The following is a 208899-nucleotide window of genomic DNA, read 5'->3' as shown; positions in this document are numbered from 1 at the left end:
AAAGACGGCAAGACATTGTGTTAGGAACGTTAATGATACATTTTAACAATTTTAACAATTTCTTTTTTACTGAAAAAATGCCATGTCCAAAATTATTCATACCCCTTGAAATTGTCGCAAATTTTTGAGAAATGCAACCTTCTATACCATCCCAAATAGTCTTGGTAATTTCTACCATGTTCTAGAGCACTCTATGGAGAACAGCTGATGCAGTAATTCTCTAGTCAGTTACTAGTCATGACTAAAACCAAAGAGCTTAGTGTGGACCTCCGGTTGCGCATTGTGGCTGCTCACAAGACGGGGAATGGCCACAATGCAAAGCACAATCACAAAGTATTAGGAGTTTCACACTGTGAAAAATCTCAAGGGGCGTGGTAGGAAGCCAAAAGTGACCCTTGCGCTGGAAAGAATGGTACTGCGAGAGGTCGTAAAGAAGTCGAGGATCACTACCAACATCTCACGGCAGACACTGCACAAGACTGGTCTCCATGGACTCTGACCAAGGAGGACTCCACTTCTTCAAGACAGGCGAAGCCAGCGCGCAGGGGTCACTTTTGGCTTCCTACCACGCCCTCTGAGATTTTTCACAGTGTGGAAATCTTTTTACTTTTTGATTATGATTTGCACTGTGGCCACAGGCACTTGGATATGGCTTTATAGCCTTTCCTCGTCTGGTGAGCAGCCACAATGCGTAACCGGAGGTCCTCACTAAGCTCTTTGGTTTTAGCCATGGCATTTTTTCGTAAAAATGTTAAAAACATAGAAATAGTTAAAATTTATTATTAGCATCTCTAATAAAAATTTGGCATGGGTATGAATAATTTTGGGCTTAACTGTATCTATCTATCTATCTATCTATCTATCTATCTATCTATCTATCTATCTATCTATCTATCTATCTATATGTCTGTCTTTCTGCCTGTTTGTGAAAACAGTCATTAAAAAACATTATTGCTGTTTTATTGTTGTTGTTGTTGTTGTTGTTGTTATTTAGGCCGCACAGTTGTCCAGTATTATCAGTGTATTAGCATCACTGCAATCGTCCTAATATGCTCCATGTAGGCTTTTTATATTTTAGGAGACCATCAAAATATATTTATCTGTTCCTACATGTTTCCCAATTAAATCCGCCAGATGGCGCCACTCACTGGTTGTGGGATCTTTTGGGATACACAGACTTTTTATAACTATTTTATTCCTAACCATTTTGAATGCCAGTGTCAATCTAATATATGCACTTTTTTGGTATTCAGTCAATGCATGGCGTATAGAGCTGAACCACACAACACATTTATGAAAAATGATCAGGCCTGTAACCCAGACTGGTGCAGAATTTAAATGAAATAAATTTTAGAAATACTTTATTATTAGCTCCAGCTATGCTACAATGACCAATTCACATAAATGATTTTGCATTGTATTAGGTCGTTTGTGTCCTTAAAAATAATTCCATGCACACTGTTAACCTATTAAGTTAGTTGAGGTCTTACATCCTTAATAAAACACCATAAACCTAGGCGAGCCTTTTTTTAAAAAATATTAGGCTATTGCAAGGTCCAGACTCAACAGAATGAAGCTTTTAAGTCCATCAGATAAAGACTTGTGTGCACATGAGAGAGACCTAACATGACACTCGATGTATATTGGCAAAAGTCCAACATTTTTCAGCCCTTGGCCCGAGACAGCACCCTTATCATTAATTACAGATGACCGCACCCGGTTCAAACTGGTGACAAGAGGCCAGAAGAACTGGCAATCCCCTAGCAATGATAAGTTAAATAACACATATGTTCATTTTAGGTTGCCGAATGATGAAAAGTGTTTCTAAGACCACAGATACACAGTTAGAAGATTAATTTAGAGACATGGGCCTAGCTGTTTTTTTTTTTTCAAGATCTCTTTGTGCGCACCAAAACCTGCAGAAATGAGTCAGTAGGGCTGTCTGCGTTGTCCATTCAGTGACCACAGCAACCTTTCAAATTAGTCTGCTCTCATGTCCGTCAATGTATTTTTCAGAATTAAGTTATGCAGACTAATTCAAAATCATGATTTTTAAATAAAATATCAGTAAAATAAACCACAAAAACATATGACCTGGAAGTGATTATTTTTATCTCAAACACTGGCTGAGAGTGTTCTGGCATTTTTCCTTCATGCATGTGTGGTTTGGAATTGATACTGGTGCAATTTGATTTGACAAAAAAAAAAAAAAAAAAAAAAAAAAAAAAGTTCAAATCTACTTCACCCGCGTCCCTTTCAACATGGAAGGGCTTGGTGAATAAAATGAATAATAATGAAATATAATGATGTCCAACTCTTGTCTTCCTTTATGATTCATCTAATCACCTTTCACGCCACCTAGTTTTGACATGTTATACATGTTTGTTTTTTTTTTTAAATAAAATGAAAAAGCTTCGTATAAGTAGAATTTATGGCAGAGCAGTTGTATTTGATTGCATTAGATAGCACAGAAGTTCTTAATAAAGTGCTCGGTGAGTGTTTACTATTATTCAACTCACTGTGAAAAAATGATTTTAGTTTAAATGGAGTTATTAGAGCTATTTTTCCCAGTGGAAATTGTATTTAATATTGACACATTTCATGACAATGTTGTCAGTAGGCAAATTCTCACCCCCACCATAGCAGGCTTAATGGAGCTTTTTAAAACTATGAATCGAGACATTTTGTGGCACTGATGAATTAGTTTGGTAGGTATAAGAACTTAAGCCACACATTAATCATTAGCCTATACTTGCAGGCCTGTAGTAAATTATGTGCAACTGACAATTGTGGTGATAGATAAAACATAACATTAAGTTTCAACTGTTTCATTTTGTGAGACGGTTTGGTGTTACCAAACAGAAACACTGGCGTAAATCATACTAACGGATATTGCTTGATATCATAAAGCGTATCATGACAGCACACCGCGGCGCTGACCACGGTCCTGAAGGTGTGACTGACAGCGGTGGAGGAGCTGTCCGAGGTGCTGGAATCAGTGAAGGAGCACCTTAGGCAGCTCCTGATCCCACGTGGCCTGATTAAAGGGGTGAGGTACAAGGGAGCTGTCCGAGATTACTGACCCCGGTCAGCGTTACACAGCAGGAAAATGTTTCCTGTTACTAAGCATGACTCACCATTGAATGCACCTGTTTCTGTTGTTATACTGTATCTGTATCTTGTCAGTTCTGCTCGTCTTTGTCTTGAGCACATTTCCATATGCATATGGTGTCCTTCAAAAGCCATTTATACCCACGTTTCCCAGAAACTGTGTTTAGTCTACTCTGACTAAAACTCTGCTATGTGTTTTGCCAGAACAATTCAATTTTGAGTGATTCAGTCTACCTATTTCCATCTAGCGTTGGGTCACACTGTAAAGTAACCGTGTTACTGACACTGGACAGCAGTGGCACATCCATCACAGGCCTCAGGAGAACTGTCTCCCTCCTGACTCTAACACCTGATAGTCAACATACGTTTCACTGATTGTCCGTTTTATTTTCAATTGATATATCACGTCTGGACATGTAGCCAGAACCCCCTGACGTGTAGGCACGCCCTTTACTGGATTTATTACTTTTTGTGTGGTTAATCAAACCACATCACCGTTTCATTTTAAAATGAACGTTATTATTTATTGCAAATAGGTAAGAAATCAGAATAGGCCTACTTGTTGTCTTTAAAATTCAAATGGGATGCTTTCCAACAAAAATAATCAGTGAAACGAACTCAAATAATATCTCAATAAAGTATAAAAAATCATTAAAGCGCTTTACAAATCTGACCACGCCCAATTCTTATACAATAATTTGTTTTAGTGTTTTAGTGTATTTACGAGAACTCACAATAGACCGTAATTTTTGGATGATGTCAGATTGCATGCAAGTTGCAGAACACTTCGTCCTGCTTCAGACACAATCTAAGCAGTGCAGATCTGTCCTGTCCTTATCGTTTTTGCGAATCCGCAGTGCAATACATGGCCAACCCACTGCCCTAGCTCATCCAATCACAAATTACTGGGAGGAGAGAAGCGTTTGTAATAAAAGACGCATCTGGCACTGACAAAGCAGGATTCGTAAAACAAATCTAAAGACAGCAAAATGGTCGAGTGGACAGACGCCGAGCGTGCCGCCATCCAGGACATCTTCTCCAAGATGAACTATGAGACCGTGGGCGCTGAAACTCTTGCCAGGTGTGACATGTTGTTTTTTTTGTTTGTTTTTCATTTTCCTTCATGTAAATACACAAAAGAAGCAGTAATGTGTTCATTGACACTCATAGAATTGGGAGTTATGGATGTTTTTACATGTTTCCCCAGGTGCCTGGTCGTCTACCCCTGGTGCCAGAGGTATTTCGGCAACTTTGGAAACCTCTACAACGCCGAAGCCATCATGGCTAACCCCATGATTGCCAAACATGGAACAACCATCCTCCACGGTCTGGACCGTGCTGTGAAGAACATGGACAACATCAAGGAGACCTATGCTGAGCTGAGCGTGCTGCACTCCGAGAAACTGCACGTGGACCCTGATAATTTCAGGGTAATGATTTATGGAAACTGCTGTGACTGTTATTATACATATTCAATAATCATTCCAAAAACAGCTCACCCTTCATGTTGTTGATGTTTTCTGCTTGTTGTGTTGCAGCTGCTGGCTGACTGCCTGACCATTGTGGTTGCTAGCAAGATGGGCAAGGACTTCAATGCTGATGTCCAGGAAGCTTTCCAGAAGTTCCTGGCGGTGGTTGTGAGCTCCCTGGGAAGGCAGTACCACTAAAGAGCTGCAACAGAGGACCATCACATGCTGAGATTTTGTTTAAAAGCTTTTGGTTTTATCATGTCTCAAGAGCATAAACAAATAAAACAATAAGCATATCCAACAAGCTGTTTCCCCCAGTCTGTGTTTGTGGTCATATCACAAAATGACGTCTATTAAATTCTTTTCCCTATTACACTGTGTTCACAAAACGTCGCTTGGATTATGTTCATATGCAACGTTTTATCGAATGAATGAAGCCCGGAGTGAGGGTGTGGTTAGATCCAGGCAGCAAAAGCACTTTGGTTAAAGTTAGTTAAGATGGTCGTTTCGTTTCAGATGTTAATAAACATGCTGAGCTTCAAGTCATTGCCGTTTTTTCTGTATTAGACGAAGACTATGATCTTTCTCTAACCTGAACCAAGTGCAGCAGTGGCTAAACATAACCAAAAAAAATTTGGATAATGCTTTTAGCAGATGCTGGACATAAAGAATCAAGTTGTCTCTGAAAATGCCACTCACACTTTCAACATCAACATTTTTGCACCTTAACAAACACGTTAATTAACAACTTTTTCTCATTGTGTTGAGAGCAAACGTAATTCATGTTATTGATGTATTGTAAACCTTCAGCCAGCATTACTGTACGTTTCTAGCAAAAACGTATTTGCTGTTGCAATTCACAACGATGTAAAAATTTGTATTGTGAAATAGGTCACAATATAAATGTTCAGTGGTAGAAGAAGTATTTAGATCTTTTAGTCAAAGCTGCAATACCGCAATCTGAAATGAGATTCAAGTAAAAGTCTGGCAAACATTACAGTACAGAAGTATTATCCAACATATCATATGTACTTAAGGATCAAAAGTACTCTATGCATATATTATTATTATTATTATTATTATTATTATTATTATTATTATTATAACATTGGTGCATTTTAACTAGTGATCCATAAGAATTCGTCATATTTTATTACATAATTATAGCTGTCAAATAAATGTAGTGGAGTAAAAGAAAAGGGGGTAGAAGAACAAAGTAGGCTAGATATAGCCTGAATATTCAAATAAGGTACAAAATATTAAAATGCAAAAACGTTTTTAATTATTTATTATACATATTAAATATTGAACGTAATTGTTTACATTATTTATATACATGCATACTCTTAAAAAAGTGAAAAATCATGCGAATAACTTTCTTTTTTAAATTATATTGTATTTTGAAGGAATTAGGAGTTGATGCAACAACGGTATAAAAAGTGACTCAATGGAAATCAAAATGGTTAAAAAAAAAAAAAAGTCCTATTAAGATATTAACATTTACCAAGAGAAAATGGTATTAATACACATAGGAACATTAAATGACAACAACAGTAGGGGGGACATCTGAAAAACATTTTATTCATTTCACAATGGCATGGCCAAAAAAGTGGACTACTTTTAAGAAACAGTTAAAACAAGAATCATACCTTCTTCCACCAACACTTACAACCTACTAACATACTGTATTTCATCAATTTTCAAAAGAAGTCAATGATTTTCCAACGGGAACAGAGAGAGGACAAACATACTCTATATCTATATACTCTATGACATGACTATAAAATAAAAATAAAAATAAAAATAAGGATCATAGTATCATTTGATTCCACCAACACTGACAGCACAAATACACACACACACACACACACACACACACACACACACACACACACACTCTCTCTCTCTCTCTCTCTCTCTCTCTCTCTCTCTCTCTCTCTCTCTCTCTCTCTCTCGCTCTCTCTCTCTCTCACCACACACTCAAACGCAATCATGCACACACATCCCTCTCCTCGTATAAACCTACATGTTTATATGCAACCAGACTGTAACCATTGAAATGAAGGATACAATCTGAGGAATATTTAATATTGTTTTTTAATAAAACTATTCAAGTGTAAATTATATCATATTTTTAAATAAAACATACAAAAAGGGCAGAATCTACAGGCTAACAAGCTAACAGACTGACAAACACAAATACACACACACAAACACACATATATATCATAATTTTTTAAATAAAACATATGAAATAAGGCAGAATCTATATATAGGCCTGATAGGCAGAATATACCCCTTTGGTGCATAACGTCCATTGGAGTGGACAGATGTTTTTTCAGTCACAGAAAAAAATGTACAAGAAAAATATCAGCCTATTGAAAACTCGATTAAAGTATTTCTAACATTTTATTTGGTGGAAAAACTTTTTTTTTTTTTTTTTTTACCTCTCTCTCTCTCTCTCTCTCTCTCTCTCTGAGAATAAAAGGATTTAACAGATAGTCCTGAGCTACTGCATCTCCTCTACCCTCCGTCATTTTGAATTTACGATGCAATATCTCAAAATGACAGAGAGACAAAAATACTGATGTTATTATATATATATATATATATATATATATATATATATATATATATATATATATATATATATATATATATATATATATATATATATATATATATATATATATATATATATATATATATATATATATATTGACAGGGATGTATAATAAGAGCTGGATAGGGCGCCGCCGCTCAGCCTTGCAGCCATTTTTTCCCCCCAGTGGCCACTTGCGGTATTGCAGCGAAAAATCCCCCTGCGGCCCAAAAAGCATTTTCCTCATAGACCAACACTGTAAGAGAAAAGAGACGTCTGTAAAACTCTAAAGCTAAAGCTCTTATAATACATCCATAATATATGATGTATGATATTCAGATGGAATTGTTCGCCACCTGGTTGTTTGGACATGGTACTACAACTTAAATGGTTAAAAAATAAATAATAAATAAAATAAATAAATAAATAAATAAATAAATAAATAAATAAATAAATAAATAAATAAATAATATATATATATATAATGACATTATGAATTCGAATTAAGTATAACGTCTTATTAGATATTATTCAATAATGATTCGTTATATATCATAATTTAACATTTTTGAAAGTGGTCACTTCAAAACGAGTACTTTTACTTTTTAGTGTATTGTGTCGAAAATGTGAATAGGACTTAATAATTGATTTAAAAAACCTGTTCTCACCTTGCGATAGTATTGCAACTTTGACCAACGATCCCTAATACTTCCACCTCTGAACATAAGTTTTTCACGGTATAAATTGTGTACTGTGGCCTATATTTATTTTTATAGTAGTATTAATAGAGAGTCCCTTGAACTTATTCTTCGAAATTATAAGTGAGAAGAGTCTGAATTTATTCTGCATTCATTCTGACCTGTTTTCCTTTGGTGATTCATGATGCATGTCAAAAAACAAAACAAGGACCCTCTGCTCTTTATATTTTTCTATCAATAATAAAATGCTGCTGACAGTTTATTTGAATTAAATTGATGTCATGCATGCTGTTGACTTGAAACCCTTTGATCGAGAAAAAAATCACTCAACCACACAAACAACCAGGAAAATTTCATTGCTTTTGATCATTTATTCATCTTCGGACTAACAGAGAGTATTGAAGCCCATGCTGCTGTCCGTCATCTGCCCCTGCAGTTTGCAGTTTATCGGTATTTCTCAGACAGGGCACGAGCCAGAGCAGCCAGGAACTTGTCCATAGCCACATGGACCTCAGGGGTGAAGTCAGCGGGGAACATGATGGCCATGACCACAAGAAGGCAGTGGCCGATGATCTGTGAAAAGAGCATAATGAGTTTTAAATCAATCGCCAGCTTGTTTCTCAAGGCTAAGATGATCATAACCCCTACGCCCCTTCTAACGTATGTTTCTTCTGTTCATAATTTAGGAAGTAGGCCCTAGGTTGTATATATTAGGCCTACTGAGAGTCTCCGACCAGGGATTAGAAGGCTAAGATAGCCACGAGTAACTTCTAGTGTGCATCACTGATTTTTATCACCCTGTTTCCGTCGCATCCTCTGTCCTCTTTTTTCTTGCACTCCGATGACTGAACAGCGCTTTGATGGGGACTTCTTTAAACGGATCTTAATTTATCCTTATATGTTACTGCGCCCCTACAACATATTGTTTCATTTCAAATCCAATACGCAGGAGTGCACAGTGAGTAAACAAAAAAAAAATCTGTGAATGTCCAAATAATTCCGTATACTGCACTGTTCCCGGGGTCACTCAAGGTGACACACCCTAAAAAACACACAATTGGTCATAAACCTAATCTATTTTACAGTGAATAAAGAACATGGTGATATATTTTACAAGGGAATTTTAAGTGTTTATCTGCACACTTTGGGGGACCTGTGGAATAAATTCTATCTAACTTCTAAAGTACCACAATTTACTGAATTATGGTGTTAATCACGATAACTACCTTGAAGTTGGCAGGGTCCACACGCAGGGTGAAGGCGTGCAGCTCACTGAGGCTGAGAAGACCTCCCTTCAGATCGTCGATCTTGGACACAGCATCAGCAACTCCAGCCATCACGGTCTTTCCGTGCTTCTTCACGGGGGCAGAGCCAGGGCTCAAGTCCTTCCAGTGGGAGAAGTAAGTCTTGGTCTGGGGGTACACGACCAGCATCCTGGGTAGTGAGTGAATGAGTTAGTATAAGTAATAAATGAATAAATAAATAAATAAATAAACATACATTTTCGGAACAGTATCAGTCAGTTTTGGATCATATTTACCTGGACAGAGCATCGCCGCCGATGTCGTCAGCCTTGCCAGCCGCTTTAGCCCAGAAGGCCTTGACTACGGACTTGTCCTTAGAAGTGAGACTCATTTTGCTCGGTGATTGATTGGTTTGAGTTGAATACCGTATCAGCCCAAACTCTGGGGGCTTTTATACATGAGGCAAGACATGGGCACACCCGGTCACCTCCGAGATAGGCTGTGTGGCATTTGGAAGGGCTCCAGATGATACATTGCAGCTTGCGTGAGATAAACACATAAGGGGGGTCCCATGACCCCACACGCACTCAACTACAGATTAATGATAAGGTTTTTTCAATTTATCTGAATTCATAAAACTCAATATAAATAAATTAGTGTGCACTCCTTTTGAAAATGCAAAACAAAAAGACCCACTGACAGCCACTGAAAACAACGAATTTAAAGTATATTATAAGAGTAAGTGTTCTGGTATCGGTGTTATAAATACACATTTACATATGTGCCAAACTGCAAATAAGTTGTTGTTGTTTGTTGCACAATCTGAAGAGTTAACACAACCCTGAAGTGGCATATTTTATATAAATAAATGTTAGTTTTGACCGAATCTAAAATTCATTAGTTCTTACATCAAAAAACTAGTTTTGACTCTAAGTAGTTTCATCTTCATCATCTTCATTTACTACATACTTCTGAACAATTATAGGTTACTCATGTTGTTTACAGCATGCAATATGCCATAACAAATAAAAAAAGAGAGGAACTTGGTCTAAATCAAAATTTTAGAGAACATGTATGTTAAATTTATGTTGGTAAGTGACAGACCAGGCAAATCTAATTAATAATTCTGATTCACATTAAATTTGGTTGTCAGTTGATCCCAGGTCACCTCAGGTGAAGTTTGCTGCCAATACATGACGTGTGCAAGACTTATCTAACGGGATACCAGAGCCTCCAAGGGGTGGATCCGCCCAGAGGGCAACAAGATAAATTTTCATAAGGCCTGTAGTAGCTTAGCTGATATAGACTGCAGCGCAACTGGCATGTCTCTGTGTGGTTGTAGAGGCTACTTTTTCACTGTCCATTTAATTTAATTACGGTGTCATCGATCTGGCTCTGACATGCGTTCAAAAGAGACATTTCCTTATAACTAAAGCTTTCTTGGACTGAGGTGTGATGACTGAGCCACAAATTCAATTTGTAACAATTTCCAGATAACGGACAAAAGCCTTCAAACCTTCTTTCAAGTCCTGCTTGCTGATTTTTGTTCGTTTTGGATTTACACATTGGTTACAATCACACTACCAGCTGATTCGTCTGGTATTGGTACGGGGGGCGGAGATTTAAGGGACAAGGGCGTGAGGCCACATCTGTCCATATCTGAAGACACACACAGTCAGACCACACTGGTGGACAGATGCTGAGCGTCACAGCAGAGGTCTAGTGGACCTATCGCTTTAGCCAGGTAAAAACAAAATATGTTCAACCATATAGAGCTATCTATTCATTCGTCAACCGGTAAGTTTGCAGACAAAATCTGTCATAATAAGCCTAAATTTCTTATTTCATCTCTAGTAGCACAGGGCGTGGCTTAAAATTACTCCAATCCTTATTTAACCGTAGGTGACCTTTGATATAAAATAAAAAAACGACAGATTGTCAGATTAAATATTACATTTTTCTTCAGGATTCTTGCTCTGTACTGCATGACAGTATGCGCACTGTTGAGTCTGTTGCTATGTGATTGTTCTTAGATGTCGTGACGGTCTGTAGCTACTCTTTGGCAATCCCGTCTGCTTGGAAAAACTGCAAAATGCTATTTCCTTCAATCGACCTTACTATGGCAGCGATACTTTGCGTTTACAATTTTACAATTTCATTTATTTAGCAGATGCTTTTGCTTACATCTGAGAGCTGATACCACACAAGCAGGAATCTAGTCAGGAGAGAACAGGACGAGTAAGTGCCATTAAGCTAAGTTTGAGTCAGCTCATATAGATCGCATGTGAACTACGTCACTTTAGAAATGTTGAGATGGTTCGTATTTTGGAAATGTTAATATGTTACGTTTTGTTGAAATGTTAATAAGCTACGTATTACACGCGTTGAAACGTAGATAGCGTGGCACGTAATGCCAATGTTTTATTCTGGCGACCAGAACAGATGGTGCACAGAGGCAATGCGTATAGTGCATAGATTGCATAGACGCAGATTTTGTTTTGCTTTGTATTTTTGTTTTTTCTCTATCTTCAGTCCATCAAGTGCAGAGGTGAGGTTTCATATCCAAAGACTTTGTCATGCACAGACACACACATGCAAAAACCTCAAGTGTATGACAAAAACACAAACAAAAAAAACCCCCAAATTTCACTAACATTTCACTAATTTCACAATTAGTGAAATGTTAGATTGGGACCTGACATAACCGCCAAACTGATTTACAGGTTCTATAAAAAGTCTAACACTATTGACAGCCAAGTCTGAGTTGTAATCTGATGCTGTTCAAAGTTTACATCAACTTGAAAATGCATAAATGAAAAAATCATGTAAATTCTGACAAGCTCAGAAGGATAATTGTTACAGTATTATAAAATGGGCTGTTAAAATCTCGCAATCTGATTGGTTGATAACTGGTATAATGAGCGTATAGAGCTATGATGTTTAAAGTAATTTTACAGTTCTATGTGTACAGTAATTATCACTCAGCTGCTACCGTTAAAATGTCCGCAATCTGTAAGCAAACAGGGACGACGCAGAGCTCCACCAACCACTGTCTCCGCAGCACCATGGTGGTGCAAAAGCCTTTGGATGCGGACCTTCAAGCAAGAGAGGTAATGTCCGTAAGCGGGCACAAAGGTGAGAGCTCTCCCAGAACTATCGGTGGCCGAAGGTGTCCAGAGAAGGTGGAGCAGCATTGTCACCACACCAAGCAATGCATAACAAAATAAGTAGGCTTAACGTTTTGCAATGTGACCTCAGTGATGTTGGACAGTTTTCTATGGGTGTACAATTAATGTGAATAAATAAACTCGCTTTAGCAGTTTTCTAACGTTGCAGAGCAACCGCATGCAGCCGGGAACTACTTTCTTGTAAATTGCTCTTGAAATGTAATTGTTTTTTAATAAAAACCTGTTTTTATTGGATTGTGTCTATAATTTCTATATTGTAATATTTGGTAACCATTTTATAAAGGCAATATCTCACTCCTGGCCATGGTATATTGCGAGATATTGCTTAATAAGACAATCTTTCATTTTATATGTGAGTATACCATACCACGTAAAAGAAAAAACAAATCAAAACAAAACAAACAAACAAAAAACATTAAAAGGGTTTAACCCCGTTGGGATACAGGGCAAAACATACTATATTTGGGTTTACATTATATTTTTGGGACGCCCTCTAGTGGACATGCAACGTCCGTATTGCACCAACCACAGATTATAACGTCTGTGCCATTATAGAAATATAACTAGAAAAGGTACATTTTCTGAAGAAATTTTAGGTGAGGTTGCAACCTGGCGTGTATGGAGCACAAAAATGACGTAAGCATAAATAAATAAATAAAGACAGAAAAGTTGATTTAGTTATTTTGCATAGTAAATGTTGGGCTTTTGTATTGTGCACGCCTTTGGTAGGCCCTATATGACAAAGTAGAGCCTGAACTGACTCAAGTCAATTAAGTGACTGTGAGCCTATTTAAATGCCAAACAACACAAAAGTAGGGTATCACATTTTTTTCAAAAGAACCTCTGCTTGCCAAAGCTTGTGGTCCCGTCTCATCGATATTCATTTCACACACATCCCTAACAAAGTGGGTGTGTCATATAGTAAAGTGGGTGTATCGTGTAGACACTGCGAGTCCACAGACAAACCTACTTGATCTCTGCTGCAGTAGCCTACCTGGGCGCAGCCGCAGAGCTAGCATCTACCTACAGCAAGCTGCCCAGATGTTAGACATTTTATGAACATCTATAAATTGTAGCAACAGAAATAACCCATCAGAATATAGGACCTATTGATCAAGGAGCTTTGTAGCAGTGAGGGAGCCTTAGAGGTGCATGGCAACATACTCAGAGGTGATCAGGATCCACATGGAGTATAGCGCAGTGTCCAAAAGACACATTTGATATTATCAGTAGCCTATATTATTGGGGAGTAAGACTAACTGTGGGTGAATGGAAAAACGGAAAACAACCAATTAAAAACTTCTGAGGCTGCGGATTTATCAATATATATCAGTCCTGCTGCCTTCAAGTGCAGCACGGATTTAATGAACTAAAGGAGAAGCTCTTCGTACAGTATAAACAGCTGTGGACAGCAGATACTGTCAGTGCAGATCAGTGCAGACTGATTTACTGACTTTCCTGCTTTAACAACATTAAACTTTTTATTCTGTGCCGATTTTGGTCAGAGATTGTTTATTAAAATAAACAGTGCATTTATCTGTTGTTGCAGCACGTCTGCAGCAATAATTTAGTTTGATCTTATTGATAAAATCGCCAAACCATCAGTGGATTGACATTGCGCCACAAATAGGCGTGGTTCTCAAACGTCTGTTGGCTGCTTCATTTGAATGAACCTCCCGCCTCTTTGCACCTCTCCTCCCACCTGTTCACCGTGCGCTCTGTGCTGGTCACCAATATACCACAGACGCGCAAAGCGAGTTTCAAGGTCAGGAAAATACCAAACCGGAACAAGCAAAGTGCTTCCATTGCGAAGGGAAGGAAGCACCGTGCGGGGTCAGCACAGTGCCCGAAAAGGATCGAAAAAGTGAGTAAGATCACAGCAGAAAAGTGATTGTCTTACGCCGAAGCTGTTAAGAAAATGACGAGAAACGACGAGATGGTGGCGGTGCAAAGAGAACCGGAGCAGAAAACGAATAAGCTAAACAAAATATCTGCATGGACAAGAAAAGCTTTTTGGTGTTCATTGCCATGGTTATCAGTTGTGCTGTTGAAATACATGAGAAGTCGGGAAGGATTAAGATGGTGTTGGACGCTGCCAGGAGATTCTTGAACATTGTGGACATTGTGTTGTTGGGTGCAACACCGAGGGGGGGATTTGCACCAACTCAGAAAATTGGATCTGGGTTATAGAATGGACAATGTTGTGAATGGGAGCACTTAGTTTGCACTGTGGAACTGATCAAATCCACTAGTCGGCAGTAATGCGCCCGAAAACTGTTTCCGAGCTGTTTCCCTTCCCTTCCTCAATCCTTCTTTCTTCTTCTCCCTCCCCATCTCTTTAAAAGCATAAGAAGTCAACTCTGATTATCTGATTAACTGTAGACACCTTATAAGAAAATCTCATGTGCTCATCTTTCAGGCTGATGACCAACAGCCTCGTGTCACTGCTCAAAAAAGGCTTTTCAACCAACTTTATGTGCGTTTTTATGGATTTCAAAGGGATGCAAACAAACCATTCAGAATAGGCAGTGATAGAGCTATCATAATCAGACCTTAGTAATACTTACTTTTGTGGGGAAACTGAATAGAATAGAATATAGTAATATATACTTTTTCACACCATGTGTTTGCATCCCTGATGCCAGTGTGTGTACACTAGCCTATTTATTTATTGGCTCATTTGATTGTATTCTGTGATAATCAGGATTAAAAAAGGTTTATTGAAAAAAGGTTATTCTTTGTCTGTAAGTTGTCTTACTAAACTCAGCCTCTCATCTTTAAAGTTAATTGTTAAAGGAAAAGCTTTTGTACTATATATATATATTACAATAGTTGTAGGAAAAATGGGGTCCAAAATGCACAGCCTTTGTTCTGTGTAAAATGCATTCCAAAGTTCAATTGATACTAATCTGATGCTTCAGTAGTCTCAGTTAGTTAAATCGAGTTGTTATATTCCAAAATTTGGCCTATTTAGTATGAAAGTCCCACTTTTTGTTTCCACACACTGTGGAGTGTGGCGGAGGGATACATTGTGGTAGGGGCGTGTAATTCTGTTGACGTTATCTGGCTTTTACTACTCAAGACGTGCTCAGAGAAAGTTTTGTGTGTGTATGTTTTTTGTTGTTGTTTGTTTTTTGTTTTGTTAGTTTGTTTGTTTTTTTGATTGCACAAACTATAACATGCCAATGCAAGGTCTGGTAGATGTATCTGACGTATCGATAAAAAAAAGTTTTATTGGTACTTTTTTGTCAATTGTCTCATTTTGAGAGTAAATGTGAATATAATATGATGATATAATAATTTAACGAATATAATATATAATCATGAATTCATGTTTGAAATTTGGTTGAATCTCAACGTTGTTTAGACGTCTGCCAACGTTTTCTTTTCAACTAGTTTTTGCAGGCCTACTTATCCATTCTCATTATTATTACAAACTGCGCAATATAGAAAAAATCGTATGTTGACACCGGACACACCGAGAGCCTAATTGTACTGAACCACCACTAAACCCCTGAAACAATCTAAGTGTTGCAGATGCTCTTATCACTGTTACAAATCCATAACACAGTACTTGACCGGCTCACCGCCCATCATATCGCACGCTTTTGGGAGGGGAACAGCTGGGTCGCATCTGGTGCACCCTATTTTTAGCTCGGCGCTCTGCTAGAGTTTAAGTTACAACATTACTGAGTGTAAACTACCATCACCCCATCTAGTTTTAAAAATAAGACTTAGTAACGTATCATTTCATAGAATAATAACCATGATAACAATACTGATAATTGTTTGGTTGTTTTTAATATTAACAATATCAAATATCATTATTTATTGTATAACAGCTTTAAATGTGTTTGAATGTAATTATTATATATTAGATGTAATTATTTATATTATCTATATACACACAATAATTATGTGTGTGTGTGTGTGTGTGTGTGTGTGTGTGTGTGTGTGTGTGTGTGTGTGTTTGTTTACTTCAAAATAATTAATTATTTACGCATTACCACTTCTTCTGTTTTACCACGATATTCCTGAATTAACGTAATTTTGGTAACACTTATAATGAAGGTACAAATATTATATTTAACTAAAATGCATTCAGTAATGCAGAATGTGTCATGAACTCCTGATGCTCAGCATTAACAAATGACTAAGTCACCATACATTTACGTGATTAGTTTGCATTTAACAGATAGTCAAAGCATGATACAACCTGATCATATAAATATTTGGGAAAATATATGAACTTTACGACTGTCCCCATTTTCAAATTCTGCTAGTTTATTGTCCCGTTTAACAGACTGGAAACACAGTCTACTCCTGATGTCTAAAATAATCACAAAAGATTTTTTTTTTAATTCTTGCATTTATTTATTATTTGCAGAGTGAGCTCTTGCTGCAGTCTCCGTCTTCTACTCCAGCTGTTTATCTGTATTTCTCAGCCAGGGCCAGAGCCAGAGCAGCCAGGAACTTGTCCATAGCCACATGGACCTCAGGGGTGAAGTCGTCGGGGAACATGATGGCCATGACCACAAGGATGTTGTGGGAGGCAATCTGTGAAAAGATGATAATCACATAGATGTTAGATATATGGAGTTTTTTTTTATCTCCCCATCCACACATCTGTCCCAGATGTTTGCTGTTACAGTTGTTGCTCATTCTGTACTCCATTCTTCATATGTACAGTATAGACCTAATTGAACAATGCAGGTTTATCTGAACGGAACAGAATTATCTACACAGTACACAAGGACATTATGTGCCTGTTAATGACAAATGAACCTTTTGCGAGACTTGAAACCAAAGTCTGAGAAACACACTACATCATGTATTGATGATTTTGAATTTGCACCTTGAAGTTGGCAGGGTCCACTCGCAGAGTGAAGGCATGCAGCTCACTGAGGCTGAGAAGACCTCCTTTCAGATCATCGATTTTGGTCAGAGCATCAGCAACTCCAGCCATGATAGTTCTTCCGTGCTTCCTCACGTTGGCAGATCCGGGGCTCAAGTCCTTCCAGTGGGCGAAGTAAGTCTTGGTCTGCGGGTAGACGATCAACATCCTGGGTAGAAAATTAAAAAGGTGAGTATGTAATTGAATCCATCAGTGTTGGAGCAGGTTACATCAGTCTGTTTTAAGTTATATTTACCTGGAGATAGCATCCATACCGATTTCGTCCGCCTTTGAAGACACCTTATTCCAGAAAGCCTTGACATTGGCTTTGTCCTTAGCAGTGAGACTGGTCATCTTGCCTGTTGGTTGAGTGTCGCTTAGTGCTTTGTAGCCCAAACAATGGGGGGGTTTTATAGTTAAAACAAAGCATGGACACACCCGAGACCACCTCCAAGATAGGCTGCAGAGGACGTTTCCTGTTAGGTTGCAGCCCCCATGAGATAAAAATCTTCTTATGGTGGCCCCAGAGCCTCTTTGAATTACATCACCCAATCTAAAACACAGTAATCTACCTAATTATTTAACACATATTGTGTTACATAATGTGGTACATAATATAGATATGGACACACTCGAGGCAGTCACGGTCTGTGAGCAGCTACTGGCAAAAATAAGGGCAAATGATACCACCATAGGAGCATACACATATTGATAATACATATTGATAATATGTATTATAATAACACGTATTATAATATATACATATTGATGATAAAATTATGATTAAAATCTGAACACAGCTTTAACAGAGGATCATTTGACAATTTGATCCAAGTAAGACAGAAAACACCCTTGATGTTCTGCTTCATGTTGAAGTTGCATGAAGAAAAAAACTTGTAGACACTAATGTTCACACTGAAATGAATGAAATGATAATTGCAATCAACAAACTGATGGCTGAGCGTTTCTGTTTACAATGAGCAGTGGGGAAATCAGAAAAAAGGACGGTACAGCTGACAGTGTCAAACTAGTATTTAAACCGAAATTTTACAATCGCTGTCCAAGGTCCTGATCATGGAACCTGCTCGGTTTCTTTTGCTGTTATTGTGTAGTCTCTGGGTGACAAACTGGCATTTTGTTACTGTGTTCATCATGTATGTGTGTATATCATGCTGTGGCTCTGCCAACAATTTGTGATCTTTTCAATTTACGCCTGTTTGACCAAAAGATAACGACACAAAGGGAAAATAAGTTTCAAGATATCTTGTAAACTTTTTTCTTTGACATCATTACTTCTTATTATCACACTGCGTTACTATGCATTATTATTTAAATATGAATCATTGTGAGTCTGAGGAAGTTTGTATTGTTTTGCCCTGTTGAATGGTGGGGCCCTGTGGGGCGGTATACTTTGTACCTCAAGCTATTTTTGTCTTAGAAACAATCTAACTCGTGCAGATACTCTTATCATTGTCTTAAATCAGCGGTTGACCGGCCCACTGTCATCCAGTCACATGCTTCTGAGAGGGGAGCAGGATTGCTTTAAAAGGGGAATCTAGTGCCGGGAAGCAAAGCATCTACTGATCCGCACAGGACAATCTAGACGACAGCAAAATGGTCGAGTGGACAGACTTCGAGCGCGCCACCATCCAGGACATCTTCGCCAACATGGACTATGAGTCTGTGGGCCCTGCAGCTCTTGCCAGGTGAGGTGTACTTGTTATTTTGCATCAACAGGAGTGTACTGACGTAATCTTTATGACACCCTAAACAAGACACTATTTAAGGATCAGGATTTATGTTTTGGATGCACTTTGTCAGAACACAACGTGTCCCAAAGAATCACAAATGTTTTTTTTTTCTTTTTTTGTGCTACAAATGATCTCAATCTTAAACACTTGTGTTCTTTAATATTTTTTCAGGTGTCTGGTCGTCTACCCCTGGTGCCAGAGGTATTTCGGCAACTTTGGAAACCTCTACAACGCCGCCGCCATCAAGGGAAACCCGATGATTGCAAAACATGGAACAACTATCCTCCACGGTCTGGACCGGGCTGTGAAGAACATGGACAACATCAAGGAAACTTATGCCGCGCTGAGCGTGCTACACTCCGAGAAACTGCACGTGGACCCTGATAATTTCAAGGTAATGAGTTATGGAACCGCTGTGACTATTATTATAGATATTCAATAATCATTCCAAAAACAGCTCACCCTTCATGTTGTTGATGTTTTCTGCTTGTTATGTTGCAGCTGCTGGCTGACTGCCTGACCATTGTGGTTGCTAGCAAGATGGGCAATGACTTCACTGCGCAGGTCCAAGAAGTTTTCCAGAAGTTCCTGGCTGTGGTTGTGAGCTCCCTGGGAAGGCAGTACCACTAAAGAGCTGCAACAGAGGACCATCACATGATGACAGGCTCTTTGTTTTTATCATGTCTCAAAGTCAAATAAAAGAATAAGCATATTCAAAACGTTGTTTGTCTGTAATTATGAACGAAACAGATTATATCACCATGAAATTTAACAGGGTATCTGAGAAAATAATGATTACAAAAAAAGTGACCTTTGGACACAAAAAGCCACGAAAAAGATGTTCAAATGTTAAATTGATAGTCCACGTACATTTCATGAGAGCAGCCTATTTTTAACTCGGCCTTCTTCTGGAGTTTAATTTACATCACTGAATGTCAACTACCATCACCCAATCTAGTTTTAAAACTAGGACTAAATAACGTAACATTTCATTTAATGATAATAACAATAAAAACGATAATGATAATAGTTTTGTTGCTGTTAATATTGTCATTGTTATTGTTCTTATGTTTTTTGTATAACAGCATATATTGCATCTAACTGTGACTTCAAATGTCTTTACATTTAATTATTATATATTAAATATAATTATTTAGATTGTTTATATCCATGCATTACTAATTAACTCTTCTGTTTCTCCACGACATTCCTGAATTAAATGAATTTTGGTAACACTTTATAATGAATGTACAAATCATGTATTTAACTAAAATGCATTAATTAATGCAGGATTTGACATGAACTCCTGATGCTCAGCATTAACAAATGATCATGTAACTATGACTTTACCCGATTACTTTACATTTAATTGTTAATTAATTAATATTAATTGACAGTTACTTCATACATTGACAGTTTTTATACCCACAATTACTGTGAGTTTAAGATTAAAGCATGATACAACCAGATCATGTAAAACTTTGGGAAAGTATATGAACTTTACCACTGTCCCCATTTTGAAATTCTACTAGTTTATTGTGCGGTTGAACAGATTGGAAACACAGTTGACTCGTGTTGTCTAAAATAATCACAAAGAAAAGATTTTTTTTAAGTCATGCATTTATTCATTATTTGCAGAGTGAGCTCTTGCTGCAGTCTCTGTCTTCTACTCCAGCTGTTTATCTGTATTTCTCAGCCAGGGCGAGAGCCAGAGCAGCCAGGAATATCAATGTACAAATCATATATTTAAATAAAATGCATTGATGAATGCAGGATGTTTAATTAATTAATTGACAGTTGCTTCATACATTGACAATTTTTATACCCACAATAATTGTGAGTTTCAGATTAAAGCATGGTACAACCTGATCATGTAAAACTTTGGGAAAATATATGAACTATACGCATTTATACTGTTGGGATATTCAGATGACAGCATTGCATTTGTGGTTTCGCATGTTATGCTAAATATTTCCACATAAGGAAGACATTTGTAGATTTAATTAAATAAAGCAAATTAGTTTTGTTTCTAAAACTTTGGGGAAATATATGAACTTTACGATTGTCCCCATTTTCAAATTCTGTTAGTTTATTGTCCCGTTTAACAGACTGGAAACACAGTTTACTCCTGATGTCTAAAATAATCACAAAAGATTTTTTTTTAAATTCATGCATTTATTTATTATTTGCAGAGTGAGCTCTTGCTGCAGTCTCCGTCTTCTACTCCAGCTGTTTATCTGTATTTCTCAGCCAGGGCGAGAGCCAGAGCAGCCAGGAACTTGTCCATAGCCACATGGACCTCAGGGGTGAAGTCGTCGGGGAACATGATGGCCATGACCACAAGGATGTTGTGGGAGGCAATCTGTGAAAAGATGATAATCACATAGATGTTAGATATATGGAGTTTTTATCTCCTCATCCATACATCTGTCCCAGATGTTTGCTGTTACAGTTGTTGCTCATTCTGTGCTCCATTCTTCATATGTACAGTATAGACCTAATTGAACAATGCAGCTTTATTTGAACGGAACAGAATTATCTACACTTGTACATAAGGACATTATGTGCCTGTTAATGACAAATGAACCTTTTGCGAGACTTGAAACCAAAGTCTGAGAAACACACTACATCATGTATTGATGATTTTGAATTTGCACCTTGAAGTTGGCAGGGTCCACTCGCAGAGTGAAGGCATGCAGCTCACTGAGGCTGAGAAGACCTCCTTTCAGATCGTCGATCTTGGTCAGAGCATCAGCAACTCCAGCCATAATAGTTCTTCCGTGCTTCCTCACGTTGGCAGAGCCGGGGCTCAAGTCATTCCAGTGGGCGAAGTAAGTCTTGGTCTGCGGGTAGACGATCAGCATCCTGGGTAGAAAATTAAAAAGGTGAGTATGTAAATGAATCCATCAGTGTTGGAGCAGGTTACATCAGTCTGTTTTAAGTTATATTTACCTGGAGATGGCATCCATACCGATTTCGTCCGCCTTTGAAGATACCTTATTCCAGAAAGCCTTGACATTGGCTTTGTCCTTAGCAGTGAGACTGGTCATCTTGCCTGTTGGTTGAGTGTCGCTGAGTGCTTTGTAGCCCAAACAACGGAGGTTTTTATAGTTAAAACAAAGCATGGACACACCCGAGACCACCTCCAAGATAGGCTGCAGAGGGCGTTTCCTGTTAGGTTGCAGCCCCCATGAGATAAACAAAGATCTTCATATGGTGGCCCCAGAGCCTCTTTAAATTACATCACTCAATCTAAAACACAGTAATCTACCAAATTATTTAAAATATATTGGACACACTCGGGACAGTCACGGTCTGTGAGCAGCTACTGGCAAAAATAAGGGCAAATGATACCACCATAGGAGCATACACATATTGATAATACATATTGATAATATGTATTATAATAACACGTATTATAATATATACATATTGATGATAAAATTATGATTAAAATCTGAACACAGCTTTAACAGAGGATCATTTGACAATTTGATCCAAGTGAGACAGAAAACACCCTTGATGTTCTGCTTCATGTTGAAGTTGCATGAAGAAAAAAACTTGTAGACACTAATGTTCACACTGAAATGAATGAAATGATAATTGCAATCAACAAACTGATGGCTGAGCGTTTCTGTTTACAATGAGCAGTGGGGAAATCAGAAAAAAGGACGGTACAGCTGACAGTGTCAAACTAGTATTTAAACCGAAATTTTACGATCGCTGTCCAAGGTCCTGATCATGGAACCTGCTCGGTTTCTTTTGCTGTTATTGTGCAGTCTCTGGGTGACAAACTGGCATTTTGTTACTGTGTTCATCATGTATGTGTGTATATCATGCTGTGGCTCTGCCAACAATTTGTGATCTTTTCAATTTACGCCTGTTTGACCAAAAGATAACGACACAAAGGGAAAATAAGTTTCAAGATATCTTGTAAACTTTTTTCTTTGACATCATTACTTCTTATTATCACACTGCGTTACTATGCATTATTATTTAAATATGAATCATTGTGAGTCTGAGGAAGTTTGTATTGTTTTGCCCTGTTGAATGATGGGGCCCTGTGGGGCGGTATACTTTGTACCTCAAGCTATTTTTGTCTTTCTTAGAAACAATCTAACTCGTGCAGATACTCTTATCATTGTCTTAAATCAGCGGTTGACCGGCCCACTGTCATCCAGTCACATGCTTCTGAGAGGGGAGCAGGATTGCTTTAAAAGGGGAATCTAGTGCCGGGAAGCAAAGCATCTACTGATCCGCACAGGACAATCTAGACGACAGCAAAATGGTCGAGTGGACAGACTTCGAGCGCGCCACCATCCAGGACATCTTCGCCAACATGGACTATGAGTCTGTGGGTCCTGCAGCTCTTGCCAGGTGAGGTGTACTTGTTATTTTGCATCAACAGGAGTGTACTGACGTAATCTTTATGACACCCTAAACAAGACACTATTTAAGGATCAGGATTTATGTTTTGGATGCACTTTGTCAGAACACAACGTGTCCCAAAGAATCACAAATGTTTTTTTTTTTCTTTTTTTGTGCTACAAATGATCTCAATCTTAAACACTTGTGTTCTTTAATATTTTTTCAGGTGTCTGGTCGTCTACCCCTGGTGCCAGAGGTATTTCGGCAACTTTGGAAACCTCTACAACGCCGCCGCCATCAAGGGAAACCCGATGATTGCAAAACATGGAACAACTATCCTCCACGGTCTGGACCGGGCTGTGAAGAACATGGACAACATCAAGGAAACTTATGCCGAGCTGAGCGTGCTGCACTCCGAGAAACTGCACGTGGACCCTGATAATTTCAAGGTAATGAGTTATGGAACCGCTGTGACTATTATTATAGATATTCAATAATCATTCCAAAAACAGCTCACCCTTCATGTTGTTGATGTTTTCTGCTTGTTATGTTGCAGCTGCTGGCTGACTGCCTGACCATTGTGGTTGCTAGCAAGATGGGCAATGACTTCACTGCGCAGGTCCAAGAAGTTTTCCAGAAGTTCCTGGCTGTGGTTGTGAGCTCCCTGGGAAGGCAGTACCACTAAAGAGCTGCAACAGAGGACCATCACATGATGACAGGCTCTTTGTTTTTATCATGTCTCAAAGTCAAATAAAAGAATAAGCATATTCAAAACGTTGTTTGTCTGTAATTATGAACGAAACAGATTATATCACCATGAAATTTAACAGGGTATCTGAGAAAATAATGATTACAAAAAAAGTGACCTTTGGACACAAAAAGCCACGAAAAAGATGTTCAAATGTTAAATTGATAGTCCACGTGCATTTCAAGAGAGCAGCCTATTTTTAACTCGGCCTTCTTCTGGAGTTTAATTTACATCACTGAATGTCAACTACCATCACCCAATCTAGTTTTAAAACTAGGACTAAATAACGTAACATTTCATTTAATGATAATAACAATAAAAACGATAATGATAATAGTTTTGTTGCTGTTAATATTGTCATTGTTATTGTTCTTATGTTTTTTGTATAACAGCATATATTGCATCTAACTGTGACTTCAAATGTCTTTACATTTAATTATTATATATTAAATATAATTATTTAGATTGTTTATATCCATGCATTACTAATTAACTCTTCTGTTTCTCCACGACATTCCTGAATTAAATGAATTTTGGTAACACTTTATAATGAAAGTACAAATCATGTATTTAACTAAAATGCATTAATTAATGCAGGATTTGACATGAACTCCTGATGCTCAGCATTAACAAATGATCATGTAACTATGACTTTACCCGATTACTTTACATTTAATTGTTAATTAATTAATATTAATTGACAGTTACTTCATACATTGACAGTTTATATTTTTTTATATTTTTTTCATACCCACAATTACTGTGAGTTTAAGATTAAAGCATGATACAACCAGATTAACTAAAACAAATTAATTTGTTTTCTAAAACTTTGGGAAAGTATATGAACTTTACCACTGTCCCCATTTTGAAATTCTACTAGTTTATTGTGCGGTTGAACAGATTGGAAACACAGTTGACTCGTGTTGTCTAAAATAATCACAAAGAAAAGATTTTTTTTAAGTCATGCATTTATTAATTATTTGCAGAGTGAGCTCTTGCTGCAGTCTCTGTCTTCTACTCCAGCTGTTTATCTGTATTTCTCAGCCAGGGCGAGAGCCAGAGCAGCCAGGAATATCAATGTACAAATCATATATTTAAATAAAATGCATTGATGAATGCAGGATGTTTAATTAATTAATTGACAGTTGCTTCATACATTGACAATTTTTATACCCACAATAATTGTGAGTTTCAGATTAAAGCATGGTACAACCTGATCATGTAAAACTTTGGGAAAATATATGAACTATACGCATTTATACTGTTGGGATATTCAGATGACAGCATTGCATTTGTGGTTTCGCATGTTATGCTAAATATTTCCACATAAGGAAGACATTTGTAGATTTAATTAAATAAAGCAAATTAGTTTTGTTTCTAAAACTTTGGGGAAATATATGAACTTTACGATTGTCCCCATTTTCAAATTCTGTTAGTTTATTGTCCCGTTTAACAGACTGGAAACACAGTTTACTCCTGATGTCTAAAATAATCACAAAAGATTTTTTTTTTTAAATTCATGCATTTATTTATTATTTGCAGAGTGAGCTCTTGCTGCAGTCTCCGTCTTCTACTCCAGCTGTTTATCTGTATTTCTCAGCCAGGGCCAGAGCCAGAGCAGCCAGGAACTTGTCCATAGCCACATGGACCTCAGGGGTGAAGTCGTCGGGGAACATGATGGCCATGACCACAAGGATGTTGTGGGAGGCAATCTGTGAAAAGATGATAATCACATAGATGTTAGATATATGGAGTTTTCTTTTATCTCCCCATCCACACATCTGTCCCAGATGTTTGCTGTTACAGTTGTTGCTCATTCTGTGCTCCATTCTTCATATGTACAGTATAGACCTAATTGAACAATGCAGCTTTATCTGAACGGAACAGAATTATCTACACTTGTACATAAGGACATTATGTGCCTGTTAATGACAAATGAACCTGTCGCGAGACTTGAAACCAAAGTTTGAGAAACACACTACATCATGTATTGATGATTTTGAATCTGCACCTTGAAGTTGGCAGGGTCCACTCGCAGAGTGAAGGCATGCAGCTCACTGAGGCTGAGAAGACCTCCTTTCAGATCGTCGATCTTGGTCAGAGCATCAGCAACTCCAGCCATAATAGTTCTTCCGTGTTTCCTCACGTTGGCAGAGCCGGGGCTCAAGTCATTCCAGTGGGCGAAGTAAGTCTTGGTCTGCGGGTAGACGATCAGCATCCTGGGTAGAAAATTAAAAAGGTGAGTATGTAAATGAATCCATCAGTGTTGGAGCAGGTTACATCAGTCTGTTTTAAGTTATATTTACCTGGAGATGGCATCCATACCGATTTCGTCCGCCTTTGAAGACACCTTATTCCAGAAAGCCTTGACATTGGCTTTGTCCTTAGCAGTGAGACTGGTCATCTTGCCTGTTGGTTGAGTGTCGCTGAGTGCTTTGTAGCCCAAACAACGGAGGTTTTTATAGTTAAAACAAAGCATGGACACACCCGAGACCACCTCCAAGATAGGCTGCAGAGGGCGTTTCCTGTTAGGTTGCAGCCCCCATGAGATAAACAAAAATCTTCATATGGTGGCCCCAGAACCTCTTTAAATTACATCACTCAATCTAAAACACAGTAATCTACCTAATTATTTAAAATATATTGGACACACTCGGGACAGTCACGGGCTGTGAGCAGCTACTGGCAGAAATAAGGGCAAATGATACCATCATAGGAGCATACACATATTGATAATACATATTGATAATATGTATTATAATAACACGTATTATAATATATACATATTGATGATAAAATTATGATTAAAATCTGAACACAGCTTTAACAGAGGATCATTTGACAATTTGATCCAAGTGAGACAGAAAACACCCTTGATGTTCTGCTTCATGTTGAAGTTGCATGAAGAAAAAAACTTGTAGACACTAATGTTCACACTGAAATGAATGAAATGATAATTGCAATCAACAAACTGATGGCTGAGCGTTTCGGTTTACAATGAGCAGTGGGGAAATCAGAAAAAAGGACGGTACAGCTGACAGTGTCAAACTAGTATTTAAACCGAAATTTTACGATCGCTGTCCAAGGTCCTGATCATGGAACCTGCTCGGTTTCTTTTGCTGTTATTGTGCAGTCTCTGGGTGACAAACTGGCATTTTGTTACTGTGTTCATCATGTATGTGTGTATATCATGCCGTGGCTCTGCCAACAATTTGTGATCTTTTCAATTTACGCCTGTTTGACCAAAAGATAACGACACAAAGGGAAAATAAGTTTCAAGATATCTTGTAAACTTTTTTCTTTGACATCATTACTTCTTATTATCACACTGCGTTACTATGCATTATTATTTAAATATGAATCATTGTGAGTCTGAGGAAGTTTGTATTGTTTTGCCCTGTTGAATGATGGGGCCCTGTGGGGCGGTATACTTTGTACCTCAAGCTATTTTTGTCTTTCTTAGAAACAATCTAACTCGTGCAGATACTCTTATCATTGTCTTAAATCAGCGGTTGACCGGCCCACTGTCATCCAGTCACATGCTTCTGAGAGGGGAGCAGGATTGCTTTAAAAGGGGAATCTAGTGCCGGGAAGCAAAGCATCTACTGATCCGCACAGGACAATCTAGACGACAGCAAAATGGTCGAGTGGACAGACTTCGAGCGCGCCACCATCCAGGACATCTTCGCCAACATGGACTATGAGTCTGTGGGCCCTGCAGCTCTTGCCAGGTGAGGTGTACTTGTTATTTTGCATCAACAGGAGTGTACTGACGTAATCTTTATGACAACCTAAACAAGACACTATTTAAGGATCAGGATTCATGTTTTGGATGCACTTTGTCAGAACACAACGTGTCCCAAAGAATCACAAATGTTTTTTTTTCTTTTTTTGTGCTACAAATGATCTCAATCTTAAACACTTGTGTTCTTTAATATTTTTTCAGGTGTCTGGTCGTCTACCCCTGGTGCCAGAGGTATTTCGGCAACTTTGGAAACCTCTACAACGCCGCCGCCATCAAGGGAAACCCGATGATTGCAAAACATGGAACAACTATCCTCCACGGTCTGGACCGGGCTGTGAAGAACATGGACAACATCAAGGAAACTTATGCCGAGCTGAGCGTGCTGCACTCCGAGAAACTGCACGTGGACCCTGATAATTTCAAGGTAATGAGTTATGGAACCGCTGTGACTATTATTATAGATATTCAATAATCATTCCAAAAACAGCTCACCCTTCATGTTGTTGATGTTTTCTGCTTGTTATGTTGCAGCTGCTGGCTGACTGCCTGACCATTGTGGTTGCTAGCAAGATGGGCAATGACTTCACTGCGCAGGTCCAAGAAGTTTTCCAGAAGTTCCTGGCTGTGGTTGTGAGCTCCCTGGGAAGGCAGTACCACTAAAGAGCTGCAACAGAGGACCATCACATGATGACAGGCTCTTTGTTTTTATCATGTCTCAAAGTCAAATAAAAGAATAAGCATATTCAAAACGTTGTTTGTCTGTAATTATGAACGAAACAGATTATATCACCATGAAATTTAACAGGGTATCTGAGAAAATAATGATTACAAAAAAAGTGACCTTTGGACACAAAAAGCCACGAAAAAGATGTTCAAATGTTAAATTGATAGTCCACGTGCATTTCATGAGAGCAGCCTATTTTTAACTCGGCCTTCTTCTGGAGTTTAATTTACATCACTGAATGTCAACTACCATCACCCAATCTAGTTTTAAAACTAGGACTAAATAACGTAACATTTCATTTAATGATAATAACAATAAAAACGATAATGATAATAGTTTTGTTGCTGTTAATATTGTCATTGTTATTGTTCTTATGTTTTTTGTATAACAGCATATATTGCATCTAACTGTGACTTCAAATGTCTTTACATTTAATTATTATATATTAAATATAATTATTTAGATTGTTTATATCCATGCATTACTAATTAACTCTTCTGTTTCTCCACGACATTCCTGAATTAAATGAATTTTGGTAACACTTTATAATGAATGTACAAATCATGTATTTAACTAAAATGCATTAACTAATGCAGGATTTGACATGAACTCCTGATGCTCAGCATTAACAAATGATCATGTAACTATGACTTTACCCGATTACTTTACATTTAATTGTTAATTAATTAATATTAATTGACAGTTACTTCATACATTGACAGTTTTTATACCCACAATTACTGTGAGTTTAAGATTAAAGCATGATACAACCAGATCATGTAAAACTTTGGGAAAGTATATGAACTTTACCACTGTCCCCATTTTGAAATTCTACTAGTTTATTGTGCGGTTGAACAGATTGGAAACACAGTTGACTCGTGTTGTCTAAAATAATCACAAAGAAAAGATTTTTTTTAAGTCATGCATTTATTAATTATTTGCAGAGTGAGCTCTTGCTGCAGTCTCTGTCTTCTACTCCAGCTGTTTATCTGTATTTCTCAGCCAGGGCGAGAGCCAGAGCAGCCAGGAATATCAATGTACAAATCATATATTTAAATAAAATGCATTGATGAATGCAGGATGTTTAATTAATTAATTGACAGTTGCTTCATACATTGACAATTTTTATACCCACAATAATTGTGAGTTTCAGATTAAAGCATGGTACAACCTGATCATGTAAAACTTTGGGAAAATATATGAACTATACGCATTTATACTGTTGGGATATTCAGATGACAGCATTGCATTTGTGGTTTCGCATGTTATGCTAAATATTTCCACATAAGGAAGACATTTGTAGATTTAATTAAATAAGGCAAATTAGTTTTGTTTCTAAAACTTTGGGGAAATATATGAACTTTACAATTGTCCCCATTTTCAAATTCTGTTAGTTTATTGTCCCGTTTAACAGACTGGAAACACAGTTCACTCCTGATGTCTAAAATAATCACAAAAGATTTTTTTTTAAATTCATGCATTTATTTATTATTTGCAGAGTGAGCTCTTGCTGCAGTCTCCGTCTTCTACTCCAGCTGTTTATCTGTATTTCTCAGCCAGGGCCAGAGCCAGAGCAGCGAGGAACTTGTCCATAGCCACATGGACCTCAGGGGTGAAGTCGTCGGGGAACATGATGGCCATGACCACAAGGATGTTGTGGGAGGCAATCTGTGAAAAGATGATAATCACATAGATGTTAGATATATGGAGTTTTTTTTATCTCCCCATCCACACATCTGTCCCAGATGTTTGCTGTTACAGTTGTTGCTCATTCTGTGCTCCATTCTTCATATGTACAGTATAGACCTAATTGAACAATGCAGGTTTATCTGAACGGAACAGAATTATCTACACGGTACACAAGGACATTATGTGCCTGTTAATGACAAATGAACCTGTTGCGAGACTTGAAACCAAAGTCTGAGAAACACACTACATCATGTATTGATGATTTTGAATTTGCACCTTGAAGTTGGCAGGGTCCACTCGCAGAGTGAAGGCATGCAGCTCACTGAGGCTGAGAAGACCTCCTTTCAGATCGTCGATCTTGGTCAGAGCATCAGCAACTCCAGCCATGATAGTTCTTCCGTGCTTCCTCACGTTGGGAGATCCGGGGCTCAAGTCCTTCCAGTGGGCGAAGTAAGTCTTGGTCTGCGGGTAGACGATCAGCATCCTGGGTAGAAAATTAAAAAGGTGAGTATGTAAATGAATCCATCAGTGTTGGAGCAGGTTACATCAGTCTGTTTTAAGTTATATTTACCTGGAGATAGCATCCATACCGATGTCGTCCGCCTTTGAAGACACCTTATCCCAGAAAGCCTTGACATTGGCTTTGTCCTTAGCAGTGAGACTGGTCATCTTGCCTGTTGGTTGAGTGTCGCTTAGTGCTTTGTAGCCCAAACAATGGGGGGGTTTTATAGTTAAAACAAAGCATGGACACACCCGAGACCACCTCCAAGATAGGCTGCAGAGGGCGTTTCCTGTTAGGTTGCAGCCCCCATGAGATAAAGAAAAATCTTCATATGGTGGCCCCAGAACCTCTTTGAATTACATCACTCAATCTAAAACACAGCAATCTACCTAATTATTTAAAATATATTGGACACACTCGGGCAAGTCACGGGCTATGAGCAGCTACTGGCACAAATAAGGGGAAATAATACCAGTATATGAGCATACACCTATTGATAATACATATTGATAATATGTATTATAATAATATGTATTATAATATATACATTTTAATATTAAAATTATGATTAAAATCTGAAGACAGCTTCAAGGAGACCATTTGACAATTTGATCCAAGTGACACAGAAAACACCCTTGATGTGCTGCTTTATATTAAAGTTGCATGAAGAAAAAAACTTGTAGACACTAATGTTCACAGTGTGAAACTAGTATATGCCCCGAAATATTACGATTGCTGTCCAAGGTCCTGATCATGGAACCTGCTCGGTTTCTTTTGCTGTTATTGTGTAGTCTCTGGGTAACAAACTGTCACTTTGTTACTGTGTTCATCATGTATGTGTGTATATCAGGCTGTGGCTCTGCCAACAGCTATTTGTGATCATTTAAATTTACGCCTGTTTGAACAAAAGATAATGACACAAAGGGTTTCAGGACACATAAGTTTCAGGATATCTTGTAAAAATTTCTTTTACATCATTATTTCTTCTTAACATATTGGGTTTCTGTGCATTATTATTTGAATATGAATGATTGTGTGTCTGAAGGAGTTTGTATTGTTCTGCCCTGTTGAATGGTGGGGCCCTGTGGGGCGGTATACTTTGTACCTCGAGCTATTTTTGTCTTTCTCAAGAACAATCTAAGTGGTGCAGATACTCTTATCATTGTTGTAATGCAGTACTTGGCTGGCCCCCGCCTTCCGATCACATGCTTCTGGAAGGGGAGCAGGGTTTCTTTAAAAGGGGCATCTGGTGCCGGGTAGCACAGCATCTACTGATCCGCACAGGACAATCTAGACGACAGCAAAATGGTCGAGTGGACAGACTTCGAACGCGCCACCATCCAGGACATCTTCGCCAAGATGGACTATGAGTCTGTGGGCCCTGCAGCTCTTGCCAGGTGAGGTGTACTTGTTATTTTGCAATAACAAGAGTGTACTGACGTAATCTTTATGACAACCTAAACAAGACACTATTTAAGGATCAGGATTCATGTTTTGGATGCACTTTGTCACAACGCAGTGTGTCTCAAAGAATCACAAATGGTTTTTTTGTTTTGTTTTTTTGCTGTTTTTTGCGCCACAAATGATCCCAATCTTAAACACTTGGGCTTTTAATATTTTTTCAGGTGTCTGGTCGTCTACCCCTGGTGCCAGAGGTATTTCGGCAACTTTGGAAACCTCTACAACGCCGAAGCCATCAAGGGAAACCCGATGATTGCAAAACATGGAACAACTATCCTCCACGGTCTGGACCGGGCTGTGAAGAACATGGACAACATCAAGGAAACTTATGCCGAGCTGAGCGTGCTGCACTCCGAGAAACTGCACGTGGACCCTGATAATTTCAAGGTAATGAGTTATGGAACCGCTGTGACTATTATTATAGATATTCAATAATCATTCCAAAAACAGCCCACCCTTCATGTTATTGATGTTTTTTGCTTATTGTGTTGCAGCTGCTGGCTGACTGCCTGACCATTGTGGTTGCTAGCAAGATGGGCAATGACTTCACTGCGCAGGTCCAAGAAGCTTTCCAGAAGTTCCTGGCTGTGGTTGTGAGCTCCCTGGGAAGGCAGTACCACTAAAGAGCTGCAACCGAGGACCATCACATGCTGACAGGCTCTTTGTTTTTATCATGTCTCAAAGTCAAATAAAAGAATAAGCATATTCAAAATGTTGTTTGTCTGTAATTATGAACAAAACAGATTATATCACCATGAAAATGTAACAGGCTATGTAAGAAAATAATGATAAAAATGTGACCTTTAGATACAGAAAGGGACAAAAGCGATGATAAAATGTTAAAGTGATAATCCATGTGCATATCATGAGAGCAGCATGTTTTCAACTCGACATTCTGCTAGTCGAGTGATGCAAGTACCATCACCCCATCTAGTTTTAAAACTAGGACTTAGTAATGTATCATTTAATTCAATAATTATATCAATATTATCAATAGTATTAAACGATAATACGGTAATGGTAATAGTTTTGTTTTTCTAACAATATTACTGCCCTTATGTTTTGATTTATTGCATAACGGCCCATATATGACGTGTGTGTGTGCATGCATGCATGTATATATATATATATATATATATATATATATATATATATGTGTGTGTGTGTGTGTGTGTGTGTGTGTGTGTGTGTGTGTGTGTGTGTGTGTGTGTGTGAATTGGGTAACACTTTATAATGAGAGTATAAATACTGCTGAAATGCATGATTAATGCAGGATGTATCATGAACTCCTGATGCTCAGCATTAACCAATGATCAAGTCACTATGACTTTACGTGATTAGTTTGCACTTAATAGAGAGTTAATTCACAGTTAATACACAGATTAGTTGACAATTTTTATTTATCTATTTATTTAAATTCTGTTAGTTTATTGTACTGTTGAACAGACTGGAAACTCAGTTGACTCGCGATGTCTAAAATAATCACAAAGAAAACCGATATTTGTTTTTTTAATGAATTTATTTATTATTTTGACTTGTATATGTAATTAATTAAAACAAATTAGTTTTATTTCCTAAAACTTCGGGGAAATATATGAACTTAACGACTGTCTCCAATTTGCAATTCTGCTAATTTATTGTGCTGTTGAACAGACTGGAAACACGGTTGACTCGTGTTTTCTAAAATAATCACAAAGAAAGCCAATGTTATTTATTTTTTTTTTTTAATGTATTTATTTATTATTTGCAGAGTGGGCTCTTGCTGAAGTCTCCGTCTTCTACTCCAGCTGTTTATCTGTATTTCTCAGCCAGGGCCAGAGCCAGAGCAGCCAGGAACTTGTCCATAGCCACATGGACCTCAGGGGTGAAGTCAACGGGGAACATGATGGCCAGGACCACAAGGATGTTGTGGGAGATGATCTGTGAAAAGAGAATAATGTCAAAGATGTTGGCTTATGCTTACACTGAGTTTTAGCTCCCCATCTCCACATCTGTCCCAGATGTTTGCTGTTACAGTTGTTGCTCATTCTGTACTCCATTCTTCATATATACAGTATAGACCTAATTGAAGAATGCAGATTTATCTGAATGGGACAGAATTATCTACACGGTACACAAGGACATGTGTCTGTTAATGACATGACATGAACCTGTTGCGAGTCTTGAGGCCAAAGTTTGAGAAACACACTACATCATGTATTGATGATTTTGAATCTTCACCTTGAAGTTGGCAGGGTCCACTCGCAGAGTGAAGGCATGCAGCTCACTGAGGGTGAGAAGACCTCCTTTCAGATCGTCGATCTTGGACACAGCATCAGCAACTCCAGCCATCACAGTTTTTCCGTGCTTCTTCACGGGGGCAGAGCCAGGACTCAAGTCATTCCAGTGGGAGAAGTAAGTCTTGGTCTGCGGGTACACGACCAGCATCCTGGGTAGACAATTTAAAAAGGTGAGTATGTAAATGAACCCATCAATGGTGGAGCGCGTTACAGCCAGTTTTACGTCATATTTACCTGGACAGCGCATCCGCGCCGATGTCATCAGCCTGAGGAGCAATTTTAGCCCAGAAGGCCTTGACATTGGCCTTGTCCTTAGCGGTGAGACTGGTCATCTTGCCTTAGTTGATTGAGTGTCGCTAAATGCTTTAAAGCTGAAACAGTGGGGGGATTTTATAGTTAAAGCTCAGCATGGACACACCCGGGACCACCTCCAAGATAGGCTGCAGAGGGCGTTTCATGTTAGGTTGCAGCTTCCATGAGATAAACAAAAATGTTGTTTCTTTGAATTACATCACTCAGTCTTACATTGACACGATCTTTTCAAATCACCTGCATTTAAATTATTATTATTATTATTATTATTATTATTATTATTATTATTATTATTATTATATGAATCATTGTGAGTCTGAGGACCTTTGTATTATATTACATTGGGGCTGTATGATATACTTTCTAGCCAAGACTACAGTATTTTTGTCTCTTTCAGAAACAGTCTAAGCCTTGCATATACATCCTTCTCTTATCACTGTTACAAATCAGCACTTGGCCATTTCACCGCCGAGCCAATCACATGCTTTTATGAGCGGATCATTGTTGCTTTAAACACTCACAGTATTCAGCGAAAATTCCCCCTGGCGGCCCCAAGAGGCATTTTCCTCATAGCGCACCATTGTAAAATCGATATATGTAAAACTGTTGACTGGACACATCCAACTGCAAACAAGGCTTTATTGTTTTGTTCTCTGTTATATGATGTTGTTTATATGATGTTTACCTCAAGAAAACGTTGTTGTTTCACATATATATCATATATTATCAATATAGCATCATATATTTTCAGTGTTCTTTGCCTTAGATAATCATGGGTTACTTCAAGATTAAATGTTTAGCTCAGAATATCATAGTATGGTACTTGAGATCATCATTACTCACAACTGCATTGTAGGCTTTAGCCAGATGTTGAGTTCAGAACATCATGGTGTTGTTTGTTTGAGACTATCATGACTAGTTACACAGCCTGGTCGCCAGAATAAACTACAGACACGTTGAATATCTAGGTTTCAACACGTGTAATACCTGACATATTAACAATTCAACAATACATATCATATCAACATTTCTAGATTACGTATCATATCAATATTTCTAAAGTGACGTAGTTCACATGAGATCTATATGAGCGGTCTTTCTTATCAGGAGGAGGAGGGGTCGGTGGATGGTTAGGAAGTTTGTCCGCCTCCCGTTTCAACCAACAAAACCGGTGTTTTTAGTAAGAGGTCGGGACATTTGCAGTAGTTCTAATTTTTTTTTTTAATTTGAACCCAAACCATGATTTTTCCCTAATCCTAACCAAGTGAGTTTTGTGCCTAAAACTAACCAGACCTTAATCACAGCGTTGTCACATCATAAAACATCATTATTCAACTGATAATGGCTAACATTGAAACGTAGAAATTTTACGTATCCGTGGTTTGCAGACACGTACAATGCCAACGTTTTGTTCTGGCGACTGGGTTGCAAGGAAACACCTGGGGTTTCCCTCATGTTTCTGTTTGAATCAATTAGCCTATGTTTGATTGTACATTTAACAGCATGACATTATGATATTTTTTTGTTTAGAATCATAATAGATTCTGCTCTATGATTGGATGCTGAAGCCACAACTTGTAGTGTTATTTGGTTGAGATCATAGTGGGTTTCTCATTGCACTGTAAGCTTGTATTAAGCTCTTGATAACATATCATTATTTACTTGCGATTATCGTGAATTTCTTTACATAGTGTCGACTTAGATTTTGAGCTTCCAATAACGTAGTGCTCTTTACTTTAAATTTAAATGTAGTCATTTAGCTGACGCTTTCATCCAAAGCGACTTACAATTTTGTACTATAAGTCCTAGTAGGGTAAATACTTCCAGTAGTCGGCAATAAGTGATACTGTTCGTCTAACAGTGCCGGATACAGTGCCTTGCTTGGAGCGCATAAGAAGCATAGACAGTAATAAGATACAGTTTAAAGGTCTATTATTAAGGTTATTAGGGCGTCTTTATTAAGGTTATCCTGCCTTTTCTATTATTATATAAATGTTGAGCTAATAATGTATGTATTGCTTTCTTGAGATTATCATGGATTTTTATCTCTTTACATCATTTACATCATATTTTTTTTAGCCAAATTGTTTGTTTTTCTTTACTTTTTAGGTTTTGTCCACCACAACCTGGAGGAATTTATAAATACAACTGTATACAAAGAGGAGAGATTTCAAGGAAACAACGAAAAGACAGATTTAGCGGTCCATGTTCTGGAAAATTATTCTGATGTTTATGAATTCATTCAAGATAGGCTCACCACTATTAACACCTCAAAAGATGTAAATGTTATGAGTATGAATTTTGCAAGTCTGCAAGTTCAGAAAGATGGATATTTCTTGTTTACATGCAAGCGCTCTGGGGCATGCACACCTCAAAGTCAAGGCCAAAGGAGGTAAAGTCTATGTTTCCTTCAAAAAGAAGACAGACTGGCTTAACATCTAAATATTACTCTCGGATTGTTTCAATTTGAGTCAGAAAGATAGCAAAGTGCATCAGTTTTGGCTGGTAGCAACCTTGCTAACTGTTAGCTCACCTTTGAAAGCTAATGTTAGCTTAATTCCATGGCAGAAAAATGCTAATCTAAAAAGCAAATATGCATTTTATAATATCTCATAATAATAAAGCTGTAGTTGCAGACTAGCAGTAGTAAACTAATACGTAAATCTGAAAACTTTAAATTGGATGTAGCATCTCCTAATTTAACTTGCGCCTCTTTGCCGTTTTTCCCTCCTTTTTTTCTTCAATTTAAGTTTTGTAGGCATTGGCAGCAGGGCTCGCTGTGATAGCATCACAAAAGTTGATTGGCTGAGGCAGTTGTTGTCCCAGGGCTATCATATAAAATGTTGGTCCCAGGACAACAACCACTTGGCAAAATTAGGACCCACCCACACATCTGTCCCATATCATTGCATTTGCATTTGCGCTTCCATATTTCATAATTCTAATGCGACATACATGACCCTTACTTGTCAGATGTCAAGTTTATTTTAATTGAACTGCATAGAGCAGCATCAGTACCGTTTTGCTAATGAAAAATTAACACTGTAGTTTTAAGTCTTGAAAGGACCACAATTTGAGAAAAAAATCACACTGATCACAGGCTTTGACTCAGTACCTTGAAGTTGGCAGGGTCCACTCGCAGAGTGAGGGCATGCAGCTCACTGAGGCTGAGAAGACCTCCTTTCAGATCGTCGATCTTGGTCAGAGCATCAGCAACTCCAGCCATAATAGTTCTTCCGTACTTCCTCACGTTGGCAGATCCGGGACTCAAGTCCTTCAAGTGGGCGAAGTAAGTCTTGGTCTGCGGGTACACGGTTAGCATCCCGGGTAGAAAATTTAAAAAGGTATGTAAATGAATCCATCAGTGTTGGAGCAGGTTACATCAGTCTGTTTTAAGTTATATCTACCTGGAGATAGCATCCATACCGATGTCGTCCGCCTTGAAGACACCTTATCCCAGAAGGCCTTGACATTGGCTTTGTCCTTAGCAGTGAGACTGGTCATCTTGCCTGTTGGTTGAGTGTCACTGAGTGCTTTGTAGCGCAAACAATGGGGGGTTTTTATAGTTAAAACAAAGCATGGACACACCCGAGACCACCTCCAAGATAGGCTGCAGAGGGCGTTTCCTGTTAGGTTGCAGCCCCCATGAGATAAAAATCTTCTTATGGTGGCCCCGGAGCCTCTTTGACTTACATCACTCAATCTAAAACACAGCAATCAACCTAATTATTTAACATATATTTTTGACGTAGATATGGTCACACTTGGGACAGTCATGGGCTGTGAGCAGCTACTGGCACAAATAAGGGCAATAATACCACCATATAAGCATATACATATTGATAATATGTAATATAATAGTATGTATTATAATATAAACATATTAATAATAAAATAATGATTAAAATCTGAAGACATTTTTCACATGGGACCATTAGACACTTTGATCAAAGTGACACAGAAAACACCATTGATGTGCTGCTTCATGTTGAAGTTGCATGACGAAATAAAAACTTGTAGTCACTAATGTTCGTACTGAACTGAATGAAATGGTGATTGCAATCAGCAAACTGATGGCTGAGCGTGTCCGTTTACAATGAGCAGTGTGGAAATCAATAAAAGGACGATACAGCTGACAGTGTCAAACTAATATTTCCACCGAAAAATTACGATGATCCTGATCATGGAACCTGCTCGGTTTCTATTGTGTAGTCTCTGGGTAACAAACTGTCACTGTGTTCATTATGTATTTGTGTATTTCAGACTGTGGCTCTGCCAACAATTTTAAGCCTGTTTGACCAAAGGATAATGACACGAAGTGGAAATAAGCTTCAAGATACTTTGTAAACTTTTTTCTTTCACATCATTATTTCTTCTTAACACACTGGGTTTCTGGGCATAATTTAAATATGAATCATTGTGAGTCTGGGGGAGTTTGTATTGTTTTGCCTTCTTGAATGGTGGGGCCCTGTGGGGCTGCGGTGTATATTTTGTATCTCAAGCTATTTTTGTCTTTCTCGGGAACAATCTAAGTTGTGCAGATACCCTTATCACTGTCTTAAATCAGCAGTTGACTGGCCCACTGTTATCCAGTCACATGCCTCTGGGAGGGGAGTGGGGTTGCTTTAAAAGGTGTATCTGGTTCCGGGAAGCAAAGCATCTACTGATCCGCACAGGACAATCAGCAAAATGGTCGAGAGGACAGACTTCGAGCGCGCCACCATCCAGGACATCCTCGCCAAGATGAACTATGAGGTCGCGGGCCCTGCAGCTCCTGCCAGGTGAGGTGTAATAATAAAATTGTGATTAAAATCTGAACACAGCTTTGACGGAGGATCATTTGACAATTTGATCCAAGTGACATAGAAAACACCCTTGATGTGCTGCTTTATGTTGAAGTTGCATGAAGGAATAACAACTTGTAGTCACTAATGTTCACACTGAACTGAAGGAAATGGTGATTGCAATCAGCATGACTGAGCTTTTATGTTTACAATGAGCAGTGTGGAAATCAGAAAAAAGGACGGTACAGCTGACAGTGTCAAACTAGTATTTGCACTGCAATTTTACGATCGCTGTCCAAGGTCCTGATCATGGAACCTGCTCGGTTTCTTATGCTATTATTGTGCAGTCTCTGGGTAACAAACTGGCATTTTGTTACTGTGTTCATCATCATGTATGTGTGTATATCAGGCTGTAGCTCTGCCAACAATTTGTGATCATATCAATTTACGCCTCTTTGACCAAAAGATAGTGACACAAAGGTAAAATAAGCTTCAGGATATCCTGTAAAAATTATTTTACATCGTTATTTCTTCTTAATACACTGGGTTTCTATGTATTATTATTTGAATATGAATCATTGTGAGTCTGAAGGAGTTTGTATTATTTTGCCTTGTTGAATGGTGGGCCCCAGTCGGGCTCCGGGGTATACTTTGTACCTCAAGCTATTCTTGTCTTTCTCAGGAACAATCGAAGTGGTGCAGATACCCTTATCATTGTCTAAAATCAGCAGTTGACCGGCCCACTGTCATCCAGTCACATGCTTCTGGGAGGGGAGCAGGGTTGCTTTAAAAGGGGAATCTAGTGCCGGGAAGCAAAGCATCTACTGAGGCGCTCAGGACAATCTAGACGTCAGCAAAATGGTCGAGTGGACAGACTTCGAGCGCGCCACCATCCAGGACATCTTCTCCAAGATGTATGAGGTCGTGGGCCCTGCAGCTCTTGCCAGGTGAGGCTTGTTATTTTGCATTAACAAGAGTGTACAACACAACACACCTCAGACAATCACATTTTTTTTTTTGGCACAAATGATCTCAATCTTAAACACTCGTGTTTTTAATGTTTTTTCAGGTGCCTGGTCGTGAGGTGTACTTGTTATTTGGTAACACTTTATAATACAGCCCGCGTTTTACAGTGTAACTTCCCATCACTTAACATGTAATTTCCCAGAACTTCCGTTGTAACTTCCTCGTATGAATCCGTACATATAAAATACTTAACGGTTCTCACTGATACTTAAATGTAGGTAAAGCAGAAGAAAACAAACCAACGAGAAACAAGGGAGTAACAATTGGGATTTAGAGTGTAACTCCCCGACATTTACCGTGTAACTTCTTCGTATGAATCAGTACATATGTATATGGGTAATGTGCAATAAAATCAAATGTTTCTGCCCTTTGCTCATGGCAATTAGGGCAATCATTTTTTATGCATGTGTGTTTGGCACGCAAGCTCCACCCACACTCCAGAGATTCATTATGCTTATCTCTTCTACCTCATTGTCTAAATTTGAATAAGTCGAGAAATGGGTTTATACCTTTAAGAACTAGCTCCTAGCAGCCATGTTGGTCCAGCACTGCAGCAGCTCAGAACAGACAAACTTACCTCTCTGAAATGCACAGCTATGGAAAGCTTGTATTGTCATCTGAGGGTGAAAAAATAACAATACAGTAATGTAAACATGTTATTCTTTAATTACACAGAAACCACAAGGTGTGTGCTGTTCTCCCAGTCTTACTCTGTAAATATAGACTACTTACTCTGTAAATACATGGTAACAACAGAGAGCAGGCAGGATTATGTAGTTCACACTGTTCCCCAGTCCTTACTCTGTAAGTACAGACTACTTACTCTGTAAATACATAGTAACAACAGGGAGCAGGCAGGATTATTAAATTCACACTGTTCCCCAGTCCTTACGCTGTAAGTACAGACTACTTACTCTGTAAATACATGGTAACAACAGGGAATGAGCTGGATTATTTCAATTCACACTGCTCCCCAGTCCTCACTCTGTAAATACAGACTACTTACTCTATAACTACATAGTAACAACAGGGGGTGAGCTGGATTATGTAGTTCACAGTGTTCTTCTGGTCTTACTCTGTAAGTACATGGTAACAACAAGGTGCCGGCTGGATTTTGTTCTCCCTCCCTTACTTAGCTGTTTGGTTCTGTTACCTTTCATGTCACAAACTAACAACATGCAACATGTCATTAACAACACACCAGACCAACATTTTGAACAGGCAATAAGAAAACATTATTGAACATGATTAAGCAGAATGTTTCATTTATAACTTTTTAACTATATAAACTACTATTATACAATATAAATACTCTATATAAATTGTACTATATACAACTTAAACAACAAAAAACTATATATAAAACTATATATAAAACTAAAACAATAAAAATAACTCTTAACTAATCTATCAAAATGTAGTTATAAAATTAAGTCTAGTAAAAAAACCAACAACAACAAGAACAAAACAGGAAGCTATGTTTAAATTGTAAATGTAAAAAACCAACAAAAAGGTACTTTGTTCTTATGGTCTACATCGCCACTTTAGTGGGAGGAGTTCATCACTTCTTTGCAGTCTTTTTTAAAATTTTGTTCTTCATGTCACGGCAGGAGTCAACAAATCCCTTAAAATGCAATGCGAAATCTTTTAAGGTTGTCCCTTCAGTGTAGGTGGGGACACCAAAGTGTTCCCTTACTGATGCTATATCCCTCTGTAATCTCAAATATTGAAGTATATTACAGTATAGTGAAGTCTAAAACACACAAGCACACAATTGTTACATAACAGCATTCATTACATTACCCCTAACCCCCACCCACACAACTAAAAATGGTAGTTACAAGTTATTTTGATATTACGTAATTTGTAGTAGTGAATAACAGTTAAAGTTAAGTAAAAAACAAGCATGACAGCACCACAAATACAGGTATAACATTTTCACATGCAGTGCACTGTACCTCGGCAACGATGCTTGTCAGAGCCATCATTGTTTTGTCCACATGGTCCATGGTTTCAAGGCCTGGGACACACGGAGATTGATTTTGTTTTTAAATTTGATCTTTATGTTTTTTAGGACATACACATACCAGTGTGACCTGTTCAGGTGTAGTCAAGTTTTATATTTCTTTCCTGTACTTGTTAGGTGTTAAGTAATAAACAGTACTGTGCTCTAGGTTTAATACACAATACAATCTATAACTCACTGTACTGTAAATGCAAAACACACATTAATCCCTAAAGTAGAGTAAAGAAGAGGGTATGTTTACAAATTAAACATATTTTCCTGTTTTGTTCTTGTTGGGTTTTTCTTTTTACTAAACATAATCATTTTATAACTACATTTTTGATAGATTAGTTAAGATAGATAGATTAGTTAAGAGTTGTTTTGTTGTTTAAGTTTTATATATAGTTTTTGTTGTTTAAGTTGTATGTAGTACAATTTATATAGAATATTTATATTGTATAATAGTAGTTTATATAGTTAAGAAGTTATACATGAAACATATTCTATTTAATCATGTTCAATAATGTTTTCTCATTGTCTGTTCAAAATGTTGGTCTGGTGTGTTGTTAATGACATGTTGCATGTTGTTAGTTTGTGACATGAAAGGTAACAGAACCAAACAGCTAAGTAAGGAAGGGAGAACAAAATCCAGCTGGCACCCTATTGTTACCATGTACTTACAGAGTAGGACCAGGAGAACATTGTGAACGACATAATCCAGCCCTCCTCCTGTTGTTACTATGGAGTTACAGAGTAAGTAGTCTGTATTTACAGAGTAAGGACTGGGGAACAGTGTGAACTTAATAATCCTGCCTGCTCTCTGCTGTTACCATGTATTTACAGAGTAAGTACTCTGTATTTACAGAGTAAGACTGGGAGAACAGCACATACCTTGTGGTTTCTGTGTAATTAAAGAATAAAATCATGTTTCATAACTACCTGTGTACCTTATTATTGTGTAATTAAAGATGTACTATGTATATGATTACATTACTGTATTGTTATTTTTTCATCCTCGGATGACAATACAAGCTTTCCATAGCTGTGCATTTCAGAGAGGTAAGTTTGTCTGTTCTGAGCTGCTGCAGTTCTGGACCAACATGGCTGCTAGGAGCTAGTTCTTAAAGGTATAGACCCATTTCTCGACTTATTCAAATTTAGACAATGAGGTAGAAGACATAAGGATAATGAATCTCTGGAGTGTGGGTGGAGCTTGCCTGCCAAACATGCATGCATAAAAAATGATTGTCCTAACTGCCATGAGCAAAGAGCAGAAACATTTGATTTTATTGCACGTTATCCATATACATATGTACTGATTCATACGAGGAAGTTACACCATAAGTTCCGGGAAGTTACACAGTAAATGTCTGGGAGTTACACTCTAAATTCCCAATTGTTACTCCCTTGTTTCTCGTTGTTTTGTTTTCTTCTGCTGTGCCTACATTTAAGTACAAGTAAGAACCGTTAAGTATTTTATATATATGGATTCATACGAGGATGTTACACCGTAAGTTACGGGAAATTACATGTTAAGTGATGGGAAATTACACTGTAAAACGCGGGCTGTATTATAAAGTGTTAACTCAGTGTTTCTTTTCTGGCACAAATGATCTCAATCTTTAACACTTGTTGTCTTTTTCTTTTTTGGTGCCTGGTCGTCAGCAACGTTGGAAACCTCTACAACGCCGCCGTCATCATGTCAAAGCCGATGATTTCAAATCATGGAAAAACTATCCTCCGTGGTCTGGACCAGGCTGTGAAGACCATGGACAACATCAAGGCCACTTATGCTGAGCTGAGCGTGCTGCACTCCGAGAAACTGCACGTGGACCCTGATAATTTCAAGGTAATGAGTTATGGAACCGCTGTGACTATTATTATAGATATCCAATAATCATTCCAAAAACAGCCCACCCTTCATGTTGTCACATCACATCACAGGCTTATAGGCTCTTTGTTTTTTTTTTATCATGTCTATAAAAGCAAATAAGAGAATAAACCTGTTTAAAACGTTGTTTGTCTGTAATTATGAACAAAACAGATTATATCACCATGAAAATGCAGGGGCCCATCTGAGGAAATAGTACTAACCAAAAAGTGATCTTTGGACACAAAAGGGGACAAAAAGATGATAAAATGTTAAAATGATAGTCCATATGCATATCATGGGAGCAGCCTGTTTTTAACTCGCCCTTCTGCTGGAGTTTAAGTCACAACATCACTGAATGTCAACTACCATCACCCTATTTAGTTTTAAAAGTAGGACTTAGAAACGCATCATTTCATTTAATGATAATAGCAATTAACAAAAAAAACCCCGATTAATATTGAAATTGTTATTATTCTTATGTTTTTTTTTTCTATAAAGGCATTATTGCATCCAACTGTGACTTTAAATGTGTTTAAATGTAATTATTGTATATTAAATGTAATTATTATGTAAATGTAAATATTTACATTATTTATAAACATGCAAACTAATTGCCTCCTCTTCTGTTTTACCACGATATTTCTGAATTAATGTACTTTTGGTAACACTTTATAATGAAAGTACAAATCATATATTTAACTAAAATACATTAATTAATGAAGGATGTAACAAGAACTCCTGTTGCATTAACAAATGATCAAGTAACTATGACTTTACGTGATTAGTTTATATTTAATAGTCAATTAATGAATATTAATTGAAAGTTACTTCATACGTTGACAGATTTTATAAACACAGTTAGTGTGAGTTTAAGATTAAAGCATGATACAACCTGATCATGTAAAACTTTGGGAAAATATATGAACTTTACGTATCTATATTATTGGGATATTCAGATGAAAGCATGGCATTGGCGGTTATGCATACTATACTAAATATTTCCACATAAGGAAGACATTTGTAGATGTAATTAGTTAAAACAAATAAGTTTTGTTTTTTTAAACTTCTGGGAAATATATGAACTTTACGACTGTCCCCATTTTGCAGTTCTGCTAATTTATTGTTCCGTTAAACAGACTGGAAACACAGTTGACTCGTGTTGTCTAAAATAATCACAAAGAAAACAAATATTTGTTTTATTCATGCATTTATTAATTATTTGCACAGTGAGCTCTTGCGCTTGAGCTCTGTTTATCTGTATTTCTCAGCCAGGGCCAGAGCCAGAGTAGCCAGGAACTTGTCCATAGCCACATGGACCTCAGGAGTGAATGACACACATCTGTCCCAGAGGTTTGATGTTACAATTGTTGCTCATTCTGTACTCCATTTATCTGAGTGGAACAGAATTATCTACACTGTACATAAGTACATTATGTGCCTGGTAATGACAGATGAGCCCGTTGCGAATCTTGAGACCAAAGTCTGAGAAACACACTACATCATGTATTGATGATTTTGAATCTTCACCTTGAAGTTGGCACATGGGACCATGAGATAATTTTATCCAACTGACACAGAAAACACCATTGATGTGCCGCTTTATGTTGAAGTTGCATGAAGAAATAAAAACTTGTAGTCACCAGTGTTCGAACTGAACTGAATGAAATGGTGATTGCAATCAGCAAACTGATGGCTGAGCGTTTCTGTTTATAATAAGCAGTCTGGAAATCAGTAAAAGGACCGTACAGCTGACAGTGTCAAACTACTATATGCTCCGAAATATTACGATCGCTGTCCAAGGTCCTGATCATAGAACCTGCTCGGTTTCTTATGCTGTTATTGTGCAGTCTCTGGGTAACAAACTGGCATTTTGTTACTGTGTTCATCATGTATGTGTGTATATCAGGCTGTCAATTTGTGATCATTTAATTTTACGCCTGTTTGACCAAAACATAATGACACAAAGGGTATATAAGTTTCAGGATATCTTGTAAAAAATTCTTTTACATCATTATTTCTTCTTAACACACTGGGTTTCTGTAATTTTTATTTAAATATGAATCATTGTGAGTCTGAATTGTTTTTCCTTGTCGAATGGTGGGGCCCTGTGGGGCTGAGGGGTACACTTTGTACCTCAAGCTATTTTTTGTCTTTTTCAGAAACAACCTAAGTCGTGGAGATACCCTTATCATTGCTGTAATGCAGCACTTGGCTGGGCCACCGCCTTCCAATCACATGCTTCTGGGAGGGGAGTAGGGTTGCTTTAAAAGGGGCATCTGATGCCAGGGAGCACAGCATCTACTGATCCGCACAGGAGAATCTAGACGTCAGCAAAATGGTCGAGTGGACAGACTTCGAGCGCGCCGCCATCCAGGACATCTTCGCCAAGATGGACTATGAGTCTGTGGGCCCTGCAGCTCTTGCCAGGTGAGGTGTACTTGTTATTTTGTATTAACAAGAGTGTACTGACGTAATCTTTACGACACCCTAAACAAGGTGCACTTTGTCAGAATACAAACTTTCTTTTTTGGCACAAATGATCTCAATCTTAAACACTTGTTGTCTTTTTTTTTATATCAGGTGCCTGGTCGTCTACCCCTGGTGCCAGAGGTATTTCGGCAACTTTGGAAATCTCTACAACGCCGAAGCCATCATGGCTAACCCCATGATTGCAAAGCATGGAACAACTATCCTCCACGGTCTGGACCGGGCTGTGAAGAACATGGACAACATCAAGGCCACTTATGCTGAGCTGAGCGTGCTGCACTCCGAGAAACTGCACGTGGACCCTGATAATTTCAAGGTAATGAGTTATGGAACCGCTGTGACTATTATTATTGATATTCAATAATCATTCCAAAAAAAGCTCAACTTTCATGTTATTGATGTTTTCTGCTTGTTGTGTTGCAGCTGCTGGCTGACTGCCTGACCATTGTGGTTGCTAGCAAACTGGGCAAAGACTTCACTGCAGATGTTCAAGAAGCTTTCCAGAAGTTCCTGGCGGTGGTTGTGAGCTCCCTGGGAAGGCAGTACCACTAAAGAGCTGCAACAGAGGACCATCACATGATGACAGGCTCTTTGTATCATGTTTGAAAAGCAAATAAACGAATAAGCATATACAAAACGTTGGTTGTCTGTAATTATGCACAAAACAGATTATATCACCATGAAAATGTATCAGCCTATTTGAGAAAATGGTGATAACAAAAAAGTGACCTTTGGACACAGAGAGGGACAAAAGCGGTGATAAAATGTTAAAGTGATAGTCCATGTGCATATCACGCAGCATGATTTTAACTCGCCCTTCTGCTGGAGTTTAAGTCACAACATCACTGAATGTCAACTACCATCACCCTATCCAGTTTTAAAACTAGGACTTAGTAACATATCATTTCATTTAATAATAATAACAATAAATGTTAATAATGTTAATAGTTGTTTTTTTTTGTTTTTTTTTAAATATTATCATTGTAATTATGTTTTGGTTTATTGCATAACATATATATATATATACATACACACACACACACACACACACACACACACACATACATACATACATACATACACACACATATACATACATACATACATACATACATACATACATACATACATACATACATACATACATAATGTACATATACATATATATGTGTGTGTGTGTGTGTGTTATGCAATAAACCAAAACATAATTACAATAATAATATATTTTTTAAAACTACTAACATTATATGTATGTATGTATATATATACACAATCATATATATATATATATAAAAATATATATATATATACACACACCCACACACACACACATATATATATATATATATATATATATATATATATATATATATATATATATATATATATATATATATATATATATATATATATATATATATATATACGTATACACACATATATACATACATGTGTGTATATTAAGTAAAATTAAGTAACATTAATGCTTACTTAAAGCATTAATGTTACTTAATTACATGTTACCATGACATTCTTCAATTAATTCTCGTAGCACTTTATAACGAGTACAAATACTCAAATAAAATGCATGAATTAATGCAGGATGTATCATGAACTGCTGATGCTCAGCATTAACAAATGATTAAGTCACTATGACTTTACGTGTTTAGTTTACACTTAATAGATAGTTAATTCATAGTTACTTCATACATTAATTGACCATTTTTTATTTTTTTTATGTATTTAAATTCTGCTAGTGGATTGTGCTGTCGAACAGACTGGAAACACAATTGACTTTTGATGTCTAAAATAATCACAAAGAAAACCAATGTTATTTTTGTTTTTTAATGCATTTATTTATTCTCTGCAGAGTGAACTCTTGCTGAAGTCTCAGTCTTCTGCTCCATTTGTTTATCTGTATTTCTCAGACAGGGCCAGAGCCAGAGCAGCCAGGAACTTGTCCATAGCCACATGGGCCTCAGGGGTGAAGTCAGCGGGGAACATGATGGCCAGGACCACAAGGATGTTGTGGGAGATGATCTGTGAAAAGAGTAATGTCAAATGATGTTGGCCTATGCTTACATGGAGTTTTAGCTCCCCATCTTCCCATCTGTCCCAGATGTTTGCTGTTACAGTTGTTACTCATTCTCTACTCCATTCTTCATATATACAGTATAGACCTATTTGAACAATGCAGGTTTATCTGAATGGAACAGAATTATCTACTCTACATAAGTACATTATGTGCCTGTTAATGACAGATGAACCTGTTGCGAATCTTGAGACCAAAGTCTGAGAAACACACTACATCATGTATTAATCAGTTTGAATCTTCACCTTGAAGTTGGCAGGGTCCACTCGCAGAGTGAAAGCATGCAGCTCACTGAGGGTGAGAAGACCTCCTTTCAGATCGTCGATCTTGGACACAGCATCAGCAACTCCAGCCATCACAGTTTTTCCGTGCTTCTTCACGGGGGCAGAGCCAGGACTCAAGTCCTTCCAGTGGGAGAAGTAAGTCTTGGTCTGCGGGTATACGACCAGCATCCTGGGTAGACAATTTAAAAAGGTGAGTATGTAAATGAATCTATCAGTGGTGGAGCGCGTTACAGCCACTTTTAAGTCATATTTACCTGGACAGCGCATCCGCGCCGATGTCATCAGCCTTGGGAGCAATTTTAGCCCAGAAGGCCTTGACAGCGCTTTTGTCCTTAGCAGTGAGACTGGTCATCTTGCTTGCTGGTTGAGTGTCGCTGAGTGCTTTGAAGCTCAAACAGTGGGGGGGTTTTATAGTCAAAATTCAGCATGGACACACCCGGGACCACGTCCAAGATAGGCTGCAGAGGGCGTTTCATGTAAGGTTGCAGCTTCCATGAGATAAACAAAAATGGAGTTTCTTTGAATTACATCACTCAGTCTTATGCTTTTATGAGCGGATCATTGCTGCTTTAAACACTTACAGTATTTCAGTGAAAATTCCCCCTGGCGGCCCCAAAAGGCATTTTCCTCATAGAGCACCATTGTAAAAGAGACGTCTGTAAAACCGTTGACAGGACACCTCCAACTACAAACAAGGCTTTATTGTTTTATTCTCTGTTGTATGATGTTGCTCATATGATGTTTACCTCAAGAAAACTTTGTTGTTTCACATTTATCTCAAATATAATGAATATATCACCATGTTTTTTCAGTCTTGTTTGCCTTGGGTTGCCTTGGGTTACTTTAATCACAGCGTTAACACATCATAAAACATCAGTATTCAACTGATAATGGCCGACATTGAAAACGTAGACATTTAACGTATCCGTGGTTTGCAGAAACGTAAAATGCCAACCTTTTGTTCTGGCGACTGGGTTGCGAGGAAACACCTGGGGCTACCCTCATGTTTCTGTTTGAATCAATTAGCCTATATTTGTTTGTACATTTAACTGCAGGACATTATGATATTTTTTTTTGTTTAGAATTATTATAGATTCTGCCCTATGATTGGATGCTGAGACCACAACATGTAGTGTTGTTTGGTTGAGATCATCGTGGGTTTCTCATTGTACTGCAAGCTTGTATTAAGCTCTTGACAACATATCATTATTTACTTGAGATTATTGTGAATTTCTTCACGTAATGTCGATTTAGATTCTGAGCCTCCAATAATGTAGTGCCGTTTACTTTACATATAAATGTAGTCATTTAGCTGACTTTTTCATTCAAAGCGACTTACAATTTTGTACCATAAGACTTAGCAAGGCACATATTTCCAGTAGTCGGCAGTAAGTGATACTGTTCGTCTAACAGTGCCAGATACAGTGCCCTGCTTGGAGTACATAGGAAGCATTGACAGTAATAAGAATTAGACAACATCATATATTTTTATTTACAATTATTAAGGCCTCTTTATTAACGTTATCCTGCCTTTCCTATTATTGCGTAAATAATAAAACTGCACATGTACCTTGATAATCTCAAGGTAATGCGTTATTCAACTGTTTTGACTATTGTTATCTATATTCAAAAACAGCCCACCCTTCATGTTGATGTTTTCTGCGTGAGTGTTGCAGCCACTAACTAACTGCCTGACCATAGTGGTTGCTGGCCAGATAGTTCAAGCCTTTTATTATTGTTGGTGTATTTTTTGTTGTTAATAAAGAGGGGGAATAGGTCAGGTATTTATATATTAATAGCTCCACATAATATCTATTGTTGCCATTAAATGCAACAAATGTGGCTTTTGTTTGGTCACTTGAAACATATTAATGTTATAATGATAATAGTAGTAGTTTCTTAAAAACCTGGAAAAAAATGTTACCGCCTATCCAGATGTCCCCATTATGTTCAAAATTGCTTGACGTTTAAAATTCTATTTTAATGTCATGTGTGCTATTCAACGACGAAAAAAAGCAGTTATGTATTAAAAATAGAGTTAACTACACTTAGCCTACATGTGGCAGAAAGTCCGTCACCTGCTGCAGCTGTTTATCTGTACTTCTCAGCCAGGGCCAGAGCCACAGCAGTCAGGAACTTGTTCATAGCCACATGAAACTCAAGGGTGAAGTCAGCGTGGAAAATGATGGCCAGGACCACAAGGATGTTGTGGGAGATAATCTGTGAAAAGAGGATAATGGCAAAGATGTTGGCCTATGCTTACATGGAGTTTTAGCTCCCCACAAGCTCACCCACACATCTGTCCCATATTATTGTTCTTACGTTTGCTCTTCCGTATTTCACAATTCTAATGCTACATGCATGACCCTCACTTGTCAGATGCCAGGTTTATTTTAATAGTACTGAATAGTGCAGCATCGGTACCGTTATGATAATGACAAATGAACACTGTAGTTTTAAGTCTTGAAAGGACCACAATTTGAGAAAAAATTGATTGATTACAGACGCTGACTCAGTACCTTGAAGTTGGCAGGGTCCACTCGCAGAGTGAAGGCATGCAGCTCACTGAGGCTGAGAAGACCTCCTTTCAGATCGCCGATCTTGGTCAGAGCATCAGCAACTCCAGCCATAATAGATCTCCCGTGCTTCCTCACGTTGGCAGACTCAAGTCCTTCCAGTGGGCGAAGTAAGTCTAGGTCTGCGGGTACACGACCAGCATGCTGTGTAGAAAACTAAAAAGGTGAGAATGTAAATGAATCAATCAGTGGTAGAGCACGTTACATCAGTTTATTTGAAGTTATATTTACCTGGAGATAGCATCCATACTGATGTCGTCCGCCTTTTAAGACACCTTATCCCAGAAGGCCTTGACATTGGCTTTGTCCTTAGCAGTGAGACTGGTCATCTTGCCTGTTGGTTGAGTGTCACTGAATGCTTTGTAGCCCAAACAATGGGTTTTTTTTTATAGTTAAAACAAAGCATGGACACACCCGAGACCACCTCCAAGATAGGCTGCAGAGGGCGATTCATGTTAGGTCATACATTCGTCGTTACATCATAAAATATCATTATTCAACGGATAATGGCCAACATTGAAACGTAGACTTGCAACGTATGGTTTGCAGAAACGTACAGTGCCTACGATTTATTCTGGCGATTGGGTCGTTCAAATATATTGGACACACTCGGGACAGTCACGGGCTGTGAGCATCTACTGGCACAAATAAGGGCAAATAATACCACCATATGAGCATATAAATATTAATAATATATGATATAATAGTATGTATTACAATATAAACATATTAATAATAAAATTATGATTAAAATCTGAAGACAGTTTTCACATGGGACCATTAGACAATTTGATCCAAGTGACACAGAAAACACCCTTGATGTGCTGCTTTATATTGAAGTTGCATGAAGAAATAACAACTTATAGTCACTAATATTCGTACTGACCTGAATGAAATGGTGATTGCAATCAGCAAACTGATGGCTGAGCGTTGCTGTTTACAATGAGCAGTCTGGAAATCAGTAAAAGGACGATACAGCTGACAGTGTCAAACTAATATTTCCACCGAAATTTTACGATCTCTGTCCAAGGTCCTGATCAAGGAACCTGCTCGGTTTCTTATGCTGTTATTGTGCAGTCTCTGGGTGACAAACTGGCATTTTGTTACTGTGTTCATCATGTATGTGTGTATATCATGCTGTGGCTCTGCCAACAATTTGTGATCATTTAAATTTACGCCTGTTTGACCAAAAGATAATGACACAAAGGTAAAATAAGCTTCAGGATATCTTGTAAAAATTCTTTTACATCATTATTTCTTCTTAACACACTGAGTTTCTGGGCATAATTTAAATATGAATCATTGTGAGTCTGAATTGTTTTTCCTTGTCGAATGGCGGGGGCCTGTGGGGCTGTGGTGTATACTTTGTACCTCAAGCTACTTTTTGTCTTTTTCAGAAACAACCTAAGTTGTGCAGATACCCTTATCATTGCTGTAATGCAGCACTTGGCTGGGCCACCGCCTTCCGATCAGATGCTTCTGGGAGGGGAGTAGGGTTGCTTTAAAAGGGGCATCTGATGCCAGGGAGCACAGCATCTACTGATCCGCACAGGAGAATCTAGACGTCAGCAAAATGGTCGAGTGGACAGACTTCGAGCGCGCCGCCATCCAGGACATCTTCGCCAAGATGGACTATGAGTCTGTGGGCCCTGCAGCTCTTGCCAGGTGAGGTGTACTTGTTATTTTGTATTAACAAGAGTGTACTGACGTAATCTATATGACACCCTAAACAAGATGCACTTTGTCAGAATACAAACTTTCTTTTTTGGAACAAATGATCTCAATCTTAAACACTTGTTGTCTTTTTTTTATATCAGGTGCCTGGTCGTCTACCCCTGGTGCCAGAGGTATTTCGGCAACTTTGGAAATCTCTACAACGCCGAAGCCATCATGGCTAACCCCATGATTGCAAAGCATGGAACAACTATCCTCCACGGTCTGGACCGGGCTGTGAAGAACATGGACAACATCAAGGCCACTTATGCTGAGCTGAGCGTGCTGCACTCCGAGAAACTGCACGTGGACCCTGATAATTTCAAGGTAATGAGTTATGGAACCGCTGTGACTATTATTATTGATATTCAATAATCATTCCAAAAAAAGCTCAACTTTCATGTTATTGATGTTTTCTGCTTGTTGTGTTGCAGCTGCTGGCTGACTGCCTGACCATTGTGGTTGCTAGCAAACTGGGCAAAGACTTCACTGCAGATGTTCAAGAAGCTTTCCAGAAGTTCCTGGCGGTGGTTGTGAGCTCCCTGGGAAGGCAGTACCACTAAAGAGCTGCAACAGAGGACCATCACATGATGACAGGCTCTTTGTATCATGTTTGAAAAGCAAATAAAAGAATAAGCATATACAAAACGTTGGTTGTCTGTAATTATGCACAAAACAGATTATATCACCATGAAAATGTATCAGCCTATTTGAGAAAATGGTGATAACAAAAAAGTGACCTTTGGACACAGAGAGGGACAAAAGCGGTGATAAAATGTTAAAGTGATAGTCCATGTGCATATCACGCAGCATGATTTTAACTCGCCCTTCTGCTGGAGTTTAAGTCACAACATCACTGAATGTCAACTACCATCACCCTATCTAGTTTTAAAACTAGGACTTAGTAACGTATCATTTCATTTAATAATAATAACAATAAATGTTAATAATGTTAATAGTTTTGTTTTTAAAAAAAATATTATCATTGTAATTATGTTTTGGTTTATTGCATAACATATATATATATACATACACACACACACACACACACACACATATATATATATATACATACATACATACATATATATATATATACATACATACACACACACACACACACACACACACACACACACACACACACACACACACACACATATATATATATATATATATACACACACACATACATATATATACATATATATACATACACACACACACACATACACACACATATACATACATACATACATACATACATACATACATACATACATACATACATACATACATACATACATACATACATACATACATATATATACATAATGTACATATACATATATATGTGTGTGTTATGCAATAAACCAAAACATAATTACAATGATAATTTTTTTTAAAAAACTATTAACATTATATGTATGTATGTATATATATACACATATACATATGTATATGTGTATGTATGTACGTATGTGTGTATGTATGTATGTATGTGTGTGGATGTGTGTATATATATGGATATATATATGGATATATATGTATATATATATATATATATATATATATATATATATATATATATACGTATACACACATATATACATACATGTGTGTATATTAAGTAAAATTAAGTAACATTAATGCTTACTTAAAGCATTAATGTTACTTAATTACATGTAACCTCTTGTTCTGTTTTACCATGACATTCTTCAATTAATTCTCGTAGCACTTTATAACGAGTACAAATACTCAAATAAAATGCATGAATTAATGCAGGATGTATCATGAACTGCTGATGCTCAGCATTAACAAATGATTAAGTCACTATGACTTTACGTGTTTAGTTTACACTTAATAGATAGTTAATTCATAGTTACTTCATACATTAATTGACCATTTTTTATTTTTTTTATGTATTTAAACTCTGCTAGTTTATTGTGCTGTCGAACAGACTGGAAACACAATTGACTTTTGATGTCTAAAATAATCACAAAGAAAACCAATGTTATTTTTGTTTTTTAATGCATTTATTTATTCTCTGCAGAGTGAACTCTTGCTGAAGTCTCAGTCTTCTGCTCCATTTGTTTATCTGTATTTCTCAGACAGGGCCAGAGCCAGAGCAGCTAGGAACTTGTCCATAGCCACATGGGCCTCAGGGGTGAAGTCAGCGGGGAACATGATGGCCAGGACCACAAGGATGTTGTGGGAGATGATCTGTGAAAAGAGTAATGTCAAATGATGTTGGCCTATGCTTACATGGAGTTTTAGCTCCCCATCTTCCCATCTGTCCCAGATGTTTGCTGTTACAGTTGTTACTCATTCTCTACTCCATTCTTCATATATACAGTATAGACCTATTTGAACAATGCAGGTTTATCTGAATGGAACAGAATTATCTACTCTACATAAGTACATTATGTGCCTTGTAATGACAGATGAACCTGTTGCGAATCTTGAGACCAAAGTCTGAGAAACACACTACATCATGTATTAATCAGTTTGTATCTTCACCTTGAAGTTGGCAGGGTCCACTCGCAGAGTGAAAGCATGCAGCTCACTGAGGGTGAGAAGACCGGCAGTCAGGTCGTCGATCTTGGACACAGCATCAGCAACTCCAGCCATCACAGTTTTTCCGTGCTTCTTCACGGGGGCAGAGCCAGGACTCAAGTCATTCCAGTGGGAGAAGTAAGTCTTGGTCTGCGGGTACACGACCAGCATCCTGGGTAGACAATTTAAAAAGGTGAGTATGTAAATGAATCTATCAGTGGTGGAGCGCGTTACAGCCACTTTTAAGTCATATTTACCTGGACAGCGCATCCGCGCCGATGTCATCAGCCTTGGGAGCAATTTTAGCCCAGAAGGCCTTGACAGCGCTTTTGTCCTTAGCAGTGAGACTGGTCATCTTGCTTGCTGGTTGAGTGTCGCTGAGTGCTTTGAAGCTCAAACAGTGGGGGGGTTTTATAGTCAAAATTCAGCATGGACACACCCGGGACCACCTCCAAGATAGGCTGCAGAGGGCGTTTCATGTTAGGTTGCAGCTTCCATGAGATAAACAAAAATGGAGTTTCTTTGAATTACATCGCTCAGTCTTATGCTTTTATGAGCGGATCATTGCTGCTTTAAACACTTACAGTATTTCAGTGAAAATTCCCCCTGGCGGCCCCAAAAGGCATTTTCCTCATAGAGCACCATTGTAAAAGAGACGTCTGTAAAACTGTTGACAGGACACCTCCAACTACAAACAAGGCTTTATTGTTTTATTCTCCGTTATATGATGTTGTTCATATGATGTTTACCTCAAGAAAACTTTGTTGTTTCACATTTATCTCAAATATAATGAATATATCACCATGTTTTTTCAGTCTTGTTTGCCTTGGGTTGCCTTGGGTTACTTTAATGCGTAATTGTGAGGAAACACCTGGGGCTACCCTCATGTTTCTGTTTGAATCAATTAGCCTATATTTGTTTGTACATTTAACTGCAGGACATTATGATATTTTTTTTTTTGTTTAGAATTATTATAGATTCTGCTCTAAGATTGGATGCTGAGACCACAACATGTAGTGTTGTTTGGTTGAGATCATCGTGGGTTTCTCATTGCACTGTAGGCTTGTATTAAGCTCTTGACAACATATCATTATTTACTTGAGATTATTGTGAATTTCTTTACGTACTGTCGATTTAGATTTTGAGCTTCCAATAATGTAGTGCCGTTTACTTTACATATAAATGTAGTCATTTAGCTGACTTTTTCATTCAAAGCGACTTACAATTTTGTACCATAAGACTTAGCAAGGTAAATATTTCCAGTAGTCGGCAGTAAGTGATACTGTTCGTCTAACAGTGCCAGATACAGTGCCCTGCTTGGAGTGCATAGGAAGCATTGACAGTAATAAGAATTAGACAACATCATATATTTTCATTTACAGTTATTAAGGCCTCTTTATTAACGTTATCCTGCCTTTCCTATTATTGCGTAAATGTTGAGCTCACAATGTATAACATTGCTTTCTTGACATTTTTTATCTCTTTACATCAATGATTTTTTTTTAGCCTAATTGTTTGTTTTTCTTTACTTTTTAGGTTTTGTCCACCATAACCTGAAGGAATCCATTAAGAAAACTGTATACAAAGAAGAGAGATGTAAAGGAAACAACAAAAAGATAGATTTAACTGTTCATGTTCTGGAAAAGGATTCTGATGCTTATGAATTCATTCAAGATAGGCTCACCACTATAAACACCTCCAAGGATACAAATTTTCTGACTGTGAATTCTGCAAGTCTGCAAGATCAGAAAGATGTATATTTCTTGTTTACATGCAAACACTCTGGAGCATGCACGCCTCAAAGTTAAGCCCAAAGGATGTAAAGCCTATGTTTGCTTCAAAAAGAGGACAGACTGGCTTAACATCTAAATATTACTTTCAGATTGTTTCAATTTGAGCCAGAAAGATAACAGTGCTCATCAGTTTTGGCTGGTAGCAACCTGGCTAACTCTTAGCTCACCTTTGCAAGCTAATGTTAGCTTCCTTTCATGGTAGAAAAATGCTAATCTAAAAAGCAAATATGCATTTTAATATCTTCATAATAATAAAGCTGTGGTAGCAGACTAGTGTAAACTAATAAGTAAATTTGAAAACTTTCATGTTGGATGTAGCACCTTCAAATTTGCGCCTCTTTGCCATTTTCCCTCCCTTTTTTCTTTTTTTTAATTTAAACTTTGCAGGCATCGGCAGCAGGGCTCACCGTGATGACATCACAAAATGGTCTCAGGACAACAACCACTTGGCAAAATAAGGGCGTGGGAGAGAGCTGCACTCCGAGAAACTGCACATGTACCTTGATAATCTCAAGGTAATGCGTTATTCAACTGTTTTGACTATTGTTATCTATATTCAAAAACAGCCCACCCTTCTTGTTGATGTTTTCTGCGTGAGTGTTGCAGCCACTAACTAACTGCCTGACCATAGTGGTTGCTGGCCAGATAGTTCAAGCCTTTTATTATTGTTGGTGTATTTTTGTTGTTAATACAGAGGAAGGATAGGTCAGGTATTTATATATTAATAGCTCCACATAATATCTATTGTTGCCATTAAATGCAACAAATGTGGCTTTTGTTTGGTCACTTGAAACATATTTATGTTATGATGATAATAGTAGTTGTTTCTTAAAAACCTGGAAAAATGTTACCACCTATCCAGATGTCCCCATTATGTTCAAAATTGCTTGACGTTTAAAATTCTATTTTAATGTCATGTGTGCTATTCAACGGCGAAAAAAAGCAGTTATGTATTAAAAATAGAGTTAACTACACTTAGCCTACATGTGGCAGAAAGTCCGTCACCTGCTCCAGCTGTTTATCTGTACTTCTCAGCCAGGGCCAGAGCCACAGCAGTCAGGAACTTGTTCATAGCCACATGAAACTCAGGGGTGAAGTCAGCGTGGAAAATGATGGCCAGGACCACAAGGATGTTGTGGGAGATAATCTGTGAAAAGAGGATAATGGCAAAGATGTTGGCCTATGCTTACATGGAGTTTTAGCTCCCCACAAGCTCACCCACACATCTGTCCCATATTATTGTTCTTACGTTTGCTCTTCCGTATTTCACAATTCTAATGCTACATGCATGACCCTCACTTGTCAGATGTCAGGTTACATAATAGTACTGAATAGTGCAGCATCGGTACCGTTATGATAATGACAAATGAACACTGTAGTTTTAAGTCTTGAAAGGACCACAATTTGAGAAAAAATTGATTGATTACAGACGCTGACTCAGTACCTTGAAGTTGGCAGAGTCCACTCGCAGAGTGAAGGCATGCAGCTCACTGAGGCTGAGAAGACCTCCTTTCAGATCGCCGATCTTGGTCAGAGCATCAGCAACTCCAGCCATAATAGATCTCCCGTGCTTCCTCACGTTGGCAGACTCAAGTCCTTCCAGTGGGCGAAGTAAGTCTTGGTCTGCGGGTACACGACCAGCATGCTGTGTAGAAAACTAAAAAGGTGATAATGTAAATGAATCAATCAGTGGTAGAGCACGTTACATCAGTTTATTTGAAGTTATATTTACCTGGAGATAGCATCCATACTGATGTCGTCCGCCTTTTAAGACACCTTATCCCAGAAGGCCTTGACATTGACTTTGTCCTTAGCAGTGAGACTGGTCATCTTGCCTGTTGGTTGAGTGTCACTGAGTGCTTTATAGCCCAAACAATGGGTTTTTTTTTATATAGTTAAAACAAAGCATGGACACACCCGAGACCACCTCCAAGATAGGCTGCAAAGGGCGATTCATGTTAGGTCATACATTCGTCGTTACATCATAAAATATCATTATTCAGCGGATAATGGCCAACATTGAAACGTAGACTTTCAACGTATGGTTTGCAGAAACGTACAGTGCCTACGATTTATTCTGGCGATTGGGTCGTTCAAATATATTGGACACACTCGGGACAGTCACGGGCTGTGAGCATCTACTGGCACAAATAAGGGCAAATAATACCACCATATGAGCATATAAATATTAATAATATGTGATATAATAGTATGTATTACAATATAAACATATTAATAATAAAATTATGATTAAAATCTGAAGACAGTTTTCACATGGGACCATTAGACAATTTGATCCAAGTGACACAGAAAACACCCTTGATGTGCTGCTTTATATTGAAGTTGCATGAAGAAATAACAACTTATAGTCACTAATATTCGTACTGACCTGAATGAAATGGTGATTGCAATCAGCAAACTGATGGCTGAGCGTTGCTGTTTACAATGAGCAGTCTGGAAATCAGTAAAAGGACGATACAGCTGACAGTGTCAAACTAATATTTCCACCGAAATTTTACGATCTCTGTCCAAGGTCCTGATCAAGGAACCTGCTCGGTTTCTTATGCTGTTATTGTGCAGTCTCTGGGTGACAAACTGGCATTTTGTTACTGTGTTCATCATGTATGTGTGTATATCATGCTGTGGCTCTGCCAACAATTTGTGATCATTTAAATTTACGCCTGTTTGACCAAAAGATAATGACACAAAGGTAAAATAAGCTTCAGGATATCTTGTAAAAATTCTTTTACATCATTATTTCTTCTTAACACACTGAGTTTCTGGGCATAATTTAAATATGAATCATTGTGAGTCTGAATTGTTTTTCCTTGTCGAATGGCGGGGGCCTGTCGGGCTGTGGTGTATACTTTGTACCTCAAGCTATTTTTTGTCTTTTTCAGAAACAACCTAAGTCGTGCAGATACCTTATCATTGCTGTAATGCAGCACTTGGCTGGGCCACCGCCTTCCGATCAGATGCTTCTGGAAGGGGAGTAGGGTTGCTTTAAAAGGGGCATCTGATGCCAGGGAGCACAGCATCTACTGATCCGCACAGGAGAATCTAGACGTCAGCAAAATGGTCGAGTGGACAGACTTCGAGCGCGCCGCCATCCAGGACATCTTCGCCAAGATGGACTATGAGTCTGTGGGCCCTGCAGCTCTTGCCAGGTGAGGTGTACTTGTTATTTTGTATTAACAAGAGTGTACTGACGTAATCTTTACGACACCCTAAACAAGATGCACTTTGTCAGAATACAAACTTTCTTTTTTGGCACAAATGATCTCAATCTTAAACACTTGTTGTCTTTTTTTATATCAGGTGCCTGGTCGTCTACCCCTGGTGCCAGAGGTATTTCGGCAACTTTGGAAACCTCTACAACGCCGAAGCCATCATGTCAAACCCCATGATTGCAAAGCATGGAACAACTATCCTCCACGGTCTGGACCGGGCTGTGAAGAACATGGACAACATCAAGGCCACTTATGCTGAGCTGAGCGTGCTGCACTCCGAGAAACTGCACGTGGACCCTGATAATTTCAAGGTAATGAGTTATGGAACCGCTGTGACTATTATTATTGATATTCAATAATCATTCCAAAAACAGCTCAACTTTCATGTTATTGATGTTTTCTGCTTGTTGTGTTGCAGCTGCTGGCTGACTGCCTGACCATTGTGGTTGCTAGCAAGCTGGGCAAAGACTTCACTGCGGATGTTCAAGAAGCTTTCCAGAAGTTCCTGGCGGTGGTTGTGAGCTCCCTGGGAAGGCAGTACCACTAAAGAGCTGCAACAGAGGACCATCACATGATGACAGGCTCTTTGTTTGTATCATGTCTGAAAAGCAAATAAAAGAATAAGCATATTCAAAACGTTGTTTGTCTATAATTGTGCAGAAAAGAGATTACATCACCATGAAAATATAATAGGCTATATGAGAAAATGATAATAACAAAAAAAGTGACCTTTAGACACAAAGGGACAAAAGCGGTGATAAAATGTGAAAGTGATAGTTCATGTGCATATCATGAGAGCAGCATGTTCTTAACTCGGCCTTCTGCTGGAGTTTAAGTCACAACATAATTGAATTATTATTTTGAATTGATAATAGTTTTTTCTTTAATACCATTGTTCTTATGTTTTGGTTGCATAACAGCCCATATTATATATATATATATATATATATATATATTTTATTTTATTTTTTCCCCCCCACATATATATCACATATATCATTGTTGTCACTGTTGCAAATCAGCACTTGGCCAGCTCACCGCCCATCCAATGACATGCTTTTGGGAGTGAAGCAGGGTTGCCTTACATACTCACGGTATTGCAGCAAATAATCCCCCTGGCGGCCCCCAAAAGCATCTTCCCCATAGGGCACCATTAAAAAAGAGACGACACCTCCAACTGCAAACATATACATACATACACACACACACACACACACACACACACACACACACACACACACACACACACACACATATATATATATATATATATATATATATATATATATATATATATATATATATATATATATATATATATATATATATATATATATATATATATATATAGTGTGTGTGTGTGTGTATGTATGTATATGTATGTATATATGTATATATATGTATATGTATACATACACACATATATATGTGTGTGTGTGTGAGTGTGTTTGCGTGCGTGCTTGTTTACTTAATACTTAACTACATTTTAGCTCTTCTGTTTTACCACGACATTGCTCAATTGACGGAATTTTGGTAGCACTTTATAATTTCGCCATTAGTTTACATTTAATGGACAGTTAATTCAAATAATCACAAAGAAAACTGATGTTTGTTTTTTTAATGCATTTATTTAGTATTTGCAGAGTCAGCTCTTGCTGCAGTCTCCGTCTTCTGCCTCAGCTGTTTATCTGTATTTCTCAGACAGGGCCAGAGCCAGAGCAGCCAGGAACTTGTCCATAGCCACATGGACCTCAGGGGTGAAGTCAGCGGGGAACATGATGGCCAGGACCACAAGGATGTTGTGGGAGATGATCTGTGAAAAGAGAATAATGTCAAAGATGTTGGCCTATGCTTACATGGAGTTTTAGCTCCCCATCTTCCCATCTGTCCCAGATGTTTGCTGTTACAGTTGTTACTCATTCTCTACTCCATTCTTCATATATACAGTATAGACCTATTTGAACAATGCAGGTTTATCTGAATGGAACAGAATTATCTATACTACATAAGTACATCATGTGCCTTGTAATGACGGATGAACCTGTTGCGAGTCTTGAGACCAAAATTTGAGAAACACACTACATCATGTATTAATCAGTTTGTATCTTCACCTTGAAGTTGGCAGGGTCCACTCGCAGAGTGAAAGCATGCAGCTCACTGAGGGTGAGAAGACCGGCAGTCAGGTCGTCGATCTTGGTCACAGCATCAGCGACTCCAGCCATCACAGTTTTTCCGTGCTTCTTCACGGGGGCAGAGCCGGGGCTCAAGTCCTTCCAGTGGGAGAAGTAAGTCTTGGTCTGCGGGTACACGACCAGCATCCTGGGTAGACAATTTAAAAAGGTGAGTATGTAAATGAATCTATCAGTGGTGGAGCGCGTTACAGAAAGTTTTAAGTCATAGGCTATTTACCTGGACAGCGCATCCGCGCCGATGTCATCAGCCTTGGGGGCAATTTTAGCCCAGAAGGCCTTGACAGCGCTTTTGTCCTTAGCAGTGAGACTGGTCATCTTGCCTTAGTTGAGTGTCGCCGAGTGCTTTGAAGCTCAAACAGTGGGGGGTTTTTATAGTCAAAATTCAGCATGGACACACCCGGGACCACGTCCAAGATAGGCTGCAGAGGGCGTTTCATGTAAGGTTGCAGCTTCCATGAGATAAACAAAAATGGAGTTTCTTTGAATTACATCACTCAGTCTTACATTGACACGATCTTTTCAAATAATCTGCATTTAAATTATTATTATTGTTATTATTATTGTTATTATTATTATTATTATTATTGTTATATGAATCATTGTGAGTCTGAGGACCTTTATATTATATTACATTGGGGCTGTATGGTATACTTTCTAGCCCAGACTACAGTATTTTTGTCTCTCTCAGAAACAGTCTAAGCTTTGCATATACATTCTTCTCTTATTACTGGTGCAAATCAGCACTTGGCCATTTCACCCCCCATCCAATCACATGCTTTCATGAGCGAATCATTGTTGCTTTAACCACTCACAGTATCTCAGCCAAAATTCCCCCTGGCGGCCCCAAAAGGCATTTTCCCCATAGAGCACCATTGTAAAGGACACGTCCGCAAAACTGTTGACAGGACACCTCCAACTACAAACAAGGCTTTATTGTTTTATTCTCTGTTGTATGATGTTGTTCATATGATGTTTACCTCAAGAAAATTTTGTTGTTTCATATTTACATAAAAAATAATGAATATATCACCATGTTTTTTCAGTCTTGTTTGCCTTGGGTTGCCTTGGGTTACTTTAATCACAGCGTTAACACATCATAAAACATCAGTATTCAACTGATAATGGCCGACATTGAAAACGTAGACATTTAACGTATCCGTGGTTTGCAGAAACGTAAAATGCTAACGTTTTGTTTTGTCGACTGGGTTGCGAGGAAACACCTGGCGCTACCCTCATGTTTCTGTTTGAATCAATTAGCCTATGTTTGTTTGTACATTTAACAGCAGGACATTATGATATTTTTTGTTTTGAATCATAATAGATTCTGCTCTATGATTGGATGCTGAGACCACAACATGTAGTGTTGTTTGGTTGAGATTATCATGGTTTTCTCATTGTACTGTAAGCTTGTATTAAGCTCTTGACAACATATCATTATTTACTTGAGATTATTGTGAATTTCTTATGTAGCGTTGATTTAGATTTTGAGCTTCAAATAATGTAGTGCCATTTACTTTACATATAAATGTAGTCATTTAGCTGACGCTTTCATCCAAAGCAACTTACAATTTTGTACCATAAGACTTAGTAAGGTAAATATTTCCAGTAGTCGGCAGTAAGTGATACTGTTCGTCTAACAGTGCCAGATACAGTGCCCTGCTTGGAGTGCATAGGAAGCATCGACAGTAATATGAATTAGATAACCTCATATATTTTTATTTACACAAGATGCAGTTTAAAGGTCTATGATTAACGTTATTAAGGCCTCCTTATTAAGATTATCCTGCCTTTCTTATTATAGCATAAATGTTGAGCTCACAATGTATACATTGCTTTCTTGAGATTATCATGGATTTTATCTCTTCATATCAATGATTTGTTTTTTAGCCTAATGTTTATTTTTCTTTACTTTCTAGGTTTTGTCCACCACAACCTGGTGGAATTTATAAAGACAAGTGTATACAAAGAGGAGAGATTTAAAGGAAACAACGAAAAGATAGATTTAACTGTTCATGTTCTGGAAAAGGATTCTGATGCTTATGAATTCATTCAAGATAGGCTCAACAGTATAAACACCTCCAAAGATGCAAATTTTCTGACTGTGAATTCTGCAAGTCTGCAAGATCAGAAAGATGTATATTTCTTGTTTACATGCAAACACTCTGGAGCATGCACGCCTCAAAGTTAAGCCCAAAGGATGTAAAGCCTATGTTTGCTTCAAAAAGAGGACAGACTGGCTTAACATCTAAATATTACTTTCAAATTGTTTCAATTTGAGTCAGAAAGATAACAGTGCTCATCAGTTTTGGCTGGTAGCAACCTGGCTAACTCTTAGCTCACCTTTGCAAGCTAATGTTAGCTTCCTTTCATGGAAGAAAAATGCTAATCTAAAAAGCAAATATGCATTTTGGTATCTTCATAATAATAAAGCTGTGGTAGCAGACTAGTGTAAACTAATAAGTAAATTTGAAAACTTTCATGTTGGATGTAGCACCTTCAAATTTGCGCCTCTTTGCCATTTTTCCCTCCCTTTTTTCTTTTTTTAAAATTTAAACTTTGCAGGCATCGGCAGCAGGGCTCACCGTGATGACATCACAAAATGGTCTCAGGACAACAACCACTTGGCAAAATAAGGACGTGGGAGAAAGCTCATGGATTTATAAAGAGAACTGGATACAGGAAGAGCGCCAGGCTTTGAAGCCAATTTGACATAGCGGCCAAACCGTGTAATTACAACGTCACATGATGCACACTGGCCCAAAAAGACTTTTTCCCATAGACTTACATTGTGAAAGAGACGTCTGTAAATCAGCGGATATTTTTTTCTGGGCGTCACAACCCCCGCGAAATGACTTGTCTCACTATCAGAATTAAATCCGTTTGGTCCGATCAAAAGCCTAGAAGAGTCGCATGACTGAATTGTTTTATCCCCATTCAAGTTAGCCGGAGGGCTAAACCGGAAATAGCCGACTCGGCCAGCGAAAGTCACAAGTGCGCATGCTCTATGGGCCGCACAATGCGGAAGATCCGGGTACTTTCATACCGGGAAGTCGATTTTTTGGCTTCATGCGCCACTGAGCAACTTTCATAAGAATGAACGGGGCCCCGCCTCCGACGTTGTATCCAGTTCTCTTTATACGTCCATGAGAGAGCTGCACTCCGAGAAACTGCACATGTACCTTGATAATCTCAAGGTAATGCGTTATTCAACTGTTTTGACTATTGTTATCTATATTCAAAAACAGCCCACCCTTCATGTTGATGTTTTCTGCGTGAGTGTTGCAGCCACTAACTAACTGCCTGACCATAGTGGTTACTGGCCAGATAGTTCAAGCCTTTTATTATTGTTGGTGTATTTTTTGTTGTTAATATAGAGGAAGGATAGGTCAGGTATTTATATATTAATAGCTCCACATAATATCTATTGTTGCCATTAAATGCAACAAATGTGGCTTTTGTTTGGTCACTTGAAACATAATAATGTTATAATGATAATAATAAGAGTTAAAATGTTACTGCCTATCCAGATGATGTTCAAACATTATGTTCAAAATTGCTTGACATTTAAAATTCTAATTTAATGTCATGTGTGCTATTGAACGGCTGAAAAAAAGCAGTTGTGTGGTAAAAATAGAGTTATCTACACTCACATGTGACGTGTCCATTTGCAGAGCGAAGGCATGCAGCTCGCTGAGGTTGAGAAGACCTGTAGTCAAGTGGTCCATATTGGTCACAGCATCAGCAACTCCAGACATCACAGATATTCTGTGCTGCTTCACTGGAGCAGAGCTGGGACACAGGTCCTTCCAGTGGGAGAAGTAAGTCTCGGTCTGCGGGTACACAATCAGCATCCAGGGTAAAACACGAGGAAGCAAATGAATATATAAATCAATCAGTCAACGTGGAAGTTGGTTATAACATTAAGTAATGGGTCATATTCACCTGGCCACAGCATCTTTGCTGATGTCCTCTGCCTTTCCAGACACTTCAGCCTAGAAGGCCCCAGACTGTGTCCTTATCCTTAGCGGTGAGACTCGTTACCTTGCCTTTGTTTGACTGTATATTGTGGTCGGCGCAAGCTGTTGCAGTTTTATGTCTGAAACAAAGCATGGCCACACCCAGGCCCACCTCCTAGATAGGCTGCATGAGGCACTGGGCTGCAGCATGCATAAGATAAGAAAACAAAACGCGACCTTAGAACAATAAGATTTTATCAGACGTTTTTGGCAAAAATGAGTTATTCACATGGAACAGTTGGTAGCCATAATTACTGTTATTATTGGTAACTTAAGTTACTCTGACTACTTAAAAATAAGCAATTAAAGCCAAAATATTAATATGTAAGAATATGAGATACATTCAGGCTGCTAGTTGTTGATGCTAACACTAACCTGCTGGGTTTGTGTCTGTTTAACATTACAACTTGAATTCTGCAGCAGACACAGTGATGACAGAAACATTCAGAGCTCAGACATTGACAGAGACCCCAGTTTGTCAAAACTGATGACCTAACTGTGTATATATATATATATATATATATAAAGTACATTTGGGAGCAGAAAAAGATAAGAAAGATTCTGAAATGAAGAGCAATAGGCAGAGACAGCAGCAAAAACCAACAAAACAAATCAGAGAAAGGAGAGGAGATATCAGCATATTAATGGGGAAACATTTTTAAATGTTTTTTCTAATTGTCTTGAATTTTGTTGTTTGTAATACTCGATTAACTGTCAATGAAAACCAAATGTACCCTTCAGTACTCCCTTCAGTAGTTCAGACTTTGATTTTGTGTATTAAAACAAAAAAAATTCTAATCTGTCTACTTTTTCAAACAAAATCATCACTTTCTGTGACAGTCAGCAGATGAAAACTTATGATCCCAAAAGAAACGTGAGTTAGAGTTAGAAGGTTCTATCTGAAGATCACCTGATTATGAAAACCCCATTTAAAAAGTGGATAGGATTTTGATATTATATAAGAGAACTGTACTGTATATCAGCTTTGTTACCTAGGATGTCAAAACTTTGAACCTCAATAACTCAAAATCACTCAGAATGTAGATAAAACTATTCTAAGGCATTAAAAAATCTCCCACAATCATATTGACATTGACTGAGTTCAAATAACTCATAGAATCCAGTTTACAGTTCCTAAGACAGTCTAAATGTGCTCCTGTATCACGGGCAAGTCAACCAATCATTAGTTAACTGATTAATTCGTAATTCCAGGCAAAATTATACTACCACTGGCATATCAAAATATTTCAGATGTAGTTTTATAGGAGCAGGTCAAAGCATAAGGCAGCTATATCTATATTTTAATTGCACAATCTTAATAATTGGACACTTTCAGAAATTATTCCAGAACAAAATGTTCAATCACAACCCAAAACTAAAGAAATGAAGAACTAATATAATTTATATTTGTATCTGACTGCAATTATTGTTGGCAGACTTGAAAGACTAAAGCCTTTGCTCTGGTCAAAGCTTTCAAACATATAGCAGACATAATTTAAACAGATTTAAAATCTAGGCTCTGTGACCAAGTACTTTTAATGGATTTGTTTATCAGTTGGAAACCTTTCCATTTGATGACTTATTCTTATGTTTCTTGCCAAAACATGCTGTGTTTTCTTATCTAACCCAGCATACTGTAGCGGCAAGGGAGGATCCATTCAAGAGACACACAGATAAGCGTTTTTTTTTTTTCCAGTGTATAGTTCAGCTGATAGCCGCTAAAGTTGCAGGCAGCTGCCTTGCATGATAACATGTGGCTCATTCACAGAGAACTAATGTTGATACATCCGTCATTCTGTTGCTGTTGGCTTTACATTCTTGCAGTGCTCATAATCATAAACAAATCAGGCCGCTTTACCTGCTACCTTGGCAGATAAAGTGCATGTTTAAAAAGATATTAAAATGATAATTTAACACACAGTTTGAAAACACGAATATTGAATGGATGGACAGGTCAGTGAGGAGGTCAGTCTGCTCAGGTGAACTCTTTGCCTCAAGAGAATTAAAAAAAGCCTGCTCATTTCTGATTGGCTGGTAGGTGTCCACTAAATGTTTTAGCTATGTTTCAAATATGTTCATGACAGCATTTTCATGGTGCTGACTTAAGGCACCGTATATACCGACATGCTATCTTACCGACTCCTCCCAAAGACAAGTAACTGTCTGAGAAAACCAGCTGGCACTGTGGCAATGTTTTTCTTAGAGATTGTGAAAAGGGCAGACTTTCAAAATGTTATATATGATTGCATTGTTTCAAAGGAAAGTAGAGTATATGGCTGCCCATTGCCTGGCTGTTGCTGGTAAAAATGGCACAAGTAAAGCAAGAAGAAAATTAACTTTATATGCTTTGTAAACAAAAATCAGAGTGCAGTATCTTGGACCAAAAAAGAACATCAACATGCCAAGTTTTAAAAGCTCCACTCCACACTCTCCTCCACTTTATCAACATGGAGCCTACCCAACTCCTGCCAGCTACAGTGCCAAGTAGAAACAAACCTCATCATGAATCTGAAGACCTCTGAGCAGTTGATACTGTGGGTCATAGTCTCGCTCAAATAACAGGTGGCAATATAACCTTTATGTTAACAACCAGCAATGGGCTTGCAAGTCAATAGAGAAAACCAATGTGTCATGCTACACGGACCTTACCTTCAGAGAAGCACCTTCTTGTTTCAGATTTAAAGGTTTTTTTTAACCAACTTTGTTACTAATTTATTATAGAATTATTATTATTATAATTATGCAAGGATAATTTAAATATGTCTTGCTTTTACCCTCTTGTGAAAAGGAATTGGAAAGTGTGTTATTATATTATTCATTTTATGTATTTAGTATATATTATTTTTGTTGAAGGAGTCAATAGAAATAATACCAAAATACTGTCACAAGTATTGACTACCACAAGACAAAGATCGTTAATAAACTACCAATAGAATATTAAAGACATTTCCTGTTGGGAGCATCATAAGAAAATACATTTTACATTATAATGTTGTTCAGATTGAAATGGATGAAATTAGGTTAAAATATATAAATGGAATAAAACAAGCCACAGTTGGGAAAACTAAGGTGATTATGATGATACTGGTGGACCTTTAAATTAGTAACAGTTACAGTGCTCTGTGTTACATAATACCAGGCGTTTGATGTAGATTGATGTAAAGGGCAAGAACCTACTCAACTGTTTGTGTTGGGGCTCCCTCTAGTGGACTTCTCCAAACATGCAATACCAAAGATGCATGACATGATGATGTTATTTCTCTCTGATAGACGGCTTGTTGTCATGAGCTTCGTCTCTTTATTTGAGCTTCCTATGATGTATTTTGGCCGATGTTAACTTCATTGATGGCAACTTACTGTAGATGCAAACAGTCATATTGTAGTAATAGTGAATAAAAACAATAGCAACAGTGTGGTCCACATTTATTAATTCAATGTTTTTCCAAAAGATGCACAAATTAGAATAGGAGGAACACAATCTAAAATTTTACATAATCCTTCATAAAACATAAACTAAAGCTGTGCGATTACATAAAGAAGTTGTGAGCTTAAAAATTCTAAATGTATAAAAAGATAGATACTTAAATTAAAAAAATTGAAAGTTTATAAAAAATTCAATTGCTTAAAAGTGAATATGAAAGTTGTGAAAAAAAATCTTTAAAAAGTAATAGAAATTTTTGACATCGATAGCCTATGCACTATGGTTCAAGAATTTTGATTTTAGGCATAATAACTACCGGTTTAAATTGACATATATTATTTTGATATTCATATTTTACATGGCATGTCCTTTTAAGACCCCAATAAGTCACTTTCTGATTTCCTGACAAATCTTACCAACGTGACCACGGCAGAGGTGGCTTCAGCAGTGCTTTCAGTCATTTCTCCACAGTCTGGTTGTACCTTCCTCTTCAAATCTTATAAGCACAAAATATTACAAATGCAGATACATCTAATCTTTAATCTTTCCTTACAACCATCTAAAATACCTTCACATACAATATACAAAGACCATAGTACCGTAGCCTTCAGAAAATAATGTTGACCTCTCCCTCCTTTCACAAAGATGCTAGGCTAGTGTTGTTGCTGATGCACCCACATAATATTATTACTACAATTTACAGTGTCACAGAGTTGATAGGGGTGATAAATCTTTGGGTTTATTTGGGGAAATGTGTTTAGCACCTAAAATAAATGTCTGTCCTCTGGTTAAAAAGGTGTAATATTTTGCCTGGGAAATAAAAATCATGGTCCTTGGAGGTCCTGAATTAAGTCAGAATAAAAAAATCAATATCAAAAATACTCTAGAGTAAATAAATCTTGTGTATAAATATTGATATACTGTTGAAGTGGAGTCTTATGTATTATATTTTTGCAGCACCAATGAGCCAGTTGATGCAATTGATCAAGGACACTTATCAATGAGAGGGGTGGCTTTTGTTATTCCAAATGACTGTGATGGTCGCACATAAAATGTTACTGTGTAACAGCTACTGTACACACTACAATGAAAACATATCACTCTATAAAGCAACTAGTATGAGATCCATATGAAATAAAACAAAATGTGTACAATAATGAACTGTATAATGTTATTTAGTGAACAAATTTGACTTGTAAGTGCCACTAGAAACAGTGTTGACAACTGGATTATTGCAAGACTGAACTAATATTTACACAGCTGACCTAGAGGTTCAGTTTTTCAGATTGTACCACATTAGAAAATGCACGTCTTCAACCACAAAGGCAATTAGAAACAGACCACCGTGTACAAAAAGCAATGGATAACAATGGTGCAAGCCGACGTGTAATTATCTGCACATTAAAATGTACTTAAATTATGGAGGGTGAAAACAAACACACACAAACTCAATGTTTCTGTTGCTGTGGATTGGCTGTAGAGCTGCAGTCAGCTGCAGAGGCAGTGGGATTTATTTTGTTTCGCTGGCAGGAGGAGAGGAACCCAAGAGAGGAGACTTCGGTGAAACCTAGACAAGGTTAAAAAAAAAAAAAAGTATTTTAGTTGAGAACTTATATGTTTTTCATGGGTGTTGCTATGTTTTGGAGGCTCAGTTACTTGTATCCTAAGCTGGGACCAAGTATAGATATATGACTACACACATATTGTAGGAAAAATTAAGTCTAATATGAGAAATTTAAAGAAAAAAATCTTAAAGCTCAGATGTTGTTTTATGCTAGATGTATCATATATAATCAAATCTGTGATTTATGAGTAATTAAAAAGTTTTTTGTGCTGAACTGCTACAATAAACAGTTTTGTTGTTCCTTGCTCTTCAATAAGTGAATCCATACATTTTCCAGAATAATCCTTAATTAAACTTGAAAATAATATTGTCTTAACAATCCATGGTACTTTACTAAAAGCTAATTTTCAATTCAAGTAGAAAGAGAATGAAACAGATAATGAGCAAGATTTATTTCATAATGTGCTATACACACAATGTAGTTTGACTGTGTGTATATGTAGAGAGTGATGACTGTGACTCCTGAATGTGTTGATTTGACTGTTTATGATGTATGGAAATGCTACTGCTGGGAAATTACTGTGTATATGTGGGTTAGCAGCACTGATTAAAGTACTCACAGGGGAAGGAGGCTTCGCAAAGTTGAGGTGAGCATACAGAAGCACAGCAATGTCGTTCTGGCTGGCCTCCAGGGCGATGGACAGTGCTGTGCTGCCGTCCTGTAACAAAGAATGTGAGGATGATGGTAAGATGATGGGCTTCGGCTGGATTTGTTGAAATAAAAAGAAAAAATATGAAAAAAGATGAAAAATGCTTACGTTATCGGTGAGGGTGGCATCACAGCCTGGCACAGACAGTAGCTGACGCACAATGTCCACATGACCGTGTTCGCAGGCACACATGAGCGCCGTGGAGCCATCATCATCACGGATGTTGACCTGTGCCCCACAGGACAGAAGGGCCCGCACCATGTCCCCCCGACCGTGGCTGACTGCTAGCATCAGCGCTGTCTGACCAGCCTACAAATATGCATTATTCAAAATTTTTAACCTCTTCAACATGAAAACCTAAGTTCAGAGCTAAGCTGCTTTCATGTAAACTGAATTTCTGTACATGCTGCATCTGCTGACAAACTGTCATGAGTCATGAGACACATTAAAGGAGCAGAGCTATAAAAAAAACACCTCTAAATATTATTTGATCTGTGTGTCCAGCTCTGAAATGGTTGTCTGAAATGGTTGTGTGTGGAGTGGTGCAGTAAGAACTAATGAGCAATAGAGGGCGCACCTGGCTGGCCTTGGCGTTGACGTCCCCTGTGCGCAGCAGCTGCAGGACAGTTTGAAGGTCACTGTCAGAATGGAAGGCAGCCAGAGCTGTGAGCATGATGGCTGTGTAGCCAGCCTTGTTCTGTTTGTCAGCGTTACACAGGCCTGTCAGGTAAATAGAGCAATCAGTGTGGCAGGGGACACAACAGCAGCACAAACAATGAGATGTATGATGTATTTGACAAATTCATCCAAAATCACGTCTTCTACTTTTAATTATGGCAAGGTGAGTCATTATATTATATATATTATAGTCAAGATATTGTAGCTGTCATGTTATGTCATGTCATATAGTTGTCATATCTAAATGAAAAATAAGTTATACTGAAATCTGCCACAACATAAAATCTGAAATTAGAGCCCGACCAATATATCGGTCAGCCGATATTATTATATTATATATTGGTATTGGTGTATGTATTGTCCGATATGCGCCAATATTTTGTTTTTTAAAGTTATGTAGGCAGCATTTTATATATATTTGATCCTTTTTCTTAATTCTAAAGGTTAATATATACATACATATGTTTTTTTGTCCTGTGTTTTTTTATTTTTAGTAATTTATAATCATTAAATTCCCAGTGAACTTTACTGTTTCAGTGCTCTGATGTAATTTTATAAAAAAGTTTGTTAAGCTGTAAAATATCATGCCTCCATTACATATCTTTGTCACAAATGTTTGATAACCACATTTGAGGGATCATTGCAAAAACTGCGTGTTTATGTATGTATTCTGTATATACAAGATTATCGGCCAATATATCAATATCAGAATTTTTTTACTCACTAATATTGGTATTGGCATCGGCACCAAAAATCCAGTATCGGTCGGGCTCTATCTGAAATACCTGACGTGCATTTTGTAAAAATTATAGATTTTATTCCACGAAAACACTAAAAAACATTTGACACAATGGAATGTGACTTAAATGTTTCAGTAAATACTCTTAACTTATGGATGTTGACATGATGCTGGGACATTTATTGCCCCTATGACCCACCTCTATACTTAAATCATCCTTGTGTAATCTTGTCTCTCTTCACTTATTTATCCTCGCACACACAGACACAACTCACCGGTGTCCAGCAGCAGTTTCACCACGGGGAAGTTGGAGTGGGAGACGGTGTAGTGAAGCGCTGTATTGCCGTTGCCGTCTGCCATGTTGATCACAAACTCCAGCAGCTGAGGGGAGAGTGAGGCAAACGTATCCATATAGGCCTTGACAACAGCCGTGTCCGCTGCTTTGTGACAGGACACACGCAGCCACTCCTGCAGCACACTGGTGTAGGCTGCCCTCTGAGATCAGACATAATGAGGACACTTAGAGACACACTCGACAGACTGTGGGGTAAATCAAAGAGCACAGCTCACTGGCAAGACAATGGACCACGTTATTTTAAAAAGACTACTGAAAGATCAATGCAGACTTAACACATTGCAATTTTTTAGTAACTTAATATCTTAAATATCAGATTCAACAGCCATTTTTCCATCCATTCTTCTTCTGCACTCACAGTTTGGAGTTTGCTCTTATAGTGCTTGCAAAATACCTTAAAAAAATGTTGAAATATGTATTTATTTTGAGCCCCATTTATCACTAACAGTTAAATTATGTTTCCTTGACTTATTCAAAGCTGCTTGTAGTTGTCAGTGTGATTGCTTCTTATGAAAAAGGACACTATTGGGGTTTCCTGGAAAGTTGTATTGATACTGAGTGGATTATCCTGTTAAAATAAAGTGAATTAAAATGAACACATACTGCTCCTTGTTGGCTGAAGGCGTTGGGTTCTCCCAGGGCTTTCTGCAGAGTACTGAGAGCTGACTTCAGGCTGTCGCTCAGCTCCGGTCTGACAGACAGTGAGGTAACACAAAATCAGTCACTGATGCTCCTACACAGGCTTAAAAGTATCAGACACAGTTACTCCTACACATTAACATCACCACTGTATCAGTCTGTCTGTTCACCATGAGTATGTTTACCTGACTTGTGTGGCAGAAGCTGTGGTAGTAGTGTCATTCGTGATGCTTTCAGTTGCTGGCTTGGACTCTGATTGGCTGGAGAGGACAGTTGTGTCTGACTGGATGGTGTACTGCTGTTTGGTAATGTCAGTGGTTTTAGTGACACACAGTGGTGCAGAACAGGCTACTGAGGACTTGGAGCTTTGTTCAGGAGTGGATTCAGTGCTGGATGATGTGGAGGTGATCTCCTGGGTGACTGTGTGCTTTTCCGATGATTGGCTGACAGTCTCTTTAGAGGCAGAAACGTTTGCTGGATGTGGTGGAGTCGGGATGGAGCCAGAGGCTGGTGGCTGTGAGGCACATTTTTGCACAACAGTGTCCATCGCTGGTGACATGGGGGCTTTGTCTGGCAGTGTTATGCCTACAGTTGCAGACTGGTTGGGACTCTGCTGCGAGTTTGGAATGACGGCTGGTAGTTTGACGGCAGTCTGCTGAGGTACGCTGTTGCTTTCTTGGGGCTGGGAGGCCTTGGTGTGGGTTATTTGCTGGTGCTGGACTGTAGACTCGGGTAATTTTTCTCTGGCTTCATGATATTCACTGGAGTCACTCCCCTCGTCCGAGCTCTCGCTGCTGCTATCGTCTGATGATGTAGACTCATAGCTGCAAGACAAGAACATGTTTCCATGTCAAAGAGCTCCAACAGTCACTGCAACTCACACACCATTAATACAAATGCAGGAAAGACCTTCCCACCCTAAATCTGTGATGGGACCCCCAAACAAAGCTGGCTTCAAGTTGAAACACAAAGGATTAAGAAATGATGATTATAAACTGAGCATTTTCTTTGTATTAGAGAGAAGGCTTACTGTAGCAATCTGCTTTTGACTTTAAATGTGCTTCTAAATCTAACTGCTAATTTAAAATGTGAGAAGTTTTTTTTAGTTTTCATTATTTTTTGCTTGTTATTTTGGTGTTTAAAAATATGGGAAAACATTGGTATTTATACTAAAAAAATAAATAATACAAAAATACAGTTAAAGGTTTTAAAGATTAGACCAATATCAATATTCATCATTTTGGGGGAAAAAAACAGCTCATTTACATTTTCCTATTTTTTTCTAACTTTCTGTTATTAGAAGCATTTTAACTGTGAACTGAAGTGAAAAGTTTCCACTTAGAGGAGGAAACACAACAACTTTTGGTTATGTGGGAACATTACACGTGGATTAAAATCAGTAAAAACCAATCTACACCTTTTAAAACATAAATGATACTTACCCTCCATTGACTCCAATGAACTGCAGGTTTTTCTTTGTAGAGGGGGAGCCCGGTTCACCCTCTGCTTTCCGCTTCATAATGGACCTCAAAGAGGATTGGGGAGATGAGGCTGGAAAACATAACATTTCTCAGATATAAATCAGTCCCTATCATGTAATTAAAACAAGTTTCTAACGATAGGTGGTCCACTTACCTGTCTTAGGTCCCTCGTGTGACTGGACAGCCTCTATGGTTGTTTCCAGGTGTGTCTCTCCTTCTTTTAAATGCACCAAACCAGTCTTATTGCCTACAGCGATGGCAGGATTAGCTACAGGTACAGAGGTGGACAGCTCGCTCTTTAGGACATCGCGTACCTGCTTGGAGCTGACCGCAATCGGCAACTCAACTGGAGCCTCTGGAAACAGAAAAAAAAAGAATTTCCAAATTTTCAGCCTTAACTAATCAAATAAAATACTTTATCCAACAATTTTCATAAAAAGTTGTTAAGACAGGTTCATATACACTGATTTCTCAGTTGATTTGTTGCACATGTACAATCTAATTAAATCTCATACATTAGTCCAGCTTTGTGAAAGTTAAAATGATTAGTTTCAGTGTCAGAAAGGTGTTCTGTGCGGTACTTTTTCTGGCTGCAGTTTGTATCAGTGTCATATTGAAAAGTGTTTTTAATGTTTTGTCAACTCGCTTTTGCATACATGAGGGTCACAGAAAACATCAAGGACCTCTCTATATATTTGCCTCACAAGGGGCTGTTGCACTGGACTGCATTAGACTGTACAGGTAAAGTTAATAAACCATGTGTCGCTCGTTATGGTCATACGTTACCTTCAGTTTGTCCTCTGTGGTGGTCTTCCATGACTCCACCAGCTGGCTGAGGAGAGGGGGAGCTGCAGCTTACTGCTCGGAGCAGAGTGCCCACCTCCACCACAGTAGGCTGCTCCAGCGTGTACACTTGGATTCCCACAGTTCTCTGTTCCCTCTGTTGGGGCTGTTGTGTGAAACTGACCAGAGTCTGCAGGTTGCTGTCCTGTAGCTCCTGCCACCCCATGCTGGTGGCCATCACTGGGTGGTCTGCCTGAGGGGCCTTCCGGACTGCAGCCTGCCGCTCCTCCATCATCCTCTTTAGCTGGCTCTCAAGCAGACTCACTTGATTCTTAAGAGCCTCTGCCTCTGGCAGCAGCCCCAGATCCACCTCCCGAACCCCAACTCCCACCTGACGACTGCCCCTCTCGTCCTCTGGTCCCACTCCGATGGTGCGCACTTCCCGCTTTGCATCCGGTCGAGCTCCACCCACAATCACTGTGTCCTCAATCTCACATCCTGAGTCTTGTTTGGAGTTCTCAGGTGTGGTGGGAGACAGTGGCCCTGATGGCTTGTTGCTGCTCTTAGCTCCAGTGCTCACCTCTTCTTCAGGGATGTCAATGTACAACTCTCCTCGAGGGCGGCCTCGGCTAAAACCCAGAGAGTGGCCCAAAAACTTCTGACTCTTCAACTGGACGCTGAGCTGCCGTTTCTCCTCCTGCAGCACAGAGATTTTGACCTGGAGCACAGGGATGGTCTTTACCTGCTCCTCTAGCTCCTTTATCTTCCTGAGGGCTGCTGCCATCTGCTCCCTGACATGCTGCAAGTGGGCTGGGGTTGGGGTCACTGGGGTGGACAGGCCAGAACTCATGGGGGTAAAGGATCCGCTTCCACCCTGGGCCCGGTTGAAGCTGTTTGCACTGCTGATGGAAGTGTTAGAGCCTGCCATGCTGCTGTGCATACTGCCCAAGTTGGAGAATCTCCGCCCTTCTTTCTCCTCCTCCAGCTTCCTGCGCGCATCCATCAAGGTCTTCTCCACCCGCGCAGTGCTGAAGTTGGGCCTCTGCGACGTGTGGTAGCCTGGAGCACAGTAGGAGAAGGAGGAGTGCCGACTGTCCATGCTGGCATTTGAGCACAGAGACTCTGTGGAGGTCCACCAGGAGCCGGTGTAGCCATAACCACGGGGCAGGGAGCCATAACGCGGCCGGCGTTGGATAGGCACCTTCTTGATAGTGTTTCCTTTCTCTATGTCGTTTACATATTTGAGGAAGTCTAGGTCCAGACGGTAGCCATAGGGGGTCTCCACTGAGTAGGGTGCCTCCTGTTCCTTGCCGTGCAGGGAAGGGGGAGCAGGCGGGTTGAGTTTCCCTGAGGGGGAAGGAAATAAACTTTAAACAAACGGAAATCTGCGTCTAATCTTGGGCTCAGACTTTAGAAAATAGCATTACTGTTGGGCTACTGTGTATTTATGTATGTACTCCGGAAAAATCACCAAATTAGGTACAAAGAGGAATGGTGCAGTTCACTATTACCTGACCTTGTAAGTGTTGGGATATCACAACTGTTAAATACTTTTAAGTTGTCTGACAGTCAGAATCATACAAAAGGAACTAATTATCTTAAAAATAATTTGATTATTATGTTGAGTATTATTAGTATACAGTAAATAAACGGAAGCTGCACCTGGGAAGCCGGGGTCCATGTGCAGCACCTGAGCCATAATGAGCTTGTGGCTGCTATTCACACAATCACCCACCAACTCTCACCTGTAGAGAGACAGACACAAGTTCAATTTATAAATACGTGTTCAATATAAATATTAAAAGTGCAAAGGCTTTACTCACAGTAATAACAAGACAGGAGTTAATGCAATAAACCATTCCCATTTAAGTGATTTATTATGCTAACAGAACCCTGACAAGATCAGTAGTTGTATGGACATCTTATAAATTGTTTATAAACAGTAGATGTGAATATTCTACATATTAATCCAGCGATAAATCACTTCTCTTTCTGACCATATTGTTGTCTTTGTATGATGATCAAAAATTGTTGTCCTTTCACTGGTTCACTCTCCATTCCGGTCTAATTTTATCCGTTCATTTTTCTAGGCATTGTGGGTCACAGTCGATTGTGTGTTTGTTTCTGTTCTTAGCATTCAGAGACGAGGAGTTACAGGGGAAAGTTTCCTGGCAGCTACTTCGAGGACAGAGGTTTGAGACTGCCAGTTACAACCTTATTAGGAATCATCTGTGCACGCTAACTTTGCCTCTCAATTCAGGGTTTACAGACACTCTCTCCACTTTCTTTCTCTCACTTTCTTCACATCTTCCCCCCTCCTGTTTCTTCTCTAGTTGTCCTCCCTTTATGTCTTTCTGGTGCTTTCTCCCCCTCACGACGTCAGCTGATGATCAGGAGGTATCAGCCGGTCACTGTCTCTCTCATTCCCTCTGCATGCATTTGCTCATTACTTTAAGACAGAAAGCACAGTGAATTACTGAGAACTTTAATACATTTTTCATACCAAAGGTAATGCATTTTGACTCCTTATAAACAAAAGATTGTGCCTGTTCCTCCCACAGAGAGCAACACACTGCCAGCAATGATAGTAGAGCCGACAACGCCGATGCCTCTGAGTTTGTGTCTGCTTGGAAAAGATTAACTTTCTAGGTCATCAGTTTGTGGGAACTTGGGATGTAATATTTAAGCCATCCACGGCATTAGCCAGTTGAACATCATTATATTACTGAGACTTTAAGGAGCTAAGATCATAAGTTTGGGCGGCAAACCTCCACTTTGTTTTTTATTGCATACTCAGTTTGCTTCAGTTTAAGGCGTTTTTTTCTATTTCTTCAGCAAGATGTGAGTCTCTCTTCTCTAAGACAAGCTCTTTCTCTCTCTCTCTCTCTCTCTCTCTCTCTCGCTATCTTGTGACTGTAGTCAGTGCTTGGTCGTTCGTGAAAAGTAGGGCACTTGGAAACACTGACTAAATTGACTTGGTATTTTTGAAGTCCTGTAGTCGGTTTAATGTCTCGATGTGATTCCCCTTATCTGTGCCCTTCATCACCCTCTCATACCAAGATTGCCACACACACCGTCAGGCATGAAAATGTGTATGCATACACAGACGCAGCCATTTTAACATTGGCAGAATTAAAAGTTCCCCTCATACCCTCGTGGTAAGGGAAGATTACAATGTTAAATTTAATTTGATAGGGTACCAACACTAAGCCAAAAATATTTGCGCTTACAATTGAGGAATTCAACAGATGTTCCAGATGTAAATTTTGCCTTGCATATATGCTTAACACTGAAGATTTGCAGAATGAAAAAAAGAAGCTGAAAAACAAAGATTCCCAAAAAGCAGAAGCAGACAAAGTCTCTCTTTCATCACAGTCAAAAATGTTTTTACTTATCTGGAATAATTTCATTAAACATTAACACTCAAGAATCAAACCAGACTGTTCTGGCTCCATGCCTTCATCGGGCAGTGTCTGTTTATCTCCAGTATGGAATGAAAGTGTTAGATTGATTATGTGCTGCATGTTGTACAGGGTGGTCTGTGTATGACTACATGTGTGAGAAAATGAGAGCAGGGCAGAGAGAAAGGGAGTGGTTGGGAGTGAGAAAGCGTGTGCGTGTGAGAAACGGAGTGTGAGAGTGTGTGTGTGTGTGTGTGTGTGTATACAGGAGGGTGGAGGACAGCGCTGACAGGGGACAGTTGATGAGATATAATTAGAGTCTGCAGTTAAGCAACCAAACATCCCAGCCCAGCAGACACGGTGGCTGACATGTCCACTTGATTCAACTTCAAAAAAAACACACAAACGCAGTTTTCGACTCCTTCAGATTATATCTGCACACACAAACTCGCATTATTCTCTAGTTCAAATGTCTCTTCCCTGCTCCCTCTTTCCCCTAAAGCTTCTGCGGGTGCCATTCTTCCCACATCACCCCCACAAAACGCTCACGCCAACAGGCCTCGACATCTGCTTCTCCAACAGTGGCTCATTGGGTGTTTCAGATGTGCTAGCAAGTGTGTACATACTCCTCTGATTGTGTGTATGACCAGGGTGGAGTGGCTGACTTTCCTCCCTCTCTCTCTGCACTCAAACAGAGTTCCTTTGAGATGACATCTGAACAGAAACCAGTGTGCGCCCTTCCGCAGCACCACACCACCATTCTTCAGACGACTTTACCCGGCCAGCCTCGTCCAGGACAAATGCCTTGCCCCCTTTACACCCCCCTACCTCCCCATACAGCTGCATACCACATTAACGGATGTTAACTTCGCCTGCTCTACCCCCCTCCATTCCCTGCCATTAAGATTAAGACAACCCTCGGGGGGTAAGATGCAGGTCACCCAGCACAAATTTCCAGTCTGTGGTATGTCCTGTAAGATTTCACGAGAATAACTGCAATACGCTGTAGCTTCTTTGACCTCTTTCAGTAACTACAAATATTTTGTTTTTGTTCATGCGGGGGAGCTTCAGGTTTACTCATTTACAACCAAACTCCTGCGTGGTAGTACCTAGAGGATTTGATTTACAGTATGTATACAGATCCCAGTGTCTTTGGTGTATCAGAGGATTGAGACCACCCTGAAAAGTCATTTAAAATGCCAAGCCTCATTTAGAGGTCAGCTCTCCCAAGTTTATCAAACTCATTGCTTCCATTCATTGAGTCACCTTATTATTATTGCCATTACAAAGGATTAGACCTCAGTATTGCTAAGTCAGAAATACCACTCTTCCCACCACCCAGAGAAGATCTTTATGGATTTTTCCACTGCATTACAGAGTGTCTCAGCCTTTGGTGATTGCTATTCTGCTCGAGCTTGGGAATGGTTTGTGAATTAGGAAAAGTGGGATTTATTTTCCGCTTCATACCAGCTGCTTGCACTGCAAGGACGGGATCTCTCCTCCCCAGTCTCCTTGCTCTCCCTTCCTTTTCTTACAGTCCTTTTCTTACAGTCAGCACCTGTGGGAAACAGGAATACAGGAAACTTGAACTTTGGCAGACACTGCTTTTGATTTGAACAGTTCTTAGTTAGAAAAATGTAAATCTCATGAAAATAAAAGAAGTGGGATTTAGACAAGTAGTCTTCGGGGGACATCAGTAAAACTCCATTAGAAGGTGTGTAGCACTGTTGACACAGAGATAAAAACAGACTTATGACAGGTTACAAAAGACTGGCCCCCGCAAGACTATAAACACAAGTTGCAAAGCCAGAAAAAACATTCCAAAACATTCCAGTGGTTTTGACTGACACGGCGGATGTGAACAATATACCCTCATGAGATGCCAATCACTCATCTGACCTCCTTGTAGATCAGCATTGATGGAGCTTCATCATAGCTGCTCTCCCAACTTTCAAGAAACGATTTCTCCTACCCCAATCCTCTCTCTAATTCAAGGCTTTCTAATCAATTTAAGGCTGGGAGTCTCCCTGTCATGTGACTGGGCAACGTTTTCTGTTTTTTCCTGCCTCTGTGACTACTGCTAAATCCAACGGCACACACGCCCTCCAGTTTTGTGGGAACAGCCGTCATCTTTCGCAGATCACCTTTAACGACTTAAGGCTGGACTGATTTCATGAGCCTTATAATGCATTCCCTTCATGGACAACACAGGCTTGAAGCTTGCGCTCTAACTACTGCGTGCATGTCCAACAGATAAGCTGCATGACTGTGTCTGCTGATTCTCATACTTTTGCTGAGGCTGCTCAGAGCCCGGCTGCTGTGAAAGCGTGGTCGACATTTTGTCGGAGGGGCCTTGTAGCCTTGGAACAGTTTTGAATGACCTTTGCATAATATCATAATAAGACCTGTTGTTGTTCAGTCCATTGTTTCATACTGTTGTCATGCCAATACCGCAGAGGGTGGAGTGGTAGGGGGAGAAACAGACCTTTTAGACTGGAACGACAGCCAAATCACAAAGAGCCATTCATTCAGCCCCTAGTTCCACAGCTGGTTCTAATATAAAGTGAGGAGGGGCATCTCAGAGAAAGACAGACAGACAGAAACAGTGTGTGTGTATGAGTGTGCGGCGAGAAAAAATGCCTCAAAACAAACAAACAGTTGATGAAGTGCTGTTGTGGACCCACACATTGACAGAAACTGGAAATACATGGAACAGGACTTGCAATAAGTGACTGGTATCTAGATCTAGAAGTGCACAAGGCTCCAAAAATGACTAATCTTGGCTATGTGTGCTCCTAATTATGAAAAACATTGAATGACATACATATGAATGCAAAATGAGACTTATAAATCAATGCTAAGAACTACTCTAAAAGGATAAGATGACCGATGTGTAGCCTTTAGTTATAACTCTGTTGGTGCAGATGGCAAATACTTGTGTAAGACAAATACCGAAGGTTAAAGAAGACAACTTGAACTCCCATCGACTCCCACACAGCACTCACAACTCACAGGTCCCTCAATACACCAACACTGTCCGTGGCCTTTAGACTCCCACAGATCAAAAAACACAGCTGTAGCTTTTAAGTTGATTTATTCAGGTAAGGGCACCAGTGATATGAAAGCTTTATGATTTAGCTGTTTTTAATTTGCCTATCTAGCCCACATGGTGATAAATCTCACGGTGTGATGATGAATTTCTGATTTATTATTCCCATAAACAGTTACAACATTTTGAGAGCAGTCTGTTGACATTTTCTAAAGTCTTAAGAGGCTGATTGTCACTCCGTTGCCAGTGCGTGCGCCATTATCATCATATCAGGTTAACTGATGAAGCAGAACAGAGATGATATATGAGCCAATAGTCTGAGGCCTGATGAAGAAAGGGTTACAGGAAAGGGAGCTCCATCTTTCTATTCCCCGAGGATCCAGAAACAACCAAGTCACTTCCTCCCAGGCCAAGAGAAAAAGTAACAAGGAGAAGAAGAGTGTAAACGAGAAAGAAAGAAAGAAGCAAGGGTTAGAGAGAGAAAGCTGAGGAGAGTAGTACAGTATGAGGGAGGGTGGGCGATAAAGAGTGGGAATGTCAGTAAAGAAAGGCAAAACTGCAAGAGGAAGAAAAAAAAAAGAAAAGCTGCTGAGAGTTTTAGATGGAAACTTTGCGAATGAGAAGACCATGACTGCTCTCAGATTTGGACTCCATCAGTATGAATCACTGCAAATCCCGCCGCTGACACCAGAATGTACTCCTGTTAACGCAGGAAGAACGCCAGAAAGATCACATACAGGGTCACAAGAGCAACTCACAATGAGTAAATAAAGTTTCAAAGGACCTTTCCTCATAATCTTAAATGGCTCCGCCTAGAAGATTACCATCATTTGTGCATTCCACGCCTAAAAATAGAGCGACAATAGAGAATCCCTACGAGAAGCAGTACTTTGTCTAAACTAAATAAAGCTAATTGTTGTTCAGAGGGTTTTTTTTCTCTGAGTAACAGGCCGCAAAGACCTTAATATAGACATGCAGAAGAGTTTTAAATGTTACATAGAGATCGCAACACGAGACACTGCTGTTGATCTGCGTGCTGTAGGGATTTGTCTGTCCACTGAGACTTCTTTGTCCCTCTCATCACTCTGCGGCACAGATGGTTTCATTCAGTTGACTGGTCCTGAATTAATAATAAATGAGAAAAAATTACATCCAATTGCTCCCCTGAACAGCTAAAGAATGCTAAATGTAAAGGCAACAACAGCCATTTGTCAGCAGGCATAATGTGGCTGAACGGTGTACGTCACTGCATGACAGACGGGGCCTTCACCATGTGCAACAAGGCCAGATGATCTCATATCAACATGACAACAGTGTGTTCTTGTGCTGTTGGTGGACGTGTTTTTTTTGACTAATTTGGCCTTTAAACTCAGTGAAAGTGAAATCAGTGAAATCGTAACCCAATGGGATTCCAGGACTTTCTGCCCTTTAGCAAAAATCCCTGTTTTTTACATTAAGGAGTGGTGGTATGGAGGAGCAGAAGGCGCTGGGCCAAGCAGTCTGGTGCTGGCTAGAGTACGGCCAAAGGGAGGGGCCGACCAGCTCACATTACTCCTGGAACAGGAGCAGAGTAAACACCCGCCGGTCTGCTATTGGTCATTGTGCTGACCTCCAACAGGAAACTGAGCAAGGGTGGGGCTGAGCGGCAAGGAGCAGCACCGGAAAAAAAAGACAAAAAAAAAAAAAAAAGAAAGAAAAAAGAAAAGGGCATTTGGGAGAAAATTCCTGTGCAGTTGTGGAGGTGGGGATTAAGAATGATGCCGAGCAGAGAGGTTGTTTTGAGGAAACTCTGGGGTCTGCAGGGGAGGAAGACGAAGTCCAGACGGCAGTAAAGATGGGTGGTGGTGGGCGGTCAAAGCGACGCTGGGGTTAAAAGCTCAGGTCGGGGTGTGTTGTACTACTGAGCGGACGGACGGCACAGCAGAGCAGAGGAAGTAATCTAACTGCAGCGGTGATGTAGTTAAGTGGTTCCCTCTAAGGGATCTTATCAATTACTTCCTGATTCAATGAGAACCGTTGGTCAAAATGCTCAGCGGACATAAAGACAACAAAAAAGGACAGGATAAACATCCATAACACTTAGCCTACAACTCCAACGTGTTTGTGTGTTTTACTGGATAGAACAGTCCATCTTGCTTTTCCGAGTGATTAATGTATTAAAGGGGATCAAGTCGGATTATTCAGGCAGATAATGAATTACTGTCCCTAGTACCTCAAAAGCCAGATTAGACCATATGTTCACTGAACACATTACTATAGTGGTTGCCCCAATCAATATACTTAAGTGAGAGTATATTAACCCTTACTGTCTATCCCAAATCTGGCTGATGCTACTTCTGCAATACTGGGCTGTATGCTTATCCCCACTCATTAAACAAATGAACCTTTTTGTCAAATCAGAAAGAAAATTGTGTTGTGATGTTGTGAAATAGGGGTATATTTATAGATTAATGGGCTGCTTAGGAGGATGGGAGAATGTGTAAAATGGCAGAACATTTGGGTTTTCTGATCTAAATAAGATACATGCAGACAAGATACAAAGAAAACACAATTTGACTGTGTGTATACATTGAGAAAGGCCCATTATATCACTTACATTCGACTTATATCACTAACTTTCCTTGTTGCAACTGATGAAAATCATCAATGCTGTGTATTAACAGAACAGATAATTCATTAGCTAGTAAAACTGTCCAACGTGGCTAATTAGTAGTAGACTTTAGACAGTGACAGACAGTCTCATGCAGGTTCAGGGTGTAATTTCATTAGCCTTGCTAAACCATTTAAATGCCCGGCGTGTGGCCCTGTGTGCAAATGGGGTTTATAACCCTGCATTCCACCACAGCACCCCTGGGTCCAAATGCTGTAATGAGACAATCACATTCCAGCCCAGAAAGAAAACCTGCTGAAGGAAACTCCAGCTGCAGACAAACCTGAGCAGATGGGATTCCAGGGGGTCCCCACGCAAAGGAGGAAGAGTCTGTTTTTCAATGTTATTACACTCACTAGAGCTCAAAACAATAAGGAAATATCCAGCTGACTGTTTAATAGGCACACCCAGCCAAGACTAATGCAACCCAATACAACAGCGCCGCAATAAATCCCACCTTCATGAAGGTTATAACTGTTTCAGAGGTGTTGATTCCACGTTTGTGGTCATTTTGGAGGCTACAGCGGTGGTATATTGAGAGGTTTGTGATATTTTGTCCATCCCATTTACTACATTGAGTGTAGACTAAATACTGGAGCCACAGACCACTACTCTGCCCATGTAACAACATGAATGACAGGACAGAAACCATTTGACCGGCCAGGCAGCTGCTACGATCTTTGGCTATTTGCTCGTAGGTGATTTAATACAGTGAGCAGCCCCATTACACAACAGCAGTACAGTGGAGTATTGTATAATACAGTGTACCAGGGTGATGACTACACTCCCCACATCCTGCCAAGTTCTGCGTGTCCTTCATCAAAACAACATCTGACGTGTTTACTGGTGAATCTGGACAGTGAACCACACATATGAGACATCCTGTCACATATCACATTACAAAGGGAAAAACATGAGCTACATGGTTGCCCCTTTTCCCCATTACACCCTCCGAATGGGTGTATTAAGGAAAATGAGTCAGGGTCATTAGTGTAGGTCAAGAAAAGCAAGCACCCCTTATTTTTGCATTCAAGAAAGAGCCATACAAAAAGTTAAGTTTTAGGCTGGTTCACTCTCTTCTTTCCTTGTTGACATGCAACTCCATCAGACCTCCTCATCCATCTCCCGAGGACATAAACTACCCTTAGTTGACCACTGACCAGCTACAGGCGGCGAGACGAGCAGAATTTGAGGGCGAGAAGCGGAGACGACATGCTGATGAACATCTGGAAGTCATGAAAACTTGCAGAGTGCGCGGACCCACCCTCTCCCCGGAGTCTGCAGCTTTCACTGAGCTTTTCATTTTTTAAATGGAATTATCAAAAAAAAAAAAAAAAGGGTTAGATCGTTGCAAACAGATCACGCGGAAAAGTTTCATAATGAAGGACAAAAACAGAAAAATAACATCCAAATGTTTTTGCTCGTTCAGAAATAACATGGGGGGTGGGGGTGGGGATATTTGGATATGCAATATGTTATATACAGTATACTGTAATCTCAAACTCCTGCTTCAAGCAATTAAAGACTAAAGTATCTCCCCTGTATGAGCCCTGCACGAAAATGACAATAGCTTCCAGCCTGTAGGCTATATGATGAATTTCACGTGGATACTGTATGGAAAATACCACAGCTTTTAAAGGGATAATCTCCTATATCATAATAACTCAACCCAATTAAATAGCATTAGGTCTCTGTCAACTCAGACTCTAGTAAATCAGACTCACTTTAAGCCTCTATGAGATTATTATTATTATTATTGTATTATAGACATTTTTCGCTCCTCGCCACCGCGCGGCGGGAGTGATGCTCTTAACAAAAAGGCACGGACTGGAGGAGCGAGCACGAGACTCAGTTACACACTCCTCTAAAGGTAAAGACATACTAGAAGTAATAATTAGTCAGAACATTAGGCAGTGATGTGAGTATAAGTGAGGTGATTTAGGAGGATAGAAGACCCGTTACTTCGCAGAGAGAGAGCACCGGGGGAATGGGCAGGACCGACGCTTCACAAAAGAAGTCACACTCCCGAGAAGGAGCCTCGTCTGAAGCGCTTTACATAGAATTTGACAGGGAGTCCGAGGCGTTTTTTTCTTAAGAAAAAACAACAACAAAAAACAGAGGAAATGTTAAAGTTATTTGCTGCTCTTACCTGCCCTCTGGAAATCCTTTCAGCCGACTCGGCCCAGGAGCGCTCACTGATAGAGACAAAAACACCGCAGCCGAGATGCTCCGCGCCCCCCTCCCGCTCATCTTAAAGGGCCAGCGGCCACGCGGGGATCTCCTGCACGGTCGTGTTTAGATGGTAACCCTAGATTTGGGAAACTCTCAAAATATTCTGGTCTCGCTGTTTTATGATGTGACAACGTTAATTTTAGGGTTTGGTTAGGTTTCGGCACAAAAACCACTTGGTTCTGGTTAGGGAAAGAACATGGTTTGGGTTAAAGGCGCAGTGTGTAGAATTTAGTAGCATCTGGCAAAACAGACTAGGCAGAAATGGAATATAATATTCATGAGTATGTGTTCATTGGTGTATAATCACCAGAAAATAAGAATCATTGTGTTTTTGTTATCTTACAATGAGCCCTTTAAGGAGTGGGGAAAACCCCAGGAAGAGCCATGGGCTTTCAAGGCAATTTGGCATAGTGGCCAGTCTGTGGAATTACAACTTCCCTCATTTTTGCCACCGCACACAATCATGAGAAAAGGAGCAACTGTAAACCATTTTTTTGAGTGTCGAAACCCCCGCAAAACAATTGGTTTCACTATCAGAATTTGATCCATTCAGTCTGATCACATTTCGAAAGTCTAGAAGAGCCGCATGATTGAATTGTTTGATCCCCGTTCGAGGTAGCCGGAGGGCTAAACCGGACCCATAGAGCACGCTCACTTGAGACACAGTATGTTTCCATCCAGGTAATTTCTTTAAAGTCGGAAAGTGGATTTTTTGGCTTCATGCGCTACTGAGAAATTTTCATAGGAATGAACGGGTCCCCGCCTCCGACATTGTACTCAGTTCTCTTTATACATCCATGGGGGCGGGTCCTCTTCCACAGACCCCGCCATGTCTACAGTAGCCTAGAACGGACAAACCAAACACTGGCTCTAAAGAGGGTCTTTCACATTTTTTCGCCAGTTTCGCAGCCACCATAGATTCTCCTATGTGCTTGGTATGAAGGCGTGAGGGTAAAGGGTTGCAATCTGCAACTTCACCGCTAGATGCCACTAAATCCTAAAGACTAGTCCTTTAAAATGATCACTTGAAACGTGGTGTGGGTTAAAGTTATTACTTCCTTGCAAATCGCGCAAGTTTCACATATCTAGGGTTACCTTCTAGACACAACCCTCCTACAGTACCTCAATCAGCAACAATTTTAATAACTGAATAATCTTTTTCATACATTTTCAACCTCCCCCATCAAAAAAAACTGTCATACATGATAGTAAACTGAATATCTTTGGAGTTTGGACTGTTGATCAGACAAAACAACATATTTGATGACATCACCATAAGCTCTAACATATTATAGCAGGGATTTTAAAATATTTTGCAACATTTTAAAGACAAATCAATTAATCGAGAAAATAATAAGCAGATTAACCGATAATGAAAATAATTGTTAGTGGCAGCTCTACTTACAGGGGTTTTCAAAGGATCTAAATCCACCCAAAGATCCACAGTTCTCTATGGCCCAACAATGAAGAACCCTCATGAAAATCCAAAGACCTCCATTAACCTTCGATGTCTTTAAAGGCTGTTTAAGGACCTCTAGGAACCTTAACGGATATTAAAGAACCTCCAAAGCACATGTCCTTGGGACATCAATGACCTTATGGCTTTACAAGGAAGTCCAAGGACCTCCAAGGTACTTTACCTCAGTGAAAGGATGTCAAGTAAAGGCCTTAAAATACCAAGGAAGCATCTCAAGTACAAGGACTGTCAAGAACATTCAAGATTCTCCAAGTACAAATAAGGAACTCCAAGAATCTCCAAAAACATTTGAAGACCTGCACCTTCAAAGAAAAAAAAAGAGGGGAAGAGATTGCATACAGACACACAATTAAACATAAAATAAAATCCCACTTTTAATTGTTGCAACAACCGTATGCTTTAAATGAAGAACACCCACAAAATATCATAAGTACCATCCCAACTTAGAAGTGAAGATTTTGAGATATAACCTATATTCACAGTGATTTTTATTTACATGCAGTTTCCCCACACCGTAGTTTGTGATGTTTTTGAAGCAAAGCCATTTTAAATCATATTTTCACCAAGGTGGATAAAGTTGACATGTAGCCTCCCATTCCTATATAAATTATATATAATACACAATAAGAGATTGAGTGATCTTGTTAACTAGAAGACCTCCAGTTCTCAGCTCTGATCGGCTGAGCCATTTCAAGTTGATGTAAAATACCTGAATAAGAACAAGGAGCCATTGGTTCTGGTAAATTAGACAAAACATTGCAGGCTGTAATGTGGATCACCTACTGCCACAGGATATTAGAGTAATGTTATGGAAAACGAAGGCAAGGAAGACATCTGGATCAAATAGATCTTTGCCTTGTCCTTATAACCACGTAACCTAAACTTTAGTGAATAGTGCATGCCTGTGCGAATGCAGAAAGCAGTATGATGTAGCACAAGGATCAATGTACTGAGGATTTTAAGTGACAGGATGTCTTTGCTGCTAAGGACTACAGTGTGTGAACTAATCATTGAAATCACAGTCACTTGCTCCCTCAGCTAGTTAATTGCAGGTAATTTATATTCACCACACAGGCATACCAGATGTTCCTGGTTAAAGTCCTTTGATTAAAAAGCCAGAAAATACCAAACATACAAAAAACGCTGGTGAGTCCGGCAGACCGGAACTGAAAACCACTTAAGTACTCTTGTGCCTGAAGTGGGAACATTTAAATATTTTGAAAAATATGAATACATTTTTATAAGTACTGTATATCTCGGTATATCCATGAATGTTTATAAATATTTGCTTCTGATATTGACTCCTTAACCTTAGAATAAGACTTAAAACTCCGACTTTAATAAAAGAGTTTCAGTAAAGATAGATGGGAAGGTAGATGGGTCTGTTTTTTCATTTGTTTACCTATTTTTTAAATATTTTCTTCATGGGCGATGCTATCTAACACATGGTTAGTCTGAATTTGTCTGAAAAGAAACAGATTTGTTTCTTTCTTTATTTGTTTTCACTTTGTTCTGTGTTTGTTTAAATTTACAATAAAGAATTGATCACAAAATATATTTTCAAAAATACATTTGACTACTTAAAAAATAACCATCACAATAGTGCAATAATATCAATTGAAATAATAAATGATATACAGATAAATATCAACCAAATTTAGGTCCCTTATATAATATTACATTGGTCTGACATGTGACACCACCATAAACTGTGAGGAAATGAAATAAACTTACCTTTAAATGTAATGCAAAACCAACTGTATAAAGTCACTATTGAAGAGCACAGACAAAACCCCTATTACACATTTTCAAGTAACTGTCACTACAAAACAGTTTCATAAATGTATTACTGTGACTGAAATGAGCAATTATTCAACTCCAGGTTCTACAGTAGTGTCTGTTCTTTGGCTCTGTAGTCCCACAAATAAAAGCTGACCAGAAGTGTAGGAAGAGAAATTTAATAGTAGGCAGTAAAAAAGACTGTAAATAAATAAAAAAAATGTTCATCTAATTAGGTAAAAAAACATTTTCCAGCCTCATAAAATAACAAAAGCACAGATATTTTAGTAGCTACAGTGTTAATGTGCTGCAGTTTGTTTACAATAGTGCAATATAATAGATACAGTAGTTGGAAAAATGGCTACATAGACTATATATCTTCCACGACCAGGGTGGTGGACACATAACAAGATATTTGGAGCGCTTTTTGACAGCAGTTCAAATAGAGTCACCACACAGGCAAAATGTAGTCAGTCATCAGACTGAACTGCAGGATGTTAGTAAATGTCACAGTTTGAACATATCTGTGTGGCTGAAGGAGATGGCCGGGCCGAAGGCAGTGCTTCTGTGATAAACATCTGATGTGACTGCAGTGCATTACAACATAATTTCACAGTTAAAAAAAACAAACACATTTAAACATCCTACTCTGCCTTTTAGCCCACACACTAATAATGCTTTACATCCCAGCTGGACTCCGACTGGGACCTGAGATCTGAGCTTGGACAGAATGATCCCACCTTCCTCTATAATGAATTCTTATAATGAGAGATGGGCAGATAAATGTGACAACTTGAGGAAGAAGGAATGTCAGTTATTTGGTCTGTTGATAACAAAAAAAAAAAACTCCCTTGGACTATTTAATAAGCATGTCTGGCACCGGTTACTACCAGGCATAGTTTAGAAAAAAATATCTCAAATTAAATAAGGCCACGAAACAAAATTAACAACCTACAGCCTCTTCAAAAACAAACACTAGGAAGGAAAAGGAAAACAGATACACTCAAGAACGAACCCCAACGGTTTGGATACAAAATATGTTTGGCAGCTCTAGTCCTGTAAACCCCAAAGTTAAAACCAGTTCAAGCTCAGAGAGATTACTTTGGGTTGTCAGTGATGAGACTACTTTTGAAAGCTTGGTATTAAACGCTGACAAGTCAGAGCCTTACTCCAAATCTCCAAATGACGATGTTTACAGTGCAGATAACCTTCCAGTATAAACAGCCGAGGTTTACGGAGGTGTGAGAGTGGTGGTGACTGGGGGTCCAGTAAGGAAAGAGGTGACAAGTGTGTGTGTGTGTTTGCATGTGTGTGGTGGAAGGGGTTGGGGGGGATTATGGCATGACAGGGTGGCGGTGGGGGGTTGGGTAAGTGGTGGGTGGGTAAAATAACGAGCTAGACGACAGAGAGGATGGTGCGTGTGTGCTTGTGACAGTTGCACTGGAGGGGGAGGGGTGGAAGGGAGAACAGACGGGATGAGATGCGACTAATTTGTAAAGCTTGTTGTTCTGGGTTCTTATCCAGTTTGCTGTGCTTCAGCAGTCGACTCTGCGGAGACTGGACCTACTGTAGGAGTTCCTGCGAGGGAGAGAAGCAAGACCATAAAGAATGTTTTACTAGAGTTTATTTTCTGAAAAGTGTATCCCAATATCTGCAATCAATATAGTATTGAATTGTATGAAATGTGACTGATTTATTATATTTTACATTTATTTTAGGTATAAATTCTGACCCAGGTAGTGAAGGAGTTACTGTGACAACTGCAAATAATGTCTTTTTGTGGTGTGCCACTAGAAGCCGGCATGGCTTTGAATGAGTATCTGCTTTCAAAGAGTAAGAATGAGGTAAAATCATCATTCTTAATCATTTTATCCAGTGTTGATTATCAGCAGTTTACAGAGCAGAGAATCTCCTCTATATATAATGTATAATATTTTAACATATATCTTAATTTTTAGTTACTTTGGAAGATCCATCTACATCTAAAATTAAAATTTGCCATCAGTATCGTAGTATCACTGACAGGTGCTGCCGACTGTAGCTTTGTTTTTGCTCATAAACCAGGAGTCCATAGACCTTCACATGCGAACACAGAGCTGATGCCAAAAGCAGATTAAAACAAAAACATGTGGTGATAGTTTCCATATTCAAACAGGAACTGCACCAACTTTTTTATTAATTAATGTTGGATTGTTGTGACAGTTTTTAATTCACATGGTTGTGTGTGCATGATCAGTCTATGACCTGGAATATGATAAAGTTTGGTGTTATGCTTCTCTTCTACTTGAGTGTAGGTTTGATGAGTTCTGGAGAAGCAGCATGAGCTTATTTTTGTGTGTCTCTGTGCGTAGGCGTGTGTGTTTAACGTCTCGAGTTACCGTTGTGTTTGCGTTGTCTGAGCCGGTTGCGTTCTGTATAGCTGGGGGATCTTGCGGTTGATGAGAGGACCCAGAGCTTCTTTGAGTTTATTGTAGTTCCTCTCCAGCTCTCTGTGGTACTCCTTCTGATCTGGCCCAATCAGAGCTTTATTCTTCCTCAGGGCATCCTCGCACCTGCATGGAAAGAGCGGTGAAGACACAGGGAGTTAGCATTTGTTTTTATTAGTTACACAGCTGTCTACATCTGGGATGTGGAGTGTGTCATCACCTCTTAGTGAAGTCTTTAAAGCAGAGGCGCAGTTTGTTGTGATGGCGAAACAGTTTTGGGTCATCAGGAATGTCGGAGAGAAAGACCTGCGCCACCTCAAGGGGGCCCTGTGAGGGGGAGGGACCGTTACATATCTGCTAAGGAATGTCTGTCACTACTTAAAATACTGACCCAGACTTTACACCCCATTTAGATGGGATTTATATTCCAGGAAGATGAGGACTTTTGACATTTTTAGTTCATAACAGTTATACTCCCTGTCAGTTGTATGTATCTAAACAAGCACCTGGTTGACAGTGGTGCCCACACAGCCCTGCAGCACCATCTGCAGCATTTTAGAGTCGGCAGGGTCTTGATTTGTGGCGAAGGCAAGCTCCTGGGTCTTCTTCTGCATGTCCTCAATGGCAACCTCCATAGGGACAAGAATGATCTGGAGAACCAAAAACAACAGCATGAGTTCACATTGTTTCTTCTTCTTTTTTTTTTCATTCCTCGGTCAGTATTGCCACTGATCAAAATCCCTCCAAGGCAGACACCCACCTCCTCCTTGTGGATGACATTGATACGTGTCTTGATGTAAGGGAAGGCGTGAGATGTTGTCAGGATGGTCTTGCGTTTGTACTGCTCGTGCAGGTCACCGTGGGCGCGGCCATCCAGAGTGAAGGGAGTACAGTACATGAAGGTACGCAGGTTGTAGTTCTTGTCGAAGTAGGTGATTCTTTCCTTTAGCTCGTATGTGTCGAAGAAAGGCTCGACGTAGGTGATCTGGAGGTAGGCCTGAAACAAGCACACTTCAGTTATACCTTTGACCAAATCTGTAGTGTTTTTTCTTAGTCACATGTACCGTAAACATATCATTTTACCTTGTTGGGATCCAGTTTGTTTTTGTCCACTGGGTTGGAGTCCTTGATAATTTCCACCACCTCATCCCCGAACCTCTCTGAGTAAAACTCCTGTTTACCAAAGAGAGTCATCTTTAGAAACAGGTCTCTCATAAATCATCAGTGACACCTTTGTTAATAACATGAGTAGTTAACATGCCTCGAGTCTGTGGGAGATCTCGGCTAATTTGGTGATTGATGGCTCCTTGTAGACGAATTCTTGTTCATCCAGGTCTCCAAACCGACAGCCATAGAAACCCACCCGGAAGTAGGTCCCAAACATTCTCTAGACACTAAAGGGGTGTTAAAGAAGTAGAGAATTAGAAGATATAGTGGTTGAATGCGTTACAGTTATCTGACATAAAGCTTATGCAACATGACCTCGTATTCTAGTAACATAGGAAAGCCTAAATAATTGTTAACACATAAAATAAACTCTTAACAAGGTAAAAATTAGAGCAACAAGATAGTTTTGATGTAATCAAGCTGCAAGTATCAATGTGCTCTATCAACAACTAGATTCATGGATTTTGCAGACACGTTATGTGATTTTTTTTTTGAGATTTTACACCCAGTCACTTATTTTTCCAGACATTGCCACTTTCCCCATTTCATTTTCAAGCATCAGCAATACATAGACTGAAAGGCTGAAATGACTGTTCTCTTGTTACTGTATAAATATGACAGAATATTCAGTAATAGAAAAACATTTGCTCTGGGACACAGGGAAAAGATATATTTAGGCTGAAATGTAGTTGCGCCACTGTAGCAAGGAGGCAAATAGGAATAAAAACTCTTTTGTAACAGTAGTTCAACTCAACTATGTCAAATTGTGAAAGCAACTTGTGTGTCACTCACCAGTAATTCACACAGCAGGGAAGAAGAGACAGAGCAACAGAGAAGAGAGAAAACATTGTCAATATAAAATAAAATTAGCAAATGAATGAGATAAACTTGATATGACAAAATAAGTTGTGACCATGATAAGTTGTTACCTCCCATCCTGAACTCTGGAGAAGTTAAGAAGAAAAAAAAAAGTATATAAGAAGGAATCCAGGATAAAGTTTATTTTCTCTTCAAGATAGCGAGTTACTGGTGACTTTAGGTCAACTTACTTGGTTATAGACTTTGTTGAAGGCGTCCTGCAGCTTCCCATGGACAGTAGCCAGCTTTTTGAAGTCTCTGTTGGCTTCATGGATGGGCAGAAGAATCTTGTACACTTCATTTATGGCCTCATACATGGCAGCCTGGAGTTAAGAGCACAATGGAAAGCCAGTTCTATACATAGCCCTCTATCACATAACGTTCCTGCAGCCATATTAATGATGTAATTTTGTGCTGCGTTAACATGCAGTCTGTCACCATGTGGTTGGAGAATGTGAGTCGTACCATGTTAAAAGAGGCAGCTGCTTGCTCCAGGAGGCCCACCAGGCCAGACTCGCTGAAGTACTTCCCAGCACAAATCCCCTCCTCCTCTGGAGACAGGACGTCATCGGATACTGCTGACTCCTCTAACACGTTGGATGAAATATTCTGAGGGGGAAAAAAACAGAGAAGTCAAAACAAACAACACAAAAACTTTTCATTTCCCTGTTTCAGCAATAGTAGGCCTGAATGTTGATGCTCTAGTTTTGGGACGACCTCCTATCTAACCGTCGTACTGCTGCCCACTTGTGTTGTTTATAAGTAGAATGAGTCACTCAGTTTAACGGTATGCACTGACCTGGAATGTGACACAACCGATTGGTAGGTAGCGGCAATCCTCCAGCATGTTGAGGTATTCTGCCACCAGTGCGGCGCTGTGGACCAGACAGTGGGCAGCTTCAGCATGGTTCCCTCTCTCTGAGTGCTTCCCTGCCATGTTTTGAAGCCACGTCAGACGTAGGTCTGGGGAGTTCTGGTAGCCCTTGGCAATCCTGATATGAAAACGAAAGAAAGTAGTGTGAATATCAGGGGTTTTAATTGTGAAACTATTTTTGTGAGCCAGCCTTAATAATATGCATTCCAGTACCTGTACATTAGGTCAATGAGCATCTCTGGATCCTGCTGATGTTCTTTCATCTTCACAGTGTCAGTAAGAATCATGTGCAGGTTGAACACCAGATCCTGGACCTTCAGCGTCAAAGGTACAACACAGCCCGTCAGTTCAGTTTTATTGTAGCAGCTCCAGATGTGGACGTTGAACAGATAGTGTGATGGTTGTCACATACCTGCTCTGGGAAAGGTGTGTCACGCAGCTCCAGATCTTCTTCAGCATACGTCAGGATTGTTTTGAGCGACCGACGAAGATGCTCCTCATTGAAGTTCTGTGATGTTCCCACCAGTGAGGAGAGAGACATGGTGACCTGCATCTTTACTCGTGCGAAGTTCTGGTCCAGGGGCAGAAATAAGACAGATTGTGACTCACAGATTATTATAGCATCTATTCCACAGAAATCTTGTACATGTTCTCTTGATATATTTCATGTCCCTAATAAGATCTCAAAATACGTTTTACCTACAGTGTACAAACAGTGTCTAGACTTACATTTCCGATCTCAAAGTTTTGCCTCATGAGCAGGTAAAGAGAGGCGGAGGCGTGACTTCTGACAGAGCCGACGCTACTGCTGCAGTGACGCAGGAGACGCAGGCACAGGTCAGCGCAAAGCTCAGTGTCCTCTTCAAACAGCATCTCTGGGAACTTCAAACAAAAACACATTCTTTCACTTCATATACGCCTTATGATTTAATATTTGTTTCTTTTATTTGGAGTTTTTTTCGCACAATGATTGTTTCAGTGTCTATTTAGGTTTCCCCTAATAAGTATGAAAGGGAAGAGCAAAGTAGTGTGGGGGAAAATAACTTGTGTGTCCAGTTACTGGGACAATATTTCACGCTACATTAATATGAGATTGTAGCAAAAGACTAAACAGTAAACTATAATAGAGACACTTGACTCACTAAAACATAAGCCCCGTTTGGACCAAAAGTTCCAGGTACTTTGGAACCAGAGGAATTAATCTCAGGAACTAAAAGTATCCGTTGTGCATCCTGTTTGTGTTTCCACCACATTGGAGGAATCAGGTAGATCCAACAAATTAGACCCATGATGAATCAAAAAAATGAAGGTGACGCTTGAGTCGCAGTATTCACACATGAAGAAAAAAAACACAGATTTGTCCTGTTGTTCTTTGTATTTACTGCTGCATGATTTGGATGTAACGAATGAATAAAAAGGAGGAATGCAGAGGAGGAAAATAATGAGCGTCTGTCTCCAAAATAAATCAGCAGAGTGTTTGGTGGTTATTTATTTATTTTTACTTTAGAACATAACCACCATGAAACAATCAGATAATAACGTTTCATTTGTCTCATTCATTGGCTTTGTTCTCGCTACTGCTGCTCCCTCTCTCCATTCACTCTCTAACTCACTCAACCACTGCCAATCTCTCTCTCTCTTGCTCACTCTTGCTATCTCTCTCTCTTTTTCTCTCACTCTATTTAAAAACTAGTCCGGAAGTCGACAACAAAGCCTAACTTTACTTTTAACCTTAACAAATAATGAAAAAAATCTTTTGAGTACTTCCTTGTTTTATGAATGAAGCGGTACACTAGTTGAAGCAGCCGCGGTGTCTGTGTTTGAGCAGGGACTTTTTTTGGGGGGGGGGGGGGGTAAAACAATCTCCCTTGAACTTCACTTAGACCCTGGTCTTCCTCAAAAAGTTCTTAGTGCCCAGGGAAAGTTTCTGCAGTGGAAACGCTGCTCTATACAATATGCACCTTGAAGACTAGAGCCCTCTGTGTAGTGAAGCAGTGCTGCAGGAAGAGGGCACTCTGGTTGCCTGCCATGCTGTGGAGAAGCACTCTCAGCACCCCGCCTAACACGCTTTCCTTCAGCTCTGATGCCACCACAGTCTGAAAGAGGACAGAGATGCAACAAATTACACAGAGGAAAATTCTACATAAAATAGAACGTACTACAGTATGTGTCATGCAAAGGTCACGGCATTTAGCGTGGTAATATTATTCCATTGTTTTACCTTGACTATAATCTCCAGTGTGTCCAGTACTACCAGAGAGGCCTCTGTAGCTAAGTTTCCATCCACCACCGACTCCTGCTCCACCTCAGCCTTAGTCCTGGTTAGAGGTGTTATTTAACAATAATAAATACCATGTATTATTAAATTCCAATCCAGAAATCTATCAGTAATTGTGCAAACATCAGGTAAGATTTATATTTAAGTATACACATACTTATCCACTCTGTCTGTATTTTGCCTCCAGTGAGTGACATTTTTTCTCCATCTGACGTTCTCCTGGCTGCCGTAGGGACTCCTTTCTGGAAGTGCAAACAAATCACAATTTCCATTAACACAGATGTATTAACAACCTCTGAGACACGCACACATACAACAGCGCTCTCATGTTCCTTACCTCTGCAGCGGCGGACCATCTCCTGACGCGCTCCAATGGTGCCCAGTATGGCCTCCTCCAGACGAGCCTTCATGTCCTGAGACTTTTTAAACGTCAGGCTGTTGATCCTCTCCAGAGCCTTCTTCCCCTAAAACGACCACCAACCATAACATGGCAGGGAAAAATAAAACAAAAGACAAGTCATTAAAAATCTACAGTAAACAGCAATGTTGGGGAGAGTAAAAAATAAACTAACTGATTGGTAATATTTACTTTGGAAGCAAAACAAAACATCAAGCCGCACTACTGAGAGTCACAACAGTAAACTTTCTTGAAACAACTACTGGCATATGTGTAATAATGTACTGCAGCGCTGGCATGTCTAAATTAAGTACCTGAAAATTGGATTGGGCTGGATATTTCAGTGACAGCGTCTGGTTAATGTACCTTGTATTCAAAGCAGGAGACACAGAGATGCAGCAGATCCAGCAGGCGGTTGATTTGCAGCACGGACAAATCAGACACCCAGCGCTCCAGGAGAGCTGCATCTGCATTCTTCAGCACCCACAGGAAACACACCAACAGAGTCCTGCTGCACTCAGCAGACAGTGAGCTGGCCTGTCGCCCAGCCTGGTGAAGACAAACATACAAACTCAGTGCCTGTCTTTAAATCTGCTTCAGAATAGCACAAAATGGCTGTTTACAGCGAGTTATAAAGAAAATGGACAGAGAGCCACCTACAGGCTAAGATGAGCAGTTGTACTTCAGAGAGGGAGAACATACGAAGAATGCAAATGCTTTTTGAATGAGTGTTTGTGCGGAGTTACAGAAAGGCCAGAGTGATCGTCTGTCAAACAGAGGCAGCAGCCTCCCACACAGAGGCCAGTCTGTGACCTGTCAGTCTGTAGGGCCCGGGGGAACAGTCTGACCCCTGCCGCTATCACTCACCACTGTGGGCAGAGCGAACGGGTTGGCTTTGGCATGCGGCAAAGGGGAGCCGGCGATCGCCATGGCAACAGACTGACTGATAGTGTTGCTACCGTCTGGGTCAGCATCGTCGGCGTGGGCTGAGGCATGGCGGACCCGAGCAGGCGAGGAGTCTGCAACGAAATAAGAAAAAACACTCTCAGGTGCAATAATACTGAAAATGAAACTCGAGAATCTTGAGGAGGCGGACAGCTATAACAGTATTAGTGGGTTGCATATACTGTATGTTTGTCTGACCGGAGAAGTCGTGGAGCTGATGCAGGGTCTCCATGACGATGGGGACGAGGGGCAGGTAGAGCTGAGCGATGTGTGCTCTGACCTGGGGGTCCCTGTACCGAGGGTCTGCATCATGGCTGCACAGCAGGGAGTGAACAGCACTAATGGCTTTTTTATGAAGGAAGAAAACCCTGTGGGTAAAAAATACTTTATCAATACTTTTGGTAGAGCAAACACATACAATGCTTTATGCCATATTATATATTCATTTTCAGGATTAAATCTGATTATCCTTATGGCAAAACTGAATGGAAATGAATGACTTTTGTATTGGCAGCTAATAATAGCCTACCCTTCTCCTTCAGGATCAAGCATAAGAGAGAGTTCTGTAAGCAGCAGGCCAGACAGGAAGTGCTGCTGTCGAAAAGGGACGGAGAGCTCAAACATGGTGGCTACACCCTGGTCTTGGACCATACTGGAAAATGCTGAACCCTACGGATACAACAAATACAAGAGTAAGAGTGAGCAGAAGGATAGCAGAATAGGAGAGCGATATCAGTAGATTGAATCAAATTACATTTTTAGGTGTTTATCTGATGATCTTTTCTGGAATGGCTAAAAAAAAAAAAATACAGCAAAACAAATCCAACCTAATTATGAAATAACACAGCGATATACTAGTTGAAATGCATTTTCCAGCCTGCTCCAGTACCTGTGAGGTGGTTGAGGAGGTGGAGGGGGAGGGGGAAGCTGGAGGGCTGAGAGTCGAGCACGGCAGGTTGAGGATGACGTAGTGCTCGTGGCTGCAGACGATACGAGTGAAGTCCATCCTCAGGGCATTCAGAGAGCTGGGATTCTGTGCTGTGTGGAGCTTGTTGGAAATCTGTTTAACACACACGTTTGTTTAAGACAGTCAAAGAGGTCTGACAATGTGCGTGGGCTCAATGGGATTAAAGGAAAATGAGGAGGGGGAAACAGGCACCTGTTTGTAGTAGGAGCGGATGAGGTTGAACACAAAGCCCCTGTCCATGAGAGACAGCAGGTCATTCAGGAAGAAGGCGAGACTGCTATTTAACCTCTCCACAAGCTCCACATCCTGTGAGAGAGATGTAATCATGAGGAGAGAGAGAGGGAGAGATGCATACGGCTTGATAAAAGGAATGTATGATACCAAAAGGAAAGCGAAGTACAGCTTAGCTGCCTTTCATCAGTTCATTTCTTGTGGTGTAGTTTTGTGGGCTACCTTGTGGTATCGGCTGGCAATGTCTGCACTGATGGCACACACAAGTGCGGCGATGTCGTCAACAAAGCGGTCTGGGAAACGCTGGCGCCTGGCAATGTCCAATTTCGAGGTCAGGAACAAGTGATGGGACATGCTCTTTGTCTAGAAGAGAGGGGAAAATGGTCACTTTGTGAAAATATTCCCTTTCCTGCTATAATTACAAACGCTATTCTGTGTGTTTTGTGACTTGATTTTGCAATATTCTCTTTAGCCTCTTCAGATTTAGACCGTTCAGAATGTGGTGTAAAAGTAGTATAAAATAAGAAAGGCATACTGACCATGAGCTGGAAGAAAAACCAAGCCTGCTGCAGTGCTGCTTCTCTCACTGTGCTGGTGCTGACGACCCACTGTAACGCCAGCTCCTCGTGGAGCAACTAGACATGAACCGACACAGAACGAGCTTTAGCTTACATGAGAAAACAATTTCAGTAAAGTTGTGTGTGTGTTTGTTTTGTTAAAGAGCAAGATGTGAACTATAACTGTGGTTTGTAAATATAAGATACATAGTTATATAGTCCCTTATTCAGGTGAAACAAACTGAAATAAAATAAGCTTTATCCAAATTAATTACCAAAAGCTAACCAGTGATGGTAAAAATAAATTGAATACATTTAATCAGTACCTCTTCCACAGATTTAATACGGAAATCTTCAGACAAATCCAGCAATAGACTCGTAAATGTCAGTGTATCAAGACATTTTTTTTTACATAACTTCAAGATAGACACAATTGTTAAAATTTAATGAATGACGATGATTAATGACACTAAAAGTTGATGAACGTTAGGACATCAAAATGTGTTAGTTTGTTACGTTGAAAGACAGATTAACAGTTTGCTATATTTGATGCCAGTTTTACCTTTTTGGCAATCTGCCTTGTGGGAACTGAAAACAAGGCCACGCTGTCCAGAAAGGCAGACATGCGATTGCAGCTGCGGTCGCTTGCCTGACACGGAGTGATGGTGAGGTGAACACATAGAGATGAGGACAAAGTGATGTGAGAATGGATGAATGGAAATGGATGGGTGGCCTCAGAACCCTCTATGAACTCTGATGAGTGCAAGGCTGGTAAGGAGCCCCAGGCAGAGATTATGTCACTCAAACACAACAGATATGCTCTGTTAAGCAGCGGTGAGAGGATGAATTGTGAGGAGTTAATTAGTCATGGGTAGAAAAGTATGACAGGTAGGACTTGACTAGCAGAATGAGATGCAAACAGACGCACGGATGCAACCCCTGAGACCTGAGGTAGAGAATGATCTACGGGAGGAGAGCAGAGGTGGTTCAGGGTGGAGGTGGAGGTAGTGAGGAGGTGAAGGTGAGGAGGAGGAGGAGGAGGAGATATTTGGCACCTGCTTGAGCTCACAGCTGGAGTTGGGGTTCCGGCGTAGCACAGATCTGGAGCCCCCAGGGGCATAAGCAGAGTTTACCCAGGAGTGGGAACGGTCAATGCCCTGCCACAAGCCACCGCAAACACACACAAACACACGCAAATACACACACAGTGCAGCAAGAGGCAAGGGTACAGTGAGTAGAGGAAGGGTAATTACCATAAAAGAGACAATTTAGGGGGAAAAAAGGATGTGGAGTGTAGGATCAGGAAGGAAAGCAGGAGGGGGGGAGAAACTAAAGGAAAGGCTGGAGGTAGTGTATGAAACACAAGGGAAAGAGGCACAAAGCATAACTGCATCATTGACATAAGCAGCATCATTAACTGTTGGCACAGAGTTCTCAGTCAACTCAGCTTACTGAATCTGCTGAGAAGGGTTCAATAAAGCAGGGTGACATTATCATTACAACAAAAATAATATGGGAATATGGCACCAGGGGGAGCATAAAAAAACATAAAAAGACAGACGTAATCATTTTTTGCTGCTGTTTCTTTTTATATCTAGGGAAACAAATAAGTTATGACAACATGGTGATTCATTATTTAACATGACCCTTTTCATGGCAGACATAATAAAATATGAGCCATTTTGCAAATAGAATAAATGCGAAAATTCAATAATCTATGCATATGGGAACACAAGTTGGAGCCAGTACGCTGGTGCAGACCTCTCATAAAACATTAGAAGACCGAGAAATGGCATAATTTCAGGAATTTTAAAACTAAATTTATAATGCTTTCAAAACATTTGACAGAACTTAAAAGTGTTTCCAGAACTTGCACACACACTAACTATATAGCAATAGTTGTATAGCTCTGATAAATATAAAAGATATACAAAGACAGGTACAACTCACCTTGCTCCCTATAATCCTTTGCACCTCTTCATCAGGGGAAACTGGTGTGCTGGCCAGGTCGGGGTTTGAGTTGCTGATGCTCTTGGAGCGAGAAAGGTGCAGGCTGCTTGGGCGGGCTGTTGCTCTTGATAAGGTGGCGTACTGCATAGGCATCTCATAGGACTGGGTGCCTGCTACTCACGGATATGGATGGAAAAGACGTGTTATTTGGGTGAAAGTAGCAAATCAACAGCCATGTGTCCAATAAAATGACTTCCAGTGGTCCGGTAAAAGGCTCTCTTTCTGCTTCTCAGATGCAAGTTGTACAGTTCAGCCTGGTAACTCACCTGGCGGGGGCACTGCTGGTTCAGCAGTGGGCAGGCGGAAGCAGTAATGGATGTAGGATGCCAACAAATTGTTCCGACCGTGCTGGTCCTGGATGCCCTCCAGGTTCTTGTGGATCTGGTTGACCAATAAAGCCATAGCCTCAAAGGCAGCCCGGCCTAGGTTCACTGTAGATAAATTAGGAATGAGAGCGATGTGAGGCAGAAGTTGAAACTACACTTACAGTGCTGCTTGAAAGTTTGTGAACCCTTTAGAATTTGCTCTATTTCTGCATAAATATGACCTAAAATGTGATCAGATTTCCATTCAAGTCCTAAAACTAAACAAAGAGACATCAGTTAAACAAATGAGACCAACACCTTACACTTGTTTATCAATTTATATAAAGAGGAGAAATCTGGGTCTTCACTGTCAAAGTCTGAGCTTCACAACACAGGTTTGTGGAAGTGTGTCATAGCTCAAATAAAGGAGATTTCTGAGGACCTTAGAAGAAGAGTTGTTGATGCTCACCAAGCTGGAAAGGGTTATAAAGCTATTTCTAAATAGTTTGGACTCCACCAGTCGGTGTGGTGGAGTCCAAGGTGTACCATGGTGTGCATGGCAGAGTTGCAAGGAAAAAGCTGCTTCTCTCCAAAAAGAACATTGCTGCTGTCTACGGTTCACTCAAGACCACGTGGATAAGCCAGAAGATGATTGGAAAAATATTCTGTGGATGGATGAGACCAAAATCGAACTTTTTGGCTTGAATGAGAAGCATTATGTTTGGCGATGAGCAAACACTGCATTCCAGCATAAGAATCTTAACCCATCTGTGAAACATGGTGGTGGTAGTATAATGGTTTTGGGCTGCTTTGCTGCCTCTAAACCAGGACAGCTTGCAATCATTGAAGGAGCTATGAGTTCTGAGTTGTACCAGCACATTCTACAGGAAAATGTCAAGGTATCTGTCTGTGAACTGAAGCTCAGCAGAAAGTGGGTCATGCAGTAAGACAACAACCCTGAACACACAAGTTGTTCTATCAAAGAATGGTTAGAGCAGAAGAAAGTTAATGTTTTGGAATGGCTGAGTCAAAGTCCTGACCTTAATCCTATAGAAATGTTGTGGAAGGAATGCAAAGAAGCCCACCAACATCCCTGAGTTGAGACTGTTCTGTAAAGAGGATTGGGCTAAAATTCCTCCAAGCTGATGTGCAGGGCTGATAAACAGTTATTAGAAACGTTTGGTTGAAGTTACAGCTGCAAAAAGGGAGTCTCACCAGTTTCTGAAAGCAAGGGTTCACATACTTTTGCCTCACACAAATATATAAAATTGGAGAATTTTCCTCAATAAATAAATTAAGTTATTTTTTTTTGTCTCATTTGTTTAATTGGGTTCATCTTTATCTAGTTTTAGGACTTAAAATATGTAAATATCTGATTATGTTTTAGGCCATATTTATGCAGAAATTCAGAAAATTCTAAAGGGTTCACAAACTTTCAAGCAGCTCTGTAAACGATAAATGATAAATGAATAATAAATGCAGGATTGTGGACAGAAATTTTTACATGGAATGATTTAAGCTTCAGGAATTAATTGTAATGCTTGGCCATACCAAAACAGTTTTTGATTTTGATGTAAGATGCATAAAGTACATAGAAAAGTTTTGTTGGTCAAATCATCAAGAATTATAATGAATGATCATCATCAAATTATCTACTCTAATTAGCATTTTAGCCTTGTTCCCAGAAGTGCTCTTTAAATCTACAGAACCAGAATTGATGTAAAACAGCTGTCCTACAGAGCACGCTCACCGATTTGACCCGCAATGACCGGTGGGTAGACGATGAGCTGAATAAGTTTGTTGAGCAGTTGATGCAGAAACCTGACACAGGTATCCAGCAGCGCCCCTCTCAGTGCAGCCATGCTGGCCTTCAGCTCTCCCTCCATGTTTGCCTCGGTGATGATGACATCCTTCAGGCGGAAGGGGAAGGAGTACTCCTCCAGAACATACACTAAAGTGAAGAACTTATCCAGGTGGGGATCCTAGAAGTACAACCATGATAAATAGTACTTGAACTGGGTGAATTTTAATTTTGCAGTGATCCTGTAATGAGAATTATCAATATGCTCGAAATTCCAGAGACTTTTAAGACAGAATCAAGCATTTCTGTGATCTTCCAAATGTTAAGTGTCATTAAATTACACACACACACTTCTCACATTACGTGTAGGGCTACAGAAATGTCATAAACTAGTACACAGTGATGGTGTAGATAAAAATACTTCTAGGTTGTCCGTATCTAATTTGTTGATAATATGAATTTACGTTCACATTAGATGAAAACGATGGATGTCTTCCAGTAACACTAACCTAATTTTAATAGGGCTTTTAAAGATAGAGAGAAAAAAAAGCAAGAAAAAGCAGAAATCTTAGTATAAAAAAGCATATTTGTGTACCTGTGTGTGAACTGAGGAGGTCGCTGTCACCTCGACATTGAACACTCCTTTGTGATTATCCACCCACTTCATGCCTGGGAGCTGAACCTGCCACAGTGACATCCGACTCATTTAACATTCAGTCACATCACAAAGAGGTAGGCGATGGCAGTCATGATATTCACACATTCTCTTTAAACACACTCACGTCAGGGGTGAGTACAGAGTAGCTGGGTGGAGGCTTTTCCACAGAGACAGGCAAACTGAAGGAGCCGGTGCGTAGTCGGCCGTGCTGCATCAGAGGGATCCACTGCAAGCAGAAACACACGATTTCTTACCGATGGCAAGACAACAGAAAGAGCTCTCAAACAAGTTGGTGTGTGGGTGGAAGTATTCAATCTGGGCCAGCTGAAGGCGTGTACTCACGGTGTAGCCCACAGGGGTCTCCAGAGGAGTGTTTTGTTTGGGCTGGCAGCTGATGTGGTAAAAGGTAAACAGCAGATGGTGGTTATCTGTCAGATTGGCAGGAATCTTCATCTTCATCTCCTCGTAGAACTCAGGGGACCTAAAGGGCAGGAGTTAAACACAGTGTTTAAGGATGACACTCTGAGAGAAGAAAAGTTGGATGGGTTCTAGTGGAGGATCAACAATGAGGGGGTGCAGAGGATTGAGTCTTACTTGTTATGGTAGATGACAGGCGTGACTGCCTCCTTCATGAACTCAGCACAACTAGACTTCCCAAAGATGACCTGGTCAAAATGACCAATGAGTATAAACATAGTTTTCCATGAACAACAGAAGGTAATCTTTCCACAGAATCATCATCACTGCAGTGTTGTCAATCATTGAAAGAATCTACCCGTCAGTATATTTATCTATGTACAGCACTTCACTCTGTGTCGAGCACTTTTGAACCACACTTTTTATTTTATGATTTGAGACAGAAACTTAAAAGTTTGCAATTATTGATCTTCTTATCAAATTAAAATCTTCTAGGAAGCAAAAAAGGAAATATATATGAGCCCATTTCTGTCTTTTTTCCACTTATGTTATTTGTATTGGTAATATAAGGGCGGTTTAAATGGGTTAATAAATGTAAAGCATTACTCCATCAAACCCCTGCTACCATGATCGGCTCTTAATTATGTAATTTGGGATCTAATGTGCATATAGTAAACACCTAAAAAGTATGAGAACACAGCCTTTGACGTAGCTATGTAATTCTTTAGAACGTCTCTCTCCCTACCCTTGTTACTGGTTTGCAGTTAGGTGCGGCTAAGCAAGGACATTAATTATGTAATAAATGTCTGCCCAATCATACTGAGGAGAAAGATGACTAATGTGGCTATCCGGCCAAGCTGACTTCACAACACTTTCAATCTTCTCCTACAAAAGGAAAACAGTACACTGCACTTTTTTCTTTGCTTTTAGCTAGATTGAGAATTCAAATTAGTCTGACATGGTTTCAAAACTACTGTGTTAAGCTGACTAGCAGACTGGGATACACCACCTAAACCGGTATTAATCACAGAGTTGATAAGTAGCTCAAAAGTGTAGCATAGCAGAGCTAATGCTGACCGTTTCATGTAAGTGACTGTGAGAAGACCACAACACCCAAGCAGTGTATTAAGTTGTATTTGAAAAATACTCTGAGGATGTGGTTGACAAATGAGAGCTGGATTATGTTGGAGGGGTGGTTTGAGGAGTTTCTATGGACGTTTTGACAGTTTCTCCGCCCTGACTTATCGCCATGGAGAAAACTACAAATTTTTACCAGCAACCTTCCAAGTCTACAGCAGCTGAGTGTTTGATACTCAAATAAGATTTTGGGTGGAGTATCACTTAAAGCAAGTTCTGCACAGAATCGTGAATTTTCAAATTGTTGATGCACAGTAAACAAAACTAAAGTTATAAAACAAATGTTACTAGACTTACCCTTATCTAACTCTGCTGCTCAAAAAAAATATGCCTCTTTGGAAAAGTTCACTCTTTCGAGAAGATATATAGTATTTCACTGCCTCAAGCTGTTCTTTGTGACTAGAATTACATTTTCCAGAAAACACCGCAGTCACTTGATTATGGTTGGCTGTGACTCACCGGCAAAGCTTGACTGGGGTCCTCTCCTGCCATGAACTGAACCTTCACAGCAATGTTCCTGACAGAGCCCTGACGACTGCTGAAGTTCAGGCTTTGTGGGTAAACATAGAGCAGGTTCCTTGGAGGCAAAACGATGCGAGACAAAGAGTGAGAGAGCAGGAAAGATGACAAGGACAGAATTTTTAAAAAAAACAACACACACAGACATTAAGGACTTAGCGACAAGTGAATCGACTATTTTGGCATTCATTTCACATAACAGAGAGGGGCTTTCAAACATTATTTGGTTGTAAATTGTATTTAAATGACCAGTCATAACATTACATATTAGTAGTAGGGAGGCCATCTGGCACCATTTTCAGCTTGTTAGGTTGTCAGTACTTGTCAACAATATCAAACATCTTTCTGAACGGAGACAAAATCATTTTTGGCAATGAACAAAAACATAAAAAATATTCTGATACTCAGAAAAGAGAACGGTCATGAGTTTTGTGTGCTCACATGGAAAGAGCGTGACCCAGCACTGGAATTTGCTTGGTGAACGTCACCTTAGCTCCGATCCAAGCCAAACATTGGAGGTAACTTTTGTTCATATTTTGAAACAGCTGATTTTATCCACTTGTCGAGAGGTAACGACTCACCGCACGATCACATATGTTTGAAATAATAAGTGACATTTATTACACAGCTTCTAATACCGCTCATTGGAAAACATACATTTTCTTTATCAAACACGAGAGAGCTGCATACATTGTTATGTATGTCAAATGTGTTTGTGACCTAAATGACCAAATTTGTATCTCAGGGGTTAAACTTCAAGGCAAGGTCACTGAGACTAAGGCCACGGACAAGACCTTTGATCGAACCACAGCTGAGCTAATGTTTTACCATGGTATTGCATGTACACATCCAATATAAGGCTGACCAACCACCCTCCACATTCATCATACTGTGGGATGCAAACATCTGCAGCGCAGTGATAGACAAATGCATGTTTTATAGCAATCCTTTGCCATTTTTGAGAAAAGACAGCTTTAATTTTAAACTAGACAAGCTTTCTCCTAAAATTAACTGAATTGCTGGAGAAGAAATCACAGGCTGTTTATCAACTGAGTGAAGCAGAAGACTAGACTGCAGCGGCTGATATTATCAAGATGATCTGGGGCCTGTGCCTGCTTTGTGTGGCCGGGGGTTTCAGAGCAGTCCATGCAGGCCCGGTCAGGAGGACCAGTAAGATGGAAGACAAGACTTCTCCACAGGATGACATGAATGTGCTCATGTTTGGCGTCATCCAGTTCAGCGAGTCTCTTAACTACGCTTATGAAACCACTGAGGCAAAGATAGCTAAGATCAGTCAGACTTTGAAGACCCATGAGGGTGCTCTCCAACAGCTGGGGAAGCAGACTGAGGAGGCTGCTGAGGTGGAAAAACAGATAAAACAAGTGATACAGTTGCTACAGGTAAGAAAATACAGAAATATGTAAACAACAGATTTAGCGTGTGCCGTTGAATGGTTATGCTATTACAAGAGAGATAACCATAGAGGATTCAAATCACGCTGCAGGTCAAGCAGCACAACATGCTGGAACAGAAAGAGATAGAGGCAGTATGTCAAGCATCTAACATCCTCATCAGACTGAGCTTCTGTGTTTATCTGCTCAAAGGGGGGAAAACAGCTGAACAGACATAACAAAGCAGCTCTCTGCTGATTGGCAAAAATGTTAAACAACACAATTATTCAATAGTACGTCTACATAAACTCCTATGCAACTATTTTGTTCTCATTTTTCTTCCTCTGAAATATCCATAATCACATGATTCTTTAATTTATTTTGCTGATGTATATGGATAAATCTAACTTTTATCTGACATAAAAGTGTGAGAGTGTCATTAGAAAGCTTCATGTCACACTGTAGGCCGGGCAGCTGCCAGCTGCACTGGGATCGTTGGTGGGGAAAGACGATAATATGGGCAGATGTTCTTTTGACAGGCCCAGATGGCCAAGCAACAGGCTCAGACCACGATGACTAAAGACTGGCTGGCCCGCATGGAGCAGGAAGAGGTGGAGCTGGCGACAAAAGTGAGGAGGGTGGAGATGAATCTCAACAACTTGTTCCCCAGCAACATCAAAGAGCTGCAGGTAACACAACCTTTATTTTACGGTCTATCACTTCACTGTCACACAAGCCAGCTAATGTTTACTGTTAGTTGATGCAAAGGCACTTGGCAGCTTCATGTATACACATGCTGGGAACTGATATATCAATAAGAATTTTAAAAAAAAAAGGTTTAATTGAACTTTCTTAATGTTTTTTAGGAGAGAGCAGCAGAGCACTCCCACATTCTGAAAAGTTTACAGCATTTCACCCAGTTCCAAAAAGAGAATATCGAGACTCATAACGAACAGCTCTCCACATTGCAGAAGATGGTAAGTCACTTGTTCAAAACATGTGGGTGGTCTATTTTTTTTTTTTTTTGTTCAGTAAATTTACCATTTTAATTCTGTCTTCCAGAGTGACAATATGTCACAGTTATAAATTTCACCACTGAGGTCTTCCGGTCTACAACCCTCTGAATCAGACAAGTCTACATCTCAGCACTGTACCTTCACTGCACTCCCCCTCCAAATCGGCTGTGTATGCTATATATCTGTGTGACCACAACAGAAACTATTTTTGTTAGTACCCTTATAATTATGCTCTTGTTGTTGCAGCTCTCATTTATTTCTCATGCAAAATGTTTCTGTCTTTTGTTTGTCTTGACTTTGATGTACTTTGTAAACATTGTTTTTAACAAGTCATTCAAATAGTTTTTTTTAATAATCAAAAATCTTGTTTTATCATCACACTGTACACCAATGAGTATCTTGTGTTACTTGTAAATACATATACAGAAAAAAAACTCAAACTTAAAGATAATAGCTTGTTTTTTGTATTTACGTATTTTACAAAACAATGATATCAATAAAAAAGTGTTTAAATTAAACAGGTTCTCAAATTGAGAAGCCGTTGTCCTCTTTGTTTGAAACTACACTGTGTGACAATGAAGAAATAAACCAAACAAACACAATGAGCCATGGCAGCAGTAAAGGAGTAAATGTAGATTTGTTCTACATGTCAACTTACACTGTGTGTGTGTGTGTGTGTGTGTGTGTGTGTGTGTGTGTGTGTGTGTGTGTATATGTGTTTGACATGTGAAAACTCACCTGTAGGTGGTGTGCGGTGTGTATACGTAGCGAGCAGGGAACTCCAGCACCTCTTTGGTGGGGCGAACACGCAGGTCAGGGTAAGGCTTCACATGAAGCAGCTCCGGTGACAGACAGTAATGCGGTGAGTCCGGGGCTGGAGAGATGTCGATCTTCAACTGGGCTGAGGGACAAAATAAAGTAACAGAGGAGAAAAAAAACTGTGAATTACAAAACACCCATAAACACGTAAATATATTGACTATGTGAGCACAGATCAAGCTCACCTGTGACGGGTCTCAGTCTGCGCAGAACAGAGGACGGTCTGCGCATATCAGCCAGAAACTTGTAGAGATCCTCGTCACTCAGTCTGTCCCCCTCCTTTATAACACAAACAGCAAAGCAGAGTTTGTACTGAGGTTACAAAAATCTTATTACAGAATAAGATAACTGCTGTCACTATGGAAATACACAAACTCCTAAAAATATTCCTATCTCTATGATAAATAGCTTCCTGGTGTCCATCATATCATATTATTTACTAGCAGTTGGTGCCTCACCAGCTTTACCAGTGAAATGATGAGTAATTTGCCCATATTACATCACACATCATGGAAAATATAACTGTACCAACATTAATTACTACATGAGTCACAAGCTGACACAGAGTCTGACCTGTTTGAAGAAGTTGGTGACTGTCAGCGTTGCTGGACGGAAAGTGGCGAAGTTGCACATGTCATCCCCGACACTCATTCGCTCAAAGCCCTTTTTCTTTCTCTCATTCCATGTTCCATGGCCTTTTCGCTCTGGCAGAATAAAATCATATAAAATAAGAGAGGCATGTGCATGTGTGTGTTGTATGTGATATTATATGTTAAGTATGTGATGTTTTTGTGCGTGAGACTTTTTGTCACTGTTAATAATTGAATTCTCTGTGTACGTGCATGTGTGACACTGTATGAGAATGAGAACACGGCTGGAGTCAGCAGTACCAGAGTCAGAGTCAGGGTCTGACCGATCTAGACCTCCCACACTGCTGACTATGTTGAGAAGGTGAATGGCCGTCCAGGCAAAAGGCATGCGGAAATGGCCAAGACGACTGCAAGACTGCTCTGCCTGCAGACGCAGTTTCTCCAGCTTCTCCTTGTGCTGCAGTTGGGACGAGAGTGGACAATTTACGATAAAAGAAATCAAAATATACGGAAAGGCTTGAAATATCTGCAGTGCCCAACAGAGTGGACCTGCCAAAAATGATGTAAGTATTGCAGCCACCCAGACAGAATTGAGTAATTCTTGTGACTAGACAGTAAAAGTGTCCCACGTGCATACTGGCTGCTGGCCATGAGCATTGCAACAGTTTAAAAGCCATGTCTATCTCCATTACCTTAGAAGAATCTGATTCTTTCATGACCATATAGGGTTCACAGCATTCTCCAATGTCTCCTTGCTGAAGGACTTTCTCAAGCTGAAAGAGAGACATAGCACATTTTTAAATCACATTTAATTACTAGTGTTTGAACATCATTTGCAGAGTGTATTCAAATTGAATGTAATTTTAAGAAGAACTTAAAATGCTGAATAAAAGGGAAAATTCACTTCTGTATGAGCAAATAGGAAATCTTAGACTGTCAACATTAAGTCAGATTGTTCTGTTTTACCTTAATGACCAAGAAGATATCGGCGGAAGGGTATGTGATGGAGAAAATGGCAGACCGGGCCAGTGTGGAAATGGCTATGTGAGGAGTGTGGGGTTTGAGCAGCCCTTTCATCTGATCTGAGTTCAGGTCAAAGTAGAAATTCTCAGAGATCTGTTGGAGAGAAGATTGAGATAAGCGGGAAACATAGAAGGGAGGGGAAGGGAAGATGATAATGGAAATGCACGTCAAGGGATTTTAATTCAGTTTTGACTCAGTGATCTAAACCGCAAGATCACTTAGACCCTTTTGAGACAGTGGAAATTCAATTAGTCAGGCATGAGCTCAGCATTACGTAAGAATGAAAGTCATTGAAGTAATGCAATTGTACCAAATAAAAAATGATCTAATACCTTTTTCTTTTCTTTGACATCGTACAGGGCAAGTGTTCCAAATATTGGTTCAATTTCTATTTCAAACCTGAAAAAACATACAAAATAAAGTTGTCAAATATGGAGAGCATCGTGGGTTTTTCTAATAATGAAAGTGAAGGTTCAAAGGTCAGCTGTTATACTCCAAATGTTGCTCACTTCAGAGACAAACACTTGACCATGATCCTCTGGCCACAGTGTTCCTTAGGTACTTCAGGGGCAGAGCATCTCTCTACTGCTTCATCCTGCCACACAGAAAATAAAAGTCATGTACAAAACACACACACACACACACACCAGCACAACATTTACACAGATGTCATGGCAACGTCGCAGCACAGATATAAAGAAAGAAGGATGGGGTGAGAAAGGGTGAACATAGAGGAAAGAAAAGCAAACAGTTCCCTGGAAGTGGCTGAGTTTCCTGACATAATGGACATTCACTTCATGGGAACATTCAATAATGTTTCTCGGGGCTGAACAAATGGCAATTACATGTACTAACATTTCCACCACAGTGTTCTGCTGGTGGCACTTTTAAAATGGTGATCTCTGAGATCACATTACAGTCAAACTCCTTTTATTTTGATTATGTGTTGATGACATTTGGTTTCTGAAATTTGCAGTCTTTACTTTTTCAGTCAGGGTGGTTATTGCTTCAAATGCTAACCACTAAGTTGTTCTTTAACTTGTTCCAAAGTAACCACTGTTGCTTCTAAATGCATCAATGCCTGTGTGACTTCCCCAAAAGACGCACAGGGTGTGTATTCTTAGAAGCAGAAAATGCTTATTTATCTGAAAGAGTCATAGGTTATTTCCATTTATATAACCTTTTTTATTTAACAGAGGCAGATATAGGCAGGACCACTGATACAAACCTCATCGGGGGGAGGGTAGAGGCCCAGCAGGTCACTGTGGCGGCCCTGCAGGCGTGCCTCAGTATTGCGGCGGTCCATGTCCTCTGCGGCTGTACGTTCCAGCACAGACGGCAGGAGAACGTCTGGGGAGGAGTTCTTCAGGTCAAAGATACTGGAGGCCCAGCTACCCCGCGGGGTCTCGTCAAGGGAGACTGACCGCCGCTTTGCGTCATCCTGAACCACACAACAGTGGGACAGAGAGGTGAGATCATGTGGGTTTTTTTTTTCTTCCAGGCAAATATGTCATCTTTGGGTGTGCAGTGCAGATGTTTTTGTATGTTAAGTAGAACAATATGCTGCAGATCCCATTACCTTATTACCGTTATCCATTTGATATGATTCATATGGAGAATGAGTAATGGATAGTGGGAAGGTATGTCCATTATCCATTACACATTCTCTATATGATCAACTCACCATGCAGAATACAACTCATACTGCCTTCCCATTATAATGAAGCATACGCCTTGTTGGCTGGCTATGCTCTCCACCTCTATGTCCAGGTATTAAATGATGGGAGTTTCAGGAGCACGATAATACCTCTGACCTTTCTATTCCTGGCAACACTGCATGTACAGTAGATCAATAAAATCTGTTTAATTAACCTAAAATGACTGAATGGTCATTCGGTGTTGTAAGATAACGAGCCCTTTCAACCACCACGAGCTACCTGATCATCCTGGCGCTCGGCGGCAGCAGCCTCGTCCAGTTCAAAGGTCTGTTTGACCAGCCCTCGCTGCCTCTCTCTCTGTCGCTCAGAGTTCTGAGGGGTGTATGTGGTGCTGTAGCGCTGATACCTACAGAAAAAAAAGAACAAGTTACCCCAGTAATAATGTAAATGTCAATCACATGAACATTGAACAGGGAAAAGAGGTGCACGCTATTAAAAAAATAGATGAAACATGTACTGTAGGTTAATTCAACTGGTACCACAACTGACACCACTTACTTTCTTTGAATGACAAGCCAGTCATCTGTGTAGACTGCCAAGGCATCTCTCACTCTGGGATCCAGTGCACTACATAGGAAAACACATTAATAATTGAGCAAAGCATGCCTTTAATATTTATGTTCATTCAGTGTCACAGAAAGAAAGGCTTTGTTCTTCTCTGTGGTGAAGTTTGTCCTCTATTACAGTAATATTAATCCTCTGTGTGTGTGGTACTGTCAAGAGCATAGTGAGATGTGTGTTTTACAGTATGAGGGTTGTGTTGGCCATTAGCAGCTGGACTTACTCCTCCTCCTCAGGCAGTGGGGGCTCCAGTGTAGTACACTCTTTGTCCAGCTGGAGGAGCTCCAGGTCATCCTGGGGAAACTCTATGAGCTGTCTGAGGAGGCCGGGCTCCACCCCAGGAGCATGACTGCTCACATACTCCTCAAAGTCCACTGGCTCAACTACTTCCGTCAGAGGCAACTGTCAATCAACATTAGATCATTATGTAGCAACTCTGACATGGCCATAATGACAGATCTTAATCTGATCAGCAGGATCAACAGGACTCGCAAGGTGCAGAAGAGAGAGTTGACAGGAAGCCTGTAGGATAGACCAATATAGGACTTCTGATATTGATACACTGATCAAAAATACAGAACATGGATGTAAATAAAACAGAGATGTAGTTATATCAACACTACTACTACTTATTTTACAACCATGTGAATATACATATGCATCACAGAAAATGATTCGTTTCTGTTAAGTTATTAAAAGGTCAGACACTTATAACTCATAGTGCCACAAAATGTGATCACTTAACAAAAATGTTCTGTAAATTTGTTGACAAGATACAAAAGAATAGGATTAATGTTGTCCTTCAGTGGTGTGTTCAGCATAACATGTCGTTTTCAGTTCTCAGTTTTTGAAGAAACGCTTACTTTCCTTTGATTGCCTTACAGCCAAAAAAAAAAGAAAGAAAGAAAAGGAAAGGAAAGCTGGACACTCATAACTCTGACACATTTATTTCAACATTTCAAACTGCCTTTTTCAGCATTTGTACAGCTAAACCAACATCTAATACAACCCCTACCCCAAACATTTATATAAAATATGGTTTATCAAATTATCTCATCAATATTAACCTAAAATCTAATTTAGTTAATCTCCTTTGTCCTTATGGAGCACATCTAAACTTCAATGAATAAACCATGTCTGGTTTCTTTGGGGTTTCTGGATCACAGTTCAGAGAGTATCTGTATTAATTAAAAACTTTGCCGTTGTCCTTGTACCCTGACAAAAAGATATTTCCCATAACACAGCATCTTATATAACTACCCTTACTCTTACTGTTTTGGGAGAGCATCCATGCAGAACCTTTGCCTTGCTGTCAAACAATGTAGGTGAACGAAAGCAGGTACTGTATATGTTTAAAACCACCTCATTTCACACTTAGTGTCTGTACTAATTCATGAGTCATTCCTTGCAATTAAACTTAAATGCAAGTTACACCCAACAACCTCTGACCTCGCTAATTAGTAAGCCTCAAAACCTGCTGGCTTGAAACTCCAGCAAGTTAAACACAGGGTGACACACAGGGTGACTCACAGGGTGGTGTATGCCTCCTCTTTTCTTGGACAGCTGAGGAGAGCCATAGTCTCTGGACACTTGTTTCCTGACCTCTGCAGCAACAGTCCTGAGTAAGAGAAAAACACAAAAGGTCAGTTAAACATGTGAACAGATAATTGCTAAATTAGTCCTAGACATGACAATTATATCATTTTAATGGACAGGATGTATGATGTTCAAGATAGAGAACATATAAAGTAGCTGTTTTGATTTGTGTTGATCCACAAAACTAAAATGATCAAGGAAATGTTTGAATGCTCCACCAAAGTATAGATCCCAGAGCTAAAATCCCTACAAAAGAGACTCAGCCTAATTGCTTCATCATCATAATACAAGAAAAACTCTTTTTCATTTCTTCAATCAGAGTGATGCCCATTTAAATGTACCAGATTCCGCATCTAAAACTGTGCTACCATCTGCACTGCATGTTTCAATTCAAAGTTTCAGAGACATGTCCTACATTATCTGCAAGCCCTCTTCCCATCACAGAGTTTTCGGCTACTGATGCTAGTAGCAATGCTGAAGGCCAGCAGCTGTTCTGAATGGAGACTCAAGCAGATCTCACAAAGAGGTGGCGAGTGGGCTCCAGGGAGCGGGCACGGAGCCAGAGCTCTGTCCCTGGCCTTTATGGACTAACGGCAAATGTGAGGCTTAAAGAGAGACAAAGCCAGAAAAAAAAAAAAAAAAAACAATCCTCTGACAGAGAAAGCAAGCAGCTGCTCCTCTACAACCACAAAATGTCTGTTTCTTTCATATACACAGCTGCAAAGGCTTCAACGTTTCCCAAACCTCGGCCCTCATGATTACATAGCAATGGTTCATACTGTCATTCCATCAATAAACAAGGCAGAGAACAAGACCTCTACTCCCTTCTCCAAGATGTAGCTATGCGTTTTACCTTCCTGATGATGACATGACCTTCTTGGAAATCAGCCTTTTTTGCATGTTTAACTTTTATGAGCCAACCCTATATCCTCAAAAGACGTGGAAACAGTTTCTGCAGTTCTGTGCACCTCCATTTAAAACAGGAAAAAGGAAAGCTAACGGCTGCTAGAGCAATAGCCAGAACACCCCTTCCCACCCTTTCCTGCATCCGGCACTAAACAATGGTCTGGGTTCCCACTAAGGAGAGGACAGACAAGACTTGGAGAATGCAGTGGGAGACAGTTCAATGAAGCCAATACCTCTTCTGCTTCTGTTACTGATGATTAGCGGGCATATTAACAAAGTGGAAAGCCACCAATAGTACAAGACCCTATTAAAAGTCAACCATGTGATGATTTCAGCAAAGTTTTCTCTGAGGTGAGAAAATATCCACTTGCAGGTCGATGATAAGAATCTGTCATCCTGTTTGTTTTCTCACAGGCTCCTGGAGGAGTGATCTGGTGTTGCAAGGCTAAGCTGTGTCTTGAAACAGACAATACAATTAGGCTTGAAGATAAGGTGATTTGCTGCAGTGTAAAGCAACAGGTAAAACCCTGAATCAAAAAACAAGATTAAGTCCTTTTTACAAGAAGGTCTACTGCAGAAAACAGGGTCACGGTCACTTAGCTGCAAATATTTTCACACACACACACATAAACACACACCAGTGTTGTCAAAGCATGTTATTCAATGAGCCAGATGACAGATATATGAAGTGCTGTAATGACTTCACCTGGAATCTGACCAGTGTTTACTCAGAGTAACGAGAACTACCTGATTTATAGTTAATACCTTACTTTATACAGAGAAGGAGAACCAGTTTATAACATGTGGAAACAGGTAATAATGTTGCTAGGCGTTCACAACATAAAAGAACAAAACATCTTAATGTCACCATTTTGATGGTTTCAATCATTTCGATCGGTATTAGCGTAACACGTTTAAATACTACTTAGCAAATGACATATTACCACAGTAGATTAACTAGCTTGACACTCAAGTAGCTCAGTCATTGTTGACAATGCTCTCACGATGCTACAATATATAGAAAACAGGTTTCTAAACTCTTCAAAGTGTCAGAGACCGTCAATAAGACCGCAAACTACTTAGATATATCTTTATTTTGTTGCAATACGGTACAGTTGTGATTATACTAACCGGTTTATGGTAAGCGAAACCTTACAAACCCTAGCATACAGGCTATCTGTGCCGTCTGTCCGGCAGGTCACTCTCACGCACTATTCTAGCCGTTAAACAACAACTTCTCACCGGTTGATTTTATGAGCAAACGCCCTCCTTTCGCTCGCTGTAGATGTCATTATTCGTCCCCATGTAAAGAAACTCTTCGAAGTCAAACTGTAAAAAAAACTGCTCCCCTCCCGCTGTGTTTTTGGCTCTGTCTCGTCCTGTGTTGAGATGAGGAGCTTCCTTCTCCACGCTGGGACCGGCGGGCAGGGATCCCTCCCTCCCTCCTTGTTCCTCCTCCTGGCGGCAGGGAGCTGAACCGTGGCTGTTAGCGTCAAGTCACCCGCAATGGATGCTCCAAATCCGGTAAAACGTCCAAATAAAACCCGTGTTTCTTTTCTCACATGTCTTTGCAAACACACACAGCCATTCAACACTAGTTTTGTAGCTTCTCGTCCACAGTGTCTTTTTTCAAGAGAGCTGCAGTCATTTCCAATAAGGATACTGACGCATTTCAATTTCACATCACCTTGGAAAGCACCTTTTTCAACTTCCGGTCTTGTTATTTTTCCCAGCAAGGTTGACCAGTTTGTGCTAGGTGTCTATATCCACCATCTGTTCATGCAGAAATCTCACCTGACCGGTTTTGGAGCGACCTGATAATGGCGCATATCCACCACAGTTTAAGGTTTCTCTGGTTTCATTTCTGTATAAAATTTAGGAAGCAAGCCAAAGAAGTTTCAAGCACGACTTTACTCCAAAACAATGCCCTGATTTAGAAACACAGCAGTACTTACACATTAAACCAAATAGCATTAAATGTCACTTTAGAGTGGAACATAATTTAATATTTCTTTGAAGGAAGGTCCTATTGTTGATGCAAAGTTTAATCTTATTAGGGGGGAAAAATGCTCAACAGCATCATCTAGAGGGCTGCTTGCTCTATATAATTTCTCCGCAAACCAACAAAGCGTGCTATACCGAGACTACACCAGAGGGTGGGGGTGTTTACCATAATTAGAGAAGAAAGAAAGCCTTGCCTCATCGGTGATTGTTTAAGATTCAGTCCTCAAATTTGACCTCTACAAGGAGATGTGATATAGCTACATCTTTGTTTACTGCACTGCTATCTAAACATGACTGAGAGTCAGGTTAGTGAGCCAATTAATTAAAAAAAAGCAAAAATATTTTACAGTTCTCAAAAAAGCAGCTATTAAAGGATGCTACAGATTCTTTAAGGTGGATAAAACAAGTGTGTCAGAAACTGTGGATTTCACAGGGCCTCTCTCTGTCCTGCTTCAGCAAATGAGGAATGAAGTTATCAATGACTCTTCCCACTAATGGAGGACTTGTCAGTTTATTGTAATGGCAGGTCTACATCTCCCTCCTCTCTGCCTGCAATCACTCCATACCCCCATGCCTACTATGAAGAATTAATATAGCCATGCTCGCTGCTGCAGCCCTCCCCCCCAACCGCTCTCTCCTTCTACCCCACTGTCGTCCTATTCAGCACCCTGGAGAGCTGCTGCAGGTACTCTGGCTGTCCTCTGTGAGACGGCTGATGAACGGCATGAATTGTATAGGAGAGATGTGAAAAATGAAGAGAGGGGGGAGACGAAGGTAAAATTAACCTTGCATGACAGAGGCTTGGCTGTAGCCGAGCAAGGACAGACGTCTCGCGGATGTATGTTTATGCATGGAGCAGCAGTCAGAGCTCGCAGCAGGCATGACTCTGGCCCATAGACGCTGCTAATGAAAATAAATGAAGCTCACATTCTCCATCTCTCCTCTATACAGGCACGCTTCCACCACAATGCCTAAACTCATCTTTCTTTCTCTGCTGCTCTGAGACTCAGCAAATTCAAATTTATTGCACAATGGTGCTTACCATAATTGATTTATTTATTAATAAAATAAAAAAATGTTCTTCTCCCAGCATTCATATGTACAATCCTCACATATGAAAAACATTTCTGAATCTTTACCATAAACATTTCAATATAAAATTACTACTTTGGTGGATATACTGTGTTTGTGTGACATTGCAGCGTCCTTGCATAGTTGGAAACCCCACCTACTATAAGAGGGCTGAACCCATGCCTGCTTTATCCTTCTGTCCGCACCTTCCCTGCCTGCTTCCTTGCCTTTCTGTTCATGGAAGGCTTTCAATTCCTAGATCGGCACTATTGTTTGAGTGCCCAGCCCCCACGGCAGCAAGAGCCCCCATCACCACCACCATCACTGCTGTGTTACCAAAGAACAAAAGAGAGAGTGTCAGACACCACCCACTAGATCTCTTTCACACCAGAGCCCCCACCTCAGTTCCAGATGGGGTTGCCTTTTTTCAGGGTTTCTCTCAACCCCAAGAGTCCTCCAAAATGGAAGCCCCCCTCCCCCTGGAGCCCACTACTCAGCTGCCCGTCATCCACCTGCTCCGCCGCCACGCGCCCGTGGCCAGGGCACATCCCCTCTATATCCCACTCCACCAGGGAGTCCTATTAAAATCATTAACCACTTTTTACTGGGTGTCTGCTTCCAGGATTACTCTACCAGCAGTAAAAACTTTAACAACATTAATGCCTAAAAAGGAAGAACACACAATCGATTTTTTAAATTGAAAGGAAAAACAATTATGGGGAGAAAAAATACACATGCAATAAGAAAGAAAGATTGAGGATGATGATTTTCTGAGGAAGTTTGCATGATATAAAATTTTAATAGTACAAAAATGAGTACATAGATCATTTTGCTTGCTCAGCTGCTCTTAAAAAAAGGATGGAGGAATTACACCAGACTGATTACTATGATCAATAATGCTAATTCTAATCTACATCCCCTGGTGGCGGTGTCATATACAAGGGGCAGGCAGATGCTCATTTGTTTGTTACTCTCAAAGCCTCAACATGTAGCATCTTCAGGAGAATCTCTGCCTCAACCTCCACCCTTGTCTTGACCTTTCCCCTCCAGGGACAGAGAGTGAGGTGTAGCAACAGGACACATCTGCTACAAGACAGCTGTTAAGTCTCCTAATGTTTATCCTACAGTCGTGGGTGGGGGGGGAGATAAAGGTAATCATTGCAGAATCACTCAAAAATTTACTGAATTACTCTAGATTACACAAACCTCTTGGTATTTACCCCTCCACCGGCCTTGACAGAATGCATTGAGCTTATCAGACAGAAGAAAAATGAGTTGTAGGTCTTTGCTTATTCAAGAATAAACTGTAAAGAATGAATTGAATGTATCTTGGGAAGAAACACATAAGTCTTAGCCACCAGCATGAGCAGCCGCACTTTCTCCTCTGCCTACATTACATGCATGGATGCATGCTATGCTGTCAGTCACTAACCAAGATTTATGGAAATATTCCTTTCCAGCTCCACTCAGTGCAGTACACACAGCGCACTGCTATTAGTGTGCCTCATGTTTAAATATATGCAGATGTATGCATATAATGTGTTTATGAGTTCTTTACAGTACTCACTTTAGACTTTTTGCAGGTTCTCAGCTGCAGGAAATGACTAAACCCCCATCACCATTACTACCACCCCCATCCAACCACCATCTTCCAGTCCCTAAGGGTTCAAGCACCCAAATCAATTGAAAGAAAGAAGAGTGCACTGTGGTCCTCCCCCTACATCTGTCAGGGAGGGAAAGCAGGAGGGGCCGCACTCACGGGCCTAAAGGGGAACAATATCACTCCATCTGTCACAAACCGTTTCATCTCTGATGGGATGAAATATAGCTCACAAATACATCTACCTCTATATCATCTATGTGTATTAGCTTACTGGTGCCCAAGCCTCCACCAATTCCCACAAGCATACGCAGTGGCTTTTTGTCTCATATTACCTTCCTCCCACCAGCCAGCACTCTCCAACCACCTTGCAAATTATGCTTTTAAGCCAAACAGCATGTTAAAAGAAATTATTCCACTTTACACAGTGAACCAGTTAATGAAAATGGAAGACTACCAAGTAACGAAATTTGCATGTAAAAAGTTCCAGAATTAATGTATAGAGCAGCGAACCTGAAAGCTTACTGAAAGAAAAGGCACATATTGTATTTGGAGGAAATACTGAAAAAAAAAAGTAAGATGCAATCTGCTAATAACCAGAGAGCTCTTTCATATTCAAATGGTACTGCTGCTGTGTTTGGAGGATGGGTGTGGCCGGTTGATTTTTCTTGCCTTCTGAGCTGTCGCGGCTTTGTGACGTCCCGGATCCCATTTGCTCTATCAAATTATGCTATCGGACCGGTCACTGTTCAGTGCCGAAGACAAAATGACAACCCCAACAATACCTATCAAAGTCCACAGTGCTGCTACACTGATCTCTGACAAAACAAGGTAGCCCAGTGATCCGGTAAGCTGTAAGAACAGCACAAAATGGCCTGACTGTTTACTGGAGGGAGGAACGAAAAAAAAAATCCCCATATTCCCAAGAGCCATCATGCATCTCTCTCAGCAGCAGGTAGAGCTGCAATCTCAGTCATTCATATTTAATTCCACAAGAGTTTCCGGCCAGACTAATGTGCTATTGATTTCAAGTCTCCTATTACTGAAACGGGGGAGGGCCATGAGGGGGAGAGAGCTGGACTATAGGGAGTGAGAGCAAGAGATTGAAAGAGGAGAGAAGGAATAAGGAAGATGGAGGGAGAGGAAATAGATTGCAATGGCTACACCAGCTTGTCTTTCTGGGAAACATTATCATATTCCAGTTGGACAGCTTGTCTATCTGGTAATCTACTTTCTCTCTGTCAAGTAAACACAGAACAAATTCTACATGGAAGCGCAATGAGAATATTTCAGGCTGATGCAGGAAATGTGTTTTATATTATTTATTGTTTATTAAAAGTCAGGGCATTTACACAGTTCATGAAGCTAAAAACAGCTCAGCTAAACAGGAACAGACATTCTTGCGCCTCTTCTATTCGTTTTGTGGCTGTCACTTACGTTCAGGCAGAAAGAAAGCGGCATGAAAAGGGGTGAGAGAAAAACAAAGAGAATGTCTAAGAGCTTTGTGTATTTAAGGTCTCTCCCTAGATACCAGCTCAGACAGGACAAAATGAAAGATTAATAACCATGGCTTTATATTTAAAAAGGTAAAGTAAAACATGGTTAGTCCTGCTTCAGCCAACCCCACAGCCAGAGGCACATTTAAGGACACACTCATGAACATCTACTGGTGGCACAGATAACACTATGATTAACATGTGTTCATATGCATGTGCTTATACTGTATGTGTTTTCTCCTTTAATCAAAAAATGAGTGTGGAACACACATATTGCCTCAAAATGATAAACATAACGTTTTGCACAAAATACATACAAACAAAAGACAGATAACTGTATACAAAGAATTTAACAGGCACATGGAAAGCAGAATATAATCCATAAATAAAAAGATGACAAGAGCGTCTACTTCCTCCCACCAGCCCGTCTACTCTAATAATAGCCCAGAGACAACACATCCAGACAGACAGAGAGAGAGAAAGATATAGAGAAAAACATGGGAGAGAGACAGAGAGAAAGTGCAAGAGTGAACCCATGAGGGAGACCACAAGAAAACTGCCAAATAATACATAAAGGGTTGAATTAGGCCAGTTGCCATTATCAACAAATGTCCTTTTAAAAAGAGGCTAATTTAATTTTGGATCCTTTCCTGAAAGCAATAACTGCTTCACTGCTGCTGCCACAAAACCCTGATTTGCCAAGAGCCAGGCCTAGTGGAGAGACCACTGAATTAACCAGACCTGAGGCTGAATCATCCTACCCATCCCCCAGATACACTGTCATAGTGTCACTCTCTCATTCTCCCTCTCTCTCCCCCTCTCGCTGTCTGTCTCTCTCTCTCTCGCACACAAGGCCACTACCTTACCGCAGGGCAATGGCAACAGGCATTCATTTTTGACGTAATACTATAAGAATAATAGAGAAGAGAAATAGAAAAGGCTAGGCTAAGGAATTCAGACCTAAAGGGTTTTTAAGGTTTACAAAGTTAAGTATTATTATATATTTACTATCCAGATTTCAAATACAATAAATGAATTAGAAATTCACACACAAATCGCATTTTGTTGTTATGATAGTGTTGTACTGATAAAATTGCATAGTTATAATTTAAGATGCCATTTCAAGAGTATGCATTTCTCAGCTCTTTCTGTATTCGCTATAATAACTGTACAGTTAGCAGTGCTTGGTATATTTCCTCTGTGGGTGATGAACTTCAAAATCAGTGAACTAATTTTGTAAATGCTTAGAGTTCATCCCTCTGGCACCAAGGAGCATTCCACAATATGCCAAGAGAAAAGGACGATTGCAAGAAGACTCCTAATCACCACTAGTGGAGGAACCCTTAACAATAAGAAAATAATCAGTAGAATAACAAAAAGGCTTTTAAGCAAAACCAATGCTTGATCCTTTGATTCAGTAATGTACAATAGGCGCTTCAAATGTCCTCTTACCCACATGGAGGATTCAGCTGCTGTGCTACTAACCAGGGCTCTAATGAGGGGCCACAATTAAGCCCATTTATTCACATTAAGTGTGAACTGTAAGTGGGGCTGCAGTCAGTTGACGGACCTGGGTGCCTTTGTGTTACAAGAGCTGCTTTTATTCAGCCAACAAAGATGGAAAAAACACAAGCACCTAATGACCGAACCTCGTCGCCTCTTCTCAGACGTCCATACACACCGGCAGAGACACACACGTGCGCGTGCACACGTATAGACACGCATTCTTTCTCCCTCCCTAACAAACTGACTCAAAGGCTCCAGCGCATCCAGGCTGAGTTGAGTCACTGCTTGACAGAACGGTGGGGGCGGGTTTAAGACAGACTGACAGTGGGGCTCCATCTCTATCCTCTTATTAACGCTTAACGAGTGCTTTCCTCATGCAATATTCATCTCCACTAATATCATCCAAGCTCAGAGCCGAGCTTGCTACTTATGTAAGGCAATTATGTAAAATATCAGACAGGGCCCATGTTCAGAATCTGACTGGAAGAGAGCTGCAGGACAATGACAGAAAAGAAGAAACGGGTATACAAGAGTGATGGAGAAGGAAGGGACTGTAACATGGGGGAAACAATAAGAAATACAGCAGAGTGAAAATAGTGACTTGTATGTCCCGTGCTATATCTTCATCTGAGTATAGACAAACATCCATCCACAGATCCATCGAAGGCAAGTGGTCAATGTCAATAATGCAAACAATTTCCTCCCTTGCATCATCTCTCCTTAAAGCCAGAGACATCTGAGGACTCCTCAAGGTCAGCTGGGGAGAGCACAGCTGAAGGAGCGACTGTTTTTGCAGGAGGCCTCACATCAGCACCACTTGTCCACTCATCAACACACAAAAAAAAAAAAACCACACAGGAGGCATTATTATTTCTATACAAAGCACATCTCCGCTTCACCGTCTCACTCCCACACATGAACAGCAACCTTACACTCGTACACAAATAAACAAACATACACTGATTTACGCATGCACACTTACCCCCACCCCCCACCCCCACCCCCCCACCCCCAGGTCAAGGCCCTATGGGGGTCTGCACAGAAATAGGTCATTTGTCACACATGATGTCCCGGGGCAGGGGATGCATTATAGATGAGCCCAAACAGCATGTCTCAGTGAGCACTCACCACACAGCTAGGGACACAGGAGGGAGCAGCAGGAGGTGGGCAGAGAGGGACGAGAACTCCTCAGGAAGGGGATACTGGGATGTCGTAAAGTAAAGACAAAAAAAAAAAAAAAAATCACTGCTGGCTACATTTCTGTCCATAGAGCAAAGAAAGGGTCATCATTCACCACACAGCCCTGATCAGAGCCACAACTGCACCTTTTTCAACTTTACATAGAAGAGACATGAATTAATTCAGAGGGTATCTAATTTGTTATTCTCATATCTGCACCTGACCCTATAGCTAGCCATCTGCCTTGCATATGAGAGGTCCAGAAATCATCCACTCATTAGCCTTATTTTGGATTTAATGCTTTGTTTCTAGCCACTATTCACACACAATTATGGCATATTTTGTGTCTTTTTCCCCCATTGCTTTAACGCCATGATTATCAGCTAAGAATGTGGACTCCGAAAGTCTGCCGACTCTATACTCCAAATTGCTTTTATTCGCAAAGACAAAGGCCTAAAGAGCGAAGTTGTTTGCTATGGTTTCAAATAGGCCTAAATGGAGAATGAGAGAAAAAGGAAGGGGTTGTGCTGAGGGAGAAGTGAGTGCAAAGTGTGGGGAATGAGAGAGACAAGTCTGCTGTCTTCTGCTGCACCCATCTGTTCTGAAAGTGCAGGTGGAGTCCTATTCACTCCGCTCTGCGTGTGTGTGTGAAGAGGGGGGCAGGAAGAAAGGAAGGGCAGCAAGAAAGAGGGAGTGGAGAGATGGAAGGGCAGGGATGGAAGAGGGAGGGGAGGATGGGGTGGGGGGTGGGGATGGGGTGGGGGGGGGGGGGCTCTTGGTGATCTCTCCTGAAGGGGATAATGGGAGAGGAGCGCATTGCAATGGCTGCCATGTAGTACCCTCCCTGCACAATTAGCCAATCAGCAGCGCGCTCTGCCAGCCAGGAGGACGCATAAAAGAAGAACATTGCAGCAGAGGCACAGAAGGAGACTGCGAGAGGAGCAGGGAATTATACACACAAAAACAGCAGAACCAGAACACCCTCCCCTGGACACACCCTGCTGAGGATCACTGCTTCTCTTTTTTTCTGAACCATCGCCCACGCCACTCGGAGAGAACGCTCTCCCTCATCATCATCCAGTAGAAAACCCCTTTCTCCTCATTTTCATCCTAAAGAGGACACCTACAATCTCAAAGGGCTGAGATCCCCTGTCGAAGATTGTATTTTTTTTCCTTTTTTTCTTTTTTTTTCTTTTAATTTGGACTCCTGACAGAACAGAAGGGCCATATATATTAAAGGCCGAAGAGCATATAGAGCCTCAGACTTCAGCTTCAAGACCAGTGCAAAGAAGGACCTAGATTTCTTTCATTGTACGTCAAGAATGGTTACTGTACGTATGTCTCTATTTCTCTTATATTTGTAAAGGGGATGTTATACCTGCATGCCTACATTGTATCTCAGTCCATTTGTATTTTATTTGTTATGCACTGCAATACATGCACACATGTGATTTAGCCGTACACAGATTCATTTCACATCTTTCTTACTGATATATGTCTAGTGCAGTTTGTTTTAAATAGAGCTCCATGGCTATGCCAACATGCCAGAACATAGTGGAGCTTTGGGATTAGTGTCCTACGTTTTTATCCAATATGCATTGCTATATTATTATGATAAGATTAACGATCGATAGTGGCAATTAGCAGTCTCACACTGAGTGATGCGCCATGCAAGGCTGCGCTCCAGCCTGCAGTCATCCTCAGCGATGGATAAAGTCTTTATCCTTCCATTTTAGATAGCACAGCTTGTTTGTATCACAGCCGTTCCGACTACCTAAATGTCGCAGCTATGAATAGATTTCTTTAATGATGCAGGAGTCAGGATCTAGGAATTCCGCACGACGGTAGTGATGGAGAGGGAGAAAGACGATGAGGCGCAGGCTTCAGTGGGGTGGGGGGAGGACTGGCTTTCTTTGGCTGGTGCAACACAAGGATGCTGGAGACGGTTTTCTGAGACAAAACATGATGCCTCGGAGGCTGAGGGTCCATCCAACAAGGCAAAGGGAGGAAAAAAAAGGGTCGAGTCACTCCGGGAGGGGGAGGGGGGGGTGGGGAGGAGGAGGGAGATTACGCATCCGTTGGTTTGCATTGAATCAGACAAAGTCCAAATTCCTCAGGGTTTCGTTGCGATGCAACCGAGTAAATGGGCTGGAAATCTCAGAGGCCGCGACAGTAAGGACGCGCACGGACATCTCCATTTTAAGCGCATTTCTTCCCAAGTATCACATCACATACGTTACAAGATGGCCATGCTTGCATCACGCTTGTCGGATAAAAGGAGATGTGAGCGGTGATAAATTAGCTTTGCTCTGTGCCGACGGCTGGATTGGGCGTGTCTCTGCTGGACTTGAGCACACCAAACGAGGGCCTGAAAGCCTCAAACGGCCTACTCCGCTTTACCTCTTGACACGCTCTACGCTTGACAGCAGATAGTTTACATAAGAGGATCAATTAAGACTAGACACATTTGCATTAAATTACAGAAGCCAGGAAATGAATAAGAAACGTGGAAACAGCGTGGAAGCTGCTCGTGGTCCAACTTTAAATTACGTGCAGGTTTGAAAAAAAACCCTGCTTATTAAAGTGAGACATAAAAAAATCAATATACAATTTTATTAGTTTACTGTTTGGGAATTACTAAATTATTATTATTATATCTAGAAATTATAAAAGTGTAGTAGACAAACAAAATAAATAATTAAAGGCATAAAAGGAATATGATGTGAGAGGTGGAGTTGGTTCATGAAATTTAGACCCATGAAGAACTTTGAGATCTGAATTTGAAATGGCCAGAGATATAGTTAGAAAAATGGTGCAAAATGGAAGTGGACAGCACGTTGTTTCATTGTCTGTGAGGCTCAAGCTGTCCACCTGACATGTTTTCAACCTCCAGTTTTTATTTTTCCTCTTTGTTGTACATTACCTATTGTCCCCTTGCAGGCCTAGACAGTGTCACACCGACAGAGGCTGTAGCTCCCCTCCACATGGTCCGCAGTCCTCCATGCCTGTACCGCAGTGCCAAGCAAATAAAAGCGTTGAGTCAGACAACCTTTGCGATGCACTTACACAATTCAAGGACAAGGACAGCCGAGGCCATCACAGAAAACCAGTCTTAACTATTTGATGTTAAGTAAAACGTGCTGCTGGGCCTATAGAATTTCAATCTCTCTCTTTTTTTTTTGGGGGGGCTGGTGATTTAAAAGGTTAGAGGCCATTTTAGACAGTGTCCAAAATATTATGATCATGTTACATTTCTACAGTCAAGACATGGCTTGTCTAACTTATGACACGTTAAATGCAATTGTGTTATGTAAGGGTGATTTGCCTCCTGTTGCCCATGACTTCATGTAATTATCAGCCACAAATATAAAGCCTGTAGGGAAGAAAAGAGGTAGGGAATGTACCTTTCATCTCTAAGACTGAAAAATGAATCTCTTGGGCTACTTTTTCCCTTACAATAATCTTTTTAGGCGACAAATATTGATAATGTACTTTTCATGGCACAGGGCACATCACAACAAGTGTTATTATTGATTGATGATTATATGAGGAAATGACTTTAATCTTTATTTACAGTGGTGGTCATCCGCCCTATACGCCTATTCAATATTGAATTAACAACTATCAATATAAAACTGCTTATTCTGGGAGAGGAAACGATAAAAATCATCAGAATATCAAGGATTGATGTTTGTTTTTTTTTAATTTGACCTATCATGGCGTTTTTGACTTGGAGCTGGCAACTGTAACAATCATTGTTCCCGGAGAGTCCTGCAGCCCCTGGCCACGACACAAAGCGCCACTGTTTACATTAATATTCATAGTGCTGCCATAGCCTCTGCGAGGGAGAAGAGGAGGAACGGGTGGCTCTTTTGTTTGGTCGTTTCAATACGTTTATTCAGCAAAAAGGCGCTCCGGTTCATGAATGCCTGCAGAGCTCACAAGTCTTGCCTTTTAAAAAGGAGAGTAAATAAAAGGCACAGAGAAATCCGAGGGGTTCTGTTATTCATTAATAGCCGTGCATGTTTTTTTTTTTTATTTTAATGACTCGAATTAAAACGTTTTAAAATCCAACAAAAAAAAGATAAATAAATAAAACAGCTCGGTGGTCCTTGCTGGATTCAAGGGGCCTCTGTGGCCTCAAATGAGACCGTCCGAAGGCCACTCCCTTTTTCAGCACGCTGGATAGCGCTCCGCATGCTACAAGGACTTGCAAGACAGATTTGTCTCCCCGAGCCTTTTGACGTTGTCTGCTCCCATCTTATCAAAGCGGCACATACTCAGGGGGCTGAAATCTTTTAGAAATCTTAGTCTGCGGAGCGGAGAATAGAAGGGGAGCCTCAGTGCATGGCTGACATGAGCTGTGACTCCTGTCGTCCTGTTGTTTTACAGCTGCCACCATGATCCCTTAAGCTGCAGAGAGTGTGGCTAATGCCCTTTGTTTGGGATAATCCTGTAATCGGTGTTATTTAGAAGGCTCATTTACACTTCAGCCTAGCATTCAGTTTTGATTCATGCCTTCCAAAAAAGAAAAAATATATATATAAAGCATAATAATGTGGACAAGAGGCAAGGTTATATTTTAAAAGGGAGAAATCGTTGTTAACATCATTGCTGTAATTGTTAGTCATATATCCAGCTGGACTTTTTTAAATGTCCATTTGATTCAAGATTAGTTTTGTCTACACAAAGAAAAAACTAAAACACACTACACACATACAGTTTAAATCTACTAAAATACTAAAATTATCTTTCCTTTTTTGCTGGGACTGCATGCCAAAACAAAATACTTAACCTATCTCTCATATCTAACAGTCATTTAAATTACATTTCTGGTGATTCTTAATGCACTGTAACATGTAACATGGCAAATCTCATGTAATGACAAACTAGGAAACAATAATTCTTCTGTACAGTATAGCCTGCAGTGTTGTACTGTATCTGGAGCAGAAATGAATTGGGAAAGCTGTTTAAATGTACTCAGAAGACAGAGAACATGGTTACATTTACATTTAGTCATGTAATGCTTCTGTGTTTTGTAATTTAATAGTGTACAGTGTAGGTGGTATGTGTGCTTGGCAGTGGAGGCAGGGCTCTTGTTTGCGTGCAAGTCTGGGTTCATGTGTTTGGCAGAGGAGGCAGGGCTCTTGTTTGCGTGCAAGTCTGGGACCATGTGTAGGCGATGCTGATGCAGTACATTAAATATTAAGGGAGATCTCGCAGACCCCCAAAATAGAAAAAAGCAGTTTAGGACACACAGTGCTACCCTAACAACTGGGATCTAATCTTAAAAGAAGATTTACTTTAAAAGATTATTTCTATGACACGTTTTCATCCTTATTAAATAGATAAAAAAGAAATATGTTAAGAGAGGAGGGGCAATGATACGCCATATATTCACACTCAGGACTTCATGGTTACATGATACCCCTGGATTGAGCATTTTTATTGTCTACTGCAGTCAGAAGTGACTGGAGCCTATAGCTTGAGTAGATTTATACTAAGCATATTGTGATTATTCATGCTATTGTAGGCATTCCTACAACGTCACACTGATTTATTGTCGCTTTACTGCAAACAAAACTTGTTAGTGTACAATATAAGTATAATAATAATAATATGACACCCTAAAGATTAAAGAATCCTCTGTGGTTTTTTTTAATCTTTTATATTTGTTTCAAATAACTTCAAAGCATGCTGTTTCTCTCTATTTCTGTATGAAACCTTAATCTTAGTTGCTGCTTGTGTCAGCCAATCTCAGTGCCCAGCCCCTACTCAGTGGCTCTGTGAATTATATAACTTCACACTGTTCACTGGGGATGTGTGTTCTGCCACGCTGAGGGTTATTTCAGTTGGCGAGTCAAATTTGCCCTAATATGGGTTTTTTTTCTCCCTTTAAAATGCTTTTGTCATATTTAGGACACATTCAGTTGCTCACATTTCTGTTAGTCAGATGCATCACATCACACTGTGATCACGATGTATTGGTTCATATAACAATGAATATGACATAACAGCTTGATTTCACCTTTTTTGTCAACATGTCATAATTTCATATCATAATTTATGAAAGCAGCGGGCGTTTTAGCTGTGCATCTAAATTTTTACGGGACAGGGCGTTGCTATTCTCTGTTGCAATGCCTTTGTGTGTAGATGTGTGTTTGAAATATTTTATTTTTAGGCTATCTTAACTCCGTCACTGTGCTCCTTTTCCTCTGTGATGTTTTCCCCTTGTCATTATCAATTTGACTTACAGATATTTCCTACTTCTGCAAAGCCACATCATATTAATACAAAGAGAAAAAAAATGTCTGACCTCCATGCATCTGCTCCTAATACACACAGACGCAAACACACACCGAGCTTAAAGCAAGAAAAGCCATTCAGCCATTAGAAACAATGCAGTCTTTGAGGGACTGTTACCTGGGCAACCTTAGTCGAGGTGAGGCTCAAAGCAAGACAGCAGGTTACACAGATGAGGGGAAAAGGCAGGTTATACAGACCTATTTGTAGATGTTAGAAAAGGGAGAAAGAGTGCAAGACAGGAACACATTCTTTAAGTTATGTGATTATAACATAGAAACAGAAAAATACAAAAAGTAGGCGGATTTAAGAGACAGCGGACTGTGAAAGCCCACATTTCCACACTAGATAAAATTCATAACTCTCATCCATAACTCTCACTCTGTCTGTCATCATTCCTAGGTTACCAATAAAGAAAAGAACTGAAGGAAGCATAACATGTTCTTTCCTCTTTGAGAATTAAAATAAAGCTGGTTATGTGTTATTAGACGACACAGTGACACAAAGCTAGAGGGGCTAATTGCCAAGTAAATATTTCTGTTATAAATAATATTTGTTTCAGGGACTCATATTTGTCTATCAAGTCAGGAAATTCCCTGAATATAATTCTGAAATAATTCTGCCATAGAAGCTTCATTAATTAAGTCCCTTTGTTGCTTTGGACTACATTGTAGGACCCCAAGAGCTTTAGAGGAGACTCGTTTAGCCCTATTAACATACATAATGCCCACCAGTCAGAGATATGCAACAGTGTGAACCCATAATCTGACATAATTTACATTTTGGCCCTACTACCACAGCATGTACATTCATTAAAACTGTTTATCAAAATAGACAATGTTTTTTTGTTACAAGGAATACAGGTACTGGATGCACAAAATATTCAGATAGTACTCTCAAAAAGGTAATGCAAATGCACACACGGCAGAAATTTCAGTTTCATGAGTCAAAACAAAGAACGTAACTCTTAACTTCCGTAGTTATTTATCTAAAGTGAAATAAATGACAGATTTAATCTAACGCTGTGCGACTGAAACAAAAGCCTGTCAATACAAACACAACACAAAAATAACACGTGCAAAAGATAATTTATATGATGGGACATTTTGCATGGAATTATTGTCAATATGAGCTTTGTAAAATAGGATTCAAAATTTAATTAGATGAAAAAAGGGCTTTTAGCACATAATTTATTCTTCTAATATCTAACACAAACACTACAACTACATATACACCACAACATATTTAACATTTTTTTTGCAGCGGTTTTCCATGTAGATTTACACAGGAAATAATGACCCAGACAGAGAACTAGGTGTTGAGGAAAGGAGAGGGAAAGTGGAGCAGGAAGTTTTGTTTCTGACCACACAGATGTTCCCAGAGAATCCCCTGTGGATCAAATTAAGCAACACAGTGTAGTCCAGAGCAACACAAGAGACACAAACACTATAGTGTGCACTAACCCACACCCTTACTCCATTTACAAAAATAAAAATCAGTTGACCACAAAGAATCCTTATCAAAGTCAGAAGAGCAAATGTGTAATCCTAACCTATTTCTTTACCAAACCATGATATTGCTCATTTATTGTAGCATTAAATCCATTTAACATTGTCACTCTCCCTTTTGTCCGTCTTCTTTTGCCCCCCCCCTCCCAACCCCACCATCACTATTATCCATTCCTGTGTAATGATGTAATGGTGTTTGACCCTGGAAGAGAGTAGGGGGAGGGGAGGAGTAAGGAAAAGGGGACTGTGACATCTGCAGGACCAGAGGCAGGGAGAGAGCGTGGAGGAAATATGGGGTGAAATGGGGGGAGGGGATATGATAAATCAGACCTCGCATCCATCTCCGTTTTAGCAATGCTGATTCCTGACCTTTCCTTCAGACAATGACAAAGTGGACAGACTGTGCACGTGGTTGTGTGCATAGTTAATATTTGTAGATGTATTCTATGTTAAATATTAGACATACGCATTGATACAACCATATGTTTCTTTGTGAATTATGAATCTAACACCACCCTCTTCCTCAGCAGATAATCAGCACCATGGAAACCCAGGTGTCCAACGGTCCAAGCGGAACCAGTCTGCCAAACGGTCCTGTCATCAGCACCAACGGCTCAACAGACGACAGCAAAACCAACCTGATCGTCAACTATCTGCCTCAGAACATGACCCAAGAAGAGTTTAAAAGTTTGTTTGGTAGCATTGGAGAGATTGAGTCCTGCAAGCTAGTCAGAGACAAGATAACAGGTACAACTTTGTCTGCACTGAACAAGATATTATCACCACAACTGTTTTTTCAGAATCACTGACACAGTGCCTCTTTCTTTGTCTCCAGGTCAGAGTTTGGGATATGGCTTTGTAAACTATGTGGATCCAAATGATGCAGATAAGGCCATCAACACACTCAATGGTCTCAAACTGCAAACTAAAACAATCAAGGTAAGCAGAACTTTACTCTCTAAAATATCTGCTATTATCATTATTATTATTATTATTATTATTATTATTATTATTATTATTATTATTTATTCTTGATGGCTTGGTGGACAAAAAGAAAGGAAGTGGAGCTTTTGTCAAGGGGGGTTGAGAGAGGTGGCGACAGACGTGACAGAGGGAGGGGAGGAAAACGGGGAGGAGGAGGCAGAAGGGAGCAGTGGCTAGAACAAAGGAAGCGAGAGAAAGAGTGAAAAGAGAAGGGGAGAGTGGAGGTCAGAAAGCAAGGGGCGGACAGCATGCAGAGGTTATTGTGATGGAAATGTAATTAGGAAGCCTGTGACTGTGGTGCACGAGGGTCAGTCCAGGTTACCCCATCTGCCTCCAATCTAGGCTAATTAGGGGCCTTCTTTGTCCAAAAATCAGATGAGGGAAAGAGGGAGCATATTATTAAACCCTACCTCCTTCCATCCCCCCCGAACGGATCAAAGTAGATCAAAGATTACTGAGACAAACTGCAGTATTGGGAAATTGAATCTCTGAAAGAGCAGAGCAGGTGATCATCCAACAGCTGTCCATGAACGAGGATGTTAATTCTGACTTATGACTGATCAAATAACAAGCTCTAAGCAGGAAAAGTGGAATACTTGATTTGGTTTCTTTTTTTTGAAGAACGAATATGTGTAGATTTGTATATAATTTTGATTCACTGTATGCATAAGCTTTGAAAGACAAGATAAACAAGATAAAACTTCATACACTGAAACAACCATGTAGCAGGGGTGTTGAAATTGTTAAATTATTCCACTTATGTTATGACATTCATTAATAATTTGATGGGTCTATTCATAGATCAGTCAGTTTCTAATTAATTTCTCAATCATTTATTCTGAATTTTTAAAAACGACTCCTATGGTCAATACTAGTTTTCTCTCCTAGATTTTGCAGAAGGCATCAATAGAGAGGGGTGAGGCTGTGATGAAGGGGGCAGAAGTAGAAGGGTAGGGAGTAGCTCAGAGAGCAGAATGCCAATGACAGGATTAGAGGCCATATGGGCTTCAGGCACCATCTGTACTGTGGGAGCGACAGGGAGAGGGTTAATTATAGGGCAGCCTCTGCTCCCCAAACGCAGCAGCTCCCCCCTGACTCGTCCAGAACACCCTAATCACTGCACCACACAACCCTCCTGCTCATACAGTCTGTCTGTGTACACAATAGCCACTGGTGCTTAGTGCTGATCGATGAAACCAGAACACCTGTATTCACTTAAAAGATAATTTACAAGTTCTTTTAATTCACGTCACAGCTTCATTTGCTCAAGCAAAGCAAAATCTATTTTAATGCTACAAGTATTTATTGAAAAGTACTTGAACATTTATATTCATGACACCAAATCATATACATAAGATCTCTAAAACCAATGTTTGTGTGTTGTCAAGTTGTCAAGGATCCTGCAGGTCTTGTGATGCATTTACATTGTTTGCTGTTTGCCAGTAGAGCTGTTCTCCCCCAGAGGATAGAGACAAAGGAAAGAGGCAGGACAGGGAAGGCAGCTCTGCCTATCTCAGACAACACTCACTCTGTCTCTCCATCACACACAAACACAACACTCACAACAATGCACTGAACTGGACAATCTATCATACGTGTTCACATTGTGCCATAAAAACAAAAACCTGAATATCTGTGTGACTTTTACAACCAATCAGATATTCCTCTGCAGTGTAAGATGTAGAATATTATGAAAGCAGACCAACAGAAAACCATAAGGGATATAAACACAGACGCACCAAAAATGGCCGTGCACTAATTAAGTCACTGGTGAATTCAGGAAAATACGTCAACTAAAGCCGATGTTTTTCACTGCAAAACAAAGCTGACACTCAGGCTTGTTGACTGATGATTGGTATCAGATTGGGTAATGGTTACATTCATCACACAGTGGCTTTGACAGTCTCGCAGTGGCTGAGTGTGAGCTTAAAGGCACTGATTAATTCCACAGATAGCAAAGAGACAGTTGGGTTTGTGGAGATGACGAATAAGGAGGAATCAGCAGGGGTGAAAATAAAAACTTGTTAGTAAAAATGTGGTTTGTTGGCAATTCCTCTGAAACTCAATCCAATTACTTCAGAGTTTTTGAACACATTTCTTAAGTTAAAGTGCTTGTTTTTCTCAGATTTTAGCACTCTGAGACAAACTTGCGGTTTTTGGGCTATATAGAAAATGCACGTGACTGATTTATTGCCTCTCGGTTTTATAGGTATCATATGCCCGGCCAAGCTCAGCTTCTATTCGTGATGCCAACCTCTATGTGAGTGGACTCCCCAAGACGATGAGCCAGAAGGACATGGAACAGCTCTTCTCCCAATACGGTCGCATCATCACATCCCGTATTCTAGTGGACCAAGTTACAGGTATCGCCTTATTTAACTTCCCATGCTGCCAATCAAGCACCATTTCTTATTTTTCTGGATTAATTACCCTGAGTCAGGCCAATGAGACTGGTAAGCAGCAACAGTCCTTGATGCCAAGGTAGTAACATTGGTCTGTTTTCTTATTCGGAGCAGGCATATCACGAGGAGTGGGCTTCATCCGGTTTGACAAGCGAAATGAAGCAGAGGAGGCCATCAAAGGTCTGAACGGACAAAAGCCTTTGGGTGCCGCCGAGCCCATCACTGTCAAGTTCGCCAACAATCCCAGCCAGAAGACAGGCCAGGCCTTACTGACTCAGCTGTACCAGACTGCTGCCCGCCGCTACACAGGGCCCCTGCACCACCAGACTCAGCGTTTCAGGTACTGAACCTTTACCAACCTCACATCACTTGTGAGACCGTCACTAACCAACAGATAGTCTGTAAAAAGCTACTGTTCCAAGACCAAATCACAGGTCATCCTGCTGTGTTGCCTTGCTTAAGCAAAACTAGTCTGCTTAAAGGGGAACTCCATCGATTTTACACATCGTCTGTTTACAGGTATTGGGGACTACTACATACATACTGCATATGTGAAAAACACTGTATAAAGCCATTTATGGCTCCAGAAGGAGCTGCACAAAATCTGATAAATTGCCTCAAGTGATGTCACTTAAGGTAATGTCTGTTGATGCTGAAGACTACAAGTTTGAAAATGAAAAAGAAAATGAGGGTGTGGAGCTAGAAAGAAGTGAGGTTACCAGAACTCTGTGGCCCGCTTCTCCTCTCTGTATAAGGCTAGTGGCTTGAGGCAACATTAGCCGCTACTAGCATAAGACACCCGACTCTGTACAGTTGAGTGAATCAAGTAGCCAGGGTAAGGATATTGACATGAAAAAAGAATGCATGGAGTAAAAAAAAGACGGTATCTCTGGCTCGGCTGCATCGATTTTGATCCTTTAAAAAAAACAGGTCCATTGTGAATCAACAATGTTACAGGAGAGCAATGTTAAATCGGTGGAGTACTCTTTTAAGCAAACTCAACATCCCACTATTTTATGATCGCAGTGTTAGGTGTGTCAACATTTCATTGTTTTACTATGATATGGAATATCATTTCTGAGTCAACAGTCAGAGTCAAGTCAAGTTTTTGACAATTATCAAGCCTCAACTACACTGCAGAAGTGTTTAGAATAAATGTGGCTATGTTCAAAAACTATCCACCAGATGAAGTGGCACACCCCAACAGCAAATGTGGTCTAGTTTTATAATAAGAAAAATTGGATGTTCAAAAATATTTTAAAAAAAAACATTTTTTTTGTCAATATTAACACAACTAATTAGTATACTACTCATTTAAGCAATATGAATTCCTTATAGTACAGAAGGAATTGGCAATATGGCATTATCCCTCCTTCTCACTCTTTTTCTCTGACTTTCTTTTAAACTGCAGCGTGATCCCTTCACTTGGAAAGGGACCAGATCCAAATAACAGCTCAAAACCAATGTAAGAGACCAGATTTTTCCAAGTACAATAAAAACCTAAAGCTACATAATTCTTGGTTTTATACTGACTTATACTGAACCTTTAAATTTTGCCTATACGTCATAGGCATTATAGGCATCACAAAGAAATTGCCAGACTTTGGCCACATCTATGTGTAATTTTGAATAAAGACATTTCATAAACATTTTCATTGAAACATACAAACAATTGTAAATAATAAGAAGTTATTTAAGGGCGATGCAATGCCTGTACCATAAAAAAAATACCTTCTTAAGTTTGGAATGCTTTCTTACTCAGTATGGATAATTTTGTTGAATCAACAGATGTGATATGACCTAGGTTACAGGATTTGTTTATCTTACAATTAAACTTCTGAAGGGGAATCTAATTTGGAGCTTAAACAACTGAATTTACAATGAACAATAAATACCAGCTGAGACACATAATCCCAGGACTATTTAATACCCCATCAGTTTGTGGTTGGATGGTTTGGAACTGCGTTGCAGTGAAGGATGCCCTCTGCAGGCCAGCTGGTGAAGGAGCTACATGTTAACTGAAAGCCCCCCTTCCTTGTAGATCGCATAACTAACTTCTGCATCCCCTTCATTCTCCCTCTTGCGTTGCAGACTCGACAATTTACTAAACGCCAGCTACGGAGTCAAGAGGTAAATGCTAAAGGTGTACTTTCAAAAGCATCCATGCCAAAATAAAACCTCAAACAAAGTGCCCGGAATACCACCTGCTGACTTCATCTTGAAATCAGATATAATGGCCATAATCCAGACAACAAAATGCTGTCTGCAACTGTAATAAGCAATGATGCAGCCTTCTAACAGCAGGGTATTCTGGCATGGCTTTGTTTAACCTTTTTGTTCTTTTGTTTTAATTAATAGAAATAATTTATATGTATTTATTTATGAACTAACATTGTCAGTTTCAGTTGCTTTAATGTCCCCTTTTTTTCACCAGCATGGACATACCAGATTCCGTTTGCGTCTCCTCTGTTTGCTCCAGTTTTTGTATGATTTGATTCCAATTTGCTTTTCATCCCTCTCTAGGTTTCTGTGTTTTGTTCAATACTGTGATTTCAGTTGAACATTGTGATTCATGTGTTTAATTCTTCCAGAGGCTTTGGTCAGCAGAGAAAATGAGAAAATATGCAGATTGTGTGGGTGTTTGTGTCTCAGGGAACACAGTGTCATTTTGTATGAAAGCAGGTAGTTTGGAGCCACTGTGGTGCCCACACGTTTATCCACTTACTGTACAGCAGAGGGGATGGAGATGGGGTCCCCCGACTCCATAGCTGACTACAAGCTTTATCATTTCTCACAGATACATGCCCATAAAAAACAGTGTAGAGAATTGAATGTTGTGTGGAACTTCAGAATGACACCCATGGTAGCTCTCCCACTCTCTTCCCCAGATTCTCACCGATCACCATTGACAGCATGACAAGCCTGGCTGGGGTCAACCTTACTGGTCCAACTGGAGCCGGCTGGTGCATCTTTGTCTACAACCTGTCCCCTGAGGCGGACGAGAGCGTCCTGTGGCAGCTCTTTGGGCCTTTCGGTGCTGTCACCAACGTCAAGGTCATCCGTGACTTCACCACCAACAAATGTAAGGGCTTTGGCTTTGTCACCATGACCAACTACGATGAAGCCGCCATGGCTATCGCTAGCCTCAATGGCTACCGCCTGGGTGACCGCGTGCTGCAGGTTTCCTTCAAGACCAGCAAGCAGCACAAAGCCTGAGAGAGAGGCTGCTGGTGCCAGCTCCTTCGACCTGCAGGGAGAGCAACCTGAGCTCCCTGTGCCATCACTCTACATGGGCCTGGACTGAGTCTCTCTCTGACACATTGTCACACAAATTCATAATATATAATCACAAATACAGACATGCAGATTCACACACACGCACACACATAACCAAACATATTCATACGCAAGCATACACAAGTCAGAGTTTCAAACAAACACACTAGTGGAGTTTTTCTTTTCTCTTTACACAACATGCTAGTCCTTCCCTATATTTGCCTGGATTGAATTAGAAGGGGTACATAGCTGGTTTGTTGGGTAAGGGTGAGAGCTATCTATTTAGGAGACAGTCTAACGAATGTGACAAAGAATGTGCGCTGAGTGCTTTGATTGAATTCAGGCAAATAATGACAACTGATGAACAAAACGATCAAAAATTTAAATGAACGAATATGTGCAATTTACCCAAACTCTTACCCCACCATCTCTCCCATTATCTTGCTGGAGAGGATGTAGTCACTTTTTTACACTTGGGCATTTTGAATCAGCGATTTTTTTAGATCAAAGAAAATTAAATTAAAAAACAGTGTTCTCTTATATACGTCTATTAAAATATAACTATATATTCAATATTTAAGGTGGTTATAATAGCCGAGTATGTAAGCATTTTCTAGAAACTTTGACTACTGTTTCCTGACCTGCATTAGGTGGTGCCTAGTGTAAAGGCAGTTTCTCTACCCTATGTGAGCTTGTTAGCTCAGACCCAATATGATTTAGGTGAACTAATGAATACTGGTCACAGAAAAGAGTAGTCCGAAGGCCATCAGAATCACTCTTTCCCTCACAGTCTCACACCAAACAACACAATAGTACACTTATGTATCACAGAAACACAGTTCAATAATTACTTACTAGAAGATATACACATATTTAGTCCACTAAAACAAAACAAGTTCCTGTATTTTTCTAATCTATCCTCAGGATGGATTCAACACAAGCAGACTGTCTGTGAACACAGAACAGATTGGCAGTGTTCATTAGTAATTCTCTGGTAGGCTAGAGTGACGAGAGTGAGGGGAAAACCGTTTCACCATAACACAGCCACTTCAAAGGAAAATACCGGTGTCTTTTCACTTTTTGCATCATTTCTTTTCATTGCACCTGTATTTTACATTATCCACAGGCCATGTTACTTTGCACAGCTTTGTCAGCCATGATTTGGTGTGAGATGCCTTTAATTGAAAGGTCATCTGGTGTAAGAGGTAAAGAGAAAAAGCCAACAAAATGTGAAAGACAACCAAATTATATTGTTCTCTGTACTCAAGAAAGGTTATATCTTCAGATTGATATAGAAAATGAAAGCAGGAGATTTAATAGTTATAATATGATTATGATCCAGGTAGCTGCAATTCTGAAATAAATGTCAAACACAACCCATGGACTGACCAATGGTCTGGGCAGGTCTGCAGAACACAGATGAGCAAAAACTCAAGAGCACCGGTATTATTCTTCAGTCTAGACTCTAGTGCACAGATAGAAGCTCCCTGAGTAAAAGAGCTAAAAGTTTACCATTCAGCGGAATACATGGGCTCTAAAGTAACAACATGCATAGAGCAGATTAAGAGAACTGCAGTTCCAAATGACCGAACATTTAAAACTGACTTAGTCACATGTGTGAGCGATGATATCTGGCAATGCTAAAATTATCACTGATCCTTTGAGGAGAGAGATTACCAGTTCCTCCAGTTTTGCCAAATACTCCTCAGTTTTATTTTAAACCCCTCTATTCTCTTAAAAGCTTCCCAGAAACTTTGAACTCCTGCCCTCTCAAAAGACAACTGAACAACATCAAGCCTGCAAATAAGTGTCATAATTATACTTCTGTTTACTACAGAAAGGTATTTTTATTTATTTGCTTCAGATCTGTTTGGCACTACCACAAAAAAAAAGCATTTCTCAAAATATCCCCAACAACCCAATTGCATGAGAATTATTTATGGCACCCTTGATGAAACATTAAGGCCAACCTGTCTAGCTGAAATGTCTGTTACAGACCAGACTTAAGATTTACCATGGGGAGAGCTAATGTCTTTCAATATGAAGACATCTGCACATGATAATAGATTAAATAAGGTCAACTATATTCAAGACATTTTTGCTTTTGCTTTTCTAAATGACGCTGTGTTAGCCAAAGAGGACGATCTCTTTGAAAGGATTACATTAGAGATAAATCTATTTTTATACATACAAAGGAACAAGACCTTGTGCTGAATTTTTACAGATTCTTAAGCTTGGAAAAATTGGGACATCGCATGGCTTTATTTTAAACCCTCTGATCTTTGCAGAGCAAGGGGGAACAAGCATGCGGTGTATGGGTGGGGATTTAGGGAGGGGGCGAAGGAACATTGTATCTCATACAAACTTAACCATTCAACCATATCAAAAATTTTAAAACAAACTTGACAAAAACAAATCTGATGTAAAAAAAAAAAAAAAAAAGTTCGACTAAACAGTTGGGGGTATAACCTGACAGACACATCTATACTTTTGAGTGCTTATACACACTCACATCTCTTGTCCTGAAGTTGTGTACAATGTTGCTTCAATGATGGTGCAGTGAAGTGAAGTTCTTTGACTTGAGAATCCCAGACAAAGCTGCTGTAAGACCGGCTCGTTGCCCAGCTGAAAAACTGAATTGCTGCTTGCAAATAAAAAGGTAAAACGCAGATTCATAATGAACATTGAGCATGATTCTTTATGATTAGATAGATTTGATTTTTGCCAAAGAATTGCTTTGCAAGTCAGTACCAAGAAGGATAAATTAAGACTAACTATATAATTCCCCGAGTAATTGCTGTACAAATCTATGTTATTTATTGAAAAAGGACCCTCTACAATTTAAGTTATCATTACTTTTGAATATCTAAGTTGCGCATATCAGTTTGCATTTGTAAATCCTAAAACCATAAAACCAAATGCTAAAATGAAACAGTTGCAAGCAATCCCATTTGCACACATTTCATGCAGACACCGAATGATAAAAAAGGCATATCAAAAATACATTACTGATGAATCAACTCACCTCTTGACAAAGGAAAATTCCTATGCATCCATATAATATACTTCCCCCAACATTTATATCATCTGCTTTGTCTTGTGACGAATTTAATCCTTTAAAACTGTTAACATTGCACCACTTCAAATACTTATTCTGGCACCTTTCGATCTTACTCATACTGTTTCATTCCCCAAAATACTCTGAATGATTGTTGCTGGTGTTTTCAGAGCTGACCACATAAAAAGGACTAATCTAGCTATTTTGGGTCGGGCAATTTGCAAGAGATAGTAGGATCAAGCACAGTAGGATCAAGCACTTGGTGAGACCAGTGATAGACGTTAGGAACAACCGAGATAACAGACCACGTTGAACTGCAGCTAGAGTTGTTTACCCAGCCATGTCCGATGTAGTACAGTCAACCCACAAACCAAACCCACAGCCCGAAATAACCTTTCATACACAGTCTATACAAAGACCCTCACCTAATGTACAGTAGAGAGCCAAGGACCATGGCAGGAAACAGTACTACACTGCTTGAGCAACAACAATAATCATTTAAAAAGACAAAAAAACTTTCCTATGGAACAGTAAGTGCAATGTGCTTTGTTTTTATATTGACTGAGAACAAATGATATATATTTTTTAAAAAAGAAATTAAACGTCACACTGAAAAGGTTTGCGGAATAGTGAAAGGAACAAAAGTTCAGACAAAAACATTAAAATGAGCAGACTCATTAAGAAAATCAAACAAGCAATGAGAGCTCTGATCTATAACTTTCCATAATCACTTCCTCAGCCCCTAATTTGTGCTCTGACCATGCAAGCTCAAACAAACTGCATGACGGCTGACTTAATAGAGCAATTCTCAATGACCTTGAAAGGAATACTGTCTAATATATCATCAGTTTTAGCCCATGTCAATTTCAAATATCATTTTTTTTTTCCTGTAATTTATTGATTTCATTTACATATCAAGACTCACTTGTTAAATTAGCGTATTTGTGTTGTTGATGTTGCCATAGAGAACACACATGGGTCAAAGATTATGTTTGGTTGCATTGATTGGGTACAGTTTGTTATTTTTCTTCCATTATTTAATTAATTGCAGTTTTTACAGTGTATGCAGATTTTAGACTTAGTTAGATTTTTTTATTTCAATCAAACTGTGTTCGATTGTGTTTGTAAAAGTCTGTGGTAGCTTTTGTTGCAACATAAAATAATTTAAACTGAAAAAATTCAAAATAGCGCCAACAAACTTGTATTATTTGGGCGACTTTAAGCTTGTAGTTTTAACTTATTGTTAACTTAAAAACTATTTATTATGATTATTATTATTGCCTCGTATAAAGTATGTTTTGTGTATATTTATGGTTTATTTCATTATATTTGCAAGTTTAAAAGATTTTAAGTTTGCCAAAATTGTGGTTACACCATTTCGTTTCTTAAAAGGGGGACAAATAGAAAAACAGCTTTAGAAGTACGATTTGGAAACGTTCTCCATAGTCAAAGAATGCACTGCTATATTTAACTAATTGAAGTGTATAAACATACATGCTGTGTGCTAGATGTTATGCCTTTACTGCCTGTGTTCTGTTTGTCTTGTTAAATGAAAATCTTTTAATTATTTAATCTAATCACAGTCTTGTTTTTTCAACCACTCGATGAACCCCTGAGACATGGGACAGCCCCTGTAGTGAGGCTTTGGCCCATTTGAGGGTCCAGCAACTAGCCAGGAACAGAGGGGGATGTCCTAGGTTTGACATGCTCACAAGATGCTTTCCTGTTTATGCTGATGGGCTGATTTACAAAAAAAAAAGGATATTAAGGGTTCTGTTTCTGTAAAAGCATTCTAATACTGAGATCATCTGTATCAATTCCCATATCAATTTGTGCTATTGAAACAATGATGTTCTTTAGGGTCAAGATGTGTTTGGAAACCCAACCAAGAGCTCCGGCAAAATATTACAGAGCTCAGAAAAGCTGCAGGAAGGTTTTCTTGCGAGTCTCTAGGGTAGTAAAGGGGTGAGTGGTCCTTCTGTTTCTCAACCAACTGTATTTTGTGTCTATTTATTTAGAAGAGGGGACGCAGTAACTTAGTGATGTTTTTCTTACATTTTCCTGGAATGGTAGAACAAATCAAAGGTGAAAATGATCAAAACAGTTCGGCTGACACCAATGTCAGCAGATGAAATACAAAATCTCATACTTCCAAACATGACCAAATGAACAATGATAAAATTTAACAAAGAAAAAAAAAACCTTTCAGTTTAGTCTAGGATATTTATTACTGGGATTTCAGCTGAAGACGCTTGAAGACTTTTTCATGGAATTGTTTAATTATTTGTACTTTACATGCCAGAAAAAAATAAAATAAAAGTTACAAATATGAGTGACCCAATTTTTATTGACTGTCAAAACAATATTATTGAATATTATGAATAAACTTAAGTAGGTAATTTTCACTAATGATGTATCCACATACACTAAGATGACCTACCTTGTTTCGATGATGAAAGAAGCAACAATAAAATGCAGATTAGTATTTGTTTGATTCCAAGACATGTTTCCTAACTCCTTCCAGTTATACAGTAGTAGTTTATAAGTAGGTATACATATATACAGAATATTTTATATGGATTAAATAAGTGCAAAATCTGTACTGAGTACTATTAAAAAGGTAGAATATATTAATGCTAAAATAAATGTGTGGAAATGTGTTATTTCCCAGTATTAATATGTTGAAGTATATTTAATTACAAGTACGGCTATAATTAATTAATGTATTGGGAGCTTAGTAATAACTAAATGGCTATACTGAACTGCAATGGCAGAGTTAAAAATTAACACAATAGTTTGAAATATGATAAAAGGAACTTTATTTGAAAACAATGGAATGACATTACATTTAACACTCACAAGAGAAACAGCACAACATGTAGAAGTGGAAGTTTAAAATGTAGACAACAAAACGAATCATTGGAATTTCCATCATTTAGCCTTGATTGTTAACCACTAAGGTGGTGCAGCTCACAGCATGGCAACTTCATGTTGCTGCAGTGACTGTGGTCCCTCAAGAGCAACCTGCAAGAGTGAGCGCAAACATGTTAATTTCAATGGCTTGTTTGTTTAAGTCATGACTTCCTAGGTGTTAGAGGGAAGGGCAATTTATTTGAAATTAACCCCTGTTGGTTTTCTTTCCAAGGACTAAGCATTTACTGGTGATGTATCCACTTCTTACGTTATTTTAGGGTCAGCACTTACATTTGGTTTAAACATTGTGTTGATTTAAATCCATTACACATTCAAAAATGTCTGTTGTCCCAGACCCTGTCGATTTCACACCGTTGCTACACCTCATATCTATTCACTCTGTACAGCATTGGGGTGGGGCATGATATATGATATATCACTTTACATTGCTTATAGCCACAGTAACAAAGATATCATCATACGAGCTATTCTGTGATATGCAATATATTACAAGCCATTGTAATATCTGTAATTGCAAAAGTATGTTTTCGAAAAGAAAGAGTAAATCAGTTGCATTGTAAAAACATAAATCAAATTTTTATGGCCACTTTGATGGAGAGCCTGTGGTGTGATTTGAATGTCAAACAAAGTTACGCTGCAAAAGAGTTAAGATATCTGCAGTAAAGGAAGGAAGCACTGCAGTACAGCAAGAGGACACATCACTATATTGTTGCCAGTTTATAGATAACGAATCCAAAGAAAACCCAACACAGTACAATAGTACGTATAGGTCCATCTCATATACTGCCCCATTAAATTCTTACCATTCGATAATTCTCAATCCTCTATTAACTTAACTAAATCGAACTCGAATGAAGTTGCCATTACCTTGCTCTTGTTGATGTCCTGCTCTTCTTCTAAAATGAAGCTGTACCTGCACAAATAATTTCTCCTCGCAACAAAATGCTAACATGCTATACTTTCATATTATACAGCTATGACTGTTATTGTTTTTTTTATTTTGCTTCAGTAAGCATCATGTAGGAAAGTTGATCAGCTGTTAATTGTAAGTGCTCAAAAAAGATATTTCAAGAACCCAAGAGGAAAAGATATGGTTGCAACACAACAGTATGTGCTGCACAACATGGTGTGAGATTGTCTCAATTCACCATTAAGGTTTGCCAAAACAAACAAAGAAAAGTTGGAGTTACTCACAAATCAATTGGATCTAGAGTTCTACATGCTCATGAAGCGCTGGATCCGGGTTCAGGGGCTCCTGGCAGACAGCAGGGGTGATGAACTCCATCAGGTACTCACAGCGACTAGGCTCTGAGGTAGATGTCACAACGGTCTCCTTTCCACATGTTAACTTAATCTGAAAGACAAAGATTTCATATTTTCCAGTGCTTTGTCAAATGGATCATCACATGGAAAAAAAAAACCAATCAGCCGTTGAAAGAGACATGGCTGAGACTGACCGTGGTGGATCTGTTGGGGCCTTGCCAGCACCCTGTTCCATGTTCATACTTCATCACAGAGTGGATGTCATCCTCAGGACCTGCCCACTTTCCCCATGTTCTGCAGAGAGCAAATATTCATTACTTCCTAAGGAATGGGTCAATTGTGTATCTAAAACAGTACAAAACAGACACAACACAGATGTTCCCTTACCCCAGGTTAGTTTCTGATCCACCATACTTGGGTTTCTGGGTTACTCTGTTGAATGGACAGAGCCTGTAGATGTACCTGTAAGCAAAAGTATGAACTTAGCCCTTCAGAAGTGGTAGCTTATACTAAATGATAATGGAGAAATGCAAAACATTTTCTCCCATAAGAGTGTGTACATACTCGCTAGTAGTTAACTCGTAACACTGGCTATAGAGGTAGGCGAACTCAGCATTGGGTCCGAAGTCAAAGGAGATTTCCTTCTCAAGGTTCCTGCAGACAGAAATCAAATCCAAATTGTGATCTTGTTTATATCATAGTTTTCAACTAATAATACACTGTTTGAGAAACAAAATCATCCACTGAGGCTGTTGATCGTTAAGACTGCAGTTGTGGTTACAAACACTGATTGCATTACTAGCGAAGAAGCTCCGCCTGCTTCATATTCAGACCGAGTACTTACCTGATTTGATCATCCACTTCGCGGAGAGCTCTCTCAGACTCATCAAATTCATCCCTGGCTTTCTGAGCAGCTGGGAATCAGATGCACTGAATTAAAATACATCCTGACCATAAATTCAGTCCACACCCATACACACACATATATATATGTGCTTATATACACGCATGTATATACCCATTACATTGTTGCTTGAAAAATTACTTAAATTAACTGATTATCTAAATAGTTGCTGATTAATATTCTGTTAATTGACTAATCAATTAAAATCGACTAATGCAGCCCTACACACACACACTCATGCATTAAAAAAGCAGCAAACAGCAACAGACAGCAAACCTATTGTTTTGTTCTTCTGATAAATAATTTATTTAGACAACCAGAATGAGTGATGACTTTTAAGTTAGAACATTAACATTATATAGGTAATGCAGTCACTTTTTTTCCTGGTATTTTACAGCATGACTCAATTACTCATAACTGAGGACTGGCTGAGTCACTCGGTCTTGTATACACACACACACACACACACACACACACACACACACTTACCATCAATGAGGTTCTGTGTTTCTTGATCGTAGGGTGGCATAGTCCCCTCATCATCATCATCCTTCTTTTCTTGAGTCTGCGTCGTAGGAGGGCTCTGCATATCAAACACAGATAGGGTGACTCACTAAAATAAAACTTGAGAGTCATCCAGCATAGGTTTAATGGAGAAACTCAGTGGGCTTACCTTATAGTCTGCCTCATCTGGATCATCATCATCATCCTCTTCATCATCCTCCTCTTCTTCCTCCGGGATGTCATCTTCAGGGTACTGCTCGGAGTCGTTGTCGGAGACCGGCTCCCTCATCTCCTCCTGAGGAGTCTCCGCTGGTGCTGGTGCTTTGGTCTGGTGCCAAGAAAGTCTCAAATTTAGATTAAAAGCTTTTACACATGGAGTTTACCAGAAGAATAGTAAGGTTCTTACCTCTGATATGTATTTTTCTTTGAGGTTATTCCAAACCGTCTCAAATGCTCCTGTATCTACTTTGTCCATCCCGCCCAAAAGTCCCTAAACATACCAAAGACAATATTCACATTTTGATTTCTTCACCTCCTTAAGACGATTTTTTTTTTTTAACACTTGCATTTAATTACAACAACACCTTAACAGCAGTGTGTTTTTACAGGGACATTAAAAAAAAGACAACATTCAACCTGAGCTTCTGATTCTGTGAAGGAACCGTCTGAATCTGGGTCAAGCTCAGAATGGGACAGAAGTTCAGTCACGGAGACACTGAAATGAACAAAAACACATCATTCACTCAATTATAATAACAACTTCTTATATATTTACAAGTCAGTCAATGGCTGCAACTAAAAAAAACACTGAATTACTGTCACAATGACCAGTCACAGGGTACACGAGAAAGGCATGGATATACAATCTTTTTAAACCAGGGAGAATATACTCTCAAACATGATTTGTACAGAAAAGGTATTTATATGGATGTAACTACAGTTCTTTAAAGAGGACCCATTATGCACTAGAGTAGTTCTGCAAAAATCTCTTAACTTAAAACTTATTTATCTTACACTGGCCCTTTATGCAGCCCCTCAGTTCAGCCTTTGTCTCTTAACAGGTAGTCTTAGCTCCTGTCTCTTTAAGGCCGCCCTCCCGATGAGCCCACTTTGCAGAAACAGCCACAGTGATGATGATGTTTGATGAAGAGCTGCAGATAACCAGCACACCTCCAACAGATAAACTATTTATTTTACTTTGCCCTGCTGTGTAATGGAAAAACACAGCATGCCATCTTGATTCTAGTCATGGCTCGGCGTGACTACCCCCAAAACAATGGAAAAATGCCATCATGTTAACAGAGCGGAGAGTTGAACTGGCGCTCTGTACATGGAGCAGACGACCATATAAAGAAATCTGTCAAGAGCCGACGTCGGCTCGGGATGAGAGTAGAAAAAAACCGTTGGAAACAGAGTGTACATAGTGCTGACAGGGATTACTTCTACATACGTTTACCTCATCATTTGACACTTTGGCCATGTTTAATATGAACATCTGACATTGTAACGTTACATGTGACTGAATATAAGGAAAAGCATAATAGGTCCCCTTTAATCCAACTTTTATGATGCATGCGTGTGTGAAGTTGAGCAAAAAAAAAAAAAAAATCAGTAAAATGACATTCACAGAAGAGTTTTCTGTTGAAGGGCAGTATATTAGTGTATTTATATTTTTTTCGGTGAAAATGATATGTAAAAATAATCGCAATATGATTTATTTTGCACATCATTCAGCCCTAATTTCCAATAACAACAACTTAAATTATATATTCTCACAGTTTTAGAAATTCTGCTCTGCTATTCTTGTTTGCAATACTTGATTTATTCTTACAGTCGTCCCTGGTAAGCTTCACTACACTCTGGGTGATAATAATTCTGGGGGGTGCTGATACTCACAAGCCATCTGCATCATCATCCAGTTCAAGAAACACCTCAGCCATTTTAGCCTTGTCCTTCTCCATGCGAATCACAGCTTTTTGATCTGAAACAAAAAATATAATTTGATAGGCTCTTTCTGTTGCATTATCAGCAATTCTGATCACTCACACACACACACTACTACACAGTGTTACATGTTTTGCCTGGATTCAAATATTTAGATATTCAGGCAATGTACAAACTAATGCAATGCTCTGGATAAACCGTATACAGTGATATATTTTCATATCTTATATTACCTTCCCAGGCCTTCAGATGGCGCTCTTTAGCTTCTTTCTCTGGCTGCTCTGCTGTCTCCTTCACAGTTCTCAGAGCCTCCACCTTCTCTTCCAGGTCCTTCTTATTAACTTGAATGTCTGAAATTTTAGCCTGATGAGATAAATTTAAAAAATAAATTTTACCAAATTAGAACAACACAATAGGTTTACTCCAGAGAAAAACTGCTGTCAGACGCAGCCACAATAAAGCAACAACACTGGACAGATTGAAAGCTGCTGTAGTATAATTGACCTAGGTTACAAGGAAGGCAAAAGGGCCTTTCACAGTCCAATAAACAAAAGTGGGCCACCAACAACCTCACTGGAAGACCTGACATCTTGTCCCTTCTAAATTAGCTTAATTCTTAGGGTTTTTTTTAATATCTGATCTAGAATCTGAGATCCATATTTCAGAGCTTTGAACATGTTTTCTCCTAAATACAACCTCCCAAAGTTTTTTTTGTCATTCACACCTTCTTGTCCTCTAGGCCCCTCTTGGCCTCCTGGATAAGTTGCTGTTTAAGCAGAAAACCCTCCTTAGCGATCTCTGCCATCTTCTGGAGGCTTTCTCTCTCTTTGCGCCCCAACTCCCTGCAAACCATACATGAAATTTAAACAAAAATGGCTCAATAACTACAAAACACTTAACGTTTAATGGAAACTCAATAGGCTTTTACATTTCTGTTGGGAAAAAAAACAATGTTTGTTATTTAAAGTGTCTATGGAAAAGGAAGAAATCAGGCTACAAGTGTGTAATCCAAAAACATTCCAACCTGCAGGTGTTTTGACAGGCAGCCCCACTGTTGTACTCATCTGTTGTGTCACAGCAGTCTGTAGAGAAAACACTGCCATTAAATAAAATCCTGGCCACACTACACACATTTTAACACTCTTAAAGGAGGAAAAATTCTCACCGCATATTCCGTCATTGATGCGTGAAGAAGGGATGAAGGCCGGTCGGAAACCTGCATTGGTGCAGTGGAAGCTGCCATTGGGACAAGCAGCAGTACCTGCAAGTAAATGAGTGAGAGTTTGACACTAGAAGACTGTTTTCATATTCATCTACTAAAAGTGGAAAGTTTCTCTGTGCTCATTGAAAATCTGATTTTAAGGAGTGGGGCTATGAGCATGATTCGTGACATCACAACTAGTTTTGAAGCCAACCCTGGTCCGATATTCAACTTACACAAGTGTGATGTGGAAACTTGAAGCCTCCAGTGGACAAACACTGAGAATAGACTTTACAGGGAAGTAGGAGACATCTTGTGTCCAACAGTTAGACATCTGGGATGAAATACAACTTAATTTAACTGTTGCATTTAAAGTGGACAGCACATAGGATATACACACCTGGCTCATCAGAGCCATCCTGGCAGTCACAGTAGTCATCATTCACTCTGTCAAAGGGAATTGAACGGGAGCCATCCAGGCAAGTAAAAGGTTTGCCCTCTTCATAGAACTGCTTTTCTGTCAAGGTTGAAGAGTGGAAATGAGTCAGTGCCATGACAGCAGTGGTGGAAGAAGTATTCAGATCCTTTACTTAAGTAAAAGTACCAATACAGCAATGTAAAAATACTCCATTACAAGTTAAAGTCCTGCATGAGAAATCCTACTCTAGTAAAAGTACATAAATATTAGCATAAAAATGTACATAAAGTATTGACATAAAAGTAGTGGTTTGGTCCCTCTGACTGCTGGAGGCGAGGCTAGTTTCAACTCCTTTATATATGGTGATGGTTCCCAACCTAGGGGTCAGGCCCCTTCAAAAGCCACCAATTAAATGTGAGGAGTCGTGAGATGATTAATGGGAGAGGAAAGAAGAAAAAACAAAGTTCTGACACACAAATTTGTTTTCGGTTTTTGGACTTTTTCTCTAATCTTTGATTTTGGTGAAATATTGGATCATTTGAAAATGTATTGATATAAAACCATGTGAGAAGTTTAGAGGGAAAAATCTGAGTAATTCAATATTGTGTAAAATCTTCATCTGAAAAGTAACTAAAGATGTCAAATAAATGTAGTGGAGTAGAAAGTACGACATTCCCTCTGAAATGTAGTGGAGTGGAAGTACAAGGTAGCTAATGGAAATACTCAAGTAGAGTACAAGTACCTCAAATTTGTACTTAAGTGCAGAACTTGAGTAAATGTATTTTGTTACTTTCCACCACTGCATGACAGCTCTAAAACTACAAAGAACTGATACTGAACTTTCACCCCGGTGCAACAGACACAACTGTACTCATGGATCTTATAAGTTGTACTTATTATTATAAATGCTTACTCGATAGAGGGACACCGCGAGGACGCTGGACTTCCACCGCTGAGACTCCAACACTCAGCAGCAGCAGCAGGAAGAAGTGCTGACAGGTCATTGTGAAGGTACAGGTACACCACTGGCTCACTTTACCGAGGTTCAGCTGCAGGGAAACCGTCTGTCAAACACACGAAAACTGCAAATGAATGCAAGAAAACACTATACACTATACACTGAACATGACGTGGTAGGGCTGTTAATGGTATAAAAGACCAATGTGGCAATACAACATAACGCATACAGTTACGTTTTGAAGTCAAGTGCAACGACCTGGTTAGCTAGCCTAAAGCTAACAAATGAATGCTAGTTAGCCAAACTGGCTAGCTGTAAGCAACAATCAAACAACAAATTAACAAATAGCGGTAAACAAAAATACCAAGTACACTTATATACATGTTACAATAACGCAAAATCACCTCTAGCGCGAAATTTTTGTACGTTTTTCTTCTTAGGATAGCAAGCTAGTGGCTAATGATTACCTGTCATTACACCGTCTAGTTCCTTATCAACAAAGCGCATGCGTATATTCCCAGCCCTCCCTGTTTTGTCTCGCTTTGATTGGACAACACGTTCTTTGTCCTTTGTGATTGGTGGAGAACTGTGGCAGAGGTTTCTGGGTGTACTTCACGATGCAGCCATCTCATGCCAGTGTCAGACAAGTGCAGGTAGTCGTCACTGTTCACACGGCGATCCTTACGCTATATTTAACATGAATGTAAAAACAAGCAAGTAAATAATGTGCAAGTGAACGGATACTGTCTTAAATACTGCAATAATCTTTAAAAATGTATCTCCAAAATAGCCATCCATGCATGGTCTGCGGGCATAGCGTATCATTAAAGGGCAGGTACACAGTTTTTCAAGTCTGTCTTAAAACAATAGACAGGTGCCCAAATGAACATTCCTCATTCACAATGCATTTACAATGAAAGTGATGGGGGGCAAAATCCACAGTCCTGTGTGAAAATGTATCTAAAAGTTTATCAGAAGCTAATATGAAGCTTCAGCCATCCAAAAGAGTCAAATCAAGTAGATCTCTTAGGACATTAGTCTTTTTAGTGCCAAAGTTCCTCTTTTGTAACTGTTCTTCCACCACAGCTCAACAGGGAAACACAAAGAGGGATTTTAATGCTAAAAAGACTGTAAATGTGGCAGATATCCACTTGATATGACTAACTCAGACTGCTGAAGTCTCATATCAGCTTCAGATAAACATTTAAATGCATTTTTGCACAAAATGACTGTGTAGACACACTGTGGATTTTGGCCTCCATCATTTACATTGAAAGCACATTTGAAGGGAATCTTTCAACAGCCAGTATGAACAGGAGAAATGATTACAGAGGAATACATACAAGCACCTGACTGTTGTTTTAAGACAGACCTGAAAAATTGTGAACCTATCCTTCGATCAAATCATATGTGCTGTATAGGCTAATCAAGTTATTTATTTCACAAAAATAATTTTTGGTGCTAGATTTGACATTAAGCATAATTCTCACACATATACACTGAACAGAGTTAAACTAGGATGTATGCATATTGGTACAACCTATACTGAGGCAAATATGAGTCCAAATGTATCTTCTTCACAACAGAGCTTCAAGGCTAAAAGTTTAGGAGTCCCAAACAATCTTGCTACAATTTCCTAATTATAAGATTACACTACCAGCTTCTGGACTAATAAATTAATAATATTAATGCAAACAAGCTGACATTTTGCTACCAAACCATCAAAAACATCAGCATACAGTACAAGGAAATTGTAAGAACAGCAAACATGACAATGGTGTAGCATTTAATATAAAAATCTTACTTTATTTGTATTTTTAACACACTTTACAGTACCGAACAGTGAAATAAAAGAAAAATATACTGATATACTATAATATTGTTTTATATATAGATGTTTGCTTATTAAATGCATTTATTCACAAAATGACACCTCAGCTCTGTCAAGAGGAAAAACTTTCATAAAAATAATATAATAAAAAATAACTTGGACACATTTTACACATTACAGCAAGATCATTTACAAATATTACAATCATTTCATGTTGTTTTTTCCCTTGAATAATCTTTCTTACTTGTGAACAAACACATGAATTAAAGCCCAGAAAACTATTCTCAGAGGGAGTCAGTCTGTGACAACATAACCTGACAGCAACCCCGATGGGAACCAGCAAGTTTGGCCACCATGAGAAGGACATTTAGGCTATCAGGTTGATTAAAGTTACTAAGAAAGAGAGGTGGTGATAGTACTAAAATGGCCAAGATAGATAAGGACACATTTATTTCCTTTGAGTGTCACATCCTGTGTGACTATATCAGCTTACATTTGACTTTACAAGTCAAATAAATTCAATCTCACATGGACTATTACTAGAGAATGACTAGTTTGTTTGATTATGCCTCTAGAAAGGGGTTAACTTTGACAACTGCACAATGAGGGTTTGTGATTTGGCCCAATGGATTATAATCAACAGGTGACTGCCAAAGACCAAACCACCAGCACAGACTGTACACTACTTGAAACACACTGTCTGCCTCAAAACCTGATGAAATAAAGTGCTGGTACAAATATATTTGATTTCATCAATAAATGTGGACAATTAAAAAATGTGAGAGAATGTTAGCACGAGCAAGCAAAAACTTAATCAGAGAATGGAACGGTGAGGATGTGGCCTGCAGTGCTTCAGTGGTTCACTTAACAACCTTAAGTGGTTATTTGTCAATCAGTATGACTTGGATAAATTTATAATTTACAATCCAATATTACATTATTTACAAGAGTGGTAATGCTTATAGCTATATCATCAATACGTGATTCATTTTCCAGACCATCCACCAGAATGATATAAAAATAAACTGTACACAAACTGTTCAAAGAAAACACTTCCCATGGTTTTCTTTTCATCATTTAAAAAGAATGGCAGCAATCAATCAATTGAATAATTTTCTTAATAAGAAACAATTGCTACAGTATCGTGTTTGTATGGCAATTAAATATTAATGTTTTTATAGCTTATGACATAACAAGAAGCCACAAAAACAAAGCAAGATCTTTAAAGTAAAAGGCCAATGCATATGGGAATCTTTTATTTATGTAACTGCAATAGTAATCCTGGATTCCCATTCCACTAGATGAAAGCCTGTGTGGTGGCCCCGCAGCTCTGCTCCATCCAGCGACAGAGCAGGTCAAACACACAGGCTCCTGTTGCACCGAGCTGTGGTGTCTTCAGATAAGCTCAGTTACTGACCTGCAGGAACTTGCTCTTACCTTCGAAAGAACCACAGTCATGTTCTTTTATTATTATTTTTTTTTGTTGTTTACCCTGTGAAAAACAAACACCTAAACAAACTGTGACCTATTTAAGCTGTGCTGATCAAATCCCGAACACCATTCAACAAAATGTGGTGATGCCAGTGAGTGGACAATGACACATGTGAAGACATCTTTAGCATCCTTCCCTTTCTGTCTGTTACTCACTCGCTTAGTTGTGACCACACAATCAGCCAGGCAAACAAACACATCGTACACACATGCACTCCACCATGTCAACAAATCAATATCTGGTCAGATTAAAAAAAAAACAAAAAAAAACTTCCTGAATCATTCTCATTGCCTGCAAAATCTTAACTCCAATTGCTTATTTCCAGGTAGCTATAAGAATATTTTTACCCTCCTGATTAAAAAAACAACACATTCTTTATGTTGGTCAGAGCACAGCAACAACATAACAACTAATTGGCAGCAATGTTTCCCTTTCCCCTCCAAATGCAATGCTGGATACATTGTGTATAGACACACTGATACTCACAGAAATAAGCATACAGACGTGATATAAATATACTAGGATATCTATTATATATCTTATAAATCTACATCTGACATTAAGGCAAAAAAGCATCAAAGATAACAAGGATGATTAGGGACTGCCAGACCTCCTTTTGGCCAAGTCACACTTCTTTCCCCTGACATTCTGCCTCCCTGATTTTCTTATTCATCTGTGTTCCTTCAAATCACTTCATCCACTGAAGTTTCTCATCATTTACTTTGGTGAGAATCGTTGTGTATGAGGAGACATAAACACACAGTGCAAGTGGGTGTGAGATGGCGAGTGAAAATTTGTTCAGCTGATGAAATAATTCTGTATCCCGTCAAACATATTTAGCAACTGTTAATTAGAAAATAGGCAAAACATATGCTTCAAAGCATCACATGGCTTATTCTCAGAAAGTTAAAAAAAAAAAAATCATTCTAATAAGAAAAAAACAAACTGGAAAGAGTCCACTGGTGGTTGTGGTGGCGGTTGTGATTGCTCTGCATCTAGAGTTCTGAGTTATTATATTACCAGAAGAGCAACAAAGGAAGACTTACAGCTTAAAACATATCACCACAGAAACTGTACGTGTGAGATACACACCACAATACCATGAACAGTAAAGAGAGATCTTTAACAAGAGACAATCAAAAATGATAACAAAATCAGACACTCCTGTCCCACAATGCATTGCTTCACGACAGCTCCGTTCAGGAAGCTGGTGTTTCAGAAAGGCACCGAGCCATCTTGCACCAGTAGCACTCTCCTCGTAAAGGGAAAAAGGGGTATTGGGACCCAGCGGTCCCTTCATCGCAGCATCTTCCTTTCCTTCGATATCTTCCTCTCTCCCCCTCCAACTCTGTGGATTTTTGTTATTTTTCTTTCCGACAGAAATGGAAAAAAGGTCACCCGGACATGGTGTAGCTTTTCTGAGGAGAACAGTTTCTGTTGAGATTCTATTAAACATGAATTACTAATACTGACTGAACACTAGTTAATACTCCATTAAGAGATGGCTTTTTCCAAAGAGATTCATTACTGATCAATGTCCCTCATGTAAATGCACACATACAAACATACAGTCAAGTGTGTGTGTTTGTCTGTGCGTTTGAAAGAAAGGAGTGGGTAAATATGCAATTGTACTGTACTGCATGACTGATGCACACGCGTACACACATTGCATCGATGTATTCTACTTGACTTACTCCCTAGTGTTTGTGTGTCACTTTTTGTGTGTTTATGTGTGTGCATTCCAGTCTCAGAGTGCTACGCTGTCTTCAGTTGCCCATCGTTAACGCTCTCCTAAATTCCTCTTAGTCTAAAGTTCATTGTGAAATCAGTCGAAGGACTCGTCACTACTCCAAATCTACAGTTGCTGTGTAATTAACTTCTCTTTAAGCGATTTTTAATTTATTCCCTTTTTGAAAAATATATTTAAAGGTCTGTATTGTCATTGCAGTCTCATTTGTTCTTGGTTTGGCCATTGAAAGGATGAACAAGATAATGTGTGCAAGTGAGGAGGGAGATACAGGAGCAGGACTCATGTATCTTCAGCTTGTGAAGAAGAATCTTCCTCTTCCTCTACAGGACTTGTGTCAGAAAGTCTCTCCTTTTCAGATCTCACCTCCAACCGAGCTTTCAGCTCCTCCTCTTGCTCCTCCTCTGCCTCCTCTTCCTCCATCGCCACCTCGTCTTCCTCCTCTATAATGTCCTCATTTTCCTCCTCTGCCATTGTGTCTTCCTCTTCCTCCTTTTTACCCTCCTCGTCCTCCCCCTGACTGCAGTCCTGTGCGACGTGGTTTGGCGTAGGTTTGTCGCCCTCGTCTCCCTCTTCTCTCTGAGAGCTGTCTTCGAGGGTAAGCTCAAACTGAAACTTGTCCATGCAGGCATTCAGTTCCTTGTCCTGGCCCAGCGGAGGAGGCGAGGGGCTTTGTGGGATAGTGCTCTGGTACCAGTCCCTGTTGTCCTCCAGAGTGTCCAGGATGTCCTGGGCATCGGGGTGCACCAGGTCCCCCCATGTCTCCCACAACGGGTGGACAATGTAGTCAATAAAGCCCACCTACAATCAGAAGAGAAGAGTATAACTGACATCATATAAACTAGCACAGTGGTGTCATTTCACTCCCTACAAATTAGCATTAAAAATGTATGAGGATGACTGCTGTGATCAGAGATGACAGATCACTCTCTGCGCTGTAGTTATCACCCCACCTACAGCAGTCCAGTTGTGTACAAAACCATATCCATATACATCAGTGCTGATCATTTACCTGACTCTTTTCCACAGATGCCGTGTGTTTATCGCACATGGGACTGATCTCCATCCCTCGCTCTCTCTCCTTGTCTCCTTGCCTGAAGAACTCCTCCATGATTCTCTCCGTCCATTGTCGATACACAGCCAGGGGCTTCGTAGGATTGCTCAGGTCAGCACAGTGCACCATGTTCCTCAACACCTGCACAAACACACATTTCACATTTCGCCCACTAACTCTACATGCAAAAGTGTAAACACCATCCTCAATTCGCATATGCATTAGGATCTGCCTTTAATCTGTCCCACTGGTCATCTGACCCCTCGCTTTGAGCTACAAACCCAGCTCTCTGATGACCTCTTTTACTTTTATTCTCTCCAAAGATCCAGTCCCCTGCCTCTGAAACTACAAAGCTTTTCCATTTTTTCCTCTTTGCCTACCACTTTTACACCTACTCCTCCCTTCTCCATTTCTGATCACATTTTTGTCACCTACTTTGACAAGGATGTTTATCATATTCAAAAAGCTGGAAAATTGTCTCTGGCACAACTTCTTTCTCTCCTCTCCCCATGACAAGATGCTAAAATGGTTATCTTTTAGCACAGCGACCACCTGCGCTATTAACCTCATCCCATGGCTCTCTCTTGTCAATGCCAATCATCAATTCTGTATGCCTTCAGGTCACCAACAGTATTTACCCCAATACACAAGAGCACTTCACCCTACTAATGTCAAGAACTGCTGACTAGTGTAATTTCTCCCTAAAACTTTTGAATCATAGAATTATCATTGAACAACCTGTTGGGCCCCAATCAGTCAGGATTCAAGCTGGCATACACACGCTCCTCTCCTGATCTGTTTTAGAAAACCACCTCCTCTCTAGCTCTCTTGCAGACACTGGAATCTCTGCAGTGTCTCAGCAGTATTTCTCCTCTTCCTTATCATGGCCCTCTTAATGAAAACTTAGGTTCTTGCCTACTGTACCTCTTAATCTCCTAGTATGACACACAGGTCAAACACATTTCCGCATGTCTAGCTGACATCTCCAGATGGAAACATCCCTGTCCCTCAAACTCAACCTTGATAGTAAAATAGCAAAATCTTGCCCCACACAAAATCCCTCTATCTACATTTACAATATCCATTACATTGATAACAAAATCCAACATATTTGGAATAGAGAGCCAGATCAGAACCCACAGGAATCTGCGTATCTTATGATTCAACCTCTTGTAATCCTCAAGCTACTGAAACATCTTTAAAAAAGACTACTTAACTCTTCTTCAGCCTACTCCATATTGTCTTAGCTATCAAATCAATAATACTACTGACTAGCAAGAGAAAAGTTGGAGAAAATGCAAAAAAGTCCAAACAGACTAGTCATGGTTCTTTGGCATCCATGTACGCAGCAGAGCTAAGGAGGGACATGTAAGCTATGGCAGGGCCACCAACCAATTTTAGCCAAAGCATTGTTTAAAGTATATCAGCACATCCCATACACACAATGCCTTACTGTTTTCAGCACCTTGAATGAACTAAATATGCCCTGCCAGTCCTTGCACAGATAATGTCTCACCTGTATCCGATCAGTGTAATGGTCGAGCAGCAGTACTCCAGAACTTGTCACTTTCTTGGTTTCCACCATAGTCTTGAGGTCTGCCAGCAAACTCATGTGTTTAGACATATCTGTTGCCAAAACCTGGGAAGGAAATTGAAATTAATCGGTGATGTGAGGAAGTGAGGAACAAAGGTCATGATACAGGATGAGCGTGTTGACAAAGACTCACCATATCAATAACAAGTTTCCTCAGGCTCTGTCTCTGTCTCTTGCTGAGGTTCTGAAAGATGTCACAGTTGTCCTCGTGAAGCAGCTTGAAGCCCACAGCCAGGTGATGGTTCTCCAGCACCGACTCATCATTATACATCAGGGCTAGTTCTGAGTCTGAGGGAACCATACAATAATACTGTCATTTCAGATATCCAAATCACTAGATGTATCTCAATCCTTAATAGGCTGTGCAGTATTATCACCCTAAAATGTTTTTTCCAGTACTTTGCTAATTGACGAATAGTTACAGTACTTTTACGTACAGAGTTGACAAAAGAACTGTCTTCATTGGCTTTAGAATAGTTTACATCTTACCTAAAACATTGGATATTCTGTGTGGGCATTGGTGACCACAGATCTGACACTTCTAGTCACCTCTAGTGCCGCAAGGTTCAGTGCTCAGCCAGATTTTATTCTTTACTTAAATGCTGCCTTTGAGACATCTTGTACATAGTCATAATGTCTGCTTCTATTTTTATGCGGATGATTCACAGATATACCTCAGCTGCGATCTTGTTAATGACCTTAGGGAAATTAACACCTTCATAAACTGCTTTGAAGATGCCCTTAAATCGATGCCTCAAAACATCATGCAGTTAAATACAAATAAAACAGACATCCTGATTATTACTCCTTTTGTAGTGTCTTGGTTCTCCGTATTTGACTGCAACCTGGACACTGTCATTCATGCATTAGTGTCCTGTTTACTGGCTTTAGAAAAAAATAGCTTTAATGTCTTCAGCTTATTGTCTACTGCAAAACTCTGCTGCTTGGACATTTCACATTTCACCCGTCCTTGTGTCCCAACACTGGCTTCCGATTGGTTTTAGAATTGATTTTAAAGCTATATTGATACATGATACATATTATTGATACCCTACTCTAAGGCTCTAATGGACCTCGCACCTGTTTAGATTACTTTTATCTTCTTTTACCTGATGGAGCTCTTATGTTTCATTTTTTATGTTGTAATTTTTCATGTTATAAGTTGTTTTAATGATTCATTGGGCTATGCTGATCATGTCACTTAAAGCCTGTGTGATTCTTAATCTTGTGTCAACTCACTGGTGTTGATGAGGAATTGGTTGGACACTCCTGGATGGTCCACATCGTGGATGGCGGCGGCAAATAACGCAGCTAGTATTTCTAGATCAGTGAACACAGCCTGTCAGAGAGCAATGAAAGAGAAGAGAGAAAAAAAACGATCAGTTAAACTACAGTTTACAGCATATGTTCAACAGCTATCTTCTCTGTAGAAAGCCATGTCTGATGTATTACAAGGTATTTGAAAAATTTGTGTGAAATTAGCAGTGTATTTGGTATTTGTAGTAATGTCTTTGTCAGTGCTAGAACAGTAGAGAGACATTTACATCTAGAGCTGGGGTGGACAGCAGTACATGAGTAGATTGAGTGACATCTGCAGCGTGGAGGCTGTTGTGGTAGGCCACATTGGCATGGTAGTGGTCCTCCAGGGTCATCACATAGGTGACAAACGTATCCACAGGGATCCGAAAGGTCTTCAGTAGATCTCTTTCCTGCCGTAGGTACAGTTCACAGAGGGTCACAAATAACTCATGCTATATAATCCCATTATTAAAGTAGGATCTCTCCCTCTCTCACCTGGAAGATGGCAAACATAATGCAGCTGAGGGGTCGGTTATTAGAGAACTCTGCCACACGAAAGATATTAAGGCCCCACTTGTTCAAGTCGTTCAGCTCCTGAGGGCACAGCAGAAAACATTACAACACACGTAGAACAATCTAACAGTGTGTTCTTCATCTTAATTCCACCTGCAAAGGTACATGATGTTATAGTTGTGTTTTCTTTTGATTAGATTTGTAAGATTAGACAAAACTTGCAACATGTAACATGTTTTATGGCTATCCAGGCTGTGGAGAAACTGGCTTTTCCTCTCATGCAATACATTCTTGCTCCAATTCTGAAGGACCAATCCCCAAAACAAAATATTTTCTGCTTTCAAACTTCTTTTGTAGTTGTGTCATCGCATCACATTTTCTAAGACAAGACTTGGGTAGCATTTTATCTTTAACCATTCACATTATCAGAGAACTCAAATGGCAAAGGAAAGCTACAGAAATTTACAAAATGAAATTATATTTTTAAAAGGAGGTCAAATATTTAGAGAGTAGTGACAGGAAATACATGTAGCCTGCTTTATGGTGATTATGTGCATATGTGTACAGTGGGTTATATCTGGCAAGCTGCTTTTCTATCCGTTTACCCTGGCTAATGCATCCTCATGCTCTGTCTTCACGCCGAAACGAGGCAAGGTGGAGTTGGAAAGGCTGGAACTGTGCGTGAGCTTCTTCACACCGCTGATGTGACACATGGGCTTCTCCCTCTCCCTCAAGGTCGGGGACGGGATCTCCACCTCGTTCTGCTTATCTGGAGGGAACAACAGTCAATGGTTGTGCTCGACCTGGGTCAAAGCTATAAGAGACCAGCTATAGTGGTTAGTCATAACTGGGTGGCAGGTTTGCTTTACCTAGAAAGGTAGTGGAGATGTATTCTGACACCTGGTTCCCTGAGCGACTCATCTCTGACAAATGGGACAGCTCCCTGTTCAACATCCTCTTGAACTGTGGGGAGGACAGACAGGAACAGAAAGAGGGTGTCTTCATTCGTAGTTACAAAGCAGACAAAGGTTGCTTACATATCAAAAAATAAATGAAGCAGTTTCATAAACCTCCAGAATTATTAACATTGTACTTGTAGATTGCATTTGCACTGATACATAATAAGAAAACATTCCTATGAGTCAAATATGAGAAAATAAATTATCACCCTCAATCTGGCTTCATTCACTAAAGGGTGAGAAAATCAATTATGAATCATGCCTCTTCTTTTTTTCAGATGAGAACATACTGTTCAATTCCCCAATTCAGTGTGCTTGCATTTTAAGTGTCATGTATTGATATGCTGCAGTAATATGACATGTTTATCCACTTTTCTGCTACAGTCACATGTTATGCAGCAATCTGCTGCTCTGCAGGTCCTTGATATACACACACAAATGTGGCAGACATATGCATTATCCATGCAGACAGAAAACACTGTTCCTCACTGTTCTCTCACTTTAATGTAATTTCTTAATTCCATAGATAAAGATGTTTTTTGTGATGTAAAGACACCAAATTTCAGTAGTCATGTGCGATTCGGACAAGACCCCTCAGTCTGTGTCCTACTGACTGATCTTTCACACATAACAATCTCCATGGCAACCAGAGCGGTTGCCGTGGCAACTGCCTCCTCACAGTCAGTCCTTCAGCTCGATGTGAGAGCGGTGGCTGCTTGGGTGACAATCTGAGGGAGTAGGCAGGTGTCTCTGACCTTTACCAAGGTCAACCCTCCCCTCCACTGCTGTCTCCCTCTCTCCCTCTCTCTCTTGCTTATATCTGCTCCTCCCTCCCTCTCGAGGTAAACAACACTCTCCACTACTGCCCTCCAGCCCCAAAATCCTCCTCTGTCACAGGTTTCACTTTGCCTTCCGTCCATTTCACACACATGCATTTCCACCATCTTTCACTCTCGGTTATCTCCCTTTTTCCACCCTTCCCATCCACCAAGGCATACATGATAGGCCAAGCAAATAGGTACTCTGACAGCAAATTGTAGAAGCTGTCAGGCAGAATCAGTCATCAGGAGCCAGGAAAGCTAGTCAAGCCCAGTGGCACACTTAGGCAGCAGGCTCAGCCCAAACCTCCTCCTCTCTCTCTCGCTTTCTCTCGTTCTTTCCTTCCCTAATGCTGTAACGCTGAGTCATAGCTGCCAACCAACACTTCCACGGTGCCAGTCCGAGTGCCAGGACAAACAACACTCTTCCTCTGACACTGACTAATGAAGCAAACATGCAAATGCTGCACAGACATGACCATGAACACACACGCATACACACACACACCTGCATGTGTGACAGACCCAGGAGGGCATTATCTCTCCTAACTGTCTATGATCATGAGTAACACACAGATACAAACGCACCCACATGTGCGAAATGTGACCTTCCACTGAACTATAACCTGTACATTCAATTGAGACTGAAAACATGGCAGCAGTAAATCATATGATCCTAAAGTGCCCAATGTCATTCAATAAAACACAGTAAAGAAAAATCCAAAATTTGTTTTGTCAACACATTGGCAGGATACCACATCAGATGCAAACCTGACATGTAAAAGAAAACTCCTACAATGTCTTAATTCCATACATTTTTATGGATGTGGCATGTTGGCACACCTGAAGAAAACTGGAACAAAAAGAAAAATCTACTCAGTACTGAGACAATATGCATTGTCCTTCACTGACAATACACTTGACTTCCTTATGTGTGTATTGAGGCCAGCCTCAGGGTAGCAGGAGAGAGACACAGGGATGTGGGACGCAGGTGTGGAGGATAGAAACGGACATTATGTGACACTGCAAAGTACCTGCAGTAGACGAGTGGACTGCTTATCACAAAGCTATTTCTTAAATTTTAAACATCTAGATATATTTTCTAAGGACAGAAATTTAGACCAGGTATGAAGGATGAAGTACGATTGATATTGTCTTTTTGTTTACAGTGCTGCTGCAAGTTAAACTCTGTGCCTTCATCACATTCCCCTTCAGTGGATTTGTGTATAAATTATGTAGAGGAAAAGAAAATATAAACACACACACCAATATTGTGCGTTACAGTTTCTCACAAAGCCACTGTTAGGCCCACAAAACCTTCTTCCACTTCAATCATATATATATGTATATATCATCACTAATCTCTGTGTAACACATTGTAAAATTCTAGCTTATAAACACATAACATTCATACACTGACACTACCACTGTTGGATAAGACAACACTCATAAAAACATGGAGTTAGCAATAATGCATGCATAGATGTAGCAGTAACACTTGAAGAGTCCACAGCATCTATCCAAGATGGCCACTACTAGGCCTTGTTTGCCCTCTGCAAGCTCCCCAAGCCCTACCTGGTCCCACCAGCCGATGAGCCAGGGCCTGGAGCAGGTCTCACAGAACAGGTCCACTAAGGGTGTCCTGCGCTCTGCCGCCGTCCCACCCCCCTCCAAAACCCCTCCAGCAGCCGCACCAAGGTCCAGCTCTGCCCCTGCCCTCCCCTGCAGGGGGCTGTAGCTGGAGGAGCGGGGCAGCCTGTAGCCCCCTGGTACAGGCGAGGGGCAGGGGGACGGCACGGGGTCAATGGCCTCCACCACACCCATGTTGAGGGTGACAGGGGGTTTGGGCCGATGGCACAGGCAGGAGGTGCGGTAGTGGAGTGGGGTGGGGGCACTGCAGTTGCCCCAGTGGCATGAGGGCGTCGTCAGGTTGTGTGAGGAGAGGCCACAGCCAGCCAAGCCGGGACACTCCAGAGTGACAGCTGCCCCAAGAGGGGGCGAAGGAATGGGGGAAGGGGGCAAGGGAAGGGGTTGCTGGTGCAGTCCGTCCTTGCCTACATGCAGCACCTCAAAGCAGGCCACCCAGTCAGTCCAGAGTAAGGCTCCAGCCTCAGTGTGGTCCGAAGATGTGGGTCCCCCTGATGGGCAGACCAGGAGCCCCCTGGATCCGGCAGCTGTGGAGACTACATCTCATCCCATTTGCTGAGCAGACTGACCCGAATCTACAGTCACTGCAGGGTAGAGGTAGAAGGGAGCCGAAAGAGGGAAGATGGAGGGAAATAGAGAGGGAGCGGGAGCGAGGGACCGTCTGAAGGGCACAGAGAGGAGCCGATGGAGGAGATGAGTGGGAATGTGAGAGAGATGCAAAGGAAAAAATGATGTTGGGAGAGCTGAGCTGCTTGACAAACAGAAATAAAAAATTTAGATGATGGAAGTGAGAGGAATGGAGAGATGGTGACGGCAGGACAGAAAGATGACTGTAGTATCAAATGATGGAGGTAAAGGGAGCTTGGATGACAGCAGGAACATCAGGGAAGGGAAAAGGGGGAACAGATGATAAGAGCAAGAGAAAAACAAGGATGGAGAGGGAGCGAGAAGGAGAGAGAGAAAGAGACAGAGAGGGATGCAGGCAGGCCTGTAGCAGACGGTCAGGCTGAAGAATCACACCAGAGCTGTGGTCTGGAAAAACAGGCTCCTTCTCCCTGCGTCGACTGCCCCTCCCCCACGGTACGGATCCAGAGGCCCGACCCAGTCCTACCGGTGCATCAGCCCGTCTGTGCCGTCTCACACCGATCTCAGCAACACACAGTCAGTCCACAGTCAGTCAGACTGCCTCCTGATTGCTCCGTAGCTCAGTCCCCTGCTCCAAGTCAATCCATGCCTCGGCTGGCCAAAATGCCAGAGGTCTAATCCTGCCGCTTTAGGCTGCCGTTCCTCCTCCAATGCTCTGCCTCTTGCGCCATTTCCCTGGATGCTGTAGACAGCTCTCGCAAGCTAATCAGGCAGTGTGGCTGCAGGCGCGTGCATGTGTGTGTGTGTGCCTGTGCTCGCAGCCTGAGTGCGCATGTGCATCAAGACAGCATGTACGTCTGTCGAAAATATGTGTGTGAGCGAGGGTGTGAGTGAGAGTGAGAGACTGAGTGGGAATATTCATGTGTGTACCTCCATGTTGGCACAGTGTGGAGGATTTCTGTAGCTTAGTTGCGGCTGATAAAAGGCAGCAACATATTCACTGAGACTCTGTTTACCCCAGGAGACTTCGCTCCACACATTGTACATGCACACACATGAATGTACACACAGATATACACACACAAATGATGTCCTTGCTGCACTCCCCTGTTATCTCTCCCTCAGTCCTTTCATCATAAGCTTGACTGATTATAAACATGAAGAACTCTGCCAATTAATTAACAGTGAAGTGCAACATGGGAGGAATTTGTGGAATAAAACAAAGAAGGTACATAGTGCTGTCTCTTTAAGACAGAACACTATTAAAGGAGCATTGCTTCTCTTTCATTGGTTGTTGCCCAAACCACATGGCTTGTGGTCAGAGTGGCAAGCCAATGACTAAACAGGATGGGCAGACCCTGCTGCTGTTCGATAGCAACCAAGGTTACAGCAGAGACATCAGCATCAGGACCCGTACCCCCTCCCTCTCATGTCCTCCCCACCCACAGACCGTCACCCTCCCTCCCTTCTCTTTCCGTATCTCTCTCTGTCCCGTGCCCCCACAAATAGAAATGCATGCATGCTTAAGAAGCTTGCCCATGTGCACACATACAGGCATAGAGATATAGTAATGCAAAATGCACACTAGTCCACAATTAAATTCAACCTGGCTGCATCCCTTGCAGTTATAAACACAAACAAGCTTAACTACACATCATAACTGTGTCAGTTAGTTTAAGAAATGCCATAAAAACCCAAAGAGATGGTTGACCACATATGTGGTACAGCCCACATTAATGATTCATCAATACAACTACCACAGGATTGCAAATAAACCCGGTAAAGAAATATTCTGCCTCTATTTCACAACTCTCTTCAGCAGATGATGATTTGCTAAATAATATCACATGAAAACATATGAAGTTTACATGTGACAGGTATTGGAGGAGACTGGCAAAGCCCAATGTAGGCTTTTACAACACAAATGCTTTGTTCTTAAACCTATAAAGAGTAGGTCTTACATGCAGCTCTTCACTCCAGTAATTCGCCCTTAGGGAGCTGCATTGTTATTCATTTCCTCAAGAGTGGAAGCTTTGACACAACATCAGACACAGCAGTGAATTTTGTACACTGTGTTGTACAGTTACGCCCCAAAAAATCGTAAATTCTTATGGCGTGATGAGTCATCCTTGTGAACCATGAAATACACAGTTAATATATAGTTCATCAAGTTCATCTGCTCCATACTGAGTTAACATTGGGGTAGAGGGACAATGAAAGTACATGTGAACATGTTTGTGTGCAGACAGGTGTGTACCTTGTTGGAGGCCATCTCACTGACTGAGCGGTGAGTCTGAATGGTCTCCAGCTGGTCCAGACACCAGTCCAGCTCCTCCAGAGTCTCCCGAGCCATCTGCTGGTATGTCTCCTCTGGGAAAGACACACACATTGACAATAAATTAACCCGCAGTAGAGAAAGAGCATTTAAATTGATTAGTGGTTGTTAAGGTCCAGTTCTGTAGCTCAGTAAGCTGACACTAAGTGGGATTTGCACAGTAAGAGTTAAAAGGAAGACGGATCCCACCTCTGTCACTGTTTTTTCAAATTTTTTCCCTGTTGAAGTTTTTTTGGAGGGAGCTTTTCCTTATTTGAATCGGACGTTTAAGGACAGAGGATATTGTATGCCATTACAGATTGGAACGGCCCGTGAAGCAAATTTGTGATATCAGGTTATTTAAAAAAAACTGACTTGACTTAAAAAGTTTACACCTTTGCACCAGTTTCAGTCAGTAATCCAAATGTACAAAAAGGGCATCTCTACCACAAAAAATCCAAAACATATGATATGCTTTCACTTGATTGACAGGTCCTATTAATATATATACTAACATTAGACGACAACTCTCATTCTTTTATGTCAGTAATATTTGGAAAACAGGCCTTAATTTTGAATTATTATCAGGTGAATAACACAAATTATAATATTTAATCTTTAAGTAAAACTCTTTATTTATACTTGTATGGTCAAAGAATTATTGAGTGACCCTTTAATATTAAAAGTGTTCAGTGAGAAACTAAATATAGATGTTAAGGTCAGGCATTCTTAAGCATCAAGGTCTGCAGGGTAAATTAAAAGAGTTGGTGGTCCTTCTGCTTCCTGCTGGACATTGTGCCCTCTAACAAATACAAAGCAGGTTGCATTTCCTGTAAAAGGCCCAAGAGAGTGAAAATTAAGCTTTTCACACATTTAAGCATTTCATCAATGTATAAAAAAAGAATAAACTCACCTCACATTAGCTTTATATTATCTTGACCCTCATATGTATATGTAGCTTGAGCATCATATTCTGAGTAGCATCATTATTTTAAGATCTATCCAGTCTCATGAAATATATGTTAACTACACATTTCCTCAGTAATAGCCACATGATGTTTCTGTGATGTTCTGCAGTCATTTTCATTACCACTGATAGATTTGGTTCAGTGTGGGAGCCTTAGTGTGCCCTTAAAGTCGTGTTTGGAGACTGTGGGATTCAAGAGTTTTAATTAGCTGAAACATACCAGAGAGTGTAGCTTGGGGAACAGTGGGTTGGCTTGTCACTGGTGACCTCCTGTGGACAAACACATCGTTACATCAGAGGGAGACTCAACACGCTGCTGCCCCCTGCTGGGGATCAGCTCAGCATTACAGCATGAGGCAACAAAAGGCTTGGCTGACAGAGAGGATAAATATTTTTTATGTATGTTACTCATTTATATGCCCCTAAAGAGTGACAAATGGAGGAGTGCATGTCTGTATTGAAATGTCTTTGAATATTTAATTATGCTGTAATGTGAGAATATTTTTTAAGTGCTTAAAAATTCCCCTGTTTCACTTCAAATATTCGAGTATCCACAAATAGTCAAAGACAAAGCTTGAGCTCTGCTCTTCTTTCAAATAACCTTGATGGTTTCATAATTGTGCATTGAGGGAGGCATTTTCAGGGCACAACACTGCATAATTATAGATGCTGATAATTCTGTGGTGCATTGCTTTATATATCATATTGATGTGGAGCTAAAAGCCTGCCAACTCAAGCTCCTTCTGTCTACTGCATTACAAAGGAGAATAATTTTAGTGTTATTGACCGTCTCCATCGTCTGGGTACAGAGTCAGGGACATGCATCTGAGGCACGGTGTTCTCTGCACTCAGTCCTCAGCGAAGCGAGCTGGAGAAATATGATGTTTTCCTTGAGCATAGTCTGATAATCATGAACTGGTTAATCAAGATGGCAAGAGTGTTTCCCCATGGGGGGCAAGGAAAAGGAGACATTAGCAAACACACAGTGCAAACTAAGCAGGCAATCATGACGAGTGTAAGTTGGGGGGGGAGGGGAGGGGTGTCATGACAGCATGATACTGACTTGTTAGTGGGTGTTGTGACATTGGCGAGGATGGTGAAGTTGCTTCTTACAGTTCGTAGGCTGGCCAACACCTGGGGGATAGATGGACAGCGTAGGAGGAGGGAGGAAGGGAGGGAAGGAAGAGGGAGGGAGGGAGGGAGGGAGGGAGCAGGGGGGGACAAGTTCACTGCACTAATTAGCCACGTTTTCTAGTCATTTACAGCAATTAAACAATTCAGACGAGGTGCACAAGGAAAACATACCTGAGCGAAAGGGGTGACGATCATGTCTTCAGCATGCCTGCAGGACAAAAAATGAAAACAAGTGGAGAGCGTGATGAATGTGAGTGTTTCAGGCAGTTGAGGTTCTTGGTATCACTGTTTATATGAGAGGCTGTATCTGTGAGCTGCATGTTTACAAAACCCTATGTGGATCTAAACAGAGGAAATAGTGAAATACACTAATGCAGGGTTTTGGGAGGTTGATAACTGAAAGACAAGCCAGGAAATAGAGCACAACAGTTAATGTTAAGAGGATCCATCATGATTTAATTAGCATAATGCTTGCATAATTATAATCATAACCATTGCTGTGTTGATTGGGATAATGTGCAGTTACTGTGGAGGATGATGTCTTCGTGCTCACCCCTCACTGTTGATGGAGGAGTTGCGTGACATGGTTTTGGGGGACGTGTCATAGTCGGAATCTGAGCGGTACAGGAAGGACTCCCTGCGCTGGCTCTGGGGGAAAGAAGGGTGGAGCACCAACCCAGGACTCGCCTGCGAATCCATGGGACTGCGGCCTGGCGAAGGACCATTCTCCGAATCGAAGCTGAAGGGTTGAAGAGAGGACAGGGAGGAAGTTGAGTTTACATGTGTTACATTGACTTTAGGCGTGTGCGTAGCTTCTGCTCTTATCTCGCAGAGACACCAAAAAGTGTCAAGACACATCTAACCACCCCAAACGTGTGCGATGCAGTCTGTCCTCCCTTAGTGTATCTAGTTTCTTACAGAGGAAGTTGAAGAAAGAGTGATGTGACAGAGGCTACAGCATGTGACTCTGCAGTGCGTTGGATTGGCAGACTGCCATCAGGCTGCCCTGAGAATGACACTTTACTGACAAGTCATATTTTAGAGTAAGCTTTGTTTAACCTTAACCCTACGACTGGGGACCCGCAGACCTCAGAGGTATACTTTTTGTCATATCTCACAGGTGCTGCATTCTATCATTCCAAATGATATAAATACATATGTTAAATATGATGTTAAATATGTTGGTAGGATGAAGGTTAAGAGAGCAGGATCTGAACATGTGAGTGATTGAGACTTGATTGATTTGGATTTAGATCTCTTTTAGACCTAAAGGTTAAAACTAATTTTTAACTGATTAAGACAACCAAGACTGCACATTAAGAGTATTTCCACCTATCATCAGCAAGATGAAAAGAAAAAGAGACAAAGTCGATACTAGATATATAATATCCCAACCACAAATATTGTGGCAGTGATGAGGATACATTGTTATTGACTTGAATTTTGGACATTTACAGTCCTGTAAATCAATGTCTGTCTTTTCCTTTCAGTTTGGGAGTCAAACAGAGCATCTCTCCGCACAGCATCAGGCAGGCACGTCGCTGATGTACACTGAACCCAAAACATGAGGTTGAAACTAATCTGCCAGGTCCATTCAAAGGCGAGCTTAGCCAAAGGGGACACAGCAACACGCTTCTCAGGTTGCACTCGTCTATTTTTCACCGACACCCGCAGTCATGGGGCAGCTATGCAGCCCTCGACAAAGCTACTCCGAACAACTTTGTCTGTTCTGATGAGAGATGATTCGTAGCGTCTTGCAGCTAAGAAATGAAGTCAGTATTGATTGAACAGAGGTTTAGAGGTCGGCATTATATAATAAGAAAATTATAGGCAATTTTGTTGTAACAGTACATATGGATACCTATTGATCTGACAATACTTATGAAAAGTATACTGCTTGAATGGTTAACAGGTTTGTTAGACACTAAAACAACTACAAGACTTCCATATATAAAAATATTAATCTATAATTGTCACTTTTAGGCTGCAGTCAAATGTTGGGATTGCAAGGACAGATAAGGAAACAGATTGCAGTGTAGCTGCTGTGTCTATTTTTAATGTAGGATAACCTTTATCTCCACAACACTTCTCCTTAACTTCTCAAACTTTTCTAGTCAACACAGTTGTGAAGTGTGATATTTTTAGAATTTCCAAATTGGCCAATTAGGAGCCACTCCTTTCCCCACAAGGCTTTGTGAATATGGCTACAGATCTAATTATCGTTAAACAACTTCCCCCCAGTAATGAAAAACACATCAGAAACGTCTGCCAGGGGGACCTTCTGCAAGCTGCATGTGCTAGTCCCTGTTTTTTGTTTTTTTCTGCAAACTTTGAGAGTAATTATGAGACTTCAGCAGTCTGAATTCAGCGCTTCCCAAAATCTAATCGATCTGACGAGGGTTGTTAGAGTGTGTGCATGGAATAATTTACCACAAAATCTTTTTAGTGAATCGCATTACAGTCACATTGCACAAATGTTTTTAATACTCACACCTCACACACTTCCCCTGAGCTGACAATTTGAACAATCCCAAATCACTACAGCTTCTTGTTTATTGGAACAAAGACAGGTTAGTGAGGAGTGTGGGCCAAATTAAAGATCACTGGCTTATATGCAGAACTGTACCTGCACATGCTATGAGATGGGCGTCTGTGCTCCTGAATACTGCGGTTCAGTTTCATACGCCGAAACAGAGCAGAGCCCCCGTGTCCGCGAGACTGATCGCTCGGTGACACAGGTGAGGTGAGAGAGGGTGCAGGAGGTGGACCCTCAGGACTCTCCCACAACCTCAGCTGTCGTGTCAGCTTCTTCTGACTCATCGCTGCTGCCAGCTCTGGCCACGGTGTAGCCGACCAGTTAAAGAAAACTCCCCCAGCCTCCACTTAAAACCGGTTGTCTCGCTCTGTGTGGCTGTCTCTTTCCCACGCAGTCCCCCTCATCTACTTTTTAGTGCGTTGACTCACGTCTCAGGCAGACAGAACCACAGCACCTGCCGTATGCAGTGTAAACTGTCCTCAATCCAAAGAAGAGATCTAATAACAAGGCCTAATCCTCCCGTTAGTCCTGCTCTCCCGCGTGCTTCATGCCAGAGGAGCCAAAGTGTAACAACATGCATATCCTGCTCTGTGATCCACAAACTCCAGTCCCCCCCCTTTTCACATCCTCAGTTTGTTCCCAGGATTTACGCAGGTTTCCTTAATCCTTGCCCGTGCAGGTTTGTTTGAGGTTTGTCTTTTCTGCAACCTCTTCCTGTCTGAGCAAGCCCCACAGAGAAGAGCTCTTCTGATATTTCACCACCTCAGCTCTGCTTGACTCCCACTGCTGCTGCCGGGACCGGCTGGCCCAAACCGGACCTTTGTTTCCTTCTGGTATTCACGTTGCTATGGCTGCCATCTCACTTTCGCTACCCTCAGGGTAGCCAAGCTGCTGGAACAACCGAGGGACCCGTGATAATATCGCTCAATTTACTAATTATCCAGCCGTTCACCCTTCATATTGTTGTATCTGTGACTTTTTTATCTCCTGCCCCCACCTCCCTACTGCAAGCATGTGCTCTCACTGTCCTTTCTCACTGCTCACAGTTCCTCTGCAGCAACAGGAAGGCTGATAAGTAAGAGTAACAGACCACAGGCACCAGAGTAGAGCAAGACGTAGAGCGTGTGCTATGGGGATTTGAAGAAGAGATTGAAAACAACCCAGTAAGAGCAGGAGAAAAGGGAGAAAAAAAAGTCAGGGGGGAAAGGGGTTGAGTCATATCCCTGTGTAAATGTTTACACGTTCCACTAAAGAGCATGCAAGGTTTGTGCCCAAAACATTTTGTATTTTGACATCAACAGCCTTGCTCACTAACAGCACTTTTCTTGGCCTTTGGATGTGAACAGACACAGAGCTACCTCAATGCTCTCCATGAGCGACAATTAGACCATGAAATAGCTTACAAACAAGGTGCATTAGGTCAACCACAACTAATTCAGTGATGACATCGGAGACAGCAACATTAGACAGCCTCAAGCAGGACTTTTTTTTTTTTTTTTACACTTACATGTTTCCTCAAACAGTACATGGTTGCTTTTTTTTTTTTTTTTTTAAATAACGGCACCTTAAAATGCAGAAACATTTTATTACAGTGTTACTAAAAGCTATTTAAAGCACTGCATGTGTCAGGTTTGCTGGCTGTACAGTTCCTTGGATGTTATTTACTGCTTTCATAAAAGGAGGTATTGATTAATAGCATTGTAACTACCTTAGTAGCCACAGGATTACTTAAATGGAATTTAGAAACAACACTGTGGCAAGTGTGGCAATTTCCTTGGAAGAGAGAACGAAAGAAGTTGTGAGCAACTTATCAGTATAATGTAATCATTTCTCAGTAGCAATTGCACAGTTCATTGTATTTTATTACTATGACACTGTCTAATACTCCAGTATCATATTTTCACTTACTGTAGTTACATAAATTATAACCAAAAACTGTATAATTACAAAAAGTCAGTTTCTGTCAGTCTCTTTGTCTCTTCGTGGGTGGGTTTTTAAGAGAAATGACTGACTGGTGCCTTTCTTGTAATTTTAATGTCTGTAGTGCAGATTGATAGACTTCTGAAGTTAAAAGATAAAAAAAAAACATATCTTACATCATCACACGCTGTTGATTGTTGATTAAATCTAATTCTTAAGTTCTGCGTGTCTGAGTGGAAAACCCACTCCAAAACACTTTTTGTTTTTGCTAGCGGGGCTAACCTTTTTTCAGTGTTTGGAATACAGATTAGACATTTTAAATGCATGCGTGTGTGTGTGTGTGTTTGTGTGTGCATAAGTGATGGATCGTGTGTTCCTGCACGTCTGCGTGATGACCTGCATTCGTGTGTTTATTTGCAACCGTTGTGAGGAGGCACAGAGATGAAAGGTACTCAAACTTTGTGTGTCACAATTTGAAAATACACCGTGCACATACCAAATGAGAGCACAAATGAGACGACTAGCTGAATTTCTGTTTTTTTTTTTTTTCCCCTCAGCCTTTTTTCTATAGGAGCAGCTAGCAAAACAAAACCTGCTGCATGAATTCAGTGTTCCACCTTTCAGCAAGCAGCTTAAAGCCTTAGCACAGCGAAGAACACAGCGAAGATAAGATGCCTTGTCAAGTTATTTCCTCCTCTACTCTCCTGTTCCCTTCCACATTACATGTCTTCTAAGTCTCTCTTTTCCTTTCCCTCTCTCGCTGGTGGAGAATAACTACCGTTTGTTTATGACGCACTGGGGACGAATGGCGGAGCTCGTCTTGGAAAGTCGCTTGAAAAGGCCTCGTGTACAGGCTGTTTGAACAGCATCTTTCAAAGACAGACTTTGGAAAAAATGTCAAGAATTCTAATTCACATGACAGTTACTATTGTAATCTCTGGAGAGCTGATGAAGAGACAATTATTCTATCTCCCATTAAATACCAAGTCCCTGCTCAATAATGGCTGGTGAAACCTCTTAAAGTGACTCATGCACACACGTGGATGCATACACACACACAAAGAGGCAGAAACACACCCCCATGTTGCACTTAAGCGCACACACACAGATGAGCATTAAAGCTGAAGCTCTTTTTGTTTTTCACTAATACACTATAAAAAGGCAAACTAGATGCATGTACACACACACATACCCTATGCAGTGTTATTATAACCCAGGCTGTGGGCAGTTCTCTTGGTTTCATTATGTGAAAGCAGGGTCCCTGGAGTGTATCGCTGCGGACAATGACATGATGATCAGAGGTTTCAGAGGGAAGGGGATTTGTGCCAGCTGAGTGACTCCTTCTTACAGAAGATAACAAACAGCCTCTGTCAGGATGGAGAGGAGCACATTAAAGCTGCTGTCTCTCATGTAGCCCTGCTACCTGAACTGCCTCACTCTGCTAACTCACTGGGGCTCAATGACGCACGCCAGAGACAAACCTATGGTAATGGATATGTTAACAATGTCACTGATTCATTTTGCATGACTGAGAGATGTGGTCACTGACTTGGAAAATGTAAAGCTCATTTATGGCATGTGCAGTAGCTGTGTAACATAAAGCTGAATGGTATTTTAGTTGAGAAGTCTTACACAGGTATTAGGGTAGTACGAGTTTGGTTATTAAATTAGAAATATGCATCCTCTTACGGAGAGTCCTTGTGTGCAGAGTAAGCCGGGAAAATTGGACTGTTCTGCAGCAGCATTTCATTTTCTCTCCTCTCTGCGCACATTTATGCAACAAAAGGGGGAGCTTGATTTCGTATCATTAATATGGCAGGCTTCAAAGGGGCTTTGGATCCCGGAGTCAATGCAGCGATTAGCTTAATTAAACCTATAAGTCTACATGAGAGTGTAAAGGAGATTTACATACATCCCTTCCATTGACCCTCTCTTGCCATCGATTATTCATTAACAGTCATCATGGTGAAGCTGTGGCCGGGGCTCGCTGCTGCCACATCAGCTTTTTTCCCAACAGTCCAGTTGGTGTCAGCTCTCTTTTTTACCTCCATCACACTGTACGCTGCCATTAATCAGAGCTCTCTGAGGGGATGAGCCAACCCTCATTCATTTGAGCTACTTTTAAAAAAAAACACTCTCAGTCAATATCTCCCCCTATCCCTCCCAACCCACCCCCTTTTCTTCATTCTCCTCAGTTCACTAAGTTAATGATTAACCTGCCTGAGTCCATCACCCTCTCTCTCTCCCCACAATAAACACACACACACACACACACACACGCGCGGACACACACAGTCCGTACTCTCAGCCTCAGTGGAGAATGACAGTTATTTCCTGCCCCCGCTTCCTCCTCTGCCAAGCAAGCACAGATGCTTATTTCCACGTGCAATTTCAAACTCCCCCCCCCCCCCTCAATCCCTCCCTACCCACCCACCCATGAGCTGTGCCTCACCCAGGCATTTAGCACCTGGCTGATTGCTACCAGTGTGGGGGTGACAGTGAAGGGAGTAGAGGGAGTAAGAAGCGGGGACTTGCAAATTGGGAAAGGGTGCTACTTTTACAGGCTGACCATATAATCACAGCTGTACTCTACTGCTGCGGTTGAATCATCCGCAGATCTATCGAGCACATAAGGGTTTTTATTATGTGTCTCTCTCGGGCTGGGGCATGCTTTTAGGGCAACATGCCTGTAACTGACACATCTCAAATGACACGTCCAGAGCAGGCTTGCATCTGCACTTGCTTCAGCTTGCCCTTTGTGCCTCTTAGGCAATCACAAGAGAAAATGAAAGACAGAAGCACGCTCAAGCCCACTTCCATTTTATTGTTGGCATTTACAGTACGATGCACAAAAAGCAGAAGCTATGAAGGGAAAGTCCTGGCGCCACGCTACATAGGCGAAGAGAGGGCATCTGGCCCCTGGACCTTCAGCGAACCAGGATGAGAATAATGCAACGGCATACATAAAGCAGGAGAAAACACAGGAAGGGGACACGAGAGCAAGGTTGTGAGAAGACATATGACACCAACAAGTTGGACAGTAGCCACACTAAAAAATCTCATTTTCTCCCATTGATCAAATTATAAATTCTTGTGAACTGCTGGACGCTCATTAAACTCTTTTATTATTATGTTAGTTAGGAAACATCATTATTTTATTCGTATACATTGTATTTGGGTTAAAGCTCTCCAGAAAACCCTTCCTTTATCCAGTTTGAATACAGTTGCATGATGGAGGCTTGTTATGTGTCTCCTCCTGCATCTATCTCAGATGAGTCACAGATATTTTCTCAGATAAAAATCAAAACAATGCTAACCCCGATGAAAATTCAAATCCACTTCAGCCCCTACCCCCACACTCTCAGTTTATAAGTCGTCACAGCTGCAGTGATATCCGCAGTTCTGCACCGATGCTGGTCTCAATGTGGCTGTACACATTGTAAGAAAAACTGCATTCATTACTGCACATGGAGTATTACACCCTAAAGTCCACCCTTACTGGAAAGATTGATACAACTGCAAAGCAAATCTGACTAGAAATTCAATATGACTGAACAGTTTTTTGCTGCACCTAATAGCTTCAGTTTATCTTTAGTTCATGGGTCTTACATTAAAACAACCAATCAACAAAAGAACAAACTGTTCTGTACTTGTTCGGTTCAGTGTAGTGGCAGCCTTATTAATGATATTTTTTTGTATTGAAAGTATTGATTGTTTTTACAGTGTGGTGGCCCTGACCTGCCCCATCCGCTGCCCCTCCCCTGTTTGCCCCCTAACTGTCCGCTCCAGGCGTAGCCCCTCCCACCCATCCAGCTTTCAACTGCGCTGTGGTCTGATCACAGAGCCGGGGATTACAGCAGATTATCCTGCTCGCAGGATCACCGACCAAACTCCGGGCGGCCGAACACAGAGAGCCGGCCGCAGCCTCTGAAAGTGCAGAACACATGCCTTTCAGGAAGAACCTGGGGGGATTGGCCGCAATCACACACCTGGCAAAGGCCACAGGAAAGGGATTTATTTTATGGGCTACACTAGACAGGATAATCAGCCTTTATTCCGCACAGCAACAGGCCCTCTACACTGTGAAAGCACAGCCACTGCCAGCCCTTTTAATCTATTAATGCACTATACTAAATAAATTCCACCCGGATGGAGTGGTTCACATTAGACACACGGAGCTCTTAGCAGTGTTTTTCTTTCACCTGAGGAATTTGGGCTGTGTAGCTCTGTGTGGCTTGTCTTACACTCTGTATTCTTCAAGACCCACCAGAGGCGTCAGTCACTTTACATCACCATCAGCAGACCTCTGAACTCCCTAAAACTCACAGGACTCTTTCCTCAAGAGGAGACCGACTCATTCTGCCACTACTGTGTCTGCTTCACGGGTTGCAGCTTTGTGTTATAGCCTATCTGCACAGTACGCAGTCAATGTATGTTACATGGTAAATGCACCAGTACAGTGGAGTCAGAATGTTTCAGGACATTCACATATTTTTGTTGTGAGTTTTGCTGTACTCTAGCGCAGTGGATTTCTTTCAAAACAATAACTGCAGAGTTAGGATCCTGCCTCTCAGCATTAACATTGGAGATTCACTGTGTCGGAACTGTCACCTTTTTATATCATTCATAGTCTCCAAATTTTAGGGGACAGAAAGTATGTCAACAAGTTAGAATAAATGGTCATCAAATTTAATACTTGTTTGCAAATCCTTTACAGACTTTTTGTATCTTCCCTGGTGATGCTCTGCCAGGCCTGTATTGGCAGCATCTTCATGTCTTGCTTGTTTTGAGGTCTTTTTGCCTTCAGTCTGGTCTTCAGGAAGTTAAACACATGCTTAGTTAGACTAAGGTCACATGACTGACTTGGGCAATATTTCACTGTAAAGTCATAAAAAAAAAACTCTGGTTGTCTTGTACGTATGTTAAGGATCCATGTCTTGCTGTCATGTATTAAAATTGGGGGACTTTGTATGAAAGGGGCCAGAGCTGTTCACCCAGTATGGATGTGAACACTCTCCATAAAAGCTGAAAGTCAGCACTTAGTCAGATTAATCGTAAATACAATACTTTCTGACTGCACCGCATCTCTGCATACTATTATCTTGTCTGCTGCACTTTTGCAGCATTAGAAAAAGAGGGGCACAAGGTCAGGACTGCTTGACAGAATGGTTGTATTTTTTTCTGTTTCTTTCTCTTTGTGTCTTTTATCTGCCAGTTCCTCTGCCAATCAGAGGCCCAAACCCTTGCATTAAAATGCATTTTGGGTGATCGGATTGCAATCAGATAGTGCTTGACTACATGAAAGTACAGGTGTAAACACACCCAAGACACACTGAGGATGGATTGTGATCTGACTGGTGAAACCACCTCCGGAAGTGGTCGTGGACGCATCGTGACCACATTGAACACAAGTGTAAATGCAATTGAGTTGTCAATCCACATATAATAACTACATCGGCAGAAATATATAATCAACACGCAACTGTTCCAAACCAGCGAGGTAGCAGCCATTAGCCAATTAGCGAGCTAAACTACTAGCCAGAAAGCAGCAAGAGAGCTATGGATATTCAGTACACTTGTGGATAGAGTCAAGACAAGAAGTCTTCTTCTCCTGCTTTGAAAAGCAAGCAAAAGTCCATAGAATAGTGCAGCTTCATGGATGGCTGGCTACCATCTTTTTTTGATGTTTCTTTTTTTGGACCTGCGCAAACGAGAGGAGGATGTGACGTTCGGTTGTTTGAGCTGGACCAAGCGATCGGATCTCAGTGGGATCTTAATGTGGACTGGAGACACATATTAATAGCAGGTGTAAATGTAATCTGGTTAAATCATATCTAGATGCAATCTGGATACGAGATGAATTTTGATGCAAGGTGTAAAGGGACTCAGAGTGTCTCTTTCAGTCTCTCTCCTCTCTAACTCTGACAATGTGCAAAATGAGGAATTATGACTTTGGGCACACCCAGCACTGGCAGAAACTCTCTCCGGCCTCTTCCTCCTCCCTTCACTCTTCCTTCCCTTTCTTCTCATCCATCTTGCTCCATACCCTTTTATATGTAAATCCCCCCTGCAACCCCAGAGGCCGTTTAGTGTGAAAAGTAAGTATTTAAGAATCGTGACTCCCAACATCCAGCTCTTCCTATAACCAGTGTTTTCCGATTCCCATATCATGAGGGAAACCAGAGGAACTGTTTGTTTAATGAGCATTGTTTCTCTCCAAAAAGCACCATGTTGGCTTGCGCTATGGGAGTTCCACTGTAATTCTCCTCCTGTCTGCTGTTGTGGAGACTGAGGCTGGGCTAAACAGATGGATCAGCTGACACAGAGAACCATCCTGAGAGATGACAGATGGAGAGACATGTTCAATTGGTGCTCTGTTTAGTTTCCTGCCACTCGCATCCAGATAAATTAGGAGTTGAGAGACAAACTCCTTGACGCGGAGAGTGACTCTGCAGCAGCTTTGCTGCAATAGAATGATATTGATTCGCTTTTGATGTTTAATGGAGTTTCTCAGAGGGGGGATGCAAGCAGAGGGGGGCAAAACAGAAAGAGGCAATGACGGTCAACAAGATGAAATCGGTGTCTAGCTAAATTCTGCTTAATGAACTAGATTTTAATTGCACTGACCAGCATTCCTAGAAAGTTGAAGAGTGCTCTTACAAAACCCAATTAGTGCACATTGTGGAACAGAGAGGATGAGAAAAGAAGCTTGAAATGCCATCACGCTGGACGGTGGAAAGTAGTGATACTGTAGCACTGGTGACTCTACCGTACCACCAAATCCATAAACCTCCCTCCCCATGCTGTGCCCCCCCCTACCCCCCCTCCTTCCCCAACAAGCCCACACAAGGAGTGATATTTTTAGCGCATCACCCTATCTCTGAGATGGAGCGCGTAACTCCCTCTCTGCAGGCTGGGGCTGCTGGGCCTCTTTTATTTTAATCCAGACTGGAGAGAGATGAAGAGAGAGAGAGAGAGAGAGAAGAGAGAGGTGTGAGTCATCAAGAGCTACCTTTGTGTCACTGTGGCTCTGTTCCTCCTCACTATCTTTCCCTCCATCTTTTTCTCCATCTGTCTTTTCACTCAGTCTGCCACTATCTTAACAGAAGAGTCTATATCTATCTATCTATCTATCTATCTATCTATCTATCTATCTATCTATCTATCTATCTATCTTGGTTCGTGTCACGGTCTGAAAATCTCCGTATCCTCTCTATAATTTCAAATTCTGTCATATTTAATCCAATCTAAAAGTGAAATGCAGACTAATAAGCAGTCTTGGCATCCAATTTGTCATACATATTCCCCTGCACAAAGATGGTTGGCTGAGTATTACCCTGGAATGATAGATAATTACTGATATAATGTGGTGCAAAAACAAATGCTGGGCAGGGTGCAGCTGAGTGAGAGAGCGTACAAGGTTGATTTGAACACACAGTGAAATGGTCCATTTAGCTTAATGCTCTGAATTGTCTTGTAATGCATTCATGGCGTGGCTGAACAAAAGTGAGCACGCCAATGAATTGCTTCCATCTTGTTTGTTTTGCTGTACCGTCCTTCATTTTAAACCCTTGAGGCTCTGCTACACGGTAATCAACAGATTTTTAAAAAGTAATGCAAGCTTCATTTGGTAAACATCACCTTGCAATAAGAAATAAAAGTTGTTGTTTTTTAGAATATATAAACTTGTTTTCCTTAAACCTTAGGTAGGTAGGGCTAGCTGAAGCAAGCTGTGAAGACAACTCTAAAGTTGATATGTGAATATGTTGGCTGTTAGCATCTAAGTCCAGTATTCCAGCTGTTTTTTTCCCCACTAACCGCTAAGGGAAATATCTATCTCTTTTAGCAGCTAAATGCTTCACTGTGTTCACCAGTTAGTCACTAACTGAGTCTTTATGCCATTTGGTGCTGAGCAGGTAGCATACAGTTGTTTTTTAGAGCTATTTTTCCTGGAAACAGCTGCTATGGAAACAGCTATGGCTGAAAATGATGTAATGAGAGCCTTGAGAGTGAACCAAAACGTTAAAGTAGTGGGCTTGAAAACCAAAACAATGAGCTGAAAGATGCTATTAAGCTCCATAGAGCTGAGGGGAACAGCAGTCAGTGACAAGGTCATTTGATACACTGTTATTAAAAAAATATCGATCGGAGCTGCTTTTAAGTCCCCAGTTTTTATAACACTATGATTCATATTATGAATTCATATCATTAAGGGTTCTAAAAAGACAGATAATATCCCTTTTGCAAAATCGGAGGCCAAGTATTTTACATTTAGGTTCATTTAAGCATCTTTGAGTGCCTTTGAAAGCGATGTATGAATAAAATGTGTTATTATTTCATCCCTGGAGATAAAATCTAGCATAAATAGAACAATTAGCATAACCGTACTCCAATTATAGTACTGTTCTAATAAATGTTAACCAGCAGAATCATATTAGTGAGAGAACAATAAGAAAATCAGTATGATCATCCTAGATAGCAGTTAGATATCATTAGTGAGGAAGAGGCAGGATTATCTGTGTGGGTTCATTTGTCCTGAAACTGCTTCGGGGCCACTGCCTTGCAGCAGGGCAGTGAATGTGACATGCTTGTCTGATGAGTCAATCTGTCTGTCATTTTTATTCTTATGTCATTCACTGCCCTTATATTCTCTTCTCTCTTTTTTTAAGTAGACCACTATAATTTTAGACTTCAAAAATGTTCCTCAATTTAAGTGCACCCTTTATGTTTCCGCTTCTTTTCACATCATGTCATGCCAGCAACTTGAACTCTTCAGCATATGTCTGACTTTATTTTGTCACACTGTCGTGGTCAAGCCTGACCAAAAGTCACATGTTGATGTCCACTCACCTATACGCTCTGTTACCTAAATTTGATCACAGGCATCCAGAAAGATTGCTGCATTGACTATGCTAAATTACAGCCAAGAGATATGAAAAGGGACATTTTTCTTTCAGTTGCGCACATTACTGTTTACATCTGTTATAAATGCAAAGACGCTCTGCTCTTTCTGCCTTTTTTCATCCTCCTCTCCAATTTTTCTTTCTCTTTCAATGACCACTGATGAATGTGTGCTTATGATGAGTCTCTGAGGTGCAGTTGATGTTGATAATGTTATATTGCCTGCTGGTGGGAACAGAAGGAAGAGAAGAATAACAGATATATGTTTATCAGCAGAGAACCAAGTGAATCTGGGGAGCCAAGTGCTCCCTAACTGATGGCAAAATGATGGGGGAAGAAGCTGTGATTGGTTAATGAGGCCTGAGCAGTGTGGTAGGAAAGGCAGTCAGAGTCTAGCAGACCGTTCCAAAACGTCAGAGTCGGAGAATATGGGCTGTGAGAATCAGCAGTATGTCCAAACAGAATGGATGTCTCCCACTCTGCATGTCCCCAGACACTTTCCGTCTCACAAAAGCGTTCACACAAACACACACTCACACACAGACGTTCAGCCACAATAGCTTTGCCAGTGTGGTTTTCTGTCTGCCTTTTACAGATCAGGATTCAACAATAGTGATGCACAAGCCTTGTGCGCTGAGGTTAACTATCTTGTTTTCCACTGGCAGTAACGGACAGTCACACACATAACACGGAAACTGCTGAAAAGTCATGAAGCAAAGTGGGGAATTCATGACGATTTCATGCGAACAGTTTGAGCTTCGTGACGGCACAACGTTCTGGTGACAAACGCTTTACCATCATGATGAACGCGTCTTTAGGAGATGTGCCATGCCCTGCAGGGTGCAAAATGAGGACATTACACACATACTCACACATGTCTTTCACATTATCTCTCTCTCTCTCTCTTTCTCTCTCTCTTGCTGTTCTCTGCCCTCTCACATGCGCACAAACACACACATACACACAGAAACTCACACTGACATACTGATGCACAACCAAATGTTCCTACATGGACTCTGTCTAGCATGCAGAAGCAGACACACTCAATATCTTCCTTATACATATTGAAATACAGAATGGAAACTGAAATAAAGCTCAATAAAACACTGGGAGCTGAGGCTGGTTTGGTTTAATCTCATTATACTGAGAGCCTGAGGCTCCTCTCCCCCTATTTATAGCACCCTGAGAGAGAGAGAGATGGGCCGGCCTTCATGTACACAACATCACTAGCTTGTGCAACTGTGGCCGCGAGTGGCAAGGGACACGACCAATTGCAGACAGGTCTTGCATCAAATTTGATGTGACAAAATACACAATTGCCAGTGATCTGTAAAGACAACAAACCTCATTCTCTATTCCCGAGACACATGCCCCGTTTGCTACATTTACCTTCTGTTCCTCTCCGCACTCCTTATCTTCACACCTTGTCTCTGGTGTCGGCTTCCCTCGTTCCACCTGTTTGATGCAAGGGAATGGGCTCAGGGGTTGTCTTATATTAAAGCAGAGGGGCACCCAGTTCTTCCTCTGCTCCTGTTGCAATAAGAAGGCGCAAACCAGGAAGTTTCACTGGTCTCTCCTGTTACTGAAAACGGAGGGCGAGGATGAAAACTGATGGCGGGAATTATCTGATTTTAGCTTCTTTTAACTGTGAGATTTTAGAGGATGCTGATGCAAACATACATAAGGATTAGGTACCCTCGCTCAGAAACACTTTGAAACTTTTGCTGGGCACTGTCTGTAGTGTGGATTGCACCAGCAACCTTTTAAGTTCTTTCTAAAAAAAAAATGCCAGCAACAAAAATGGGAAACTGGAAATGGGAGAAAAGCTGCACGGAGTGAGAGAGGACTCAATTCTGATTTTCTTTGAGGGAACCTCTCACAACAAAACCCCCAATGCACACGAGTAATCACACGATAAACCACTTGGTACACACTCATGCAAACAACAAGAGAGAGAGAGTTAGTAAGAAAGCGAGAGAGAGAAGTCGGACTAAGGCCTCCCTGGTGTAACTTTTCCTTTGTTGGGGGTAAAATACTCCTCAATGCCAATCAGCATCATTAAAAATCCCATGTAGTCCAGAGGATGGTGCTGTTACTTAAAGACTCCTGCTGTGTACTTGGCCCAAGAAAAAAAAAACATGCTATCTTAAAAAACATCCGCATCTCAAATGGAAAAGTAGAGCATCAAATGAAAATACCATCCTGGACCCCCGGGCCATGCCTTTTTTTTTTTTCTTTCAGCCCTCCAACAGCCTGAATGTTGAGTGTTAATGTGTGAATATGAACATGACCTACAAGGAATGGGCTCACTGGTCTGACAAGACAGGTTATGCTCACACATTGATCTACCAGAGGTCAAGAGCTGGAACAGTGAATCTTATTTCTAGCGGGAAACAGAGGTGTGCATCAGCCTGTATACCACACCTTCAGTCGGCTATAAATCATAAGCTGCTTCATGCATTATGTAAAATTCTCAAGCGTTCCCAAACCATATTGCAGCAGCACAGATTGTCGGTGTAATTTTTTTTATATATTCCTCACACAAACCTACCATCTGTTTTATTTTAGTAGGTTTCTAAATCATTCTGTTTCAGTGAGAATAAAAAGGATTTCGCCCTGATTTAGACAGGAAGCAACCCCCGTGATGCATTCCTAAACGCGAGCCCCAGCTGGCATCAACACATCAACAGCATACAGTAAGAATACAGTGTAGCGTGTACAAATGTACCATGTACTGCATGTGTTACATGGAGCTATATAAAATGATCTGTCCTTCATAAACTTCAGCACATGCCCACTTATCTTTGCTCCTGGACACTTTCAAGACACAGGTTTTACCTGGTAACAAATGACTATGAATATATAGTCACCAGAAAATATAACTAGAACAGTATGAAATTTTTAGTGGCACATTTAGTTCTTTATTTTGTGCATATAATAAAATAAAACAAAAGAAGAAAAATACAAAAAAAAAAAAAAAAAAAAAAAAAAAATGCACAGGTGGGATGAAAAACCCCCTGAGGGCCTGTAAAAAGAACCCACCTAAAGACAGCTGTGCCACAAATTTGCAAACAGACATAAATATTTTTAAAATATCTAAAAGAGAAATGAAAATACAATTTCCAAACATGAAACACAACAACAAGACCACGGAAAAAAATAAAAAAATAAATACAGAGATTACAATAACATATATTTGCACTGCTTGTTATCATACCTCGTTTATGTAATACTGCACTCCTTCAAGAGAAGCTGTTTAACATCTTTTATAAAACATCTGAAATGAGGAGTGCTTGCGAAGGGAAGCAGAAAAGCTGCTCCATATGGCAGGACCTCTGTACCTGACTGAAAACCGGCCAAATCTAGTTCTGTAGAACTGACTACACAGAAGATCAACAGATCTGGTGTGATAACAGTGGATTTGAGACCTAGTTAAAAAGAAACTGTAAAAAGAGATGAGAAAGAAAGATATCTATTTGAAGTTTATTGATGTCAAATATGTTTAAAAACTTCAGGTTTTTAATTAATGGGGCAGTATGAGTGTTCCAGCTAGAGTATATAAGAAAGGATAAATCATAGAATAATATAGATCTAGAAACTTTTTTCTTGACAAAATATGTCTTACTCTCCATAAAATACCAATATTTTTGCCACTTTATTGAACACATAAGAGATGTGGGTTTTTTTCAATTAAACTGATCATCGATGATTACACCAAAGAACTTAACATGGGAAACACATTCAAGTGCATTATTAGCTATGAGAATTTTTATGCTTGAAGGTCATATAGGCACCCTTTTTAATATTAAGGGATAGTTTATTGCGTTTAACCAGATATCCATCCTATCTGGGACATTGTTCACACGGGTTATCAACCTATGTTCATCTTTATCTGTCAGAAAAATATTGGTATCAGTATATAAAATAAAGAGCACTTCTTGTGATACCAAATGTAAATTATTTATGTATATAAGAAATAAAAGAGGACCTAGTATTGAACCTTGTGGAACGCCGCACTTTATGTGGCTGTATGATGAGTTAATTCCTTTCCAAATGACACATTGTTTCCTGTTAAGCGGGTAGCTTTTAAACCAATTAAGTTCAGTGGCAATAGCACAATGAGCTTGTAGCTTATTTACTAATATATTATGATCTACAGTGTCAAAAGCTTTTGACAAACCAAAAAATACTCCAATTGTAAATTTTTTGTTATCTAAAGCTGTAGCTGATTCTGTCAGCGAATTGTACCAGTGCCATACAGGTAGAATGCTTTTCACATATAGTAACTTATTATCCTTTAAGTATTTGTTGTTTTTTTTGTTTTTATTCTATTGTACACAATTTTTTCAAGTATTTTGGTGAAACATGGTGATAAAAAAATTGGTCTATAAAAGATTGTCAGCTTTAATTAATGGGATAACCTCAGCCCATTTCAGTAGGTCTGGTGCAACACCTCTTTGAAAGGAACAATTGAGGATGTGACACAGCGGTTGTTGAACAGCAACGAGGCACTGGCTGCGTTTCATTAGTATTTCCACTTCCCCTCATTCACTTCCCCTCAGCCCTGATTATTACGTAACGGCATACGTCACATGGCGGCCACTTAGAAAGCAGTGGGAAAGTGGGCGGGGGAGAAGAATGCACTTGCCCTTATAGTCAGTAGTCAGCCCTTAAATACCATAATAACAAACAGTCACTATTGCGTAGCCTACTAACATTACTATCATGTGAAATGGTGTGCAAAACAGCACAATTCAATAACATGGGTAGCTCTAAATGCAAATAATGGGGAATTGTAATATTTTAGTGAAGTAATTGCAAAAGGAAATTCCAAAGCATGACTAAGAATTGAATTTCAACATGATTATCTGGATATTGTTACTTACACTTGTGATTGTTTGCTCAGACATTCTTTCTGTTTGTTCAAATCACGAACATCTGTTTTAGAGATTGTAAATCAGCAGCTCGTTGACATCAGCAGAAATGATGAGAAACTGCAGTGCACAGTAGTTGATCTTCAGCACTGAGTGACCGTCATTGATGACTCTCTCCCTCAGCCCACGAAGGGTCACAGGGGTCACAGACATGGAATGACACGTTGGGATTCCCCTGAGGGCGTGTTGAATGACTAATGAAACGCAGCCGCTGTTTCAGTAACTTCATTTTAAGTTCATCATGACCAGCACCTGTTAACTTCAAACTTGATACAATATTACATATTTCTTGCTCACTTACAGAAGAAAAAGTAAATGAAGAGGACTTATTTACAATTTCATTAATGATACTCCCTGTACTTTTCATATTATTTTAAAATATATTACATTTATGTTGATAATATTGTCTTTTTGGTTTTCTCTGCATATGATTAAGTTTATTTCTGTATTTGGAATAACTATGAAAAGACATATTGGTTAGGTAGTCTTTATATACAGTAGTTTGTTTCCTAGAGATTCATTTTCAGCTCTTTAGTCAACCAAGATTTACAAGCTTTAGGTCTGATGGCTCAATTTTCACATCAAAAGGATTCATTGAAAGTGCCAAAGAATTCATCACTAAAAAGATTATACGCCTTAGATAATACCTTAAATAATATAGATTGTAATAATTTTGTCCTATTTAATACCAGAAAGTTTAGAGTTTTACAAAACTTTTCACATTGGACATCTTGAAATTTCTTGAGGAAGTATTTACGACAACTTGCTTAATCTTAATAGAATGGCAAGCAACAAAAATAGGAAGATGGCCTGATATATCGGTAGAGAGTACACCAGACACGCCATGTTTATTTGTACAGTTAGTTATAATATTGTCGATCAATGACTTACTGGATAAAGTGATTCTAGCGGCTTGTGATATAAGAGGATAGAAGTTAGGTTGCAGGAAATTAATATTGAGATCACCTGATATAAAAAAGGGTTTGCACTCCTTGACAATAGTGTTCAGAAGTTCATCAAGATTATCAACAAAAGAGTTAATATTACATCAACAATATTAACTAATATTGTCATTGGTCTATATACATAGCCAATGACAGCATGGCCTGGAAAACAAGGTGCATCTATTAGCTCAGTAAAAATGGATTCAACATAACTATCTGTATTAGAATTACCAATTACTAAATTTTGTCTCAAAGTGTAACTAATAGAGTCTTTAACAAAGAGGGATACTCCACCGCCTGGTCTATCTTTCCTATGACTGAAAACATGATTGTAGCCGTTTACTGAGTAGAGAGACACTTTAGAGTCATTTTACCAAGTTTCAGTAAAACCACAACAGAAAAATGTAAAGGTAGTGGGGCAAAACAGTCAATTAATGACTCTAAGTACTTTGGCATGCTCCTAACATTCAGATGAAATAGTGTAAAGCAATTGAAGTCTTTTATATATTTTTTTCTAGACACACTGATTTTAAAATATTTGCAAGTATCTAACTTCTGATCAAAAACATTGAAATGATGATCAGGATCAGCACGACAGAAGGGTAACAGATTTAAGTAGATGGAAAATGCTGCAAGTTTTTATTCTCTCATAAGAATTTCCTCTTTATCTCAGTAATTTCATGACAGTTGTCCATGGCCTGTTGGATTGATCATCATATTTTCCGTTGTGATGTGCACGTTAGATCTCAATTAGTTTCAGGTCAAGTTCTGACTTGATCAGCCAGCAGTTGTTTAACTTTAGATTCTGTGACTTGCCATGATTCATTTTGCTCATTAAGTCCTCCATCGATGAGAGTTTTGTTCCTCCTTGACTGAGTCTCCAGATATTTAGATTTAGCAGTGAGTTTGTCAATAGAGGGTTGCACAAGCAGAGATGATCTTAAAGTTGGCAGAGTTATCAAAAAGCTGTTGTTTAACTCATCCATGTCCTTCTGAGAATACTGCAGGTTATTTTTAATATCATGTACTTCTTTCAAAATGTTGTCATCCCTTAGGTAGGTAAACAAATATTTGGATGAATTATTTAGTTTTTTTCTTGTTGATCCATCAAGTCTTTGAAGAATAATTTCTGTTGGTCAAGTAGCTCATGTACCATAGATTGATTGATTGGGGCCCATGTTGAGAGATAAGATTCACAGAAAACTTTCAGATGAAACTGAAATGAAAAGATGAGACTTTGTACCTGCAGTGCTTGTTGCTGGTTGCTGGGTGATAGTGTGTGAGCAGGAGCTCAGCTTATTGCAGGGCTCAGAGCTGAAGTAAGCCGAAGCAAAAAAAAAAATCACCGTCTGCAGGTACCATCCACAACTTTTAACAGTATTGTTGAATATCCAAACAAAACACTGTGAAGATCAGGTGGAAAGTTAATGCAATCTTGATAAAACTAAGCATACAACTAATGCATGCTTCAGGTTATTGCAGGATTTAGGCAAGGCCAGTTTGTTTATACAGCACATTTCAGCCACAAGGCAATTCAAGATGCTTAGAGCTGAAGTAGGCCGAAGCTGGGGGAGATCCACAAAAAAATCCCTGTTTGCGGGTACCATCCATAACTTTTAAAAGTATTGCTGAATATCTGAACAAAACGCTGTCAAGATCAAGTGGAAAGTTGATGCAATCTTGAAACTACCAAGCAAGCATTTAGCAAGCCTTTGTGCTGTTATTGTTTTGTTGGAGACACAATGTTATTTTGCTGTTGTTTGCAGCATTTTTCCAATCAAGCTCACACAAAAAACAGTGCAGCTGAGTCATACCGAGAAAGGGCAAAACAAAATAATTTCCTGCTATATTTTCTGTCTCAGGCTACTTTAAATCTTATCACAAAATAATATACAGTATATATAGGCAGCATATGTGCATATGATTTATATTGTAAGCAGAATACAAACAAAAGTCTGAACAAAGCTTTGGTCAGATTTCCTGGGACTGGGCCATAGTGTACAGTAAGGAACTCTGAGACATACTGTAACTATTAAAGCCATCCATGCTGTGCTAGAACAAGAGGTGTGGAAGTGATACCTCAGATGAGACATTGGCATCAGCAGGCTGCACCTGGCAGTTGAACGAGCACACAGTCTTCATCTGTGTCTGTCCGTGCCGAGCATGGTCTCTTGGTGTGCCCCTTCATCTTTTTCAGCTCTGATTTGTAGCGAGTTTAGATTTGAACAAGACACTCTGCACATTCCCCTGATACGCCTCGATGTGGCGCTCCGCTCGACAGGTGTATGCTATTTGTTCTTTCTTCTGCACTGTGTGTGTGTGTGTGTGTGTGTGTGTGCTGCACTGACACACAGCTGACAGAGGGGTTTGTCAGTCTCAGTCATTCAAACAGATCTGCGTTAAGACAGCAGCCTAAAGCGCATTTCAGCTGGGTCATCCCCTCACTGTGTGCCACCGTATCAGAGACCGCCAGCTGTTGCTGAATTGGTGGTCTGTGTCACCTGCTGGGACGAAACACCGGCACAATATCCTTATTCACACGTCTAACTTGTCAGGAAATCTCACACAGACCGAGAATCATATTACTGTTTTCTCTCAAGCAGAGTTGTTTGCCTGAGAGGTGAACTACCACTTATTTTGAAATTGAATACCTGCGCATTTTGACATTTAAATTCTCCAGAGTCTCGCCAGTGAAGACCTTTTTCTTGGTTTGAAGTGGGTGACTTGATTACACTAAAAAGGTTTTTCCTTTTAGTGCCCATGGGCTTGAAGAATACATTACCATTAGTACTGCTAGTAAAAATCTTTATTTTTGTGCCAGAAGAACAATAAATCCAAGGCAAGTTAAATCTGAATTCACACAGGAGGATTTTTGGATAGATATGAGTGTTCTCATCTAACAGCATAATTATAAACAGTTTTTCCCTCAGATAGACTGCTCTTTGATGCACAGGTCTGTTTGAACTCTCTCCTTAATGACAGCTGATTGCCAGATGTATGATGAAGGTGGTTGTGTCTGCTGCGCCCTTGAGGTCCGGTCCGTGATTTTCAAGAAAACGGCTAGAATGTAAAGAATGAAAAACTACATCAATACCTTTTCAAGGAGAAGATTATAGGAGGAGATGAAGCACTGTACACTATCAGCGGTGGGCAGTTCACTTCCACCACTGGGGGACATGAAGGGTTCGAGATTCAGATACGGCTCAGAGGGGGGAAGAGACTCTGCAAGCAGCTGATGATCTCAGTGGACAAGAGAGGGAGAGTGGGATGAAATGATGGATTTGTGATATGGATGTTGTGTGCTTAATGCCTCTGTAAGCAAGAATGAGGCTATCAGAGAGAATCTCCGAAGCCACAGGGAACCAGCCAGCCACACAATAGAGAGACAAAAGCAGAGAACAAAAATGAGAGATGGAATCAATACTCTCCATTTACGCTGGAGTGACATGAAGCAGTGAGAGGATAGAGGATCACAAAGAGAGAAAACCAACAATCAAAGACAGTAATTTTTATGGCCAAAAGAGTGATTCAAATAGTATTATTAGATAAGAAGAGAGCGAAAAAAAAGCCAGCATGAGGCTTATCATAATCACAATGGACATCTTGAGAGAGGTAGAGGGAACTGTTGCATTATAAACTGAGGCAGACAGCTTCAAGAGGGCAATTTAATGAATGTGAACATGATATGAAAAAGGAATAATGACTGGGTGTTATTATAAAAATGAAAGCGGACCAGCTGTACCAAACAGGGAAGTGTCTGTGGGGAACAGGTGGACTAGTTGTGCATCTTGGATTTTTTGGTGCTGTGGCTCATTTTGTTTCATCTTTCTGGGATACTTGCCCACCCGCACTTGTCAAAAACAAACAAACAAAATAAAAATGCCTAGTGTAAGAGGATTCAGGGTGTAATTAATTAAAATGCAAAGATGCCAATGTTGCCAGTCGATTCACAAAGCACTCTGACTGACTAAGTGGTTACCAGTAGCCTGAGTGTCTGAGGAGCTTGTGAGAACCTGTGGCCTCATTCAGTAAGACAAAGTGACGGGCAGAGAACAAACACAATGAGGAACCTTGGACGAGGGTGAGCGTATACATCCCGTTCGGGCGAGCGACCTGTTTGGTGTCATTGCTGAAAGATCTCGGAGGGGTTTTACCTGAAGGTCTCCGGGATCTGCCTGAGCCAACCCACAGCGAGCATCGTTCCAGCACATGAACTGCCTCCAGATACTAATTAGTGCCGAGAGTAGCGAGAAAGCACAATGTATTCACAGAGGAGTGCAATCTGTAGCTTAAACAGATGGTTCTACTACACAAATGAGATAAGAGGTCTATTACTTAACGCTATTAAAACATGTTTGTTGGGATAATTCCTGAATAGTCTCTATATGAGGCTTTTTTGTTCCTAGAGTGTGTAGATGTAAACGTATGATCAACAACAAAATACAGCTGTTGTGGTAATTAACTGTAGCTGTACCTCATTATGAGCTAAATTATTATGGCAGCTGGCCAGTCAGGCAGGGAAAAGAGCTGCTACAGCTTACAAATCAGCCCCGGTTCCCAGCTGGGGGAAAAAAGGTGTAAAGAATGCATGAAGTGGTAGGTGAGAGAGGGAAGGAGGCTTTGCTTAAAACTGTTGCAGAGGACTGTACAGGAAACTGTCTCTGTACTGTGATTAAACTACCAGCAGACTTCAGTTTGCTCATAATTATTCACTTTCTCACCCTATAAACATACAAGTCATGATGCGTATCCAGTGGGATCTCTTACATTCTGACAAATTATACAGTCAAGCCCATGAAATGCCTGTAAGCTTTGCCTTTTTGGGAAAATGAAATCTATTCTACAAATGCACAAAACAAGTAACCATAGCAACAGAATTGCGGGAAGAGCCGTTTCCCGTTCGGTGTCATTCATTTTTCGTGTTGGAACTTCCCAGAGCGTATTGGGCATGGGACCTGATGACTGATACGCTCATATTAGCATCTTCTGACAAAAGGACTGACAAGATGGTCGAACAAAAGACACCGGGGGTGGAAAGAGGAGGCAGACTAACACTCTTGGGGGGGGTGAGCTGATTGCCACTAAGACTGCCATTTTGTGAGATACATCATAGAGACAAAAATAGACAAATGAAGACAGTCATAGACAATGATTCTTCAAATAATTATGCAAAACAACACCCAGAATCCCTCTTGTATAATTTTCATCCCTAGACTGATGATTGTTGGCAGTGCTTCATTTTCAAAAGCAAGGGTTTCAATTACAGTAACATGGTACAAACTGTTTTTTTCTGAACCTCATCCGAAACAATTTCACCAGCAGTTCTCAGGGTGATTGATCTTTCTAACCTCCAGATGAGGTCTTGACCAACTCTTCAGTGATTGAACGGTCTGCTTCCTTGAGATGCTAAGGTCATCCACTGGGTCGATCGGTACCCAACCAATCAAGGACCAATTACTTTTTTCACTCTCCTACAATAGTCACTTCATTTTCCTTAACTAATAAATTTGATCTTGCAATATGTGTCTTTATAATGCAAAGACATGTTTGCCCACAGCTAAAAACATTGGCAGGAGGATGCTCAGCCCAAGTTTTTGCTTAAAACTGTTGGTTACTGATGTTTGTTTAGCATTGTGGTCCCAGAACAACTCCTAGTTGTTGCCTGTGTTTTGCCATATCTTAGAGTTTAGTGAAAAAATGTTTCCAGACATTGACTGCAAATAAATAGGATCCGTCAGATCAGTAGTGAGAGCAAATGTGCATGAGGCTGCCTTCTATAGGCTGGGCTCAACGCAAGTTAGCCTTAAGCTAAACACAGAGCTGCTGGATCCACATAGATGTTCATAAAGCCTGCTAAATCCAGCGAGAAGATGAGGCATCAAGTTCGAAGCATCCGTTATTCAGACATAAGCAAAGAGGCAGAATATACGGTCGCTCTAATGTGTGAAAAGAATGAAAGTAATATCAGCACAACGGAAATCCCTCTGGCCTCCCACTGATATGAAAACAGATAAAACAAGGCCTATTGCAATCCATATGGGCTACAGGTCAGACACTAACCTGTGCACGGCCCACTCATAAATACCTCCGCACACATACACACCCTGTGCACGCTGCATTTCACCACTACTCATGACACACAACATTCATCTACCAGCCTCTGTTCCTCCATGCGCCCTCCTTCCTGACCAGTGTGTAGCACAAACACCCACAGAGATCACACACATCACCTCATGGATGTGCTAAGGCGCACACTCACATGAACACACATAACACACACACACACACACACACACACAGAGTTGAAACCAGCTTGGTGCGCTCTCAGAACTGAGCTTGTTGGAATCGAATTATCTCTCTCCCTCTTTCTCTCTGTGCCCTCTCATGGTTTGCCGCCCACAGAAGGAGAAGGGCAGGCAGAGTCAGTCCCAATGCGCTAAAGATTGGACTGCCTCAGAGCGTGTCCTGGGGACTAAAATACAAATCAGCCCTTCCTCCAGTCAGCTGGAATTGGCCCTTCTCCCAGGGGCCTGCCGTGAAGGCCGTCTGTGGCATTTAAAGAAACATGAAAAAGAGAAAACAAATAATAACAGGCAAAGAAAAAAAAAAAGCAGGACCCCGACAGTCCCCTCTAGACCCACCACACTCTCAGGGACATGTTATTAGGTCTAATAATCACCCTGTTTAATGTGTTGCTGTCCTCAGTGGCTGGGAGAGGGTGAGGGGGATAATAAGGGAATGTGAGTCAGAAACAGTCCAATATGTATACTAACTCCTTCATTTGAACAAGAACATCTGGGGATATTAGGTCATGCAAAGGACAAAGTGGAGGAGGGAGCAACCTGGAAAAACCAGTATTTATGGCCTTGACTATCTCTTAGAAAGACAGTGATACCTCCTCTTGCAAAAAAAACATAAATTAGTCACCAACCAACCAAACTCCTGTCCATGCTGAGCAGCTGTAAATTCTTGTGCTGTGCAGAAAAGCAGCTGCTTACCGATAAAGAAAGAACAACCAGATGCTGCAGTACAGAGGATAAATGAAGAAATTGTTGTGTAAGGACAAAGTAATCGTATCAAAATTGTATCGTTCCATGACTCATTTAATGAAATGCCTTTAATCTAATCTGCTTGATTAATGTGCATCGTGTAATTTGATTTAAATGCTGGTAGAGTTGTTAGCTGGTGGAGTTTAAGTATCATATAATTCTGCTACATTTGTCTCCAGTGTCGGTCAGTGTCCTCTCCTTAATGCGGTGGATTTTTACTGTCATATCTGATCAGAGAGCAACCGTGTTGTGCCAATTAGACGCTGTCTGGAGGCATCTATGTGACAGTCCTGTGGCACCTGTCCAGCCAGACAACACTTTATAACTTTGTGGTATATATTTACACCTGAAGGCAGATTCTCTTCTCAACCTCCCCTCACACCTCACCTCAGAGGTGTCAGAGGTGTCAGAGGTGTCAGAGGTCAGGATCGTGACAAAACTGCACCTCATGGAGTCAGAGACTTGCTAAAAGACACCTCAGAAGGGTGAATCCTTGTAAAACAGCTGGCTCTAAATTTTTGGTCATTTACGCACTGGGCCACACACCCTCTGCAAACAGGCTGATAAAGGCCTGGACTGGAGTGCGCATGGTAGCAATATCTCAGTCCTACACGCATGAACGCACCCACTAGACCTTTGGTGCCATTAAGATGACAGCTCCTTCTGTCAACTACACGTAACATGTGGACTCTCCTAAAAATGTTACTGGTATTTACAGATGCTGCTCCTGCGTTCTGAGTGGGCGGACTGGTTTGCGCTTCAAACCCATCTGACACAGTCTATCCAAAGACGCATAACGCATCAGCACCGAAAACCCACGCGTCCCGCCTCCCGATATAAAGGCTTCATATCAGTTAACCCTTAAGGCACACTGCGTTATTACGCACTCATTAAAATGCCCCCCAACCCCCCCTCCCACCGCGCACACACACAAACGCACACACACACACACACACACACGCACACACACCACCCCCCATCCCCCTCCCCTCCAGTTTACGCATATGCCTTGTGGGCTGTCATGGGCTATTATTGGGATGGTTGCGCCCCTCTCTCGCCTACCGTTTATTCCCGACACAATTTCCGATGGATGTGTTTGTGGTCCCGTGGAAGGAGGATGGCCAGGACATTCGAGACTTTTTCAGTCCCGGTCGGTCGCTCGTATCCACGGCGTCGGAGCGCTCCATGTGCCGGTGGTGATGCCGGTCAGTGTCTGAGTACCCCCGGTGTTTGATTTTTATCGGGGTCCGGGGTTGTCTCCAAAGATGCTGCGGAGGTTTCAGAGTCGCCTGTCCTTCCCGGGGAACCGGGAGTGACAGGGACAGGCTCTTCTTCGAGCATGGTGGTGGTTCCATCATAGTGCAAAAAAAAAAAAAAAAAAAAAAAAAAAAAAAAAGATGTAGGTAGAGATCCCTTTTCAACTTATTGTTTGAATAATATGGCTGTATTCGTTTATTTCAAGCACAAAACAAATCGTTTCATGTCCCTCTCTGCCACTTGATTTCTTAGCGTACAAATCAAAGTGACCAAGTCCAGCACAGCCCAGATCTGAAGCTTGTTTTCTGAATAACATCAAAAACTGTCACAGTGATGATCTGACAAGTCATCCAAAAATCATTAATCTCATTGTTTTCACTCACGATCAGTTTTAATTTAGCTAATAATCTCCGTCCTGCCGTGATCCTCACCAGTCCTGGGTTTTGGTGATGAGACACCGGTCCTGCTGCTTCTCCTGAAGTTTGACGCCTCGTCGCCCATGGCGCACAACCGGATGACTGTATTTATTTTAGAGATTTTATTGCTGTTTTATCAGCCACTTATTGCAGAGACACCCAGATCGCCGGCGATCTGGCTTCTGTGCGTGTGGTGTGCTATTATTGCTGCCCTTGTATCTCTCAGCGGAGCTGAAATTTCCAAGCAATTTCCATAAAAGTACTCAATCTATCACGGTTCATGTAGAGCTACGGGATCCCTGTGCGCTCACACGCCGCAGAAGTCTCCAGTAATTCCTCCATGGAGATGCTTGATCCAATAATTTCAGGAAAGATGTCAAATTGGACTCAACAAATCATGATGATCTGAGGAAAGGTTGGACATGTCCAAAAAATCACATGCGATGCTTTGTTCTTTGCTGTCCAGACTCTCTTCTTCAGGTTTTGTTTGGTCAGAATGCATCATAAAAGGCGACAGACTGATAATTGTGGAGGTTCAGTGATCCTGTTCAGTGTGGGCCATTATTTTCCCATCCTCATATTTGCTGGAGTTCGACGACAAATATTTGCTTCACCACAAAACGCTCTCTCTCTCTCTCTCTCTCTCTCTCTCTCTCTCTCTCTCTCTCTCTCTCTCCCTCTCTCTCTCCCTCTCTCTCTCCTGGCAAGTCCAGTCTGTCTTTATGGTGGTTGGTTGGTTGTTCTCCTGTTGGTGATTTGTCAGCACTGGAGGGTTTTGAACCTTCTATGTGCTCATCCGTTATGTTTTGCCCCGTGCCTGCATTCGCTGCGCATTTCCTTGACAGAGAACAAATATAACAAATTGTTCAAATGATGTCAGCTGGGAAAACAGGCTTACAAGATCAGGCACGCCATCTAAAACGCCACTGTTTGTAGCTGAAAATTGTCACTTTGACTCACCCTGTCCAAGCTCTAGTTCATAAGTCAGCCCCCTGGAGTGACAACAGTCCTCCTCGTAGTGTTCCTGCACCCAGTGCAGTATTTTTAAATGCAGTATTTTTAGATGATGAACAAAAGTGAAACATCCTGTTGCTCTGGGAGCTGTTCATGGCACTCACATTGTTGGTTAAAAGGTTTGATTCCCACACCTCAATCTCCCAAACGTAGCTAATGGTAGGCCTACTGTGTAGCACTTAAAAAGAAAGCACCAAGTGACATTTGTCACAATATGCTGATTTCTGTCGGTCATGTGATCGCTGTTTGCTTCAGTACTTTGTGTTCTGTGGTGTAATCTAAATTACTATTTCAATTTTGGTTGAGTAGGAATGGAAGGAATGTGTTATTTCAGCCAAATCACACTACCCATCTTCTTCCACTTTTTTAACTGATTTTAAAAAAAATTTAAATTACTGCCAGCCATCAGGGCAGCCTTTGATCTGTGTTTACATAATGAGGTATTTTAAAAAGTCATTTTGTTGTGACTTGAAATGTACACATCAACATCAAGTAAATTTGGGTAGACATGATCCTCACTGTGAGTCACATCTCAGGCTGTGATGGAATATTTATATATAATTAAGTCTCAAGATCTGCAAGTTGATTTCTATACCACTTTGAAATAAATGGAAATGTAGTAAATGCACAACAAACATAGACCAACATGACCTTTTGATTGCTTATAAAGTGTACAGTTCACTTGCACTTTCCAACAATGCAATGCAAATCTTTTCTTTTCTTTTTTGGATGTTACTTTGACAGTTTTTAGCCACGACTGAACTGTGATCGCTCAGTCGGAGCTGTCTTCGTATTATTTTAATCAAGCTTGTTATAGATTATAAGTGTCAAACACTTGTGTCGATCTATAATCAGGATGCAGCTGCAGTCTAGACAGTGTTTAGTTCAGTGACATTATCTCTGCTGTTTGTCACCCTTTTGTCCTCGTTGCACCGGAGTGCAGCTGACTAGGTTGAGATGATTATGAGAGTGTGAAATAGAATCAGTGTCTGCAATATTATGAGCATTGAATCAGAGTGGTGGTAAACAGAGCCAAGCAAAGCAATGCGCTTGTACGGTATTTGTCTCCTGCCCTGGCTAATAAAAGTTCTGGGAGGACCTCTGAGTCAAGATGCTGCTGCTGAGCGCTGAGAAGATGTGCCACTAAGAAAAGATGCCTACCAGACATTTCTGATTGGTGGCACAGCCTACCAGGAAACACCATGCTTGCTGGACTTATTACAGATCATCTGCCTCAGCTGACCTGAAAGAGATATCCTGAGAAGAGCTGGAGGAGGCTGTTGGGAAACGAGGCACCTGGGCTGCTCTGCTTGTTGCCATTGGTGACCCTGACACAGAAAAGATGCTAAAGAATAGACAGACTGATGTTTGGATACACTGTAAACTTCTGAAAGTTGCTGCTGCTGCTGCTCTTCTTTCCCTGCCAACACTCTGAATGCTCTCGAGAGTGACGCTCTGAATAATATGAACAGTGGTACTGACAGTTTTAAATTGTTGAACTGAACATTTTGGTGCCAATGTGTGCTCTGATGCTTAGAAACAAATTTATGGGCACATACATTTTGGGCCATGCATGAAAAATGCATGACACCAAACCAGAAAGGTGTCAAAGTACATAAACAGAAAATGTAAAAACATCATGAACTGCAGACTGTAGTAACTTTGATCAATCCACTGTAAGGTGCTGGGGAGAATCTTGGTGGAGGTCCGCTACATTCCCGCCCACTGGCTCCATCCAACGCTGACTGGCTGAACTACAGCTGACAGGCAGCTCCAACCTCGAGCCTCACACCTCAGGCGAGTCGAGCTTTATTAGCCGGAGCCCACGAGAGCTGCCATCCTCCGTGTGTAGTGTGGCGTCGCAGGAGAAAAGCAGTGATGGGAAAGCAGTGGTGCCACTAAGAATTACCAAAAAATCCACTTTTTCCTTGGGGTTCACTGAAAACAATCCCCTCATTTCTCCGCAGTAGTGGTGCCTCCTCTCTGATAGATTGAAACAGAATGGAGGCACGTGACCAGAAAGAAATGGAGAGCATATCAGGAGATCTCCTATAAACAATTTGTTTTCTATCTCCTCAAAACATTCCCTATACTCTGATAGCATCTTTATTATGTAAACCCTCACATATCTTAAGAATTTGTGGAGAAACAAGTGCACAACCAAAAACAGACACTTGGCCCAAACGACTAAACCAACTACTCTGTTTTCTTGTGAGTAATGAGCATTACAGCCTCACAGGGTAGCAACCATGGTTATAGACTTCTAGTCTGGGTTCTATCTATACTGTAATTACCGGCTTTAGAAATAGACTGACACCAGAGTTGTTTCCCTCTTGTCACCCTGCCTTTTCTCTCTTTTCTTTCCCTGCCTCCGTCTAAATTAAATCATTATTTATTTTGTGCTCACGTCCAGCTCTTAGTATTTCACAGCAAGCAAAAACATACTGCTGATGCATTTTCTGTTGGATGTGATTTCAAAGAAATATTGCTTTGAGGTATGATTGTAAACTTCAAACCAATATCAGTAAAAACACAATAGAACAAAGCACATATAGAACAAGAAATTAAACACAGACAATACAATAATAATGAATTTGAAGGTAATGATTAATGACATTGAGGCTGCAACAGATCATATGACTTAAGTGACTAAAAAGTGTGCAGAGGTTCAAGTGATATTTTTATGAAAAGTAGCATATAGTAGATATTCTGTGCACTGATTAATCCAAATGTGGTCAGATTTAGGCATTCATAGCTTGTAGTGGTACATTAAATAACTTGATGACCAGGAGCTGTTGTCTTGAGGAAGTATTCACATGTATACTCGATCATAAAATGCTTTCCACAAAACTGACAGCCACTTAAACTAATTTGGAAATGTTGTGGTATCTCTCAGATAAAAGCAGCCGCATCATAAATGGATGAGAGCTGCAGAATCTCGGTGAAGGCACGTACATAGTCACTGCAGTAGATCAGGCGCAAAAGAAAAGCATTAATCATTTCATCTGTGTCTTTAAAAGCAAGGGCAGGCCTAATTTTAGAAGTGTTTTCTCAGCTGAATAAAAACACACACACAGTAGAACTTGTTTACTTTTTGTGCTTGTTGCATTTTTAAAATGGGTTAAATATGGTAAGCTGAGGATGTCAAGATGTTGAGCGTCTAGTAGCTGCTTTGTACTCACAGTCAGAAAATCTAGATGTTATCTGTCTGGTAGAGCTGGGCGTTATGGACAAAATCAAATATCACAATATTTTTGACAAAATACCTTGATATCGATATTCAATTCAATTCAATTCAATTTTATTTATATAGCGCCAAATCACAACAGAAGTTATCTCTGGGGCACTTTTCACATAGAGCACGTCTAGACTGTACTCTTTAATTACAGAGACCCAACATTCCCCCATGAGCAAGCACTTGGCGACAGCAGCAAGGAAAAAGCTCTCCTTTAATGGGAAGAAACCTCGAGCAGAACCATGTTCTTGGTGGGCGGCTGTCTGCCTTGACCCTTTGGGTTGAGAGAGAAAGAAGGAGGGGGAGAGAGACATGGAGAAGCAAAATAACAACAACAATAATAATAGAAATATGACTAATAAAAATAATAATAATACTATCAGGCGTGGATCTCAAGCAGGACCACATCAGCACGGGGTCCGCAGCCACGACCCACGGAGGCTTGTTATCCATAACAAGGGGGTCCATGATCCACAGGAGCCTGTGAGATGAGAAAGCACAAAAACTCTGGGGAAGAAGCCAAATTAGTAACATGCATTAATGGTACATGAATGCCTACAGATGGACAGGGAGAGGAGGAGAGAGGAACTCATGTGCATCATGGGAAGTCTTCCAGCAGTCTAGGCCTATAGCAGCTTAACTAGGGGCTGGTCCAACGCGAACCTGGGCTGGCCCTAACTGTAAGCTTTATTCTATTCCTTTAAAAGGAAAGTTTTAAGCTTCCTCTTAAGCAAGAAGAGTCTGGTAAGTTCAGAAAATTACATCACTTTACTGTAATGCAGACTTTAAAACCAGGAAAAGACAACACTTATGCCACATCACGATATTACAATATCCAAAGTCTAAGACGATATCTAGTCTCATATCATGATATCGATATAATATCGATATATTGCCCAGCCTTGATGTCGGGTATGCAGGGCCTGTCTTGCTTTGATAGCTTTCAGGAATATCTGAGGACTCAAGCAACATCAAAATGATCAGAAACTTAACTGTGGGGGTTTTTTTAGAACAGAAATTTTGCCCTTTCACAAGCTCGTCTCTGCAGGATTCACACATCAGCTAACACATCTGCACACAATTTACAACCCATTGAGACTTAAAAATGAAAAGAGCATTTTTTAAATCCTGACCTGAAGCGTGAGACGACTCTAACTTACTTCCAAAATCCCACATCATAAGTATACAAATACGTGTTCAGCCAAATTTATAATTTAAATGTCATCTCTCTCTTTTCTTACTTTACTTCCCTCCTGCAAAACAGAAAAAAATCTGCAATTGAATTTTCTGTTCTTTCAGGGAAGCAAGGTCTGCACTAAAGCACATTCAATACTGTCTCCTTGAAAGAATTGTCAGTCAGAGAACATCAACGTCCTTAGAAAATGACTAGAAAAAAAAAGAAAAAGGTGGCTGAAACAGGACCCAGAGAGAATATGTGGAAATAATTGCATTTTCTTGTTTAAAAGCATATGAAACAGTGTTGTTGTGTTTTGGGTTCGGAAAAAGTTCAGAAAAATCCTAAATGAGCTGCTCTGGGCTGTTTATCAGAATCACAGATCAGAGTATTATTTCTGTGGGAAACACCTAAACCTTTTGAATAAAAATATGCATTTTAATCTTAGCTGAATTTCCCTGTGAGGAATTCCTCTCTGAAGAACAATTTCAGCACATTCATCAGAATGCGAACGAGTGCACAAAGACTCCAGGAGTCCTTAATTCTTGCACGCCTTGCTTTCATTTAATTTCAAAAACCTTGACCAAGCACCAAGGAAAAAATGCTCACACTTTGCTGTATTCCACCCTCATTAAATACCCAAGCTTGAAATCTCACGACCTTCATCAGCACAAAACCTTGACCCCCCCCCCAAAAAAACAACCCTTAAACAGAAAAGAAGAAATCCATGCAGACCATGGGAATGTGACCTGATCATATTTTTATCCCACTCCTCGTGCAAAGAAACAATCTCAAATATTAACATCTGCAGCAATATATAACAGTGCAAATATTTGAATATAAAAGTTCTGTATTTTTCAAAGGTTCCCTGAATACAGAAAGCGGTGAAAGTGAGGTAAACTGGATGACGTGAATGACCACGGAGCACAGTGCGGATTGGAGTGCTCCATTGTGGTGTGGAAAAAAATATTCCTCTTGCTTGAGTCAGCTGCACACTTCATAGTGAGCTTCTGATTTATTATGATCAACTTCGCCAAATGGCTCCCCATGTTATACATTCATATTGTGAAGAATAATTGAACTGCCAAGCAGTCTTACTACATTACTCAGTATAATATATTATATTTTATACGGAGGGGACGGCCATATTTATCCTGGGTAAGAGTGTGCACAGAGTATACGTAGAAATGAAAGAACTGAACTTGTGAACAATTTCTCCGTCACAGCTAACAGCCAATCACAGAGGAAGGTGAACCGTGCATGTCCAGCAGAACGACTGTCTGGCCTCTGGTTGACACTGAGTGTACACATCGGGCATCAGGGAATGCTGGGAAAGGGATCCGCTTTCTGCCAGTGGAGGGCCATGAAATATTCATCTGCAGCTCTTTCCTGACAGTGAGCAATAGTCCAGCAGCTACTGTGCACGCGCGTGTGTGTGTCCATGTTTGTGTTTACACATACAGTATGTAAAGTAAATGGAACGTGCGAGAATGTGGGTGTGTGTGTGTGTGAGAG

General features: G+C 40.2%; 22 protein-coding genes, 1 long non-coding RNA gene and 2 pseudogenes across 56 annotated transcripts; 10 read left to right on the top strand and 15 right to left on the bottom strand.

Annotated features, from left to right (window-relative positions):
- Positions 1 to 4038: 4038 nt before the first annotated feature.
- LOC122967113 (hemoglobin subunit beta-2-like) lies at positions 4039 to 19676 on the top strand. Its single transcript, XM_044331570.1, has 4 exons — positions 4039 to 4192; positions 4319 to 4541; positions 4650 to 4802; positions 19612 to 19676. The coding sequence occupies exons 1-3, from the start codon at positions 4101 to 4103 to the stop codon at positions 4776 to 4778; spliced, it is 444 nt and encodes a 147-aa protein (XP_044187505.1). The 5' UTR covers positions 4039 to 4100; the 3' UTR covers positions 4779 to 4802; positions 19612 to 19676.
- Positions 8232 to 9560, bottom strand: LOC122967118 (hemoglobin subunit alpha-1). The gene is made up of 3 exons (XM_044331577.1): positions 9421 to 9560; positions 9107 to 9314; positions 8232 to 8453 (listed from the first exon to the last, which is right to left on the bottom strand). Exons 1-3 carry the CDS (start codon positions 9513 to 9515, stop codon positions 8325 to 8327), a joined length of 432 nt encoding a protein of 143 aa, XP_044187512.1. The 5' UTR covers positions 9516 to 9560; the 3' UTR covers positions 8232 to 8324.
- On the bottom strand, positions 16650 to 17607 carry LOC122967114 (hemoglobin embryonic subunit alpha-like). The gene is made up of 3 exons (XM_044331571.1): positions 17463 to 17607; positions 17168 to 17375; positions 16650 to 16869 (listed from the first exon to the last, which is right to left on the bottom strand). The coding sequence occupies exons 1-3, from the start codon at positions 17558 to 17560 to the stop codon at positions 16741 to 16743; spliced, it is 435 nt and encodes a 144-aa protein (XP_044187506.1). The 5' UTR covers positions 17561 to 17607; the 3' UTR covers positions 16650 to 16740.
- On the top strand, positions 17323 to 19676 carry LOC122967111 (hemoglobin subunit beta-like). The gene is made up of 4 exons (XM_044331563.1): positions 17323 to 17395; positions 18691 to 18912; positions 19129 to 19351; positions 19459 to 19676. The coding sequence occupies exons 2-4, from the start codon at positions 18821 to 18823 to the stop codon at positions 19585 to 19587; spliced, it is 444 nt and encodes a 147-aa protein (XP_044187498.1). The 5' UTR covers positions 17323 to 17395; positions 18691 to 18820; the 3' UTR covers positions 19588 to 19676.
- Positions 19677 to 20572: 896 nt separating this feature from the next.
- On the bottom strand, positions 20573 to 22042 carry LOC122967107 (hemoglobin embryonic subunit alpha-like). Of its 3 annotated transcripts, none has more exons than XM_044331559.1 (4): positions 21910 to 22042; positions 21615 to 21822; positions 21233 to 21319; positions 20573 to 20678 (listed from the first exon to the last, which is right to left on the bottom strand). In XM_044331559.1, exons 1-4 carry the CDS (start codon positions 22005 to 22007, stop codon positions 20637 to 20639), a joined length of 435 nt encoding a protein of 144 aa, XP_044187494.1. In that variant the 5' UTR covers positions 22008 to 22042; the 3' UTR covers positions 20573 to 20636. The 3 variants fall into 3 exon arrangements, with proteins under 3 accessions (XP_044187494.1, XP_044187493.1, XP_044187492.1); XM_044331558.1 differs by having other exon boundaries at positions 20573 to 20640; positions 21195 to 21319; positions 21910 to 22040; XM_044331557.1 differs by lacking the exon at positions 20573 to 20678 and having other exon boundaries at positions 21122 to 21319; positions 21910 to 22040.
- Positions 22043 to 23118: 1076 nt separating this feature from the next.
- LOC122967110 (hemoglobin subunit beta-like) lies at positions 23119 to 24099 on the top strand. The gene is made up of 3 exons (XM_044331562.1): positions 23119 to 23334; positions 23552 to 23774; positions 23882 to 24099. Exons 1-3 carry the CDS (start codon positions 23243 to 23245, stop codon positions 24008 to 24010), a joined length of 444 nt encoding a protein of 147 aa, XP_044187497.1. The 5' UTR covers positions 23119 to 23242; the 3' UTR covers positions 24011 to 24099.
- A 937-nt stretch (positions 24100 to 25036) lies between these two features.
- On the bottom strand, positions 25037 to 26528 carry LOC122967106 (hemoglobin embryonic subunit alpha-like). 2 transcript variants are annotated; one of them, XM_044331556.1, is made up of 4 exons: positions 26380 to 26528; positions 26085 to 26292; positions 25661 to 25785; positions 25037 to 25104 (listed from the first exon to the last, which is right to left on the bottom strand). In XM_044331556.1, the coding sequence occupies exons 1-4, from the start codon at positions 26475 to 26477 to the stop codon at positions 25101 to 25103; spliced, it is 435 nt and encodes a 144-aa protein (XP_044187491.1). In that variant the 5' UTR covers positions 26478 to 26528; the 3' UTR covers positions 25037 to 25100. The 2 variants fall into 2 exon arrangements, with proteins under 2 accessions (XP_044187491.1, XP_044187489.1); XM_044331554.1 differs by lacking the exon at positions 25037 to 25104 and having other exon boundaries at positions 25588 to 25785; positions 26380 to 26527.
- Positions 26529 to 27598: 1070 nt separating this feature from the next.
- LOC122967109 (hemoglobin subunit beta-like) lies at positions 27599 to 28567 on the top strand. Its single transcript, XM_044331561.1, has 3 exons — positions 27599 to 27804; positions 28020 to 28242; positions 28350 to 28567. The coding sequence occupies exons 1-3, from the start codon at positions 27713 to 27715 to the stop codon at positions 28476 to 28478; spliced, it is 444 nt and encodes a 147-aa protein (XP_044187496.1). The 5' UTR covers positions 27599 to 27712; the 3' UTR covers positions 28479 to 28567.
- An 896-nt stretch (positions 28568 to 29463) lies between these two features.
- On the bottom strand, positions 29464 to 30949 carry LOC122967115 (hemoglobin embryonic subunit alpha-like). Of its 2 annotated transcripts, XM_044331574.1 has the most exons (4): positions 30803 to 30949; positions 30508 to 30715; positions 30124 to 30210; positions 29464 to 29569 (listed from the first exon to the last, which is right to left on the bottom strand). In XM_044331574.1, exons 1-4 carry the CDS (start codon positions 30898 to 30900, stop codon positions 29528 to 29530), a joined length of 435 nt encoding a protein of 144 aa, XP_044187509.1. In that variant the 5' UTR covers positions 30901 to 30949; the 3' UTR covers positions 29464 to 29527. The 2 variants fall into 2 exon arrangements, with proteins under 2 accessions (XP_044187509.1, XP_044187507.1); XM_044331572.1 differs by lacking the exon at positions 29464 to 29569 and having other exon boundaries at positions 30013 to 30210.
- Positions 29464 to 37517, bottom strand: LOC122967116 (hemoglobin embryonic subunit alpha-like). Its single transcript, XM_044331575.1, has 5 exons — positions 37319 to 37517; positions 34708 to 34844; positions 34415 to 34622; positions 33962 to 34114; positions 29464 to 29503 (listed from the first exon to the last, which is right to left on the bottom strand). The coding sequence occupies exons 2-4, from the start codon at positions 34803 to 34805 to the stop codon at positions 33986 to 33988; spliced, it is 435 nt and encodes a 144-aa protein (XP_044187510.1). The 5' UTR covers positions 34806 to 34844; positions 37319 to 37517; the 3' UTR covers positions 29464 to 29503; positions 33962 to 33985.
- On the top strand, positions 30649 to 47569 carry LOC122967112 (hemoglobin subunit beta-2-like). Of its 5 annotated transcripts, none has more exons than XM_044331566.1 (5): positions 30657 to 30735; positions 40252 to 40469; positions 46851 to 46900; positions 47054 to 47276; positions 47384 to 47569. In XM_044331566.1, exons 2-5 carry the CDS (start codon positions 40428 to 40430, stop codon positions 47510 to 47512), a joined length of 444 nt encoding a protein of 147 aa, XP_044187501.1. In that variant the 5' UTR covers positions 30657 to 30735; positions 40252 to 40427; the 3' UTR covers positions 47513 to 47569. The 5 variants fall into 5 exon arrangements, with proteins under 5 accessions (XP_044187503.1, XP_044187504.1, XP_044187501.1 ...); XM_044331567.1 differs by lacking the exon at positions 30657 to 30735 and adding an exon at positions 39287 to 39566; XM_044331568.1 differs by lacking the exons at positions 46851 to 46900; positions 47054 to 47276 and adding an exon at positions 44266 to 44449 and having other exon boundaries at positions 30649 to 30735; positions 40252 to 40516.
- LOC122967108 (hemoglobin subunit beta-2) lies at positions 31989 to 32906 on the top strand. Its single transcript, XM_044331560.1, has 3 exons — positions 31989 to 32130; positions 32359 to 32581; positions 32689 to 32906. The coding sequence occupies exons 1-3, from the start codon at positions 32039 to 32041 to the stop codon at positions 32815 to 32817; spliced, it is 444 nt and encodes a 147-aa protein (XP_044187495.1). The 5' UTR covers positions 31989 to 32038; the 3' UTR covers positions 32818 to 32906.
- A 1231-nt stretch (positions 47570 to 48800) lies between the features above and the next one.
- On the bottom strand, positions 48801 to 49776 carry LOC122967117 (hemoglobin embryonic subunit alpha-like). Its single transcript, XM_044331576.1, has 3 exons — positions 49591 to 49776; positions 49298 to 49505; positions 48801 to 49000 (listed from the first exon to the last, which is right to left on the bottom strand). The coding sequence occupies exons 1-3, from the start codon at positions 49686 to 49688 to the stop codon at positions 48872 to 48874; spliced, it is 435 nt and encodes a 144-aa protein (XP_044187511.1). The 5' UTR covers positions 49689 to 49776; the 3' UTR covers positions 48801 to 48871.
- A 1469-nt stretch (positions 49777 to 51245) lies between these two features.
- LOC122967119 lies at positions 51246 to 52055 on the bottom strand (annotated as a pseudogene).
- Positions 52056 to 53385: 1330 nt separating this feature from the next.
- Positions 53386 to 54267, top strand: LOC122966988 (hemoglobin subunit beta-2-like). Its single transcript, XM_044331337.1, has 3 exons — positions 53386 to 53577; positions 53730 to 53952; positions 54060 to 54267. The coding sequence occupies exons 1-3, from the start codon at positions 53486 to 53488 to the stop codon at positions 54186 to 54188; spliced, it is 444 nt and encodes a 147-aa protein (XP_044187272.1). The 5' UTR covers positions 53386 to 53485; the 3' UTR covers positions 54189 to 54267.
- Positions 54268 to 55658: 1391 nt separating this feature from the next.
- Positions 55659 to 56543, bottom strand: LOC122967754 (hemoglobin embryonic subunit alpha-like). Its single transcript, XM_044332554.1, has 3 exons — positions 56439 to 56543; positions 56146 to 56353; positions 55659 to 55848 (listed from the first exon to the last, which is right to left on the bottom strand). Exons 1-3 carry the CDS (start codon positions 56534 to 56536, stop codon positions 55720 to 55722), a joined length of 435 nt encoding a protein of 144 aa, XP_044188489.1. The 5' UTR covers positions 56537 to 56543; the 3' UTR covers positions 55659 to 55719.
- Positions 56544 to 56557: 14 nt separating this feature from the next.
- LOC122967755 lies at positions 56558 to 60182 on the bottom strand (annotated as a pseudogene).
- Positions 58404 to 61835, top strand: LOC122967752 (hemoglobin subunit beta-2-like). Of its 2 annotated transcripts, none has more exons than XM_044332547.1 (4): positions 58404 to 58489; positions 60875 to 61141; positions 61293 to 61515; positions 61623 to 61835. In XM_044332547.1, the coding sequence occupies exons 2-4, from the start codon at positions 61050 to 61052 to the stop codon at positions 61749 to 61751; spliced, it is 444 nt and encodes a 147-aa protein (XP_044188482.1). In that variant the 5' UTR covers positions 58404 to 58489; positions 60875 to 61049; the 3' UTR covers positions 61752 to 61835. The 2 variants fall into 2 exon arrangements, with proteins under 2 accessions (XP_044188482.1, XP_044188483.1); XM_044332548.1 differs by lacking the exon at positions 58404 to 58489 and adding an exon at positions 59552 to 59639.
- Positions 61836 to 62810: 975 nt separating this feature from the next.
- Positions 62811 to 67135, bottom strand: LOC122967753 (hemoglobin embryonic subunit alpha). 4 transcript variants are annotated; one of them, XM_044332553.1, is made up of 4 exons: positions 67047 to 67135; positions 63614 to 63746; positions 63316 to 63523; positions 62811 to 63017 (listed from the first exon to the last, which is right to left on the bottom strand). In XM_044332553.1, exons 2-4 carry the CDS (start codon positions 63709 to 63711, stop codon positions 62889 to 62891), a joined length of 435 nt encoding a protein of 144 aa, XP_044188488.1. In that variant the 5' UTR covers positions 63712 to 63746; positions 67047 to 67135; the 3' UTR covers positions 62811 to 62888. The 4 variants fall into 4 exon arrangements, with proteins under 4 accessions (XP_044188488.1, XP_044188484.1, XP_044188486.1 ...); XM_044332549.1 differs by lacking the exon at positions 67047 to 67135 and adding an exon at positions 65979 to 66098 and having other exon boundaries at positions 63614 to 63845; XM_044332551.1 differs by lacking the exon at positions 67047 to 67135 and adding an exon at positions 65979 to 66098 and having other exon boundaries at positions 63614 to 63815.
- On the top strand, positions 66472 to 71613 carry LOC122967756. The gene is made up of 3 exons (XR_006398672.1): positions 66472 to 66590; positions 67068 to 67214; positions 69043 to 71613. It is a non-coding gene; the product is annotated as an uncharacterized LOC122967756 (long non-coding RNA).
- On the bottom strand, positions 70819 to 89135 carry kank2 (KN motif and ankyrin repeat domains 2). The gene is made up of 13 exons (XM_044332546.1): positions 89032 to 89135; positions 82651 to 82741; positions 79445 to 79527; positions 77786 to 79129; positions 77154 to 77354; positions 76961 to 77069; positions 75704 to 76342; positions 75483 to 75570; positions 74800 to 75019; positions 73685 to 73827; positions 73216 to 73416; positions 73018 to 73116; positions 70819 to 72400 (listed from the first exon to the last, which is right to left on the bottom strand). Exons 3-13 carry the CDS (start codon positions 79479 to 79481, stop codon positions 72344 to 72346), a joined length of 3138 nt encoding a protein of 1045 aa, XP_044188481.1. The 5' UTR covers positions 79482 to 79527; positions 82651 to 82741; positions 89032 to 89135; the 3' UTR covers positions 70819 to 72343.
- Positions 89136 to 92533: 3398 nt separating this feature from the next.
- On the bottom strand, positions 92534 to 121310 carry LOC122966341 (dedicator of cytokinesis protein 7-like). Of its 5 annotated transcripts, none has more exons than XM_044330463.1 (50): positions 120780 to 121256; positions 118566 to 118653; positions 117259 to 117437; positions 116973 to 117041; positions 116694 to 116820; positions 115985 to 116197; positions 115266 to 115351; positions 115089 to 115155; positions 114700 to 114849; positions 114426 to 114506; positions 114034 to 114190; positions 113717 to 113847; positions 113329 to 113422; positions 113063 to 113225; positions 109858 to 109975; positions 108439 to 108509; positions 108187 to 108325; positions 107969 to 108070; positions 107782 to 107868; positions 107136 to 107367; positions 105347 to 105511; positions 105021 to 105193; positions 104126 to 104227; positions 103633 to 103719; positions 103053 to 103148; positions 102736 to 102876; positions 102475 to 102588; positions 102205 to 102375; positions 101845 to 101984; positions 101514 to 101683; positions 101238 to 101389; positions 100737 to 100919; positions 100311 to 100437; positions 100131 to 100215; positions 99917 to 100013; positions 99657 to 99791; positions 98425 to 98577; positions 98108 to 98266; positions 97909 to 98009; positions 97621 to 97813; positions 97287 to 97430; positions 97013 to 97144; positions 96893 to 96907; positions 96058 to 96183; positions 95880 to 95969; positions 95557 to 95793; positions 95303 to 95446; positions 95017 to 95123; positions 94749 to 94922; positions 92534 to 93948 (listed from the first exon to the last, which is right to left on the bottom strand). In XM_044330463.1, the coding sequence occupies exons 1-50, from the start codon at positions 120827 to 120829 to the stop codon at positions 93906 to 93908; spliced, it is 6360 nt and encodes a 2119-aa protein (XP_044186398.1). In that variant the 5' UTR covers positions 120830 to 121256; the 3' UTR covers positions 92534 to 93905. The 5 variants fall into 5 exon arrangements, with proteins under 5 accessions (XP_044186398.1, XP_044186399.1, XP_044186401.1 ...); XM_044330464.1 differs by lacking the exon at positions 120780 to 121256 and adding an exon at positions 119485 to 119546; XM_044330466.1 differs by lacking the exon at positions 103633 to 103719.
- Positions 121311 to 129198: 7888 nt separating this feature from the next.
- elavl3 (ELAV like neuron-specific RNA binding protein 3) lies at positions 129199 to 148256 on the top strand. 14 transcript variants are annotated; one of them, XM_044330478.1, is made up of 8 exons: positions 129199 to 129724; positions 136735 to 136951; positions 137040 to 137143; positions 139398 to 139551; positions 139702 to 139930; positions 141002 to 141055; positions 141682 to 141720; positions 142458 to 148256. In XM_044330478.1, exons 1-8 carry the CDS (start codon positions 129716 to 129718, stop codon positions 142804 to 142806), a joined length of 1155 nt encoding a protein of 384 aa, XP_044186413.1. In that variant the 5' UTR covers positions 129199 to 129715; the 3' UTR covers positions 142807 to 148256. The 14 variants fall into 14 exon arrangements, with proteins under 14 accessions (XP_044186413.1, XP_044186412.1, XP_044186414.1 ...); XM_044330477.1 differs by having other exon boundaries at positions 136732 to 136951; positions 139705 to 139930; XM_044330479.1 differs by having other exon boundaries at positions 136732 to 136951; positions 142479 to 148256.
- prkcsh (protein kinase C substrate 80K-H) lies at positions 131375 to 156561 on the bottom strand. 3 transcript variants are annotated; one of them, XM_044330474.1, is made up of 18 exons: positions 156455 to 156561; positions 156006 to 156156; positions 155075 to 155191; positions 154639 to 154734; positions 154498 to 154555; positions 154198 to 154315; positions 153707 to 153836; positions 153426 to 153510; positions 152166 to 152244; positions 151936 to 152019; positions 151699 to 151857; positions 151515 to 151608; positions 150966 to 151035; positions 150686 to 150775; positions 150509 to 150583; positions 150316 to 150415; positions 150053 to 150212; positions 131375 to 131398 (listed from the first exon to the last, which is right to left on the bottom strand). In XM_044330474.1, exons 2-17 carry the CDS (start codon positions 156094 to 156096, stop codon positions 150066 to 150068), a joined length of 1593 nt encoding a protein of 530 aa, XP_044186409.1. In that variant the 5' UTR covers positions 156097 to 156156; positions 156455 to 156561; the 3' UTR covers positions 131375 to 131398; positions 150053 to 150065. The 3 variants fall into 3 exon arrangements, with proteins under 3 accessions (XP_044186409.1, XP_044186407.1, XP_044186408.1); XM_044330472.1 differs by lacking the exon at positions 131375 to 131398 and adding an exon at positions 148727 to 148948; XM_044330473.1 differs by lacking the exon at positions 131375 to 131398 and adding an exon at positions 148727 to 148948 and having other exon boundaries at positions 156518 to 156542.
- Positions 156562 to 161295: 4734 nt separating this feature from the next.
- Positions 161296 to 202579, bottom strand: pde4a (phosphodiesterase 4A, cAMP-specific). Of its 3 annotated transcripts, none has more exons than XM_044330469.1 (15): positions 201351 to 202579; positions 174558 to 174743; positions 174176 to 174212; positions 173934 to 174004; positions 173091 to 173140; positions 171847 to 171959; positions 166450 to 166543; positions 166186 to 166349; positions 165563 to 165661; positions 165313 to 165477; positions 165008 to 165107; positions 163902 to 164056; positions 163691 to 163813; positions 162133 to 162315; positions 161296 to 161921 (listed from the first exon to the last, which is right to left on the bottom strand). In XM_044330469.1, exons 1-15 carry the CDS (start codon positions 201644 to 201646, stop codon positions 161403 to 161405), a joined length of 2355 nt encoding a protein of 784 aa, XP_044186404.1. In that variant the 5' UTR covers positions 201647 to 202579; the 3' UTR covers positions 161296 to 161402. The 3 variants fall into 3 exon arrangements, with proteins under 3 accessions (XP_044186404.1, XP_044186405.1, XP_044186406.1); XM_044330470.1 differs by lacking the exon at positions 201351 to 202579 and adding an exon at positions 176631 to 177556; XM_044330471.1 differs by lacking the exons at positions 171847 to 171959; positions 173091 to 173140; positions 173934 to 174004; ... (1 more) ...; positions 174558 to 174743; positions 201351 to 202579 and adding an exon at positions 168933 to 170544.
- Between the last annotated feature and the right edge of the window lie 6320 nt (positions 202580 to 208899).

This window comes from Thunnus albacares, chromosome 17, assembly GCF_914725855.1.
Source record: "Thunnus albacares chromosome 17, fThuAlb1.1, whole genome shotgun sequence".
Taxonomy (NCBI): domain Eukaryota; kingdom Metazoa; phylum Chordata; class Actinopteri; order Scombriformes; family Scombridae; genus Thunnus; species Thunnus albacares.
Note: the sequence above shows the minus strand (reverse complement) of the source record. Positions and strands in the feature narration are given on the sequence as shown.

Bases quoted from the DNA above. Each gene is read 5' to 3' on its own strand.
- LOC122967113 (XM_044331570.1), top strand. From the start codon at position 4,101: ATGGTCGAGTGGACAGACGCCGAGCGTGCCGCCATCCAGGACATCTTC. The intron at 4,193-4,318 runs GTGTGACATGTT...ATGTTTCCCCAG, and splicing joins GGCGCTGAAACTCTTGCCAG to GTGCCTGGTCGTCTACCCCT. The intron at 4,542-4,649 runs GTAATGATTTAT...GTTGTGTTGCAG, and splicing joins TGGACCCTGATAATTTCAGG to CTGCTGGCTGACTGCCTGAC.
- LOC122967118 (XM_044331577.1), bottom strand. From the start codon at position 9,515: ATGAGTCTCACTTCTAAGGACAAGTCCGTAGTCAAGGCCTTCTGGGCT. The intron at 9,315-9,420 runs GTAAATATGATC...CTCACTACCCAG, and splicing joins GGCGGCGATGCTCTGTCCAG to GATGCTGGTCGTGTACCCCC. The intron at 8,454-9,106 runs GTAGTTATCGTG...CTCTTTTCACAG, and splicing joins TGGACCCTGCCAACTTCAAG to ATCATCGGCCACTGCCTTCT.
- LOC122967114 (XM_044331571.1), bottom strand. From the start codon at position 17,560: ATGACCAGTCTCACTGCTAAGGACAAAGCCAATGTCAAGGCTTTCTGG. The intron at 17,376-17,462 runs GTAAATATAACT...TTTTCTACCCAG, and splicing joins GGTATGGATGCTATCTCCAG to GATGTTGATCGTCTACCCGC. The intron at 16,870-17,167 runs GTGCAAATTCAA...ATCTTTTCACAG, and splicing joins TGGACCCTGCCAACTTCAAG to ATTGCCTCCCACAACATCCT.
- LOC122967111 (XM_044331563.1), top strand. From the start codon at position 18,821: ATGGTCGAGTGGACAGACTTCGAGCGCGCCACCATCCAGGACATCTTC. The intron at 18,913-19,128 runs GTGAGGTGTACT...ATATTTTTTCAG, and splicing joins GGCCCTGCAGCTCTTGCCAG to GTGTCTGGTCGTCTACCCCT. The intron at 19,352-19,458 runs GTAATGAGTTAT...GTTATGTTGCAG, and splicing joins TGGACCCTGATAATTTCAAG to CTGCTGGCTGACTGCCTGAC.
- LOC122967107 (XM_044331559.1), bottom strand. From the start codon at position 22,007: ATGACCAGTCTCACTGCTAAGGACAAAGCCAATGTCAAGGCTTTCTGG. The intron at 21,320-21,614 runs GTGCAAATTCAA...ATCTTTTCACAG, and splicing joins TGGACCCTGCCAACTTCAAG to ATTGCCTCCCACAACATCCT. The intron at 20,679-21,232 runs CTGGCTGCTCTG...ACATTGATATTC, and splicing joins ATGTGGCTATGGACAAGTTC to CTGGCTGCTCTGGCTCTCGC.
- LOC122967110 (XM_044331562.1), top strand. From the start codon at position 23,243: ATGGTCGAGTGGACAGACTTCGAGCGCGCCACCATCCAGGACATCTTC. The intron at 23,335-23,551 runs GTGAGGTGTACT...ATATTTTTTCAG, and splicing joins GGTCCTGCAGCTCTTGCCAG to GTGTCTGGTCGTCTACCCCT. The intron at 23,775-23,881 runs GTAATGAGTTAT...GTTATGTTGCAG, and splicing joins TGGACCCTGATAATTTCAAG to CTGCTGGCTGACTGCCTGAC.
- LOC122967106 (XM_044331556.1), bottom strand. From the start codon at position 26,477: ATGACCAGTCTCACTGCTAAGGACAAAGCCAATGTCAAGGCTTTCTGG. The intron at 26,293-26,379 runs GTAAATATAACT...TTTTCTACCCAG, and splicing joins GGTATGGATGCCATCTCCAG to GATGCTGATCGTCTACCCGC. The intron at 25,786-26,084 runs GTGCAGATTCAA...ATCTTTTCACAG, and splicing joins TGGACCCTGCCAACTTCAAG to ATTGCCTCCCACAACATCCT.
- LOC122967109 (XM_044331561.1), top strand. From the start codon at position 27,713: ATGGTCGAGTGGACAGACTTCGAGCGCGCCACCATCCAGGACATCTTC. The intron at 27,805-28,019 runs GTGAGGTGTACT...ATATTTTTTCAG, and splicing joins GGCCCTGCAGCTCTTGCCAG to GTGTCTGGTCGTCTACCCCT. The intron at 28,243-28,349 runs GTAATGAGTTAT...GTTATGTTGCAG, and splicing joins TGGACCCTGATAATTTCAAG to CTGCTGGCTGACTGCCTGAC.
- LOC122967115 (XM_044331574.1), bottom strand. From the start codon at position 30,900: ATGACCAGTCTCACTGCTAAGGACAAAGCCAATGTCAAGGCTTTCTGG. The intron at 30,716-30,802 runs GTAAATATAACT...TTTTCTACCCAG, and splicing joins GGTATGGATGCTATCTCCAG to GATGCTGATCGTCTACCCGC. The intron at 29,570-30,123 runs CTCGCTGCTCTG...ACATTGATATTC, and splicing joins ATGTGGCTATGGACAAGTTC to CTGGCTGCTCTGGCTCTCGC.
- LOC122967108 (XM_044331560.1), top strand. From the start codon at position 32,039: ATGGTCGAGTGGACAGACTTCGAACGCGCCACCATCCAGGACATCTTC. The intron at 32,131-32,358 runs GTGAGGTGTACT...ATATTTTTTCAG, and splicing joins GGCCCTGCAGCTCTTGCCAG to GTGTCTGGTCGTCTACCCCT. The intron at 32,582-32,688 runs GTAATGAGTTAT...ATTGTGTTGCAG, and splicing joins TGGACCCTGATAATTTCAAG to CTGCTGGCTGACTGCCTGAC.
- LOC122967116 (XM_044331575.1), bottom strand. From the start codon at position 34,805: ATGACCAGTCTCACCGCTAAGGACAAGGCCAATGTCAAGGCCTTCTGG. The intron at 34,623-34,707 runs GTAAATATGACG...TTGTCTACCCAG, and splicing joins GGCGCGGATGCGCTGTCCAG to GATGCTGGTCGTGTACCCGC. The intron at 34,115-34,414 runs GTGAAGATTCAA...CTCTTTTCACAG, and splicing joins TGGACCCTGCCAACTTCAAG to ATCATCTCCCACAACATCCT.
- LOC122967112 (XM_044331566.1), top strand. From the start codon at position 40,428: ATGGTCGAGTGGACAGACTTCGAGCGCGCCACCATCCAGGAC. The intron at 40,470-46,850 runs ATCTTCTCCAAG...GCCATCCAGGAC, and splicing joins AGCGCGCCACCATCCAGGAC to ATCTTCGCCAAGATGGACTA. The intron at 47,277-47,383 runs GTAATGAGTTAT...GTTGTGTTGCAG, and splicing joins TGGACCCTGATAATTTCAAG to CTGCTGGCTGACTGCCTGAC.
- LOC122967117 (XM_044331576.1), bottom strand. From the start codon at position 49,688: ATGACCAGTCTCACTGCTAAGGACAAAAGCGCTGTCAAGGCCTTCTGG. The intron at 49,506-49,590 runs GTAAATATGACT...TTGTCTACCCAG, and splicing joins GGCGCGGATGCGCTGTCCAG to GATGCTGGTCGTATACCCGC. The intron at 49,001-49,297 runs GTGAAGATTCAA...CTCTTTTCACAG, and splicing joins TGGACCCTGCCAACTTCAAG to ATCATCTCCCACAACATCCT.
- LOC122966988 (XM_044331337.1), top strand. From the start codon at position 53,486: ATGGTCGAGTGGACAGACTTCGAGCGCGCCGCCATCCAGGACATCTTC. The intron at 53,578-53,729 runs GTGAGGTGTACT...TTTTTATATCAG, and splicing joins GGCCCTGCAGCTCTTGCCAG to GTGCCTGGTCGTCTACCCCT. The intron at 53,953-54,059 runs GTAATGAGTTAT...GTTGTGTTGCAG, and splicing joins TGGACCCTGATAATTTCAAG to CTGCTGGCTGACTGCCTGAC.
- LOC122967754 (XM_044332554.1), bottom strand. From the start codon at position 56,536: ATGACCAGTCTCACTGCTAAGGACAAAAGCGCTGTCAAGGCCTTCTGG. The intron at 56,354-56,438 runs GTAAATATGACT...TTGTCTACCCAG, and splicing joins GGCGCGGATGCGCTGTCCAG to GATGCTGGTCGTGTACCCGC. The intron at 55,849-56,145 runs GTGAAGATACAA...CTCTTTTCACAG, and splicing joins TGGACCCTGCCAACTTCAAG to ATCATCTCCCACAACATCCT.
- LOC122967752 (XM_044332547.1), top strand. From the start codon at position 61,050: ATGGTCGAGTGGACAGACTTCGAGCGCGCCGCCATCCAGGACATCTTC. The intron at 61,142-61,292 runs GTGAGGTGTACT...TTTTTATATCAG, and splicing joins GGCCCTGCAGCTCTTGCCAG to GTGCCTGGTCGTCTACCCCT. The intron at 61,516-61,622 runs GTAATGAGTTAT...GTTGTGTTGCAG, and splicing joins TGGACCCTGATAATTTCAAG to CTGCTGGCTGACTGCCTGAC.
- LOC122967753 (XM_044332553.1), bottom strand. From the start codon at position 63,711: ATGACCAGTCTCACTGCTAAGGACAAAAGCGCTGTCAAGGCCTTCTGG. The intron at 63,524-63,613 runs GTAAATAGCCTA...TTGTCTACCCAG, and splicing joins GGCGCGGATGCGCTGTCCAG to GATGCTGGTCGTGTACCCGC. The intron at 63,018-63,315 runs GTGAAGATACAA...CTCTTTTCACAG, and splicing joins TGGACCCTGCCAACTTCAAG to ATCATCTCCCACAACATCCT.
- kank2 (XM_044332546.1), bottom strand. From the start codon at position 79,481: ATGGCTCAGGTGCTGCACATGGACCCCGGCTTCCCAG. The intron at 75,571-75,703 runs GTAAACATACTC...ACTGTCTGTCAG, and splicing joins GCTTCTGCCACACAAGTCAG to ACCGGAGCTGAGCGACAGCC. The intron at 73,828-74,799 runs GTGAGTTGTGTC...TTTACCTGACAG, and splicing joins GAAACTGCTGCTGGACACCG to GCCTGTGTAACGCTGACAAA.
- LOC122966341 (XM_044330463.1), bottom strand. From the start codon at position 120,829: ATGACATCTACAGCGAGCGAAAGGAGGGCGTTTGCTCATAAAATCAAC. The intron at 116,198-116,693 runs GTAGCTCGTGGT...TGTGTGGTTCAG, and splicing joins CCGAGCGCCAGGATGATCAG to GATGACGCAAAGCGGCGGTC. The intron at 98,578-99,656 runs GTGCATATTGTA...TTTTGTTTGAAG, and splicing joins AGAGGGCTCTAGTCTTCAAG to TTCCCAGAGATGCTGTTTGA.
- elavl3 (XM_044330476.1), top strand. The intron at 139,931-141,001 runs GTACTGAACCTT...TTTAAACTGCAG, and splicing joins CACCAGACTCAGCGTTTCAG to CGTGATCCCTTCACTTGGAA. The intron at 141,721-142,457 runs GTAAATGCTAAA...CACCCATGGTAG, and splicing joins GCCAGCTACGGAGTCAAGAG to CTCTCCCACTCTCTTCCCCA.
- prkcsh (XM_044330474.1), bottom strand. From the start codon at position 156,096: ATGACCTGTCAGCACTTCTTCCTGCTGCTGCTGCTGAGTGTTGGAGTC. The intron at 154,735-155,074 runs GTGTGTATATCC...ATTTACTTGCAG, and splicing joins GGATGGCTCTGATGAGCCAG to GTACTGCTGCTTGTCCCAAT. The intron at 150,776-150,965 runs GTAAGTACTCGG...TTCTGTCTGCAG, and splicing joins GAAGTGGATGATCAAATCAG to GAACCTTGAGAAGGAAATCT.
- pde4a (XM_044330469.1), bottom strand. From the start codon at position 201,646: ATGATGGAACCACCACCATGCTCGAAGAAGAGCCTGTCCCTGTCACTC. The intron at 162,316-163,690 runs GTGAGACATTAT...GTGTTTGTGCAG, and splicing joins ATTACACTGATCGGATACAG to GTGTTGAGGAACATGGTGCA. The intron at 161,922-162,132 runs GTAAATGATCAG...TTCTGATTGTAG, and splicing joins CATCTGTGGAAAAGAGTCAG to GTGGGCTTTATTGACTACAT.